General features: G+C 38.1%; 1 protein-coding gene and 1 pseudogene across 2 annotated transcripts; one reads left to right on the plus strand and one right to left on the minus strand.

Annotated features, from left to right (window-relative positions):
- Positions 1-297: 297 nt before the first annotated feature.
- Frk (fyn related Src family tyrosine kinase) lies at positions 298-120,121 on the plus strand. 2 transcript variants are annotated; one of them, XM_021174495.2, is made up of 9 exons: positions 298-416; positions 575-1,188; positions 64,594-64,715; positions 95,503-95,666; positions 97,778-97,946; positions 103,344-103,502; positions 115,700-115,881; positions 117,812-117,977; positions 118,372-120,121. In XM_021174495.2, exons 2-9 carry the CDS (start codon positions 824-826, stop codon positions 118,581-118,583), a joined length of 1,539 nt encoding a protein of 512 aa, XP_021030154.1. In that variant the 5' UTR covers positions 298-416; positions 575-823; the 3' UTR covers positions 118,584-120,121. The 2 variants fall into 2 exon arrangements, with proteins under 2 accessions (XP_021030154.1, XP_085698902.1); XM_085842776.1 differs by having other exon boundaries at positions 302-1,188.
- A 38,684-nt stretch (positions 120,122-158,805) lies between these two features.
- Positions 158,806-179,578, minus strand: LOC110303499 (pre-mRNA-splicing factor CWC22 homolog pseudogene; annotated as a pseudogene).
- Between the last annotated feature and the right edge of the window lie 108,780 nt (positions 179,579-288,358).

A 288,358-nucleotide genomic window follows, 5' to 3' on the forward strand; every position in this document is an offset into this window, starting at 1 on the left:
ACCTAAACACCCAGTTTGCTCCTTTAAAAATTTTCTCTACCAGTATCAAAACAATCCTACTCATATTTGTGAGGAAATAAATCTCTCTCTGCCTTGCATTCCGCGTAGGGAATATAGCAAGACAGATAGCCATCTGGGCTAGCCTGTCTCTCTAGAGTATGGGTTTTGGCTGCTTTAAGAATCTGACTCTTGGTAAGGGGGCTGGTCTATCCTGGGTGTGGGAGGAGGGAGCGGTAAAGCTGACCTGGGAGTTCCTTTTAGATCAGACAAAAAGAAACCAGGAAGTTAGGAGGAATTATTACAGTCTGTACAGCTCAGGATGTTAAAGGCGATAACCTCCACGGCCTGGTTATTCATTAGCAAGAAGGAAAGCTCCGGAGAGAGCAGAACTCTCTCAGTTGCAGGCTTGAAGCAGGGTGAGAGCAGCTGGAGCAGGCTGGGCTGGGAGCTTTTTCCTGCAGTTATAGTCTCTCTCTAACTTTTTCCGGGGACAGAGGGAGAGGTGGCTGTTCTTTGTTCTCAAATGTCCCTCTAAATAAAACCCTTTTTATTTTACTTATTGTTCGGTGCCCAGGCCCTCAGGAAGAAGCACCTTCCCTCTGGACCTCCAGCTCAGTCCTCTCTTGGTTTTGCCTCAGGGCAGCAGCTACAAACAGAAAGCCAGCTGTGAGTGTCTTGGCCAAGCCCAGATCTGCCGAGAGATCCGAAGCGGGAGGTATGGTGAGTTGCAGCTGATTTGGAAGCTGCCTGGTGGAGGACAGTGGCTCTGTACAGCTTGTGGGGAGAGGATTATCCTCCCCTGCTACTACTAAGCTAGAACACCATGGGCAGCGTCTGTGTGAGGCTCTGGGCATACCTGCAGCCTTTTCTCCCCTGCTGGTCTCAAGAGGCAGACAAGTCAGTGGTAATTGAGAATCCAGGGGCCTACTGTCCCCCAGAGGCTCCCAGGTCACAAGAGCCGGAGAGAAGCCATGGCCAGTATTTTGTGGCTCTGTTTGATTACCAAGCACGTACTGCAGAGGACCTGAGCTTCCGTGCCGGCGACAAACTCCAAGTCTTGGACACTTCGCATGAGGGCTGGTGGTTGGCCAGACATTTGGAGAAGAAGGGAACCGGCTTAGGTCAGCAGCTGCAGGGCTACATTCCTTCCAATTATGTGGCGGAGGACCGGAGTCTCCAGGCAGAGCCGTGAGTAGCACCAGCCATACTTTTTTCTTGATTCTTTCGGGGTTGAATACTGAGCTCTGGCTCTCCTTCCTTCCTATCCACGGACTCTCATTCGCAGATAGGTCCAGTGTATGGAAAGACATTCTAGAAGCTATTAATTGAAGCATGTCTTTCTCGCCAAGTGAGAGAGAACTGCTAAAATGACTTTGATTATAGTGGGCACACCTATGGTCCATTTAATACTCTCCCTCTGCCTCACTTTCAATAGAACTACATTTTCATTTACGGGCAGCTATAGTCTCTCCTAAACCTACTTTCAAATCTAAAATCGGAGGCTATTTAGTTAGTGTAAACTTTCCAAGCATTCCAAACTAATGCTACAAATCCTGCAGTTGACCACAACCATTTCCATTATGGTAGGCTCACAAGTGGGCTAACTTACAAAGACAACAAAACAACTACACAGTAGTAGTTATTTTTCTGGTGAGATCATAACAGAGAAAACTTTCTTGGGGGTCCTAGATCCTGAGGTATATTCAAATTATGAAAATAGCTTTTGGTTTTTAGGATTAAAAAATGGCCAGGTATAGACAACAAATTTTAAGAAGAAAAATCATGGCGATATTTCTTTCAATAGTAGATTAAGATTTCATCCTGAAAAAGTGATTTTAGAAGGGGGGGCGATGATTAACACATCTAATTATTGCTTTTTGCCTCAGTTCTAGTTATCTGTTTCTGATTGTGGAGGTTAAACAATTATCTAACCTTGTAAGAAATGGACTACAAAAGGTTGTTTAATACATCTTACAGACTGAAATGTCTCTGCAAGCTCAGGTTCTGAAACTTTTTCTCCAGCTGGTGGCGCTGCGTTTGAAGTCTGTGGAAGCTTTAGGGAGTTGTGCCTGGGTGGTAGGCAGGCCTCTGCAGAGTGTAGCTAGCCTTTACTCCATCCTGCTCCGTGTGTTTACTGCTACACCATACAGTCTCTCACATGCTCTTTCCACCCTGAACTTAATCACTATGCCTGCTGTCCCATGGCAGATTAAGACCTTCAGTAACTATGAGCCTAACTAAATATTTCCTATTGGGGGGGGGGGGGGGAGAGAGAGAGAGAGATTGAATAATTCCTATGGTTTATGATGGCACAAGGGAGTTCACTTAGTATTTGCATATTTCCTACAGTTTATGGTATAAAAGAAGAAAAATTATAATTTATTTAAGCCACATCCATTCATCCATCTATCCATTCAAAGAGCAGACATATTGGTAGGTAGGTTAGGGCTGTGTGACTAGAAAGTAGATAAAATGTAATCCTTGTTTTTCTAAATAATTCCATTTTTGAGTAACATGTTTTTCAACAGTTTTCTACTTTAATATGTCTGTCTATCTATCTATCTATCTATCTATCTATCTATCTACCTAATATATGTGAGTACAATGTTACTCTCTTCAGACAGACCAGAAGAGGATATCCAATCCCATTACATGGTTGTGAGCCACCATGTGGTTGCTGGGAATTGAATTCAGGACCTCTGGAAGAGCAGTCAGTGTTCTCAACCATCTCTTCAGCTCAATAAAATGTAATCTTAATAATGGATACACAGACTCTAGTGGATTAGAAAGCAGGTAAAGATTCAGTATTGATGATGAGTTCCAATGAAATCTACTACAGGAAACATCTTTCGGGAAATGGGCTCATAGTAAAGAAGGGCTCCTTATGGGGGAGCTCACTGGGGCTCCCCTCATGTCCTCATCTAGAAATTTTTCTTTCCGACTAATTTCCTTTATTATTATTTTAATATGACATTTTTATTAATTTTTAGAGAATTACATATTGTGTAATTTGATCATATCCACTCTGCCTCTTCCATAATTTTCATTTCTTTGTAAACAGCAGCTATGGGCCATTACTGCTGTGTTACAGGATTAATATTTCTAAAGAAAAAATAGTTTGGAGATTTTTGAGATTATTTTTCCAATTATCAAGAACTTTTAAAATTAAAAAAGCTATAATTTATGCCTAACTAGGAATTAATCGACTTAGACATTTTTATACTTTCTCCTCTAGAAGTTTTATTGTCTCTGGTTTTATGTGGAGTTCCTTGATTCACTTAGACTTGAGCTTTGTACAAGGAGATAAGAATGGATCGATTCACATTCTTCTACATGATAATCACCAGTTGTGCCAGCACCATTTGTTGAAAATGCTGTCTTTTTTCCAAAGGATGGTATTAGCTCCCTTGTCAAAGATCAAGTGACCATAGGTGTGTGGGTTCATTTCTGGGTCTTCAATTCTATTCCATTGATCTATCTGTCTGTCACTGTACCAATACCATGCAGGTTTGTTTTTTTTTTTTTTTTTTTTTTTTATCACAATTGCTCTGTATTACATCTTGAGATCAGACATGGTGATTCCACTAGAGGTTCTTTTATTGTTGAAAATAGTTTTTGCTATCCTAGGATTTTTGTTATTCCATATGAATTTGCAAATTGACCTTTCTAATTTGGTGAAGAATTGATTTGGCATTTTGATGGGGATTGCATTGAATCTGTAGATTGCTTTCAGCAAGATAGCCATTTTGACTCTATTAATCCTGCCTATCCATGAACATGGGAGATCTTTCCATCTTCTTTGATTTCTTTCTTCAGAGACTTGAAGTTCTTATCATACAGATCTTTCACTTCCTTCATTAGAGTCACACCAAGGTATTTTATATCATTTGTGACTATTGTGAAGGGTGTTGTTTCACTAATTTCTTTCTCATTGTGTTTATCCTTTGTGTAGAGAAAGGCCACTGATTTGTTTGAGTTAATTTTATATCCAGCTACTGCACTGAACTGTTTAACAGATTTAGGAATTCTCTGGTGGAATTTTTAGGGTCACTTATATATACTATCATATCTGCAAATAGTGATATTTTGACTTCTTCCTTTCCAATTTGTATCCCCTTGATCTCCTTTTGTAGTCTAATTGCTTTGTTTAGGACTTCAAGTACTATATTGAATTGGTAGGGAGAAAGTGGGCAGCCTTATCTAGTCCCTGATTTTCGTGGGATTGCTTTGATGTTGGCTGCTCTATATTGCTTTTATTATGTGTAGGTGTGGGCCTTGAATAACTGATCTTTCCAAGACTTTTATTATGAATGGGTGTTGGATTTTGTCCAATGCTTTCTCAGCGTCTAATGAGATGATCATGTGGTTTTTGTCTTTGAGTTTGTTTATATAGTGGATTACATTGGTGGATTTCCATATATTAAACCATCCCTGCATCCCTGGGATGATGCCTACTTCATCATGATGCATGATTGTTTTTATGTGTCCTTGGATTTGGTTTATGAGAATTTTATTGAGTATTTGTGCATCGATATTCATAAGGGAAATTAGTCTGAAGTTCTCTTTCATTGTTGGATCTTTATGTGGCTTACGTATCAGAGTAATTGTGGCTTCACAGAATGAATTGCATAGCGTACCTTCTGTTTCTATTTTGTGGAATAGTTTGAGTAGAATTGGAATTAGGTATTCTTTGAAAGTCTGTTAGAACTCTACACTAAACCCACCTTCTCCTAGGCTTTTTTTGGTTGGGACACGATTAATGACCACTTCTATTTCTTTAGGGGAAATGGGACTGTTTATATCATTAATCTGATCCTGATTTAACTTTGGTACCTGGCATCTGTCTAGGAAAATGACCATTTCATCCAGGTTTTCCACTTATGTTGAGCATTGCCTTTTGTAGTAGGATCTGATGGTGTTTTGAATTTCCTCAGGTTCTGTTGTTATGTCTCCTTTTTCATTTCTGATTTTGTTAATTAGGATTCTTTCCCTGTGCCCTCTAGTTAGTCTGGTTAAGGGTTTATCTATCTTGTTGATTTTCTCAAAGAACCATCTCCTGGTTTGGTTGATTCTTTGTATAGTTCTTTTTGTTTTCACTTGGTTGATTTCAGCCCCAAGTTTGAGTATTTCGTGCTGTCTACTCCTCTTGCGTGTATTTGCTTCCTTTTGATCTAGAGATTTTATGTGTGCTGTCAAGCTGCTCTCTCTAGTTTCTTTTTGTCAGCACTCAGAGCTATGAGTTTTCTTCTTAGGACTTCTCTCCTAGTGTCCCATAAATTTGGGTATGTTGTGGATTCATTTTCATTAAACTCTAAAAAGTCTTCTCTTCCGGTCAGAAAAGCACCGGGGCAGCTAGGGCGCAGGGTCGGCTGACACCCGCCAGCTACCCACAACCCCCGCCACAGGATTTTGAGACTGCTGGTGAGTGGAACACAGCTTCTGCTCCAGTCCAATCACGCGGGAACTGAGACTGCTCTGGTTGGGGAGAGAGAAATCCGGCCTACATAGGGCCACAAGCCTCTTCCGGTCAGAAAAGCACCGGGGCAGCTAGGGCGCAGGGTCGGCTGACACTCGCCAGCTACCCACAACACCCGCCACAGGATCTTAAGACTTCTGGTGAGTGGAACACAGCTTCTGCTCCAATCCAATTGCACGCGGGACCTGAGACTGCATTAGTTAGGGAAGCAGAAACCGACCTGAGTAGGGCCACAGGCCTCATCCGGCCGGATCAGCACAGGGGTAGCTAGAGCGCAGGGTCGCCTGACACCCGCCAGCTACCCACGACCCCCGCCACAGGATTTTGAGACTGCTGGTGAGTGGAACACAGCTTCTGCTCCAGTCCAATCACGCGGGACCCGAGACTGCTTTGGTTGGGGAGGCAGAAATCCGGCCTACATAGGGCCACAAGCCTCTTCCGGTCAGAAAAGCACCAGGGCAGCTAGGGCGCAGGGTCGGCTGACACTCGCCAGCTACCCACAACACCCGCCACAGGATCTTAAGACTTCTGGAGAGTGGAACACAGCTTCTGCTCCAATCCAATTGCGTGCGGGACCAGAGACTGAATTAGTTAGGGAAGCAGAAAACCGGCCTGAGTAGGACCACAGGCCTCTTCCGACTGGACCAGCACCTGGGTACCGCCAGCCACCCACGACCCCCGCCACAGGACTTTGAGACTGCTGGTGAGTGGAACACAGCTTCTGCTCCAATCTTTAAACAGTGACAACGACAACAACTAACCCCAGAGATTACCAGATGGCGAAAGGTAAACGTAATAATCTTACTAACAGAAACCAAGACCACTCACCATCATCAGAACCCAGCACTCCCACTTCGCCCAGTCCAGGGCACCCCAACACACCTGAAAAGCTAGACACGGATCTAAAAGCATATCTCCTGATGATGGTAGAGGACTGCAAGAAGGACTTTAATAACACACTTAAAGAAATACAAAGGAACAATGGTAAACAGGTAGAAGACATTAAAGAGGAAGCACAAAAATCCCTTAAAGAATTGCAGGAGAACACTGCTAAAGAGTTACAAATCCTTAAAGAAAAACAGGATAACATAATCAAACAGGTAGAAGTCCTTAATGAAAAACAGGAAAACACATCCAAACAGATGATGGAAATGAACAAAACCATACTAGACCTAAAAAGGGAAGTAGACACAATAAAGAAAACCCAAAATGAGGCAACACTGGAGATAGAAACCCTAGGAAAGAAATCTGGAACCATAGATACCAGCATCAGCAACAGAATACAAGAGATGGAAGAGAGAATCTCAGGTGCAGAAGATTCCATAGAGAACATCGGTACAACAATTAAGGAAAATGTAAAATGCAAAAAGATCCTAACTCAAAACATCCAAGAAATACAGGACACAATGAGAAGACCAAACCTACGGATAATAGGAGTGGATGAGAATGAAGATTTTCAACTCAAAGGACCAGCAAACATCTTCAACAAAATTATAGAAGAAAACTTCCCAAATCTAAAGAAAGAGATGCCCATGAACATACAAGAAGCCTACAGAACTCCAAATAGACTGGACCAGAAAAGAAATACCTCCCGACACATAATAATCAGAACAACAAATGCTCTAAATAAAGATAGAATACTAAAAGCAGTAAGAGAAAAAGGCCACGCAACATATAAAGGAAAGCCTATCAGAATTACACCAGATTTTTCACCAGAGAGTATGAAAGCCAGAAGATCCTGGACGGATGTTATACAGACACTAAAAGAACACAAATTCCAGCCCAGGCTACTATACCCAGCCAAACTCTCAATTAACATAGATGGAGAAACCAAAGTATTCCACGACAAAACCAAATTCACACATTATCTCTCCACGAATCCAGCCCTTCAAAGGATAATAACAGAAAAAAACCAATACAAGGACAGGAACCACGCCCTAGAAACAACAAGAAGGTAATCCCTCAACAAACCTAAAAGAAGACAGCCACAAGAACAGAATACCAACTTTAACAACAAAAATAACAGGAAACAACAATTACTTTTCCTTAATATCTCTTAATATCAATGGACTCAACTCCCCGATAAAAAGACATAGACTAACAAACTGGCTACACAAACAAGACCCAACATTTTGCTGCTTACAGGAAACTCATCTCAGAGAAAAAGATAGACACTACCTCAGAATGAAAGGCTGGAAAACAATTTTCCAAGCAAATGGTATGAAGAAACAAGCTGGAGTAGCCATTCTAATATCTGATATGATTGACTTCCAACCCAAAGTCATTAAAAAAGACAGGGAGGGACACTTCATACTCATCAAAGGTAAAATCCTCCAAGAGGAACTATCAATCCTGAATATCTATGCTCCAAATACAAAGGCAGCCACATTCATTAAAGAAACTTTAGTAAATCTCAAAGCACACATTGCACCTCATACAATAATAGTGGGAGACTTCAACACACCACTTTCACTAATGGACAGATCATGGAAACGGAAACTAAACAGGGACACAGAGAAACTAAGAGAAATTATGAATCAAATGGATCTGGCAGATATCTACAGAACATTCTATCCTAAAACAAAAGGATATACCTTCTTCTCAGCACCTCATGGTACCTTCTCCAAAATTGACCACATAATTGGTCACAAAACAGGCCTCAACAGATACAAAAATATTGAAATTGTCCCATGCATCCTATCAGATCACCATGGACTAAAGCTGATCTTCAATAACAAAATACATAATAGAAAGCCAACCTTCACGTGGAAACTGAACAACAGTCTTCTCAATGATACCTTGGTCAAGGAAGGAATAAAGAAAGAAATTAAGGACTTTTTAGAGTTCAATGAAAATGAAGCCACAACATACCCAAACTTATGGGACGCAATGAAAGCATTTCTAAGAGGTAAACTCATAGCTCTGAGTGCCTCCAAAAGGAAACTAGAGAGAGCACACAATAGCAGCTTGACAACATACCTAAAAGCACTAGAACAAAAGGAAGCAAATTCACCCAAGAGGAGTAGATGGCAGGAAATAATCAAACTCAGGGGCGAAATCAACCAAGTGGAAACAAGAAAAACTATTCAAAGAATCAACCAATCAAGGAGCTGGTTCTTTGAGAAAATCAACAAGATAGATAAACCCTTAGCCAGACTCACTAGAGGGCACAGGGAAAGCATCCTAATTAACAAAATCAGAAATGAAAAAGGAGACATAACAACAGATCCTGAAGACATCCAAAACACCATCAGATCCTTCTACCAAAGGCTATACTCAACAAAACTGGAGAACCTGGATGAAATGGAGAAGTTCCTAGACAGATACCAGGTACCAAAGTTGAATCAAGATCAGGTTAATGATCTAAACAGCCCTATATCCCCCAAAGAAATAGAAGCAGTCATTAATAGTCTCCCAACTAAAAAAAGCCCAGGACCAGATGGGTTTAGTGCAGAGTTCTATCAGACCTTCAAAGAAGATCTAATCCCAGTTCTTCACAAACTATTCCACAAAATAGAAACAGAAGGTACTCTACCCAACTCATTCTATGAAGCCACAATTACTCTGATACCTAAACCACAAAAAGACCCAACAAAGATAGAAAACTTCAGACCAATATCCCTTATGAATATTGATGCAAAAATCCTCAATAAAGTTCTTGCTAACCGAATCCAAGAACACATCAAAACAATCATCCATCCTGACCAAGTAGGTTTCATCCCAGGGATGCAGGGATGGTTCAATATATGGAAATCCATCAACGTAATCCAGTATATAAACAAACTCAAAGACAAAAACCACATGGTCATCTCGTTAGATGCGGAAAAAGCATTTGACAAGATCCAACACCCATTCATGATAAAAGTCTTGGAAAGATCAGGAATTCAAGGCCCATACCTAAACATGATAAAAGCAATCTACAGCAAACCAGTAGCCAACATCAAAGTAAATGGTGAGAAACTTGAAGCAATCCCTCTAAAATCAGGGACTAGAAAAAGCTGTCCACTTTCTCCATACCTATTCAACATTGTACTTGAAGTCCTAGCCAGAGCAATTCGACAACAAAAGGAGATCAAAGGGATACAAATTGGAAAAGATGAAGTCAAAATATCACTTTTTGCAGATGATATGATAGTATATATAAGTGACCCTAAAAATTCCACCAGAGAACTCCTAAGCCTGATAAACAGCTTCGGTGAAGTAGCTGGATATAAAATTAACTCAAACAAATCAATGGCCTTTCTCTACACAAAGAATAAACAGGCTGAGAAAGAAATTAGGGAAACAACACCCTTCTCAATAGTCACAAATAATATAAAATATCTTGGCGTGACTCTAACTAAGGAAGTGAAAGATCTGTATAATAAAAACTTCAAGTCTCTGAAGAAAGAAATTATAGAAGATCTCAGAAGATGGAAAGATCTCCCATGCTCATGGATTGGCAGGATCAACATTGTAAAGATGGCTATCTTGCCAAAAGCAATCTACAGATTCAATGCAATCCCCATCAAAATTCCAACTCAATTCTTCAACGAATTAGAAAGTGCAATCTGCAAATTCATCTGGAATAACAAAAAACCTAGGATAGCAAAAACTCTTCTCAAGGATAAAAGAACCTCTGGTGGAATCACCATGCCGGACCTAAAGCTCTACTACAGAGCAATTGTGATAAAAACTGCATGGTACTGGTATAGTGACAGACAAATAGACCAATGGAATAGAATTGAAGACCCAGAAATGAACCCACACACCTACGGTCACTTGATCTTCGACAAGGGAGCTAGAAACATCCAGTGGAAGAAAGACAGCATTTTCAACAAATGGTGCTGGCACAACTGGTTGTTAACATGTAGAAGAATGAGAATCGATCCATTCCTATCTCCTTGTACTAAGGTCAAGTCTAAGTGGATCAAGGAACTTCACATAAAACCAGAGACACTGAAACTTATAGAGGAGAAAGTGGGGAAAAGCCTTGAAGATATGGGCACAGGGTAAAAATTCCTAAATAGAACAGTAATGGCTTGTGCTGTAAGATCGAGAATTGACAAGTGGGACCTCATGAAACTACAAAGCTTCTGCAAGGCTAAAGACACCATCAATAAGACAAAAAAACCACCAACAGATTGGGAAAGGATCTTCACCTATCCTAAATCAGATAAGGGACTAATATCCAATATATATAAAGAACTCAAGAAGGTGGACTCCAGAAAGTCAAATAACCCCATTAAAAAATGGGGCTCAGAACTGAACAAAGAATTCTCACCTGAGGAATACGGAATGGCAGAGAAACACCTGAAGAAATGTTCAACATCCTTAATCATCAGGGAAATGCAAATCAAAACAACCCTGAGATTCCACCTCACACCAGTCAGAATGGCTAAGATCAAAAATTCAGGTGACAGCAGATGCTGGCGAGGATGTGGAGAAAGAGGAACACTCCTCCATTGTTGGTGGGATTGCAAGCTTGTACAACCACTCTGGAAATCAGTCTGGCGGTTCCTCAGAAAATTGGACATAGTACTACCGTAGGATCCAGCAATACCTCTCCTGGGCATATATCCAGAAGATGTCCCAACCGGTAAAAAGGACACATGCTCCACTATGTTCATAGCAGCCCTATTTATAATAGCCAGAAGCTGGAAAGAACCCAGATGTCCCTCAACAGAGTAATGGATACAGAAATTTGGTACATTTACACAATGGAGTACTACTCAGCTATTAAAAAGAATGAATTTATGAAATTCCTAGCCAAATGGATGGACCTGGAGGGCATCATCTTGAGTGAAGTAACACAATCACAAAAGAACTCACACAATATGTATTCACTGATAAGTGGATATTAGCCCAAAACTTAGGATACCCAAGATATTAGATACAATTTGCTAAACGCATGAAACTCAAGAAGAATGAAGACCAAAGTGTGGACACTGTGCACCTTCTTAGAATTGGGAACAAAACACCCAGGGAAGGAGTTACAGAGACAAAGTTCGTAGCTGTGATGAAAGGGTGGACCATTTAGAGACTGCCGTATCCAGGGATCCATCCCATAATCAGCTTCTAAACGCTGACACTATTGCATACACTAGCAAGATTTTGCTGAAAGGACCCAAATATAGCTGTCTCTTGTGAGACGATGCCGGGGCCTAGCAAACACAGGAGTGGATGCTCACAGTCAGCTATTGGATGTATCACAGGGCTCCCAATGGAGAAGCTAGAGAAAGTACCCAAGGAGCTCTGCAACCCTATTGTTGGAACAACATGATGTACTAACCAGAACCCCGGAGCTCTTGTCTCTAGCTGCATATGTATCGAAAGATGGCCTAGTCGGCCATCAATGGAAAGAGAGGCCCATTGGACTTGCAAACTTTATATGCCCCAATATAGGGGAATGCCAGGGCCAAAAGAATGGGAATGGGTGGGTAGGGAAGTGGGTGGCGCTATGGGGGACTTTTGGGATAGCATTGGAAATGTAATTGAGGAAAATATGTAATAAAAATATTAAAAATCAGAAAAAATAAAAAGTCTTTAATTTTTTGCTTTATTTCTTTCTTGACCAAGTTATCATTGAGGAGAGTGTTGTTCAGCTTCCACGTGAATGTTGGCTTTGTATTATTTATGTTGTTATTGAAGATCAGCCTTAGTCCATGTTGATCTGATAGGATGCATGGGACAATTTCAATATTTTTGTATCTGTTGAGGCCTATTTTGTGACTAATTATATGGTTAGTTTTGGAGAAGGTACCCTGAGGTGCTGAGAAAAGGTATATCCTTTTGTTTTAGGATAAAATGTTCTCTAGATATCTGTTAAATTCATTTGTTTCATAACTTCTGTTAGTTTCAATTTTTGCCTGTTTAGTTTCTGTTTCCAGGATCTGTCCATTGATGAGAGTGGGGTGTTGAAGTCTCCCACTATTTTTGTGTGTTTTACAATGTGTGCTTTGAGCTTTACTAGGGTTTCCTTAGTGAATATGGCTCGCCTTGCATTTGGAGCATAGATATTCAGAATTGAGAGTTCATCTTATAGATTTTACCTTTGATGAGTATAAAGTGCCCCTCCTTGTCTTTTTTGATAACTTTGTGTTGAAAGTCGATTTTATTCGATATTAGAATGGCTACTCCAGCTTGTTTCTTGGGACTGTTTGCTTGGAAAATTTTTTCCAGCCTTTTACTCTGAGGTAGTGTCTGTTTTTTTCCCTGGGGTGGGTTTCCTGTATGCAGCAAAATGTTGGGTCCTGTTTAGGTAGCCAGTCTGTTAGTCTATGTCTTTTTATTGGGGAATTGAGTCCATTGATATTAAGAGATACTAAGGAAAAGTAATTGTTGCTTCCTGTTATTTTTGTTGTTATATTTGGGATTCTGTTCTTGTGGCTATCTTATTTTAGGTTTGTTGAAGGATTACTTTCTTTCTTTTTCTAGGGTGTAGTTTCCATCTCTGTGTTGGTGTTTTCCCTTTATTATCCTTTGAAGGACTGGATTCGTGGAAAGATACTGTGTGAATTTGGTTTTGGCATGGAATACTTTCGTTTCTCCATCTGGTAATTGATGGTTTTGCTGGGTATGGTAGCCTGGGCTGGCATTTGTGTTCTCTTAGGGTCTAACATCTGTCCAAAATCCTCTGGCTTTCATTGTCTCTGGTGAGAAGTGTGGTGTAATTCTAATAAGTCTGCCTTTATATGTTACTTGACCTTTTTCCCTTACTGCTTTTAATATTCTATCTTTATTTAGTGCATTTGTTCTTCTGATTATTATGTGTTGGGAGGAATTTCTTTTCTGGTCCAGTCTATTTGGAGTTCTGTAGGCTTCTTGTATGTTCATGGCTCTCTCTCTCTCTCTCTCTCTCTCTCTCTCTCTCTCTCTCTCTCTCTCTCTCTCTCTCTCTTAGGTATTTTCCTCATTTACATTTCCAATGATATCCCAAAAGTCCCCCATACCCTCTCCCCCACTCCCCTACCCACGCACTCCATCTCTTTCTCTATGTTAGGGAAGTTTTCTTCTATAATTTTGTTGAAGATATTTACTGGTCCTTTAAGTTGAAAATCTTCATTCTCATCTATACCTATTATACATAGGTTTGGTCTTCTCATTGTGTATTGGATTTCCTGGATGTTTTGGATTAGGATCTTTTTGCATTTTGCATTTTCTTTGATTGTTGTGTCAATGTTCTCTATGGAATCTTCTGCACCTGAGATTCTCTCTTCCATCTCTTGTATTCTGTTGATTCTATGGTTCCTGATTTCTTTCCTAGGGTTTCTATCTCCAGAGTTGTTTCCCTTTGGGTTTTCTTTATTGATTCTACTTCCATTTTTAGATCTTGGATTATTTTGATCAACTCTATCACTTGTTTGGTTGTATTTTCCTGTAATTCTTTAAGGGATTTTTGTGTTTACTCTTTAAGGTCTTCAACTGTTGTGGCGGGTTGCTTGTTGTGAGCTGCTGGCCGGTCGCAACATTCTACCTGTTTAGCAGTGTTTTCCTGGAATTCTTGTGAATTTTTTGTGCTTCCTGTTTAAGGCCTTCTACCTGTTTAGCAGTATTCTCCTGTATTTCTTTAAGTGAGGTATTAATGCTCTTCTTAAAATACTCTACCACTATCATGAGATATGATTTTAAATCAGAATCTTGCTTTTTGGGTGTGTTGGAGTATTCAGGACTGGCTGTGGTGAGCGTACTGGGTTCTGATGATGCAGAATGGTCTTGGTTTCTTTTATATGATTCTTATGTTTGCCTTTCGCCATCTGGTAATCTCTGGTGTTAGATGTTCTAGTTGTCTCTGGCTGGAGTGCGTTCTTCCTGTGATTCTGTTAGCCTCTGTCAGAACTCTGGGAGCCCAACTCTCTCCTAAGTCCCAGTGGTCAGAGCACTCACTCTCAGAAGGCAAGCTCTCCTCTAGCAGGCAAGGTGCACAGAGGCTTGGAGCTCAAATCCACCTCTTGGCTGATGATGAAGGCCCGAAGGGACCCTGTCCAAGAAGCTCTGTTGCTTCTGCAGTCTGCATGCTCTGCTGTAGGGACTGGTCTCTGAGAAACCTGGGATACAAGATGGTGCTCTTACCTGAGTCCCAGGGTCAGACCCCTCCCTTGGAGGCTGACTCTCCTTTGGCGGGGAAGGTGCCCAGAGGTCTGGGTCTAGGCTCTGACTCCTGGTTGAGGATGAAGGCCCTCTCTGGATGCTGACTCTCCTCAGTGATCTTAAGATCCTGGGGGTGCTAGGGAATCTGAGGCGTGGAGAGTCCTCTGGGGACTGTGGGACAGTCCGCAGAATTCATGTCCAAGGTGGCATGGGGCTGGTGCCAACCTGAACACTTAGACTTTCTTTACAATCTAGAATAGAGTTTATGCAGGGTTTGGGGAGGGGAGTTAAGGAAGTAGTAGAGGCAGAGAAAGAAGAGAGGGAGAGAGAGAGAGAAAGAGAGAGAGAGACAGAGAGAGACAGAGAGAGAGACAGAGAGAGAGAGAGAAGAAGAAGAAGAAGGAGGAGGAGGAGGAGAGAGGAGAAAAGAAGAGAGGAGAAAAGAAGAGAGGAGGAAAGAGGAGAGGAGAAGAGAGGAGAAAAGAAGAGAGGAGAAGAGAGGAGAGGAGAGGAGAGAGGGGAGAGGAGAGGAGAGGAGAGGAGAGGAGAGGAGAGGAGAGGAGAGGAGAGGAGAGGAGAGGAGAGGAGAGGAGAGGAGGAGAGGAGAGGAGTAGCAGCTGCCATGAGCATGTGGTGAGAGAGGGGGTAAGGAAATGGGGGGTACAGATGGAAGGGAAGCAGGAAAAGAATAAGGGAGGAGCAAGAGACAAAGATCTGACTTATACTTTTGTTGGGAAGAATTGATGTTATCAAATGAGAAGATTCCCTTGCTTGGCATGGTGGTGTTTTCCTGTAATCTCAGTAACCAAGGCACCTGAGGCAGGAAGATTGCTACATATTCGACACCAGCTGAGGTATACAGTGGATTCAAGGACAGCTTCAGATACACAGTAAAACATTGCTTCAAAGAAAAAAGAATGAGTGAGTGAGTGAACAAATGACTTGAATAAACTCTTAATTTCTGTGGTAGTTTAGATTTTCTCACTTAATTTCCCAGGAAGATGGGTATTACCAGAGACACAGCTAAACAGAAAGGAAAGTAAGTATCTTTTTGGCATCCACTAAATGCATAGTTACATGCATTTCCTAATACTTTGTTTTTGTGTCAAGCATTAAGCACATTTTACATTCATTATAACACTAGCAGAACAAACACTTTAGTGTTATTATTTAGTGCCTTGAACTCATGATATACTAGTGTTTAAATATCTTTTACTCATTGTAGTATAGGGACTCCAATTTCTCTGTAAGATCTATAGCTTGCCTAGACTCCCTCATTTTGTAACTATGTGTGAATGAAACCTCTTACTTTTTTATTTTTTAATGTGGTGTATTCATCCTACTGGATTACAAATCCTGCCATCAAGGGGACTGAAAGAAGATGAGTTATCCCAGGGTGAACATACTCTGGTTAAAAGGCCAGGCATAGTGTCTGGACTAATTTAGATTGTTATCTAGGAACACAAAATAAAGCAGTTAAAGCATTGTGGTTATTGTTCAACTCATGAGGCTGGTTTATAGCCAAGAATACTCGTTTTCACTTTCATTAGACGTTTCCTCTTGGGAGTTGATTGTAAACTGCATTTCCATCCCTGCTTATTCAGATTTCTATAGTAAGCTTCCCCATGTACTGTCCAAAGGGGCTCCCACTTGGTCTTTGCCAGGACACAATACCCATTTCCTTCTAGACACACATGGAAGTTTCACCCAGGTACCTGGTTTCTTGCCACCACTTGGCTGAATGCTACAGGTTGCAAAAAGTACCTCCATTCCACTAAGAGAAGTGATTTTAACTCACAGTTTTCAGAGTGAGGATGTTCAAGAGTCTCACAGCATTTCTTATCAAAGGAATCATGTAAAAACATTTTAATACCTTCACTGAGGTTTTTAGCCCATATTTCAGTTTTCTCTTTCAACCCTGCTCAAGTTAACGTAGTTAATTGAGTTCAGTAAATGGAACTGAAGAGAGGTAGTTGTCTGTATTTACTTAGTGTATATGAGGAGGCAATGGAAGGCCAATGAAAGAGGCTTCGTCTAGTTTCTAATTATTTAGTTCAAAATACAGTAGTGTTTATTTGTTTATGTCTTAATCTTGACTTTCCATAGTAGGAAAACAATTTAGGCACTTCTGCATTTATTACTTACTGGAGCAAATCAATTGAGGGTTTTAGTTTGTTGAATATCCACCCCCAACATTTTAGATATCTGGAAGTAGATGTGTTACAAGAACCACACTATTGTTAAAAAGAACCACTGCACTAAGGGATTGTTAATACACTTGGGCATGCTTTAAGTTTCCTGAATGTCTTACAGTAAGTGATACAATAGCTCGGTTCTTAAAGAATTTTGTTTCTGTGAAGAACTCTTAGATTTATATTATCATTAATTTAAATTCATCCCTAGATCCTCTTATAGATGAATACTTTTCTTTGACATTTTCAATCTATAATCCATCAAAAACTTTATGCTTGAGGTCTTGTTATTTGGAGATGCTTTAGAAAATATTATTTGGTGTTTTTAAAGACAGCTGATATGCTGGTTACTATGTGTTAAAGCCTGGGCACCTGTTGGTGACTATAGGTCCTTTGGTCACTGAGACTGTGTCCTCCAAGACTGTAGGACCTTGGTTTCTTCCTTCTCACTTCCCATTTGTGTTGTTTTGCTTTCTAAGGTCCACAGTACTGGAGTCAACTTGGCCTTGGTGTATATCCTAAAAAGTTATAAACTGATAAAATGTTTCCTTTTTTTGTGTTTGCATGTGAATGCATGTTGTGTGCATGTGTGTAGATGTACAGGTATGTATGTGCACATACACATTTGCATGTGGAGGCCAGAGGACAACTTTCATGTTCTTCAGCTACTGTCTACTTTGCTCTTAAGACTGATCTTTTATTGATCTGTAATTCACCAAATAGGCTAAGTTAGATATCCACTAAGCATGAGGGAGATGCTTTCTGAGGGCTGGGGTTATCAGTTCATGCTCCCATTTTTTACATAAGTTCTGGGGATGGACCACAAGATGCTTACAAAGTGCTGGGTCCTATCAGTGCTGCTGAAAACAAAGTCAACAGCTAAATAGAAAAAAAATCCCTAGAGGAAATTCCAAGTATTATTATTATTTTTAAATCCAATTTCATCTTTTTGCCTCATACTTTTATGTGTGTTCTTATTTAAGAATCAACTGCTATGTTCTGTGACCACCCATTCTGCTAGGAGAGCAACTCAGCAAAATTAGGAGACTTGATATTTGCTTTGTTAGGTATATAATTTGGCTTTATGCTCATAAGTGTCTAAAAAGCATTTGAGGTTTCTCTCTGCCCTCTAAGTTTGACTATAGCTTACCTCTGTGCATGGGAGGGCTAGAGGAGCACCCCCTAGTACAGTAGAGTCTGTATTTTTTGTGATCACCTGGAAAAGAAGCTAACACTCTGTGGGAAGTCTTACCTTCTGGCCTGCCTCCATCCTTCTTCAAGCAATATTTTTCTCTCCTCACTGCCTCCCTTCACTCCACTTTTCTTTTCTTGCCTACACACTATTTTAGAATCTACCTTGGAAAATAAAACACCAATCAGTATTTGTAGCTTATAAAATATTTATTAATGTATTTTTAATGTGTATGAGTGTTTTGCCTGCACTGTATGCAAGTGTACCATGTACAAGCCTAGTGCCTCTGTTAGTCAGAAGAGGGTATTGGGTTCTGACACTGGAATTCAAGATGGTTGTAAGCTGCCACATGGGTGCTGGGAATAGAACCCTGGTCCTCTGAAAATGCAGCAAGTGCTCTTAAATTTGGATTTATCTCTCCAACTCCAATACTTGTAATTTGTGATTATTGGTAATTGGTACTTATAGGATAAAAATACTAGAATGTTTTGAAGTATGAAAGTAATGGAATTTTCCCCTGTTCTTTAAGGATGTATGTTGTTATTCATGATTTACAGTGTTGAATGAGAGTCCTTTTAAAATGTTACATAATCTAAAACATTCCATAGTAGCCTGGGGAAATAAAATGGATATTTTCAGAAATAGTCTCATGTTGTCATTTTATAACAGAGTAGGGTTTTGCTGTTTGGTAAGTCATACATTGTTGAATTTACTAATGATCAATAGAAAATACACACAGCCAGGATGGGAGGAATGACTGGGAGGGAGTGACTGGGAGGGAGGTATTGAGTGGGATGTAAAGTGAATAATAAATAAATAAATAAATAAATAAATAAATAAATAAATAAATAAAGTAAGTAAGTAAGTAAGAAATAAAAGAAAAGAAAAAGGAAAAGGAAATACCCACAGTGACGTCAGCATGTTCAACCTGTGTCAGTTAATTTATTTCTCAGTTGAGAACTTTTGAAACTTATATTGGCTGAAGATAAGCAATGTAGTTTCAAAATTAAAAAAAAAATATTGGGCTGGAGAGATGGCTTAGAGGTTAAGAGCACTGACTGCTCTTCCTGAGGTCCTGAGTTCAATTCCCAGCAACCACATGGTAGCTTACAATCATCTATAATGGGGTCTGGTGCCCTCTTCTTTTGTGTCTGAAGAGAGCAATGGTGGAGTATTCATATATATAGAATCAATCAATCAATCAATCTTAAAAATTATTAATGAATGAATAAACGAATGGCTTCAGACTGATTGTAAACCACACTGGCATAATACACTTCACCCCTATTGTGTAGTTAAGTCTTTAGAAAATCCCCATAGGCAGCCTTCTTTGTCTAGACGATTACAATCCTTCTTTGTCTAGACTATTTCTATCCCTTTGTGTTTGTTCTCAAGGAATATTAAGTGTACATGTGTTGAGATGAAAATAATAGATTTGTAGCTCTTCCCCCAAACAAAACATATTTAAATATTATGATTCTAGAAATCAACTAAAAAGGCATTTATACAAACAAAAGTAAAATACATCTTAAATACACATATGGTTGTCTATGAAATAAAATTTTTTGATGAATCAAGGATAAGAATTTAGGATCAACATTTCAAGGTAGACAAATAAGTTGTTAGAACCACAAAAACAATTGGAAATATCCAGTTATCCAACTATGACTGTGCCACCTCTAGATCTGTCCTCCTCTTCTATGAATTCTTTGTTATCTGCTTCTTGCTGTGGTTTGAATCAAGAATGTGACAAATGTGTTGCTGAAATAATTAACTTATCAAAGGTTTTATTTCAGCTTTAATGTGAGTCTTTTATGCTAACACTGTATACATATATGCTTGTATCACTGTTTATATTAAAGTTTTATAGAGTACTTATATAATTGCCACTACTTTAAGGAAAATGCAATCAATTACTCATTTCAACTGTATCGGAAAAATGGCTCTGTATCCCAAACTGTGAATAATGTTCTTTTATTTATTTTTTGTTAAGTACCCAAATTTAAAAAGGGAGAAAGACAGACAGAGAGAAAGAAAGAAGGAAAAAAAAAAAAGAAAACCCACAAAGATATAGTGAAATGGTATCAATACACTACATTGAAATCACAATTAAAAATTGAATTAATAGGGTCTTAAATAACTAATAGAGGGAAGACTTGAGAATGTGCATCTCATTATACCTTTGAGAAGCACTGTAGTACCATGATTTAGAATCATTAAGATGAGCTGGGTGCTCTCTTTTCTCCAAGAAGTAACACAGTTGATACTACTTCAGAAATCTCACTTACAGTATTTCATTCAAGACTAGTTTCTGTTTAGCAAAGGCATTGATTTTTTTTTCAGGTTTTCAACAAATTACAAACAGTGGGAAATTCTATGGGAATGAGATAAATTATAAGCTATGAATACTAAAGTTGAGTCCTAAAGAGCTAAATTTCAACTTGGCTCAATTTATTTATTTTTAATAGTTCAGTGGACTCTCAAATAGCTTGTTTTTGCCCAGATGAATTTATTTGAGAGCTTTGGTTGCTTTGTTGTTGTGACTTGGGATTTTCAAGATTCCTTTCCTTCCCTTCCCTTCCCTTCCCTTCCCTTCCCTTCCCTTCCCTTCCCTTCCCTTCCCTTCCCTTCCCTTCCCTTCCCTTCCCTTCCCTTCCCTTCCCTTCCCTTCCCTTCCCTTCCCTTCCCTTCCCTTCCCTTCCCTTCCCTTCCCTTCCTTCCCTTCCTTCCCTTCCTTCCCTTCCTTCCCTTCCTTCCCTTCCCTTCCCTTCCCTTCCCTTCCCTTCCCTTCCCTTCCCTTCCCTTCCCTTCCCTTCCCTTCCCTTCCCTTCCCTTTCCTTTCCTTTCCTTTCCCTCTCTCTCTTTCTCTCTCTCCCTCCCTCCCCTTCCTTCCTGTCGTTCTTTCTTTTCTTTTCTTTTCTTTTTTAACAAATAAACGGTAAACATATCACTCATACACAATCTGTGCACAGTAAGATAAGAGCTAACTATTGCCCATGCTTTTTGATTTGCTCTGTGACTACTAAAAGAAAAATAGGAATTGTTTTATCTGACTGAAAAAATTCCTTTTGGATTATCGAACTTGCAATATTACTGTAATAATCTCTATCATACATAAATATTAGATCAATACTTCTGATCTTCTAACAAATATCTGAGTGAGATTAAAGCATTGATGGAATAGGATTTTAGTGTAAGTATAATACTGGTGGTTCTTTTTCGCCCAAGCTATTGTATGCTTCACGACACGAGATCTGGATTTCAGGGTGGCTAATTTCACATACCTATGTCACCTAGAGGAAGTCAATGGTAGTCCTATCTCACTTTCTCATATAGAACATGGGCATAATAAGGATACATTTTCCCTCGGGATTCATTCTACAACATGATTCTGATCAAAAAGGTAAAATGTTAAGAACCTCTCCAGCAATCTACTATAAGGGTTTAATACAGTATGTATTATTCACTTGGAAACTACTTTTCTATTTTTATCTGAATGGTTCTCTCTTTGTAAATTGCTATTTTAGTCTACACTCATAATATACTTTCTGTATAGCAAGAATCCTACACTGGGAACCTTTTAGTCTTAGCCAGTTCAAAGCTGTGCCTCACCTGAAAGTTTGATCTTCAGACAATTCCTTCCATTACTCTCCTTCCCGTTGGTTACCTGATGAGATGGAACTTATTTTAGTATGCCTTTCCTTTCCACTCCTACCTTACCTTCTAAAGCACATTAAGAGCTCCTATTTACAGGTTTTTAAAATCATTCTTCGTCATTACAGAAACTTTGACTTCTGCCTATCTGTAAAGTGTAAACATTGGTAAGAAGTAAATCCATTGCCTTGCATTTGCCTTGAGTTTAGCATATGTGTGATAAGACTAGTTGGGTAAATGAACAATTTAGTGCATGACTACTGCAAATCTCAGGTTTTCTTAAAGAGCAGATAAAAGACTGACCTGTCTGACTCACTTCTTTTTAAACCTGTTGAGAGATCTATATTAAGGGCATTGAACCAATCATTGTCTCTCTTAGTTGTTGTTGTTGTTGTTGTTGTTGCTATTAGATTCAGTCCTAAGAGCATAATCTCCAAAATTGTGTTAATCTATCCCCAGATTGACAGACTATTTCATACAAGATAGAATGGATATAAAAGTTAGGAAGAAATGACAACTCTCACAGAGATGATAACCAGAAATCATATACATTGCACACTCAAATATACCCTGGTTATCTTCAAAAATAGAGAAATTACTGGGGCAGAGCTTTAAAATGGGAAGCAAACCAAAACCCAATTTACAAAATTAATGTTATGGGTCAGATGTGTAATTTCAGTTTTTATGGTCAACATATATAATTTCAAATTAGAATGTTTATGAAATATTTTTCAGCTTATACATGCTGAAAGTTGACTGGGGTGGATATTAATAGAGTTTCACTGTTACATTATAAACATTACCAAACAAAATAATTCTATCTTCTTTTTGCTAATTTTCTTGCTAATTAACTGCTACTTTCTCTACAGCTTTATCCCTGATTTCCATTTTTAATGGGGTCCTTAGCACTTCTTAGCACTGAAAGCATTGAGCTGCTTTCTCCAGGGAAGGTAGTTATGCAGATTAATAGCTGCTTTAACAGAGTTTCAGGGCTCCTTGTAGCTATTTTCCCAAAGCCTGCAACTTTAGTATTAGTTTATGCGGCTGTTTCTTTGAAGATTAATGGACCATCAGAGTTTTGCTAAAATGCATAGATGCAGATATAGATCATGTGATCCTATTACCCTCCTTATTGCTTATTTAGCTAAAATTCAGACACTACCCCATGTGTAAGATCTTTCTGTTATGTCATGCTTTTTCTAAAGAGTTTCTTCAGTTAGATGTTTTCTATTTAAAAATTGAGTTAATTTGCAAGTCAAAGTCTTTAATGTGTATATGTATTTTTATAATTCATATGATGGTTTGTATTGCCTTCAAGTTTTGAAAAAAAATTAGTAGGAGAACTTTTCATGATTTCTCTGCCTTTTTTTGAGGATAAAATGAAAAGTATAATTCAAGGAATGCAATTACTAGGAACTTTTGAACTTCATGTACATAGTAATTTGAAAAGAATTTAGAATCATACTGAAAAAAATATTTCCACTAACACAAATGTTGCATAGGTCATTGGCAGCTGATTTAAATGGTTCCGAGAAATCTCATACGGTTCTTCTGAAGGAGCAATATTGCTGATGGGTGTCAGATCATTATAATGCTAATCTGATCTCACATTTCTGAAGGTTAATTATACAATATTAAGATGCTATGCAGGAGACCAAATAGTTTTTTCAAAGTTGCTGCTCAGCACTCATTTCTTGAGGAGTCCTTGGTACTTCTGAGTGGTATCATTTGAAGTCTTTCTTCTTAGTCTTTGCACCTTTTCTGATCATTGAAGGAAATGATTTGTAAGGGACCCTATGAACATTTTGCTGTGTGCTCACCATATTAAAAGTTCCTATATAGGTGCTATAAAGTTATTAAGACACTGCTTCTTTTTCAGAGACTCTTCTAGTTGTAGGAAGTCAGAAGAATAAGTAGAGAATCTCAATGCCTTTTAGCAAAAGCCCTCAGTAGCACATCTGTATTGCTATGCAGAGAAAAACATATCACAGAGAAGAATGGATCATTTCAGAAATAGAGCATTAGAAATATTCCTGTATTTGAGAATGTGATTCTGGGGAGGGTATATGGAAGAGGGAGTTTGCTCTAAATGGGATCTATCAGGAAGTTGAGATGCACATATGTTTGAGCATCAGTAAATGCTGTTGAGGCAAGACTCTCTGGAGACTGAAGATGCAATTGGTAAGAAACAGTCACCCAAGTCATCCAGGATACATGGGTATTTGGTTGTTTGTGTCACTAGACAATGTCTATGTTTTTGTGGATTTTCAAATATGGTTGTATAGTGATTTGATTTCCTTTTGTCCTGCTCTATCATGACCACAAGCATGATCTTGTCTGGTGCTGATGGCCTATAGAATTGTTTATATTTAATAGGGAACACTAAGACCTAGCCTTAAGTGCTCAACTAGCTTCTGAATGTAGGGTTTTCTTTTCAGTGTCCTGGGATAAACAGGTGCTGATTTTTGCCATAGGGAGAGCACAAACTTTCATGTTGTGCACATTTGAAAAAAATAATTGTTTAATGCATGAATGAAGAAAGCAATATATGGATTAATAGGTAGAGGTAGGAGAGTTCAGGCTCAATTTGAAGAGAATGAGATCTTTCAAGGTTCAACTCACATGATCTTCTTTCTAGAAGGAATTTCTTATTAAAAGGATTTGTAAATATGTTTCCCCTGAAATTTTGCATTTACTATTAGTAGAACAAGAAGTTATAATAAGCCGGGCGGTGGTGGCGCACGCCTTTAATCCCAGCACTTGGGAGGCAGAGGCAGGCGGATTTCTGAGTTCGAGGCCAGCCTGGTCTACAAAGTGAGTTCCAGGACAGCCAGGACTACACAGAGAAACCCTGTCTCGAAAAACCAAAAAAAAAAAAACCAAAAAAAAAAAAAAAAAGAAGTTATAATAAGTGTCATTTGAGAAGGGTTACCTCTGTACTACCCCAAACACACTCTATTTAGCTTGTATTATTATTATTATTATTATTATTATTATTATTATTATTATTATTTTATCTTAGAACATTTGCATGAGGTGGGCCTTTTTATTATAGCCTTTTGTAAATTTGGAAAATAAAGCTAAATTAACTGTTAAACAGGATGCTATTAGAACTTAATTTTGATTTCTAGAACTAATTAAGACAGAAGAGTAGAGATGTGAGCAATCCTATGGCTCAATGTAGGACTTGAAGGCTAAGGAAATAATGAAGATATATTTTTGTGTGTGCACATCTTTAGAACACTAAACATACAAAACCAATTTAATTCTTACATGATAGCTCTGTCTGGAAAGTTTTCCTATCACTGTTTTTAGGTATGGAAACTTGAAACTAAAATGAAATACATTGTATTATCAGGGGAGTAGTGAGGGTGGAACTAAATTTGATGAGTAAGAGAAGCAAGAGGGACTGGAATAAAACTATGATTTTAAAACAAGTAGAACATTAAGTGAAATACTCATTTCATAGAGTAATTTCATTTCATACATCCATTTTGTGTGTGGAATATTTCTTTTTAAAAATATGCTTTTAATTTAATTTTATTCCTTTCCTGCCTCCCTTTGACATGCCATCTTTGAAGTTACAATAAGATATCTCAATGGAAATATCCAGAAGAACTCTGGAAAAATAAAATGTCCAGACAGAGGGGCAAGATAGTTCTGTAAAGATGGATCTTGAAGTCATTTATATGGAGAAGTTATTATGACACAGAAATGTAAGAACTGTGGAGTGCTGTGGTCTTTATAAGGATTGTAAGGGCCATCCTGTAAAAGCCCAAGAAACAAACGGGAGGCACAGACCACATCTTTAGAAACATTTGTAGTCAGCTGAGCAAGAGTGATGTGCAAATTTTAGTAAAATCCCTTTTGGGGTTGTGTATTATATATCCACACTCTTAGGCAACCTCCTGCCTCACTAACAACTGCCTAAATCAGTATGAGTTGATTTGTTTTACACGATGGCTTAGTAGCAAGTGTGGCAGGATAAGAGATTTAAGTATTTATAAGTTGATATTTGCTTTCTGCTCTTAGAGTTCTACAGCTACTATGTACAAAACACAAGCCAACATCCAGGAAAGTTAAAGAAAAATATGAATAGCTCCTTCTGGTCAACCTATCTTGCCAGCTGACTGTAGAGCCATGATTAAGGCCAGTTAAGAGGAGTGGGGCCCATCCTAAGAAACTAACCTGTAGTTTGTGAGCTCATTAAATAGTTGTTATGAATCAAATATAACTCATGAAGGAACAAGAGCCACCAAAGGAAGCAGTGGACCCATAGTAGATGAAAACTGAAGTCATCTTTCTTGAAATAGTTAATAGAATGCCAAACAAAAGGCTGTGGGTCAGATGCTAATGAAAAGTCAAGGGAACAAAAGAGAAAGAGGTAGTGGTCACGACTGGAAACAGTATGCAATAAAGATAGAGATTTACAGAGGAGCACTGCCATTTCTGTCTGTGACTGTACTGGGTAGCTTAGGCCTGTTGACTCATAGTAAAAGTATTGTATGAGTCTTAGGTCAATCCAGAGAGTCAGCATTAGGAAATGCATAAGCCACAGGGTCAGTGGAGTACAGCTTGCCTCTACCTCTAAGCAGAGTTTACAGTGCTTTACAAGACTGTTTGGTTAGTATTTACAGCTTGTGTCTGATCTCTAAGGTATCAGTTGGGAGCTATTCAGTATGGTATAGTGGATTCCATTTTTGGCAGTTGAGATAGAATGAGAACAGACTGGGGATGTATTTTTACCTTAATCAGATTGGCTGTCTCCAAACAGTTTGAAAATACAGTAGAGTTTTCTGATTGTATAAGCCCCTTTTAAGGTCCATATTGTAGGAAGAGTGCACATGGAACTAGATTTTGAAGAGAAACAAATAAAGATATTACTTTGAAAGAAAATTTGGTGCTCAATGAAAGCAATGTCAAGAATGGCGCTTGTTTGAAACTATCAAGACAGATTAGTAACTTTAAAAATGCTTCAATGTATAGCAATATACTTTATCTAGACATTGGAAAATTTCTTTTACATGGTATATTAGTTAACACCATGGAATAAAAAGAATGCCTTAGAAACACTTATGCCTGCAACCTAATATGGGCCTCTGTGCTTTCTGGAAATACCTGGGGACCAAGTTAGGTCTGTCCTGGTTTCTGCTCTGGCATGCCATTACTACCTTGACAGTTATGATACAGTGGATTCCATGACGTTTCAGATAAAAACAATATAAAAAGTGACTCAGTAGCTTCTATCCCTGTGTTATATAATAGCTGATAATAAAACAGGCCAAACTGGTTTTGAGGTTGAATCACTGTGCTCTGGGCTCTGTCTTAGCAGAGGGTTGCTTTAGGGAAGTAACAGTTTATTGAAATAAGAGATAACAGTACTGACTCAGTTAGGTTCTGGTAAGAAAATAGGAAGCAAAAGGTGTATGTTACAGTTAGTGGAGGCTAAAGAATCATAGTAAGAGGTGTTTCACATTTGAAAGGAAATTTGGGGGCTTAAAGAAACTCCCGATTCCTTCTAAAGCCTAAATATCCATTTCCAAAGTTACAAAGTATGATACAATATTATAGTTTATCAATAAATTAATTTTTTTCTTTTAAGATAACTTTGATAAATATAAAAGAGTGTGTGTAATTTTTAGGGAGGTTTTGAACTAATGATCGATAAATATCATCACCAGCTTGTCCAACACAAAAGTTACTACTAACAGTGGTCCCTTAAGGTTTTTCTCCTCCTAAACTCAGAACAAAACCCATTTTCCCTAGAAAATGTTGATAGTAACTCAGTTTTTAAAAGGAAATGAGCAGGCCAATCCAAATGCCTGATGATGAAAGAAGGATCAATTTTATTTTATTTGTTCTATGATACATATTCCATGGGTGAAAATAATGACTCGGATGATTCACCGCACCAAGGACGTGGTTTGAAAGCATAACACTGAGCTAAACATGTTTCAGAAGATGGGTAAGTGATGAAAGGGCTTGCCACACAGGGCAACAAGTGAGTGTGCTGTTCTACCTGTCATTTCTAGTGTAAGAAAAACAGAGACCAGGATCCCCAGAACAAATATCAACCTAGTAGGCTCTGTGTTTGACTTAGAGACCCTGCTTCAGTGAATAGCATGGAGAGTAGGTGAAGAAGATCCTAGTGTTAGTACCAGACTACACATACCCACACATGTGTGTGTGCGTGCGCACACACACACACACACACACATGTGTATTTTTAAATGTCATCAAATACATTAAATTAAATACATTAAATTAAATAATATATTGTTTGAGTATGTATATTTTAGAAAGCTACAAAGCAAATAAAGGTACAGCGAGTAGATTGTTGTTTACTTTAGTTATTTGAGTACTATAGATTAGGAAAATAATGAGATATTGGAGTTGGGTGTATGATTCAGTGGTACAAGGCACTTGGTTTGCAGTCCTGTGGTCATGAATTCAACCCATAACACTGGGGGGAAAAGTCAATAGCAACAACAAAAACTAAAAGTAACTTAAGCATAAGATCAAAGGGTGGCAAGTCTGATGATCCATAAATTAAACATAGACATTGTAACTGCACCTGACCCCACCTCTTCCACAATATTGCACATGACCCCACCTCTTCCACAATATTGATTTTACCAAGTTATTCTTTACTATTATATTCCTAAACAAGAGTAGGAAATATCTAAAATAGGATGACTTTGCAGTTTTCACCATTGTTATACACTATGACTTTTAAGATTCCCTTCATACATTCTCATGCTAAGGGTCGTTGTCTTGGAGCCCATGACTGCTCTAAGATTCTGAAGGCCCAGTTACATACCTTGATATAGTTCATGGGCCTATGAAATTATGTATTTAATTTGTATGGTGTGTTTAGAACAATTTAAAAAGTACACGATCTTGCAGTCTGAAATTATTGTGGTTTACAGTTTAAAGTTTGCTGCCCTTGAAAATTTGGTTTGGTTCATTATATCAGGTACTAAAACCATGTTCCATGGTCTTCTGTGTTACCAAAGAAGCACAGAGCACAACTGCATGCCTATCTAGAATAACTGAATTTGGCCTTAATATGGCTTATTTTTGTTCCCACTTGTTTTATTGTAAAAATATATGTTTACAATTTCTCATCAATAGAGAATTTATGTTGATGTTACCTTTTTGTTTTGTTTTTGTTTTTGGTAGATGTCTGCATTGTAATCTATTTTAATGAGTAAATAACAATTATCAGTATAAACATAATTTATATTTTTAAAGCAAAAACATAAACCAGAATAAATTTATATGCTAATCTATATACTCATCAATGTATACAGTTAAAGAATTGGCTTTCTCATTTATTTGAGAGACTACTACTGAACCAATCTGGGCAGGTTGTTTCACTGTGGGCTGGAAGTCCAGTCTTTTCTCCCTATCGCCCTGCTTTCCTGGACCTTGAGCTGCTCACTCCTGCATCCTCTGCTGCTTCTTTCTTTGTTTCTTTTATTTTTAATGTCAGTTGGCAACATCATTGTCTGCTAGAGAATTTGACATAAATTTCTCACCATTCTCTTGGCTTGTGAGTTTGTGCACATGTGTATTGTATTCCTTTGGCTCATCTCCTACCTACACAATCATGTAGGGAGCACCCTTAGTAGCGATGCTAACTCTCACTGAGAGTCAGGTGTATTATAAGAGAAATACAAGGCATGGAGAAAAGAGGAAGCCAAGACAAGAAGATGCATCATGGATAAAAACACAGGTGATGAGAAGGGCGGATGAAAGAAGATTTAAAAAGTAAAGCAAGTTTTCTCCTCAGCAGCAGTGTAAGCAAATTAAAAGGAGATAAGTTAACATTTAAGCTAACCAAATAAAGCTGGAGTGTATGAGGAAGTAGAGTGATTACAAGACTGATTGATGAGCAGATAAAAGCATGAGCTGGTTCATGGTTGAAAAGACTTGCCCTGGAGTCTGTGCCAAGTCTGACACATGGCTATTTGAGTAGGATGTGGGTATTCAGGGAGGCACAGATTTAATGATTATGTATTTTAACTGTATTTCAAACACCCCTGGAGCTCTTGTGTTCATTTTATGTAAGCATTTATACCAAGGAGATGAGCAAATTTAAACCATGCTTGGTTATTACATCCAAAATGAAGTCTATTTAATACTGGCCACTGTCACTGATAGTTCTCAAAGCTTTCCTTGTTCTGTCTCCTTTATAGCATTCAATTAATCTCTTTGCCTGGGTATTGTTGATTCTTCCAAAAGTAAAAAGAAAATTAGCAGCATGTATAAGCCTATTGTGTAGACACTGATAGCAATTGACTTGACTTGCTTGAAAGGGCACTGGTCTGTACAGTGTACATACTGGTTAAAGCAAATTGATATTGATACAGTAACTCTTTTATATTGGCTAATGGAAAATTAGCACAGATCCAAGCTATTAAAAACAAAAGAGTTACAGTGAGAATGAAAGTAACATAATAACCCTACTTTGGTACCCAAGGATTTAAGAAATCAGAAAAGGAAAGCATCAGTACACTCAGAAGGGCCTGATCATCTCTGGGGTAGACATGAAAGGCAGGCTATTCAATGATAGAATGTTCTAAGAAATGCTATGTAAGTAGTGAGCAAAGCATGTTTATGAGTAGGATGGGAAATTGCTTTGTGAGAAGTTATACATGGATTGGAGATGGTTTATACAAACTTATGCATGATTCCAACATGCAACACATCTTCTCATTTGTGTACAATTAAGTAGATGTATATTCATCATCTCTCATCATCTCTCATTCTTCCTTAGTGGGCAAAAATACAGTCTTCTCCTTTCTCAAAGAAACATTTTCAGTTGATTTGACTTTAAAAGTAACCTCATAGAAGCTAATCTTTCTCAGATACAAAGGGACAATATCTACTAGCAAATAGTGTTTGTTCAACAGTCCTTTAACAATAAAATCCTCCTGAAAGCATGGTGTTTTTCACATTTGTAACCGCATCATTGCACCCTCGCTGGCCTCTGAGCAGTCTTCGTGGTTGAGTTTTGAACAGTGGGAATTAAGAAAAGAATGATCTCAACTCGTTTCTCCAGCCTATGTTTTAAATTAGGCATTTGACATATTTTAGCAAATCGTGGTTGCTATGATTTTGTGCCACCAGAAGGCAAGGGTAGTATAAATGATGAATGGTTTAATTTGATCCAGCAGACAGCCAATGTGTTTGCTGAAAGCAGCAGGAGTGGCCAGCTCCCTGCCTTGCAGATTCTAACAACTTCCTTTAGCTGGTGTATTTAAGCCTGTGCTGAGAGAGAAGGGCCAAGTAGCCCTTTGCTAGTGATTTGTCCTGGAAAGAGGCTTTTGCCCAGCCAAGGGCACAAACTGATCTAATTTTCAGAAACAAAGCTCATACTCAAACCGATTCCAAAAATAGCAGCCTGGTCTCTGTGGTTTCTTTCCTATCCAAATGTCTTTCCTGGAATTGAAAAGCAAAGTTAAATCACATTTAATGGAACTCAGAGGTAATTGTGATAAAGAAGGCGATATAGAAAGAGAGAGAAAGTAGGAGGCATGAGGAAGTGAATCAGGGACTTTTAAGAAACTGGGAAGGAGGGCAAACAATGCTCGGATTTCTATTACAAAGTGGCAAGTGTCCATAAACCATGAGTGTGCTCTACTATAAATAGAAACCATAGAAACCGAGATTCACCTGCTTGCTACTTATTCACAAGTAGTTGTTACAACACAGAAACCCTGGAGTTAAGCTCAGCCAACAATATTGAAAAAAAAATCAGTTCAGTAGGGATTAAAGAAAACATTTAACACTAACTCTTAAAGGCTGAGTGGGTCAAGCTTTCAAGTCTATGGAGTACACATGAGAGATATGGCATTTCTCCCTTCCCTTCCCCGGTGACATTTAGTCTGTCTCGAGCCATCAGGCTCTAACACTTTGCTAGTCATATATAGTAGTGCATTATCTATTTGGAAAAGCGTCTTCAGTCTGTCTTATTAGAGGGTTCTGAACGTGTGTTGTAAGTGGATGGATAGGAGGGCCTCACAGTTGTGGTTAAATTGGAAAAGAATAAGGTTGTGAGGGTATTTAGGATGTGCACGATTCTGAAGCATTCTCTGGGCTCAATTGAAGTGTGATATGTGGGTATTGATTTCCTATAAAAATCCTTGACTGCTCATAAGTTCACTGCTATAATTTAAATTCTGGTTGGAAGAGCACACAACAGCAGACAAATAAAATCAATATTCTTACCTTTTATAAAACAATTCTTAAAAATAAACAAATAAATAAACAAACAAATAAAAAATAATTCTTGACTCCACTTCCCCTCTGGCTACTGCTTATGAAATGCTCTCTCAAACAGCAGAGCTCTTTGAAAAAATTGTCTGAACAAGGAGTGCTATTTCTTTCTTTTTGTTTTAGCTTTAAAAAATATTTTGTGTGTGTGTGTGTGTGTGTGTGCGCGTGTGTTTGAGAGGGAGAGAGACAGAGGGAGAGGGAGAGGGAGAGGGAGAGGGAGAGGGAGAGGGAGAGGGAGAGGGAGAGGGAGAGGGAGAGGGAGAGGGAGAGAGAGAGAGAGAGAGAGAGAGAGAGAGAGAGAGAGAGAGAGAGAGAGAGAGAGGCAGAGAGAGAGAGAGACACAGAGAGACAGAGAGAGACACACAGAGAGAACACAGAACACATCTGTGGAGGTCATGGGGCAACCTGTGGGAGTTGGTTTTCTCTTCCTCCACATGAGTTATAGATATTACAGGTTGTTAGTCTTGGGTAATTAATTGCCTTTATCCACTAAGGCTGCCTTTATTTTTTATAGTGTAAAAAAAATCATTTGCAAAATTATAGAAAACAGTGACTTCAATCCATCACTTACGTTCAAGAACTATGAACATATGAAAATCTTTTAAAATATAATATTTGTATTAATTCTTCAAAACATTTTCTTAGTTAGGGTTTCTATTGTTGTGCTAAAACACCATGCCAAAACAACTTGATAAGGAAAGTGTTTATTTGACATACACATCCTGAATCACAGTCCATCAAGGGAAGTCAAGACAGGAACTCAAGCTGGGCTGGAGGCAGGAACTGGTGCAGGGTGCTGCTTACTGAATTTCTCCTCATGGCTTGTTCAGGTTGCTTTCTCAAACAACCCAGGACCAGCAGCTGAGAAGTGGACCCACAATGGGCTGGGTCCTCCTCCATCCAACTAAGAAAATGCTGAAAAGGCTTGCCATAGTCCAGTTTTATGGAAGCATTTCCTCATTTAAGGTTCTCTTAGATGACTGTAGCTGGTGTGGATTTGACATGAAACTAGCTAGCACAGTTCATGCATTTATACAGAATATTCTACCTCTTATGAACTGCTAATGAGACAGCTTGCTCATTCTGTTCGTGGCCAGCAGATAGACTCTTGCTAGGTACAGCCAGATATCCTAGAATCATTCTGACTGCCTTCTTCCTTTCCTATTTCACTTCCAGTAAATCAGATATCATTTTGCTTTTTTTTCATTTAGTATGTTCTTGCGACCCATCATTGCTTCCTATATATTTTAAGATCCCCTTTGACTTTGATCTTTCAGTCTGGTTTAGTGTGTTTGCTTTTTACCAATTTTCTTGATTTAGCCCATACTCTACAAAAACTACACCAAACCTAAGATGAAATGTAAGAAAATTAAAAAAGTCTTTTCTATTTTAAATCTTCTTACAGCTTCCTGTCTTATTCAGGTAACACTCCCCTCCCCAATCTCTCTGTGGGACTTACCCTTATGCTGAGGCTCTGTTTTCATTTACCTCTCATCAATCAGGTTTGGCTCCTCCCACTTCTGCCACAAGCACCATTCCCCTCCCCCCCCCCCCCCCCCCCGCTCCCTTTTCTGGCAGGGGTCACAAAGACCTAGTTAAAAATTCATTTTGTAACATTTTGTCTGAAGCCTCATGTTTGATTTCGATTGTTCAGTAAATCATAAAGAAATAGAAAAGAATTTCTTTATGACAGCATAAAAAATAGAAACTCTCAGCTACTGTTTGATAGCTGGAGAACTTTGTGAAGGGTCTTTAACAAGGGACTTTGCTTATAGTAACCCATTGACTTACAGGGATCCCAAGTAACCCCAAATGTTTCATACAAAAGGCAGCATCTTTCGCTATCTTTGTATGAACACTCTTACCCTAAAGTCCTGGAAAACAGTCAGTCTTAAATTTTATTGGCATTACAAGAAGTCCCACTATTCTCACCAAAAATTTTAATTAGCTTCTGTTGAGAGTTCATCTGTGTTTGCTGCCCATGTTTTGTTGCATAGTCTCAAAAACAGTCTGTTTTACCCATAGATTTTTTTGAGTCATAAAGGAATTCAAAGAAGTTTTGAATGTCTAACAATAGTCTTTAGCATTTCTAACAAGACAAAATGCTGTGTTATCAATAAACAGGAATGTATAGTTTATATCAGACATTTAAATATACTTATATGCTTAAAGAAAGGTTTGAAGCTTTTAGTGGACTCATTGCAACATGAATATTGATAAAATAGCTTTGAATAAAAGAAAAATAATCTAGGAACTTCCACAGTGCTCCCACAAAACAACTGTTGGAAAGATATGTCTCTCTCTCCTAAGAAACTAAAGACAGTCATGAAATAAAAATGGATAGGTGTTTGCCACTTGACATTTTAGTTGTAATTAATAGAACCTATGATATTAACCAACATTAATTAGCATTGTAAACTGTTTAAACATAGACTGTAATAACAGTACTCAGTAGATTATGAACACTCATCAATTTACCTCATATTTATTGAAGGGTTCTCTTTTAATGTTAAATCACTGAATTTATTAGACTATCACATGGATGTAACTATTCTGCTATGCTCATTTGGTATGTAGTTATTATCATTGCTTCCTTAGATACTCTGGCTCTGGAAACAGGGTCTGTCATGTGATTTCAGTCTGCAGTATTTACAGGAGTCCATTCTCAGGGTGAGAGGATAGCTGCTAGCAGGGTGGTGCTGGGGTGGGTCAATGCATCCTTCTGCCATTGATACCTTTCTTTCTCTCCTTCTTTCTCTCCTTCTTTCTCTCTTTCTCTCTCTCTCTCTCTCTCTCTCTCTTTCTTTCTTTCTTTCTCTCTCTCTCTCTTTCTTTCTTTGCAACAATACTCTTTAACTCTTTATTTTTTTATTAGATATTTTCTTCATTTACATTTCAAATGCTATCCCAAAAGTCCCCTATACCCCCACCCACCCCCCTGCTCCTCTACCCACTAACTCCCACTACTGGGCCCTGGCATTCCCCTGTACTGGGGCATATAAAGTTTGCTAGACCAAGGGGCCTCTCTTCCCAATGATGGTCGACTAGGCCATCTTCTGTTAATATCCTTTGTTAGCATTTTGTCTAAGCTCCTCCCCACAGTTACCTGGCAACAGCCAGGAGTGCTTGATTCACTATAAAAGAGGCTGCTTACCTCTTCCTCTCTCTCTTGTCCTCTCTTGCTTTTGACTTCCTGTTCCTGCTCTCCATATTTCTGTTGCCCCCTCCCCCCTCTCCACATACTCATAGCTGGCTTCTACTTCTCTACTTCTCTCTCTGTCTCTCTGTCTCTGTCTTTGTCTCTCTCTCTGTATCTCTGACTCTGTCTCTCTCCCTTTCTCTGCCTCTACTATCCTCTAATTCCCTTCCCCATGCCCTGAATAAACTCTATTCTATACTATACCATTGTGTGGCTGGTCACTCAGGGGGAAGGGATGCCTCAGTGGGCCCATGCTGAGGCATCCCTTCCCCTACACCTCACCACAAACCTTCCAAACATATCCCCTCATATATTTATATATATATTTTTAAACCACATCATAATGTGTTTAAAAAAATAGGTATAAGTATTTGCTCTCTTACAATGTTAAAAATTAGTAAGTGCCCGCAACAGATTATTTAAGTAAACACCAACAAATGTGGCTACTGCAGGAATTCAGAACAGCTGAATGCCTGCTATAATTTTCCTTTCAAAAATTCTTTCATTTCTTAAAATGAATTTTATCCTCAAATATGATCAATTGCATTGTATTTTAGAGCTAAACTCACCTAAGATAATATGGCCAAGTTCATAATGTATCATCCTAAAAAGAATAGGCTGTATCTACTTGTAGGTAATTCTAAGGTATTATGATGAGGGTAGGGTGTAAGTTTCAGGACTGTAGGACCATCTCTGGATTTCATTTTTAATTGGTTGGTATATATTAAACCCAATGTTGTGTGTCCTTATCTACCCATACTGGAATGACAGTTGGGAAGAGGTAAACAGTATTGTTCTAAGTGTACTTGTTCTGGTTTCTCTGATAAATACAGTTTTAAAAGCTTAAGTTTAAATCGAATTTGTATTCTTTCTATCTAGCCACTGCCTTTACATATGATATTTTGGTTCTCAGAAATTGATTTAAGAGTCGTTTATTCTTTATTATATATTGTCTTATGGTGACATCCAAAAACATTATTGAGATATCTTCAAGTGTTTTGCATCAAAAATACTGCACAGACAGAAGACTATTCCCCTGACATGTGTATGCAGGTGTCCTCTAAAACTAGGTGGCTTGTATGCATACTCTACATTTTAATGCGTTTTATTTTAATATGCTACTTTGTCTTTATCTTTGCTTTTATAATTTCCATTATAATCCTGTTGCATTAATGTAATATAGCTTACTTGAGTATGTTTTAGCAATCAGAATTTAAGCTCTGGGGCATTATTCATTATTTACAATGCTTTGACTAGTACAATAGTAATTATCTTCCAACATAAAGATTCCGCCCTCCATATTTTGTAGACTTTTGTTAGCATTTACTCCTAGAATCAGAATGAATATGCCCAAGTCTGTATAGCTAGTTTTCAGGCTTTTATTTCTTTTGCCAAATTTGGTTTTTATAAAAGAGTCCAATAGCTGAGAAGTCATATGTTCACAAAAATCCTTATCACTGTTTGGAATTATTATGCTTTTTTTCTAACAGTGGGGAACAGTTTTTGTACTTATCAATTTGAATTTTACACATACAATTTTTGTGTTTATGTATATTTGTGTGCACATATATGTGGATGCTCATGTATCTGCTAGTATATGTGTTCCTGTGTGTATTTGTAGGCAAATAGGATGGAAGTAAGCCCCTCCATCTTCTGTTCTCTTTCCTCTGTTCTTCAGGCTCTGTCCACTATAGTTTTTGAGACAGTCTTCCTGGACCTTACCAATAGGCAAGGCTGCCTAGGCAGTAAGCGCCCCATGTCTGCCTTCTCACGTTTGGGATTATCATGCAATGCACCACATCTGGTCTTTGCATGTGGCTTCTTGGGTCAGAACTCACACCTTTGTGCTTGCCTGGCAAGTTCTTTACCAAGTTAGTTATATAGCCAGCTCTGTATATTCTTCTTATAACTGCATTTTTCCTAATTAAATTTAAACCTTTGACTATTTGTAAATTGGGGATTTCTCTCAGTATAGACTATGCTAAAGAGAATAACAAGTTCAATAGATTGCTAAGGTCTTATAATGAGGTGTTGTCTCATATTGTGTAAAGGGATCCATCATACTTTGAGATGACTTTATCTTAGTTAAATTTTTAGTGACTTCATTGCAAATATTGCAAATTTTGTGGTGTAAGGAGGAGGACTGGCAATTTACCTATGAACTTTTAGGGGAGAGGTGAGCCTACTTCAACTCAAAACATTCCTTAGTTGGACACTGTTGGATGTCAAAACTGTGCTCCTTCTCTCTCTCATTGTCTTTAAGAGCACTGCATGAAATAGTAAGTTATTATTACCTTAACCCTATCTAAGTCTCTAACACATCTAACACATCTTTTCCAATGTATTTGAGAGCTTAAAATGCTTCACAGGCAGCTCTTTAAGGCTTGATTCTAGCCCAATCGTAGAACATCAACTTGGACTGAAAGCAAAACTTATGGCCAGTGGCTAGTGTTTTGGGGAGACATTGTGAACTTGTTGTCATCTCTGTCTTGCTTCATGTCTTGTGTCCCTCCTCCCCCCAGCTCATCTTCCTCTACTGTTCAGTTTTTACAGGTTAGATGTTCAATTAAACATCATCTTTCAGTTGTTAGACTGCATTTGTTTCCCTTTTGGAAGTCATTTGTAGAATTACTCTAATCTTTTTTTTTCTTTTTCTCTTGTAAAAACATTTCTTTTTGTATCCATTTCTCTGTTGAGGGGCATCTGGGTTCTTTCCAGCTTCTGGCTATTATAAATAAGGCTGCTATGAACATAGTGGAACATGTGTCCTTCTTACCGGTTGGGACATCTTCTGGATATATGCCCAGGAGAGGTATTGCGGGATCCTCCGGTAGTACTATGTCCAATTTTCTGAGGAACCGCCAGACTGATTTCCAGAGTGGTTGTTCAAGCTTGCAATCCCCCCAACAATGGAGGAATGTTCCTCTTTCTCCACATCCTCGCCAGGATCTGCTGTCACCTGAATTTTTGATCTTAGGCATTCTAACTGGTGTGAGATGGAATCTCAGGGTTGTTTTGATTTGCATTTCTCTGATGATTAAGGATGTTGAACATTTTTGCAGGTGCTTCTCAGTCATTCGGTATTCCTCAGGTTAGAATTTTTTGTTTAGCTCTGAGCCCCATTTTTAATGGGGTTATTTGATTTTCTGGAGTTCACCCTCTTGAGTTCTTTATATATATTGGATATTAGTCCCCTATCTGATTTAAGATAGGTAAAGATCCTTTCCCAATCTGTTGGTGGCCTTTTTGTGTCTTATTGACGGTGTCTTTTGCCTTGCAGAAGCTTTGCAGTCTCTTGTGAGACTAGACAGGGGCCTAGCAAACATAAGTGGATGCTCACAGTCAGCTATTGGATGGATCACAGGGCCCCCAATGGAGGAGCTAGAGAAAGTATCCAAGGAGCTAAAGGGGTGTGCAACCCTATAGGTGGAACAACAATATGAACTAACCAGTACCCCCTAGAGCTCGTTTCTCTAGCTGCATATGTATCAGAAGATGGCCTAGTTGGCCATCAGTGGAAAGAGAGGCCCATTAGTTGTGCAAACTTTATATGCCTCAGTATAGGGGAACGCCAGGGCCAAGAAGTGGGAGTGGGTGAGTAGGGGAGTGGGGTGGGAGGGTATGGGGGACTTTTGGGATAGCACTGGAAATGTAATTGAGGAAAATACGTAATAAAAAATATTAAAAAAATAAAAAAAAAACATTTCTTTTACAGAATACTCTCATGGGCAGAGGGGCCAGCTCTCTCCAAAGAACTTGACTCTTGGAGGTCCAACTTATCTGTGTTTCTGACACTTTGTCAATAAAATACAAACCTCGGGGGCTGGTGAGATGGCTCAGTGGGTGACTGCTCTTCCAAAGGTCCAGAGTTCAAATCCCAGCAACCACATGGTGGCTCACAACCACCCGAAATGAGATCTGACGCCCTCTTCTGGTGTGTCTGAAGACAGCTGCAGTGTACTTACATATAATAAATAAATGAATCTTTAAAAAAAACAAACAAACAAACCTCAACAAACCTCATGCTCTGGTTATGTAGTTTGACTAGAATTAGATTTAGATTAGATTAGATTAGAATAGAATTAGATTAGAAAAGTAACAGTCACCTTTCATAGTGCTGTAACTGACAAGAAGCACATACAGGAGGATGGGATTGTTTGGCTTACAGTTTTAGGGGCTACAGTCAGTCTCAAAGGGGAAAGCATAGCAGCAGGAACAGGAGATGACTGACTACATTGCATTTGCAGTCAGGAAGCAGGGACTAATCTATAAATTCACAAGATCTGCCCACAATGACCCACTTCCTCCAGGGATGCTCAGTGCCTTGAGCTTTTAGATCTATGTTGAACGTGGACGTTTAATTGTTTTTACTGTGTTTTTCTCATGGATGTAAAATCTTAAAGACATGCAGTTTCTGAGCACTATATGCCATGTATCGCTTGAGGCTAATCTCAACATGGAATTTCATCTATTTAGCCTAATTCATCTGCTTTCTCACTGGCTTTAAGCTGTGACACACAGTTTAGCACTTTGGGACTTTTTCCTTTGACATTTTCTTGAAAGTAAATATTTAATCCTTTTCCAAAGCTTTACAAATACAAATTATTTTTGCTTTATATTTTCTTCTTTGTGGATAGTGGAAACTGAATTTTGAATAATGATGTGGATATATTTTAATGTTTTTATTAGTCTATTGTCAGTATGTAAAATAACAGGTGTCATTGTGACATTTTAATGCTGTGTGTAACAAATTTTCATCAAGTGTACCCTTTCATTTAAACACTTTGTATATATAGCATATTAGTAGTTTAGAGTCCTGTACGATAATAATTTATAATCTAGAAAAATTAATATATATAGTACAAAGAAACATCAATTCTTTTTTTTGTTTGTAGAACATAATTTTAATATTTTCAACTGTTAATATTCAACAAACAATAATTATCTTAAGATATATTTCATTGTCATGTCTCCATTTTCGTTTCTGATTTTATTAATTTAGATACTGTCTCTGTGCCCTCTGGTTAGTCTGGCTAAGGGTTTATCTATTGTTTTGATTTCCTCAAAGAACCAGCTCCTGGTTTTGTTGATTCTTTTATAGTTCTTTTTGTTTCTATTGTTGATTTCAGCCCTGAGTTTGATTATTTCCTGCAGGCTTCCCCTTCTGGGTGTATTTGTTTCTTTTTTGTTCTAGAGCTTTCAGGTGTGCTGTCAAACTGCTAGTGAAGCTCTCTTCAGTTTCTTTTTGGAGGCACTTAGAGCTATGAGTTTCTGCTTTTATTGTTTCCCATAAGTTTTGGTATGATGTGTCTTCATTTTCACTAAGTTTAAAAAGCCTTTAATTGCTTTTCTTATTTGTTCTTTGACCAAGTATCATTGAGAAGAGCATTGTTCAGCTTCCATGTATGTGTGTACTTTCCGTTGTTTTTATAGGTATTTAAAACCAGTCTTAGTCTGTGGTGATCTGATAGGGTGCATGGGATTATTTCAATCTTACTGTATCTGTTGAGGCCTGTTTTGTGACCCATTATATGGTTAATTTTGAAGAAGATTGTGAGAGGTGCTGGTTTGCTTTAGGATGAAATGTTCTATAAATATCGGTTAGATCCATTTGCTTTATAACTTGTGTTAGTTTCACTGTGTCTCTGTTTAGTTTATGTTTCCATGATCTGCCTATCGGTGAGTGGAGTGTTGAAGTCTCCCACTATTATTGTGTGGGGTGCGATGTGTGCTTTGATCTTTAGTAAAGTTTCTTTAATGAATGTGGGTGCCCTTGCATTTGTAGCATAGATGTTCAGAATTGAGAGTTCATCTTGGTAGATTTTTCCTTTGACCTGTATGAAGTATCCTTCCTTATTTTTTTTTTAAATAATTTTTGGTTGAAATCAATTTTATTCGATATTAGAGTGGCTAATCCAGCTTGTTTCTTGAAACCATTTGCTTGGTAAATTGTTTCCCAGCCTTTTACTCCGAGGTAGTGCCTGCCTTTGTCACTGGGGTGCATTTTCTGTATGCAGCAAAGTGCTGGCTCCTATTTATGTATCCAGTCTTTTAGTCTATTTCTTTTCATTGGGGAATTGAGTCCATTGATGTTAAAAGATATTAAGGAAAAGTGATTGTTGCTTCGGGTAATTTTTGTTGTTAGAGGTAGAATTATGTTTGTGTGGCTATATTCTTTTGGCTTTCTTGAAAGATTACCTTTTTTTCTTTTTCTAGGGTGTACTTTACCTCCTTGTGTTGGTGTTTTCCCTCTATTATCTTTTGTAGGGTTGGATTTATGGAAAGATATTGTGTAAATTTGATTTTGTCATGGAATACTTTGGTATCTCCATCTATGGTAACTGAGAATTTTTCTGGGTATAGTAGCCTGGGCTGGCATTTGTGTTCTCTTAGGGTCTGTATGACATCTGCCCAGAATCTTCTAGTTTTCATAGTCTCTGGTGAGAAGTCTGGTGTAATTCTGATAGGCCTGCCTTTATATGTTACTTGACCTTTCTCCCTAAATGTTTTTAATATTCTGTCTTTATTTAGTGCATTTGTTGTTCTGATTATTATGTGTTGTGAGGAATTTCTTTTCTGGTCCAGTCTATTTGTAGTTCTGTAGGCTTCTGGTATGCTCATGGGCATCACTTTCTTTTTTTCTTTTTCCTACTTCAAAGATGCATTTTTGTTTTCAAATAACCCCATTAAAAAATGGGGCTCAGAGCTAAACAAAGAATTCTCACCTGAGGAATACCGAATGGCTGAGAAGCACCTGAAAAAAAAAATGTTCGGCATCACTTTCTTTAGGTTAGGAAAGTTTTCTTCTATAATTTTGTTGAAGATATTTACTGGCCCTTTAAGTTGGGAATCTTCACTCTCTTCTATACCTATTATTCTTAACTTTGGTCTTCTCATTGTGTCATGGATTTCCTGAATTTTTTTTCAGTTATGAGCTTTTTGCTTTTTGCATTTTCTTTGTTGTGTCAATGTTTTCTATGGTATCTTCTGTACCTGAGATTCTCTCTTCTATCTCTTGTATTCTGTTGATGCTTACATCTATGACTCCTGATCTCTTTCCTAGGTTTTCTCTCTCGAGGGTTGTCTCCCCTTGTGATTCTTTATTGTTTCTATTTCTATTTTTAGAAATAGATTGCTTTGTTCAATTCTTTTACCTGTTTGTATGTGTTTTCCTGTAATTCTTTAAGGGATTTTTGTGTTTCCTCTTTAAGGGCTTCTTCCTGTTTACCTGTGTTCTCCTGTATTCCTTTGAGGAAGTTACTTAGGTCCTTCTTAAAGTCCTCTGTCACCATCATAAGAGGTGAATTTAGATCCAAATCTTGCTTTTCTGGTGTGACGGTGTATCCAGGACTTGCTGAGAATTGGATTCTGATGATGCCAGGTAACCTTGGTTTCTGTTGCTTATGTTCCTATGCTTGCCTCCTGCCATCTGATTATCCCTAGTGCTACCTGCCTTCGCTATATCTGACTAGAGCCTGATTTTCCTTTGATCCTGGTTGGGTCAGAACACCTCAGAGTTCAGGTGTTTCTGTTCAATTCTTTTTCTATTCTTTTAATTGCACTGTAATTTTTCATATAGGAATTTGTAAATATTGATGCCTTTGTCGTACTGGCTGGCTGGATTCCAGGGCTTTGCACATATTAACAAGTTCCTACCATTAAGTCAACTCCCAAGATCATATGGTTTTTAAAAATTATAATCAGTTTTTTTAATTTGCTTCTATCTATCTATATATCTATCTATCTATCTAACTATCTATCTATCCATCTATCCATCTATCTAATTACCTAATCTCCCTCTTTCTCTCTCTCTCCCTCTCTCTCTCTCTCCCTCTCTCTCCCTCTTCCTCTCCCTCTCCCTCCCTCCCTCTCTCCCCCCCCCCCCTCTCTCTCTCTATGTGTTTATGTGGTATGTACACATGCATGTCATGGTACACATGTAGATATGAGAGGACAATTTGCAAGAGTGACTTCTCTCCTACTATATGAGACCTGAGGATCAAAAACTCAGGTCCTCAGGCTTGCAACAAATGTCTTTACTTGCCAAGCCGTCTCACTGGCCCTTTGTCTTATTTTGAGATGGTTATAGATTTAACTGTAAATGATAAAAAACAAATCCTGTTTCGATAATGGTAACAACTTTCAAAGTTAGTAGACCATCACAGGCATGTGAAGCTTAGGCAATTGCATCCACACAGGGCTGCCTTCTTCTGCTCGGATACAGCAACCCTGCGCATTCTGCTTCTTATCCCCACTTCCTCTGTCTTGCTTACAGTCTCCAGCCCTGGTACCAGCAAGCATGAATATGTATATATTCACCTAAGTTTCAAGACTATCACATAATATATCTAATATATTTGGAATTTGCTTTATTCATCCAATAAGAGTTCCTGGATATTCATATAGATTGCTATGCATTTATATCTTCCTTTTAATTACTTCACAGTATTTTATGGTTTGAATGTACATAGCATAAAAACCATTTATTCTCTAAGAGAGCTCTGAGTTGTTGCCAGTCTCTGTTTTTTTATGAATGAAGACACTGAAAACATTTTTTTTTCTACAGATTTTTGTGTGAACATACATTTTCATTTCTTTGGAACTAATGCCCAACTGTATAACTGCTAGGCCATATGGTACTCCATCTTTCATTTTAATAAAAATCTGCCATACTATTATTCCAAATGGCTTTTTCATTTTATTCCTACCAATGGGCGAATGACCCAGTTTCTCTACACTTATATCAGCATTTCATAGTTACAAGTTTTTATATTAGTCATTTATGTAGTGATGGCATGTCCTAATTTTAATTTGTTGTTTTAATGACCAAAGATGTTGAATACTTTTCCATGTTTATACTTCCACATTTTACTTTTCAAGAACTCTCTTTGAATCTTTTTACCCTGTATGTTAGGATGAATTATTTTTCTGCTACTGATCTTTGAGTAATTCCTTATAATTCTAGATATTCATCTTCTGTGAAATATATGATTTGTAAACACATTATCTAATTTTTATCAATCTATACATTGCTTCCTTAAACAGAAGCATTTAGACAACCTAAATTTCTCACTGTGTGAAGGTTTATTTTCTCATGTTATAGTTTCTCTGTGATAATAGATAGTTTCTCATAAATAATTTCTCTGTGAAAGTGTTCCATCAGGGTGAAAAAAATCTGTGGGCAAAGCAGTGTTATTTCAACTTATGTAGCCAGAGATTAAAGTGCCTTTTGCCTTGTTGCCTTGCTTCTGTGAAACACTACATGAGGGTAGGAGTGCACAATGAATGAGACCTGCTCACATGGTATCTGGGAAGGAAAGAGGATGTGCAGTGTCCCCTTCAAGGGCACACCTCCAATGATCTAGCTTCCTCCCAGGAGTCTCTGCTTTTTAAAGGCTCCACTTTTCCCACACAGACTGGAGTCTAAACCTTTAACACAGGCCTTTGGAAAATATTCCAGATTCAAAGTTGAGAAAATTATTTGCCTACTCTTGGATTCTGAATACTTAATTCCAGCTTTTTGATTTGAGATTTTAATAAGAGAATTATTTGTTCTATATTACCTCCTACTCTGTCTCTGCATTTAGGCCAGAGGTCAATCCTGGCTGCCTCCTTTGAGCACTTCTCCAGATATTTCTTTTGATAGTCTCTCTGAGTAAACCTGGGGTTCATTGGTTAGGCTGGCAGGCAATGATCTGTAGGAATCTGCCTCAGTCTACTTCCCCATTGAAAGAATTACAGATGTAACTTGTATTATAGATTGGCTTCATACATGGAAGCTGGGTGTGAAACTCAGGCCCTCCTTGCTGTATTTATTATAAAGCACTTTTCAGACTGAGTCATTTCTGCAGCCTACTATACACTTACCAAAAGGAACCAATATTCTTGGTCTTAGAGTTGGAACCTGCTAATAAATTAGTGGAAGAGATACTATGAAAACCATAGTCTGCCCAGTTAAAATCTTTCCATTCAAAATATTTTTGATGGCAAAGCATTGTGAAGAATGAGGAAGTAACTGTTCTGTAGGTGTGACTATGAAAAAAAAGGAAGGGCATAGAAAGACAGGACCAGCATTCTCTGGGCATTGTTTGGCTACTGGTGGGTTATGTTGGTGAGATGAAGGACACTCAATAGAAATGTCAATATGGGATTAAGATGCTCTGTATTTTCCTATTGGGTTCTGGTTTCCTCTTTTGAATAGTTTGGAAAGAAGTATATGCTGGGAATGGAGACTGATTACCTTACCTGGAGAAAGGTCTACATTCAATTGGCATCACGGAAAAAAAAAAAAAGAAAAAGAAAAGAAAACTAAATGTAGAATTATTAACGCCATTTTTACAGATAAGGAAGCTAAGCATTCTAATTAACAGCCAGTCAAGTAGCTATTAAAGCATGACATAGTGGCAACTTCTTCCATCATCCCCTGTTAAGGAAGTAACTTGGTTGGGCTGACCTTAATATTGGGTAATTACACTGTACAAAGATAAGTGATAGGAAACACTTTGCTGAGAAATAGAGTATTATAAGGAAGAATACAACCATGTACAATGGGCGTTTGCCTCCTAGAATAGAACGAGTCATTTAAAAGGTCAAATGTATAAGCACATATTTACAAGCTTGATTATTTTTGGTTTTTTTCTTTCTTTTTCTTTTTTTTTAAATTGGATATTTCTTTATTTACATTTCAAATGTTATCCCATTTCCTGGTTTCCCCTCAGAAAAACACCCCCCCCCACCATCCCATCCCCCTTCCCCCTGTTCACCAACCCACCCACTCCCACTTCCTGGCCCTGGCATTCTCCCACATTGGGACATAGAGCCTTCATAGGACAAAGGGCCTCTCCTCCCATTGATGTCCAACTAGGCTATCCTCTGCTGTATATGCAGCTGGAACCATGAGTCCTACCATGTGTGCTCTTTAGTTGGTGGTTTAGTCCCTGGGAGCTCTGGGGTTACTGGCTAGTTCATATTGTTGTTCCTCCTATCAGGACCCCTTCAGCTCCTTGGGTCCTTTCTCCAGCTCCTTCATCGGGGATGCTATGCTCAGTCCAATGGATGGCTGTGAGCATCCACTTCTGTATTTGTGAGGCTGTGGGAGAACCTCTCAGGAAAGAGCTATATCAGGCTCCTGTCAGCAAGCACTTGTTTGCATCCACAACTTTGTTTGGGTTTGGTGACTGTAAATGGGATGGATCCCCAGGTAAGTCAGCCTCTAGATGTTCATTTCTTCAGTCTCTACTTCACACTTTGTCTCTGTAACTCCTTCCATGGGTGTTTTGTTCCCCCCTTCTAAGATAGATTGAAGTATCCACACTATGGTCTTCCTTCTTCTTGAGTTTTATGTGGTTTGTGAATTGTATCTTGGATATTTTGAGCTTCTGGGCTAATATCCACTTATCAGTGAGTGACAGGGGTTATCTCACTCAGGATGATATACTCCAGATATTCCTCAGTTGAGAATTCTTTGTTTAGCTCTGTACCCCATTTTTAATAGGATAATTTTTTTCTCTGACGTCTAACTTCTTGAGTTCTTTGTATATATTGGATATTAGACCTTGGATGTAGGATCAGAGAAGATCTTTTCGAAATCTGTTGGTGGCCTTTTATATCTTCTTGACAGTGTCCTTTGCCTTACAGAAGCACTTTTATGAGGTCCCATTTGTTGATTCTTGATCTTACATCACAAACCATTGGTGTTCTGTTCAGGAATTTTTCCTGTGCCCATATGGTCCAGGATTTCCCCCACTTTCTCTTCTATAAGTGTCAGTGTATCTGGTTTTATATGAAGGTTCTTGATCCACTTGGGTTTGAGCTTTGTACAAGGAGATAATAATGGGTCAATTTGCCGCCTTCTACATGCTAACTGCCAGTTTCATAACTTCTGTTAGTTTCACTGTGCCCCTGTTTAGTTTCTGTTTCCAGGAACTGTCCATTGATGAAAGTGGTGTGTTGAAGTCTCCCACTATTATTGTGTGAGGTGCAATGTGTACTTTGAGCTTTATTAAAGTTTCTTTAATGAATGTGGATAGCCTTGCATTTGAAGCATAGATGTTCAGAATTTAGAGTTCATCTTGGTAAATTTTACCTTTGTTAAGTATGAAGTGCCCTCCTTTTGTTTGATAACTTTAGGTTGAAAGTCAATTTTATTGGATATTAAAATGGCTACTCTAGCTTGTTTCTTGGGATCATTTGCTTGGGAAATTGTTTTCCAGCCTTTTACTCTGAGGTAGTGTCTGTTTTTGTCACTCAGATGGGTTTCTTGTATACAGCAGAATGTTGGGTCCTGTTCTCGTAACCAATCTCTTAGTCTATGTCTTTTTATTGGGTAATTGAGTCCATTGATATTAAGAGATGTTAAGGAAAAGTCATTGTTGCTTCTTGTTATTTTTGTTGTTGAGTTCAAATTCTGTTCATGTGACTATCTTCTTTTTGGTTTATTGAAAGATTACTTTCTTGCTTTTCCTAGAGCGTAGTTTCTCTCCTTGGGTTGGAGTTGTCCCAGTTTTATCCTTTGAAGGACTGGATTTGTTGAAAGATATTGTGTAAATTTGGTTTTGTCATGGAATACCTTGGTTTCTCATCTATGGTAATTGAGAGTTTTGCTGGGTATAGTAGCCTGGGCTGGCATTTGTGTTCTTTTAGGGTCTGTATGTCATCTGCTCAGGATCTTCTGGCTTTCATAGTCTCTGGTGAGAAGTCAGATGTAATTTCTGGTCCAGTCTATTTGGAGTTCTGGAGGCTTCTTGTATGTTCATGGGCATCTCTTTCTTTAGGTTGGGGAAGTTTTCTTTCATAATTTTGTTGAAGATATTTACTTGCCCTTTAAGTTGGATATCTTCCTTCTTGTCTATACCTATTATCCTTAAGTTTGGTCTTCTCATTGTGTATTGGATTTCCTGGATGATTTGGGTTAGGATCTTTTTGCATTTTCTTTTATTGTTGTGTCAATGTTTTCTATGGTATCTTCTGCACCTGAAATACTTTCTTCTATCTCTTGTATTCTGTTGATGATGCTTGCATCTATGGCTCCTGACTTCTTTCCTAGGTTTTCTATCTCCAGAGTTGTCTCCTTCCTTTGTGATTTCTTTATTGTTTCTACTTCCATTCTTAGATCCTGGATTGCTTTGTTCAATTCTTTTACCTGTTTGTATGTGTTTTACTGTAATTCTTTAAGGGATTTTTGTGTTTCCTCTTTAAGGGCTTCTACCTGTTTACCTGTGTTCTCCCGTATTTCTTTAAGGGAGTTATTTATATCCTTTTTATCGTCCTCTATCTCCATCATGAAAAGTGATTTTAATTCCAAATCTTGCTTTTCTGGTGTGATGGTGTATACAGGACTCACGATGGTAGGAGAGTTGTGTTCTGATGATGCCAAGTAACCTTGGTTTCTGTTCTTATGCTTGCCTCCTGCCATCTGATTATCTGATTGGAGCCTGTCCTTTCTTTAATCCCAGTTTAGTCAGAACTCCTCAGAGTCCAGCTTTCTCTGTGCACCTGTGATTTTAGGATCCTGTGATCTTGAGATTGTGGGTTTGTCAGAGTTCTTGGTAGTCAATCCTCCTCTGAGACCCTGAGATCCTGGTGTGACCAAGCTCCTGGGATCCTGGAATCCTAAGATCCTGGGTGTGTTAGAGTGCCTGGAAATGGTATCTCCTCTGAGGGTTCTGGGGTTGTCTGCAGATTTTGAAACTAAGGTAGACCATAGCCGACTGGAAGGAACCCGGGGCACTAGTTGGGTGAGGTTCCTATGCCCCTGCTTCTGCTGGCCCCAGGCACTCCCAGTGGTATTGAAACAGATATTGTGTTTCACTCACCAATGATCCTAAGATCCTGGGCCTGCTAGGGTGTCTGGGAATTGGAGAGTCCTCTTTACAGTGGGACTGTCTGCTGAGTTCGTGCCCAAGTTGGCCAGATCAGAAGGCGATTCATTATTTCTAGAGAGAATTTGGTTATTTGTAAACTTACATGGAATTGACATAGTCCTCCACTAGCAGTAGGAGTTTCAGGGAAACATTCCAGTTCAACACAGCAAAGACACCCCACATTTAAGAGAAGGTTTCATTCAGTTTTCTAATAAAAGTAAAAAAGTATATTTTTCATTTAGTTTCTGGTCTTAGTATGTAATTTTTGACCCTCCTGCTAATTAGAAGCATATTTTACCATGGCAGTCATAGATGAGCTTTTGTCCTGATACCAGGTCTGAGTTTCTGTTGGATTTCTGAGCATTTTGGAAGTTTCTGGAGCTTTGTAAAGGAAGAAGGAGTGGCAGCTGGGCTGAGGTCATTGACATGTGTTTTCAGGCTTCACTGATTCCAATTCCTTTCCTTCCAAGATTCTAAAATTTGTGCTGTTCTTTGATTTAAACCCCTCTCTTCTTTGTTTTATCTTAAAGGTAAAGATCCTAAGAGGAAATAGATATTACCTGTAAGCAGTCCTTTGATGAGAAGAAGATCTTAGAAACAGCAGAATACAGGACAGTTAAGGGTCTGATGGTGTATGTGTGTGTGTGTGTGTGTGTGTGTGTGTGTGTGTGTAAAATGACATGAATGAGGCAGTGTCTTTGTGTGTGATGGTGTGTATGTGTGTGATGGTGTGTGTGTGTTTATGTGTGTGTGTGTGTGTGTGTGTGTGAGAAAGAGAGAAAGAGAGAGAGAGAGAGAAAGAGAGGGAGAGAGGGGTGTTTGTGTGAGACAGTGTCTCTATGTAATGGGGGGTGTGAGGTAGAAGGAGTTATTGTTTCTCTGTATGAGATGGTGTGTGTGAGGTGTTTGTGTGAGGTAGTATCTCTCTGTGTGTGGTGGTATGTATGTGTGTGTGATGGTGTGTGTGAGGTGTTCGTGTGAGACAGTGTCTCGGTGGGAGTGACGATGTTGTGATGGTGCATTTGAGTATGTATATGCTGGCTATTTTTTTGCCAACTTGAAACAAGCTAGAGCTAGAGTTGTATTTGGATTTCTTTTCTCAACTGAGAAAATGCTCCCACAAGATTGGCCTGGGGAGCATTTTCTTGATGAGCAAGGCCAGACAAACCGTGCGGAACAAATCTGTAATCAGAGTTCCTCTGTGGCTTCTGCTCCAGTTCCTTCTGCCAGGTTCTTACCCCAAATTCCTCTGAGGAATGAGGAAGTAGAAGCCAAAAAAATCCCTTTCCTTCCCAAGTTGCCTTTGGCCATGATGTTTCATCACAACAATAAAAACCTTAAGTAAGACAGTATGTATATGCAATGGTGTTTTTCTGGCGGTTCATGTGTATAGATTGTCAGATACTCATGATAGCAGAGACATAAACGGCAGGAAGAAGTTTCCTGTGGTCAGACTCTGATTCAGTACATTTATAAACAAGGCCAGTCTTACTACTTTTATGTCCAAATTATGGAAGCATAAGGTTAATAAAAAAATAACCTACCATATCAGAGTACTGTTGCTTTAAATTTTTTATTAGTACACACTTAATGCACAAAAAATAATGAGTTTCAATGTAACATTTCCTTTTAACATTATAACATATAAAGTACAGCATACTTTAAACATATTCCCCCATTACTTTCTGTTCTTAGGATCTAAGAACAGAGATGTTGGTCATTACAGACTTCGATGGATGTAAAATTTTCATTATATGCCCTCCCATAAATTAGTTTTTAAAAAGTAATTTCAAAAAGATTTACTTAGGGCATGGGGGAAATGATTAAGAGCACTGGCTGTTCTTCCAGAGAAACCAGGTTCAATTCCCACCACCCACATCTGTCATGTCCACAACTCTAACTCCAAGTCCTGGTGATCTGACACTTTCACACAGATATACTTATAGGCAAAACACAAATGCACATAAAATATATAAAAGATTTACTTTTTGTACGTGTTTGTATGTTTGCATGTACGCATGCATAGAACATGTATTCTTGGTGCCCATGAAATCCAGAAAAGGTCACCGAATTCCCTGAAACTGGAGTTAAAGGCATTTGTGAGCTACTGGATGTTAGTGCTGGGGACAGAACCTGTTAAGTGCTCTCAACCACTGAGCTCTCTTTCCACCATCTCTAAATAACTTTTACAAAGCACAATTTACTACAGTGAAAGACAGGTCTTAGGTTACTTTTCAATGAATTTTGATAAATTTATATTTATAAACCATGTATATGCACACAGTTAACATTTTCATCTCCTCAGAAACTCTTTGTGTCTCTTTCCCTCTTTCAGCCCAGTGGCTTGCTGCTGTGCCAACATTGCTCCACAACTCTGGCTTAAAATCCTTCCAACGTCTATCCTTTATTTTTCCCCATGACCATTTCTTATTATTATCCTAGTTTTTCTATTTTAGTTTTCTTTTATGTTTATTTTTTTCCCTTTTATTTGAACTTGAATTTATTTGGATTTCATTCAAAGGAATGTATCTGTTACAGCCTTTAAAAAGCACTAGACTCGGGAGGCAGAGGCAGGCGGATTTCTGAGTTCGAGGCCAGCCTGGTCTACAAAGTGAGTGCCAGGACAGCCAGGGCTATACAGAGAAACCCTGTCTCGAAAAACAAACAAACAAAAAAAAGCACTAGAGATAGTTGCATTATAATATTGTTGAGACATTTATGCTGTACAAATTTTTGTTACCTTTGTGGTCATTTTTTCCCCCTAGAAAGTAATGTGATCACTGGTACAAATTAAATTTTGACTAATTACATACAGTGCAATGGAGATCGCAAGGAGTGTAGACAGATCACCAGGTAGAAAATCCTTATTCTTTTCTTGTTAAACTAGACCCCTAGGAGTAGGGCTTTAAGTAGGAATTGGAGGAACATTTATGTACCTCTGCTTGTTGCCTTTCTCATAGTCTCTGTCTTTCCAGTTGCTGCATAAGGTTTTATCCATGCCATTGGCATATTGATTTCATGTGTCAATTATGAAACATTTCCTCCTGACACATTCCTCTGAAAATGTATTTCTTCAATTATCTGTCATCAAAATGATGAATGACATGTTTTTTTTTCCCTTTATTTTTAAAGCAGCCTACTTGAGTATTTTCCCAATGCTAGTATGGATGGATAAGTGAGCAAGGTCTTGTCTTTATTACAGTAGCTCATGGTAAACCTCAATGAATTTATATCTTCAATATAATATATGTTATGCAGAATCCATACATGGCTCCAGGGATTTGGGGCTGACTCATGTTGGTGAGGAAATAAAGAGAAAGGAGATGAGACATGGACAGAAGCTGGGATTCAGTGCTCTGACTTCTCTGATTAAGAAGCGACAGTGCTCTGGAAGCCCAGCATGTTTTTTTTTATATGGAGTTGAACAGGGAGGTACTTCCGTTGTGTACAGTTCAATCAAGGAGGCAGGCTATTTCATACAGATAAACAAGGAGGCAGGCTTATGGTCTGTAGTTGGATCAAGGAGACAATTTTAGCTAATCTTAGTAGGCCTGGTCTTAGTAGAGGAGTACTTGTCAGACAGTAAATAAGGATGGAGGGTAAAGAAAACAAAGTCTCGGTGGATGTTTTCTGCCCACACTGTCAACATCCATACTTGGAGCAGAGGAAGGCTTTGCCACGCCTCTGAATCTCACTCTGGGGAACAGCTTTGCCATTCTTCCATGGGTCTGAGGCTCTTGGAATTCTTGACATGGGTTCATTTCACTAACACCCAGTCACTTAGGATTCCACTCTGAGCTGTCTCTATGCCCTACAATCTTCTTTGGAAAGTTTCTCACATTTATAAAATGTATAAGATACTAATGAGAAGTAAGATCAACAGGTATCCTTGTTGAATCTGGGTGCTGGGGAAAAGCCGATTTAAAACAGAACTATTTATTCTTATTTATGTGTTTATTCTTATTTACGGCTTTCTGTGTATGTGAATGCCATGTGTGTAAGTATCCCCATGTGAGTGTCTGTCTGAGTGAATGCCATGTGTGTGTATTTGTACCCACGTGAGTGTCTGTGTGAATGGATGTCATGTATGTGCAGATCCCCATGTGACTGTCTGTGTGAGTGAATGTCACATGTGTGTGTGTTCATGTGAGAGTCTTCATGAATAAATGCCATATATGTGCAAGTGCCTCCAGAGGCCAGACACAGGTGTTAGATCCCTCAAAACTGGAGTTGCAGTCACTTGTGAGCTGTCTGATATGGGAGCTGGGAACGGAACCTTGGTTTTGTGCAAAGACAGCAACTGCTGTCAACTGCTGAGCTACCTCTCCAATATAGTATATATACAAAACATATATATATATATATATATATATATATATATATATAAAGTTTATATATATATATAAACTTTAAAATATATTTAACAATTCTTGTGTTACAAAGCTTACAAATGTTTGTGGTAAGCATATGCATGGGAACTCAGGGAGCCTGGGAGACCATGTCTTATCATTGAAATTTTATGTCTATCAAAATAGTTTCCCACAGAAAAACTTATGAGTCTACAGCACTGACAGTATGAGGGGCACTTTGTCTTTACAAAAAAATAATACAAAGTTATATGCTCAAAATTTGACAAGAAAGCTGTATTATCTTCGTATTACTAAGACCAAAATACCACATAGAAGGAGGGACCATTCATTTCAGTTCATGGTTTCAGAGAGATTTCCTTTCATCAGATAACTGTGATGTTGTAGTGGAGTGAGCGCTTCTGTGGCAGTGGGGGCATGAAGAGATGGAATGCTGACATGGCTGGATCTAGACAGGAGTGAGTGCTGCTATGAAAGCTCTGAGCTTGGTGAGCTGCCCCTGCCAGTAGACAGAAGTTCTGAAGCCTTTGAGGTCTTCAACACAGGGCCCAAAAAGGGGGATGTAGCTTGAATGCTGGGGACATAAGTGTGGGCAAACACTTACTTCATACACATACCATAATAGAAGAGAATAATGTAAGTGGACTCTTACATCATGATGGGAGAGATCATTCCATGTCATTTAGAGAATATGACAAGTAACACCTATTACAATAATTAGGAGGTGTTGATTGACTTCCTTCTGAACACTTCTCCTATAGTTTCATTCTTTTCCACTCTTTAGATGACAGTGATTTTGAAATGCTCTTTTTAACATGTGTGTGTGTGTGTGTTCATGTGAGTGTTCCATGACATGGCATATGTGTGGAGGTCAGAGGACAACTTGCAAGAATGAGGTTTCATTCCCCACCATATAGGTCCTGGGGATTAAACACCGGTCATTCAGCTTGTGGCAAGCCAGCTGAGCCAGCTCATCAGCCCCACAATATTATTTTGTTTTTAAATGAAAGAATAAGGAACTGTTTGGTTTTTACCTTTGAAATGTTTCTTGAAAGCCTTGTTAGTACTTTAGAAAAGCTTTTTGAAGTGTCAGCACTCATCTTACACAGCATCTTCCACCGCTTTCAGATTGCCTAAGTGTTTATTTGCTGTCACTCTTTTCTCCTTTCACATTTAGATTTGTATGGATGTAAATCAACATCTAAACAACAGATACAGCTTCATGCTCAGCATCATAAAGTCCTATTGTGTTATTCTCCAAGAAGAAGTTTAGAACTCAAAGAATTTCCCTTCACAGTTCATAACTGTTAGTTATTTCAGCCCTACCTCGGGAAGCTTAAGAATTAATCTACACTGCTTAGTCCCCAGTTTGCCCAGTTTAAAAAAGCCACATGGAAGGCTTTGTGCATGTGCCAACACGGGCTTTGCTTACTATTTGCATGGCAAACAATTTGGTTCCTTTTCACTCACTCTTTACCCTCCTCTTGTAACATCTGAGGTCCAGGCCCCTGAACTGACTACCCTATAATTCATCACAAGAAAAAGGCCAAAGTGTAGATGATGACACTGTGATGTCTAAAGTGGAGTTGATGTGGAAGTGGAATTCTTCTTGTGACCATTTTGTCACCTTGCTCATGTGCCTGTTGATCACATGACTGACCATGGCTAGCCCATGACTGGCAGATCTGACTTCATGCCTTGCTCTGTATCAATACTTCAGATGCTTTTCTTTTACTATCTTAAATTCTTTAGTCATCTTTACATTTGACTATAAGACTCACATCCCAAAACAGTGATTTGCTCACCACTCATGAACTTAAGTTACAGTTTTGAGGATTTATTTGATGCCTGGTGTTGTCCTGGGCCTGGGATTGGAGTGATGGCCTAAAATTACAGTTGCTTAGATGTTGTAGGAAAAAGTCACCTTAATAAAAAATGTCCAAACTGAAGTAAACCAAGGAAAAGACTATGAAAGGAGGGGAGGCCTCACAGGGGGCAGCGATAGCTTTCATTCTGAACACAGCTCTAAGGCATAGCTCCATGGTGAGTGGAAGTCTGTCTTTTATAATAAAACTACTATCGTTATCCATGCAGAAATGTGTTTCTCTAATCTGTTTTATTTCCATTTCCAAAGTTCTTGGGTCTTCAGGTTTTGTGTCCCCACATTCCAACAGCAGTTGGTCTGAAACTATAAAATTTAGAAATATTTTTCATGGGTCATGAAAGACAGGTCAAAGGCTATTGTGTAGCTACTGTTCACCCTATCTCTTGCCCTTTTGTGTTAGCTGAAGAGGGTAGCCTGGCCTTTTAATCTCAGAGAAATTGTGCTATCAGTTTCCAAACTGTGAAATCAAATTACTGAATTGTGATTTGCTAATTATTAATAGCAGCAGTTGAAGAGAATGCTCTCAGTTTCCTGAAATTATTCCTGTGGCCCTACCTTCTACAAGCAGTGCAGCCGTTGGGTGACCTGGTTTAAAATTCTCCACTGCTTTTGGGAACTGCATTATTTCCTGAGCTTCACCTCAGACCAGTCAGCAGTGGTTGCCTAGAACACACTCTTCTTAAGACATATACACACATAACCATATACAGGCTCACACACATACAGATTACACATACCAAACATACTGGAATAATATACACCGATACAGCGCACATGCACTCTCTCTCTCTCTTTCTCTCTCTCTCATACAAAATTTAATTTAAATATTTTGATTTTATATGTTTAAGGGAGATGACTGAAAAATCCTACTTCAAATACACCATCATAATTCAATATTCTTTTTTTTTAAATATCATGTGTATATGAAGTTTTCATCAAACATTCCTGTTCCTTTTAAACAGAATCCTCTCTTTCCCTGGTTAAAGAATCACAGAGCCCAAGGAATTCCTCTGAGAATGTTGCAGCTTTTGCTGTGGTGCACGTCTAAACACCAGTGATAAAAACACATGAAGTGGTGGCCCCAGTTTATTTCTCAATTAGAAGCAAGTGCTAATAGATATTGTCCAAAGTATAGCTGAGGTATCTTGACACTGGCTTGCCATTCTCTGAGAGTCCAGCCATTTTTTTCCCACACAGCTCTTTTTATTCTACTGATTGCTTTGACAGCAGGAAAACACAGGAAGACACTTTGACTCTGTCTTGTCATGTTTTGCTGCACATGGAGAGGACTTTAAAAGCTCAGCTTTCTCCTTGTTTTTTTCCTCTCTTGTGCCCAACACCTTCCAATACACTGTTCGGTTCACTCAGAGTTTCTGCTTCTCCATGCTCTGGCTGCCTTCAGCCCATCAACCACTTATGATCAGTCTTCCATTTTATTTATTCCACAAACGTTTTTCCCCGGCTCCATCTGTATGACTCTGGTCACTAAATAAAAAATAGAATATTCTCCCCTACAATTATCCCAGAGGAGTCTTAACTGGCTTCTCTTCCTCCAGCTCATTCCTACCACTGACTCGCCTTGCACATCAACTGCTAATTGATCTGTGTATCCTTACAATTGCATGCCCCCCTTAACTTCCTACTTAAATTGTAATCTCTTCCTTAATATTTTAAAACTATCAAAGCAATGGTTAATAGGCCTTTTGCTTTTTCATCTTTTCACAGTATAGTTGGTATAAATTTGATGTTACCGATATTCTGGCATATTAAGTACATGGAAAATGATACAATTACTAGTTCTGTAGGTAATAAGGTGTAGTAGGCTAAGAGAAGGTTGCAATGCTTTCAAGTTGTTTACAGTATTTCATTAGAGATCAGAAATTTCATGTCATTAGTGTTGACATAGTAGGCACCACTGCAGGACATTAAATGCTCAGGTTTTTCTTGTATCTGAATTCATGGTGGTTGTGTGCTTGCTAATGCTCATCTCACCATTTAGACCAGTGTAGTTGACAGGAATTCCCAAAGAACAGGATATTTTGTATATCATTTGAGTATATTCATTGCTTTAAATAAAAACAGAAGGATAACATTTATAAAACTGGGAAATCTTTAAAACTAAGTAACTTTCCACATTCTTTGAGGGCTCAGGGAAATGGCTCAGTGGTTGAACTGCTTGCTGTGGGAGGATCAGGGAGTGGATTCCCAGCACCCAATAAAATGTTAAGTGGCTCCTATAAATCCAGAAGTGCTAAGAATCATGGAAACCCTGAAGCAAGCTCGTTAGCTAGAGTAGCTGCACTGAGAACCTTTGAAGTCAGAAATAATCAATGTATTGCTACCTCGATGTATAGGGTAGAGAGCAATCAAGGAAAACAACTGATGTCAACCTCTGTCTTCTGTGTGCACACACACATGTGTGTGTATCTGTATGTGTATGAACATGCATGCAAACATACATGCCATGTAACCCCATTTATATATCAGTAAACATGTATGTACCTAAAAATTCCTGTTTTTTTTTCTCATGAGAAGAAATAGCATCATACTACTATGAAAAGGCTGAGAGACAATGAGGATAAGCATTTGTGATAACTAGTGAAATAATGCATTGATGGAATACTCCAAGGTCAGTTGCCTTTGACCTTCATGTAACATGAGGAGGAAACTAATGATTAATGCTTTTGACCCATTCTTCCAGTTTCTGCAATAAACAGGACCACACCTATACAAAAACTAAGCAGTTACATTAGAATTTACATTTTATTTTGGAACTGATGACCTACACTTGTTTATATGTTATTTCACAGATTAATCAACATATGCTTTCCATCCTTTTACAAAAATAGGGAATTCTGAAATGGCATCATACTTTGAGATGTGTTATCTATCTGAACCTTGTTATATTCTCTGTATTTTTCCCCCATGGTGTGTTCTGTAATGAGTCATGTGTTCTTGACTAGGAGGGAAGTAGGCTCAGGTTATAACAAGATTCTTTAATGAACATTCACCTTCTCCAATGATGAAACCCAGTTTAGTTCCTCCAAAATTCCCCCTTTGAGCTGATTATTCAGGTGTACAAGAGCTATAAGAAATGTTTTATCAAGTGATCCAAGAATGAACTTCCTAGTTTCTTATGTGACTACAAGTTCTACCTCAAATACTAACCTCAAGTGACATCTTTGGATCAACATTCTTAACATGTAAGCTGTCAATGTGCTCTTGTTTTAAAGGATAGAGAAGTCAGTCTCATTTTTTTTTTATCTTTATGTTCCTAAACAAAGGTTCTCCTTTTTGAAGAAAAAGGAGGTCAGATATGAATATATGATCTAAGGCTAATTAATGACTGAACTGCACCACAACTGTCTTCTAGCACACAGACATTTTATACTGTAAGATACTCAATAGGCACTGAAGATTATGTAAGAACACATTATCTAAAGTTCAGTGTTCAGAATCAACATGACTATAAATGCCATGTCAAAGTTCAATGCATTAATAGTTTTATCAAATATTGTTAAGAGCTCCAAAGGGCATATTGCCATCTGTGAAGGTATCATACATGGTCCTTGGCCTAGAGAGGTCTTCAGCAACAAGTTTATTACCTATAATAAACAATTAAAAATAGGTGCACTAATTTCTCATGCTTTGTGTCAAATGTGAGGTGCATTCTCTGAATACTGTAGGAACGTTGGAGAAGGAAGTTTAAGTGTACATTTGGTGTGGCAGATGTAGGTGGGACAAAGTTGGATGAGTGGCTAATGTCCACATGCTCAAATGCCTGACATTCAACTTCAGTAGGCTTTATTTCATAACCAATCTGTACAAGATAGTCAAAACAACCAACTTACCAAACAACAATGATAATAAAAAACCTTGTCCATGTGGTGAGATATATGTAGCCCATCACACTCTCAGAGGCTAGCTCCAGGGATGTCTGCATGAGGTAGGGGTAGACAGAGGCTATAAAGAAGATTCATGACATCTGTGCTTGGCTCTTGCATATGATGATGAGGTAGTCAGGATTAAGATGAAAAAGAAGAGATGGTACCATATTGCCATGATCTGTGTGGGTAACAAAAGAAAGGTTGTGATGGGCAAAAAGAAAAGCAAAGAATGAACAACATAATCTTCTTGAGAATTACCTTCTCTTTTTCATGATTATGCCATGTCAAAAGGTGGAGAGGCAGACATAGCTGACCCTGAGCCAAGGAGACATTGAACCAAGGAAGAATTCTTGGAAGGGGTGGGGCCTAATTAGCTGGAACAGGAACTTGATAGAGGCCTTCCTGGCAGTGTTGTTGAAACACAGATGCAGGTGAATGATACAGGGATATGGAGCCACAATAACTCCAGGTTACTCTATATAGAAGGCTTTTGTTTAGCTATGATAAGTTACTAGATGTGGATGTGTGTGCCCGGCAAACTGTAGGCATTTTGTAACAGTGGCTGACATCTCCTGAGCATGGTACAGTAGTTTTATTCATTATAGTATATGTCATGATTGATGATGATGATGGTGGTGGTGGTGATAATGATGGTGATAGCAAAGACAGCCTAACCCCAATTCCACTGCTATGTTGTTCTAACCTATTTGCCACTTAGTGACTCTACCAAGTTGACCTGTACTTTCTCTTCCTTGTTTGCTCATAAGACATAGTTCCTCCCTCATCTTTAGGAACTGCCTATGGTATTTGGAGACCAGTTGCCTTAATGTGTAGGGACAGAGTAAGATATCAGAGGTCAACTTTTATCAACAGTTATCAGCATTTACTGATAGTTGTGCTTCTTTTTAAATTGCAGGAGGAAATTATATACATCTATACAGAATTTTGAGTACCTAGATACCAATTTTTACCAGTTGATACTGCAGTTCAGACTCTAGTATATGAAATAATGAACTCTTAGTGAAGGTAATGTTTATTTGCTTGTTCTTTTCATAGTGGCATAATGTTTGATTGATAATAATAATATTTAGATGTGATATTATTTAACAAATTTACATGTGATATTCTTTAATGCTGTTTTTTTGGAAGAGTATATTGCTTTGTGAGGGGTGTATATGGTTATGCACTAGTGTGTGTGGGTACACAAACTGTTTTTTGTTCCTTGAGATAGAGTCTGTCACTGGAAGTAAGCTGGCAGGCAACCATCCCCAGAGATTGCCTTGTCCCTGCCCTGAGCAGCACTGTTACATCCAGATTTTCATGTAGGTATTAGAGACTTGAACTCACATCCTATTGCTTGTATAACACACTGAGCTATGTCTCTAGCCCCTTTATGCTTCTTAATCTTGTCTCTTTTTTCCATAGATAATCAGTTGATAATCATAATGCAGATTTCATTAGTCTTTTTGTTTTAATAAGATGGCATTTATTAGGGAGGCTATGAATGAAGGGTCACTTGGGACAATTAGAGATATAAGATCCTGCTCATATATTAACCATGGTTCTATCATGACTTCAAATCTAGAATATCCAAAGCAAACATACAATTTTTCTCTTCATTTAGTTCTTATCAGAGCTAGTTAGCATGACCATGGCTGTATAACAAGCTCTTACATGTATGATATCTTTTAATCTCACAATACACGTCAGGTCATTGATAAAATTCCTATTCACAAATGATAAAGTTGAGGTACAAGGGGTTAAATGAATTTCCTACTGCCATGCTCTTCTTCTTCTTCTTCTTCTCCTTCTCCTTCTCCTCCTCCTCCTCCTCCTCCTCCTTCTCCTCCTTCCCCTTCTACTCCTTCCCCTTCCCCTTCTCCTTCTCCTCCCTCCCCTTCCCCCTCCTCTTCCCCTCCTCCTCCTCCTCCCCCCCTCCTCTTTCTCCCCTTTCTCTCTCTCTCTCTCTCTTTCAGTTCGCGCATGTGTGTGTGTGTGTGTGTGTGTGTGTGTGTGTGTGTGTGTTTGATACAGGGTTTCTTTGTGTAATAGCTATGGCTGTCCTGGAAGTCACTTTGTAGACTAGGATGGCTTTGAATTCATAGAGATCCATCTACCTCTGCTTCTCAAGTGCTTGGACTAAAGGAATGCACCACCACTTTCCAACCATGCTGCCATTCTTAAGTGGCTGACTGTGCTTCTGAGATGTTCCTGGAATTATTAATGTTCAACACCCTGGCTGGTATGTTCCATCTGTTTGTCTGTTCATCTGTACTTCCCTCTCTCTGATTTCACTGGTATTTTTCTTGTATCTATCAATTTTGATTGTCAACATTTTGAATCTTGACCCGGTAACATGTAGATTTTTGTATGTATTCTTAAGTGACTTCATTTCATTGTGTATATTAAAGTAGATGTTAAGTTATTCTGAAACTACATCTTATTACAAATCTTCACACCTAAAGAAAGATATAGAGTGAAAACTGAAGAACAGGTCATTATTTTCTTCATGTCTCACTAATGTTAGAGATGTGTACACATTTGTGTACATATACACACATGCTGGTTTTAAAAATTAAACAAATATAACACCTCTATTACTCTCAAGTTTAGCACTTTAATCCAACACTGGAATATCCATGGGAATATTCAAATATTTTCATGTCAGTATGATAGATGCCTGACAATTATTTGTAAAACATATTTGGGCTTTGGTCACATATGTCTTACTTCCATGACAGGCATTTATTTTCTCTGTTTTAATCTTAAAGGAGCACTTCTTTCTCTCGGCATTTGAGTTATCACAGGTTTCTTGTTTTGGATACTGTATGTTATGGTAGGATATAATAAAAACATTAATTTTAAGTATCAATAAAGCATATGTGTTATATGTTTAGGGCATCATTTTACTGAATAACTCCTTTTCACAGCTAAGTGTCAAACTCTGGCTTATTTTATGCATCTTGTACACATTCTAAATTAACATGAAGGTTTCTTATGCTCCTGACTGCTGGACAATATCCCTTTACTGTCTGCATGAGTAGATCAGGACTGAAGTCTGAGATTTTTCATTTTAATGGTTCCAGGCAAAGCTGATATTCTTGGACTAGCGACCATATTCTAAGGACCATGCCTACATGATCGTCTGTGGCATTTCATATGATCTATGATATTTAGATTCCTTCTGGGCCCTCACTGTTTGTTCACTGCTCAAAAGAACAGCAGGTCAGGGGGTGGTTGAAATACTTTGGTGAACAGTCAGGCCTGAAGTGTGCATGCCCTTCTAGAATGATGCCAACTATGTCTTCAAAAGTCAGAGCCAATGACAGCAACAGTCCTGGCAGGAGCTTCAACCTCAAATTAAGGAAGAGTTTCCACAGGTGCAAAGAGCGGGGTGAATTACGGTTTCTCAGTTAGGCTTGCTCGACAGTATCATGTGCTCTAAAGATCACAATCTGCAGCAGGTGCATCATCTTTGAGCATGAAGGATGGCATTATAATGCAGCTGCAAGCAGAAAATAACTATTTATGTTTTTCTCTTCCTGATGGGAGTAGAGCAAAAGTCTTAAGTATGAAATAAACAGATACATTCAGTCAAACACTTAAATTGAATTGATGTAGGAAAGTCCAGAATTGCTGAGACAGAAGTTCTAAAAATTAGTAAATAATTTCTCTATAAATGAAGATTGCCTTATTTTTAATCATTGGATTTACATGAACTGCTGGCTTGTAATTTTTAAAAATGTAACTTGCTGGATAATTGATAGAGGGCAATTCAAAGATCAATGCCCTTTGAATTTGGAAAATGCACAAAGCTTATCAGTATATTTCACCTCTGCTACTTCTTTGCTGAAAATATATGGAGACTCTTTTTTTTTTGTTTTTTACCATTTCTGGAAATAGCTATCTTAACTGTTCATTTTTAATAAGCATGTACATATTTATGAAATATGTACAGTTTTGAAAATGTGCTTACTTAAGTTTTATATAAATGATATCACATTGTTGTGAATTGTTGTTCAACTTTTTTTTGCACCCTTATGATTTATTTGTTTTCAACACTGTAAAATTACAATGAATTCCTGTAACTCTTTATTCTTTGTGATGGATATTTAGGTTATGTCTCTTTTTTTTAACTTTATTTTTTCTTTCTTTTCTTTTTATGGTGTGGAGGATGAACCCAGGCCTCACAGCATGCTAAGCAAGCATTCTATTACTGAGCAACACTCGCTGCACCTGCCTTCGATATGCCAATGATAAAATTCTATAGCAAATATTCTTGTTGCATATGCTCGAGCATATAATATACACAATGATCTGGTGCTGAATTGGTCTCTGAGAGGCCATATCAAATTATGTTGCTACCACAATTGCATAAATGCTGTTTGATATCTTCTTCAACACCTAACAATAGGAAATTGTCCAGTTGTAAAGCATATGTCTATATTTTATTATAGTTTTATACATAATACCTAGTTATTGATAGGCATTGGATATGCTGCTTATTTTTATTATTTTCTTGACTTCCTATCTCTGTGAATTACCCACATATAGTCTCTGCCAATTTTCCTCTATTTTACTTTTTATTGCTTGTTGACTCCACAGTACAATCTGAATACCAATGATATTTTGGTTATATACTTTGCAAATATTTTTCAAAGGTTTGAGCCTTGTGCATTAATTTTATTTTATAGTACATATTTTGAATCTGAAGCTTAAGGTATGTTGTAATAAATATACAAAATATTATCAGGTTTTCTTCATTCGTGTTGCTTATAATTTTTGTAGATTTTTTTTTGTTTGGTTGTTGTTCTGGCTCAACATCCTAGGAAAATTTTAAAATTCATCCTTTTATATTACAACTCCTTGTGAAATTATTGTATTTTATGAAAGCAGCATATATGTTTCATTTTGTTTAACATGAACTTTTAATGGTACCAATATCACTCACTGAATCATTCATTCTTAGCACTAATTTGTTTGTTTGTGTTTGAATTTTGACAGTTATGTTTAGATTACACTGACTGTGCGACATTGAAGATCTGTGTAATTCTTGATTTGACCAGACTCACAAGCTTGTGTTTTTACTATCGGACATATTCCTATAAGCATAAGAAATAATTCCATATTGTCATTGGCTTTGGTAGATAGAGATGGGAAAAAAAAAACTAAGGAATAGAGAAAGTATTTTTAATTGTTCCCACTTTAAGCATGGTGAAACGTTTGATGGTGATGGTGAGGTTAACATGCAGCCTTTTGCGGCCATGTTTATATAAGCACAAGATCTCGAGAGAATTTATGGTGAGGAAGGGCATGGAGCAGGAACCAACCAGATTTTTGCTTTGTTCTTGCAATAGTAATCCCAGAGTAGATTCCTGATATTCTGAAAAATACTCTTAAGTACTAAAAGCATTTATATGTGTGATGAATTCACTGAAGAATATCAAATGTTTCTGATGTTGGAATGTTCTTTTTAAAATGAACTCTGATTGGCTAATTGAGGTTTATGTCTCTCTTGCTTTTTAGGTGGTTTTTTGGAGCAATCAAAAGAGCAGATGCAGAAAAACAACTTCTGTATTCAGAAAACCAGACGGGCGCCTTTCTAATCAGAGAGAGTGAGAGCCAGAAGGGTGACTTTTCCCTCTCAGGTGTGGGCATTGTCTTGTGTGATTGGCATATGAATTTGAAAGTTTGCAGTCAAGCACTTGCTATATATACCTGAGTATGTTATTGTCAAATTTTCCTGTTTTCTTTTAGTCACAATTTCACCAAAATTAAAACATACTGAACTACTCAGGAATAACATCAATATTAGACAATCTCTCCCACCCTCATGGTGAGATGCTTCTAGAAACAGTTCTCAATATATGAACTATAGATATGAAATGACAAGCCAAGGGATCATGGGATTTGGCTTCACATTAATTAAGTATCCTTTTGGAGAAATGATTACAAAGAAGCAAAAATTGTGCTATTATAAAAACTTATTTGCAAAAATGCTGTGTTCTTTCTCATTCCTCTTTCCCCTCTTTCTCCTTCTGTGTCTTCACTTGTCTATCTGATAACTAGAAAAAAAATAGAAATGTTGAGTAAAAATGTATTTATTAAACCTACTGGATGCCTTATGCTGTTGAATACTGTTTAAGATAAAATGTGTAACTGCACTGCCCTAAGAAAACAGTTTAGGGGGCTTGAGAAACACCTTCAGAGCTTTAGACATTGTGCCTGCTTTCACAAATCTGCATTCCAATTCAGTTGCAACAAGGCAGACTATCCTTGTTTAGAGTTGCCACACCAACCTACCTCTAAGTGGGACTTTCTTGCTCTTTCCTAGTTTAGATCTCTATACATCTAGTATGTGTTCTTTTTCCCCATTATCATCCTTTAAAGCATGTATTATATATTTTTTCTGAGTAGATTAAACTTTTTTGGAGTGGGAAGCAAATTCCATCATTTCTGTTTGCCTATTTCTATGTTAGTCATGATCTTGTGTAACTCATGATGTCCCATTGGCTCACTAGAAGTTGTGATTTCCTTCACAAGGCCACACTGAGTCCACCTTTTAGGAATTTGGACAAGAACCCTGCATAGGCTGTGCATAACTGACACCCTTTATCCTTCCACAAACCTGTGGTGCCAAAGATGGGAGGATTCAATGTTAGTGAGGCAGATGCAGGTTTTGTGTTGACTCTGTACTTTAGCTCCTGATGATTCTGGCACTGAATTAATATGGCATTCCAGAATCAGATTAACTCAACCTCATTATTGCTCAGCTCCATGGATAAGAGGATGAAAATGAAGTTCTGATTTTCATTCTTGAGATGTGCCTAAGTGTAATCATCCCTGATTTTTGAGACGTTGCTGACCCAGTAGTAATAACATTGTTTAATATTGGCATTGGTCACTCATAATAGATACCCTAAAAGGTAAATCTTTTACCTTTTACCTGTGTAAATCAAAGTGATGGAAGTCAACACTTTATTCAATAGCTTTTCTTCTGGTTATGAAACAAATATGTAGGGACATTGTAAGTTTTAAAAGAACAAAGTCTACAAAGTTGGAGATATTTTGTTTACTTTGAGAAAAGTGTTCTTTTATTAATTTATACATGAATACTACATTTATACATGTAGGTTATATTTCTCCTCCTCCTCCAACTTCTGAACTACTTACTTCTCTTTTTATTAAATTATTTTATTTGTTTACATTTCAAATGATATTACCCCTCCACCAACTCCCCATTCCATCTCCCCTACCCCCTCCCCTTTGCCTCTATGAGGGTGCTCCTCCACCCATTCACTCACTCCTGCCTCACCCCTCTAGCATCTCCCTATACTGGGGCATAAAGCCTCCCTCCCCTCCCATTGATGTCAGATAAGGTAATCCTCTGCTACATATGTATATGGAGTCCTGCTTCCCTCCATGTATACTCTTTGGTTGGTGGTTTAGTCTCTGGGAGCTCTGGTTTGTCCAGTTAGTTGATATTGTTCTCTTTATAGGGTTGCAATTCCCTTCAACTCTTTCAGTCCTTCCCCTAGCACTTCCAATTTGGTTCCTGGGCTCAGTCGGATGGTATCTGCATCTGTATTGGTCAAGTGTTTTTGATGCTGCAAAACTCTTCTAATTAGCACCTTTCTAAAACTGATGTTATTTATTTATGCATATATAATTATTCATGCACATTCTACACACAGGAAGTTAAACAGAGATTATCTAATAATCAATAAAATATACACCTATGTACACCTATATTTACCACAAGCATTTATGTGTGTACATAAACATATGGGCACACATAATTACAAGTTTGTGATATAAAGCCAGGCTTTATTTCTTTCACCTCTATTTGCGGTATCCTATGAATGTTCCTACATGCTCTTTAGAACTTATTCTATACTATGATTTTAGAAGCTACATAACTTTCCATTTTTATAAAGGGGGATTATCATTTTATATAACTTATTTTGTGTTTTATTCATTTTTATTTTCAATTATTTTGCTATTGTAAACAATGTTTTACTGGGAATCTCTGTAGATAAATATTTACTATTTCCATGAGACTACTATTTTCATGGGAGGACAATCAAATCTTTTTTTAAAAATCTAGATACTTATTAAAAAGAGCTATAAGAATATTCCTTGTTTAATCTGTATTTGTTTATTTGCCTTGCTTGGTTATCTATCTATCCAATTTGGTCATAGGTATTTATGAAATGCTAGATTAAATGCTTCCAATTAGCATAAGATATAGAAAAATATCTCCATAGGGAAAGCAAACTGTAAGTGGAGTCTCCTGACTCATACATATCTTTGAATAATGCTGGGGCTAGAGTGACTATTCAGAATATTCTCTACTAGAAGTACTATGGGACAAAACAGCTTTATAGGCTTAGAAGGGAATTACAAGGATATTAGCTGCTGTGAGCTGTGAATACTCCAGAGTTTACTTATGGACTTAGGAAGTGCCTTCGAACTGCTTTTGGAGACCAGCAAATCATTATAGATTCTTTTTCAACGAAGTCAGACAATTTAGAGTCTTACAAATCATCTGATTGCTGTGTATTCACAAGGGATAAAGTAAATGCATCTGATTATGTTTTGCTGAAAGGGAAATTCTCTTATTAGTGAGAAGGAAGGCTATGCAATGAAAAAAAATTGAAAGATTCAATAGATCCACATAAGACAAACAAACAACAATCCAATTGCTGGTGGTTGATTATCACTAAGGAGCCTCAGATGTATCACTCATAGATTTATTTCTTAGTGACGTTGTCTTTCTAATCAGTCAGAATTGATGGTCTTCAATTTTGCTGACTACTGTACCATTCAAGGAAGGCAAACACTATCCCCTTTCTATAGCTGTCTTTCCTGCATAACTTTTCTCTACAAGTATTGTCTTTATTCCTTGGGCAGCAAAGGCTTGCAGCTGTCAGAGAAGAGCTTCATGAGGGAGCATGATTTATTGAGGCTGAGACAGCCCTGGGAAGCAGCTGCCCAAGGTTGGGGTGGGTGCTAATTGGGTTGTTGTGATCTACGCATGGTTGTCGGATCTTGTGAGGTCTGAGGAGATCAGAAATGAGACTTAGGGCCATGACACTTCTCATAAAGGCGAGACATTAATTAGCTATGAATTACAGCAGCGCTTTTGGATATTACATATTATATGTAGTAGCCAGAGAATCTGTCTTCATTAGACACATGACAGGTAGTTTTAGTGGCTCTATTGTTATTTGTCATTGGTGGTGAATTGTTTTTCTGATGAAAAATATAAAATTCTGACTGCACATCAACTGGTTTGACTATTTCTCCACATCAATCAATTACTTAAAAGGAAATGATTGTTGCTTTTACCATTAATAATAATTTGCTGTTTGGTGTCTTATAAAGCATTTGCAGTCTTGTTTGATGTGCTCATTAAGGAATGTGTGCTCCGGGGGTTAACTCTGAGCTGCAGATGAGTTTTTCAGAATAGATTATGCACTGTGCATTGTAGTTTTGCTCTTGGCATCTATGTCTAACAACTTACAGGGTAGTAGGCTGACTAGCAGAATCACTGTTTTTGAAATTCTTTCAAAAGAGACACTAATAGATTTGAAGGAGTAAGGCAAATAAGGGAATCAAAAGCTGATGTTATTTATTTTTATTTATTTTTTGCTGTAATATTTATGTTATTCATTCACTCTTTTGCTCTTTTCTTTGAATGGGCACAGTAACAGTGCACACAACGTTGTGTGTGTGTGTGTGACAACAGAGCTCAGCAAGGAGCAATCCTGAAATTGAGTCTGAAGGACGATTGTAGTATAGTTGTTTTATGAGGAAAGAGGGTGCAGAGGTTGACTCACCCAGAGAATGTCAGGCAAAGCAGAGGCTGCCCTTCTGCTCTGTGTCAGTTTGTATTACAAGGTGCCAGGACTATTCCTGCAGACACCAGAGCTGTGCTTTTTGAGTAGTAGGACAGGTGGAGAGTGGGGGTATGTGTGTGTGGCTGTGCATGTGTGAGTGCTCATGTGTGTGTGTGTTTGTAGACGGAACATTGATGATCAGTGTCATGTGTCTGTGCTGAGGACTTTTGGACCTTATGCTATAAAGAGACATTTCAGGGAGAGGATCGACTGATCTGGGTAACAGATTTTGTGTTATATTTTTGTTCATTGATGTGACAAATATACATGACAAAAAGCAGTTCAAGCAAAGAGGGCTTATTGTACTCTATTGTTGAAAGGGGGTAGTCATCATTGTGGGGCATGCCTGGTGGCCAGAGTGTGAAGTGGCTGGTCATATTTTTTTTTGCAATGGAGAGAGGTGACTGCTGCCACTCTGTCCTTCTGTTCTCCTGTTTTGTTCTTCTGTTCTCCTGTTCTCTCTCTCTCTCTCTCTCTCTCTCTCTCTCTCTCTCTCTCTCTCTCTCATCTTTTATCTAGTCTGACACCTCAGCCTTTGAGGCAGTACTGCCTTCATTTTCAGGGTCTGTCTATATTATATAGTTAAATATCTCTGGAAAAAATATCACAGACATACTCGGAAGTGTGTCTTTTTGATGGATTCTAAATCTAGCCAAGTTGTAAATGAAATATAACCATCATAGCTAATTTGATGAGAAGTGTGAGTGAAATGTGTGTAGATAATAGAGTGAGAAGAGGTGGGTGATGTACCTTAGACACAGTGAACTGTAGTGTCCTAAAAACAAACTCTGCACATACCCCCCGCCGTTTTTTTTTTTTGTTGTTGTTTTTTTTTTTTTTTTTTTTTTTTTTTTTTTTTTTTTTTTTTTGGTAGAGAGAGTATAGGAGTGAACCTAGAACTAAGGATTAAAAAAATACTTGGGTGCCAAGCATTCTGATTTACTCTCAAATATTTCCAGAGTTGTTTAAAGTTCCAGAACCTTCCCTCACTACTAAATATCAGTTCCTCTTGGCTAAGTGGTAACTATGGGGCTATAGGAAGATGAGTTAAAGTGTATTCTGTGTTGATGTTGTCTTTCTTTTTGCCCAGTGGGCCCTTTATTATGTAATCTAGAAAGAACTCTTAAGCAGTCCCACTTTTTCTCCACAAATACCAACCTGAACCAGGATAACTGGGAAAACTAGGGAGAAAGAAATGGATCTGTCCAAAGACAAACTGACAGAAATTTGTAGTTGATCAGATAAGGATCAAAAAGAGAAAGATGGAAAATGTCAGATCTCTCTGACAAGTCAACCAAATTCTATAGGAGCATTACTTGTGGTTTCTCTCTTCATGGAGTGTTTGTAGATTCTTAGGGTTTTCTTCACAGAAATGAATAAGCATGCACAAAAAGCAGAATAGCAAGAATGTAAGAGAAAGTACAGAATAGATGTTCTGGAAGATAGCTGTCAGTCCTGAGCAAGCTTGCAGTTCAAGAGAGTATTGTAACTGCCACAGAAAACCTCCTTTTGTAGGTCAGGGAAGAGGAATTAGTTGCTAGGGGCAGAGTGTTGGTAGTCTATATTTCGATTGGTATGCTTGGGCTATGTAAGCTGTTGTTCATCAAGTATGTGGTTTCCCACAAAACATCTGACTTTAAGAATAAATACCTTGGTGTGATTCTAACTAAGGAAGTGAAAGGTCTGTATGATAAGAACTTCAAGTCTCTAAAGAAAGAAATTGAAGAAGATCTCAGAAGATGGAAAGATCCCCCATGCTCATGGATTGGCAGGATTAAAATGGTCAAAATGGCTATCCTGCCAAAAGCAATATACAGATTCAACGCAATTCTCATCAAAATTCCAATTCAATTCTTCACTGAGTTAGAAAGGGCAATTTGAAAATTCATCTGGAATAATAAAAACCCCAAAATAGTAAAAACTATTATCAATAATAAAAGAACCTCTGGTGAAATCACCATGCCTGACCTCAAGCTATACTACAGAGCAATTGTGATAAAAAACTGCATGATACTGGTACAGTGACAGACAGGTAAATCAATGGAATAGAATTGAAGACCCTGAAATGAATCCACACACCTATGGTCACTTGATCTTTGACAAGAGAGCTAAAGCCATCCAGTGGAAAAAAGACAGCATTTTCAACAAATGGTGCTGGCACAACTGGCGGTTGTCATGTAGAAGAATTCGAATTGCTCCATTCTTATCTCCTTGTACAAAGCTCAAGTCTAAGTGGATCAAAGAACTCCACATAAAACCAGAGACACTGAAATTTATAGAGGATAAAGTGGGGAAAAGCGTCAAAGATATGGGCACAGGAGAAAAATTCCTATACAGAACAGCAATGGCTTGTGCTGTAAGATCAAGAATTGACAAACGGGACCTCATAAAATTGAAAACTTCTGTAAGGTAAAAGACACTGTCAAGAAGACAAAAAGGCCACCAACAGATTAGGGAAGGATTTTTACCAGTCCTAAATCTGATAGCAGACTAATATCCAATATATACAAAGAACTCAAGAAGCTGAACTCATTCAAATAACCCCACTAAAAATGGGGTACAGAGCTAAACAAAGAATTTTCAACCAAAGAATACCAAATGGCTGAGAAGCACCTAAAAAAATGTTCAACATCCTTAATCATCAGGGAAATGCAAATCAAAACAACCTTGAGATTCCACATCACACCAGTCAGAATGGCTAAGATAAAAAATCCAGGTGACAGCAGATGCTGGTGAGAATGTGCAGAAAGAGGAACACACCTCCATTGCTAGTGGGGTTGCAAACTTTTACAACCACTCTGGAAGTCAGTCTGGTGGGTCCTAAGAAAATTTGACATAGTACTACTGGAAGATCCAGCAGTACCTCTCCTGGACATATACCCAGAAGAAGTTCCAACTGGTAATAAGGACACATGCTCCACTATGTTCATAGCAGCCTTATAATATCCAGAAGCTGGAAAGAACCCAGATGTCCCTCAACAGAGGAATGGATACAGAAAGTGTGGTACATTTACACAATGGAGTACTACTCAGCTATTAAAAACAATGAATTTATGAAATTCTTGGGCAAATGGATGTATCTGAAGGATATCATGATTAGTAAGGTAACCCAACCACAAAAGAGGTCACTTGATATGCACTCACTGATAAAAGGATATTAGTCCAGAAACTTAGAATACCGAAGATACAATTTATAAAACACAAGGAAATCAAGAAGGAAGACCAACGTGTGGATACTTCATTCCTCCTTAGAATAGGGGACAAAATACCCATGAAAGGAGTTACAGAGACAAATATTGGAGCTAATACAAAAGGATGGACCATTCAGAGACTGCCCCATCCAAGGATCCATCCCATGATCAGCCACCAAACCCAGACACTGTTGCATATGCCAGCAAGATTTTGCTGAAGGAACCCTGATAAAGCTGTCTCATGTGAGGCTATGCCAGTGCCTGGCAAATACAGAAGTGGATGCTCACAGTCATCTATAGGATTGAACACAGGGCCCCCAATGGAGGAACTAGTGAAAGTACCCAAGGAGCTGAAGGGGTCTGCAACCCTATATAGGTGAAACAACAATATGAACTACCCAGTACCCCTAGAGCTCGTGTCTCTAGCTGCGTATGTAGCAGAAGATGGCATTGTCGGCCATCTTTGGGAAGAGAGGCCCCTTGGTCTTGCAAAGTTTATTTGCCTCAGTACAGGGGAATGCCAGGGCCAAGAAGTGGGAGTGGGTGGATAGGGGAGCATGGTGGAGGGAGGGTATAGGGAACTTTCGGGATAGCATTTGAAATGTAAATAAAGAAAATATCTAATAAGAAAAAAAATAGAAAAGAATAGGTATTCTCATGTATACCTAGGCCTGCATAGGGTTAAGATGGTAAATCAGGGATTTTTTTTTCCCCTAAGAATTTCTTCAGGAGACATAGCTTGCCTTGGTACGCATACACCTCAAACACATTCAAATATGCTTTAGGACTGGAATGAAAGGTGAGGTACTAAATGCTTATAGGTAGCTATAGATTGGAGTGAGTGGTTACTTTGAAGAGGGATGTGTGTGCAGCTTGAAGCAGGTGTGGGGACCAAGTTTCTACGTAATTTGTTGTGAAAGGACTGTAAGCAGCCGAGTGCTGGGTTGCCAAGCTATATACCCAGGCTTCCTGCTTCAGGAAGGCAAGAGAAAGTATAGACCAAAAGGCAGAAATCTTCAAGGTCTCAGGGAAAATTTTTGCGGGACTTGGTCATAGTCATTATCTCTTTCTATTTATATTTTATTTCATGTATAGGGGTATTTTTCCTGAATGTATGTTTGTGCACCAATTGTGTGCCTGATGTCCAAGGAGGCCAGAAAAGGGCATTGGAGTTACAAACAGCTGAGAGCTTTCTTGTAAAGTTTGGGAACTGACGCTGGGTCTTCTGGAAGAGTCTTCAGTGCTCTTAATCACTGAGCTATCCCTCCAGCTCACATTACCTCTTTTTCTTCTTTCCTTTCCTTTCCTTTCCTTTCCTTTCCTTTCCTTTCCTTTCCTTTCCTTTCCTTTCCTTTCCTTTCCTTTCCTTTCCTTTCTCTTTTCTTTTCTTTTCTTTTCTTTTCTTTTCTTTTCTTTTCTTTTCTTTTCTTTTCTTTTCTTTTCCTTTCTTTTCTTTCTCTTTTCCTTTCTTTTTTCTTTTTGAGTTGTTTCTTTATAAATCTATGGCATCTCAATTGCACAAAGAATACTTAAGTTTTCAAAACCAGAAGTGGTTCAGATGTCTTTTAAAATATCAATTGTGAGCAACACAGTTTCTGTGATAAAATGTTGTTTTACTGATCATATAGATCCCATAGAGTATGCAAAAATTTCACAACTGTTAGTTACGGTTGTTTTGAAGCATTTTTTGAGGTATAAGATGTAATTCTCTAGGGACATACCAATTTCATTATTTTTAATTTTTTTCTTAAAATTTTTTATTATTTAAATGCATTTTATACATCAAACATATTGATAATATTGAGTATTTTGAGAATCAAATAATATATAAAAATTAGTCCAACTTTTATATAAATATTCTTTCATAATCTAAAAATATCATTAATGAATATTTAATACTATCCATAACTGAGGATCCTATATGTAGTGTTGAATAATAAATTGTCTCAAAACAAACAAAATATTCTTTGGGAGTTAAGCATAGTAAAACAATATTAAAAAATGAATCATTATGAAATATATTCAAAAGTCCTTATATGATACCACCTGACATAGTGAGGGAGTATCTAAAACGCATTATATATCTGAGTACATTGTCTAACAATCAGTTTACTTAAAAAAGATTATCAGTGTTTCTAGGAGAGAAATTATTTTATCAGTAAGTATATTTTAAAAATTTTAAAATAGCAAAAATTATTTGAAATTAAACATTAAGAAAACACTAATTTCAAGCACAGTGAGAAAGATAATAATACTTCCATGATGTTTGTAGAACATGATTTTAATATTTTCAACTATTAATATTCAAGAAACAGAAGAAATATTTTAAGATATATTTTGTTGTTATGAAATACATTACTTTTCATTACTGATTTTATTAATTTGGATACTGTCTCTGTGTTGTTTGGTTAGTCTGGCTAAGGGTTTAATCTATCTTATTGATTTTCTCAAAGAACCAGCTCCTGGTTTTGTTGATTCTTTGTATAGTTCTTTTTGTTTCTATTTGGTTGATTTCAGTCCTGAGTTTGATTTTTTTCTGTTGTCTACGCCTCTTGGGTGTATTTGCTTCTTTTTGTTCTAGAGCTTTTATGTGTGCTGTCAAGCTGCTATTGTAAGCTCTCTTCAGTTTCTTTTTGGAGGCACTTAGAGCTGTGAGTTTTCTTCTTACCACTGCTTTCATTGTGTTCCATAAGTTTTGGTATGATGTGTCATCATTTTCATTAAATTCTAAAAAGCCTTTAATTTCTTTTTTTTTAAATTTCTTCTTTGACCAAGTTATCATTGAGAAGAGTGTTGTTCAGCTTCCATGTGTATGTATGCTTTCTGTTTTTGTTGGTATTTAGGATCATCCTTAGTCTGTGGTGATCTGATAGGGTGTGTGGGATTATTTCAGTCTTGTATATGTTGAAGCCTGTTTTGTCAATTACGTCAATTATGAAGAAGGTACCATGAGGTGCTGATCAGGTATATTCTTTTGTTTTATGATGAAATATTCTATAAATATGTTTGATCCATTTGGTTCATAACTTGTATTATTTTTTACTATGTCTCTGTTTAGTTTCTCTTTCCATGATCTGTCCATTGCTGAGAGTAGGATGTTGAAGCTTCTCTCTATTATTGTGTGAAGTGCAATGTGTGCTTTGTGCTTTAGTAAAGCTTATTTTATGAATTTGGTTGCCCTTGTTTTTGGAGCATAGATTTCTTTCTTGCCTTTTCTAGGGTGTTTCCCTCCTTGTTTTGATGTTTTCCATCTATTATCCTTTGCAGGGCTAGATTTATGGGAAGATATTGTGTAAATTTGGTTTTGTCATGGAATATTTTGTTTTCTCCATCTATGATAATTGAGAGTTTTGCTGGGTATAGTAGCCTGGGCTGGCACTTGTGCTCTCTTAGGGTTTGTATGACATCTGCCCAGAATCTTCTAGCTTTCATAGTCTCTGGTTAGAAGTCTGGTGTAATGCTGATAGCTCTGCCTTTATATGTTACTTGACCTTTTCCCTTTATGGCTTTTAAAATTCTTTCTTTGTTTAGTGGACTTGGTGTTTTTATTATTATCTAACAGGAGGAATTTCTTTTTCTGTTTTAGTCTATTTGGAATCCTGTAAGCTTCTTGTATGATCATGGCCATCTCTCTCTTTAGGTTAGGGAATTTTTCTTCTATAATTTCGTTGAAGATATTTACTGGCTCTTTAAGTTGTGAATCTTCACTCTTTTCTATACCTATTATCCTGAGGGTTGGTCTTCCCATTCTGTTCTGGATTTCCTGGATGTTTTGGGTTAGGAGTTTTTTGCTTTTTGCATTTTCTTTGACTGTTGTGTCGATGTTTTCTATGGTATCTTCTGCACCCGAGACTCTTTTTTCTATCTGTTGTATTCTGTTCGTGATGCTTGTATCTATGACTACTGATCTCTTCCGTAGATTTTCTAAACCCAGGATTGTTTCCTTTGTGATTCTTTATTGTTTCCTATTTCCATTTTAGGTCTTGGTTGGTTTTGTTCATTTCCTTTGCCCATTTGATTGTGATTTCCTATAATTCTTTAAGGGATTTTTGTGTTTCCTCTTTAAGGGCTTCTAGTTGTTTACCTGTGCTCTCCTGTATTTTTTTAAAGCAGTTTTTTTTATGTCCTTCTTAAAAATTCTCTATAACCATCATGGGAAGTGATTTTAGATCTGAATCTTGCTTTTCTTGTATAATGGTGTATTCAGGACTTGCTATGGTGGGAGAATTGGGATCTGATGATGCCAAGTATCCTTGGTTTCTGTTGCTTATATTCTTATGCTTGCCTTCTGCCATCTGATTATCTGTTGTGCTACCTGCCTTTGATATATCTTACTGAAGACTGTCCTTCCTGTGATCCTGGCTGTTTCTGAGCTCCTCAAAGTTCAGTTGTCTCTGCGATCCTATGATTCTGGGATTCTGTGATCCTGAGATCCTGAGTGTGTCATTGCTCATAGGAGTCAAGCTGCCTCTGGGACCCTGAGATTCTGGTGTGATCCAGCTCCTGGGATTCTGGGATCCTGAGATCCTGTGGTCCTTGCCGTGTTAAAGTGCCTGGGAGTGAAGCTTCCTCTGCGTGCTGTGGGACTGGCTGCGGAGTTCATGCTCAAGGTCTACTCATGCCACAGGTTCAGATAAGAAGGAACTTGTGCCACTGGTTGAGTTCCTGGGTGCCTTTGTCCTGGTGATCCCAGTTACTTCTGGTGTTGAGGCAGATGTTGTGTCCTCCTCACCTCTGATCCTATGATCCTGGGAGTGTTAGAGCATCTGGGAGTGGATCTTCCTCTGGGTGTTGTGAGACTGGCTACAGAGTTCGGTCCCAAGGTCTGCTCAGGGCCTCAGGGCACTGGCCCAGACCAGAAGGCGACATACCTATTTTTTTTTTTTTGGGGGGGGGAGGGTATTTTAGAGACATGGTTTCTCTTTGTAGCCCTGGCTGTCCTGGAACTCATTTGATAGACTAGGCTGGCCTTGAACTCAGAAATCCGCCTGCCTCTGCCTACCGAGTGCTGTGATTAAAGGCATGCGCCACCATGCCTGGCCCCGACATACCTATTTTTAATAAACATACACAAACACACACACGCACGCACGCACGCACACACACACACACACACACACACACACACAGACACAGACACAGACACAGACACACACACACACACACACATTTTAGAACTAAATATTTTTATCTTTTAAAGTACTTGATTACCATTGCTAGAAGTATCACATAAACTCCAAAACTCCCTTTGTGAGAAGATTATCCCTTTACATATATTCATCAAGAATAATGTCCACATGTGGAAGTGGCCAGAATGATCCAAAGTTACTATCTGAATACTAAGTATAATAAAGGATTAATCTGAGTGATGCTATAAAATTCTGATATAGAATATATTTACAAATGCCTCATGAAATAATTTTAAAGGCAACTTAAAAAGAATGAGGAGATCACAAGTTCCCTTAGGAAAGATGTATATTCTTCATGTTGACCTTGGGTATATGGTTCATGTTGACCTTGTGTATATTCTTCACATTGACTCTGTGTGTGTCCTTGTTGACCTTGTGTGTATCCTTCATATTGACCTTGTGTGTATCCTTCCTTCACAGTGACCTTGTGTGTGTCCTTCTTGTTGACCTCGTGTGTGTCCTTCTTGTTGACCTTGTGTGCATCCTTTACATTGACTTAGTGTGTATGGTTCATGACATTGTATGCACCCTACATGGTGATACACACACAAAGCTTTACTATTTTTGAGGAACCCATTCACTATGTGGGAGGACTTTCCCCAGTGGATTACAAAGTCCTTGGGCAGAAGAATCTTTGCTGTTCCTTTTGTTTAATTCATTTCTGTTCCTCCACATTTTCCTAAGAGTTTGTAAAGATGGTAGACACTCAAGGGCTCTGTTCTTTATGCTGTAGTCCATAAGAACAAAGAGAAGGAAGGCCATTGACACCTCTTTCAACCAGCAAGCCTGGGCCTTGTAAGAGCACAGTTAATCCTCTTGTCCTCTATGCTTTATATTATTTTAGAAACACTGTTTTATATCCTAAAAGGTTAGCATTTTCCAAGTAATATGGTTGTGATAGGAGAGACAAAGTGGAAGATGTCACTCTTTAGTGTGACTCCTGCCTCATGTTCCATGTCTGCTAAGTCCAGACTCCTGACTCAGACCTCATTCACACATCCTGCTCTGCCACCACTATTACTCCCAAACTTTCAAGAGATGCTGACTTATTCAGATCTCACTCTGGCCCTGTGGCAAAAAGCTCTGTGTTTCCTTAGCCATTCCCTGAGTTATCTATTTGTTTTTCATTGAAAATTAATGTAGATCTTGTGGGCACTAGAGTTTGTCATTAATTCTGTTACTATTAACCATGAAAGTGAATACAATAGTATACCCAGAGCATGAACAAGTATTGAACTTGGGGAAAAAAGTTGCTCCTTGAATTTATATTGTAAGGAAACATGTATGGATTCGGGGAACATTTGATATTGGTTAAAGATGTTTGCTTTATAAAAAGTGCACACATGGCAGAAAGGAAATCATCTGTTAATAACTCCACTATCTCATATAGAACGTATTAAATTTTAAACATGTTGGTGCCATCTTAGAAAATGCCTTTTAATTAAAGTCATAATTTAGTTGTGTTCAGCTTAATTGCAAATATCATTGACAGTAATAGCCAGTGACTTTTCTGTGAGTTATGACATATACTGTCTTTTCTTAATGTTACTATTGAGAAATTGTGTTTCAAATGTTTTAAATACTCTATAAAGTTAAATTAACATTTTATTACACTGTCCTTAGATTGGTACTTGTGCACAGACACATGCAGATTCACAGGCAAAGCACCTTCCTCCTTTTTGGGATGCTGACTTTTGGAGGAAGATCTTACTGAAATCCATTGGTAATGTTTTTAGATGCCTGTACTCTTTTTTTTTTCAAAGTTGTTTATTAGGTTTTTGCCTATTTTTTATAGTATTACTACAATGCATCATCTATACAAAGATGCCTGTATTCTTTATAGGACTTTTTTTTTTCTTTTTCTTCTCTGTTGAAGCCATAAGGTCTTTTGGTTTTGAACCCCCTGGCATATTTATTTAAAATATTCTCTATGTTATCATTTTGAACTACTTGAAGGAAAGCCCATGAATTGAGCTATGTTATTGCTCTCTGAATGGAACTCTACAAGAATCATCCTCAGTTAGGTAGAAACTGACCTCATATGGAGGTCAGTGAATATGATATCTTTGTAATTCATGATATAATGGACTTTTAGTTCTGACAAATTAAAGTGATCTTTTAGTACATTTTGTCTCACATTGCCTTCATAGGTTGAGAGTAGCTAATTAACAGTATCTGAAGGCAGTATCTCCTTACATTCTATCCATCACCCCAGGAGAACATGAAGAGTGATAGACTCTTAGCAGCTCTGTAAACTATGAGCACTCATACTGATTTGTTAGAATCGCCATGTTAGATTCTACCCTTCCCCCTTTTTATAGGAATGTAGATACAATGTAGATGTATAATGCCTAGAGTGTAGATATGTAAGTGGCTGTAGATAAGGGCTGGTTAGGAGGAAGGTGGAAGGAATCTTTGACCTGTGCTCAGCATGTGCCCTTGCCTTAGAGACATTGTATTGCAAAGGCAGCTACTGCTACCCTGCTATGTGGCAGCAACTTCATGACCCTGGAATTGTCTATATGTCATTTCCTTACTTCCTACATCTGAATGGACAGCAGCTTTTATACCAGAAAACATGACTCCAGTTGGAGACAGATAGGTGATAATAGTGTAGTACCCACTGGTCTGTGAAGCTGACCTTCAGGAAGAACAAATCAGAACAACAGTCTTTCATGATTGTTTTTAACATTTGTCTGGTTAAACATTAACCACTGAGTATTGCCATCGCAGTTGGCTTGAAGTGGTTTAAAACCACAAAATATTTATTTATCACTGTGCTGTGGTTAGGAAATCTGATCTAAAGGTTCTAGGATAGTGTGTAGGAAAGGCTATTCTGGTATACATATGGCCATCTCACATGGCAGAGAGAAGGCCATGGCTTCTTCTTACCAATGCATTTAGGGACTTCACTCTCTTGAGTCCCTGTACTTATCTCCCAGAGGCTTCATGTCCAAATTCATTGTTTAGGCACTTGCAGTCTCAATGTATGAATTTTTGTTTTGGAACAAACAAACCTTCAGGTCATATCTGTTGCTAAGTATTGAGCTGAATACTTGTTATTTTTAATTTAATTTTTAATGCATTGTGTTTTGATCCTATACAATAACCTCCCCAGCTCCTCCTATTGCTAGAGATCATGCTAGTAAAGTAGATCCACCCGCCTAACAAAGTAAAGATTGATAAGCATTTAAGGTGTGAAACTAGAGGCTGTGTGCTTTAGTGACTCTTCTACATATACCCATGTGGAAACTGTTCACTCATCCAGTGGAGAAAGAATGAGAAATGGGTGTCTATGTTGTTTCTGCCTAATTTCAGATAATTTTATTTACTCAATAACAACAGTTGCCTGAGAGTCTGGCTACTTATAACAGAATTTTCCAATTTATATCCTAAAACATGATTAACCAACACTCTTAAATTGATCACAGATTAACATTTATGTGTATTTAAATCATTGTGTATTAATTTGCTCTGTACTGGATAGACAAATATTATTAAAAATATCTGAAAATACCAAACCTTATAGTACCAAACTATACCCTAAATATTTGTTCTTATGTCCACAGGTAAGTGTAGTAGTACTTACCCTTCATTAAGGAGACTTGCCTTTGCAATAGATGGAGATCATTATAGAAAATCACAATCAATCAAAATGCATAGTTGAATATCCCAGTCCCAATAGAGACATCTACAAAACAATTTCAGCATTCATGGTAGAGGAACATTTCAAAAGAGGTTGTAGAAAGATTGTAAGAGTCAGAGGATCAAGATCAAGGAGTTTGATGTGGGATTGTATCTTCTAATAATGTCAGAACCTACACCCATAAAGCCTCACCATCATGACCGATTAAACATGAAGCTAAAAAATATACATGCCAAAATGGATGGGGGAAAGATCACAAAGCCTCAACCTTACACAAAGAACTATAGGCAATTAAGAAATGCTGATAATGGAGTAAATGCATGTTTCAGGGAAGAACACAACAATTGGTTGTGCAGTTCCAACAGATCCCAAAAATATACATACAAGTAACATCATACAGACCAAGAGGAACATATCTGGGTATACATAAGCATATATGTATATTACAACTATTAATGAAAAAAGAGGTAATAACTTGAAAGTGAGTAAGAAGGAGTACATTTGAATGTTTGGACCGTGGAAAGAGAACAAAGAGATGATATTAATAATTAATTTTTGCTGTTTTAGAGTTACATGACCTCACTTAAAGCAATACATTTCCCACTTGAATTTTCTTTATTCCTTCTCTTCTCTTCTCTTCTCTTCTCTTCTCTTCTCTTCTCTTCTCTTCTCTTCTCTTCTCTTTTCTTTTTTTTAACTTTTAAATTAGTATATATAATATCAGGTTTCATTTTTAGCAGTTTTATTCTTATTTATTTTAATTGTAATTTTATGTGCATTTGTATTTTGCCAGTATGTATGTCTCTGGGAGGGTGTCAGATCCCTTCAAACTGAAGTTGCAGACAGGTATAAGCTGCCATGTGCATGTTGGAAATTGAACCCTCTGAGGTCCTCTGGAATTGAGGTCCTCTGGAAGAGCAGCCAGTGCTCTGAACTGCTGAGTCATCTCTCTAGAACCATTCTTGTCTTTCCTGTTCCTTTTCTTGTACTTTTCTAGTTCTTTTGAAAGTCTCCTCCCTGCTTCTGTATCTCTTGGCTTCAATGCCTCCCTTTCTTCACCTCGTCCCATTTCATAGCCAGTGCTCATACCTCGCACAATGCACATTAATATGGACATTTTAAATTAGAATTTTCCTGTGAGCAAGAACATGTGATTTCTCTGTTTCCCAGTCTGATTAATATTGCTAAGTAGAATACTTCATAGATCCATCAATGACTCTCCAAATTTCAATTTTCTTTACAACTAAATAGAATTCTCTTGTCACATACTACATTTTCATTATCCATTCATCTGTTTAGAGACATGTAGGCTAGTTTTATATATTTTTTGCTATTGTGAGCAATACAACAATAAGCATATGCAGGTTTTTCTATGGTAGAGCTGAGTCTTAAGTACATGTCCTAGAGTGGGATAGCTGTGTCATAGAGGAGTTATACTTCTCATTTTTTGACAAACCTCCATACCGATTACCATAATATTTGTACTTGGTTACACTCGAGCAACAATGAATGAGGATTTTGTTTTTTCATAAATCCTCCCCAGCATTTGTTATTATCTCTTTTCTGGATTGTAGCCATTCTGACAAGGGTAAGATGGGATCTCACAGTAGTTTTAGTTTGTATTTCTCTGATAAACAAGGATGATGCACATATTAAAATATACTTATAATTATAGTATAATCTTTGATATGACCTTAAATCATCCTGTGCTTCCAGTGAGTTATAACATTTAGTGCAATTAGATTTTCTTTTTTTTTTAATTAATTTTTTTATTAGGTATTTTCCTCGTTTACATTTTCAATGCTATCCCAAAAGTCCCCCATACCTACCCCCCCAATCCCCTACCCACCCACTCCCCCTTTTTGGCCCTGACGTTCCCCGGTACTGGGACATATAAAGTTTGCAAGTCCACTGGGCCTCTCTTTGCAGTGATGGCTGACTAGGCCATCTTTTGATACATATGCAACTAGAGACAAGAGCTCCGGGGTACTGGTTAGTTCATAATGTTGTTCCACCTATAGGGTTGCAGTTCCCTTTAGCTCCTTGGGTAATTTCTCTACCTCCTCCATTGGGGGCCGTGTAATCCATCCAATAGCTGACTGTGATCATCCACTTCTGTGTTTGCTAGGCCCTGGCATAGTCTCATAAGAGACAGCTATATCTGGGTCCTTTCAGCAAAATCTTGCTAGTGTATTCAATGGTGTCAGCGTTTGGAAGCTGATTATGGGATGGATCCCTGCATATGGCAATCACAAGATGGTCCATCCTTTCGTCTCAGCTCCAAATTTTGTCTCTGTAACTCCTTCCATGGGTATTTTGTTCCCATTTCTAAGAAGGGGCAAAGTGTCCACACTTTGGTCTTTGTTCTTCTTGAATTTCATGCGTTTAGCAAATTGTATCTTATATCTTGGGTATCCTAAGTTTCTGGGCTAATATCTACTTATCAGTGAGTACATATTGTGCGAGTTCCTTTGTGACTGGATTACCTCACTCAGGATGATGCCCTCCAGGACCATCCATTTGCCTAGGAATTTCATAAATTCATTTTTTTAATAGCTGAGTAGTACTCCATTGTGTAAATGTACCACATTTTCTGTATCCATTCCTCCCCCAGTACAGAGGAATGCCAGGGCCAAGAAGTGGGAGTGGATGGGTAGGGGTGTTGGGGGGGGAGGGTATGGTGGACTTTTGGGATTGCATTTGAAATGTAAATGAAGAAAATACCTAATAAAAATATATTAAAAAAAAGAAAGAAAAAGTGGGAGAGAAAGAAAGAATTAGAAATAAAATCCCCAAACTATGCAAGCTTCCTCCGCTCCCCTCTGAAACTGGACCATTGACCAGCTTTTGACTACATCCACCCTCTTCTGGTATATCAGTATATAAAATGCTATGAAGCAAGAAAACAAATCTTTTATCTTTTTTCTTTTTTTTTTTACATTTCCCCTACTGAAATGCTACCTTTATTCTTAGGTGAGAAAGAATATCCATATACCGTTGAAAGATATTATAAAGTATATTAAGGTATCAAAATTACAAAATTGTTAAACATTCCCAGATGACATTTAACTTAACTAATTTTTTTCATTTAGTTTTCATGAATGTATATACTGCCTTCAGCTCCATCAGTCTCTTCCATCTCCCTCTCTTCTTTTGGATTGCTTCCATTTTCCCATAGTCCCTTACTGTTTTCTTCTTTTTGAGCATGTATGACCACCAAATGTATTATTACTTTCTTCCATGGTATAGCTACTGAAAAGTTGCTACCACCCATCCTCATGCATGTTCAGTTTTCATTAAGTAATTTATATATATTTTAACTCTTCATGAGTCAGTGATTTATAGGAAGGTTAACATTGTCTGATTTTATTTGAAAAAACATTTCTAAAAGTTTATGCTGTGAATGAAAACACCCAGTTGGCAGCAGTGCTATTTCTTTTTATCTTAAAAGACTGACATAGGTTTAAATTTTTTATGGTGTCTAGTGTCTATGTGGTGATTGTTATGCAAAACGTGTTCATTATTAAAAAGAAAACCAAATAAATACAAACCAATTTAATAATATGGTAGTTTTAATTTTTAAACTGTGTGTTTAAAGTGATTCGTTCATATTGGATAATTTATAGCTACTTACTAACATTCCATCAATCAGGAATAAATTTATAATATATTTAAAAAACATATTTTGCATTCATTTATCAGAAACTTTGGCACAGGAACTAGATTCTTAGAAATCCTTTTGCTTTCTTAAATGCCCATTCCTGATAGAGGCTAAATTTACTTTCCTGGCTACTTAGCAGGGAAGGACTTCCTGTTGGTCCCCTCTTCTTACAGAGCTGTCTCTTTAACACCTGCAGGTGTTCATAAAAATGTTGATTAAAAAATGAGACATGGAAAAAGCAAAAATAAAACAGAAAAATAAATAAGCAAAATTACACTTCATTTTTATATAATTATACTGAGAAGCATTTTCTGCATCTCCACTGTAAGACTACTCCTGAGTGAAGAGTTCATTCTGGCTGTAAAGAACTCATTGTTCATTCATCAAATATTTGTTTAGAGTCTTTTATGTCCCTGAAGTCATCAGAGGGTTGCACTATAATAGAAAACAAGACAGTCCCTGACTCATGAACATATATTCCAGTTGGCAATAGAGGTGAGATGCAAATGGAATAGAAGAGATATGTTCATGTAGGAAAAACACCTGTTTATTTGTAGAGCTACTCTGGCTTTTAGCTAAGTAAGAAAATCATCAAAGTCAAGGAAGGTATTTTTCTCTACACGATAATCCTGAGCTGGAATAGAAATGGAGGTTTCTTCTTTACATTGGGGATTTGGGAGACACTGGAAAGCAGAACTGTGGGATACAATCCTCTTGGTCATGGTGGCTTCAGTTGTATTCTCCCATGAGCAGTGTCACCTTTTCCAATAGTTAGCTACATGGTAGTTAGAACACCACAGGCAGACCTTAGATACTTTGTGTCCTGACACAGTTATCTGTGTGAAGTGCACTTAGTTACAAATTAACATATGGAGAAACTCAGAGATGGAAGCAGCTTGTCCAAGGTCAGTCACACACACAACTAGGAAGGAAAGACTCTGAGAGGTATATGTAAACAGGCAGTGGGGTTCTGAGCTTTCTATGATGCCTATTCTACATTTAAATAAAATAAAAGATGAAAAGAGGGGTCAGATTTAATGTTAGGTAGAGATTCCATCTGTCATTCTTTAAATATAAACACAGCAGCAATTCTGTTCTATCAGTTTCTCTTCTATCCCTCCCTATTCTTCTGGAAGGACCTTGAGGAGAAGATACTAGAGTGCTTAAGGGGCAGCTCAAGTAGTGTCAGCTACCTGCAGATTTGGAAGCACTGTAGTGGCTATTATGCACAGAAACATGCTCAAATTTAAGTGTCCTTATTCTAATGGTCACAACAATCTTTCAAAGGATCTTTGACTCTGCTTTATAGAGCAGGAAATGGAAATTAGAGATGAGTCAAGTGTTCCCATGCTTTGAGGGAAGGTGGTTTCCACCTCAACTTTATGGAGACCAAGCCCAGGCTTTTCCCTAACCATGCTACCTCACAAGGAAAAGACTTACATTACTAAATAGTGTTCTATTCATAAATTCCCATGAATGAGTTTACTAAAGTTTTCTTGAACCACAATATAAAAAAATCTTCTCTGTGAATATATCCAAATCACCACTGGGTCAGAGTCAGCCCACTAAAACAATTTTCTTCAAAATGTAGACTAAAAGCATTTATTTTTCCTCAGTACATCCACAGTAGAGTTGGGTGTTGACCATGTCATTTGGAGTCTGACTCAGCAGCCTATTTATATGTTAGTCACTTAGAATTTGTCTGAGATGGCAAGGTAATAGGTAATAAGGTCTTTCCAATGGGACTGAAGGGAGCAAAGAATAAAAACCAATAAGGAGTCACATAAGAGTCAGATGTAGTGGTGCACACCTTTAATTCCAGTACTTGGGAGGCAGAGGCAGGTGGATTTCTGAGTTCGAGGCCAGCCTGGTCTACAGAGTGAGTTCCAGGACAGCCAGGGCTACACAGAGAAACCCTGTCTCGAAAAACAAACAAACAAACAAAACACACACACCCCAAAAAAAACAACCGTACAAACAAACAAAAAAAGAAATCGTTTATAGGTTCATCATTTATGGTCAGGTCTCAGTCCCATCTGCATGTCCTCTCCATACAGTGGCTGGTTGAGTTTATATTACTACCAGCATTGCATGTGTGCCTTTACCTCTATGTTGATTATCTTTTGTTCTTATTTGTTTTCTGAATGATAGCTATTAGGAGTGAATAAAATGGAATATCAATGTAATTTTAGTTTATATTTTCCTGGTGGCTGGTTGATGAATATTCTTTTTAATGTTTATTGGGAATTTGTATTTCATCTTTTGAGAACTATTCATTCATTTCACTAGTTCATTTATTACCTGGGTTATGTGCTTATTTGGCACATGCAGTGTCTCCACCTCTGTATATGCCCTTCTGGGAATCAGTCATTTAACATATGAGCCTCTGGGGGACATTTCCATATCTGAACCCCAATAGATAGAAAGATTTATTAATGAGATCAAATGTGTTTTCAAGGTATTTTTATTCAAAAGTATTCATTGCATTTCCTCCAACATTTTTTATGTTCATTCTGTATATTAATCAGGATTCTCTAGATTGACATAATTTATGGAATCTCTCTCTATATTGAGAGAATTTATTGTGATGACTTATAGTCTGTAGTCCAACTAACCCAACAATGGTCAGCTGTGAATGGGAAGTTCCACGAGTCCTAGTTGTTTGAGCTGGTCTTCTATAGAAGTAGGTTCCAATAGATATACTGGCTAGTAAGTGAAAGCAGTCGAAAAAGAGTGAATCTTCCTTCTTCTAATGTCCCTATGTAGCCCTCCAGCAGAAGGTGAGGCCCAGATTAAAGGTGTGTACCACCATGCCTGGATTTGGGACTTGCTTTGTCCCAGGCTGATCTTGAACTCAGAGATCTGCTTGTCTCAGTCTCCTGGGATTGTACTACCTTGCCTGGGCCTAAACTTTTTATGGCCACCATGCCTCAATATCTCCATGCCAAGATCTAGGTCAGAAACTTGTGTCTTCCAGCCCAAGACCTGGATCATAGGTGTGCCCTCCAATTCTGGATTGCAGTTTATTCCAGATAAAGTCAAGTTGACAACCGGGAATAGTTACATTCTGTCTAAATGAAACATGGTGAAGAATGAGAGGGTAACATTACTAAGGATAAATAAGAATTAGCCTCAGTTCCCTGTCATGGGCAAAGTTTTCTGAGAGTTCACGTGAAGAATTTAAGTCTCTCAAAGAGCTTTGGAACATGTAACATGATCCCTGGAAGTTAATAAATTATCATCTTTTCTTCAATCAGGACATGAGTGGTGGCTGGTTGGTGGGGTTTGTCAGATGTGCTGACCTTCATAGGCCATGTTGCAGGGTTAGACTTGGATCCCAGTCCTGCAAACAACCAACACATTGCTCGAGAAATGTAGACATTTGTTTGAACATCTAGGCATTTTCTCCATTATTAAAAATTTAAAATTCCGTTAATGTAATTTCACAATTTTTTTCAGTTCACATATTAGGTTCTGTTTCTCCAATGTCCCTTCTCTAACAAAATAGTGGAATTTCAAAGCATCTCTAGTTAAAGTTGTCTCTTTAAGAGTTCTATCATACCTTGGAGTGCCAAAATTTCCTTGAGCAGAATTCCTAAAACAAACAAACAGACAAACAAACAAACAAGTTATTTCATTGCTCAGTTCCTTCACTTGAAAGCCATTTGTTGAGCATGTTGATACATGCTTATGGTCATAGAAGAATTGACATAAGTAAGTGTGCTCTGATATTTGACTCTTCATCATTTAACTTGTACAAGGATTTATTAAACAGGATAAATTTAAGTAATAGTGTTGGAGCAGTGTAAAATACTAGTAAATATTAAAAAAAAACAAATAGAAGGAACAAAAACTGACTCTTGTTGAGTCTCCCATGTTAGATAATTATAAGAATTTAAAAATCAGGTTAGCCAGGGCTTCTGTGGGAGATGAGGCAGGAGAGGAGATATTGTGCTTTTTGGACAGAAAATGGATTATGACTTTAAATTTGAAAGAAAGATGGATTTCATTGTTTCTTCCTGTAAAGAATCAAGTGTATAGATATTAGCTTTAAGTGGGTAACTTTTACATTGTTTCTCTAAAAACAAAAAACCAAACAGCATTATATATATGCTGTTATTTTAAAGTCTGTGTACTGTTATTATAGCTAACATGAAAAAACAGATGTACTAAAATATCCCCACATTTGCCTATCACAGGGTAATCTTCATATTGGCAAATCTAATCATCTTTGTCCATATGTAATTATGATTTCCACAAGGAAGCTCAGCTGGATCCCTTCAGCAGCAAAAGGTTCTGGAGCATGTGAGCTGCCAGCTGTATCCTTATGTTTGTAATTATGATCCTCTCTTAATTGTATATCCAATTTATTTCACTTATTATAGTAAATACATATCTCCCCCCTCCTGCTAGGTAACTTTGTACAGTTATTCAGTTATTCAGTTTCAACAATTAAGTCTCAGTTCCCAAATTTACTACAATGTAACAATCATTTAGTCCTATAAAATGATGCAGTGAGCATTCTTGCTCATATTGCTTTTCCTCTTTGGGGTGATTAACTGTCGTTTCAGTTTCCCATACACAAGCTTTTATTGGATTTCGGGTTTTAAATTAGTCCACAATAATAGAGTTTAGCGGAACCTCCCCTTTGCAGTATATAGCTGCACTTATTCTTAACAATGTCTTTGCTGATATTGATTGTTGTATTTTTCAAGATTGCTTTATGGTCTATATGAGAAATTATTTCTCATTTTAATATCATAAATATTTATCTTATTCTTTCTCTCTTTGTGGTGTGTTTGTGTGTGTGTGTGTGTGTGTGTGTGTGTGTGTGTGTGTGTATGTGTGTGTGTGTGTGTGTGTGTGTGTGTATTGAACTAATTGTTGATATTTCCCTTTAGGCTGTCATGTAGCTGAATGCATTTCTGTTTTTATTGTGAACTTCTGGAAAGGAACAAAATCAAATGTCTGACCCAGCTCTCACCACTGAGAATAGGTATCTGAAGACTAACATAGGCGTTAGTCTCAGAATCACCGTGGTATTTCCTTTCTGTTTTTCCCATTTTCTTCCTCCACTTACATATTCATTTTTGTAATTAGACCACTATGTTATTTATTACTTTATTCATTTTGTAGACAGTGATTGAACCCAGGACTTTTGCATAGTAGACAGGTACTCCACTACTGAAAGATTATGCCAGTCCCCATGCATTTATTTAAAATTTTACTTTATTTTGTGATGTAAAATCTTGATCCTTTCTGAAACAGCGCAAGGACATAACTAAATAAAGTAATATTTATATTTGCATCATTTCCTTAGGGTAAGTTTTGAAAAGGAGAAGCAATGGCTATTATGTCCTATTATATATCAACCTCGTGAAAAAAAATTTCTGCAGAAAACTGAGGTGGTATAATGCAAGAATGTTAATATCTGGTGATTTATTGCAGACATAATATCAAGTGAAGGGTCAGAATGCCAAGAGGAATAAGGTATCAGGTTGCTTTGTGGAGGGTTTCATTGCAAAACCGGGTGTGTCAGAGGCTATTGTCATGTGAAATTTTATGCAGTAGATAATTTTCATTAAAGTTTCACTTAAAGTAGTAAATGCTAAAATTATACATTGGTAATTAAAGAGATACTCATTTGCTTTAGATATCAGACATACAAACAACAAAACTTCCATTCTATTCTTAAAATAGAGGAGAAAGCTAAGCTGACTCTAAAAATGAAGGGGGAAATTGACCTATTTCTGTAAGGGGTTTGGGCTGTATGGGTCTTGAGAATAATTTTCAACACACAGTAAGCATTTGAACAGTTGAACAGTTCAGGATTATGATTTCTGATACACAGCATGGAAAAGAAAGATGAGTTTAATTGTCCAGGTTATTTTCTATGCTGCCTCTGAAGATCAGTAGCAGCCTAGGCAAAGCTATCACCCACAATAGTCCTGGAGGTTCCCAGGCTGTATGAGTATGCCCTTAAAGAGCTTTCTTAGCAAGATTTTTGAGTCAACTAACACAGATGTTTTTGTGGTGAATTTTTACTTAATTCAACTTACAATTTAACAGTAAAACCTAGTGACTGGTGTCTATAGAATACTGAAAATTTCTAGCTGGGAACAGGGTGTTTTGGGGACCTACAAAGTAAATTATATGCACAATACAAGATAGGTGTCAGTATTCTTTTTGTCTTAGTTGACATTATTTTTGTCCTGGAAGAGAGAACAATTCTTTTAGATAATACCACTTAATATTTTAAGACAGATATAGTTTTCTCACTTCTCAAGTCCTAGTCTAGTTTTTGTAGAGTAAGAATTCACTATACAATGAATGTGCTTTTTTACCTTTAAATTTATTTTCATCAATGTGACATATGTGTGTCTATCTGTTTGTTGTTCATGGAGTCGAGAAGTGAGCTTCAGACCACCTGTGGCTGGAGTTACAGGGAGTTGTGAGCCACCAAATATGAGCGCTGGTTACGAAACTCGGGTCCTCTGAAAAAGCAATACTGTATTTCAAATTTTGTACATTATAATAACTCAATTGCAAGCCATTTTCTCATTGGAGTACAGCTAATTAAGCCCTGGTTCTAAGGCATCCTTATAGGGAGAGTTGTCAAGATTGCCTTTGGCATAATTTTGAAAAGTTATGACTAAATCTTCGGAAGCTAAAAAAAATAAGGTGTTTATAAGTGCAAAGTTCTTTCACCTTGAATTAATAGCAATTTTTTTTCACCAAATCTTGTTTGGAAACCAGCTATCATTGTTCAAAGAATAGGAGATGTTGCTGAAGAAGTGTCTCTCATTTGTTGACAAGGCTATTTGATATTACTGATATTGTAATGTTATACCCACATACAGCACATTGCAAATATCTATCATTCTTTGTGAACAATGACACTAGAACTATCCCTGAGGGCGTATAGAGATACAATCATTATTCTCATTTTCTAGATAAGGAAACTGAAATGAAATTCTTTGCCTAAGGTCAAAGAACAAATCATGGACAGAATAAGATTAGGGCAGAGAGTTCTCAAATTTCAATCCTTGGCTCAACCAAGGAAGTCATATTGTTTTATTCGGTGTGGGAACTGATTCTTATCATCAGAAGCAATAAGGCTGTGCCCACATGATGCCAAATGCCAGAAGACATGCTGAAAAATAAGAATTTGCTTAACCATTCATTTATTTATCCCTAAAACAACAGGCTGCTTACTATGCTAGTTATTTTTCATTGAAATGACTGGATGTCTTTGTGCTTCTATTATGTTATGTTCTGAGGTTTCTCTCTGGAGCTATCTTTCAAAACATCTAATTTTGACATATCTTGGCTTTTATACTTATTTGACATATTTGATTAACATATTACCTGTATGATAGAGGTAGGACAGATTTTTCTTAGATAGGTTTAAATTATATAATCTCACAACATTCCTTTCAAGCCAAACCACCCTCTTCTACTATTTGAGACTGGGTGAAACAAGACCTTACTGCTAGGACAGAACTGAGCTGGACTTGTCAGCAACTGCACATAAAGTATGCCTGGCTGTGGCAAATGATCTAGATCACATTGCTACTCCAGACTCGCAAGTCAGTTTACTCTGAGGGCCAAGGGGCCAGCCAGGTGGTTTGTGGTGTGGTCTGTACAATAGTTAGATGCAGAAATAGAATGTTTTGAACAGTCAAGAAACCTTTATCGTATTTCTGATACTGGCGTACTTACATATTTCAGTAGATGCTAATTCTTATATATGTTCTGGTAGATTAATAAGTTGACAGGTGAGCATCCCCCACCCCATGTTAAATAGCACAACTGAGAAAAGAAGAGGTAAACACTGGATCTGCAATCATTCAGATCTCTCATGATGCTACGGAGGTTTTGATGGATGGTTCCATTATGCCTTATAGTTGGCCTTATTTATATATATTTTTGCAGTTCAACTACTGAAGCACCTAATTTTCTGAACCCACAACAACTCACACTGAAAATGGCAAAAGCATGGTTCTCCATTTATAGGCTACAGAATTTAGAATAGGGTTAATTCCTTAAAACAAATCATAGGAAACAAAAGGAATATAAACTCATTTCTCCCCAGTTTTAAGACCCCTGAATTCACTGTAATTCAGAATGACAATTAGTAACTCTAGGAGCTCTAGGAAATTGAAATTACTTTTAAAAATAATACACACACACACACACACACACACACATATATATATATATATATATTTAATTTGACTACTCACAAATACATATACTATCAAAAGTACCTTCATGGTGACTATGATGTATTGAATTTCTTTGCTATAACTCCTGTGGCCTAATTGAGTGGACAGGCTTGTTGATGGTGTTAAGTGGAGATATATATAGAGAGGCAGCTGCTAGGCTTAGTAAAAAATGATTCAAGTGAAATTCAAAAAGTTCAATATATGATTTAAATTTTATGAAAAGACTGCAGACAAAAACAAAACAAAAGTACAGAATCCAGGGAGAGAAAGCTATGGGCATCAGAAAGACCTGCACATGGATGCAGAAACATTTGAGAGGCTGGAGCTTGCTAAAGCCCACATTTAATTCAATGTTGATGACATCAAGGTCCAGGGCACTGGCATCTATTTCGTTCATGTATTAAATTACAGCCTGCACTGTTCCTCTTCTGAAGTGATTCTTTATACCATGAAATAAAATTATTCATACTGTGCTTGGAAACTTTACCTGTATTCCAAAATATTAGTACCTGGTTAAGTTAAAGATTTCAGACATATATTAATAAATATCTGGCAAACATTTACTCAAGCTTTCTTTATAATCAGTAGAAAATTTCGCAGCTCTATCAATCATTGAGATTTATCCCTTGATTGAGGAAACAATATAGAGTATTTTAACTCTTTCTTCATCTATTGATTTAAATCTCCTGCTTGGAAGCTTTTCAATCTTTTGTGGCTCATTAAACAGAAATCCATAAATTTGTGTTTAATGTACACATAGTCCACTTCAATTTGGAGCCATGAGATGGTCCATCTTGTTTAAAAATGAGAATTAAAAGAATCGCTTTTCATCATTTCCAATTACAGATCTATTGGCTTGCTAGACATCCCAGCTATAATTGATGCACTTTTCTTTTTGATAAATGGCAAAGCTTAAATTTTCAGGCCAATAAGTTATATAAATTGCAGCTATACTTTATATTTTGCTTCCACTTCTCGTATTTTTTTATTACATTATGGAGAAATGAATTGGGACTGATGTGGTATTGTTTACAACTCTCTTCGATTTTTTTTTGTTAGCCTTTTAATCCAGATACAGGAATCTATTATGAACCAAGTTTTCCATCATAATAAAAGCCCTTCTACTTGGAGATGGTGATGCAGGTCAATTAACCTTGACTGAAGAGTCAGTCAGTAGCATTGGTAATTTGCTAGATCAGGTTATAAGGATGTACACTATACACTTAAAATTATAATGTAAGATAATGATATTCTCTTTAAGAGAGCTAATTGTCCAGTGTGTTTTGATTAAAAAAAAAAAAAAGAGTGAAAGGAGGTTTAACCCAAATTCAGATGGTGTCTTTTTATTGTCATATTATCTTTTTATTATCAACTTAGTCAATTGGATCTTCTATTTGGAACCTGGTAGTATAGAGAGCAGTGGTTCTCATACTGTGTGTTGCAACCACTTTGGTGGTCATATAGTAGATATCCTGCATATCAGATATTTATATTATGATTCATAACAGTTTCAAAATTACAGTTATGAAATAGTCCTGTATAGCTGACGCCCAAGAACTAAGATTTACTTCCTCAGGCAAAACTGTTTTCCACCGACTTGCATCTCTTTTCAGGCAAATTTCCTCCCTGCTGGACACACAAATTATATCAGTAGTTTAAAACTCCATCATCAAAAAAAAAAAAAAAAAAAAAGAAACCCAAAAAATCCAAAAAAGGTCCAGAAAAAAAAAAAAGGTGGTGGCAAAATTGTGTTTTTCTTCCTTGGCTCCTTTATATGTCTTAGAATTGAAGCTTCTAGATAATGCTCTCTGATTTGGCATTCCCAAGATCAGGCTGGGTTTTGTGTCTTTCTGATTCTCACCTTGCTAGGAGGGCAAGGACTTTCTGGAGTAAAAAGGATTGTTGTTAGCAAGAAAGAGTGATTAGTGGCCAATGACAGAAGAAAACTTCCCTGGTCATTCAGACTACCAGAGTGTAATGCAGGTTATTGTCCATGCAGATGCAGAAGGATTTGCCTGTGGACTTAACAATATTGCAGGGCAACATGTAAACTGGATTTTAGGCTCCATAAAACCTCTCCTACTGCATCTGTTGGATCTTTCTGCTATCAGTCTGCACAGAAGGGTGCCTACACAGTGACTTGCACTGGCACTGTGGAATCCCTTCTAATACTTCACTCTGTTTCATTCTTCCCATTATTAGATTTCCTGGGGTAAAAGACCAGCATGAGTTGTTTTTCTCAACACCTTGTGCTGTTATCTCTGGATGCTGTGATTTCTAAGCTAGATTAAGATTTTCTTGCTTCCATTATTAGAACAGCATATTTAATTTTACGGCTTTCTTCAGTGATGCTTGCTCGCCTTCCAAGCTTGTAATGTTTTACTGTTACTCTTAGTTTTTAGTATGTGTTCTCTCTTTCCATTAATCTTATCTTCTAGTGAGTGCCCCTGTTTCCCCACCACAGATTTTGGCTGTGTCCTCTTTGTAAATTTCATATATTCTGTGACAAAGTTGAAAGATATCAGTTTTGTGAAAATTTCATTCCATACAGTGACAAACTACAAAAAAGGTTTGGGTTCAGGGTCACCTTTATTGACAGGATTTGTTTTGTGTTCTAGTTTTAGATGAAGGTGTTGTAAAACACTACAGAATAAGAAGGTTGGATGAAGGTGGCTTCTTCCTCACCAGGAGGAAAACCTTTTCAACCCTGAATGAATTTGTGAACTACTACACCACAACAAGTGACGGACTATGTGTCAAGCTGGAGAAGCCATGCTTAAAGGTGAAAGTATTTCAGCTGAGTTCACTTATCATTTAAATTAACACTTTCCTCTCAGACACTGAAGCACTTGTCATTTGCTGTTGGTTCGTATAACATCACAATCATTTGGTTACTTAGAGCAGGAGTAGGGAAACTATTATAGTCAGCACTATCCCATGTTCATTTTAAAAGGTAATTTGTTTGTTTTGTTAATTATTTTATAGGAGACACACTGATTCCTTTACTATCTTTAGTTATTTTGTGCACTTATATTAGATCAGTGGTTCTCAACCTGTGGGTTATGACTCTTTTTTTTTTGGGAAAAGTTGAACAACCTTTTTACAGGGGTTGGTCACCTAAGACCATTGGAAAAGATAACTTATTTACATTACGATTCATAACCGTAGCAACATCAGTTATGAAGTAATAGAAATAATTTTATGGTTGGGATTCGCAACACGAGGAATTATATTAAAGAGTCACAGCATTAGGAAGGTTGAGAACAACTGTATTAGAGTTTGAGAGCTGCAATAGAGACATAATATATGCAGTAAACCTGACAATGAGTTTTACTACCCATAGTTCTCCTGTGATTAACAGACAGAAGCAACCTAGGAAGACAAATTTATTTTGTCTGCACACCTGGGCAGAGCATCATGGTGGTAGGAGTTTATGGTTGAGCAGGTTCATGGAAGATAGGAAATATGTAAAAGAGAGAATACAGAAGGGAACCATATAAGAAATACAGCTCCAAAGAAATACCCCACTGCCATCCAATAGACCTTGTCCTTTCTTTAAGCATGCTTAGGAATGCCATCATCATATAAGAGCACAAAGGATCAAGACGTTGATTATACCAGAGCTCTTCTTACTTAATTGGCTTTGGAAATACCAACAGAGAAGTACCTAGAAGTTTAATTAATCTCTTAGGTCAGTGGTTCTCATCCTTCCAAATGCTGCGACCCTTTAATAGAGTTCCTCATTATTGGTGACCTCCAATCATAAAATTATTTTTATTGTACTTCATAATTGTAATTTTGCTACGGTATTGAATAATAATGTAAATATTCTGGGAGGCAGAGGTTTGCCAGAGGGGTCCTGATAGACAGGTTGAGAACAACTGGCTTAGGTGTATCTCAGTTCAATCAAGTTGATTATTCAAATAACTATTACAGTGCTCGGATATATAACTGGCCTCATCAGTTTTATTTACTGAAGACGCCTACTTCATGCCTCAAAATTTCTTATTAATTGAGGTAAGTGAGTGAATAGAAAACAAAGAGAAATGACAAAAATGGATTGGAAAATTGATGGTTTCATTTTGCAAAGAGATGTGATGCATATAATAAATGCTACAGTCAAGAAGTTAGGAAAGACTTGTGAGCGAGGGAGGGAGCTTTTCTAGGTCAGCTTCATAGAGAGGATCCAGCAAGGCAGGAGGCAGAGAAGTTCCTGCAGCCGCCTGCGAGGATGACACTGAGTATGAGTGGGGTGGATGGACACAGCACTGGAACACAGGAGAGAGGGTTGTTTTAAAGACTTAATAGTACAGATTTTAATTTACCATATTTGGTATTTAGAATCAATATTTTCCTTAAAAAGTAGAGACTATTTTTTCTTTTTTATTGGTTATTGTATTTACATTTCAAATGTTATCTTCCTTCACAGTTTGCCCTCCACAAGCCCCCTATTCCCTCCTCCCTCCCCCTACCTCTATGAGGGTGCTCCTCCACCTGCCCACCCACTCCTGCCTCAGCCTGGGTCATCGAGCCTCCACAGGAGGGGCTCCCCCCCAGTGAAGCCATATAAGGCAATTCTCTGCTATATATGTGGCTTTACCCATGGGTACCCCCTGTGTACTCTTTGGTTGGTGGTTTAGTTCTTGGAAGCTCTGGGGTGTGTGTCTAAAGACTATTTTTAAATCAAAATGTTATATATGTGAGTGTACATGCACTTAAGTACTATAGTGTGCATATAGAGGTTAGAGAGAGGCAGTGTATAGTCATAGAGCTTCTAACTCTACATAGTTTCCAGGAATCAAACTTAAGTCATCAGACTCACATGGGAATGTTTGTCCTCTAAGCTAGTACCATAACTTATTTCTGACAAGTACTCTCCTTTTTCTCTGACAGATCCAGGTACCAACCCCTTTTGATTTGTCATATAAAACTGCGGACCAGTGGGAGATAGACCGCAGCTCCATACAGCTTCTGAAGCGACTGGGATCCGGTCAGTTTGGAGAAGTTTGGGAAGGTCTGTGGAATAATACCACTCCAGTGGCTGTAAAAACGTTAAAACCAGGTACGAGAATGTCAAAGGTTAAACAGCACACATTGATTTTCTTTTTATTACAATTCCCATCGTAAATGCTGTAGACCTCATAGGACAGCCAGTGCTGGCAGTAGACAGGCATTGCCATTGTTCTGCCCTAGGCGACTAAAAACTATAGAGAGCTTTTAAAATAGGAAGACAAGGGCATGTTCATCCCAGTGAAGCTGAAAACACCTCTAGTTCTGTCTTTTGAAAGGTTAGGATTCCATCTTCTTCTTTTTTTTTTTTTTTTTTTTTTTGTAATTTACTGGCAAAACATAATTTACCAATCAGATGTAGGGGCTGGAGATATTGCTCAGTTGGTAAAATACTTAATGCACATGTGTGAGGTCCTTACTTTGACCACCCCCTAGCACCCATGTGAAAAGCCAAGTATGGCAGCACACACCTGAATTTCCAGCACTGACACAGTAGGACTCTTGCTGGCCAGCCAATATTGCTGACTCTTTGAACTAAAGTCAGAGGGAGGTTTTGTTTAAAAAAAAATGAGTATGGGATAAGGGGTTTGCAAAAGGAAAACCAGGAAAGGGGATAACATTTGAAATGTAAATAAATAAAATATCCAATTAAAAAAATAAAGGAATAGAGTGATAAAGACACCTGATGTTGGCATCTGGCACACACACACACACACACACACACACACCTGCATACACACATATACACACAATCAGATGACAAGCTAGAATTATTCAAGGAATAACATTCCTTATTAGAGATGAACTATACATGATTAAAATAGTACTAATGCTAAGGCCACTCTAGCAAAGTTATTATAAAAATTAAATTAGGTCCTTGGCAGAGACGCATTGTATAGTTCTTGGTTCAAAGTCAGTCATGAAAAAGTATATTGTTATTATAATGTTAGTAAATGGCAGAGCTTCTGACCCATAGTTATCATTGTTGAATTATACTATATAGAAATGGCATTCTATAGAAGTACAACAGTCCTATGAGGTCTCCGGCCGCCTCATATCTACCTCTGATAACACTGCAAGGATCGTAACTATTGGGTAGACTACAGTGTTCTGTGAACCTCCATTATTTCCTAGTCCACAGTGCTTACATTTTTTTTAGAAGCCTCCTATTGCCTGAACTTAAGAATTTAGGATCTCAGATGTTACTATGTATAGTACTATGTTTCGCACACTCCATGTTAAGGCACTTTTGGGAATCCCAAGGAATTGACAAGAGGAGGTAAGGTTCATTGAAAGTAACATATAGAATATGACACAAAGTTGTTGCATTTAAGAAGTGTAGGGTTTCAGCTTTTGATAGGGTTGTATTTTTTTGTTGATACCGTATTTGTGAATCATTTTAGGTATATCCTTTGTCAATGTGTACATGTATATAATATACTTTTCAAATCATTTTAACACACACCACTATACTTTCATTTCCCCCCTTTACTCTCCCTGAATTGCTTCTTCTTCCCACACGTACTTTTATGTCTATTTTTTTTTGGATGATGTTGATAAACTAAGGTTAATCTAGTTGCTTGCAAAAGTATGGATAGGCACGATATATTCTGGAACATGGGAAACTTGTTAGTGGCTATACCACTGAAGAAAATGACTTCCCCCCCCCCCCCATGTGCGTATGAAGCCATTAACTGCCAGTAGCTCTCAAGGAAGGGGTAGAGCCTCATGATACCTTTCCACACCTATGACAGAATATTGACAAACACAATTGTGAGCAGGTCTAATACAGGCAACTACAGCTGTCTTGGGCTTGTGCGTGCAGCAACACTATCAGAAGATAGTGATTCATGGGAATCCTACATATCCTAGAATGTCCCCTGAGCCTTGATGTGAAGACTGATAATAGATGTCCTGTTTAGGTGAATTCTCACCAATCACTTATTAGAAGTACTTTGACATTTTATGTGTCTTTGCATTAGCCACTGCCCACCACATAAAGAAACTTCTCTGACCACAGCCACAAGCAAGAGCAGAACTAATCTAGGAGTATAAACATTTAGAAAGCAACTCAACAGTATGTTAATTCAGCAAAACAAGAATAGTAAGTTTCTCACGAAAACCTATTACCCCACTAGGCATAGATATACTTTAACTAGGTTCCTAGTTCAGGAATAGATTTCTTCTCACATATGGGGCCTCAAATCCCATCAAAAAATCATCTGGTTATCACCATAGCAGTCTTTCCCCTATTGCCCTATTGCCTATGGTAGCACAATATGAGGTGCCAACCTCATATCTAGCTTTAATAATGCTGCAAGGATCATAACCACTAGTTAGACTACATCTTACCTGGCAGGTCAGTATTCTAGAATGCTGAGTCTACAGATGAGCAAGACTGAGAATGGTTCGCTTTCTTAGCAGCCTGCACAGCATCCTCTCCCAGTCCCCCAAACTGTGAAAGCTGTAAGAATGGAGAGAAAGCTTCCAGCTTACTTCCAGTTTGATTTCTCTATGCCAAGTTTTGATGACTGCTATCATCAAATGCAAAATCTACACAAAAAATCAACCCAGACTAGGTCATGAGGGAGAGCAGCACTTGATCTGATTGCAACATTTGAGAAGTTATGTGGTATTCTACTCTGATTGTGCTACCTTACAAAGTAATTCTCTTTCTCCTTTTAATTCCCCTGTCTGTATTCCATTCTCAGATAGCCATTAGTTTCCAAGGAAAATAACTTACAGTTGTTTGGATGTAACTTAACAATCAAATGATGGGTTAAATGTTTTTATTGTGGCATGGGGTATTGTGAAGAAAACCAGCTGAGACATTAAGTGTGCTAGGGACAGAAAATGTTGGGGTATTGTAGTGTGACATGTCAGATCCAGAAGTTTTGGGGTAAGTAAATCTGAGTTCAAACTTGGCTTTATGTCTGTGCCTCTGGATAGGTTCATTAAACTCTCTGTATTTCCTCATCAGAATGTGGGAATCATAAGAGTTCCCCATTGCTAGAATCTTATGAGGACAGATTAGACCAGTGGCCACAAAGGTTCTTAATGCCATAAGTTTTTTTAAAAGTGTTAGCTTCCAGCTCCAGACAGAGCTCCCAAGCATAGACTTGGAATACAGGAATTTGGTTCCAGCATCCATATCTGCTAGATGAAGCATCAGAGAGACACTTGTATGTGGCTAGATGTCACCAATGACTGCCAGTGAGGACAACCTGTTCCAGCATTAATTGGTTCACAGTCACTATGCACTTCTACATGATCATCTTGTTGACAACTGAGCTGAAACTTTATTGTCCAATCTAAATTATTCCTTTTAAAAGATAAACAGCAAGCTGTCCTTCCTAACATTGCTCTCCAAGGAAAGCTTTCTGGAGGTCAAAAGAGAACAACAACAACGAAAAATGTCATATTTCTTATGTCAAAAAAGCCACGATAGTTTGCTTCCCAATAGGAATAGTTATTATTGATTTACAGTGTAATAGCAGCAAACAGCTTTGGTGATTGGTTAAATGTCTTCACTTTACTGAGGCCATTAATCAATCATAGCAGCTATTTATTGCCTAGCAGACTACCACGCAATAAAGATGAGCCTGAAATCAACTCCCACACTAACTTTGACAGGCAAAAATTAATATTTAATGTTGCATTACTAGCTGGCTTGAGATTGGAACTCCCTTCCTCTGGTCAGCTATAGCAGGCCTGGCCATGAAAATTCTGAGTAGCTCTCACCTACAGGGACTCCTATTGTGCTTCAACTTCAGCTCTTATATTAGTCTGACTCGGGGATTGTCTAGGTTCCTGTAGAACTGTCTGAATGATGATTACAAGGGCTACTCTCACTTCAACCTTCATGAGTCAGATATATCTTTTGTAATCTTTTTTCTTTTGAGGAGAGGGTCATACTATATCTATATTTGATAAAGGTTATTTTTAATCACTATGAAAAGTGGTTTGGTATGATTTATGTGTCTCTTTTATTGCCACCTATATTTTTCTACTATGATTCTAAATTTTAAACTTTTTGACCAGCGGTAATGCTGGCACTGAGGGAGCTCATAAATAGCTCCCTTAAGAAGAGAATAGCTTTATTTATTTTCTTCTTTACAACCCTGTCTTTTCTCCCCAGCCAACACAAAACACAATTAATGTGTCCAGTTTCTCTAATCCGTAAGAGTATGTGAAATCACCACTATCACCACTATCACCACTATCACCACCACCACCACCACCAACACCAACACCAGTAGCAGTTATTGGGTCAAAGTGTGCTAGGTACTTCTATAATTCTGAAGTTTAGAGAGATCAGCCAACTTGCTTAAGACTACAAAGAGAGCTAGTTGTATAGCTGCAGTTGAACTTTGAACCTGGTGGCTGAACTTTGCAAGGGTACACCATTTCACTACTTAGTGTAAAATAACATCACATTGACAAACAAGCCGCAGTGCAACCCTTACAGTGTTGAAATGTATCTATTGTCTGGGTTTCCATGTCAACCATGATGTACTTGTTGAGAGTAGATATTGAATGGAATGATGTTCTAAGTGAATATAAAGATATGATCAATCACAGTAATACCTCCTCAACATTACATACTAAAAATGAGAGACTTAAAAATTACTGTTGACATGTAAACTTCAGGCATCTTTCCTTCTCCTTTTTATTTGATATTGACTCTTTGATACATTGTATATGAGTTAGAGTTCATTTAAAATTAGAGTTAGAGTACTATTTAAAATCAATCTCTTAATGAGTTTTCAAAGGAGGCTTCAGAGCCCCAAACCTTTAGGCCTTTGATGGAGGAACTGGATGGATAATGTAGGAGAAAAGGTTGAGTACCAGTTTGACATTAAAAATGTAAAATGGTGAAACACACTGTTAACTTTTGGAAATGTCCCTGAATATTTCTTAGTTGGCTTACACCTTATATTTCTATAAAGTTAAGGAAAGGAATATGGCAAAGTTTTAAGTTTTAAGGTGCTTTTCAGCTGTTCCCAGAGTGGGTACCAAGGATAGGGCAGAAGTCAGTCCTCTCTGGTTCTAAATCCAAGATCTCTGGGTGGAGTAATTAAATATTCTTTATCTGCCTGTATTTGTGTTAATGGGCACTCTCTCTTTATGTGAAGATGCCTGTCTCATGTCATCAATTACACTGTCAGTATCTCTCTGTTGTTTCATTTGTCATCCGGACCTGAATCCACTTGCTCTTCACCTACACATGGTAGCACATAAACTGCATACCCCTGACACAATGGCACATGTAGTAATTAGGTTGCCCTGGCTGAACTGATTTCATTCTTTGATAACTCTGAAGATTTGTGGCACTGATGCTCTTAGATTATCAAGAGGCAGGAGGCAATCATGATGTTTCCCACCAGGCTGCTGTGGGGATAAGAATACCTCAGTGACATAAAGTGATTTCCTCCTCTTCTTGTTTCAGGTTCAATGGATCCAAATGACTTCCTGAGGGAGGCACAGATAATGAAGAGCCTAAGACACCCAAAGCTCATCCAGCTCTATGCTGTTTGCACTTTAGAAGATCCAATTTATATTATTACAGAGTTGATGAGACATGGAAGTCTGCAAGAATATCTCCAAAGTAAGCTGAAGACTTAATAAAAGGAGGAAAAGGAGGAATTCAGTTTAGCTAGTCCCATAAATGTCAATTTAGTAAGCCTGCTATAACCAAAAGATGTTTAAAATGTGTGTGTCTGTAAGAATGAATGTTAACATTGACCAGCTCAACTACTATTTAATGGAATATGTTCTTTGTTCTCAAAAGAGCAAAAATATTTATGTAGTGGAAAATCTAATTGTGCACAATAGACACATTGGAGCACTTAAATGTAGTGTGGGAAATGGGTGAATGGATATTTTGTGTTTCCTTCAGCTAATTGAACATTATTAGTCATGAACAAATATTTTCTGTGGAGTACACTTTATGGACCTGGAATACTTTGGAGAAAAATTTTTAAAAAGTTATTTGAGGCTTTGTTTGTGTGTGTGTGTGTGTGTGTGTGTGTGTGTGTGTGTGTGTGTGTGTGTGTGTTATTCAAAGCTACTTCTATATCTAGGCAATCTGAGAAATTTCAGACTAAAAAGCAGAAATATAGTATTGCTGTATCCCTGCATTTGATTCTGGCAGTCACAGTAAGGGCACTGCAATATTTATCACACTGAATAATTCAAAAATAATAAGCACTGAAACAAGATGCTCAGAATTGAGATAAACTACCAGCAGAATAATTTGTGCTTGAAAAATAGAGATTTCCACTGATTTTTACAGCATCAGAGCAAGACTGATAGAATTGTGAGCAGGTGAGAATAGTTGGGGGGAAGAGTCCAGAAGGAGGAGATTTCTGAGGGGGACGTGTGAATCTGGCAATTCTAAATTTCAAAACAAGAAAGACTGAGACAAAGATGTGTCCTACACAGTGCTTTGTAAAACCAAAGTATATATAGCTCCCTTGCCTGTGGTCACCAAATCTAGCATCGTCAGAATAGGGAATCACCACAGGAGAATTAACTTCAGCCATTGACACTTCCTGCCTTAGTCCCAGGGCAAAGCAGAAGAATTTCTGTCATAATAAAGTACTTAGCAAATGTCACTTATTAGGTAGAATTGCATTGAATTAATTGGTTTTCTCTAACTTGTCTTTGTTTTTTCTCAGTCTGTGATTTCCATCTTCAGATTTCTCACCAACTGATAGTTCTTCCAACTAAGATGCTCTCCTAGCATAATTCATTGTCTCGTTAATGTCATCTAGTCACAGTGTTTACTCCCATCCTCTTTGATTTTCTTGAACATATTTATAATTGTTATTTCTAAATCATTGTCCTGTGTATCAGCTAAGTTGTTTTCCCAGGGAACAATAGTACTGTGGTAGTACTAACTTTTGGAGAAGATATATTATTGGTTTTCCATATTATAATTTTTTTTAAAGGACCTAGGGTTCTGGAGGTAGGTTATCGGTAGTGATTTTTGGTATGTATATTTGTCCCACTTGTATAGAGTAGCTGTTTAGACCTTTCTTTGATGCCACCTAAACTTGTCTGATTATGGGCCAGCTGAATGGTCTTCAAGATTCAGTCCTGGGGCCACTCAAGTGTCAATGTACAAATGAAGTATCTGAAGTACTCTAAGCTTAGCTAGCTAGGGCTAGGTGCAGCTTCTGGTGACAGCATTGGCCCTTCTAGAGAGTTAGCAGGTACTTGCTACAGATACTCAGAAGTCAGTGGAAGGCTGCACCATTATTCAGCTGGTCCTTAGGTGACAGGGACTGAGGTCACAGCGGGAGTGGGTAGTGCTACTTGTGGGAGGTATGTAAGTTTTGTGGGATTCTCAGGTGATCGAGGCTGAGGTTGTGACAGAAGTGAGTGTTGCTAACTGGGGGAGGCTCACTAGGCTCTCTGTGACTCTTAAGTGGCTAGGGCTAAAGTCTGTGTTCTACTGTCAATAGACATTGCCACCTGAGGGAGATACACAGGACTCTATTTCTCTGGTAGATGAGACTAGGTTCTGTTTACTTCTCAGTTCCTGAAAGTCTGCACAGGCATTTCCATCTGCGTGAGTGCTTGGCTGGATAGGAAGCTGTGTCTGTTTTAGTCCTTGAGCAACATCTGATTCACAGGGGTGTATACTAATATATGGTGACTGGCTGAATTATTAAGTCAAGATCACCTATAAACTAATAAAATTGGGATTTGGACTTAACTAGTTTTGAGACTGAGGTACCAACAGGAAAACCCTTAGTTGGTACATCAAAAACCCTCTGACTGAGGATGTACTTGACATGCAGATGTGCTTTACTCGGTTACAATCCTTGTATTCTGGATTAGGCCACTAGGGATGTATTCACTAAGCCCTTCATCTTCAAAGATACTTCACAGATAGGAGGAGTGATGGATTTATATTTATTACATCTAATTTTTTATCAACAAAGAGGTAAATAATCCTGAAAGGATTCTGCTCCCTGTATGTAGCTCATTAGATCATGTGTTGTTGTGTTAGAAGTCTTCAGTGATAGGATGTATTAGATTTCCTTCTGAAGATATAAACTGCTGCAACTTTGTGAACTTTATTGTAGTTTTCAGGCATGGTGGTTGTGATATTAAGTGGTTCGTAGGCCAGTGAACTCTTCAGAATAATAAAGCATATTGTACAGTCTTTCAGTATTGGCCTTATTGGTAAAAATCTTCCATACCCTCTATAATAGGATTATAGTATGAAGCATATTTGAAAGAACATAGACAGTTTGTCCATATAAACCTTTTATAGTCTCTAATCTTAGCTGATTTGTTTTGGTAGCAACTTCAAAATGGAGACGCTTATTAAAATAACTTGGCATTGAGAATATTTGATGATATATATATATGTATATTACTGAAATTTATTATTTTTACACTACATATATCATTTTAAATTAAATACACTTTTTGAGAAAAAGAATATCCTAAAGTACCAAATTTGATGTCAATTGGGTATCTTAATACATATAATGATGGAAGAAATAAAAGATTAAATAATTTTGGAAGAGGGTAAAGACATGCTTATATCTTCATATGAGAAAACAGTGATCAACATGGAAAAGGCAGAGAAATCACCTTTCTGGAAGAATATATTTCAGAACTCCATGTTTTATGTGGCTTATTTAAAAAAATGTCTAAACAAATAGACACTCTCATTCTTAACATGAATGTTTAATCAAAAGAAGGTAAGGATATAAACTATGTATTCACATTATGATAAAGTAATAGCATTTCTGTTGCATGGCAGTGTTACTAAGTGGCAAGACAGAGAAAGATAGGAGAAGCAGATATCTGGTGTCAAGTATGAATAGCCAAATGCCTACTGATCAAAACTCGGGGGTAAAGAAGTCTCTCGTGTTCACTTAACCCAAGTAACGCAAACATTAAACAAACATGGACAGTTTATACAGGCCTGTAAAAATGAAACTATGCTGAATGTTAATTCTATGTCACTTTTTACTGAAGTTATTTGCTGAGCATACTCTAATTTATGCAGGGTTCATTAAAGACTGAAACTAGGCAGTGTAATGGAACATACAGGATGATACTGGTGTGAGGTGGAATGTTCTTTCCAGTGTTTGGGTGCAAGCATTTAGGAGGAGTCAAGTGAAAAGCAACTATGCACATTTATAATTAATATTTGTAAAAGAATATTTACATATTGAAATTGAAAAACTACAAATTGAAAAACTGTTACACACATTTTGGCAGCAAAATTAATACATTAATGACATACTTATTGACCCTTTAGTATATACCATTTAAGAAAACCCTGGTAATTAAGGCAATATAATGAAATATGTGTAAGAACACACATATTTCACTAACAACAGCTTACTGAAACTTGAAGTAAATACCTGTATTTGGTTTAGTTTGTTGAGCTTTCTTTTTTGCTTAGTGAATACTTACAGAACATCTAACAAACATCAAACGTTGATGTACCCTTTACGGAATAGCAAATACTTTCTGTTTTGATAAGTTATGTCCTGAAACATGGTTCATGATTTTCATGCAGAGTTTGCTGAAGAGGACTGAAACAGGCAGATATGTTATTTTTATTAATATCTTCTTCAATCAAATATAACTGCATAGCAGTTGCTCTACAGAAACATGATATATTTCCATAATCCCTCAGTGGTGTGTGTTTAAGAGTCATAGAAATGGCATGTCTAGGCAGATAGCACAGAACAGCTTTCAAGAGAGCATATCATTTCAGTTTCAAACATGCCTGAATTAGAGTCTCTATTCTAAAGCCTGTTTCTGCAGGTAGTCAGAATCCCAGTGAAGTAGAAATAATAGAAAACAGTTTGAATATTGGTCTGTGCATTAAATTATGTGATTTACTGGAAATAAAATACATGAGCTACCAATAGGAGAGGGCATATACATTTTTTCTTTAAAATTTTTATTTATTTATTATATGTAAGTACACTGTAGCTATCTTCAGACACTCCAGAAGAGGGCATCAGATCTTGTTATGGATGGTTGTGACTCTTAACCACTGATCCATCTCTCCAGCCCACATTTCTTCTTCTTCTTCTTCTTCTTCTTCTTCTTCTTCTTCTTCTTCTTCTTCTTCTTCTTCTTCTTCTTCTTCTTCTTCTTCTTCTTCTTCTTCTTCTTCTTCTTCTTCTTCTTCTTCTTCTTCTTCTTCTTCTTCTTCTTCTCCTCCTCCTCCTCCTCCTCCTCCTCCTCCTCCTCCTCCTCCTCCTTCTTCTTCTTCTTCTTCTAAAAAAAAACAAAACAAAAACAAAATAAAATATTGTAGTATTTACTATGTGGCAGGTGTTTTTCCAGGTTACTTAAACACATGAACTTAACTCATTTTTTTTATGAGACAAACAAACATTCTCACTTTACAATTAGAGAAACAGGCATGGGAAGGTTAACAACTCATTTAAGGTGCATGCCTTTAAACCTGGGACTATGGTTTTAGCTTTAATGCTATTGATAGCACTGATATTGTTTTTCTAGCCTGGATTAGTTGTCTGTTGTTATTCTATGAACATTTATTATGACAGTTGCTGTAGTCAGTGTGCTGGCTAGTTTTATGTCAATTTGACAAGCTAAAGTCATCTGAGAGGAGAGAGTCAACCGAGAAAATGTCTTCATAAGATGAGGCTGTAGACAAACCTGTATGGCATTGTCTTAGTGATGAATAGGGGAGGACATAGCTCATTGTGGGTGGTCCTAGGTTCTATAAGAAAGCAGGCTGAACCAGCCATGAGGAGCAAGTCAGTAAGCAGTGTCCTTTCATGACCTCTGCATCAGCTTCTGCCTTCAGGTTTGTGACATGCTTGAGTTCCTGCCCTCACTACCATTATATGGAACTGTGAGTGAAATAATTCTTTCCTCTCCAAGTTTACTTTAGTCATGGTTTCCTCACAGCAATAGTGACCCTAACGAAGACGGTCAGGAATGTGGTTTACTAGGTTTCATAGCTCAGGTGTCATAGTTCATGGCTAAGGTGTTATCATTTGCCAAAATCATCTCAAAGTTCTAGAAGGGAAGAACCTATCACCAAACCAACTCATGTTGCTGGCAGAAGCTGGCTCATCCTGGGTTGTTAAGATGAGGCAGTCAGTTCTTTGCTGGGTTTTGGCAAGAGGTTGTCATGTGCTCCCTATCACATAGGATGGCTCATAATTTCCCAGTGATGTGAGCAGGTGAGAAAGCAAGAGAGCACTAAGCATGAGTACATGGAGGTTCAGGATTTTGCAACCTAATTTTGGAAATGTACCTTCAGTTTATTTCCATATCCAATGAGTTAAATGTGTGTAACTGGGTCCATCCCAGCTCAAGGGAAGAAGATGATGACTAGGAGGCAAAGATCAGCAGAGGCTATTCCAGAATTGCCTACAACATATGTCGAGCCATCAGCACCTCCTCTTATCTGTACCTTTCTTTTCTTACTGAGTGGATTTGATATCAAAAGGCATGCTGTTGTAGCCTTATATATATATATAATATATATATATATGCAGAAAGTATATAAATCAACATCGACGTGTTGTCATTGTACTTCATGCTGAGCTTTATTTAATCTTCACAATAACACCTTTTTTGTTCAACTGAGTAGTTAGTGTTAGAGACTATAGCATACAATTTAAGGCTTTTGTGACTTCACATACTAAAGTAACCATTTTTAATATCCTAAATTGTCCTTTAGGTGTTTTTCACTGAGAGGTGACATGAGGATTTGCATTTTTCCCCACTGGTCTTTACATTATGAAATGTATTTCTGTCACTTCAGAGTTGAGGGATATTTAAGGGTCTGGCCTGAAGATCCTATTGATTCTTGCACACATCCATTTGCTCCAAGCTAGCAAAATGGCTAGCTTAAATGTGATTTTCTGTGTGTGTCCTGGACAAAAAGAAATAGGGAACCAAATGACTGGTGAACCATCAGTCATGTACTAATGGTTCTTGTTTCACAAAATTATGTATGTGTGTGTCTGTGTGTATACTTGTATATATGTATATATGTTATACAAACGCTCATGATATTTAACTCTTTCCAATTTATTTATTTCTTCATTCTATTTATTTTCATTTTACTGGAAAGGTCACTGCAAATGCAGAAAGTATATAAATCATATACAGCAACAGCATGTAACTATAATATGAGTAAGTAAGAAACTATGCAGTTATCTCCTAAATCCAGAACCCGAATATAGCACGCATCCCAGAAATGTCTGAATACTCTAGCACTCATAACCCTTGCTGTCTGCATTTTCCAGTAATTATTTTCTCTTAACCTTACCATATTAGCCTCCTTATTTTCTCCCTAGTTCTGAAGATTGAATTCCATCTCCTGCTAGACAGGAGCTTTGCCGCTGAACTCAGTGGTGGGTCTATCTTTCCTTTTTTCAGTAGAGCATTTTAGTATTTGCTGTTTCATCTGACTGTCTCCACATCCTGCTCACTCACACATCATCATCCCTTATGCACCATCTCTCATAAAACTGGCCTTTCTGCTACCCTTCTCATCAATGACTTCACATTACTGCATCTAACAAATGCCTTTATTTTGCTGAGTCCGTGTATCAAATTTGACTATGACGGTAATTTGCTCTTAAAATCCTTGACTAGTCACAGCACCTTTCTTTGTCATGATTCTAGCTCATCCTTCTCAGGTTTCTTGCAGATTTACTCTTCTCCACCAAATCTAAATGTTGGTGTTCTCATGAATGTGTTTATTTTCTTTCTTTCTTTTTGTATTTCTGAATTTTGTCACTAGTATTTTCATAGCTGGAATGCTGTTTAGAAATCTATCACCTAGGGAGGTGCCAACCCATTCTGAAATACCAGCCAAAGGCAAATGCCATCTTTCCAACAGAAAAAAGCTGGTGGATCTGGAAGTCTTGGGTGAGCTTCCAGACAGCTCCAAGGACCTTGATTATGTCCAGCCCTTGATATAAAAAAAGATAGGGCCTGGAGAGGAAGCAATTGGTCATCCTTCTATAAGATCATTATTCTGTGATGGCGGTGTATAAGTGAGTATAGCTGTAAACTTCGTGAAGTAGCAAAAGTAGGGAATGCAAATGAAAATTGAGTTTTAAGCACAATAAAGATTCACCTCTTGCTTGAAATATGTTGACTGTGCATTAGTTTTATAGAGGGACACATTTTCAAAATTGAACTGAGATGAAATACAAGTCTCTAAAAATTTGACAATTTAGCTAATAAATATCAATCTTCACAGACAAAGTATAAGACCAATTTAATCAGCTAATGGAAATCAAAGGCTTACCAAGAACATTTTTTTTAACTTTTAAAAAAGTATATTCAACACAATATACATTTCATACCAATTGTAAAATGATGTAAATGTTATTAAATGAACATAAATAGATAGTATTTTTGTTTGTTTGTTTCATTTTTAGTAGAGCTTAATATCTTGGCTCTTACTGTGGTACAAACCCAAAATCAGAACAATATTTAGACATTAGAGTTCATTGCAGTAATGTTTTACTTCAATGTCTGTCACATCACCAAAGAATTTTACATCCATAGTAGCTAAGCTAAGAGTTGACAGTTCTGCTGTGCCAAGGAATGAATTGTTGGCATGATTATTTGGGTACAGATTTCTTGCTACAGTCAAAGCTATTTGACTTGAGTGATTGTCATCATTCTCAGCCCACAGAGAACAGGTTACATTCATTTAAGAAATGGTGTGTGTATTAAGATGGTCTATCCATGAAGTCATTCATCAACTGTTTCAATGAGCAATGGTTCTGTTTGGAGGGTGGCACAAACATTAGGGGAGAGTAAGATTTTGGTTCATTGGCTGTGATGATTTTGAAAAGCATTTATCTCAGAAAAAAGAGTAACTTATAAGAGCCTCTTTTTCAAAATTGATACAATAATTACAAATATCAAGCAAACATTCAGTCTCACTCTTTGTTGGTCTCTTACAAGACACCTCCTAAATTAATTTTCTGTTTCTTTTGGCTCTATGAATAATTTTGAAATATGTAAGCTGTTCATAGTATAGTGTAAAAACATCAAACAGACAATCCTACTAATAGAGAGGCTGAGATAGGAGAAGCATGATTTCAAGACCATTATGTGGCACACAGCAAGACACTGTCACATACAAACAAGCAGAAAGTATATATGGATTGTACAATATTGGATACATTTCTTCAATTACCAAATTGGAGAGACCACTGGATAAAAGCCAACAAATTTCTAATTCCTCATATTTTTGCATTTTAATCAATTAGGATATGTTGGTAATATTAATTTTCACATTAAGAGATATTAAGGAAAGCTGATTGTTACTTCCTGTTATTTTTGTTGTTAGAGGTGGAATTATGTGTGTGTGCGTTTGTTGAAAGATTACCTTTTTTCTTTCCCTAGGGCATAGTTTGTGTTGGTGTTTTCCATTTATTATCCTTTGTAGGGCTAGATTTATGGAAAGATAGTGTGTAAATTTGTTTTTGTCGTGAAATATCTTGGTTTCTCCGTCTATGGTAATTGAGAGTTTTGCTGGGTATAGTAGCCTGGGCTGGCAATTTTTTTCTCTTAGGGTCTGTATGACATCTGCCCAGAATCTTGTAGCTTTCATAGTCTCTGGTGAGAAGTTTGGTGTAATTCTGATAGATCTGCCTTTATATGTTACTTGACATTTTTCCCTTACTGCTTTTAATATTCTTTCCTTTTTAGTGCATTTGATGTTTTGCTTATTATGTGATGGGAGGAATTTCTTTTCTGGTCCAATTCACTTGGAGTTCTGTAGGCTTGTTGTATGTTCACAGGCATTTCTTTCTTTAGGTTAGGGAAGTTTTCTTCTATAATTTTGTTGAAGATATTTACTGGCCCATTAAGCTGGGAATCTTCACTCTCTTCTACACCTATCATCCTTCTGTTTCATCTTCTCATTGTGTTCTGGATTTCCTGGATGTTTTGGGTTAGGAGCTTTTTGCTTTTTGCATTTTCTTTCACTGTTGTGCCAATGTTTTCTATGGTATCTTCTGCACCCGAGATTCTCTCTTCTATCTCTCGTATTCTGTTGGTAATGCTTGCATCCATGACTCCTGATTTCTTTTCTAGGTTTTTAAATTCCAGGGTTGTCTCCCTTTGTGATTTCTTTTTATTGTTTCTACTTCCATTTTTAGATCCTGGATGGTTTTGCTCATTTCCTTCGCCTGTTGGATTGTGTTTTCCTGTAATTCTTTAAGAAATTTTTGTGTTTCCTCTTTATTGAGTTCTAGCTGTTTTCCTGTGTTCTCCTGTATTTCTTTTAGGGAGTTATTTATGTGCTACTTAAACTCCTCTATCATCATCATGAGAAGTGATTTTAGATTCAAATCTTGTTTTTCTGGTGTGATAGTGTATCCAGAATTTGCTATGGTGGGATAATTGGGTTCCAATGATGCCAAGTAACCTTGGTTTCTTATGTTCTATGCTTGCCTCCCACCATTTGGTTATTCTCTAGTGCTACCTGCCCTGGTTATATCTGACTGGAGCCTGTCCTTCCTGTGATCCTGGTTGAATCAGAACTCCTCAGAGTCCAGCTGTCTCTGTGATCCTGTAATTCTTTGATCCTGTGGTCCTGAGATACAGGGTGTGTCTGAACTCCTGGGAGTCAAGCTGCCTCTTGGGCTGTGAGATCCTGGTGTGACCAAGCTCCTGGGATTCTAGCATTCTGTGATCTTGGGTGTGTTAGAGTGCCTTGGAGTGGAGTGTCCTCTGGGTGTTGTTGGACTGGCTGCAGAGTTTGTGCCCAAGGTCTGCTCAGGGCACCAGCCTAGACAGACAGGAAGGAACATGTGCCACTGGTCTGACAGAGTTCCTGCATTCTTGGGTCCTACTGGTCCCAGTTTCTCCTGGTGTTGGGACAGATGTTGTGTCCTCCTCACCTCTGATCCTATGATCCTAGGCATGTTAGAGCGCCTGGGAGTGGAGATTCCTCTGGGTGTTGTGGGACTGACTATGGAGTTTGTATCCAAGTTCTGCCCCCATGAATGTGTTTCATTCTAGATACCTAACACACTTGTTCCTGCTTATTAACACAACCATTAAATTTATATGTTTAGCTGAAACTGTAAGCTCCAGACCCACAGACTTTTCTTCGTTCTGCCAATTCTACATAGGCAATTTATATATATTTCTGGACAATTAAATTGTTTCACTTTTGCAGAGGTGCAATGATAATATTAGCATCTAGGATCTATTGGACTCTTCTTGGGTACCTGACATTGTGTTAAGGGCTTTACATGTATTAATTCATTTGAAATTCTACTTTAACAATGGATACTCTGAATTAATTACTGTTATCACTATGTAGACAAAGACACTCAAGTATAGGGCTGATAATCATATTGCTCAAAGTCACAAAGCAATATGAAGAATAGCCTTGATCTCAAGTCTGATACTCTGATGTCATTTCAATCTTCCTACGTCCTGTGCTAGAGTTTCCTCTGATGTCAGGGCTTGTGTCTAAGCCTAATGACCACAAATCCAGGTGACTATATAAAATAGTATTTGGTTTAGGAAGTCAAGGAGAACAGGGGTTTACACTTTTGTGAAATAACCCCAGAGCTCTAGATATCTGAAGATACTTGCCAACAGTGTGGTAGTTTTCCCTGAGGATGACAAGAAACTTCAGAATTTCCAAAAGTAGCACAATTTGTTTCTACTAATGATCAATCCTATTACACTGTGTAATACCTATATTTCTATATTTCTATACTTAGCTATATAGAATTAGTCCATTTAAGGTGTGCCTGTGTCTGAAGAGATGCTCTGAGAATAGCAAGCCAAGAGGGCGATTAAAAAATGTATTATGCATGTGGCTATAAATGTAGTATATACATTTTATAAGTGTTATATCCTTAAAATTTGTTCATGATTCATGTTATTTATTTATTTATTTATTTATTTATTTATTTATTTATTTATTTATTTATTTATTTATATTTATCGAGACAGGGTTTGTCTGTATAGCCCTGGCTGTCCTGGAACTCACTTTGTAGACCAGGCTGGCCTCAAACTCAGAAATCCACTTGCCTCTGCCTCCCGAGCACTGGGATTAAAGGTGTGCACCACCACGCCTGGCTTCATGACCTCATTTTAAAGAAAAATCTGATGAAATAATGAAAATTTCTCTTTGGTTTAACCAGATTGTATGATAACTCTCTGTCTCTCTGTCTTTCTGTCTCTGTCTCTGTCTCTGTCTCTCTGTCTCTCTGTCTCTCTGTCTCTCTCTGTCTCTCTCTGTCTCTGTCTCTCTCTCTCTCTCTCTCTGTGTGTGTGTTTATGTGTGTGTAAGTTAGAGGTCAATATTGAGTGCTTTCCTCCATAACTTCTTGTTTATGATCTGAGCCAGAGTAACTGGGTCTGGAGCTCACTGATTGATGAGACTGACTATCCAAGAAGCTCAGGGGTCGTCCTGTCTCTGCCTCCACAGCACTGGGATTACAAGCATGTACCACCATGAGAAGATTTTATTTTTTAATAACAGTACTGAGGGTCTAAAATTCAGGTTTTCATTCACTAAGCCATCTCCCTATTCTGGAAATGCTTTAAAGAAAGGCAGAAGCCCCTAATTGATAGTTTTCATGAAGAGGTGAATTATTGGTGTGTGATTCTGAAAACACACAGACTAGCACAGGTTTTAGGATGATGGGATGCTTTTGTTGTATTCTTTGTAGATTAGTGTCATCGCATATATGATTGATTTATCAGATGTCTCAGAATTTACTTTGCTAGTTCAGTATTTTCCAAAATAATCTCCCATTTTCTCTCCTTTTTTTTCAGATGATGGTGGGTCAAAAATCCATTTGATTCAACAGGTAGACATGGCGGCACAGGTGGCTTCTGGAATGGCCTATCTTGAGTCGCAGAACTATATTCACAGAGATCTGGCTGCAAGAAATGTCCTTGTTGGTGAACATAATATCTACAAAGTAGCAGATTTTGGACTTGCAAGAGTTTTTAAGGTAGATTTAGTTTTGTTTTAATTGGTTCTTATAGTAGGTTAAACAGCAAAAAAGTTAATATAGCGATAAGTTCACAATTATTTTTTAAAACTATTTCGCTGCTAGGTGTGGTACTGAAGACTTAGGACCCCAACACTCAAGAGGGTGAGACAAGAGGATTTTGGGTTTGAGATCAGCTCGAACCTCAATGAGACCCTTGTCTCCAAATAATAATTGCAACAAGAGTAACAAAGCCACACACAAACAAGAAACAAATAAAACTTTCATGTTGTCTATCTATGGTCCATTGATAAAGACAAGTTGTATAAGATCTTATAGACAGAGTGCTTTTCTATTTCTATGGAGAGGGGCAACCAAGGGAAAATGGTGATCAGGCAGATAAATAAATATGTGATTAAAATTGAGGTTGAGTTTGTGGCGTACTTGTCGTACTTGTCAGATGCTACCAGCACCACCCATCTGCTTTTTCACATTCCTTCTCCAGAAAGCAATAGACTGTATCTAACTTTGCTCACTTGACAATAGGCTAAGGCCATACTACAAGGATTCATCAACAATCATCAGCTTTCTGTGTGCTTGTGTGATTGTGTGGACATGTCAGTGTTTTATATATGCATGTGTGTGTGTCCTTTTGTCTGTGTGAGTACATTTATAGGCCAGAAGTTGATATTGAAATGTCTTCTTCAATCTTTTCTACACCTTGATAAAATAGTTTTAATAATTCATTGAGGATTTCATACAATGCATATTGATCATATTCATCCCCTCCCCCTAACTTCTCTCAGACATAGCTCCCACCTCTCTACCCACACAACTCCCTCTGCCCCCTCAACTACACTTGTTATAGGACAAATTTCTCACTGAACCTGTAGTCTTCATTTTGGCTAGATTGGCTGGTCAGCATGTCTCTAGGATCCACCTGTATCTTCATCCTCGCCCTGTGTTACACACATGTACTGTATCACCTGGTTTTTACCTGGATGCTGATGACTTGAACTCACGTTCTCATACTGCTTAGAAAGAACGATGTCCACTGAGCCATCTCTCCAAAAATAAACCACTGGGTTTTCATTTACTCACCATGTTTTGTAACATCAATCTAAAGAGACTAATAATTAGACATCAGATGAGGTATTTAAATCTGAACTTAAAGTTAGATTTCCATACCATTCACTAAAAATATGAATATGGTGCAAAAACAGATACAGACTCTCTTTCCATATCATCTTTCCTATTTTTTAGAAGTTAATTAAAATTAAAAAGTCACTATGTTGATAAACTAATTTAAATTATTTAGATAGCACTTTTTTGGTATTATCAAGTGCTTTAGATGATAATCAATGCCAGCTTTTCTAAGAAAGGTTTTATTTATTTTTATTTCATGTATATGTGCTTTTTCCCTGCATTTATGTCTGTGCATTTATGTCACTGCAAAAGCCAGGAGGTACCAAATACTCTGGAGCTGAAGTTATAGATGGTTGTGTGCTACCATTTGGGTGTTGGGAACCAAACCTGTGTTTTTGTCAAGAGCAGTAAATCATCTTAACTACTGAACTGTCTCTCTAGCCTTAATATCAGTACATAGCTCTTCATGACTAAGAGCAAATAAAACCAGACATCCTTTGTTTCTCCTCCTCTTTCATCTTCTTCTTCAGTTTGTAAAGTACTTACACAAATACAATTGATCACAGATTCTCCTACCTGCAATGGAATGATGCTCCTCAGGCTCTCAAGACACATCTTGCTAATGATCTTTCACTGATTTTTCTAGTCTTATATGTTTGGTTCAGCATATCTTATATTATAATGCAAATCAACCTAAGCCCATATTGAATATTTGCTTCTACATTTTCATGTGACACAGGTTACAAATAAACAAGGGCAGCACAACAAATTACTAACTTGGCTTGAATCCTTGATGCATTAACAGGTAGATAATGAAGACATCTATGAATCTAAACACGAAATAAAGCTGCCAGTGAAGTGGACTGCACCCGAAGCCATTCGTACTAATAAATTCAGCATTAAGTCTGATGTGTGGTCTTTTGGAATCCTGCTCTATGAAATCATTACTTATGGCAAAATGCCTTACAGTGGTGAGTGATTAATTCAGAAGTGGGCCTTTCTGTTGCAGGTCACTTGCTTAGATGTGACTTTAACTGCTTTGCATAGATTTAGAGGGCAGAGTTATGAGGCTGACCATTCCATGTTCCTGGAGGAGCCTGATAGATAAAATTTGATGATGATAATTTGCATTAATGAAGTGGTTTATTACTTTCTTCTCCTTTACTCTTGAATTGCAGTCTTATAGACATGACTTGCTGGTGATTTTAGTTTAATGTTATAGCCTGGGAAATGGATGGTGGGTCTCATGATGGACTTCATCAAGGGAAAAAAAAATCCTTTATAACCCGGAGTTCAGTGTCAACTATAATTTGAAGACTCTGATTGTCCCCCTTTTATTTTTTTGTTCTATTCTGTATGTCTTAGGTATGACAGGTGCTCAAGTAATTCAAATGTTGAGTCAAAACTACAGACTACCACAGCCATCTAACTGCCCACAGCAATTCTACAGCATCATGCTAGAGTGCTGGAATGCTGAGCCTAAGCAACGGCCAACATTTGAGACCCTGCATTGGAAACTTGAAGACTACTTTGAAACAGACTGTTCCTATTCAGATACAAATAACTTCATAAACTAAACATCAAGGAAAAGAAGAAATATAATGAAGATATGAAAACGTGGGGCTCATCAGTCCAGAAATACTATCTATTCAACCAACTGTGAAATCAGCTTATTTTGACATATTCAAGTGGTAGGATGAACTCAGCCATGCATTCCATATCAAAAAGATAATCTGTGTATTTTATTGACTAGGAAACACTGCAGGACAGTATAAGATAATGTGTCATTTTTCCTCACTGCCTGGTAAAATCAATCACACTAAATGAAGTTATTTTTTTCCTTTTGAGAACTCCTCACATTTCTATTTATTGTTTGAATGCCCATCAAGAGAATCAACAGATGACAGTGTTTACTCAGTTACTGTTGTGGCATTTTCCTGTTTACTAATTAGACTGGTTATTCATTATTCCTCAAATTGCTGAATCCCATCAGGCTGTTATTATGAAGGAATTTGATTGCTCTGCTGCACAGCAGGACCTGTGCTTTGAGATATTTTTTTTCCTCTCTTTTAAAATATCCTGTAACTACAATAATGGTAAAGCCATGTTAAATGACTTGATTGTACTTGAAGTAATTGCACATATTTTTCCTATGCATAAGAAAATGAAGCAGCTGTTGAGAAAAAGAATTAAAATCTTTCTCATTTTGTAGAAGAAAATGATGGAGTTTGCTCTATACCTCAGTATGTGTCATTGGAGAATCATCTGCATTAGTTTTAATCTCTTAATGTCAGGAATCAGGTTGCAAAGCCGATGAATTGTTATGTATGGGAATATAGGAGAACTACCACATTGCCTACCAGGTCTGAGAAATAGATATTAAAGTGGCTTAGAGAAGCTAACAGAGAGCTAGAGGATTGCTGCAGCTTTCTAAGTAATAATAAAAAGTTTCTTTGGCATGCAGGCCTATTTTAAATTGGCTTCAAAACAGGCCAATCAGCACCTGAGGCTAGGAATAATGTCTGAATGTAGTTATGAACTATAGATTTTATCTGTTAAGTCTGGATGCTTTTCAGTATCTTAATTTTTTCTAACCTTGGAGAACTTCCCTGTTTTCTTAGGCAATGTGTGTATCAAATGTTCTGCATCACTGGATGGTTAGCAAGACTTTTCTAAAATCAGCTCCATAGATTCCAGAATCTTCTAATGTGCAGCACGGAATGAACATTCCAAAAGGAAACCGAGTATATCAAGTTTATCTTTCATCCTTCTTTAAGAGAGAAGGGACTATTTAGATGGTCACAAGGATCCCCTGCGAATTAAAAAACATGCCAGTTCTTTCAACTAGGAACCAGGAGAGCATCAGGGACTAACCATTAACCATTTGGTGAAGCCACTTCCCTAGCTGCATTTCTGTTACCATAGTAGAAATCCTGAAAACAAAACAAAACAAAACCAAAAAACAAACAAACAAACAAACAAAACCAACTTAGAAGAGACAAGTTTTATTCTAGCTTACCATTCTAGACCATTGCATCACAGCAGGAAGTCACTGTGACAAGAGAGGTTGAAAATGATTTCATCACATCCACAGTCTAAGATGAGAGAGACATAACTACATGCATGCATGCATGACTTGCTTGTTTGCTTTCTTGTGCTCAGGTCAATTTCTACACTCTTAAAATGTTTGGGACACCTTTGCCTAGGAAATAGCATGGCACACAATGGGCTGAGTCTTCCAGGATCAATTAACTTAATTAAGACAATTCTGTACAGACATGCCCACAGGCAAGTCTAATATAAAGAATCATTGTCAACTCGTTGTGACTCTCTTTCTTGATGATTCTAGGTGTTGACAAATTGTCAATTATAGCTAGTCATTAGACTACTTAAGACTCAAATCTTATCAAACTTTCCCATCTACCACAAGCATTTTCTGTGTTCCACTAGTCACAGGTGGCCACCAGTGGTAAGTGAGGCTCCTTGTTCTCTTTTTTTTTTTTTTTTTTTTGGTTTTTCGAGACAGGGTTTCTCTGTGTAGCCCTGGCTGTCCTGGAACTCACTTTGTAGACCAGGCTGGCCTCGAACTCAGAAATCCGCCTGCCTCTGCCTCCCGAGTGCTGGGATTAAAGGCGTGCGCCACCACGCCCGGCTGTTCTCTTATATTTAAGAAGACAAAATGGATAACTTCACTCTTAGGCATTATCCCAAACTTGTTAAACACACACACACACACACACACACACACACACACACACACACACACACACAAACATCCTGTTCCCATTTGAGGGGGAGGAAGCAGGTTGCAAACACAGTCCTGTGGCTAATGGACAACAATCAGCACAGTGGATGTTAATGCCAAGTGTTGATTGGCTTGGAAGAAAGTCTGCACTGAAGCTGGGGATATGAACATCTCCAAGATAAGTTGTTTGTTCGAATAAAACTAGAGATGAGTAGCTGGTTATGTGTCCATTATCAGAACTATTTAAGATGAATTAACTGTTGGAATTAATCTAGTGTATGTATGCATTCATTTCTCATCTTAAACATTTCTGAAGACTTTAATCTGGATCATATGAAAAGACTATAGATGTGCTTAGAGAAGGAAAAGCATTTGTTAGATAAGGTCACTATTAATATTTTAATTAGTTGACAGAGCAAGTAGTAGCTTCAATTGTTTGTTTCAGATTATCTGGTCTAATGTAACCAAGGAGAAGACATTCAACAACTAGTCGGCTAAAATGAAATTTCAAAAAGGACTCCTTTTCCTGAGTTCATTTTTTTCTCAGAACTTTTTCTGCTTGAGGCATACGTAGAAATGAGGGGCAATATTCCCATTTCATTGTGCAAATTCAAATGCTATGTACTTTTATGTGGTAGCTGATAATAATAAATTTGTAGTAAGATCTGGCTTTGAAATATAAAATGACTATCCGTTCCTGCTTTAATACTACCTGAAACTTGTTTAACTCACTGTGTTTGATTCTTGGAGACATTTATGTTCAAGGCTCTGTCAAAGCAATCTATTATTCTTGTTTTTACCCTGATGGATCATGGGGGAGGGGGTAAAATAATGGATTCAGCTATGAGAAGCAGTAATAGATTTTTTTTTAAACTGACATAAATTTCTCTTCTTGTATAGAATAAAAGGATCAGGACAGAGATAGGCTGAATTTCCTTCAATGAGCCTGCTCTTGTTGAAGTTACCTCCCATAAATTGTAGCCAAGCACTTTTTGTGTAATGTTTTATTTATGTAATTCAGTTATTTGGAGATGGTAGTGAGGGATATGAGTACATCATTTTATGTGGTATTTCAAATCATTTTTGACAAAAACCTTAAGAAGTTTTGTGATAGGAAAATTCAAAATTCCATTAAGCCTCCTTTTAAGAACATAAGGAATAAAATAGGTTTAAATTACCCAAGGTCAAAGAGGCACTAGTGGAATTGAAGCAGTTGTACAGAGCTGAATCTCTTGTCATCAAACACAAAGTCAAATACAAAGTGATCAGGAATGGACAATCATGCTATATGAGTGGGTAGCCTTAAAGCACACCAATGAAGAAGACTGTAGGGGGATACTACCTCACAACTACTACACACATGTTTCTGTATGATAGGATACCATGAGAAACACCAACTCTTTTGACTAGTTGTCTGAAGGAAAAAAAAAACCATCTTTGAAAACTTACTATATAGCCCAGATACAATTTCAAAGAGGAAGGAAGGCCCAGATGGCACTAGGTATTGTGTCAAGCATGCACTGTATCTGCAATCATGTTCTTCTTAGTATAGTTAAACATAAAGTATTTGAGTCAAAATGTCTTGCTGGTAGGGTATTTATGGTGACATTTTAGTACTGTTTGCAGGGGTGCATTAGATATGAACTGGCATTGTGATGAATTAACTAACACCTTACTCAATTGTATCACCATCTCTCACCATTGTTAAAGCAAATACGATTTCTATACCTGAGAATATATATCAAGAATGCTCATAGGCCAGTGGACTTATCTGAAAATGGTTGATTCTTGTATTTCCTGGCATCACTAAGGGGAAGTTTTGGCTGTAATCATTAGCACAATGCAAAAAACTCAGTGTTAATAGGAAAACAAAGCTGGAAAAGTTGGCAGAGAATACCTATACACATTTTAAACCCTTGTCCACAGCAATGCTTTAACGTCTATAGTACCTTTCTTCAGTGGTAAGTTGTCCAACTATATTCTTTCTGAACTTTATCTTTCCTTTCCCTTTATTTAATTATATATTCTGACAGTGTTTCTCATGTAGATCAGGCTAGTTCTATTTAGTCCTCAAAACATCCTGCTTCCATGTCCTGTGTACATGGCATACATACATCACCAAATCAGAGTAAATTTTATCTTTAAAGAGTGCTGTTTGATATCTCAAATTTACTTATTTCATTAAGAAATAAAGTAGAGAACAAGAGTGGAAGGCATTATTTAAGCATAATGAAGAATGAGTCATGCCATTGCAGGAAACATGGATGGAATTGGATGATAACATGCTAAAAAAGTCAGGCACAGAAAGATAGTATCACATATTTTCTTTCATTACATAGAAACTTAAAAAGGACGAGATGAACATAGAAGAGAGATGATTAGAAGTGGGAAAGACAGAAGATAGGTGATAGATGAACTCTGTGAGTTCAAGACCAAATCTAGGACAACCAGGGCTTTGTGGAAAGCTAAACAAAACAAAACAAACAAAAACAAACAAACAAACACCGCTCCCATCCAAACCCCTACAAAACTCTACCCCAAACTCTTTCAAAAACAAACAGAAAAACCCCACAAACCAAACCAAATAATCCAGGATCTGTGATGGATGTTACATTTGCCAAATACACACTGCATGCCAGGCTGATGGGGAAACCACCACCCATGTGACCACTTGCTTTGATGATAGGCATGAATATGAGAACTTTGCTATATCTTTCACCAGCAGTTACACCCTTGGGTTTGGAAGATGTCTACCCTACTTTTGTTCCCATTTATCAGTTGCATTCATGTGGCTCTCTGCACATATAAGAAAAGCTGGTTTTGCTGTCCCACTGTGTGTCAAGAACTAAGCTTCAGCACCACTTAGCAGGCAACATAAGAGTCTGTCATGATGTTACATTAAAACTTCAAGTGATGCCAACTTGACATATATTCACATCCATTGCTTTCTTTCTTCCTTGCTTGCTTATAAGTGTGTGTATATGTGCCTGCGTGTGTGCCTCTGTGTGTGTGTGTGTGTGTGTGTGGTATATATGTGTGGGTTGAGATGCTGACCTGTGTGTGCATCTGTGGAGGCAAGAATTTGACCATGCATGTCTTTCTTCATTACTTTCTTATTTTGAGATGGCATCTTTCACTGAATTTGGGGCTCACTGTTGTGATTATGCTGATTGGCCTGAAAACCACAGTGATTCCCCTGTCTTTGTCTTCTTGCTTTTGGGATTTTTGACTCCTATTAGAGTGCCTAGGTTTTTACATGGGTGCTGGAGGTCAAGCTTAGTTCCTTACCCTTGTGCAGCAAGCCCTTTATCCATTGAGCATCTCTTGGACTCCTATCACCAACTGCTTTCTCATTAATCATTTTATTATTCATTCAACAAGTATTTATTGATTGCCTTGAATAGCTGATAGTTGGCTAGATACCTGGGTAAAACTGAACAGCAGTGACAATGTCTCTGCCATGGAGTCAGAAGGGGATAAGTGAATTGCAGCTTACAAACCTGTATACACAATTTGCCTCTGGTTTTCCTACTAAGCATTAAACTGTGACCTGTAATTGAACATGCAGTACCCACTTTCCCACCCACCTCATTTCCCACCAAAAAATAAACTACAGAAACATCACATTTTAAGTCTTCTATTGATTTAAAAATATAAGGGCATATTGGAACACATTCTTGGAAGACCTAGAGAAGGGACAGAAAGATAACATTAGTTCTCCATATCCTGTTGTACTCATGAAGCATGAAATCCAATATCCATCTAAAACCCATAAGAAAATGGGAGTGGAAATTACTTCTGATTCCTGATGAAAGGAAGTAGCTAAGGCAGCCATGGAACCCTGAACTACACTGTAGGAAAGCAGAAATGTGTTGTTCCTGCTGTTACTTTTAACCTCTGCAGATGAGGATCTACAGTGCCCATTTCTTCATAGTGTCCTATGTGCTTCAAACCTGTGTTTCAACGTTATTTTTAACGAAGCCTTAGTTGATTCTAGATTTTCTCCTGTAAGTTCTAAGTGTTTGTGGTGTGTTAAAGCTGTAAAGGAGAGATTCTTGTGGCACTGGAGTTTATTTCCCTGACCATGTACCAACCTGCTTGGATATTTAACGTCTGTTGGAAGAAATCTTGACCTTGGATCTTCCCCATCTAATGATGCATCTTTCTAAAAGTGATGTCATGAAATTGATCTCTCTCACTCTAATTTTTTTTTTCTTTTTGGTTTTTTTGAGACAGGGTTTCTCTGTATAGCCCTGGCTGTCCTGGAACTCACTTTGTAGACCAGGATGGCCTCAAACTCAAAAATTCACCTGTTTCTGCCTCCCAAGTGCTGGGATTAAAAGTGTGCGCCACTATGCCTGGCTCTCTCTCTAAATTTTACACAGTCCAGAGTGGTTCTTCTTCACCATATTTCTGTTGGAGGAAACCTTCTGGAACTTTCCTCCTTTGATGCGTCTTCTTGGTGATAAAGATGATCCTGTACTCAAATGTCCCCTCAGAAGTGAATGGACCTAAGTTAGGACTAAATAGGCAATACCTGTTCCTGTAATGCAGAGTTGTATATAAAAGGTTTCACATTTGCCATTTTAACTTTTCAGAACAGGGCTCAGATGACAACCTGTGAGTCCCTTTGACTCATCTTTTCCTGTGTCCTTGAAATCTTCAGTATTTCAGGAAGTTGGAATTAGGTTGGGTAAACTGAAAGACTGAAAGCCACTTCAAGGGTCTTAGATTTAAAACTCAAAGACAAGATTTTGACTTCTGCTTCCTTATTTTTCAACGATAATGATCTTCCTTCAGAGATCAGTTTCCTTGTGAAGAGTGAAGCTGAGCATGGAAAGCAAAGCATAGGAAATATGTCAAATAATGTTTTAAAGCAATTGCCTGCCATGTATGGAAAAGAAGAAAAAGGTATGCAGAAAGTAAGTATGGTTGATCTGAGTGTGACAAAGAAGATATATTGAATGCAGTGGGACTGTATAATGCAATCCAGCAAGTAGACCTGAGGCTTGAGAAGAAGTGCAGGAAATGGTGCTTCCCTATGGTCTGAAGGAAGAGGAAAATGTCAGTGTAGTGTATGTCACAGGAGACAGCAGACATGACAAACACATAGATTCTGCACAGGAAATTATGGTAAAGAACTAAATGAAACTTAAGAGTCTCACCACAGTGTGGGAGTGAGGAGGCATGGACCCAAGTTAGGTGCAACCAGGGGAAGAGAAAGGCAGGAGCCTGGTTATGAAGAGTACCAGATGAAAACCAACATTGCAAGTTGTGCAATGTTAGGCAAGTGACAATAAGCAAAAACCAAAGGGGATGGAAATTTCAAATTGAGTGAAAATGCTAGAGATATGGTTTTGAAATTAGAATTAAAGAGGTGGCCAATTTTATTGAACCTGAAGAGCTAGAGAACACAGAACTTTCCTATTAAAGTGATACACAGGTGTGAAGAGACATACATAGCAACTAAATGTGACTGCAGAATTCACGGGAGACACTAGATTTGTTTGGTAGCTTAAGTAGGGTCACCAGAGGTAATATCAGCAGGAAAATGCTAAGTAGTACAGAGAAGGTGTATTCTATTTCTCTAATGAGTCTGAAAGAATAACCTATCACTATCCTGGCTATTGAATTTGAGTAGATTCTACAACATGGTTCTTTGTTCTTTTCTGGTGATTTAAACCTGGAATACAATAAAGGTGCATATTGAATTGGTGTACCTCTTATTCCAGAATAACCATTTAGCTTGTTTTAAGGAAAGACTTATATTGCCATATCCTTACCTTTTTTTTTTTTTTTCTAAGACTGATCTAGTTTCTTAACTTTGGAACAAGCAGATGGATTTTCTTTAAAAGTAGAAATTTCACCTAGCTTAGAGAAGCATTAAAAAAGAAAAGAATTAAGCAATTCCAAGTGAAATATCTACTAATTTCCCTTGGCTATGGATGTCAGATCTAATTATTCAAAATGAAACAATATGGCTCATTGCAGATGAATTATGAAATCCATTTAAGAGTATGTTAAAATAGTGTCAAGGAGGTGATAGGAGATTGGCGACTTAATATCTCAGGGGGGAAGACTTAGACTATCCAAAGAATAAAATTATAAGCAAAGAGAAAAAGAAAAAGAGTAAAAACAGAGGATGTTGAGACTATCTTAAGAATATAATCAACATCGCTCCAAAAATGTTCCTTCCTTTAACTGATGTAGACTGGTTAAGAATAATACAGAAAGTTTCTTATTTGACTATTGAATATATGTAGTTAGAGCTTAGAGTTTCAGGACCTGAATTAGACAAAACAGGTTTTGTAATAAAATATTTCTTGGGAATTGTCTTCAACTTAATTTTACAGTGCTACAGAACTTTCAAAATGAGAGGAACCCTTGAGACCATGACTCTCAGGCTATCTTACCTTTTGTTAGAAACTCAGAAGCAAAAATAATAAAAAGCAAAGGATCTATAGCCATGTGGGAGAAATTTTCCTTCAAATGAAACTGCTCCATGGACTCTACCTCCTTGCAGAATTGCACATCTTCACAAAAAGATCAGATGAATATAATGTGTTGTCCTATCTTTTTCTCCCTTTGTATTTTAGAGAAATTCACAGTATTTAATGTAGAGAAGTGCAAACGTTAATGGTTTTATTTTGTCTTTGTGCATTAAAATCACAAAGCATGCAAGTTGTGCAATGTTAGGCAAGTGAGAATAAGCAACAAGAAACTGCAAAAATCAAAGAAGCAGGACAAGATGTTTATGAGTTCTCAAAGTGACCAGCAGATGGGGGCCCAGCTTGCTGCTGAAGGTTGGGATCAGAAAGAAAAAGCAAAGAAGAGGAAAACCAATGTAAAAATTCTCATATCACATTCAGTTGTGTCAAATATTAGTGAGGGAAGTTCTTCCATTACTAAGTTCTCAAAACTTCAATGAAGAATTGGATGTTATAATCTCTCTAATGTATCCACATTTTAGAGAAATACAAAAGTACACATTTCAATTCTTGTAGACTTTAGTTATTAAAATAGACTTGAGTACTCCTCACCAAAACAGAGCTTATAGCACATCACCTTTATAGAAATTTTTATGAGTATTTCATGATGCATCCTGAATAGATTCCCACATGTCTAATTATATTTCAAATGAATTGAAATACTTTTTATATACCTTCGCTTACATTCTTATTTATTCATTTAGCCAGGAATTATAAATAGATCTCTGTGAAATTAATATGGAAAACTACAGGCATTGGGATTAGTATTAATACAAAAAGGAAAATATTTTAAACACTAGCATAAACCAATAATTTACAGTTTATGTTCTTTAATAATAGGTGACTCAAATTATTATTAAATTATTATGCTAATGTAAATTGTATAATTTTTCCCATTGTGCTTTAGAATGTTTAGATCAGGAAACAGGAGAAAATAATATGTTGTTTGTGGTATTAACTCTACTTAATTTGAAACTTTAGAATAATTTTATTTTCTCCCACTAAATACTTAATGCATTTTCTGCACAATATTTAAATCTTTATATGTAAAGTATTGATTTTGTGCTGATACCTTTAGCACATCTAAGTCACAGTGGTATTTTTAGGAAGCCAAAAAAAAGCAGTTAATCTGTATTTTATTACATACTCAATACTCCAATTATAGATTAATGAATTGAGTAAAGAAGAATTATGTATTTCCAGCCTACTATATAATAATACATAGATGTCTAATGATAATCAAAATCCATGCACTTCTGCAGGAATGATACAATTACCTTTTCTCTTCCATTTCTGGCTTTTGCCTTGCTACATTCTCAAAAGAAAGGCCTCATAGGGAAAAGAGTTTACACAAGAGAAGCTCTACTTGGTTAAATGTTGGGAAATGTTTGTGCAGCATCAACTTTCTTTCTTGTTGGTATTGTTTTGGGAGAAAACATGAATCAGACCAAGGGAACCTTAGATTTCCAGAATGTTTCTGGCTAAAGTGCCCTTGAGAGAACATTCCATTTCCCTTATATGGTACTTCTGAATGCTGAGTCACACTGAGTGATAGCAGGGGAACCAAGACTATAGCAGGAAGGGAAAGGGTTGGTCTTCACTGAGGAATTCAGGGATTTCCCAGGTTTCAAACCCCATGGTGCTGTCCCCTTTTCTCTTTCTTCATCCGTTCTGTTTTGCTGAATGGTCCAACTGAGATCTGAGATGATGAGGAGAAAAGCAACTAGGAAGAAGGAAAAAAGTATAGATGAGCAGAGATACTAGCAGAGTTGTCTTAGAAGAACTAGGTCTCCTCTCTTGAGATCTCAGTTTTATTGTATCTATTTCAGTCTCAGGCAGTAATTTGTTGACAGTATTTTGCCAAATCAAATAATTTAATTTTATAACCAGTTTTTCCTGCTCTTAAAAAATATTGTTAGTATTTATGAATTGCAATGAGAATTTCATGAAGAAAATGCCTTGAATATTTCATGAAGGTCTTAAAATATTTTGATCTATGTACATGTTATTAAGTATAGCTAACTCGAAATACCACTTAATGGGTGCTGTATGGGCAGCTAATTCTTCACAGTTATTCCCTTGATATATAGTGTTTCCTTTTGTAATTTGGTCAATGTGTGGTTAAGTAAAGCAAATTAATTTAATCTTAAAGTGAGTAGTAAATCTCTCTTGAATGTTGAGATACAGAGATGAGTGAGTTCTATGGGTAAAGCACTCTATATAACCCTGGTTGGTCTAGAACTTGCTATGTAGACCAGCCTGGTTTTAAATTCACAGAGATCAGCCTATCTTCACCTCTCCAGTTGCCTTCAGGATACAAAGCTTGTATCATCACACCTGGAAAGACTGGACTTTCATCAGATCATGCATGCAGAATCCTGTGCCACATGCAGCTCCATGCATTTGTCTCTCTTGATTATCAAAACAAGTCTTCAACCTAGACAAAAGCTCATTTCTCAGACTAAAATAAAAGTTAAAAGTGGTTAACTAATATGCCCAAGGGTAGCAACTCATGGTTGGTATATAAACTGCAAATCCAGCAAATTCAACTCCAAAAACACCAATCAATCAATCAAGCAAGCAAGCAAGCAAGCAAGCAAGCAAGCCAGCAAGCAAACAAATGAACCAAAAAAAAAAAAAAAAAAAAAACCCACTCAAGCCCAGGTTGTGTCCTTCAGGATGGCTAGTTATAGGGAATGTGTATGAGTACAGTGTGGTGAGAGCTATTATCCAGATATGCATTCTAGGGGCTCAGGAGTCACATTGAAAATCAGAGATAGCGTTGGTCTGAGACGGAAGAGGATGACAAGGCCAGATTTTAAATAAAGTTGTGTACTAAGCCAAGGATACTAACTTTAACATAGAAAAATATCTGTGATTGTGGGGCAATGGGCTATTCACAGACAGGCTGGTCTCCAGTCGAGCTGAGGTCTGAACCCTGGAGAAACCCAGTGGTGATAATTCACCTACATGGGACAGTTGGCGTTCCCTCCTGTCTCCTGGAACCCTGGCTCCTGTCAAAGTTACGGCCACACAGCTTCCACAAGAGAAGCATGTGACTAGTACTCATGTAGACAATGTCCCAAACTTCCGACCTTCAGGCTAGACTCCTCCCACTTACTTAGCAACAATAAAATAACAGTCCACCATAAGAGGGGCTATTTGACCCCACCTCACTCTCTCCTCATGCTCTCCTCATTTTGTCTTTCTCTCCTCTATCCTCTCACTCTCTTTCTCTCTCTCTCCCTCTTACGCTCTAGCCTTTCCTCTTTCTCTCTCTTTCTCCTTTCTCTGCTCTTGGCCATGGCCAGCCTCTCTTTCTTTCCTCCTGCCTTTCTACAATAAAGCTCTAAAACAGATTGTCTCTGTTCATCAAAGCCCACTGTGCTTGGACAATGCCATAGGCTTCCTCCTAATGAGCCATTTCTAATCGCCAGATGGAAGGCCTTCCTCTGCTCCAGTCAAGGCCTGGACTAAGGACTCTCGCCTGCGTAGGAGCCCCTCTCCATCTTCCCTCTCTCCCATATCGCCCGGGCCGAGGGTGTCACCCTGGGGCCTCTGATATCAGAAGCTGCCCCTTGTCCACCAAGTGGGGTCAGTGGCTTAGATGCCCACCCCGGGACCAAATGGAAAGCGTCCAGCAGCCCTCCTGCATCCGCCCGCCCAGAGCACAGGAGCTCTGGCTGGACGTGGGCATTCTCCCCCTCCCCCTCTTTCCCTACTCCCAGCACCACACATGAGATCATATATAAGCTTTTCTCCCAAAAATCCTACCAAGGGTTTTCAACCTATGAGTCTTCTCTCAGGACCTGAGAAAAAGATGTCTTGTATCTTCAGCTTTTGATACTTTCAGTTTTTAGGGTCCTACTTACCTTATGAAAATTACAAAATTGGGTTTGGGTTTAATATATTTTTATCTACTTTCATTTGCCATACTTGCTAAATTCCTGTGTTAGTTTGAGACTTGTTTTGTTCTCGTGGAGCTTCTTTGTCTTCTGCTTTCCTCAAGTATTATGGGAAGGAACATACTCACTAAGTTGTTTCAGGGAAGTGATTGCAGTCCTATAGTGGAGGTGTATAAGGGAGAACTCAGTGTGTGGAAGAATCTGCCTTTTTAAATCTGAATTCACACTTCACACTCTACCTCACTTTAAAAAACTTTACTAAGATTCAAATATCACATGGAATGATTAATATGGAATTCTTCAGCACATAAATCTGAATGATTTATGTTGACACCAGATCATATTTATAATCTGAACTCTTCTACAGTTTAAAGTAATCTTTGACCCAGAAGAATCTATCTTCATACCATGCACGATCTAGTCTCATTGTAGCACCTGATATGATCTAGTCTCATCATAGTATCTGATGTGTAGTATGCATGCATTCAAAACAAAAAAGACTAAAACCTCCCATACAAATACTGCACCTTCTGTTATATGGGCTGTTGGCATCATCTCTTAGGGTACATTGGTTAAGATCCAGTCACCTGGTGTCTGGTAGCCAGGTAGTTTAAGTTTCTGTTTCTTGTAAGAACTTCCATGCAATTGATGACATGTGTGGTGACATGCATTAAGGTGAAGAATATAAGCCTGAAGATAGTTAGTTGTCATTCTGTACTTCTTTCTTGTAAATATATTATATCTGTTTTTCCTTTCCCAGTCTTGCTCTCAGAATGTTGACTCTGAGACTAATTAGTTATTAATAAATGCCTAGGCCATAACTTTGATCGATTCCCTGACTAGCTCTTAACTTATTTAACCATTTAAACTATTCAATGTTTACCACTTGGGTAGTTACCTCTCCTTCATTCCTGGCCCACTTCTTCCTTCTCATCTCCTCAGGGTCTCCCTCAGCATCTCCAAGTTCATCTACCTGCTGGTCCGTCTCCTTAGTTAATCTCTGTTGTGTCTCTGGTCTTGTACCCTGAGGATCTCTTTGCTTCTCTCTTTTATCTTACTATTTTCCAGAATCCTCTCTTCCTGCCAGTGTCCCACCTTCTAGTTCTTGCCTTAGCTCATTGGCCATCTGTTTTTTTATTGACATGTGATGTTTCTAAGAGATTCTACGGTTTCTGCTACAGCCCCAACTCCACAAATAGGCTAGTGGCTCAAAATCTTTCCTATAGAGAAATACAGGGCAGACACAGGTTCATTTATTAGATTGTCAGCTTGCAGTGTAGGGTAGCTTACGCACAAATGGATAGGATCTACTTTTCTTTCAAGGATGAGTTTTACAAGGATTTCTTTCACTATAAAGACAGCATTCCATTTTCTTAATGTAAAAATCAAAGAAGAAATTACCTGGGGTTGGGATCATTAGAGACTGAATTTAGGATAAGATGAATCATTTCACCTACCTGAGCTAGATAAAAGAATTTGTGTTGCTTCAATGTTCATCTATGCAATGAGCAGGAACAAAATTTACAAATAGTCCTAAGATCCACATGGAGTGTCAGTTGGCTGGGCTTGTGATTTAGTGGTTTGCAGAGACTTGAATGTCAAATAGACTGATTCTTGGGACATTATGTGAGCTTCTGTGAGAAGAGATTATTAAACCATAAAGAGAATTTTCAGGTTAAATAAATTTATTATTATAATCAAATTCCATTACCTTAAGGCTAAAACTTCACTCACGGTCCCAGAATGTTCTACTGGGTAGGACTTATTCTGTAGATAGACATTTTAGGTTAAGTTAAAGTGATGATTCATTTATGTATTCATTTTCATTCACCAACTGTTTACTGTTTATTGAGCATCCACTATGCACCAGATATATTCTAGGCACCAGGGACAAGAAAACAAGTCTTTACCCCATGTTTTAAGAGTTGTTTGTTTCACTTTAAATACATTTGTCCACGTGTTCTGCTTCAATCATGCAGTTTACTTAATAACTCAAAGGTCAATGATGTGGGGATGTAAAGGCAAAACAGATCCAAGCTGCTTCTAACAGTGTAACTGAACTTTGGAGTTCTGAAGGTCTAATTCTACTCACATTGTTGTACATTGAATTGTTCCTTGGAGAACATTACAGCTCCAGGAGCTTGATGAGCACTTGAAGCCACTCTCAACTTTGCCATGCCTGGAAAATTGAAAACCAACCGTCTCTCTATGAAGTAGGACATTATCAATCATTTTCTTTCAGCCCAGAAAATTTCTAGAATGGAATTTATGCAGAATGACTTCAGAATTCTGTTTGAATTTTTTTGTATATTTAAGTAGTGTTTAAGTTTTAAGATGTTGTGTTTTGCATGAGAAGACCAACATTGGGGTACTGGCAGTGACTGGGATCTTTCTACATAGGAACTTTAAAAATAACAACCCCACTTGAGTCTATATAAGCCTCTCCCTCAGTTCTCCTGTGAAGGTTCTTCTTTGCCTTGTCTTATGACTGTGTTTCTGCAGAGGAGACATTACCATTACCAATAATAAATCTGTCCTGTTTGATGCAAATGGTTGATTTTTGTAGACTAGAGCTTAGTAGGAAAGGCTTCTGAAGCACCTTCTTGCCAAAAACTTAGACCCTATTCCAGACTGTAGATTTTCCAAAAATTTTGAACACTTCAATTAATGTTGTGTAGATATTGTATGCTCTATGGGAATTACATTTCATAGTTACAACAGGTTCAGTGCATGCTATGCATGTTCCATTTCAAATCAGAGATGTGTCTCTCATGATCTGAAACTAACTTTATTTTTTCTGTATGTCATTATTTTCATTTTCCCAATCTTTTTAAATATCTACTTTAAACATATACTTACTTCCTCATTTCTAAGCTTTTCACTGAAGTTTGTGAGAATAATTTACTTAGAAATAGCATGACCTCAATTAATTGACATTTTCCTTCTTTACTGTAGTCATTTATGTGTCAGTGGACTTTCAAAGGCAGTGCTGTACATAAGTTAAATGATCACAAGAATTCTCAAAGTGGATGGAAAATTTGTCTTGATCTGTACTTGAGATAGGAGAATTGGTCATCCAAAATATTCAATAGTAAACTGGGTGTGGTGGTTCATACTTGTCTTTTCTTTTGGTAGGCTGAGGCAATTGTATTACCTCTAGCTTTATATTAGTCTGGGCTACATTGTGAGTATGAGGCTAGGTAAGCTACATAAATAGAGACCCCATCTCCAGTAAAACAGATAAATAGATAAACAAAATAAAAAATATGTTGCCAGTAAAGCTATAGAATCAGCCTATTAAAACAAATCAAAACAGTAATGGAAAATAACATGTAGTGACTTCATCAAACGACAGTCTAGTTTCCTGTAAACATTTCTGGCACTTCTTATTTCTGAATGAGGGTGTGCTTTAAGATTTGACACTAGGGTTTGGGGGAGACAGCTCAATAAGTAAAGTGCTGGCTATATATGTATAAGGACAAGAATTTGGATCACAAGGCCCTATGTAAATGCTCAGGGGTAGTGGCAGCCCAGCTGTAGTTGTGGCTTAGAAGGTGGAGACAGAAGATTCCTTGGAGCAACCTGGCTAGTTTGATGGCCAAAATAATAAATTTAGAGACCCTGAGTCAATGATCAAAGTGGCAAATAAGCCAGGGTGATTTACAGTGTTGGTCTTAGACCTCCAACGCAAATGTACAAGCAAACTAGCTTATTGTTCCTACATCTGGAATACTAAGTGGTAGGATTAGAGATATGTGCAATAATGTCCAACTATTCATGTATGTGTATATGGTGTGTGTGTGTATGTGTGTGTGTGCATCATTTGATTGCAATTTCTTTCTGACTTTAATTTGCATGACTTTCTGGTTTATTTGAGTCTTTCCCTCCCTCACACACTGATGATCCTAACAGAAGCAACCTGAAATTGAATACTAGGGATTCTACCCCGTGTAGTGCTGCAGATTCAGTGGTAGTTAGAAGGGATAACAATTCATATTTGTGCTGCTTACATCCCTATGTGACATAGTATGTGTAAACAGCTAGCAGACTAGGCTAGTGTAACCACAAACATTGACTTTTGTGGTAAGATTTATGCTTATTAGAAAGGTAGTGTAAAAGACAAACAGATGAGAAGATTTCAAGTCCCAGCTAACTGAGACATGGAAATGTACATCTGCAAGGATAAAAAGTGAGGTAAGCCCTGGGTAATCTATAAGATAGATATGTAATTGACAGGAGGAGAATAATCAGCAAATATAGTGGACTTATAGTATCAAAAATATTGTTGAGTTGTATGTTTATGTGAATTGGAGACCTCATGAACTAATTTCGTTGTGAGACTAAAAACTATCTATGGACATGTACAGTTAGTCCCCTGTATCTCTGGCTTCTGTTCTTGGATCAAAAATACTTGAGACACTAAGATGCATGTACACTGAGGGCATATAACTATTTTACTTTCCATTCAGTGATTTACATAGCATTTACATTGTTTTAGGTATTATAAGTAATCTAATTACAATTTAAAGCATATGGTAGAATATGTATCTCTTACAGCTGAAGAAAACTAGAAATTCCTTGTGAGATGATGAATTTAAGACCTCATGAATCGATAGTGCTTATAATGCACACTGTTTATCACACATTTTATTTTATTAATTAATTCTCTTTAAAATATTAAAAATATCATTGTCTCAGATTTATGGAGGGAGGAGGATATAGCTCAAAGATAGATACTAGTGTATCTCAGAGTTGGCAGACTCAGAATCAACTTATTTATTTCTCAACTCACCAATTCTACTTCTAGCAATGGAATCCTCCTTGTCTTGTATTGTGTATAAACTTTAATATTGTGTTTGATATGTTTTGTCATATTCCTGTTGTCAGAAATGAATTTTGTCTGTTGTTCATTTCAAGCACTTCTTACATACATTTCTATCATTCTCATCAGTGATGCTCTAATATATACTTATTTCTTCCTCTCAGGGTCAACCGATTCTATATCATTCTCACATTTGTCCCCAGTCCTCTGTCTCTTAGAAGGAAGAGTGTCAAGAAGCTGGAGTATTAGTTCTTCATAGAAAACCAGTACATGGTTCCTTCTAGTCAGAGCCGGTGCCCTGAGTAGACCTTGGGCACTAGCTCTGCACTCAATCCCACAACAACCAGAGGAAACTGGACTCCTAGGAGCTCCAACATGCCCAGGATTATAGGTGAGGAGGTCATAGCATCTGCTCCAAACCAGGAGTAATTGGGACCCCCAGTGATTCAGGAATACAGGAACCTCTGCCTTACCAGTCCCACAGGATCCTCCCAGTCTGGGTTATTGCCCTGGGCAGACCTTGAGCTCTAGCTCCACACCAAGTTCCATAACATCTAGAGGAAGCTTGACTCCCAGGAGCTCTTACACCCAGGATCTCAGGATCACAGGATCATAGAGTAAGCTGGACTCTGAGGACTTTAAATACAACCAAGATAACAGGAGGGACTGGCTCCAGTCAGAGACAGTGAGTGCAGGTAGCACTAGAGATAACCAGATAGCAAGAGGGAAATGCAAGAACATAAGCAACAGAAACCAAAGTTACTTGGCATCATCAGAAGCCAGTTCTTCCACCACAGCAAGTTCTGGATACCCCATCATATCAGAAAAACAAGATTCAGATTTAGAATCACTTCTCAAGATGATGCTAAAGGATTTTAAGAAGGACATAAATAACTCCCTCAAAGAAATATAAGAGAACACAGGTAAACAGGTAGAAGCCCTTAAAGAGGAAACACAAAAATCCATTAAAGATTTACAAGAAAACACAACCAAACAGGTGAAGGAATTGAACAAAACCATCCAGGATCTAAAATTGGAAGTAGAAACAATGAAGAAATCATGAAGGGTTATTACCCTGGAGACAGAAAACCTAGGGAAGAGATCAGGAGTCATAGACCCAAGTATCACCAACAGAATACAAGAGATAGAAGAGAGACTCTCAGGTGCAGAAGAAACCATAGAAAACATTGACACAACAGTCAAAGAAAACACAAAAAGCAAAAAGCTCCAAACCCAAAACATCCAGGAAATCCAGGACACAATGAGAAGACAAAACCCAAGGATGACAGGTATAGAAGAGAGTGAAGATTCCCAACTTAATGGGCCAGTAAATATCTTCAACAAAATTATAGAAGAAAACTCCCCTAACCTAAAGAAAGAGATGCCCATGAACATACAAGAAGCCTACAGAACTCCAAGTAAATTGAACCAGAAAAGAAATTCCTCCCATCACATAGTAATCAAAATATAAAATGCACTAAAAAAGAAAAAAATATTAAACACAGTAAGGGAAAAGGGTCAAGTAACATATAAAGGCAGATCTATCAGAATTACACCAAATTTCTCACCAAAGACTATGAAAGCTAGAAGATTCTGGGCAGATGCCATACAGGCCCTTAGAGAACACAAATGTCAGCCCAGGGTACTATACCCAGCATAGACTGAGAAACCAAGATATTCCATGACAAAACCAACTTTACACAATATCTTTCCACAAATCCAGCCCTTCAAAGGGTAATAGATGGAAAACACCAATATACGGAGAGAACCTACTCTCTAGAAAAGGCAAGAAAGTAATATTCTTCCAACAACCTCAAAATAAGGTAGCCACACAAACAGAATTCCACTTCTAATAACAAAAATAACAGGAAGCAACAATCACTTTTCCTTAATATCTCTTAACAAAAATGGACTCAATTCCCCAATAAAAAGACATAGTTTAACAGACTGGATATGAAATACAGGACCCAGCATTTTTCTGCATATAGGAAACATACCCCAGTTACAAAGATAGACACTACCTCAGAGTAAAGATCAGGAAAGCAATTGTTTAAGCACATGATCCCAAGAAACAAGCTAGAGTAGCCATTCTAATATCGAATAAAATCGACTTTCAACCAAAAGCCATCAAAAAAGACAAAGAAGGATATTTCATACCCCTTAAAGAAAAAAAATCTACTGAGATGAACTTTTAATTCTTAACATCTATGTTTCAAATGCAAGGACACCCATATTCATAAAAGAAATGTTAATAAAACTCAAAACACACATTGTACCTCATGCAATAATAGTAGGAGATTTCAATACCCCACTTTTATCAATGGACAGATCCTGGAAACAGAAACTAAACAAAAACACAGTGAAACTAGCAGAAGTTATGAACCAAATGGATTTAACAGATATCTATAGAATATTCAATCCTAAAAGAAAAGAATATACCTTCTTTTCAGCAGCTCATAGTACCTTTTCCAACATTGGTCATGTAATCGGTTACAAAACAGGTCTCAATAGATACAAGAAGATTGAAATAATCTCATGCATCCTATCAGATCACCACAGCCTAAGGCTGGTCTTCAAATACAACAAAAACAATGGAAAACTCACGTACACGTGGAAACTGAACAACACTTTATTCAACGATAACTTGGTCAAAGAGGAAATGAAGAAAGAAATTAAAGACGTTTTAAAATTTACTGAAAATGAAGGCACATCATACCAAAACTTATGGGACACAAAGAAAGCACTACTATTAGGAAAACTCATAGTTCTAAGTGCCTACAAAAAGAAACTGGAGAAAGCATACACTAGCAGCTTAACATCACACCTGATAGATCTAGGACAAATAGAAGCAAATATACTCAAGAGGATTAGACCACAGGAGATAATCACACTCAGGGCTGAAATCAACCAAGTAGAAACAAAAAGAACAATACAAAGAATCAACAAAACCAGGAGTTGGTTCTTTGAGAAAATCAACAAGATAGATAAACCCTTAGCCAGACTAACCAGAGGGCACAGAGACAGTATACAAATTAATAAAATCAGAAATGAAAAGGGAGACATAACAACAGAAACAGAGGAAATTTTAAAAAGCCTATACTCAACAAAACTGAAAAATCTGTATGAAATGGACAATTTTTCTAGACAGGTATCAGGTGCTAAAGTTAAATCAGGATCAGATAAACCATTTAATCAGTCATTAAAAGCCCCCCCCCCCAAAAAAAGCCCAGGATCAGAACCAGATGGTTTTAGTGCAGAATTCTATCAGAACTTCAAAGAAAACCTAATACTAATTTTCTTCAAACTATTCTACAAAATAGAAACAGAAGGAACACTACCCAATTTGTTCTATGAAGCAACAATTACGCTTATACCTAAACCACACAAAGACCCAATAAAGAAAGAGACCATAATATAGATGCAAAAATAATTAATATAATTTTTGCCAACTGAATTGAAGAACACATCAAAATGACCATTCACCTTGATCAATTAGCCTTCATCCCAGGGTTGCAGGGATGTTTCAATATACGGAAATCCATCAATATAATCCACTACATAAATAAACTCAAAGAAAAAAAACCACATGATCATTTAATCAGATACTGAAAAAGCATTTGACAAAATTTCCATACCTTCATGTTAAAAGTCTTGGAATATCAGGAATTCAAGGCCCATACCAAAATATAGTAAAAACAACATGTTGTAGACCAGTAGCCAGCATCAAACTAAATGGAGAGAAACTTAAAGCAATCCCACTAAAATCAGGGACTATACAGGTTGTCCACTCTCTTCTTTTCTATTCAATATAGTACTTGCAGTTCTAGCCAGAGCAATTAAACAACAAAATGAGGTCAAAGGGGTAAAAATTGGAAAGGAAGAATTTAAACTATCACTGTTTGCAGATGATGTGATAGTGTACTTAAGTGACCCCAAAAATTCCACCAGAAAACTACTAAAGCTGATAAGCAACTTCAGCAAAGTGGTCAGATATAAGATTAACTCAAACAAATCAGTAGCCTTCCTATACTAAAAGGATAAACAGGCTGAGAAAGAAATTAGTGAAATGACACCCTTCATAATAGTTACTACTACTAATATATATCTTGGTGTGACTCTAACCAAGCAAGTGAAAGATCTGTATGACAAGAACTTCAAGTCTCTGAAGAAAGAAATTGAAGAAGACCTCAGAAGATGGAAAGATCTCCCATGCTCATGGATTGGTATGATTAATATAGTAAAAATGGCCATCTTGCTAAAAGCAATCTACTAATTCAATGCAATTCCCATCAAAGTTCCAACTCAATTCTTCATAGAATTAGAAAGAGAAATTCTCAAATTCATTTGGAATAACAAAAAACTCAGGATCATGAAAATTATTCCTAACAATAAAAGATCTGGTGGAATCACAATCCCTGACCTTAAGCTGTACTACAGAGTAATAGTAATAAAACTGTGTGGTATTGGTTCAGAGACAGGCACGGAGATCAATGTAATAAAATTGAATAGCAATAAATGAACCCCCACACCTATGTTCACTTGATCTTTGACAAAAGAGCTAAAACCATTTAGTGGAAAAAAGACAGCATTTTTAACAAATGGTGCTGGTTCAAGTAGTGGTCAACATTGAGAAGAATGTAAATTGATCCATTTTAATCTCCCTGTACTAAGCTCACGTCCAAGTGGATTAAAGACCTCCAGCATAAACCAGATTCACTGAAACTAATAGAAGAGAAAGTGGGCAAAGAGCCTCTAATAAATGTGCACAGGGGAAAAGTTCCTGAACAGAGCACCAGTGGCTTATGCTCTAAGATCAAGAATTGACAAATAGAACCTCATAAATTTGCAAAGCTTCTGTAAGGCTAAGGACACTGTCAATAGGACAAAATGGCAACTAACAGATTTGGAAAAGATCTTTACCTATCCTTCATCTGATAGAGGGCTAATATCCAAAGAACTCAAGGAATTAACTTCAGACAATCAAATAACCCTATTAAAAATGGGATACAGAACTAAACAAAAAATTCTCAACTGAGGAAACCTGAATAGTTCAGAAGCATCTAAAGAAATGGTCAACATCTTTTGTTGTCAGGGAGATGCAAATTAAAAAAACCCTGAGATTCCACCTCACACCAGTCATAATTGCTAAGACCAAAAATTTAGGTGACAGCATATGCTGGCAAAGATGTCAAGAAAGGGGAACACTACTCCATTATTGGTGGTATTGCAAGGTGGTACAACCACTCTGGAAATCAGTCTGGCAGTTCCACAGAAAATTGGACATTATATTACTTGAGGACCCAGCTATACCACTCCCGGGCATATATCCAGAAGATGCTCCAACATATAACAAGGACACATATTCTACTATGCTCATGTCAGTCTTATTTATAGTAGCCAAAAGCTGGAAAGAACCCAGATGTTCTGAATGAGGTAACCCAATCACAAAAGAACACACATGGTATGAACTCACTGATAAGTGGCTATTAGCCCAGAATCTTGGTATTCCCAAGACACAATTCATAGACCACATGAAACTGAAGAAGAAGGAAGACCAAAGTGTGAGTCCTTCGGTCTTTCTTAGAAGGGGTAACAAAATACTCATACATATACAGAGACAATTTGTGGAGCAGAGACTGAAGGAAAGGCCAGCCAGAGACTGTGCCACCTTGACATCCATCCCATAGACTGTCACTAAACGCAGACACTATTGTCGTAGATGCCAAGAAGTGCATGCTGACAGGAGCCTGATATTGCTGTCTCCCGAGAAGCTCTGCCAGAACCTGACATATACAGAGGTGGATGCTCACAGCAACCCATTGAACTGATCACAGGTTCCCCAGTGGAGGAATTAGAGAAAGGCATGTAGGAGCTGAAGGGGTTGTTTTCAACCCCACAGGAAGAAAAACAATATCAACCAACCAGAGCTCCCAGGGTCTAAACCACCAACTAAAGAGTACACATGGAGGGACCCATGGCTCCAGCTGTATATGTATCAGAGGGTGACCTTGTCTGGCATCAATGGGAGAAGACGCCCTTGGTTCTGTGAAGGCTCAATGCCCCAGTGTAGGGGAATGCAAGGGTAGTGTATTAGTTAGGGTTTTACTGCTGTGAACAGACACTATGACCAAGGCAAGTCTTATAAAAAAACAACATTTAATTGGGGCTGGCTTACAGGTTCAGAGGTTCAGTCCATTATCATCAAGGTGGGAGCATGGCAGTATCCAGGCAGGCATGGCGCAGGAGGAGCTGAGAGTTCTATGTCTTCATCCAAAGGCTGCTAGTGGAAGACTGACTTCCAGGCAACTAGGGTGGCACACCCTACACCCACACCCACAGTGACACACCCATTCCAACCAGGTCACACCTATTCCAACAAGGCCACACCTTCAGATGGTGCCACTCCCTGGTCCAAGGATATACAAACCATCACAGGTAGGGAGGTTAGAGTGGGTGGGTGGGTAGGGGTACACCGTCATAGAAACAGTAGGAAGGGGGATGGGATAGGAGGTTTCTGGGGGAAGGAAGAAATTGGAAAAGGGGATAACATTTGAAATGTAAATAAATAATATATTCAATTAAAAAAGAAAACCATTTCATCTTGCTATTTTACTTCTCAAAGATCATTAAATCCTACAGTTCTAACAATAATGAAATTCTATGAGAGTATTTTGTCTTCTAGATATGTTTGCAACCCCACAGGAAGAAAAACAATATCAACCAACCAGAGCTCCCAGGGTCTAAACTAGTTGGGTGTACCAACTAATGAGTACACATGGAGGGACCCATGGCTCCAGCTGTATATGTATCAGAGGGTGGCCTTGTCTGGCATCAATGGGAGAAGATGCCCCTATCTTTTGTTGTTCCCCAACATGAATCTTCTGTTCTTGATTTTTGATTTTTCTGTTTTCTACACAATGGAGAATTAGAAGGTCCTTGTGTACCATTTATTTCAAGTATAAATTATGTGATGTCTTTGTTCTAACTTAGGAATCAATTAATCGTTAGAAGACTCGAAAAGGTATTGTGTCTGTGGTTAAGAACAGACTTACAGTTTTGTGTTCAATCCTCCACCCCCATAATGATGAGGAAACAACAAAAAGGGTGAGTGCTTTAACTATCTGTGGGGTTTATCACAATGCCAATTTTTCAGTTGTCTCCTAGCTAACTTGAATGTTACATTTTGTATAAAAACAAACTAAAAAAACCCAACTACACCAATTTAGTATGTATTTACCAAGTTACCATTATGTGAAACTATTTTTAAAGAGCTGTATTTTTCTTCAAATGGAGTTTATAGTCCACCAGTCTTAATGTTAAATTCATATAAGTTCACATAATGAGTAGTATATTTTAGAGGATCCATAAAAGCTGGGTAGATAGAAACTACTACAGATTTACTCAGTCCTTCGATTTCATGTTTGTAATAGAGTTTGAATTTCTTTCTTTTAGCCTAATGTAGTTGTTAGGCTCAGAGCTTCCTTTTACTTTTGTTTGTTTTGTTTTGTTTTGTTTTGTTTTGTTTTGTTTTGTTTTGTTTTGTTTTGTTTTGTTTTTTTGAGATAGGGTTTCTCTGTTTAGCCTTGGCAGTCCAGGAACTCACTTTGTAGACCAGGCTGGCCTCCAACTCAGAAATCTGCCTGCCTCTGCCTCCCAAGTGCTGGGATTAAAGGTGTGCACCACCACACCCGGCTTAGGCTCAGTGCTTAATCTTCATGTGTGGCTCTCAGCATTAAGAATAAGAATCTGCCAATATTTGTCTGAAATGAAGGATTGAGAAATCATATTTTAAAGAAGTGCATATCTCCAAGGGTATTTATTCCTGTTCAGAATCATTTCCCTCTCAATCAATGCAAAAGCTTAAGGGTTACTTTTTCAAGATCTAGGCCCTTCTCTCACGTTATATAAAAGCTTCTTCCTGGTTGACACATTCCATCTAGGAGGAAAGCTTGTTAAGATTCAGGAAATTCTAAACAGACATTTCTTAAGATTTAGTAAGAAAACTCATAAGTCATAGAAATTCCTGAAATAGACCAGATGCTCCAGGCCTCTCAATACTAAGGGTATATAAGCAGGAAAGAGGAGACTAAGGCAATCCCAGTCTATTGAAGAATTCTCCTATCTGTCAAACTACAAGATAGTCATCCAGAAAGCTCCAGGGTTCCAGCTTTTATGAACAGTCACCTATTCTCAGGAAGGTTTTAAATGATGAAGCTGACTTTGAATCAATCATCCATGCTTTTGTAAACTACTACAGCAAACTCATTGATTTGGTGGTATTATTTTGCTCTGTTTCTGGTTACCTGTATGTGTTAAGGAGATGTTTACTTATGCTTCCCCAGGAACAGTATCATACAGTACTCCTATATTATATGCTCTTGTGCTCATACAATGTGGTCTATAGTAATGCTCCAGGAAACTAGCTGTGTAACCTATGCTGGCTTTTTACTACTGCCACTTGCAGGTAGTCTATAGATTGAGAGATGGGATTGGAGTTTTTCAACCTGTAGCACTCACTGAGGTGACTCTGTGTAGCTCAATTTTAACCACCCTTGGGGGGACTCTTCTTTATATACATATATTGTACAACCTTCTTACTTTTCTTGTGTAATGTCCATGATAGTATGAAAGTACATTCAAGTTTACTCCTTCCAAAGTCCAACAAGAACACTTCTTCACAATATGACTTAACTGAGGGACCCCAAACTCACACTCCGGATACAGAGATCAGTGACGAAAACCAAGTGAGTTAAGGGCCCAGAGTCACAGAGAAGAATGAATTTTACAATTTGATCTACATTAACATAAAATATATTTGCAGTATTCTAATAGTTAATTGTATATATGTATATGTATGTATGTATGTATGTATGTATGTATGTATATCAATTTGAGTGGACTATGGGCTTCTACATATTTGTGGTCAAACTTTACTCTCTGAGTATCACACACTCAGGTAATTTACTGGTGCATCTGATGAAGACAATCAGAAACATGGTGAATTTAGCACAGAGGCTAGAGAGCAGAAAGCTCATATCTAGAAACAATTGGTTGCTTTCAGGGAGACACTTGCATCATATGTTGCCAAATCACTGAAGTATCAACATCTGTATGATCTGTGGGGATATTTGTGAGTTAGAGGTACCTGGTGATCATGTGGTAGCCAGAAGAGTAGGAAAGAAAGTAGACATCCTGACTATAGGCAAAGCATTTGAGAAATTTATCTGTAAAAGGAAGAAAATAAAACAGATATTCACGTAATTCAGTGGACTCTATTTAATGTAATATAACAGGGAGAGGAAAGACTGAAGGTACATTTACACAATGGAGTACTACTCAGCTATTAAAAAGAATGAATTTATGAAATTCCTAGCCAAATGGATGGACCTGGAGGGCATCATCCTGAGTGAGGTAACACAATCACAAAGGAACTCATACAATATGTACTCACTGATAAGTAGATATTAGCCCAAAACTTAGGATACCCAAGATATACAATTTGCTAAATGCATGAAACTCAAGAATAATGAAGACCAAAGTGTGGACACTGTGCCCCTTCTTAGAATTGGGAACAAAACACCCATGGAAGGAGTTACAAAGTTTGGAGCTGTGAGGAAAGAATGGACCATCTAGAGACTGCCATATCCAGGGATCCACCCCATAATCAGCTTCCTAACGCTGACACCATTGCATACACTAGCAAGATTTTGCTGAAAGGACGCTGATATAGCTGTCTCTTGTGAGACTATGCCGGGGCCTAGCAAACACAGAAGTGGATGCTCACAGTCAGCTATTGGATGGATCACAGGGCTCCCAATGGAGGAGCTAGAGAAAGTACCCAAGGAGCTAAAGGGATCTGCAACCCTATAGGTGGAACAACATTCTGAACTAACCAGTACCCCGGAGCCCTTGACTCTAGCTGCATATGTATCAAAAGATGGCCTAGTTGGCCATCACTGGAAAGAGAGGCCCATTGGACTTGCAAACTTTATATGCCCCAGTACAGGGTAACGCCAGGGCCAAAAAAAAAAAAAAAAAAAAAAAAAAATGGGAATGGGTGGGTAGGGAAATGCGGGAGAGGGGGGAGGGTATGGGGGACTTTTGGGATAGCATTGGAAATGTAATTGAGGAAAATACGTAATAAAAAAAATTAAAAAAAAGACTGAAGGAGAAATCATATAGAAGGGGAGTGCAGGTGTTGTGGAAAGTAGTAGTAATATGGAGTCAGGGAATATTGAGGGGATGAGGTCAAGATTGCACAAAGAAAAATAAATTTCAAGAAAGAGGAAATTTTTCATTCTTCAAGAAAGATATTTACTTACATAGACCAAAAAGATCAATTATTTGGATAAAAATAGAAAGCACACTTATCAAATTTGTGAATGCCCTAAACTGTGAAGAGTAGCTAATATGATTAATAATAGAGTCAAGATTCAAGAAGTCATGTGAGAACATGGGAATGATGAATTGGAACAAACAAAATGTACTTTCACAATGATAAATGTGAAGTTTCCCCTTTCTATGAAAATAAATCACATAAACATACTATAGATGGGAAATGAAAAAGACTAGCATTTTAACTTATACAACACGGATGTATTCATGATGCCAACAGGGTGAGGTGATGGTTTTAGAGTTAGTGCAGCCCTAGACTTGATAACTGAGAGACTGTAGGCTCTGACTCACCAAAGTCTGTAATGTAGCATATATACCATCTAAAACTGGAATGGAGCAACAGTATGTAATTAGAATCTTGATTCAATAAACTATAGTATGCTCTGATAATGGAGTACTCTTCAGATATAAAACATAATGAAGCTCCCTATGTACTAAGTTAGAAAAATAATTGTTATATTTAAGAAAAATGAAGATGCCTAGCTGCATATATATGTTTTTTATTTATGGAAAATAAGCCCTTCTGGTAGGTGTCAGCTCCGGACTACCTTGGAGCTGTGTCCTTAAGTATAACCTAGGTAGAAGGAAAACATGGCAAGAACCATCACTTTTGCTTTTTTTGAGACAGGGTTTCTCTGTGTATCCCTGGCTGTCCTGGAACTCAACTCTGTAGACCGGGGTGGCCTCAAACTCAGAAGTCCACCTGCCTCTGCCTCCCAAGTGCTGGGATTAAAGGCGTGCGCCACCACTGTCCGGCTCACCTCTGCATTTTTAACACAGTGAAATCACGAGTTTACTTATTTACAACACTACTTAGGAACATTTACAATTCACTAGTGTCAAGCATGACATTTAGCAAAGGCAAAAGAGACCTCATGTTCTAGCAGTGGGGAGAAGGTGGGATATTATAAGTGTGTAAATATAAATGAAAGAAGTATATTTACAAAGGGGACTGATCTCTGGCCTCTGGGAGGAGTCTCATGACCAGTATAGCACAAAGTATTTGCTATATTGTTGAAGCTTTATGCTTCTCTAAGGGCTGTCATACAAAATCATCTCATCATGGAGGAGGAGGGCTATGTTGTCCAGGTAAGAAAGATAAAGAGGTTTCCAGTCTGGCCCTTCCTCTGAGACTCATCATCATTGTGTCTGTCCCTCTGAAGATCACACAGTCCAAAGGCCTCCCAAAAGATCTTCTCCACCCAGGGCAACAGGCAAGGGACCTGCCCAAATAACCTCGGCAGGTAAACTGTATAAACAGTCCCACATCACTAAATAAAAGAAGCCATTAGTAACCTTCCAACAACAACAACAACAACAACAACAACAGCAACAGCAACAGCAACAGCAACAACAACAACAACAACAACAACAACAACAAAAAGCCCAGAGCCAGATGGCTTTAGTGCAGAATGTTACCACACCTTTAAAGAAAAGCTTCTACCAGTGTTCTTCAAACTATTCCATAAAATAGAAACAGAAGGAACACTATCTAACTTATTCTATGAAGTCACAGTTACTATGATACCTAAACCATACAAAGACCAACAAAGAAAGATATTTTCAGGCCAATTTTGCTTATGAAGATCTTTATAAAAATACTCAATAAAATTCTTGCAAACTGAATCCAAGAACACATCAAACCATCACTCACCATGATCAAGTAGGCTTCATTTCAGAGGTGCAATGTTGGTTCAATATATGAAAATCCATTAACATAATCTACTATATAAACAAAGAAAAAAATCACATGATCATCTCATTAAATGATGAAAAAGCATTTGACAAAATGGAACAGTTCTTCATATTAAAAGTATTGGAGAGATCAGGAATTCAAGCCCTATATCTAAACATAATATAAGCAATATACAGCAAACAAACAGCCAATATCAAATTAAATGGAGATAGTTGAAGCAACCCCACTAAAATCAGGGAAAGGACAAGGCTGTCCACTCTACCTGAGTCTATTTAATATACTACTCAAGGTTCTAGCTAGAGCAATAAGACAACAGAAAGAGATCAAGGGGGTACAGATTGGCAAAGAAGAAGTCAAGGTACACTATTTGCAGATCATATGAGAGTATACATAAGCCACCCTGAAAAGTCTACCAGAGAACTTCTACAACTGATAAACAACTTCAGCAAAATGTCTGGATATAAAGTTAATACAAAGAAATCAGCAGCCTTCCTTTATACAAATGATAAATGGACTGAGAAAGAAAAAGGGAAACAACAACCTTCACAATAGTCACAAAATAATATAAAACATTTGGTTCATTTACACAATGGAATACTAAATAGTATTAAGCTATTAATTATTAAGTATTATTATTTAGCTATTAAGAATGATGACATCATGAGTTTTGCAGGCAAATGGATGGAATTAGAAAATATCACATTCAGTGAGGTAACTCAGGCTCAAAATGACATACATGGTATGTGCTTACTAATAAGTGAATATTGGTCAAAATGTACTGAATACCTAGGATACAATCCACAGAACTCAAGAAGGCTAACAAGCAGAAAGGCCTAAGTGAGGGTGATTCAATCTTACATGGAGCGGGGAAGAAAATAATCAAGGGAGGCAGAGTGAGTGATGGATCTCGGTAGGAGTGGGGAGGTGGAAGGGAAAAGGGGAACATGATCAGGTATGTGTGTGTGCCAGGGAGAGGGAAACAGGAGAGAACCCCAGTTGGTTGGCAGAATGAATGGACCCTCTAGAAAGTACCACAGACCTGGGAGGTGAGAGACTCTCAGGACTCACAGGGAGTGGCGTTAGAGGAAATGTCCAATCGTGGGAAGAGGGAACGTGTAGCATTCACCTCCAGTAGAAACACAGGGCATGAAGTGAAGGGATGAGGTTGACATTCCACAGTCAAAAATTCTGACCCAGAATTGTTCCTGTCTGCAGGGATAAAAATGGAGAAGAGACGGAGGGAACGGTGGTCCAGTGATGGACTTAACATCTCAAGGGGAGGTTCCAAGGCTTGATACTATTACTGATACCATGGTGTGCTTATAGATAGGAGCCTAGAATGGCTGTCCTCCTAGAGGCCCAACAAGCAGCTGACTGAGACATTCAACCACTGGACTGAAGTTGAGGACCCCTGTGGTTGAATTAGGGAAAGGCTGGAAGAAGGGGAGGAGGGTGACCCCATAGGGAGACCAGCAGTCTCAACTAACCTGGGATCCCTGAGATCTCTCAGATACTGAGTCACCAAGCAGGTAGCATACACAAGCTTGTCTTAGGCCCCTGACACAGATATAGCAGAGGACTACCTGGTCTGGTCTCAGTAGGAGAAGATGCACCTAAACCTTGAGAGACCTGAGGCCCACGGAGTAGGGAGGCATGGCGGGGTGGGGGGAACATCATTTTGTAGATTGTGGGGGAGGAGGAACTGTGGGAGGGGGTAAAGACATGGCTGTAGCAAAAATAGAAGTTTTTTTTTCTTTTTTCTTTCTTTTTTCTTTTTTTCTAGGATAGGGAGAAGTAATACAAGCCTATTGCACATGGTTGGGCCAGTGGGTTAGGGTACTTTAAAATCCTAAATTTAGTAACTATGAAATGTGGCTATTAAAATCTGCTTTAAAGCTTCCTCATTTCATCCCAAAGGAAAAAAAAATCATTTCTTTTTTGAGTAGAAGAAAATGATGTTTTCTTTCTGTTGTCCCTAGGAAGTAATACAGGGTCATGCCACCTGGTAGCTACATCAAATAAGTTCTTTTTACAAATAAATTTAGGAGAGGAGTACTGATAATTAATAGTTTTCTGGCGTTTTATAACAATACATAGCCACTTGCAACTTTGGGAGTCTACACCATTGCACCCTCCACACACACACACACACACACACACACACACATACACACAGGTATACACCTCTTTCTAGATGTACCTCAGATGAACAGCAAGGTCACATGACTTCCCTTGACAGAATTTCAGTGCTTGACCACAAAGTCTTTCTAGGCCTCCTCCCCCAGTTTTAATGACTAATTGAACTGGGTCTTTTCTATTGTTTTCTTTCTATATATTTTGGGGAAAGGGAACTTGTAGAACTCACCTCCAGCAGGAAGACAGGGCATCAAGTGAGGGGAGGGGATTGCCATCCCACAGTCAAAACTCTGATCCATAATTGTTCCTGTCTGAAAGAACTGCAGGGTTGGAAATCGAGAGGAGGTTGAGGAAAAGGAGGTCCAGCGACAGGTCCAAAGTGGGATCCAGCTTAATGGGATGCCCTAAGACCCGACACTATTACTGAGGTTATGGAGCACTCACCAAAAGGGACCTAGCATGACTACCCTCCAAAGGACCCAACAAGCAGCTGAAAGAGTCAGAGAGAATGCATCTAATCCTCAAGAGACTGGAGGCTCCAGGGAATTTAGAGGTCTGGTGGGGTGGGGATGGGGATGGGGACATTCTTATGGAGACATCGGAGGGGAGGAGGTATGGGATGTGGAACAGTCAGAGGGTGGATTGACAGGGAAATAAAATCTGGAGTTTTAAATAAATAAATTAATTAATAAATTAATTAATTAAAAATATTTATCTTTTAAGATTATAATTTTTTCTATATATTTCAGATTTTAAGTCATTTCCAAAAAGTGATGGTAATAAAACAAGGTGAGATTGATTTCCTCTCAAATTTGGCCATAAACTCTTAGTTATGAAAGTCTCAGAGAGCAGCTTGCAACTCCCATGGGAAGCTTTGTCTGCTTTAGAGATTTGTCCTGTAATTTAGAAATCTGATGGCAGCTGACAGTAGCTTGAGAAGAGAACAATCAGCTTCATAGCAGGGCAGGAATACCTGTGAAAAATTCAAGTCCCCAAGAAACCCCACGATCCAACTGTAGCACAGAGCTAACAACTTCCACTGGGAATGGGCTGGATAAGTTTGCCATTCCAGATGGCTCATGGCAGGATGGGAGGACCACCATGGGGAGCTGCAGAAGGAGCTGTCCTGGAGGCAGAAACAAAACAAGAACAATGAGGGTTCTTTCTGGTACCAACTGGGGATCTTGTCCTGAAGAAGAAGGGTCCAAACTACTGTCAGCACCCTACTGGATGCTGTCTCTCACGGTGCTCAGCTGGACTCACCACAAGCTCCTTTGATGAGAATAATTATAAATGCACTAGATACAATCTTACACATGTTCCACATTTTTTGGGCAGAAGTCATACTAATTATGAACAGCTTCATGAACAGTTGTCTTTAAAGTCAGGACTAGAGGTGTGTGTGAATACGTGTTTGTGCGTGTGTATGTGTGTGTGTGTGTGTGTATGTGTGAACCTATAAGAAAAATTGCAATGCCCTGCAATATGATATGGTATTAACGAGTAACCAAGAATGAATTTTGATAATGTTGGCTCTCTTTCTCCCACATATACTGTTTCTTCCCTCTCTTCCTGGATTCTTGTGCTTGGAAATGCCAGGATCAATACACCAATAGCAGAGATTTCCTGCTATCTATATTTCTTCTGCAAATACAGTCTAAGAGATAACTGTTTCTTTTCAGCAACTTTTATTTTCACCTTTTCAATATGGTAAATACATGCCACATTTAGTTTTGTCTTTTCCCATTAATCTTAAAGACTTAAGAAAATAGCTAGAGCATAAACGAGAACTCCATCCAGAAACCACTATTTAATCCACCACTATTTAAACCACTATTTATTGACAATTTGCTAAATAACTATAATGTATATTGTAAAAGGGAACTTTAGGTCATAAATTATTTGTTCATTAAAACAATTAGTACCATTTTATAGCCAAAATCTTTAAAAATTTGTTTCTGTGTAGGTTGTGTGTGTTGGCTTGCTGGTTTGTAGCCTTTGCATACAGTACCTAATTGAAGCCAGAAGAGGGCATCAGATCCCATGGAACAGGAACTAAGAGTGGCTGGAAGCTGCTTGATATGGGTAATAAGAACCTAATCCATGTCTTTTGCAGAAGCAGAGCAGTAAGAGGTAAGTATTTTAACCTCTAAAACATCTATCCAGTGTTGGCTAAAATCTTTTTTAAAAAGTGTTTTTTTATTGATTCTGTGGGAGTTTCACATCATGCATCCCATTACAATCCCTTCCCAGTCCTTCCATATCTCCCCCTCTTTGTGACCTCCTCCCCCAAAAGAAGTAAAATACAAAAACAAAATAAAAGGATGGAAAATAATTTTACAAAGGATAAAGTTTTTTTTTTGTGTGTGTGTGTGTGTTATCTATATACTCATATACTCACCAGAGTGTAGTCAATTTCTTAATGGCCTGCCCCTTGAAATAGAAATGAGTCCTTCCCCTCTTACACTTCCACCAGAAGCCATCGATTGTGGAGATCTATTCTTTGGCATCTCCATCACAACTTCTAACCCTCCCCTCAAAAAAAAAATTAACAGTCTTGTTATGAAGCCACTGAAGAGAACTGTTAGAACTTGTGACTGAGTCAGCTAAAATCTTAACACAGGGAGGTTACAGGTGTCAAGTACTGGTAGGTAGGAGATGGCCAGCTGGACTTTGATTTTAAGTCTTGGATGTCAGTTACTGGGCCATCTTGCTTATGTGAGGGGAAGAATCTATCTCGGTCAACAGGAATCCTGTTTGGGGTTGTGTTCTTTTTTTGTAGCTGCTTCATGGGTAAAATGGGTATTAGATGGTCCAGTGGCATTGGGTATAGGGGTGAATAAGGACCTGTAATTGTCACAACTCCCATGAGTACTTCTCTGGTCACTGATGTTCCCTCAGAATCATCACCAATTCATCCCAACTTGAACATTCAGTTATTCTAAACGAAATGCTAAGGACAAGTGGAATTGGAATGTCTAAGAATTCAGCCCCTGGAAGAAGTGATAATGTTTGATTGCTTGTGGTGAAAGGAATTGAGCCCAGAGTCTTATGTCCTCCAAACGAAAGTTGAGTTGTATACTCAACACTGTATATTTGATTTCTATGGAGCAACTCCACCTGCCATGAATGTATTTTGGCAATGTCGGATTGGTTGGTATGGTAACTTTCCCTCATAAAGGTATCAGAGACACTAAACAAAAGGTGTTTTTAAAAGACAAAAGCACAGCACATTTATTTTTTTTTAAACTGGAAAAATTTTATGTGACTGGGGATTCTTCAGGGATGAAGAACAAAAGGTTTAGGAAAAGCGGTCTGCTTTTATGCTTAAGTTTGATGAAGGATGGTCATTGAAAACTTGAGTCTGACCTCCTGGTGGTAACCACTGAGGGGGCTTGTCAGCTGTGAGTTCTCTGGGCACCTCTGTATAGCATCCCTTCCTCCTGAGTGAGGCAGAACTACTGTTACTATAGGTGCTAAAAGAAGAAGGTCTGGTTTTGTGCTTTGGCTTTAGCAGTTGGAGTTCTGCTTTCTTTCTTCTTCTTTTTCCCCCCAAATTTATTTATTATTATATGTAAGTACACTGTAGCTGTCTTAAGACACACCAGAGGAGGGCATTAGATCTCACTACAGATGATTGTGAGCCACCATGTGGTTGCTAGAATTTGAACTCAGGACCTTTGGAAGAGCAGTCAGTGTTTTTAACCGCTGAGTCATTTCTCCAGCCCCCGGAGTTCTGCTTTCTATGACTGATCTTTGAGTAGAGAAACTTTGGCTTCTTCTGTCTCATTTAAGATGAAAGAGGAGGCTTGGAGACAGGAAGTAAATATCAGAACGATGTCTTTTGAGGTGTTCCAGTACCCAGAGTTTTCACACTACACTGCACTACACTACACTACACTACACTACACTACACACTACATACTACATACTACACACTATACACTACACTACACACTAAATGTGAAAAAAAGCACAAATTCAATGTAGCTTACCAAATCTATGTTTGTGATTACACTGTGCTAAAAAAGAAAAGATAAACATAGTCAAAAAAGAAAAAGAAATCCCCCATAGAATGATGGCACTCAGTGCACTAATCTCATTGTAAACTCCACGTAGAATTTGTCTTTTTCTGTTGGTTTACTTGTTACATTTTTAGTTAAGAGAACTTGAAGAATTACATTGCCCTATGACAAATGTTTATGCCACTGTGGTAAATGTTTATCTGAATGATTATTTTATCATATATCTTGAAACATATTTCTATAAATGATCTGGTGTGCCAAGTTTTTATAGGAAATATCCTGGGGGATGACTCTTTCTTTTACAAAGTACAGCATGCTTGTGTTTATCCTATACATATAGATTATTGATACAGAAATGGTCCCCAAACCAGTAAGTTGATACTCAGAGCATTGTGGTATGTTTACAACAGTGTTTATGTTCTCACTAAGAGTGGCAACAACTTTGAGCCCTAGTTCCTGTAGTCAAAGCAGTAGTTGTGGTTTGTGGGGTTATTACTATGTGGAAGACATATCAGGAAATCTTTTTGCAGTTTGTCTTATTTTATTCTTTTCCCTTACATTTAAAATAGACTTTTTTTCCCCACATAATATATTAGGATTACAATTTTCCCTCTCCCTACTTCTCCCAGTTCTTCCCCACATCCTTTCCCAGACAGATACACTCTCTTTTTGTCTCTCATTAGAAAACAAACAGGCTTTTAGGGGGATACTAATAAAATAAAATAAAATAAAATAAAATAAAATAAAATAAAATATAAAAACAAAAACTAAGAGGTCAAAATTTGACAAAACAAACAGAAGGAAAAGAGCCCAAAAGAAGGCAAAAGAATCAGAAGCCCACTCATTCAAACACTCAGGAGTCTCATCAAAACACTAAATTGGAAGTCATAATATATAAGTAGAGGGCCTGGTGCAGATCCAGGCAGGCCCTGGGCATACCACCTGTCTCTGTGAGTTCATATGAGCTTTAATCATGTTGATTTACAGGGTCTTATTTTCTTGGTGTCTTCCATCCCCTCTGGCTCCAATATTCTGCCTTCTATTTCATGGAGTTCCCTAAGGCCTGAGGGGAAGGATTTGATAGAGACATCCTTTTTCTGGCTAAGTATTTCATGGTTTCTCACTCTCTGTATAATGTCTGTGTGTGGGTCTCTGTGTTGGTTCCCATCTGCTGCAGGAGGAAACTTCTTTAATGATGGATGAGGAAGACACTGATCTATTGGTATAGTACAATGTCATCAGGGATCAACGTATTGTTATTTTACTTATTTTTTCAAACAGTAGTATTTTATTTTACCCTAAGAGTCTGGCTGTCTAGACTCAGTTTCTTGGTTACCCAAGCAATGTCAAGTATGGGTTCAATCTCCTGAGGTGGGCCTTAAGTTAAATAAAGTATTAGCTGCTTATTTCTACAAACATTGTACCATCATTGCCCTAGTATATCTTGCAGGCAGGACACCACTGAAAATCAAAGGTGCTGTGGGTGGCTTGTTTACATTTCCCTTTTGGTAGCATGTAGAATAACTTCCTTAACTAAAGACACTAGAAAATAGGGATGAAGGCTCTATGTAGGCTCCAGCTTAACTTCTCCATGTTCAAAGAATTATATAGGTGTTGCCTTTAGCAATGAAGCCTTGCTGACCAGGAAGAAATTTATAGTCTTAGCAACAGCCTGGTTTGTTTGGGGGAGTCCATGAGATACCTTTGGCCTACAACTCAATTAGATGTAACCCAGTCCCAGTACTGGAAGGTTCATTTGGTGACATGGAATGTCCATTTGGGATTCTGTCTCCCCCAATATTTGGCAATTTCATTTAGATCACATTTATATGTAACAATGTTTTAGGAAGCTTCTACTGTATTAAATTCCTATTGGCCCTCAAATGGTCCTTACTTTTAGTTGTCTCTCCCTGTATTCTCTTCCTCCTTCCCCTCTCCCCTCAGCCTCCCTTCTTGGTCTCCCGTATCAGCTCTCATCATCCATCCATAATTATATATTCTATTTTCCTTTTCCTAATGAGATGTCTCCATCCTCTAGTCCCTTATTTAATTTCAATGTTTTATGGATTGTGGTCTTGTTATCACTGACTTAACAGGAAATACCAAACATACATGAATACATTTTATATTTGTTTTTGTAGGTCTGAGATACCATACTCAGGATAATTTTTTTAATAGTTCCATCCATTTACCTACAAATTTCATGATTTCCCTCTTTTATGACTATGTAATATTCCATTAGGCAGTATAATTTAATAATGCATAAATGCCTCATATTTTCTTATTCATTCTTCTGTTGAGTGACAGCTAGGCTGTTTCTAATTTCTGACTATTGTTAATAGACTATTAATGAGCATATTTGAGTGAGTGTCTCTGTGGTAGAATAAAGTATCATTTGATGATATGACCAAGAGTAGTATAGCTGGATCTTGAGGTAGATTGATTCTCATCTTCCTGAGGAACTACTACAATTACTTCTGTAGTGGCTGTACACTCCCACCAGCAGTGTATGAGTGCTCCCCTTTCTCTACATCCTCACCAGCATGAGCTGTCATTTGTTTCATTGATCTTAGCCATTCTAACAGGTATAAAACGGAATCTGATTTGCAGTTCCCTGATAACTAAGGATGTTAAACATTTAAGTGTTTCTTAGCCACTTGAGCTTTCTTTTTTAAGCATTCTCTGTTTATATCCATTCCCCCTTTTTAATTGGGTTAATGATGTTCCATTTATTATTTATTTCATGACCTTCCATTGTTGATCTTAATGCCTGTGTTGTGTTTTGAAAGACTTTACTGTGCCACTGAATTCAAGGTTTCAATTCCTCACTTTCTCTCCAATACGATTTTGTGTATCTGACTTTATGTGGAGGTCTCTGATCCATTGAAGTTAAGCTTTGAGCAGGGTAATAAATATGAATCTATCTGGATTCTTCTACATGCAGCCATGCAGTTTGACCAGCACCATGTGTTAAAGATGATCTTTTTTCTCTAGTGTGCATTTTTGGCTTTTACAAATAAAATATCACCTGTTTATAATAGGTATGTGGATTTATGTCTGGGTCTTCAATTTGATCAATGTGTCTGTGTACCAATACTGTGTTGTTCGTTTTACTGTATCTCTGCAGTACAACTTGAAATTAGGGAAGGGGATACATTCAGCAGGTTTATTACTACTAATGTTATTCAGGATTGTTTTAGCTATTTTATATGCATGCATGTGTGTGTGCTTCTAGAGAATTGTTCTTTGAAGATATTAAAAGATTTGTGTTGGAATTTTGATGGAAATTGCATTCAATTTGTAGATTGCTTTTTGGGAGAATGGCAATGTTTATTATATTAATCCAACAAATCCCTAAGTATGGAAGATCTTTCCATCTCCTGATATCATCTTAAGCTTTTTTGTTCAATGTCTTAAGTTTTTTGGTTTTGTTTTATATATACAAGCCTTTCACTTGTTTGGCTAGAGTTACCTCAAGATATTTTATATTTTTTTTGAGGTTATTGTGAAAGGTGTTGTTTTCCTGATTTCTTTCCTAGTTTGTCATCTGTATATAGAAGGGAAACTGATTATTTTGAGTTAATTGGTATTCAGCTACTTTCCTGAAAGTCTTTATCACCTGTAAGAGTTTTCTGATGGAATTCTTTTCAGTCATCTGTAAATAAAGATACTTTGACGCCTTCCTTTCTAACTTGTATCTTTCTGATCCTCTTCAGTTGTCTTGTTGCTCCAGCTAAGACTTCAAGTATTATACTGAGTAGGTATGAAAAGAGTGGAGCATTTTGTCTTCTTCCTGTTTTTAGTAGAATTGATTTGAGTTTCTCTGACTTTGAGTCTCTGCTGGCTATGGAACTGCTGTAAACTGCACTTATGATGTTGAGACATCTCCCTTGTTCTCCAGGACTTTTGCCATGAAGAGTTGTTGGCTTTTGTCAAAGGGTTTTCTTCATCTAATATGATGAGCAGTGATTTTTTTCTTCATTTTGATTACATCTATCAATTTACATATTTTGAATCATCCCTGCATCTCTTGTATAAAGCCTACTTGATCATGGTAGATGATCATTTTGATATGTTGCTGGATATGGTTTGCAAGTATTTTACTGAGAATTCTGCATCCATGTTCATCAAGAAATTTAGTCTGTAATATTCTTTCTTTGTTTTGGTCTTATGTGGTTTAAGTATCAGGGTAACCTGTGGTATCATAAGGCAAATAGGGCAATGTTCTTTCTATTTCCATTTTGTGGAATAATTTGAGACATATTGACATTAACTGTTCTTTGAAAGTCTGGGAGAATTATGTGCTAAAACTGTGTAGGAGATTTTGTTAAATCTCTTTTCTTTATGATTTTACACAAAGTACCTTGAGATATATCAATTATACAACTTCAAAAAGAAAACATGTTTAAAATTTACAAACAGGTACTTTATTCAAGAGTTCTCTATAAAATCCATCAATGTAAATGACACTGGATTGAATGTAAGGCATGTTCAGTTGTCATTAGAATTAGTTTTGTTTTGTTTGAGACTTTTCTCTCCTTTGGTCCTGACTTTCTCTTTGAATCTCTAGAATGTTCAGGGAATCTGCTAGGTTTTCCCAGTGTCGTTGGCACCATTCTGACACCTGCTGTCATCTCCTTTATGACCAGAATGCTCTGTACTCCTCTCCCTTGACTTGGAGCTATCTTTTCTTGTAACATTATCACTGTCTTGATTTCAGGTTCTGTGTTTCTCATTTTCAGAAAAAGAATGTCTTCTCTCTCACCACTTTTTCTTTGGTTCGCCATGCTTGCCTTCTGACTCTCTTGTGGGAGCCTTTTCTTGGCCATTGCCAACTCTGATGTAACTATCCTCATGGCTTTTCTAGGCTTGCCAGTCTGCATCTTGTGAGTTCTCATCTCTGTGTCTTTCAGACCTTGCTCCATCAGTACTTTCTTTGGTCCTCCCTGCCTCCTTCTCATCTCCTGTCATGTGCCTGGTGGCCCCTGGCTAACTTATCTACTTCTTCGACTCTGGCCTTACCCTTGTCTCTTCTTTCTTGTACCTTTAGCTGAGGCAGAGCTCTCACTACTGGAGGAGGAGGAGACTCTTGCTTCACTGGAGGACTCTAAACTGCTCTCACTGCTGTCAGAATCCCAGTCAGAGGAATCAGACGTCAAGGAAGACTCTGAAGATGATGTCAGGGCTGGGTTCTTTTGCTCGGCTTCTGGTTCTGTGCTATTTTTCAGATGTTTTCAAAGTTCATCCGTCAAATCCCTGAGACCTATGGAAGTGAAATAAATGATGGCAAACCAGGTATTGCATGGGTTGTCCCGGGTAACCGTCCTTCAAAGAATGGCTGAAGCTAACAAGCCAAAAAGTTTTCATAGGTCCTTTGTTGGGCACAGTAATCAAGTATCATGTTGCAGAGTTCTTTTGGCCCTCAGCAAACTCTATTTTCAACAACTTGAGTAAATATTCTTCAAAATCTAAACTTGACTGAATGGCAAGCTATATTGTATGGTTGATTTCTATTTTGTCACGAATAATTACTTTTTGTCCTTCCTCTTCCTCTTCACTATTTCCAGCTTCTTGGTCTGTGTTTGAATCACTGTCTCCTTCATTAGGGATTTCTTTTTTTTAATAGCCTTGTACTTCTCTTCATTCTTCATAAAATTCTTGAAAACATTAAGAACATCTTCTGATTGTAGTCATCCTCTAAGGGGAGCATATGAGTAAACTGATCATTCTCTTCCACTAAATCAAGTCCTTCCAGAATAACATGGTTGTCCTTGAATCCACCCTTTTGTTTCTTATTTTATTAATTTGGATTTTCTCTCTTTACCTTGTAGTAAGTTCAATAAGGGTTTGCCTATCTTGTTGTTGTTGTTGTTGTTGTTTTCAAAGAATCAATTTCTTTTTTCAGTGATTCTTCATATTTGTTTTGTTTCTATTTTCTTGATTTCATCTCTGAGTTTGATCATTTCTTGCCCTCTACTTCTGATGCTGATGGTTGGTACTTCCTTTTATTCTAAAGCTTTCAGGTAAGCTGTTAAGTTGCTAGTATGAGATCTCTCCTTTTTTTTATTTTTAATGTAGGCATTTAGTACTATGGACTTTTTCTTAGCACCACTCTCATTCTCATCCAGAAGGTCAGGTATTTTATGCATTCATTTTAATTCAGTTTTGAAAAGTATTTAATTTCTTAATTTCTGTCTTGACCCATTCTTTTTTTTTTTTCATTCAGTAGTGCTCTGCTTATTTTCCATGAGTTCCTAAGTTTTCTGTTATTGTTTGTATTCAGCTTTCATCAGTGAGGATCAGATAGAATGGATGGTATTATTTCAATTTTTTATTAGATACTTTCTTTATTTACATTTCAGATATTATCCCCTTTCCTGGTTTCTGCTCTGAAAACCCCATCCCCTTCGCCCACCCCGTGCTCACCAACCAATCCACTCCCTCTTCCTGGCCCTGGCATTCCCCTATACTGGGGCATATAACCTTTACAGGACTAAGGGCCTCTCCTCCCATTGATGATTGACTAGGCCATCCCCTGCTACATATGCAGCTAGAGCCATGAGTCCCACTATGTGTTTTCTTTGGTTGGTGGTTTAGTCCCAGGGAGTTCTGGGGGTACTGCTTAGTTCATATTGTTGTTCCTCCTATGGGGCTGCAAACCCCTTCAGGTCCTTGGGTACTTTTTCTAGCTGCTTTATTAGGGACCCTGTGCTTAGTCCAATGGATGGCTGTGAGCATTCACCTCTGTATTTCCAGGCACTGACAGAGCCTCTCAGGAGATCTGTTGAGACTTGCTTTGTGCCTAAATGGTTAGTTTTGGAATCAGTTCCATGGGGTTCTGAGAAGAAGGTCTATTCTTTTGTGTTTGGGTAAAATGTTTTGTAGGTGTCTGTTAGGTCCATTATGTTTATAACATCTGCCAGGTGCAGCATTTATGCATTTAGTTTCCATCTGAATGACCTGTTTATTGGCAAGCGTGGTACACTGAAGTCAATTATCAGTGTGTGAGAGTCAACATTTGATTTAATCTGTTGAAGTGTTTCTTTTATAAGCATAGGTGTCCTTGTATTTGGTGCATAGATGTTAATAATTAAAATGTCATGTTTGTGAAATTTTCTCTGGTTGAATATTTAGTGTTATTAGTATTCTGATTAGTTTTGATTTGAAGTCTATTTTGTCAGATATTAAAATAACTACTCCAGGTTGCCTCTTAGGTCAATTTGCTTGGAATAACTTTTTTCATTCCTTTACCATGAAATACCTCTCCATGATATTAAGGTAGAATTCTTGCATGAGTAGAAGGATGTCTTGTTTTCACTTTATTCTGCTAGACTTACCTTTTTATTGAGGAAATGAGACTATTGATACTGAGAGATATCAGTAAGAAGTGTTGATTTATGTTATTTTTTGTTGTGGTCGTTATTGTTGTGGTGGTGGTGTGTGTGTGTGCTTGCATGTGGTTAACCTCTCTAAGGTGGAGTTTTCATTCTAGTGCTTTCTGTAGGGATGAATTTATAGATAAATATTTCTTACACATGGTTTTATCACAGAATATCTTATTTTCTTCATCTACTGTGGTTGATGGTTTTGTTGCAAATAGTAGTCTGGGATTGCCTCTGTGTTTTATTAGAGTCAGAAGGACATCTGTTCAGGCCATTCTGGCTTTTTCAGTCTCCATTAATAAGGCAGGTGTAATTCTAATAGGTCTGCCTTTATGTGTACTTGGTCATTTTTTCCTGTAACTTTTCATATTATGTATCTGTTCTGAATGCTTAGTGTTTATTAGCGTTAGTGTACGTTATCATGTGCTTAGGGTATCTTATTTTTCTGGTTCCGTCTATTTGATGTTCTATATGCTTCCTGTATCTCATTAGTCATCTCCTTCTTTAGGGTAGGGAAATTTTCTTCTACAACTTTGTAAAAAGTATCTTTTGTGCCTTTGAACCTGTATTTCTTTCCTTTTCTCTATTCCTATTATTCGTAGAATCCGTCTTTTTCATATTTCATAGTGCCTGAGATTTCCTGCATGTTTTGTGCCTGATTTTTTTTTTAATATTTAGTGTTATCTTTGGCTGACATATCCATTTTTTGGTAGTGTCTTCAATGTAGTGCCTGAGATTCTGCCTTCCATTTCTATTCTGTTGGTGAGGCTTGCCTCTGAGGTTCCTGTCTGAGTTTCTACATTTTTCCTTTCCAGATTTTCTTCAGTTTGAGTTTTCTTATTTGATTCTCTTTCTATGTTTATGTCTTAAACTATTTTATTCATTTCCTTCCACGGTTCATGTTTTCGTAGATTTCTTTAAAGGGTTCATTCATTTTGCTTTCAGGACCTGTATAGTATTTATAAAAGGTAGTTTAAGGACTTTTCTTGTGCTACAGCTATGCTGGAATACACAGGGCCTGGTGTGGTAGGGTTGCTGGACTCTAGTGGAGACATACTGTGTTTTTATTGATTTTGTTTTTATACTGGTTTCTAGGTATCTGCTGTTGGGAAGATTGTAATTCTAGGTGCTGATACTTCATCTTGTTTTCTTAGATGGGTGTTTTGTTCCTTCATTTCTGTTATCCTCTGTGGTTCTTAGGAGAATTTTGAGACTGCATTCCCTCTTAGGAAATTCTTCTGGGATCCAGATAGGTGTGTCTACTGGGGGTTTCATGTCAAATGAGTTTCTAGGTATTGGGAGATGACACTTAAGAACTGAGATGGTCTGGGGGATGTGTAGGGGTTTCATAGGAGGGAGGAAAACAAGTTTTCCCATTAGGGTCATTTTAGACCCATGGGAATGGGGGCAGGGATTGAGGAGATGCCACAACAAAGGTCTGCTATGAAGATGAGTGAGAGATTGGGGATTGGATATGGAGTAATGGAGCGGGAGGTGAAGATCTGCAATTATCATTCCACCTTCACTAGTGTAAGTGGCCTGTGGGTTCCCAGGAATGCTTGACAGATGTGGGGGCTGGGGATAAAGTAATGAATGAGAGAAGATAGTTTGAAGGGGAATATCTGTGTGATCCACTGGAAAAGGGAGGCAGGGGAAAAGGGGAAGTTGCAGTAGGAGATCTGCTACAGAGCTGGAGATAAGTAGAGGGGATTGGTTTTGAAGGAACAGAGGGACAGGTGAGTTCCAGTTAACCTGCCTGCTTCGCTGCCTGGAATGAGCAGGTGGTCTTTTACCAGTACCCCAATGATGGTTTATATTAAAGCTAGGTTGGCACTGACTATAATATAGTATGACAACTACATAGTGCGAAAAATTATTTCTGGGAAAAGGAATGCTCCCTTTTGCCAAGGAAAGAAACATACACACACACACACACACACACACACACATGCACACGCACAGGCACATGCACACACACATGCATACACACACGCATACACACACACACTTTTTCTAGTCAAGATGGATAGATAGGTTTATTCACTGTATACAGAAGACATGTAGCTCAATTACTTAGGAGAAGCATAAGTTAAAGGCACAGCGTAGTTCTGTATATCTTCCTCCAAAGAGTAGAGGAAGAGACCTAAAGCCTTACATGCTTCTCTTCCTACCTGCTCACACTACAGTGAACAGTCAACTTTAATCCATTTTGGTGTTAGCTTTAAACACTCATATTTCCTTTCTGATTTTGTTCAGAAGCTGGCATGTGGACCTGCTTGAACTTGTTTGTTTTATCTGAACAAATATCTCCATCTTCACCAAGGGCTTTTGTATTCTTCCCTCTTTTCTTTTCTAGGTGACCTGCCAAGCTGCAGAAATGTCATCTTAATGTTTCATGGGCTGGCTATCCCAGACACTTAAGAAGTGGCCAAACCACATCAATAATTTACCTTGGGCTTCTGCATAGAGAAACCAAGCAGCAACAGGCCTTTGGCAGCCTCTTTCTCTACAGCTCTCCTATTACTAACCCCTTAATTGAAAACCCAAATAAATTACCATATTTCAACCTATTCTTTCCTTGGAGAGTGCTGAAGTTCATATGTCATTTGATTTCAAGGAGAGTATCTATTGATGTTTTTATGCTTATAAATTCATTTTGTATTTTGTTAATGAATTTTATTTTGGCTTCTTACCTCAATTAAAATACCCTGGCGGAGAAGAGAACACCCACTACTTTTTCACTAATTTGATGTAATCAGATGCAGTCTGGCACATTATAGAATCTTAAGTTTCTTCTTTTTCCCCAAATTAAAAAAATATTATTAACACAATTTGTGTTTTGTTGCATATGTACTATGATGGTAAGTGAAGGCTTGATAGTCATCAGGTCCACAACTGAGCCCAGTTTCTTCTGCCTAATTCCGAGCCACTGGGGAGGAGTTTTCTTATTTCATGTGCCATACAGAGATTCTGATTTCTTGCTGACACTTCACTGGATTGGCGTGAGAATGAAACATGCTTCCAGATGTAATGCTTCATAAATAGATATCTTTTATCTCAATTTTCACAGTCTGTAAGTGACTCTGGACTCACATTTTATTCCATACCTACTTTCCACTGCCTTTATGTTGTGAGCCAGCAGAAGCTAAAGCACCTGAGTAAGGAGCCACACAACCTCCTGCTTCTTGCAATGTAAGGAAACCCTCCTAACCAGACAAGTCTAGTAGACAGCTGCAGCTTGTATAATCTGGCAGAGTGCAAGAGGGAGAGACAAGACAAAACCCTGGGGAAATTGTGTACCACCTAATGCCCTACTTGACCAAATGCTTGTTTTGCTGCAGCAGGAGATACAGTGTTCTGAAGCATCTTGTGTGTATAGACCCTTTTGTAAAGATGAAAGTGGTCAATATCTTCTTACAGCACCCATAGCTTCTATCACTTAGAAGTCCAGTGCCATCCTGTAGGTGCCTTCTCATTGTGAGGAATAATACTGGACATTTCTTGATAAATATTTCAACGTGACATGAACTAGAGTGGAAACTGTTGATTGCCTTAAATATGCCATCTGGTGACAGATTTAATTGACTTGACTCTTAGTATATCTAAGTACCTCATGTGTGTGATACCCTGGAAGGTTGGAAGATAAAATTGGATCCCCTGGAACTAAAATTAAAGGTGTTTGTGAGCTGCTATGTAGGTGTTGGAAATCAAACTCAGGTGTTCTGGAAGACCAACATTGCTCTTAACTTCTAAGCCATCTCTGAAGCTCAAAAGAGCCCATATTGTATGGTTTCTCTTAGTAAACAGGATAGTGCCTTTATGCAAGCACAGTAAGTACTAAGGTTCAACCTATGTATATCTTATGTGTTTAAGGTCTTCAGCATATCATGGTCATATCTTTGCATTGATAAAATGAACTTGATGCTTTAATACGTCACAAAATCACTTGAATGTGTCAGGCACTCCACAGATGTTTTTAGAAAACCAGAACAATTGCACTATGATCAGGACAGTGTGATGTTTTCCCAAATAACTTCACAATGTATTCTTACTAGCTGTTGAGCATTGTATAACTAAAAATCACATGAACTCTTTAGCTCCTTTAAGGTAATTCTATTTAGCAATTTAGTTTGTATATCAGGATATCTGTTTCCTTAGACATATGATAAAAAATTCTTTCATAACAGTCCCAAGTTCCCACCTAGATAATTATAAATTGACTCCTTTGGCTTTCTTATCACTCATCTCAAATCCACACCTAGGCTCTAACTATCCTCTGTCTGTCTGTCCATCTATCCATCCATCCATTCATCTGTCCATCAATCCATCCACCCATCTATCTATCCATACATCTATCTATTTCACAGCATATGAAGCATAAGTGTGGATGTGCCAAGAGGACATCTTAAGAGTTGGGTCTCAGCCATTTCAGCTTGTTTTTGAAGCAACGTCTCTCCTGTTTTTGTTTTTCCCCCTATTTTGCTGCAGCATAGGCTAGTAAGTCCTTAAGATAAAGTTACCAAACAAATGGATTACACACTGTATATGAATCCCCCTTTGCAAGCCTTGTGGAGCCTTCAGAAATACTCAGACCTGTTGCTCTGGTTCTCCAAGGCGACAGGGGATGGAATTTAAGAAACAAGACAAAGAAGGGATACCATGAAAACCAAGGGTAGAGTGGGTGTGAGTATGATAATGTAGCAATGGAAACCAATGTTAGAGTGTGTGCATGTGTGTGTGTTGAAGCCCAGTGAAGTAATGTGTGAATGCCTTAATTATGATTGGCTAAAAATAGTTTAAAAACCCCAGTCTGGCCCCACCACACAGTCATTCCTAGAGTCATACAGAGATGTCAAGCAGGACACGTCATGGACGTTAACTGACTCACCACCATCAGGCCAGGCTACAATAATGGGCCAAACTGGAGGCTAGTGAAATGTGTATGTGTGTGAACGAATGTGATCCCATTTTGCCATTTATTTGCTTATTGATACTTATGAATAAATAAGCTGTTATAACCTAAAAAATTCAGGGGTGGAAAGTCAGGTCATCAGGTTTGTATGAGAAGTGCTTTCACATACTAAACGACCCCAGCTCCACACCTGGTTTTATACGGGACAACTCTGTCCTTGTCATGGAGTTACTGGCATTTCCATCATATCTGGGCATAAGGTGTCCTGGAACTTCATTACAGTTTTAAAGCTGAAATTAGGTGAAAACAGGCCCATGAATACATGAGGAGGTGTGTGTGTGTGTGTGTGTGTGTGTGTATGTGTGTGTGTGTGCATGTACATGCCCATCCCCACATATGCAGAAATAGGAAAACAATGTTGCTAAAAATAAAAATTCTTTACCTTTAGATGGAGTGCTTGTGCTTATCTAACCAAACAATAGGAATTCAATATATTGAATCAGGGCAGAATGGCGTGCGAAGCTCTGAAGAAATCTATTGTCTGCAGTTTAGGACACTGAGGGAGGGAAACCACCACACGTGAAAAGAATTGCATAGAACAAGAAGGAATAGACATGCAGTCTTTTAGCAAAAAAAAAAAAAAAAAAAAAAAAAAAAAAAAAAAAAGAACAAGGATTCTGTAAGTAAGTTGTGGAAGGTTATTGTCCTTTAATATTTTATTCTTTATTCTTGAGCCAATGACTTTTATTAGCTTCATCTGAATAACATTGTTAGGTAGATAAAAATGCCGTAGCTTGCATTAAAAATTTCCATAGTAGGAGTTATAATTATAAGCTGGGCTTATTATTTTTCGCAGCAGTTTTCACATCCCGCAGTGACCCATGCAAAGGTCACAACATTGTGATTCTTTAAGCATTACAGGAAAATGGATGTGTCCTTGTGGCCATCATGAGAAGAAGGGTCTCTCGGCTACAGTATGTAGGAGTATGTGCAGTGTTTCAAATGGTCTCAGTTTTGATCTGGGCTTAGGGAAGAAACTACCCTTGTCCCTCCAATACACATACACACTTATTATTTGCAGAAGAGAAACAAACCACTTGATCCTGATGTATGTCAAACACTTCCCAAGGCTATCTCCTTTAACTGAGTTACAGGATCCAACCTCAAATATAATTTGGGGTACCTGTCAACACTGTAAAAAACATGCTTTTGAAAATTACATTTTATGGAAGAAACAAGAAAGCAAGAGGATTTTCTTCCCCAGCGAAATGTGAATGATACCAAATTGAATTATCTGTTAGAGTTTGAGCATAAATATAAATATTAATGGCTGTGGTCACATAAATTAGTGTGTAAATACTAGGTACTGAGGGTTTCTGCATGCTGACATAAGAGGGGTGTGGCTCTTTTGGAAGAAGCTGCACACTAGGAAATTTGCTATTTTTGGTGGAAAGTCACTGAATGACTCTTCAGTTCCAGCTTCAGGGTGATGGCATCACACTGGAGAACACTCCTGGGGAGCTGTTTACCCCCTTCCTCCATCTGGAACAGCTAGGATATAGTGCACTGTGATTATAGCTACTGAATGATCTGCACTGACAGCACCTGCGTGACAAGAAAGAATGGTGGCTGGGGAGCTGGTCTAGAATCAAAGGATGTAAAGGAAATAAATGCAGCAGAGCATAAAGCCACCAACTTTTCTCAAACACGATGGGGTGACAATTCAGAAAGAAAGATGCTGTAAGGGTTTCAAAACCCACAAACCCCAGAAATATTATGCCCCTTTGTTATTTCACTTAGAAAGTTTACTTCATGGACATACATCATAGAACATGCTACCCACAACTGAAATTTGATGCTTCTATTGACACTCAGCCTCATTACATTATAGCTTCTTTGGGAGTTTTTCGATATCCATTTAACTATGTCTGCACAAGTTTATGAAATTAACATTGGTGCACAGGTCCCGTGGAAACCTGCAATTCTTCAATACTGGAGAAATTACAGATAAAAAAAGCCATGGATGTGTGTATATACACTTACATATGCATGCTCTAATATGGTGGTGCCAATGTAGTCCACAAAAGTCCTCAAGAATAGTTCAGCATAGAGGCATAAAAGACACCTGTAAGGGATGGACCTATATAGGCATTTGTCATACACCTTCAGACTAAGCCAAAGTGGTGTACACTGTAGTGATAGGAGGCTGCAGCAAAGGGAGGGAGTGCATGTCTGGGAATGAAGCCAGAAGCTGAATGTCTAGAAATCCTCTGTGGAAGAAAGTTGTAAGCAAAGCTTGCAAGGAAGGAGAGGTATGACTTGCTTTGCTTTATTTATTTAACTTGGGGGTGGCAATGCTGGATTTTATTCCTCTGTTTATTACAGTTTATGGTCATTTTGGACAACTAGTAAAGCACAGTCTCACTGAAATGATTTTATCTTTAACAATAAAATTTATTTCCTATATTATGCCAATAGTCATGAAGTGTGCCATGTAAAATATCCCATAATCAAGAAATAGAAAACACTGTAGAAGAATGACTCCTTAGTCTAGCTCCTGAATTGGGTTTGAATGGGAACAGTTTTGCCTGGCAGGATACAACTTGTGATTAGGCATTGTAATTTTATCAATTGCCGTGATGGGCTCAAAGGAGCACAGAGGGATATAGCATTAGCAGCGTCTAGCTCCTGAAGAAAGTTCTAAGAAAGGAGATATAAAAGTGGTAATGGAAGAGTACTGAGGACCCTGGAGAGGTATCTCCATACCGAGTTTCTAGTGGAAGCATGGAAAAAGCCAACCAGAGAGTCAGTAACTGTGCATCATCATGGTTTATGTACTTATTTATGTTTCTGAAAATCTTCAGTTGGTCGTATGGAATCTATGGCTCTTTTGACTATGGTTGGGTATTGGTACTCTCTTATCCCATTTTTTTTTCAAAATTAGTGCAATGCTTTTATTTGTTCATACAAAAAAAAATGCCTCAGTTGGCTATGCCGATTAGATAGGAGAAAGTAATATTAGAGTCTAGGTCTCAATGTGTGTTCTTTTGCAATGTAGGCAGTTGTAAAGAGAGCAACATAGATGCCAAGGGTTTCCTCAACAGAGGTGAGGACAAAGGGGCTTGAGAGGATTAACTCTTGGAGATCAGTGACAGGTGCTTTCTAGACACCTAATTTGCAGTTTTCTTTGTAGCTTGCTTGTTCTCCAGTATTGCCAGCCAAAGCTATCCATTAAACAGGGATTAAATTACATTATGTACTTTGCTCAAGCTGACATAGTTAATGAAAGGATGAGCAGAGATTTGAACTCAGCTCTTACTCAATGGAAGGGCATTTTTCCTTGCTTGGAATTCTTGCTGATCAGAGAAAATGGGGAAAAAGCAAGACTAGGATGTACTCAATGTTGTTATTTAGTACAGCTCTTATAATACTTTTTACTCATTTCTGTCTTTGGTGTAGAGAAATGTTGCTGATTTTTGCATATAGATTTTATACTATGACATTTTGCTGAAAGTGTTTTTCAGCTCCAGGAATTTCCTAGAGGAATCATCTTTAAAAGCTGATGGGGATTTTGTTGTGGTTGTTTGTTTGTTTGTTTTTGTTTATTTGTTTTTTTCCTACTTGTGCCATGTGTTGGGTGCTTCTCCTTGAGTTCGTCCTCAGGAGTGTCCCACAGTCCCTACTTCAAACATTCCCAGCTACTCTCATTGCTCTTGGTTTCCCACACCACTTGATGATGAAATGTCATTGCTGAAGACAGCATGCATGTTGGTCATATGACATGAAGAAATCAAATTAGTATTGACAAGGAAGCTTCCTTTCTGCTGGTCAGCTCTTACAGTACTAGCAGGTGCGATGCAGGCTGCTGGAGAATTTCTTCTTCTTCTTCTTCTTCTTCTTCTTCTTCTTCTTCTTCTTCTTCTTCTTCTTCTTCTTCTTCTTCTTCTTCTTCTTCTTTCTCTTCCTCTTCTTTCTTCTTCCTCCTCCTCCCCTACTCTCCTCGTCCTCCTCCTCCTCTTCCTAATCCTCATCCTCGTCCTCCTCCTTATCTGTGAACCCTTTGACCTGCAATAATAATGTGTGTGGCAAGACAAACATTATTAAGGTCACTAACCCCTCTCTGATTGGATTTAAGGCCTATCCCACAAGCAGAAATACATGCCTGGTACTGTAAATCTGCCCAAGAACCCATGGCTGGGAGCTTACAAGATCCATGGGAGAACTTACTGCCATAATCTTGTTAAATGCACATAGACTCAAACTGGCCTCTAAATTCATATCTCTATACCTGTTGATCAGTGCATCTAGGACATTGGTTAATGCAAAACCTTATGATGGTCCAAGTGAAGAGAAAAAGTGTCTGTGGATGGCTCAGGTAGAAATGAGGCATCTATTACCCCATGTTTTAGAGACCACTGCAGAAAAAGGGGACTGAGAGACCATGAAAGCCAGACGAGGGGGTTTGAGTTAAAAAAGTATCTTCTGGACATGACAGAGCGCTCATATGAACTCACAGCAGATGTAATTGCTGACACAAGACCTGCAAAAAATCAAGCTGGTTAACATCTCAGTATGAGCTGTGGAGTTACTCAGAATGTCCCACCTAGCTGAAGAACTATCTACAGGTTTTGGCTTCAGAGTGAGGGACAGTCAGTTTTCCTTGAGGGTATGTCCACTTGTAGATTGACCATTCTCCAGGGAATGAAGTCAAAAGCATACATGTATAGGTAGCATAAGTTGAACTTGCCAGGTTATGAAGAAAAGGGGTACATGCACAAAATTGGGAGGGATGCATTTTAGAGGAGTTAGGAGGACAAGTGGAGATTAATATGATCAAAATATATTGTACCCAGGTATGATATTCTCAATGAATTAGTAAAAATGTAGGTTTTTTTTTACTCAGTTGAAAATTGGAATAAAATTTCTAAACTAATTTTAGTTAATATGTGTAATTTTAATCTCTAAAAATTTTCTTTCTTAAATAGGCAATTGTGTGATCACTTTATAAAACTTTTGCATCTATGATCAATACAGCAAGGCTCCCAGTATACAACAACTAGTCTTTCTTTCTGTATACACACTCACACACACACATATATATGCATATATGAATATATACGTATATATGTATAATATATGCATGTGTACATATACATGTGTATATATGTATATATACACATACATATACATATTATGTGTGTGTATTTATGTCTATAACATTTCAAAAGCGAACTGTTTGCAAGTACAAAAGTATGTTCCATTTAATAATTCTGAATCCATTTGGAATATATTATTCTTTGGGAAACAAAGATTCCTTGGCTCTAGATTAAAGTATTTGAAAAATTTATATAATTTCAGGAAACAACATCCATGTGATAATATACGACAGATGTCTACTGTTAGGAACCAGTAGAGGGTTCTATTTATCCTAACGTAGACTGGAACTCTCTAATGCTAGCATAGTCACACACATTTTGTATAGTTTCTGAGAATCTGTACTAAGTCATTCTTATTCATATTGAACCACTCACCATAGGGGAAAAACATTTACTGTAATATTTGTTTCCTAAATAAAAAAAACAACTAAAAATTGAATGCAAGAAACTATTAAGAAGAAACTCAGAATAACCATTTAGAAAAGAATACTCATTGCACCAAACACTTCCTGTCTCTCTGTGTAGTCTTTAAAATCCTTTAGTAAATATTTTTAATATATAAAAATCATTTCCTGTTTCTGTCTTTCATTTTTGTTTTTGTAATGAAAACAGCAACAGAAATGTCTTGTGCCTGTCAACTTGACTAGATCGTCATCTTCTGAATATGGTTCCAAAGCTCTAATCTAATAACTTGTTGTTACCCATGTTTAACAGCATCTGGACAACCTCTGTCTGCTAAAATAATGAATGCAGGACAACGGAAAGCAAATTTAAGCTAAAATATAATTCAAGAAATAACTCAAAAAAACAACCCTGTTTGTTTCCTGTGGACCAGAAGGTATATTCCAAACAGCCATAAGAGTTTATGTGTTAGAAAAAGCCCTTTATTTTATCTTGGCTATTTTATTAAGGAATTTTAGACATAGTTGTATCTTCTCAAGAAGGGCAGAAATAGTCAAGCAATTTGAGAAATGAAACCACTGACTAGTCTCTGCTCTCCCTTTGCAGCTTTCATTGTGCTCTCTGTGGCTGGGAGATGTGTCTGTAGTTGTCTTTTTTGAGTGGGATTCCACAGCAGGCCCTTTGCAGTCCTACTTCTAGGGTGTGGTCTGAGCAGCTATGGTATGATATGCTAAAATTCAGCACTGACTTTTACAGTGGATGCAACTACAGACAAATACATACTGTTTTAACCAGTTGACTCTCATGGTGAAGTGCTAATGTTATACTTTTATAGCATGTCCTTAATTTTGTAGCTTCATGTTCAGAAATACCTTGAATTCAAGAGAAACAATACATAAGCTTTTTGACTCTTAGCTCCTCCCATATTTCATATTCTCTTAGCCAAAGAAAGCTTACCTAGTATTTTCGCTCTTGCTAAAACGTGTTGACATAAAAATGCAATTTTGGTTTTTCCTTCTGTTTTTCTTGTGTTGCTGTAAAACAATTAATTGGGATAAATAGTAGTTTTCTTGCTTTTACCATACCAAGTCTCTGCAAGAAGGATACCTGTGGTTCCTGTGGTCCAGGGATTTTGGGGCTCTGAGCAGCTTATAGCTGAGGCTGTGTCTCAGGTTGTCATTATGAGGTCACGTAGCTGTTACACATTTTATCTAATGTTAAGTTCATATTAGATACTCAGTTTCTGCTTCTGAATTCAGTCTTCCATTTATTATACTTATGGACTAAATGGGAGCTAAAGTGTGTGGGTGTGTGTGTGTGTGTGTGTCCCGAACTGTAGCATGAAGACTATCCACCACAGGGGGCCTGTTGAGCTGCAGCACGATATCTCTGTCTTAGATTTCTTCAAAGGATGATGAGAAATGTCTGGAAGGCAAGGAAAGAAACAGTGACACTTCATAAAATCCTTATTTTTATGTATCCAGGTGGAAAAACAGTAGTGGATATATATATATATATAAACTTAAGGAAAACACACACACACACACACACACACACACACACACACACAACCCATTCCTTATCAACAGACAATTTTACTCTCTCTCTCTCTCTCCCTTTCCCTCCCCCTCCTCTCTCTCTTTCTCTCTCGCTCTCCTCTCAAGTGCGTGTGTGCACCACACCACACCACACCACACCACACACATACAGCAAAACAAAAGTCTACAGCATTCTAAAAATAACTAGCTTTGGTAGAAGCAGCATTTTTTCCAGTGTTCACTGAACTGAAGACTTGTATGGGTTTGCTTACACAGATTATTATTACTACCATTGTTTCTGAACAGAAGGTTCGAGGAGCAGCTGTCTCTCTAAGCTCCACAATTCTACTTCCTGTTACTTTTGATCACTAGGTTTGACCATAAAATTTCCAATCTAGACAAGCCATGTATAAGAAGTAGACAGGACACAGGACACCAAACAGCTCAGAGTCCCCACATTTGCTTCCTCACAGCTACATGAAATCATTCCTTCCTTTGTCAAGAGCTGTTCAGCTTGGTGCCTGAATGCCAATGGCAGTTTGTAGTTGTGCATAGAACCCTTTAGAGCATTTTAGCATGGTGCCTCTTACTTGTTTTTACCCATATGGCAATCTGCTCAGTGGTCTGGTAGGCTTGGTCTATGTTTTACTTGCTGAAGAATCTTAACTGGATACCACATCATCTATTCTCTACATCTGAGCTTCCTCTCTGTGGTATTCCATTTCAGATACCTTTCAAGTCAGAAAATTAGGAGTCACTCCTGATTGTCATTTGCTGTTAGCATCTCTTGGTTAATAAGTAACTATATCCAGTTTCTTAGACACATTCTTTTGTGGCCAGCCTTACCAAGTTCCAGTTCAAATGCTCGCATCGCAAGCTCATCTTCTCACCCCAAATCCTCCTGTTTGCCTTCCATGTGGATATGAGAGTTAGCTTTTAAAAACAAAATTGACATGATGCAATGTTCATATTAGAGTCTTTATATTATATCTCCATTTTTATTCACTTCTGTAGCTTTATCATCTGAGTGGATATATTGCAAATTGTTCTTGATAGAATATTTTCATGGTACAGCGTCTGATACATTACAGATTCCTAATACACGTTGTTCTCTTTTTTAATATTCTCCTCCTAAGCCCTTACTATTTTATTGGAACAATTATCCATTATATTAGAGCTTTAGCATATTATAAATATTATTTCTAGAGGAGAGCAAATTCTTTGAAACATAGTCGATGCCTATTATTATTATTATGCCTATTATTAGTTAAAGAAAGACAAGATAAACTGAATAGACTACAGATTTTAACTTTCCAATTTTATTACTTCTTATATATTATTCAGCCATGTGTCTTAATTCTTACAGACCATGCTAGTTATCAAATAAGATATCCTATAGTAATTTAATACGTGTAAACCGCATATGTGAGTTAGTCTTAATCCATTTCAATCAAGTTTCAAAGTTATCGAGTTCATTTGAAACTCAAAGTTTCTCCTAAAGATCTAAAGGGCAATAACCTTAATTTGCCTGTGAGTGGCACTGGTGGGGGTTGGGAAACAGACACACACTTTGCAGTGAGAGGGACGGGTTGATCAGTTACTTTCACTGGCTTGTTAAAAGATCTGTGGCCCATGCTGTAATAAGCACCAGCAGTGAAGATGTAGGGAGCAAAGAAACCAGACATCAGTTTCTGCGGGAGAATGAGTGGGAAGGGCTTTCAAGCAGGGGGAAAAAATTAGATCACAAGGTATAACTGGTCTGTACTTAGGACTAAACTTTGAAAATAAATTATCTGAAGTCTGTAAGTTTGAACCCAAGTACCTGACCCCTGAATAAGAGCCAATAAGTAAAGCCATTAGCTCACCAGCCTGTTATCCCGGGCTTCGTCAGAGCATACTGTGAGCGCTTTGGCAGCCGCCCTGGGGGTTGCAGTGCATGTGATGATCTCAGCCTCAGGGCTGATTCTTTAGTGTGAGTCTCCTGAATTTTTCTTTCATTCTTTACATGAACTCAGTGTGGTGCCTTTAATATTTTATTTTTAGAAAAGACATCAGAATAGATCTAAAAATGGAATCTCCCGGTTTTACCTTTCTGCAAAAGTCTGAACAGAGGAAAAAAAGAGCTGTTCTTTGACCTTCTGACTCCTTTGGGAAACATGTTTATTATTGGAAAAATTTTTTATCATGTTCATTTTGAACTTTTAAATTGACTATGTGGCTAGTTTAACTAAAGCTCAGTAAGATATTAGAAGAATCACTTTATGGGATACGGTGTCTAAGGTAAGATCATAGGAATGGATCATAGGAATGGGCAAACAGTAGATGAAAAGTGAGGACACCCCACGAGTAGATTAAAATGCTAACAGTATCTTTACATGAAATTCCACATGTGCTGCTTCTGGATACCAGACTAGAGAAGATCTGAGTTCAGAGATCTCTTTCCATGGGACAATAGCATGTCCCCATTGGCTAGTTTATTGAGATTCAGTTTCCTTTTGGAAAAAAAAAAAAAAGCATTGGATTATTTCTCAGTCTCATGTGACTTTGTGACTTCAAGACCACCCAGTACCTTCCCCCTTCCAAAAGGACTTCCCAAATTGTGCTAGCAGGCCAAGTGCAGAGCCAGATAAGGAAAATGGCTGACTAAACAAATGTAAAAACACAGTTTTAGCGGTCAAAATGACTGAGTCTACAAGCTTTTATTGAGATTCAGTTTCCTTTTGGAAAAAAGCATTGGATTATTTCTCAGTCTCATGAATGTCTCTGATTACACAACATCAAGTGCTTTCGGCCACTAAAAGTGTTACTTGTTAGTATACTATAGTGCCAGCAGGATCAGTCAAAATTAGAGCATTCATTAAAACTAAGGAAACCAAGTCATATAGAGATGAGCTGGGCATTTTGTGCTTTTAAAAAATTACTATTTTATTCTCTATATATGGGTGTTTTCTTAGATATGTCTCTGCTATCTCTGCACCATCTGCATTCCTGATGCTTGAAGAGGTTAGAGGTCAGAAGAGGGCATCAGAGCTTCTGGAGTTATTGATGGTTGTGAGCCACTGTCTGGGTTTTATAATTGTCTCCTAGTCCTCTGGAAGAGCAGTCAGTGCTCTTTACCACTGAACCAGTTCCTCTCTTATAATTTTTGTTTTTGAGACAGAATCTCGTGTAACCCAGGCTAACCTCAAGCTTACTATGTAGCTGAGGAGATCTTATGTTTCTAGCCCTCCTGTCTCCATCTTCCCATTCAGGGATTGTGGGGAGTATTGAACCTTGTTTTCCTTATGCTATTTGGAGAAAAGAACTGACCGAATTAAATAGAATGTGTTGCTGCTTAAAGCTTCCTTGTTGCGCTGGGGACTTAATCTGCACAGACTAACTCAATCCACCATCCAGCATGTTTCAGGTGGGCAGCCCTGGGGGGAGCACCTCATTTGGTACAGTGGTCAGTGTGTTTCCCTGGTGACGCTTCTCTATCATTGACCATCTAGGTGCAAGTTTCCCGAATTAAGAACATCTGAGCTGATGGCTTGAGATTAAGTTAACACCTGCTACTCCAGACTGCCTTTTTGAGTAAGAAAAGTGTTTTAAGCTGATTCCCTGATTTCCTGTTTCCATGTGCAGCTTTCATGAATAACAGGTGGAATTATAAAAATATAAAATTCAGGCACTGAAAAAAAATAGAAATTATTAAGGTATATAAAATGAAGACATGACAAACTTTAAAAATCAAGTCCACCATGAAGCAGTTATAAAGAAGAGCAGATTGTGGTTCGTGCCCCATCTCCTTTACTTCAAGATGATTGATTTTCTCTTGCTTCTGTTCATGGGGACCTTGAATGGGTTTCTCTCTACTACTCATGGATTAAACTCTTCAGGTATATGAGTGGACTTGGCTTTGCCCTCTCAAATTTCTCCTGCCCCTCAAGGACTCAGATTTGGGGAGGGCAAGACATGATTCCTCCCTTGTTCAAAACTCTTTGACTCTTTTTTCCTATAAAACAAGGAACATTACATTCCATCTCAGCACAAGTCTACCTACTTTTTCCCTTTTGGACAGAATATGTATATTTTCTCTATCTGTTGCTGAGGTTCCCATTCTTTGTCATATATCTTAGGATAAGTCTTTTTGGAAACAAACTGTTTCCTGACAGGGAGTTTCTGATGATAGGAAGCAGTTTCTAAAAGCAAACAGATGCAAAAATTGCTTGACTAAAATGTGGGACTTTGGCCAGACTTAACATGGTCTCATGCAGGATGGTTTGTTTTCTTGAGCTACTCACTGAAATTTCAAGTTCTATAAATAGCCAGGAGTCTGTCTCCTCCAGTTTGTTGCCTTGTCCAGTTCTGCACTGACTAGGAACCTCCCCGCCCCCCCCCCCGTACCCCTCATACTAGAAGCATTTCAGATATATGGAGAGTAAAAGACAGGGATAACACAGGTGGAAACAGGAGCAATGCTAACTCACAGGTGCTGCCTTTGTGCTCAGCTGAGTCATACAGAGAAACTTAGAAGTGTTTGTTTGTGTTTCCACACTGTGTTCTCTGGGACATTTGATCACCGGCAATTTATCTGTGAGGAAAAACCTTTAGTTATTAATATTTCATGGGAACAGTGACCCCTGGAAGTGACTCAGGGGAATACCTGCTTGTCCTATTGAATGGAGACAAGTACAACTATCTTTCCATGTTTCAATATGAAGTGAATGGTGCCAGGCATGGTGGATGCACCTATAATCCCAGCATTTAGGAAGTGGAGGCAGAAAGATCAGTGTTAACTTTAGCTTCCTAGAAAATTTAAGGTGGCCAGCCTAAGTTACATGAAATACTTTTTTCAACATACAAAATTGCAATGCAATTTGGAACATTCCTGTCAAGAATAAATGTCTTGCTGTGGGAGGAACTGTTCTGTCAGTGTTCTGTTTCTCTCTGTGTATTAATGCCTGCATGGGGTATGTCAGTCTGTGGGTGAGTGTACGGGTGGGTGGAGATGAATATGCTTTGTGTCAGTCATTCCGGTGGAAGATGAGGTGAGAATTGATTTTCAGTGTGATTGTTTTCAGGCCAGCATAAGATGGTGACTGGCTTGAGGCCAAGATTACTGTATTTCATATATAGAAGTGCTGGCAGAATGGACTTACATTTAAAAATTGCAAGAAAGTTAACTGTGAGCAGAGAGCAGGAATTGGAACTGTGCAGAGGAGAACATATGTAATTGGGGTGCCAGGGGCTCTCGTACTGTGGGTAATTGTAGGTTCATTGGTTAATGTATGGGAAATTCATATAGACTGGGACAGAATTATTCCTACTTATGTATTCTCTATTGCTTATATTGAGCAATGACACACCAATTATCACCATTCAAATCACTTAGTGGTCCAATTACCATTCACTCCAAAGTATATGCTTTGTTTCAGTGCTTGACATCAGAGGTAACTTGGAAAATTGCTTGGCTAATGGCTGAGTGCTTCTCATCCTCCATTGGTAACTTCTCAGCTCATCAGAGGCTTTTGTAGGTAAAGGAAAACAGAGAATTGCTTCTTAGGGGAAGCAAGTAAGTCATTTGACACAAGGGCTTCTAAGCAGTGTCCCTGGTGGGATCTCCGTGTCCACTTGTATTTATAACTCCTTGGGGTCTTGACAGATTATATAATCACAGCTGAGCCCCAGGAGGGAGGCTTTCCAGATCATCACCATTTGAAAGGCAGATTCATGTCACAGAGGAGGCAGAGTTAAACTGACCTGAGTGGAGGCTGGCAGGTCGTGAAGGTGAATTAGCTGTTCTGGTGTCAGAGGGTGCAAATCACTGCAGGGGGCAGTGATGTTGGCAGGAAAGGTCTCTTCTAGGTTAGCTACTATGCAGTGAGGTGCAGATGGCATCAAAGAACTCTGTGTTGCCCTTCCTCCATCACCACAGTGGCATGAGATGCCCACTGAGAAAAGTGTCAGTATTATGGTACCCATGGCCATGTTGCTATAAGGAGCACACAGAGGACATTTAATACTTTTTCTCTAAAATGTTACAAAAACTACACGAGCAAGCTGTCAACAAGAGTGATAAGCTCCACCAAAGACTGCCGTCTTCATTCAGACTTAGAAAGACACATATCCCAATGTCATATGCACAGTTTATGGTAAAACTATAGATGGAAGGGAATGAGATGTGTTGATATATGCTTTTAATTCTAGCTCTGTGGAGGCAGAGGCAGAGGGAGGCAGAGGCAGAGAGGGAGGAGAAGGGGAAGGGGAAGAGGCAGAGGCAGAGGCAGAGGCAGAGGCAGAGGCAGAGGCAGAGGCAGAGGCAGAGGCAGAGGCAGAGGCAGAGGCAGAGGCAGAGGCAGAGGCAGAGGCAGAGGCAGAGGCAGAGGCAGAGGAGGCAGAGGCAGAGGCAGAGGAGGCAGAGGCAGAGGCAGAAAGATCTTTCTGAGTTTGAAGATATCTTTGTATACAAATCAAGTTCCAATCCATCTAGGGCTACCCAGTGAGTCAATGTCATGTCTCAGAATGTTATTAATGCTTCTAATTTTCAACTACTACTTATATATTCATGGCATAAAGCAGAAAGTCTACTATTGGGGAAAGGAAAGAAAAAGTAGGGAGGGAGTAATACAGGCTGATATGGATCAACATAATCAAACCATGTGTACCAATGAATGAAGTTCATGGCACACTTACAGGAACAAAATTATGATATACACATGTGACAGAAGTACATAGTGCATAAATGTGAATGAGGTGTGTGCTACACATGCAGATTATATGAACAGTACACATTAAAATAATGTGTACAGTACACATGTAGATGAAGTATATGGTACAAATGTGAACAAAATGCCTGGCACACAAGTGAATGATGTGATAGGCACATGTGCAAATGATGTGGGTGGTATACATATGAATAAAGTGTATGATATATACATGTGAATGAAATGCACAGTTCACACACATGAACAAAGTACATGAAACTCATGTGAATAAAGTTCATAGTACTCGTGAACAAATTGTATGGTGTCCACATATGCAGGAAGTGCACATGCACATACATGAACAAAATGCATGGTGCATACATATGAATGAACTACAAGTATGAAAATACATCAATGTGTACAGTGGAATTGTTGATAACAAAAACACACTCTACCTTTTTACTGTTGCCTCTTCATGTTGAATTTTCTTTTTCATCCTTAATGCATTTTGTGACATCAAATATGTTTTTGAGGGTCAATAAGATGGCTCAGTGGATAAAGCCACTTGATGCCAGTCCCGGTGACCTTAGTCCTATCCCTGGGACCCACATGGTGGAAGAAGAGACCCAACTCCTCCACGTTGTCCTCTGATGCCGATTTTCCTGTTGTTTCTGTATGTGTGCATTCCCTATACAACAAACAAACATAAATAATTGTCAAATAAAAATTAAAAAAGAGAAAGTGTATTGATATCTTAAATATTACTGTATAGCCCTGAAGTCTGGCTGTAGGGGAAGATTGTTGAGGGGAAAAATTAAAAAGGGAACTGTCATATTCCATGCTTGTGCCAGCAACTTTCTGCCCCAGTGGCCTGGCCAGCCATGCACTGGTGGACAATGGTTGACCTGTTATCATCTCATGGAAACTCAGAGCTCAAAAATCTCTTCACCCAGCATGCTAAGTTCCCATTGGTGGGTAGCTACCATACCAGGCCCATGCTTCAAAACCCCCACAGCCTTTGTGGTGCACTTCTGGCAAACCCATGTGTAGTAGCTATTCCTGGTTATCAACATGACTACATCTGGAATTAATGACAACCCAGAATTGGAAGTCTCACCAGTGATCCTAAACTGGAGGTTGGCAAATAGAAGTTTCTGACCTGGATCTTGGTATGGAGATCTTGAGGCATAGTGGCTATGAATTCCAGAAGATTAAGAAATGGAGATTTCCAAGTTCAAGGTCAACTTGTATATATATATACACACACACATATATATATACATATATATATATATATATATATATACATATATATATATATTTGATATAATACTATATATGCTATATATAGTATTAGTACTTAGTATTTAGTATAAGTACTTAGTACTTAGTGTAAATGCTATCTACATAGGACTTATTCTGTATCATTAAGAGCACAATGGCTAAGAAAAATGTATGTCTCCAGTATATGGATGAAGAGCTCAAATATCATGAGGCCCAAGAGTAAGCGTATTTTCTTCTGACTCAGTTTTATTTCTTAGGCAGTGTTCCCTAGAAGAAGAAAACTGAGAGAATGTATAACACACACACACACACACACACACACACACACACACACAGAGTGAGGATTTATTATATTGACATCTGTGTGTTGGAGTGGCTCAGTACCTGGCAGCTACTTGGTCCCTGCAGCTGGATACCTCATCAATCCCCATCTGGTGCTGCAGGCTTGGAGATCCCTGGAGAGTCAATAGTCTTCAAATCATGCTGGAAGGCCAAAGAAACTGAAGTCTGATGTCAGCAGAGGACAGCAGACACAGTGATCGACACACTCTCTCTGGGAGACAAGAAGGCAGACATGAATACCTACATTTTCCTCAGATCCTTTTGCATTTGGGCCAGTTGCTGGAAGGTGCCTCTCACTTTGAGGGCACACATTTCCTCCTTAGTTAATACTCTCTGGAAATGCCCTTGAAAACACACACACACACACACACACACACACACACACTCACATAAAAATACACACAAATATACAAACACTCAATATATACACATACATATATAGACACACATAGACACACACATACAAGCACATGCATATACATACATACACATACATACATGCCTACACACTTGTGTTTTGTATGTGATTTCAAATTCCACATAGATTTTAACCAAGGCTAGCCATCTCTAGTATCTTGTATTTTTGTGGTACTTTGTTATTAAATGTTTCCTTAAATAGGATCTGAGAAGAACAATAATGTGATAAGGAGTAATGAGTGTATGACAGATGACCTTAAAAACCATGATAGAAAGCAAATGTGTAAGTTAGAGGAAAGAATCAAATTATGTAACATGTTATTGGAAATATTTAAACCAAGCCTGGGGTTTCTAACCTGCCTTTATTATTTAGTTCCCAGATGAAAGAATACACACAACCTTTGTTTTTACAACAAGCCTTAAACAGCATAATAGCTAGACAGGTATCTCCCTCTGTGCTATTATCTACTTTCCTATCAATAACCCCACAAGCCCTCAAAGCCTAAACCCCACCTACGTCTTGTCTGCCCAGCTATTGTGGGTTGGCTGGCATCTTTGTCCGAAGCCAGAATCAGAATCAACTTGAGGTCAAGGTCACAGAGATTTTGTGCAGACTCCAGGTCTTGGGGCCGTCATTTAGCATTACAATAGACAGCAAAAGACAAAACTCCAACAATAACCTACTGCCACACACTACACTAAAGGAAGGAAAGGGGCAGTGTGGCCCTTTCTGCTACCTGTTATGAATCCTAATTCATGCCCCCATTCAGTGGACATTTTTGTGGGATGTTAAAAATAATACCTCTTTGTCTTTCAACAGTAGGACATATTGGATAAATACATGCAACCCTTTAAGTAACATGAGGATGTATTATTTACAATGATTTCCCAGGTATTTGACAATAACAATACATTAAAACAGTCCTCTCTAATATAGCGGCACTCAAGTATGCCTATGAAAAAATCTAAGTTTATAAAAACTTCATTGGGAAAACAATTTTTAAAAATTTTTTTTGGGAAAACAATTATTTTAACAAGAAAAAGAAAGATAATTTCTTGAATAGTACAAGAATTTCTTTTCCTTTTGAAATATCAATGATAAGTTACCCCAAACAGACATGAAGGAACAATCTCAGCAGATGATTTCTGCATGAGGTGAGACTGCAGGACCTTTGTTACCTGTTGTAGGAACAGTGATGTTCTGTCAAGTCCAGCAGTTCCAGGACTGTACAGCCATGTTTGTCTGCTCCTATCTTCTACTGGCTGCTTACCATGCTTAGCATAATGAGAAAACCCCGTAAATGCCTTCTGCTGCATTCAGTTCTTGTTAGAGATACTACATTGCTAATGGAGAAGATTCAGGGTAGAGGTATGTAGTATATGTTGTTTCAGAAGCTGTAGTCAGGACTTGGCAAAAGCTATTCTCAGGATTCTCATTTCATATTTTGGGAAATGAGCCCTCTGTGCCTGGTATGGGAGATCTATAGAACTCAATTGATCTTTAAAATTGGGAAGCAACTTAGGGAATGGGTTGCCTCCTTTATGACTTACAGATTGATCTCTCCTTCTTTGTGTTCCTTGTGACTTCAACTTCTCTCAGTGTTGAGAATACCATATAGTTAGGGCTTCTCCAAAGCTTAGGAAGGAGAAGTCCTGTGGGTGTCTGCATCTGTCTGAGGCAGCTGCTGTGTAGAGCTTCTCAGACGTAGAGCCGTGCTAGACTCCTGACTGCAATCATAACAGTATCATTAATAGTGTCAGGGATTTTTGCTTGGCCATGGGTTGGATCTCAACTTGGGCCAGTTATTGGTTGGCCATTCCCTCAGTCTCTGATCCATCCCCCATCTCTGCATTTCTTGTAGACAGCAAAATTGTGCTTTGAAAATTTTGTGGGTGGGTTGGTGGCCCTACTGCTCCACTGTAGCTCTGCCTTGCTACAGAAGGTGGCCTCTTCAGGTTCCATATCACCAATGCTGTGAGTCACAGCTAAGGTAATCCCCATTGAATCATGAGTACCTCCACTATCCCAGGTCTCTGTCTAGTCCTGGAGATGACCCACCATCTCCTCATCCCTGTCAGCAGCAGATTTCCATTTATTCTAATGACTGTTTTGCCATCTCTCCTGTTGTTTTCCACACCTGAGCACCCCCCTCCATTTCCTCTCCCCATTCCTCTCTCCTATCCAGTTCCCTCCCTCCATCTGCTCATGCCTTTCTTTGTGTTAGCTTTTTTTTTTTTTAACAGCTAATATCCACTTAAAAGTGAGTACATACCATGCATGTCCTTTGGGTCTTGGTTACCTCACTCAGGATGATATTCTCAAGATCTATAGATTTGTCTGCAGAATTCAGAATGTCTTTGTTTTTAATAGCTAAATAGTATTTCATGTATAGATGTATAGATGTATGACATTTCTTTATCCATTCTTCAGTTGAGGGACATCTAGGTTGTTACCAGTTTCTGGCTATTACCAATAAAGCTGCTATAAACATAGTTTTTGAATATATGCCTAGGAATTGTATAGCAGAGTCTTGAGGTAAAACTATTTCTAGTTTTCTGAGAAACCACCAAATTGATATTCAAAGTGGTTGTACAAGTTTGTACTCCCAGGAGCAGTAGATGTTCCCTTGCTTTATCCCTTGCTAGTATGTGCAGTCCTTTTGATCTTTGCCATTCTGCTTGGTGTAAGGTGGAACCTCAGAGTTGTTTTGACTTGCATTTCCCTGATTACTAAGGACTTTGAACATTTCTTTAAGTGCTTCTTGGCCATTTGAGATTCCTCTATTGAGAATTCTCTGTTTAGCTTTGTACCCCATATTTTAAATCAGATTATTTGGGTTGTTGGTGTCAAACTTCTTGAATTTTTTTTATATATTTTGGATATTAGCTCTCTGTCAGATGTAGTGTTGGTGGAGATCCTTTCCTACAGGCTGCTATTTTGTCCAATTAACAGTTTCCTTTGCCTTATTGAAGCTTTTTAATTTCATGAGGTCTCATTTGTGTTGAATAATTTCAACACAAATAATTGTGTTGAAAGTTCGACGGAGATTGCATTAAATCTGTAAGCTGCTTTTTGATAAGATGGCCATTTTTACTATGATAATCCTCCTGATTCATAAGCATGATAGGTCTTTCCATTTTCTGATATCTTTCTTATTTTCTTTCTTCATCCACTTGAAGTTCTTGTCATACAGATTTTCACTTGCTTGTTAAGAGTTACACTAAGATATTTTATATCTTAATTTGTGGCTATCATAAAGGATTTTGTTTTCCTAATTTTGTTTTTGGCCTGTTTATTATTTGTATAAAGGAGGGCTACTGAATTCTTTGAGTCAATTTTATATCCAGCCACTTTGGTAAAGGTGTCTGTCAGCTGTAGGAGTTTTCTGGTAGAATTTTGGGGTCACTTATGTATACTGTCGTATCATCCACAAATAGCAATACTTTGACTTCTTCCTTTCCAATTCCCACCCCCCCATCTTCTTTATTTGTCATATTGCTCTATCTAGAACTCCAAGTACTATATTGGATAGATAGAGAAAGAGTGTACAGCCTTGTCCTGTTCCTGATTTTAGCAAAATTGATTTAGGTTTTTTTCTATTTAATTTGATGTTGGCTACTAGCTTGCTGTATCTTGCTTTGATTATGTTTATGTATGCGCCTTGTATTTCTGATCTCTCTAACACTTTTAACATTAAAGGATATTGGATTTTGTCACAGGGTTTCTCAGCATTTAATGAGATGATAATGTGATTTTTTTCTTTCAGTTTGTTTATATGGCCAATTACATTGATGGACTTTCATATATAGAACCACTCCTGAATCCCTCAGATGAAGTCTACTTGATTACAGTAAATGATGTTTTTGGAGTTTTCCTGGATTTGGTATTTTTATTGTGTATTTTTTATCACTATTCATAAGAAAAATAAGTGTGAAATTGTCTTTTTTTGTTGAGTCTTTGTGTGGTTTAGGTATCAGGGTGACTTGGCTTCATAGAATGAGTTTGGCAGTGAATGAGTTTGGTTTCAATATTGTGGAATAGTTTGAGGAGTATTGGTATTAGCTTTGAAAGTCTGGTAGAATTCTGCATTAAAACCATCTGGCCCTAGACTTTCTTTGGTTGGGAGAGTTTTGATGACTATTTCTATTTCCTTAGGACTATTTAAATAGATTCTCTAACCTTGATTTGACTTTGGTAAATGGTATCTGTCTAGAGAATCATCCATTTCATCAAGATTTTCAATTTTGTGAAGTATAGGCTTTAAAGTAACACCTAATGATTTTTAAAATTTCCTTAGTGTCTGTCATTATTTTTCCCTTTTCATTTCTTATTGTATTTGTTTACTGTCTCTCTGTCTTTTGGTCACTTTGGCTAAAGGTTTGCCTATCTTTTTTTTTTTATATATTTTTATTACATATTTTCCTCAATTACATTTCCAATACTATCCCAAAAGTCCCCCATAGCGCCCCCCACTTCCCTACCCACCCATTCCCATTCTTTTGGCCCTGGCATTCCCCTATATTGGGGCATATACAGTTTGCAAGTCCAATGGGCCTCTCTTTCCATTGATGGCCGACTAGGCCACCTTTCGATACATATGCAGCTAGAGACAAGAGCTCCAGGGTTCTGGTTAGTACATCATGTTGTTCCAACAATAGGGTTGCAGATCCCTTTAGCTCCTTGGGTACTTTCTCTAGCTTCTCAATTGGGAGCCCTGTGATACATCCAATAGCTGACTGTGAACATCCACTCCTGTGTTTGCTAGGCCCTGGCATCGTCTCACAAGAGACAGCTATATTTGGGTCCTTTCAGCAAAATCTTGCTAGTGTATGCAATGGTGTCAGCGTTTAGAAGCTGATTATGGGACGGATCCCTGGATACAGCAGTCTCTAAATGGTCCATCCTTTCATCACAGCTACGAACTTTGTCTCTGTAACTTCTTCCCTGGGTGTTTTGTTCCCAATTCTAAGAAGGTGCACAGTGTCCACACTTTGGTCTTCATTCTTCTTGAGTTTCATGCGTTTATCAAATTGTATCTTATATCTTGGGTATCCTAAGTTTTGGGCTAATATCCACTTATCAATGAATACATATTGTGTGAGTTCTTTTGTGATTGTGTTACTTCACTCAAGATGATGCCCTCCAGGTCCATCCATTTGGCTAGGAATTTCATAAATTCATTCTTTTTAATAGCTGAGTAGTACTCCATTGTGTAAATGTACCATAATTTCTGTATCCATTCCTCTGTTGAGGGACATCTGGGTTCTTTCCAGCTTCTGGCTATTATAAATAGGGCTGCTATGAACATAGTGGAGCATGTGTCCTTTTTACCGGTTGGGACATCTTCTGGATATATGCCCAGGGGAGGTATTGCTGGATCCTCCGGTAGTACTATGTCCAATTTTCTGAGGAACCGCCAGACTGATTTCCAGAGTGGTTGTACAAGCTTGCAAACCCACCAACAATGGAGGAGTGTTCCTCTTTCTCCACATCCTCGCCAGCATCTGCTGTCACCTGAATTTTTGATCTTAGCCATTCTGACTGGTGTGAGGTGGAATCTCAGGGTTGTTTTGATTTGCATTTCCCTGATGATTAAGGATGTTGAACATTTTTTCAGGTGCTTCTCTGCCATTCGGTATTCCTCAGGTGAGAATTCTTTGTTCAGTTCTGAGCCCCATTTTTTAATGGGGTTATTTGACTTTCTGGAGTCCACCTTCTTGAGTTCTTTATATATATTGGATATTAGTCCCTTATCTGATTTAGGATAGGTGAAGATCCTTTCCCAATCTGTTGGTGGTTTTTTTGTCTTATTGATGGTGTCTTTAGCCTTGCAGAAGCTTTGTAGTTTCATGAGGTCCCACTTGTCAATTCTCGATCTTACAGCACAAGCCATTACTGTTCTATTCAGGAATTTTTCCCCTGTGCCCATATCTTCAAGGTTTTTCCCCACTTTCTCCTCTATAAGTTTCAGTGTCTCTGGTTTTATGTGAAGTTCCTTGATCCACTTAGACTTGACCTTAGTACAAGGAGATAGGAATGGATCGATTCGCATTCTTCTACATGTTAACAACCAGTTGTGCCAGCACCATTTGTTGAAAATGCTGTCTTTCTTCCACTGGATGTTTTTAGCTCCCTTGTCGAAGATCAAGTGACCATAGGTGTGTGGGTTCATTTCTGGGTCTTCAATTCTATTCCATTGGTCTATTTGTCTGTCACTATACCAGTACCATGCAGTTTTTATCACAATTGCTCTGTAGTAGAGCTTTAGGTCCGGCATGGTGATTCCACCAGAGGTTCTTTTATCCTTGAGAAGAGTTTTTGCTATCCTAGGTTTTTTGTTATTCCAGATGAATTTGCAGATTGCACTTTCTAATTCGTTGAAGAATTGATTTGGAATTTTGATGGGGATTGCATTGAATCTGTAGATTGCTTTTGGCAAGATAGCCATTTTTACAATGTTGATCCTGCCAATCCATGAGCATGGGAGATCTTTCCATCTTCTGAGATCTTCTATAATTTCTTTCTTCAGAGACTTGAAGTTTTTATTATACAGATCTTTCACTTCCTTAGTTAGAGTCACGCCAAGATATTTTATATTATTTGTGACTATTGAGAAGGGTGTTGTTTCCCTAATTTCTTTCTCAGCCTGTTTATTCTTTGTGTAGAGAAAGGCCATTGATTTGTTTGAGTTAATTTTATATCCAGCTACTTCACCGAAGCTGTTTATCAGGCTTAGGAGTTCTCTGGTGGAATTTTTAGGGTCACTTATATATACTATCATATCATCTGCAAAAAGTGATATTTTGACTTCATCTTTTCCAATTTGTATCCCTTTGATCTCCTTTTGTTGTCGAATTGCTCTGGCTAGGACTTCAAGTACAATGTTGAATAGGTATGGAGAAAGTGGACAGCCTTGTCTAGTCCCTGATTTTAGAGGGATTGCTTCAAGCTTCTCACCATTTACTTTGATGTTGGCTACTGGTTTGCTGTAGATTGCTTTTATCATGTTTAGGTATGGGCCTTGAATTCCTGATCTTTCCAAGACTTTTATCATGAATGGGTGTTGGATCTTGTCAAATGCTTTTTCCGCATCTAAGGAGATGACCATGTGGTTTTTGTCTTTGAGTTTGTTTATATACTGGATTACGTTGATGGATTTCCGTATATTGAACCATCCCTGCATCCCTGGGATGAAACCTACTTGGTCAGGATGGATGATTGTTTTGAAGTGTTCTTGGATTCGGTTAGCAAGAACTTTATTGAGGATTTTTGCATCAATATTCATAAGGGATATTGGTCTGAAGTTTTCTATCTTTGTTGGGTCTTTTTGTGGTTTAGGTATCAGAGTAATTGTGGCTTCATAGAATGAGTTGGGTAGAGTACCTTCTGTTTCTATTTTGTGGAATAGTTTGTGAAGAACTGGAATTAGATCTTCTTTGAAGGTCTGATAGAACTCTGCACTAAACCCATCTGGTCCTGGGCTTTTTTTAGTTGGGAGACTATTAATGACTGCTTCTATTTCTTTGGGGGATATAGGGCTGTTTAGATCATTAACCTGATCTTGATTCAACTTTGGTACCTGGTATCTGTCTAGGAACTTCTCCATTTCATCCAGGTTCTCCAGTTTTGTTGAGTATAGCCTTTGGTAGAAGGATCTGATGGTGTTTTGGATGTCTTCAGGATCTGTTGTTATGTCTCCTTTTTCATTTCTGATTTTGTTAATTAGGATGCTTTCCCTGTGCCCTCTAGTGAGTCTGGCTAAGGGTTTATCTATCTTGTTGATTTTCTCAAAGAACCAGCTCCTTGATTGGTTGATTCTTTGAATAGTTTTTCTTGTTTCCACTTGGTTGATTTCACCCCTGAGTTTGATTATTTCCTGCCGTCTACTCCTCTTGGGTGAATTTGCTTCCTTTTGTTCTAGTGCTTTTAGGTGTGTTGTCAAGCTGCTAATGTGTGCTCTCTCTAGTTTCCTTTTGGAGGCACTCAGAGCTATGAGTTTTCCTCTTAGAAATGCTTTCATTGCGTCCCATAAGTTTGGGTATGTTGTGGCTTCATTTTCATTGAACTCTAAAAAGTCCTTAATTTCTTTCTTTATTCCTTCCTTGACCAAGGTATCATTGAGAAGAGTGTTGTTCAGTTTCCACGTGAAGGTTGGCTTTCTATTATTTATTTTGTTATTGAAGATCAGCCTTAGGCCATGGTGATCTGATAGGATGCATGGGACAATTTCAATATTTTTATATCTGTTGAGGCCTGCTTTGTGACCAATTATGTGGTCAATTTTGGAGAAGGTACCATGAGGTGCTGAGAAGAAGGTATATCCTTTTGTTTTAGGATAGAATGTTCTGTAGATATCTGCCAGATCCATTTGATTCATAATTTCTCTTAGTTTCACTGTGTCCCTGTTTAGTTTCTGTTTCCATGATCTGTCCATTGGTGAAAGTGGTGTGTTGAAGTCTCCCACTATTATTGTATGAGGTGCAATGTGTGCTTTGAGCTTTACTAAAGTTTCTTTAATGAATGTGGCTGCCTTTGTATTTGGAGCATAGATATTCAGGATTGATAGTTCCTCTTGGAGGATTTTACCTTTGATGAGTATGAAGTGTCCCTCCCTGTCTTTTTTAATGACTTTGGGTTGGAAGTCAATCTTATCAGATATTAGAATGGCTACTCCAGCTTGTTTCTTCATGCCATTTGCTTGGAAAATTGTTTTCCAGCCTTTCATTCTGAGGTAGTGTCTATCCTTTTCTCTGAGATGAGTTTCCTGTAAGCAGCAAAATGTTGGGTCTTGTTTGTGTAGCCAGTTTGTTAGTCTATGTCTTTTTATCGGGGAGTTGAGTCCATTGATATTAAGAGATATTAAGGAAAAGTAATTGTTGTTTCCTGTTATTTTTGTTGTTAAAGTTGGCATTTTGTTCTTGTGGCTGTCTTCTTTTAGGTTTGTTGAGGGATTACCTTCTTGTTGTTTCTAGGGCGTGGTTCCTGTCCTTGTATTGGTTTTTTTCTGTTATTATCCTTTGAAGGGCTGGATTCGTGGAGAGATAATGTGTGAATTTGGTTTTGTCGTGGAATACTTTGGTATCTCCATCTATGTTAATTGAGAGTTTGGCTGGGTATAGTAGCCTGGGCTGGAATTTGTGTTCTTTTAGTGTCTGTATAACATCCGTCCAGGATCTTCTGGCTTTCATAGTCTCTGGTGAAAAATCTGGTGTAATTCTGATAGGCTTGCCTTTATATGTTACTTGGCCTTTTTCTCTTACTGCTTTTAGTATTCTATCTTTATTTAGAGCATTTGTTGCTCTGATTATTATGTGTCGGGAGGTATTTCTTTTCTGGTCCAGTCTATTTGGAGTTCTGTAGGCTTCTTGTATGTTCATGGGCATCTCTTTCTTTAGATTTGGGAAGTTTTCTTCTATAATTTTGTTGAAGATGTTTGCTGGTCCTTTGAGTTGAAAATCTTCATTCTCATCCACTCCTATTATCCGTAGGTTTGGTCTTCTCATTGCGTCCTGTATTTCTTGGATGTTTTGAGTTAGGATCTTTTTGCATTTTACATTTTCCTTGATTGTTGTGCCGATGTTCTCTATGGAATCTTCTGCACCTGAGATTCTCTCTTCCATCTCTTGTATTCTGTTGCTGATGCTCGTATCTATGGTTCCAGATTTCTTTCCTAGGGTTTCTATCTCCAGTGTTGCCTCATTTTGGGTTTTCTTTATTGTGTCTACTTCCCTTTTTAGGTCTAGTATGGTTTTGTTCATTTCCATCATCTGTTTGGATGTGTTTTCCTGTTTTTCTGTAAGGACTTCTACCTGTTTGATTATGTTATCGTGTTTTTCTTTAAGGATTTGTAACTCTTTAGCAGTGTTTCCTGCAATTCTTTAAGGGATTTTTGTGCTTTCTCTTTATTGTCTTCTGCCTGTTTAGCAGTGTTCTCCTGCATTTCTTTAAGTGTGTTATTAAAGTCCTTCTTGAAGTTCTCTATCATCATCAGGAGATATGCTTTTAAATCCGTGTCTAGCTTTTCCGGTGTGTTGGGGTGCCCTGGACTGGGCGAAGTGGGGGTGCTGGGTTCTGATGATGGTGAGTGGTCTTGGTTTCTGTTAGTAAGATTATTACGTTTACCTTTCGCCATCTGGTAATCTCTGGGGTTAGTTGTTATCGTTGTCACTGTTTAAAGATTGGAGCAGAAGCTGTGTTCCACTCACCAGCAGTCTCTAAATCCTGCGGAGGGGGTCGTGGGTAGCTGACGGTACCCTGGTGCTGGTCCAGCCGGAAGAGGCCTGTGGTCCTACACAGGCCGTTTTTCTGCTTCCCTAACTAATGCAGTCTCTGGTCCCGCGTGCAATTGGATTGGAGCAGAAGCTGTGTTCCACTCTCCAGAAGTCTTAAGATCCTGTGGTGGGTGTTGTGGGTAGCTGGTGATTGTCAGCCGACCCTGCGCCCCAGCTGCCCCGGTGCTTTTCTGACCGGAAGAGGGTTGTGGCCCTATGTAGGCCGGATTTCTCTCTCCCCAACCATAGCAGTCTCAGGTCCCGCGCAATTGGATTGGAGCAGAAGCTGTGTTCCACTCACCAGCAGTCCCAAAATCCTGCGGCGGGGGTCGTGGGTAGCTGGCGGGTGTCAGGCAACCCTGCGCTCCCGCTACCCCGGCGCTGATCCGGCTGGATGAGGCCTGTGGCCCTACTCAGGCTGGTTTCTGCTTCCCTAACTAATGCAGTCTCAGGTCCCGCGCAATTGGATTGGAGCAGAAGCTGTGTTCCACTCACCAGCAGTCCCAAAATCCTGCGGCGGGGGGTCGTGGGTAGCTGGCGGGTGTCAGGCAACCCTGCGCTCCCGCTACCCCGGCGCTGATCCAGCCGGATGAGGCCTGTGGTCCTAGGTTTGCCTATCTTGTTGAATTTCTCAAAGAACCTGCTCTTGGTTTCATTGATTATTTGTAGTGTTTTCTTTCTTTCTTTCTTTCTTTCTTTCTTTCTTTCTTTCTTTCTTTCTTTCTTTTTTTATTCTGATTGATTTCAGCCCTGATTTTCATTATTTCCTCTCTTTTACTCCACTTCAGGTGTACTTTTAAATTGTGAGTATGTGAACTTTCTAATTTCTTTATGGTGCTATGAACTTTGCACTTAGCACTGCTTTTATTATGCCCCATAATTTTGAATATGTTTTGCCTTCATTTTCATTGAATTCTAGAAAGTATTTATTTATTTCTTCTTTGACCCAGAGATCTTTGAGTAGAGAATTGTTCAATTTTCTTGAGTGTGTTGGTTTTCTGCTATTTCTGTAGTTGAAGTACTGCTTTAATTCATGGTGGTCTGATAAGAAAGAGGGTGTTATTTCAATTTTCTTTTGGCTGTTTAGGATTGTTTTGTGATCAAGTGTTGCGGCCCGCCCGCGGTCCACAACACGAACGGTTCAACTGAGAATGGCAGTTCCCTGCAAAGAGAGGTAACTAGATAGGGCGGAAGAAACAATGGAGTCAAGACAACATTCGGATCAAGACTCAATTTAATATTTCCAGACACTCAGTTTATAAAGGAAGGGGGAGGGAACCCAATTTCCCGCCAAGTAACTCAGGGTCCAGTAGCAGGACGAACACGTGTGTGCCTCCAGGCAGCAAGGTCAGGTTCCAGCAGTGGGCGTGGCAGGACGAATGAGCCGGTAGCTCCACCCTAGAGCAGGCAGGTTCCAGGCTGGGGGAAGGGAGGCCACATTTCCCCCCATTAGATAACAAAAATAAAAATAAAAAAGGGGTGGCCTGTGGCAGAAAGATTATCTATGTTCAATAGTTCTGCCTAAGTTCCTAGGGCTAAAGAAAAAACCTATTTCCGTGGGATTTCTTAACTATTCTAATGGTAAACTGTATCTGGCTAAGGCTGTAGGCTCTGACTTTATAATGCTAATTAGTGCTGAATAGGTAGCTACCTGTTTGCCTTTTAAGTAGGGCGTTGGAACCCTGGCTGAGTTTAGCTAAACAATTTTAGAATAACACTGAACTGATAATTATCCACAATTTTGGGTGACAGGCAGGGGAAACAGTGAGAAGCGATTAAGACTGGCTGGCTCCTAGTACAAGGCCAATTGGCTTTTTTATTTTTTGGGTGGGAGGCAGTGAAGGGCCTGCTCTTACAACAGCAAGCCTATATCTATCAAAATAAGAACTAATCTTTGTAAATATATATGAAATTTCTACTTCCCTCGCTTTCCTGGTAAATCTAAATCTTATCTTAGACTGAAAAGCCACATGTTGGGATGTCCCTGGAAGGGAGATTAGCAGAACCACCTGTTTGCTCTTAGGGGCGGAGAACCGGAGAATGTAGATTGACCTGCTTGAGAGAAGGAAGAATACTAAACAATTAGAGTGTAGTAATGCAAATTTTCTGTTTGGAGAAGTCAAGGTACTTTATTTAGACGTAAATTGTAAAGCTAAAGTTTATTTCCGGCCTTTTGTAGGGGAATTGGCTCAGAGGAAACAGTGTTTTTTGAGAGCTTTTACTCCCAGCTCAAGAGGAATTTTAGTCCTCAAGGTGATACTTACGAGGAGAGACAGAATCTGTGTTTACCTGACGAATTAATCTCTCTGGTAGCCACCGTGCTTTATCTTCATCTTGTGAAAAAACACAAACCGAGCCTCTTCCCCAAATTAGGACTGGATTTGGACCCTTCTATTTATTAGTCAGGGGGTCCTTTCATTTTACCAATGCATAAGAATTAGAAGTAACTGGGTGCCAGTGGCGTTCCGCTGCAGACTGATCTTTAATGTCAGTTTGCAAAAAGTTTAGGACAAATAAGGTAAAGGCAAGGTGAGCCTTTGGTGACCTTGGGGAAAATGCTCTGAATTAACTTTGCTAGGTAATTTAGAATATAGGAATCTCTAATAATTGAACTGAATATTAGACCAGTTTAAGATTGAGTTAGAATGGCTGGTCACACTTAAGAAGAGTGAAAAATCATTATGACTCTATTAAATGACTAATTTTACTAAGTCTGAATATACAGTCTCTGATGTACTATTGCCATAAAGTTAAAAGGCTAGAAGCTAGTCCAAACTGGAAAAATGACAAGCAAGGATGGATCTAAAACATGAATTTAATCTTTTAGTCCTTTTAATCAGGACACTGAGTTAACTTACCTGTCAGCTCAGCACACGAATTACCAATATGCTTCTGTAGAGTTCTGTGGAGAGAACCTGTTTTTTCCTTTCCTAATAAGGTAGCTGTTTTAGGATCAATCTATAAGCCAATAAGTAGATCTTTTTAAGATACTAAAAAGCATTTATTAAATTTGACATTTTAATCTCAAATTTTGAAAATAAAGGTATGTTTTAAATAGTGTGCATGGAAATGCACTAAATAGTATATATGGGGATACAATTTCTCTTTTGTCTTTTAAGAGGTTAAAGTTTAAAATTTTACAATATCTAACCTTTTGAATTAATAACTTTTTGGACAAAACATTTTAAATATTTGGCTGTAAAGGGGCAGTGACTAATTGCACTTTTAATTATTTTTCTTAAGGAACGGTTGTAACTAGAAGGCTAGAAAAGTTATTAAGAGTCACACGTGCATAATTTATTTATTTATTAACTAAAAATATGTATCAGCAATTGTAAATTTGAGAATTAATAGTATCTGAGGGACGAACAATTTTAAGTAATTATGAGCTCAGAGATATAGCATTGACTATCAATATATAAATTAAGGTTTGATTGTTTAGCATTTTAAAACACCATTTACAGCACACAACTAGATTATTTGTGCTGGAATAGGGGCAACTGTGTCTTAAGACTCCGCTCCACAGCAGCTAGTTGGGCCCACGTGGGCCAAACGATCGGCTGGGAGGATGAGAAAAATGACTTTACAATAATGTTTTTTTTGGCCAAAGAATTGTCTTCGGCACAACTAATTTTTAATTACCAATTAACAACAATTATAAAAGCTTTCTTTATTTTTTGTAAAACCTTTTGCAGCAAATCAAAACACCAAATAACAAAAGGATACTGTCTCTGAATCTTTTGGGTGAGAGCAAGGATTTAAGATAAACTTCCCTTGAGAAGCATTAGTTAATAAAATACTTTCCACTTAGGAAACAATATATACTGAAAGATTAAAACTTTTGGCTTCTTGTAAAGAAGCAGAAACAATAAACATTTTTCTTACATAATGTAAAGCTATATTAGCCATACATAGAGGCAAAATTTTCTAGTGATTACCAGTTTACTAGAAGCAAAAATCTTTGAATTTAAGCATTATTTTAAACATTTGAATAGATCTGTAACACTGTTAAAAAGAAATTTTTTTGAACACAGGGAAAAACTTTTTTAGGCATTGTTTGCAAAACAAAAGAAAAGGCCACAAGCCGCTCTGGGACTGCCCAGAGCCCTGTATTGACTCAAAGGTAAAATACTTTTTAATTTGAGCATTAATCTTAAATTTGCAATCAAACTGCAAGCTGCAGTCAATGGAACAATGGCAGTTTTAACCATAATTTTTAAGTTTTTATGCAAGGTTAGGATAATATCTACAACTTTGGGAAAGCAAAACCTATGTTTAAAACAATTTATCACTGTTAAAATCAATATTAGAAGCATTACTATTATATTACGAAGTTTGGATATCAATTAATACCTATGAATACCTATTAAAGCAAGCTTTAACGCTTTAATAAAGAGGCATTGCTTTATATCTTATCTTAAATTTTACTATTTAGGATAGGAACCACATTAATCATTATCTAAACTAGAAATATCTTAAGAGACTCAGCCTCTGAAGCTTAATCTCAAACTTTAACTCGCTTCAGGGCCTCACTAACTTTCTCTCAGGTTCCACAATCTATCGTTTCTTCTTCTTTGAACCATGGACAACAGCTATCTATCTTATCTAAAAAATTTCTGACTTTGAACCCTTCCTTCTTCCACCTAAGCAGTTTTCTAAAAAACTGCGGCACACCGCCTGTCTCCGTATCTAGTTCCGATTTACGAACTGCTGACCCCAAGTAGAACCAGTGTTGGGTCAGCACTGCTTCAAACTTGCTTCGTATCCTACTGCATCCCCGCAACACTTTCAAAACTGAAATTTTTTAGGCTAGCGCTAGCATGTGTACCTGTCCGTTGCTCCGATGCTCCTCCTCCGATACGAAGATTCTTTCCTTTCTTGTGGAGCTCCACACAGCAATCGTTTCTCTTAGCATCTCTCTGCCATTCTTCAGGTCCCTGTTCGGGCGCCAACTGTTGCGGCCCGCCCGCGGTCCACAACACGAACGGTTCAACTGAGAATGGCAGTTCCCTGCAAAGAGAGGTAACTAGATAGGGCAGAAGAAACAATGGAGTCAAGACAACATTCGGATCAAGACTCAATTTAATATTTCCAGACACTCAGTTTATAAAGGAAGGGGGAGGGAACCCAATTTCCCGCCAAGTAACTCAGGGTCCAGTAGCAGGACGAACACGTGTGTGCCTCCAGGCAGCAAGGTCAGGTTCCAGCAGTGGGCGTGGCAGGACGAATGAGCCGGTAGCTCCACCCTAGAGCAGGCAGGTTCCAGGCTGGGGGAAGAGAGGCCACAATCAAGTACATGGTCAATTTGGGAGAAGGATTTATGAAGGGCTGAGAAGAAAGTACATTCTTTTGTATTTGGGTGCAATAGTCTGTAGATGTCTGTTAGGTCCATTTGATTCATAATGACTGTTAATTTCGTATTTCACTATTTAGTTTTTGTCTTGATGAGGACAGTTTCCCACTATTATTGTATATGGGTAGATGTGTGATTTAAGCTTTAGCAATGTTTCTTTTACAAATGTGGGTGCCCTGCTCCAATCCAATCCCGTGGGACCTGAGACTGCGTTAATTAAGGAAGCAGATAACCCGGCCTGATCAGGGGCACAAGTCCCTTCCGGTCCACTGCAGCACCGGGGTTCCTGGCCCGGGGAGTCTCCGGACACCCGCAAGGACCCACACAGGATCCCCCACAGGATCCTAAGACCTCTGGTGAGTGGAACACAGTGTCTGCTCCAATTCAATCTCGAGTGACCTGAGACTGCAATAATTAAGGAAGCAGATAACCCGGCCTGATCAGGGGCACAAGTTCTTTCTGGTCCACTCCAGCACCGGGGTTCCTTGTGCGCGGAGTTTCTGAACACCCCCAAGGTCCTCACAGGACCCTCCATGGGATCATAAGACCTCTGGTGAGTGGAACACAACTTCTGCCAGGAGGCAGGTTCTAACACCAGATATCTGGGCACCTTCCCTACAAGAGGAGAGCTTGCCTGCAGAGAGTACTCTGACCACTGAAACTAAGGATAGAGCTAGTCTCCCAGGTCTGCTGATAGAGGCTAACAAAATCACCTGAGGAACAATCTCTAACCAGAGACAACTATAACAACTAGCTCCAGAGATTAACAGATGGCAAAAGGCAAACGTAAGAATCCTACTAACAGAAATCAAGACCACTCATCATCATCAGAACGCAGCACTCCCAACTCACCTAGTCCTGGGCACCCCAACACAACCAAAAGGTTGGACCTGGATTTAAAAGCATATCTCATGATGATGGTAGAGGACATCAAGAAGGACTTTAAAAACTCACTTAAAGAAATACAGGAGAACACTGCTAAAGAGTTACAAGTCCTTAAAGAAAAACAGGAAAACACAACCAAACAGGTAGAAGACTTAAAGAAAAACAGGAAAACACATCCAAACAGATGATGGAAATGAACAAAACCATACTAGACGTAAAAAGGGAAGTAGACACAATAAAGAAAACCCAAAGTGAGGCAACGCTGGGGATAGAAACCCTAGGAAAGAAATCTGGAACCATAGATGCGAGCATCAGCAACAGAATACGAGAGAAGGAAGAGAGAATCTCAGGTGCAGAAGATTCCATAGAGAACATCAGCACAACAATCAAAGAAAATACAAAACGCAAAAGGATCCTAACACAAAACATGCAGGAAATCCAGGACACAATGAGAAGACCAAACCTATGGATAATAGGAGTTGATGAGAATGAAGATTTTCAACTTAAAGCCAGCAAATATCTTCAACAAAATTATAGAAGAAAACTTCCCAAACCTAAAGAAAGACATGCCCATGATCATACAAAAAGCCTACAGAACTCCAAATAGACTGGACCAGAAAAGAAATTCTTCCCGACACATAATAATCAGAACAACAAATGCACTAAATAAAGATAGAATATTAAAAGCAGTAAGGGAGAAAGGTCAAGTAACATATGAAGGCAGGCCTATCAGAATTACACCAGACTTTTCACCAGAGACTATGAAAGCCAGAAGAGCCTGGACAGATGTTATACAGACACTAAGAGAACACAAATGCCAGCCCAGTCTACTATACCCAGCCAAACTCTCTGTTACCATAGATGGAGAAACCAAAGTATTCCACTACAAAACCAATTCCACACATTATCTTTCCATGAATACAGCCCTTCAAAGGATAATAACAGAAAAAAAACCAATGCAAGGACAGAAATCACACCCTAGAAAAAGCCAGAAAGTAATCCCTCAACAAACCAAAAAGAAGACAACCACAAGAACAGAATGCCAACTCTAATAACAAAAATAAAAGGAAGCAACAATTACTTTTCCTTAATATCTCTTAATATCAATGGACTCAATTCCCCAATAAAAAGACATAGACTAACAGACTGGCTACACAAGCAGGACCCAACACTCTGCTGCTTACAGGAAACCCATCTCAGGTAAAAAGACAGACACTACCTCAGAGTGAAAGGCTGGAAAAAAATTTTCCAAGCAAATGGTCTGAAGAAACAAGCTGGAGTAGCCATTCTAATATTGAATAAAATCGACTTCCAACCCAAAGTTATCAAAAAAGACAAGGAGGGACACTTCATACTCATTAAAGGTAAAATCCTCCAGGAGGAACTCTGAATTCTGAATATCTATGCTCCAAATGCAAGAGCAGCCACATTCATTAATGACACTTTAGTAAAGCTCAAAGCACACATTGCACCTCACCCAATAATAGTGGGAGACTTCAACACAGCACTTTCATCAATGAACAGATCATGGAAACAGAAACTAAACAGGGACACAGTGAAACTAACAGAAGTTATGAAACAAATGGACTTAACAGATATCTACAGAACATTTTATCCTAAAACAAAAGCATATACCTTCTTCTCAGAACCTCATGGGACCTTCTCCAAAATTGATGATATAATTGGTCACAAAACAGGCCTCAACAGATACAAAAATATTGAAATTGTCCCATGCATTCTATCAGACCCCCATGGACTAAGGCTGATCTTGATCTTCAATATCAACATAAATAATGGAAAGCCAACATTCACGTGGAAACTGAATAACACTCTTCTCAATGATAACTTGGTCAAGGATGGAATAAAGAAAGAAATGAAGACTTTTTAGAGTTTAATGAAGATGAAGTCACAACGTACCCAAACCTATGGGACACAATGAAAGCATTTCTAAAAGGGAAACTCATAGCTCCGAGTGCCTCCAAAAAGAAACTGGAGAGACACACACTAGCAGCTTGACAACACATCTAAAAGTTCTAGAAAAAAAGGAATAAAATTCATCCAAGAGGAGTAGATGGCAGGAAATAATCAAACTCAGAGGTGAAATCAACCAAATGGAAAGGAGAAGAACTATTCAAAGAATTAGCCAAACGAGGAGTTGGTTCATTGATAAAATCAACAAGATAGATAAACCCTTAGCTAGACTCAATAGAGGGCACAGAGACAACATCCTAATTAACAAAATCAGAAATGAAAAGGGAGACATAAAAACAGATACTGAAGAAATCCAAAACACCATCAGATCCTTCTACAAAAGGCTATACTCAACAAAACTGTAAAACCTGGTCGAAATGGACCAATTTCTAGAAAGATACCAGGTACCAAAGTTAAATCAGGATCAAGTTATAGATCTAAACAGTCCCATATCCCCTAAAGAAAGAGAAGCAGTCATTAATAGTCTCCCAGCCAAAAAAAGCCCAGGATCAGATGGGTTTAGTGCAGAGTTCTACCAGACCTTGAAAGAAGATCCAATTCCAGTTCTGCACAAACTATTCCACAAAAAAGAAGTAGAAGGAACTCTACCCAACTCATTCTATGAAGCCACAATTACTCTTACACCTAAACCACAGAAAGATCCAACAAAGATAGCGAACTTCAGACCAATTTCCCTTATGAATATCGATGCAAAAATACTCAATAAAATTCTTGCTAACTGAATCCAAGAACACATTAAAGCAATCATCCATCTTGACCAAGTAGATTTTATTCCAGGGATGCAGGGATGGTTCAATATACGGAAATCCATCAACGTAATCCATTACATAAACAAACTCAAAGACAAAAACTACATGACCACCTCCTTAGATGCGGAAAAAGCATTCGACAAGATCCAACACCTATTCATGATAAAAGTCTTAGAAAGATCAGGAATCAAGGCCCATACCTAAACATGATAAAAGCAATCTACTGCAAACCAGTAGCCAACATCAAAGTAAATGGTGAGAAGCATGAAGCAATCCCACTAAAATCAGGGACGAGACAAGGCTGCCTACTTTCTCCCTACCTATTCAACATTGTACTTGAAGTCCTAGCCAGAGCAATTCGACAACAAAAGGAGATCAAGGTGATACAAATTGGAAAAGATTAAGTCAAAATATCACTTTTTGCAGATGATAAGATAGTATATATAAGTGACGGTAAAAATTCTACCAGAGAACTCCTAAACCTGATAAATAGCTTTGGAGAAGTAGCTAGATATAAAATTAACTCAAACAAGTCAATGGCCTTTCTCTACACAAAGAATAAACAGGCTGAGAAAGAAATTAGGGAAACCACACCATTCTCAATAGTCACAAAAAATATAAAATATCTAGGCGTGACTCTAACTAAGGAATTGAAAGATCTCTAAGATAAGAACTTCAAGTCTCTGAAGAAAGAAATTAGGGAAGATCTCAGAAGATGGAAAGATCTCCCATGCTCATGGATTGGCAGGATCAACATTGTAAAAATGGCTATCTTGCCAACAGCATTCTACAGATTCAATGGAATCCCCATCAAATTTTCAACTCAATTCTTCAACGAATTAGAAAGAGCAATCTGCAAATTCATCTGGAATAACAAAAAACCTAGGATCACAAAAGCTCTCAAGGATAAAAGTATCTCTGGTGGAATCACCATGCCTGACCTAAAGCTTTACTACAGAGCAATTGTGATAAAAACTGCGTGGTACTGGTATAGTGACAGACAAGTAGAACAATGGAATAAAATTGAAGACCCAGAAATGAACCCACACACCTATGGTCACTTGATCTTCGACAAGGGAGCTAAAACCATCCAGTGGAAGAAAGACAGCCTTTTCAACAAATGGTGCTGGCACAACTGGTTGTTATCATGTAGAAGAATGCGAATCGATCCATTCCTATCTCCTTGTACCAAGGCCAAATCTAAGTGGATCAAGGAACTTCACATAAAACCAGAGACACTGAAACTTATGAGGAGAAAGTGGAGAAAAACCTGAAGATATGGGCACAGGCGAAAAATTCCTGAATAGAACAGCAATGGCTTGTGCTGTAAGATCGAGGATTGACAAATGGGACCTCATGAAACTGCAAAGCTTCTGCAAGGCAAAAGACACCGTCAATAAGACAAAAAGGCGACCAATAGATTGGTAAAGGATATTTACCTATTTTAAATCAGATAGGGGACTAATATCCAATATATAGAGAGAACTCAAGAGGGTGGACTCCAGAAAATCAAATGACCCCATTAGAAAATGGGGCTCAGAGCTAAACAAAATTCTCACCTGAGGAATACCAAATGGCTGAGAAGCACCTGAAAAAATGTTCAACATCCTTAATCATCAGAGAAATGCAAATCAAAAGAACCCTGAGATTCCATCTCACACCAGTCAGAATGGCTAAGATCAAAAATTCAGGTGACTGCAGATGCTGGCAAGGATGTGGAGAAAGAGGAACACTCCTCTATTGTTGGTGGGATTGCAAGCTTGTACAACCACTCTGGAAATCAGTCTGGGGATTCCTCAGAAAATTGGACATAGTACTACCGGAGGATCCCGCAATACCTCCCCTGGGCATATATCCAGAAGATGTCCCAACCGCTAAGAAGGATACATGCTCCACTATGTTCATAGCAGCCTTATTTATAATAGCCAGAAGCTGGAAAAATACCCAGATGCCCCTCAACAGAGGAATGGATACAAAAAATGTGGTACATTTACACAATGGAGTACTATTCAGCTATTAAAAAGAATGAATTTATAAAATTCCTAGGCAAATGGTTGGACCTGGAGGGCATCATCCTGAGTGACATAACACAATCCCAAAAGAACTCAAATGATAGGCACTCACTAATAAGTGGATATTAGCACATAAACTTAGTATAGCGAGATAGAAGATACAATTTGCAAAACATATGAAACTGAAGAAGAACGAAGAACAAAGTGTGGACACTTTGCCCCTTCTTAGAATTGGAAACAATCACCCATGGAAGCAGTTATAGAGACAAAGTTTGGAGCTGAGACAAAAGGATGGACCATCTAGAGACTGCCATATCCAGGGATCCATCCCATAATTAGCCTCCAAATGTTGACACCATTGCATACACTAGCAAGCATTTGCTGAAGGGATCCTGATATAGCTCTCTTTTGTGAGACTAGGCTGGAGTCTAGCAAACACAAAAGTGGATGCTCACAGTCAGCTATTGGATGGATCACAGGGCCCCTAATGGAGGAGCTAGAGAAAGTATCCAAGGAGCTAAAGAGATCAGCAACCCTGTAGGTACAACAACATTATGAACTAACCAGTACCCCAGAGTTCTTGACTCTAGCTGCATATGTATCAAAAGATGGCCTAGTTGACCATCACTGGAAAGAGAGGCCCATTGGATACACAAAATTTATGCCCCAGTACAGGGGAATTCCAGGGTCAAAAAATGGGAATGGGTGGGTAGGTAAGTGGGGGGGAGGGTATGGGGGACTTTTGGGATAGCATTGGAAATGTAATTGAGGAAAATACGTATTAAAAAACAAACAAACAAACAAACAAACAAACAAAAAAACCAAATGTGGGTGCCTTTGTTTTGGGACATAAATGTTCAGAATAGACATATAATATTGGTTGATTTATTTTTTTAATGAGTAATAAGTGTCCTTCTCTGTCTCTTTTACTTATTTTTGACGTTTATTTTATTGGATATTATGATGGCTACTCCTGCTTGTTTTTTTTTGATTTTTAATATTTCTTTATTACGTATTTTCCTCAATTACATTTCCAATGCTATCCCAAAATTCCCCCATACCCCCCCCCACTTCCCTACCCACCCATTCCCATTCTTTTGGCCCTGGCATTCCCCTGTATTGGGGCATATAAAGTTTGCAAGTCCAATGGGCCTCTCTTTCCAGTGAAGGCCGACTAGGCCATCTTTTGATACATATGCAGCTAGAGACAAGAACTCCGGGGTACTGGTTAAGTTCATCATGTTGTTCCCCCTATAGGGTTGCAGATCCCTTTAACTCCTTGGGTACTTTCTCTAGCTTCTCCATTGGGAGCCCTGTGATCCATCCAATAGCTGACTGTGAGCATCCACTTTTGTGTTTGCTAGGCCCCGGCATAGTCTCACAAGAGACATCTATATCTGGGTCCTTTCAGCAAAATCTTGCTAGTGTATGCAATGGTGTCAGCGTTTGGAAGCTGATTATGGGATGGATCCCTGGATATGGCAGTCTCTAGATGGTCCATCCTTTAATCACAGCTCCAAACTTTGTCTATGTAACTCCTTCCATGGGTGTTTTGTTTCCAATTCTAAGAAGGGGCATAGTGTCCACACTTTGGTCTTCATTCTTCTTGAGTTTCATGCGTTTAGCAAATTGTATCTTATAGCTTGGGTATCTTAAGCTTTGGGCTAATGTCCACTTATCAGTGAATACATATTGTGTGAGTTCCTTTGTGATTGTGTTACCTCACTCAAGATGATGCCCTTTAGGTCCATCCATTTGGCTAGGAATTTCATAAATTCATTCTTTTTAATAGCTGAGTAGTACTCCATTGTGTAAATGTACCATAATTTCTGTATCCATTCCTCTGTTGAGGAGCATCTGGGTTCTTCCCAGCTTCTGGCTATTATAAATAAGGCTGCTATGAACATAGTGGAGCATGTATCCTTCTTAGCGGTTGGGACATCTTCTGGATATATGCCCAGGAGAGGTATTGCAGGATCCTCCGGTAGTACTATGTCCAATTTTCTGAGGAATCCCGAGACTGATTTCCAGAGTGGTTGTACAAGCTTGCAATCCCACCAACAATAGAGGAGTGTTCCTCTTTCTCCACATCCTTGCCAGCATCTGCAGTCACCTGAATTTTTGATCTTAGCCATTCTGACTGGTGTGAGATGGAATCTCAGGGTTCTTTTGATTTGCATTTCTCTGATGATTAAGGATGTTGAACATTTTTTCAGGTGCTTCTCAGCCATTTGGTATTCCTCAGGTGAGAATTCTTTGTTTAGCTCTGAGCCCCATTTTCTAATGGGGTCATTTGATTTTCTGGAGTCCACCCTCTTGAGTTCTCTCTATATATTGGATATTAGTCCCCTATCTGATTTAAAGTAGGTAAATATCCTTTACCAATCTATTGGTCGCCTTTTTGTCTTATTGACGGTGTCTTTTGCCTTGCAGAAGCTTTGCAGTTTCATGAGGTCCCATTTGTCAATCCTCGATCTTACAGCACAAGCCATTGCTGTTCTATTCAAGAATTTTTCCCCTGTGCCCATATTTTCAAGGCTTTTCCCCACTTTCTCCTCTATAAATTTCAGTGTCTCTGGTTTTATGTGAAGTTCCTTGATCCACTTAGATTTGGCCTTGGTACAAGGAGATAGGAATGGATCGATTCGCATTCTTCTACATGATAACAACCAGTTGTGCCAGCACCATTTGTTGAAAAGGCTGTCTTTCTTCCACTGGATGGTTTTAGCTCCCTTGTCGAAGATCAAGTGACCATAGGTGTGTGGGTTCATTTCTGGGTCTTCAATTCTATTCCATTGTTCTACTTGTCTGTCATTATACCAGTACCACGCAGTTTTTATCACAATTGCTCTGTAGTAAAGCTTTAGGTCAGGCATGGTGATTCCACCAGAGGTTCTTTTATCCTTGAGAAGAGATTTTGCTATCCTAGGTTTTTTGTTATTCCAGATGAATTTGCAGATTGCACTTTCTAATTCGTTGAAGAATTGAGTTGGAATTTTGATGGGAATTGCATTGAATCTGTAGATTGCTTTTGGCAAGATAGCCATTTTTACAATGTTGATCCTGCCAATCCATGAGCATGGGAGATCTTTCCATCTTCTGAGATCTTCTATAATTTCTTTCTTCAGAGACTTGAAGTTTTTATTATACAGATCTTTCACTTCCTTAGTTAGAGTCACGCCAAGATATTTTATAATATTGTGACTATTGAGAATGGTGTTGTTTCCCTAATTTCTTTCTCAGCCTGTTTATTCTTTGTGTAGAGAAAGGCCATTGATTTGTTTGAGTTAATTTTATATCCAGCTACTTCACTGAAGCTGTTTATCAGGTTTAGGAGTTCTCTGGTGGAATTTTTAGGGTCACTTATGAATAATATCATATCATCTGCAAAAAGTGATATTTTGACTTCATCTTTTCCAATTTGTTTCCCTTTGATCTCCTTTTGTTGTGGAATTGCTCTGGCTAGGACTTCAAGTACAATGTTGAATAGGTATGGAGAAAGTGGACAGCCTTGTCTAGTCCCTGATTATAGTGGGATTGCTTCAAGCTTCTCACCATTTACATTGATGTTGGATATTGGTTTGCTGTAGATTGCTTTTATCATGTTTATGTATGGGCCTTGAATTCCTGATCTTTCCAAGACTTTTATCATGAATGGGTGTTGGATCTTGTCAAATGCTTTTTCCGCATCTAACGAGATGATCATGTGGTTTTTGTCTTTGAGTTTGTTTATATAATGCATTACGTTGATGGATTTCCGTATATTGAACCATCCTTGCACCCCTGGGATGAAACCTACTTGGTCAGGATGGATGATTGTTTTGATGTGTTCTTGGATTCGGTTAGTAAGAACTTTATTGAGGTTTTTGCATCAATATTCATAAGGGATATTGGTCTGAAGTTTTCTATCTTTGTTGGGTCTTTTTGTGGTTTAGGTATCAGAGTAATTGTGGCTTCATAGAATGAGTTGGGTAGAGTACCTTCTGTTTCTATTTTGTGGAATAGTTTGTGAAGAACTGGGATTAGATCTTCTTTGAAGGTCTGATAGAACTCTGCACTAAACCCATCTGGTCCTGGGATTTTTTAGGTTGGGAAACTATTAATGACTGCTTCTATTTCTTTGGGGGATATAAGGCTGTTTAGATCATTAACCTGATCTTGATTCAACTTTGGTACCTGGTATCTGTCTAGAAACTTCTCCATTTCATCCAGGTTCTCCAGTTTTGTTGAGTATAGCCTTTTGTAGAAGAATCTGATGGTGTTTTGGATGTCTTCAGGATCTGTTGTTATGTCTCCTTTTTCATTTCTGATTTTGTTAATTAGAATGCTTTCCCTGTGCCCTCTAGTGAGTCTGGCTAAGGGTTTATCTATCTTGTTGATTTTCTCAAAGAACCAGCTCCTCGATTGGTTGATTCTTTGAATAGTTCTTCTTTTTTCCACTTGGTTGATTTCACCCCTGAGTTTGATTATTTCCTGCTGTCTACTCCTCTTGGGTGAATTTGCTTCCTTTTGTTCTAGTGCTTTTAGGTGTGTTGTCAAGCTGCTAATGTGTGCTCTCTCTAGTTTCTTTTTGGAGGCACTCAGATCTATGAGTTTTCCTCTTAGAAATGCTTTCATTGTGTCCCATAAGTTTGGGTATGTTGTGGCTTCATTTTCATTGAACTCTAAAAAGTCCTTAATTTCTTTCTTTATTCCTTCCTTGACCAAGGTATCATTGAGAAGAGTGTTGTTCAGTTTCCACATGAATGTTGGCTTTCTATTATTTATTTTACTATTGAAGATCAGCCTTAGTCCATGGTGATATGATAGGATGCATGGGGCAATTTCAATGTTTTTGTATCTGTTGAGGCCTGTTTTGTGACCAATTATGTTGTCAATTTTGGAGAAGGTACTATGAGGTGCTGAGAAGAAGGTATATCCTTTTGTTTTAGGATAGAATGTTTTGTAGATATCTGCCAGATCCATTTGATTCATAACTTCTGTTAGTTTCACTGTGTCCCTGTTTAGTTTCTGTTTCCATGATCTGTCCATTGGTGAAAGTGGTGTGTTGAAGTCTCCCACTATTATTGTGTGAGGTGCAATGTGTGCTTTGAGCTTTACTAAAGTTTCTTTAATGAATGTGGCTGCCTTTGTATTTGGAGCATAGATATTCAGAATTGATAGTTCCTCTTGGAGGATTTTACCTTTGATGAGTATGAAGTGCCCCTCCCTGTCTTTTTTGATGACTTTGGATTGGAAGTCAATCTTATCAGATATTAGAATGGCTACTCCAGCTTGTTTCTTCATACCATTTGCTTGGAAAATTGTTTTCCAGCCTTTCATTCTGAGATAGTGTCTATCTTTTTCTCTGAGATAAGTTTCTTGTAAGCAGCAAAATGTTGGGTCTTTTTTGTGTAGCCAGTTTGTTAGTCTATGTCTTTTAATTGGGGAGTTGAGTCCATTGATATTAAGAGATATTAAGGAAAAGTAATTGTTCCTTCCTGTTATTTTTGTTGTTAAAGTTGGCATTCTGTTCTTGTGGCTGTCTTCTTTTACGTTTGTTGAGGGATTACCTTCTTGTTGTTTCTAGGGCGTGGTTCCTGTCCTTGTATTGGTTTTTTTCTGTTATTATCCTTTGAAGGGCTGGATTCGTGGAAAGATAATGTTTGAATTTGGTTTTGTAGTGGAATACTTTGGTTTCTCCTTCTACGTTAATTGAGAGTTTGGCTGGGTATAGTAGCCTGGGCTGGCATTTGTGTTCTTTAAGTGTCTTTATAACATCTGTCCAGGCTCTTCTGGCTTTCATAGTCTCTGGTGAAAAGTCTGGTGTAATTCTGATAGGCTTGCCTTTATATGTTACTTGGCCTTTTTCTCTTACTGCTTTTAGTATTCTATCTTTATTTAGTGCATTTGTTGTTCTGATTATTATGTGTTGGGAGGTATTTCTTTTCTGGTCCAGTCTATTTGGAGTTCTGTAGGCTTCTTGTATGATCATGGGCATCTCTTTCTTTAGATTTGGGAAATTTTCTTCTATAATTTTGTTGAAGATGTTTGCTGGTCCTTTGAGTTGAAAATCTTCATTCTCATCCACTCCTATTATCCGTAGGTTTGGTCTTCTCATTTTGTCCTGGATTTCCTGGATGTTTTGAGTTAGGATCTTTTTGCATTTTCCATTTTCTTTGATTGTTGTGCAGATGTTCTCTGTGGAATCTTCTGCACCTGAGATTCTCTCTTCCATCTCTTGTATTCTTTTGCTGATGCTCACATCTATGGTTCCAGATTTCTTTCCTAGGGTTTCTATCTCCAGTGTTGCCTCATTTTGTGTTTTCTTTATTGTGTCTACTTCCCTTTTTAGGTCTAGTATGGTTTTGTTCATTTCCATCACCTGTTTGGATGTGTTTTCCTCTTTTTCTTTAAGGACTTTTATCTGTTTGGTTGTCTTTTTCTGTTTTTCTTTAAGGACTTCTACCTGTTTGATTGTGTTATCTTGTTTTTCTTTAAGGACTTGTAACTCTTTAGCAATGTTCTCCTGTAATTCCTTAAGTGAGTTATTAAAGTCCTTCTTGATGTCCTCTACCATCATCATGAGATATGCTTTTAAATCCAGGTCTAGCTTTTCGGGTGTGTTGGGGTGCCCTGGACTGGGCGAAGTGGGAGTGCTGGGTTCTGATGATGGTGAGTGGTCTTGGTTTCTGTTAGTAAGATTCTTACGTTTACCTTTCGCCATCTGGCAATCTCTGGTTTTAGTTGTTATAGTTGTCTCTGTTTAGAGATTGTTCTTATGGTGATTCTGATTAATGTCTATCAGCAGACCTGGGAGACAGGCTCTCTCCTCTGAGTTTCAGTGGTTAGAGCACTCTCTGCTGGCAAGCTCTCCTCTTACAGGGAAGGTGCACAGATATCTGGTGTTTGGACCTTTTCCTGGCCGAAGAAGAAGGCCCAAAACAGGACCTTTCCCAGATGCTGTGTTGCTTTGGCAAGTCACAGAAGCTGTCAGCTTCTGTGGTGCACACTCTCACCTGTGTAGACTAAGTTCCTAAGTTCGGTGGGGTCCCAGAAACAAGATAGTGCTCCCTGCTCCTGAGGCAGAGGGCTCCCGTGCAGGGCGTACCACTGTCCCAAGTCTGGGAGGGTGGCCGGATGTCTGCGCCCCCAAAAGGGTGCTGCCTCAGCGGCTCTGTTGCTCCCGCCTGTCCCAGAAGCTGTCTGCCTCTGTGGTGCACACTCTCACCTGTGCAGACTAAGTTCCTAAGTTCGGAGGAGTCCCGGAACCAAGATGGCGCTCCCTCCTCCTCTCCTGCTTGTTTTGTTCTTTGGTTGGAAAACTTTTTTCCAACCTTTTAGTCTGAGGTAATGTCTATCTTTATTGCTGAAATGTGTTTCTTTTATGTAGGAGTTTGATGGATCTTGTTTTCACATTTATTCTTCTAGCCTGTGTCTTTTTATTGGGGAATATAGTCCATTGATGTTGAGAGATATTAATGACCAATGATTGCTAGTTCCTGTTATTTTCACGTTGGTGGTGTTTGTGTGTGCTTCCCTTGTTTTCACTGTTTTGGAATTACTTTTTTTTCCCTCTCATAAAATTGTTGTCCTTGGATTGGAGTTTTCCTTCTAGTATTTTCTGTAGGGGTGGTTTGTGGCTAGATATTGTTTAAATTTGTATTTGTCTTGAAATATCTTGTTCTCTCCATCTTTGGAGATGAGCGTTTTGCTAGGTATAGTAGTCTATTTTGTCATCTGTAGTGCTATAGAGATTACTGGATATTTGTTCAGTCCCTTCTAGCTTTTATAGCCTCTGTTGAGAATTTAGGTGTAATGTATGCATTTGTATGTTATCTGATCTTTTTCCATTGCCAATTTTAATATTCTTTCTTCTGTAGAATTTGTGTTTTGATTAATATGTGGCCAAAGGATTCTCTTTTATGGTCCAGTCTGATTTGTGTTCCATAAGCATTTTGTGTGTTTATATTCATCTCTTTCTTTTGGTTAGTAAGTTTTCTTCTATGATTTTGTTGAAAATATTTTCTAGGCCTTGGAGCTGGGACTCTTCACCTTCTATTCCTATTATTCTTAGTTTTCATCTCTTCATGTTATCCCAGATTTCCTGGATGTTTTGTGTCAGAAAATTTTTTAGATTTAACCTTTTCTTTGATTGATATATCAATTTCTTCTCCTGTATCTTCTACTTCTGAGATTGTCTTTTTTACCTCTTCTATTCTGTTGGTGATGCTTGTCTCTGTTTCTGTTCTCTTCCCTAGGTTCACATATCCAGGATTTCCATAGTTTGTATTTTCTTTATCACTTCTATTTTCACTTTCAGATCTTGCAATTTTATTTATTTCCATCACCTGTTTGATTGTGACAGACCAAATCTACTCCATCTTGGAACTGGCCTGCTTCATAAAAGGAAAAGGAAAAAAAGAAAAGAACAAGCAAAGCCTGAGAACTTTACCCTAAGCTGAACCCAAACTGCACTTAATTACCAGGAAGGACCCCACAGCTTGTCCTTGGCCAGAGTTAGTCCCTAGCTACTTCCCAGCAACATTTAATCAAAGATTAGTCTGATTTTTTCAGATGTACTTACAGATTGTTTGTGATTATATGTGGTCTTGCTTCAGAGCACCCAACCTGTCAGCTTACAATAGTCATTCAACCAGATGCTTGTCAGGATGTACACCCCTTCACTTGCTCTAATTTCCTAGAAAACCTTGTCTCAATGAGAGTTTTGGGCTGCTTCTCCAAATTTTCCTGTGGGTCATCTTTGAGTAAGCCCAAACTTGAGTTTGTAATAAAGAGATCCTAATGTGATTGTATCAGTGTTGGCTCCTGGTTGGTCTTTTGTGCTCATGAACAACACACAACAATTGTGTTTTTCTGTATTTCTTTAAGGAGTTTATTAATTTCCTCTTTAAAGGCCTCTATCATATTTATAAGATTGAATTTAAGGTTATTTTCTTGGGCTTCAGTTGTATTAGGATATCCAGGGCTTGCTGTAGTAAAGTAGCTGCTCACTAAAGGTGTTATATTGCCTTGATTTATGTTGATTGTATTTTTTGAGGCCCTTTAGTCATCTGTATAGTCCTCAGATATTCCAGTTGTAGTAGGTAGTGAGAGCAGAGTTAATTCTGATGGTCCTGGTTTGGCAGGCCTCTCATGAAGATGGGCAGACGGATAGTAGAGAATAGTGGGCATCTATGGATGGCCCAGAGGGCTCAGTGAGCAGGAAAGATGCATAGGGAAAGGGAAGCTAACCTGTATGGTTCAAGATTTGCAGGTTTGATGAATGTGGTCAGAGAGGTGGTAGAAGAATGGAAGTCCATTGGGGATAGCAGACTGCTCAAGGCAGAGACAATTGTTATTATTAAACTTTTAGTATACTTCCTTTCAATATATTTTCTGCATGTGACACAAAAGTTAATGACAACATATTATTATATAAGTTGTTTTTCCCTATTTATCATAATAGGAAGAACATCATTAACTTTCATATCTATGTAATACTTCACTATAATTCTTCAAATTTTACAACAGGAACTCATACCTTATGGAAAGAGCAGACTTTGGGATTAACCTAGTTCAATGTGGTATTTGTATTTGTTGACTGTATAGTCTTGAACATGTTACCAACTCATCTGTCCTTTGGAATATAAAAAAATAAGAGAAAAATTATAATGAAAAGGAATAGAAGGGAGTCAGAATACCAAAAAATAGGCAAAAAGAAGGCATGCTAACCCAATGTAGGGCACCTCCAAAGTCATGAACAATCCACGACCATGCAGCTGTCCCTTCCTCTGTACTCAGCTGTTAGAGGCCCGGCCTTTCCCAGTTTTCAGATCTTCTACCCTCAGCTGTTGTGTCCAATAATAAACACATCAAAACTCGATATTTATTTAACACCTTTTGATATTTCTTTCTGGTATTTTAAAATTATTTGGGTGTATGTCTTTCTGTGTGTGGGTATGCACAGGTGGGTGCAGAATGCTCTTGGTGGCCCCAGGAGTCAGATCCCCTGTAACTGATTTGGGCTACATTTCACTAGGTAGATACCACATGTTTTAGTGCAAGTGTTATTATAAAATCATATGCATGCTCAAATATGCATCTATACATATACACACACATATATATATATACACACAGAGAGGAGAGGAAGAATGCAAAAGATGGGGAGGAGGGAGGGAGGGAAGAAAGAGGCGGAGGGAGAAAGTAAGGGAGGGAGGAAGGGAGGGAGGGAGGGAGGGAGAGAAGAGAGAAGAGAGAAGAGAGAAGAGAGAAGAGAGAAGAGAGAAGAGAGAAGAGAGAAGAGAGAAGAGAGAAGAGAGAAAAAGGGTTGCTTTCTAGTAAAAGAGTGAGTGGGTTCAGAACTCAAGCTCATTTTCTGGTGGAGGCACAGAGCACCAATTTAGGAGATGACTAAAGGGACGGGATATTCATGGCAACAGCCCTTGAAGATTGCTCCTTTGTTCCCAGATTAGCCAAAGGATGCTGGGTTGTCCTGACATCCCTGCTCAACTAAATTAAGAGAAAACACCACATATCAGATGCAGACAGACTTCCTCTAAAGCAAAAGAAAGTCCAAAATCCCAAGCTTTGTGAGTAACTTTCTGACAAACTGCTCAGACTTCATTGCTTGTGCTTGGGATTCAGGAACAGTAACTATGATTGATTCCAGGGCTGGATTTGTACCAAATTCAAACCAATAGTTAATTATTGGAATTTTGGGAAAGACTCATATTGGTAAATTTAAACATTTACTTTGTAGTGTAATTAAAGCAATGAGGTTAATGTCACAACAATTAAAGCAAAAAAAAAAAAAAAAACAATAAAGGCCATGAATTTGAGAGAGAGCAAGAGAGGGGTTGGAGGGAAGAAAGAGGAGAGTGGAAATGATGTAACTATATTTTAATTAAAACAAAACAAAACAATGATGCTAAAGAGTAAGATAAAGAAGTGACTCCCTGCCGTGTGTTAGTGTTTTCAGAACTCTGATTTCCAGGTGATTAAGATGAAAGCCAAATGTCTACTATGTTTGCTCATGTTAATATACAGCCAACCTCATTCCAGAGCCTCATTATTCAAGAAAACCATCTTGGCATAGGAAAAAAAAAAGCACTGTAATGGGAGACTGTGTTGTCCCTCATTTCAGTGTAATAGAGTGACTTAAGTATAAGGCTTAAGTCAAGACAACCAGCTCTTCTGCTCAGGAAATACCAGACTACTCCACATTCATAAAATAGTCTCCTTTCTGATTTCTTCTCTCCAGGTTATTCAGGTACCATCAAACACACAGCATAATGTTTGTACTGAGTCAGACATCACAGTGTGCCAACACATAGAGTACAGTGTTCAAATGCCTCCCCCAAATGCTCTAGGAGAATGTAGCCAAGTCCTTCATCTTTTGCATGGTCTCTTGTCTTTCACACTCAGGAATTCTGAACTCTTGTATGTGGCATGCAACTTCCATTACCTCTGGAATAAACTCCACAGTGGGCTGATGTCATGAATAATGGTCATCAAGCTTTTGAATTACAAAGCTAGCAGGTCTGACCCAGTGTTTCCCATGCTGAAGTTCACTTTCATACACTGTGAAGTTCAAGCAGAACATATTAAGATATGTCTGTGTGGGTCTATGAAACATGGAATAATGGCATTTACATAGCCTACAGGGCATGTGAGATCTTTCTGTATGTTCCTTTAAACTTGCTCCTTAGAATAATTAAGAAACAGCCTAGTCAACGTGGAAAGTCCCCGTAGAGATATAAAAGAACTTAAAGAAGTTATCAGCAGATCAAGATGCTAATTTTAACAATCTTCCCTGGGTTCTGCCAAAACTCTCTACAATAATAATTAACCCAGCTAGAAACTAACCAGCAAATTTACCAAACAAAAACATGTTTAGAAACCTTAAAAAAAAAATCTAAGGTTTAAGATTAGAGGACTGATACTTAAATTACTCTGGGCATCTATTTTAGAAAGTGCCATGAGAAAGATGAGTTTGAGATAAACTATGGATCAGAGAAGTTAGTTAAAATTTTTCTTTTCCTGGTCTATGAGGGAAGTAATAACTAACTTAGTAAGACATCGCAGTGGAGATGGGAGATGGGAGAAGAAATAAGGAAGTGTGTACAAGTCAGACTGATAAATTTCACCAAAGTGTAGTGCTATAGTGGATGATGAGACAGGCTAGATTCCAACAAATTAAGTACATAGAGGACTGTAGGCCCACATCCAACCTGCCATTGGGCATGGCCTCTTGGGGAGGCACAACACTGGGAGTCTGACTGCATGGATTGCAACCACTCTAGAAAGAAAATTGAAAAGAGTCTGGTTTGGGGGAAAAGTACTTCATTTTAGTTTTATGTTCACAGGCTTCATTTCTTTAGATTTCATTTCAGATAATGAAGCTTTGTAGACACTTACCTGTACATACCTGGAGGTGGCTTTTCAGGAGCAAATAGAGATCTGGGGATAGTCAGCATTCCCATGTCAGCACCACTGGAATCCACAGGTGATTAAGTAATTATAAAAAAAGTTCTGCTACATAATCAGCTAGAGACACGAGCTCTGGGGGTACTGCTTAGTTCATATTGTTGTTCCTCTTGCGAAGATTATATGCCCCCGTAGAGGGGAATGCCAGGGCCAGGAAGCAGGAGTGGGTGGGTTGGGGAGCAGGGTAGGGGGAGGGTATAGGGGACTTTCAGGATAACATTTGAAATGTAAATGAAGAAAATATCTAATAAAAAAAATGTTCACTTAAAGACCTGTAATCCTAGCATTCAAGAGGCTGAGAGTTCAAGGCCAGCAGAAGATACACAGTTAATTATGGGTTAGCATGGTCCACATAGTGAGAACTTATTCATGGATAGAGAGGGGGAGAGGAGGAGGGGCAGAGGGAGGGAGGGGTAAAGGGAGAGGAACAAGAAGAGAAGAGAATTAAGGGATTAGAAGAAAGGAGAATGGACAAGAAAATTTAAAGGAGGAAAAAGTGAAAAGAAAGACCCAGGCAAATCAGCAATTAAATTAGGGTAGAAAGCTGATGAAGAGACCAAGGTAGGATGGGTAGACACTGGAGCCTTGCTTGTGTTAAATTGGATATAGCTGATAACTGTTAGTGCACTCAGATCATACTTCTCAGGGAGGGAATAAAAAAAATGTGTGGCTCTGTAAGCAGGAGTAGCCAATGGAAAGAAAGGTTCCATTTTAGAGAAAGTTTTGCAGGTCAGCTGAAATATCTAGGTAATTATTAATTTCTGTTTTCTGTGTTTTAGTTCTTTCCTTACCTTTCTGGTATACAAAAGGACAAAAGTTCCAGCACGGTGTTTTGAGAGCAGCAGTGGAAGCAATCACAACTCTTTAGATATAGTTAAACCGTGGCTTTTACAAAGGTAATACTTTCTGTTTATTGCCAATGTTCAAGGCTATGTTGGCCTCATTTACTGAAAAAGCATTTTGTTCTGATTCTATAAACATCCAGCCTTCTGCAATGATGCATGGCTTATTTATTTTGTGTATGAAAAAGCTCACAATTCTTTTGTACGCCCTATCCAGCCACAGATTGAAAACCAAAATCAAAACCAAACCAACCAACCACCCACCCACCCACCCAACCAACCAACCAACCACAACAACATCTTTTCTTAAGTTGTCTGAAGTTCCTGGCCTTGTTTTCCCTTGTTCAGCTTCCCCCTGTTTAGGATTTTACACTTTTGAACTACTTGGGAACTCAGAACAATACCCAGTTTACACCATGTCCATTTTATGTGACATGTGGATCTCTCAGGGACATAAAGATTTTGAATATTTAACTGAAAACACAAAAGTGGTTGGCTCTGTTTTCAGTGGTGAAAATGGCATATGCTGCATCGTATGTGGGGTGGAACACATTCCTGTTAGTGTATCCTTTCTTCTTTTTATTATTTAAACATTTTTATTAGATATTTCTTCATCTACAATTCAAATGGTATCCCGAAAGTTCCTTATACCCTCCCCAACCCTGTTCCCCAACCCATCCACTCCTGCTTCCTGGCCCTGGCATTACCCTGTTTTGGGGCATATAATCTTTGCAAGACCAAGGGCCTCTCCTCTCAATGATGGCTGATTAGGCCATCTTCTGCTACATAAGCAGCTAGAGACATGAGCTCAGGGGGTACTTGTTAGTTCATATTGCTGTTCCTCTTATAGGGTTACAGATCCCTTCAGCTCCTTGGGTACTTTCTCTAGTTCCTCCATTGGGGGCCCCGTGTTCCATCCAATAGATGACAGTGAGCATCTACTTCTGTATTTGCCAGGCACTGGCATAGCTTCACAAGAGACAGCTATATCAGGATCATGTCAGCAAAATCTTTCTGGCATATGCAATAGTGGCTGTGTTTGGTGGTTGATTATGGTATGGATCCCTGGATGGGGCAGTCTCTGCATGGTACTTCCTTATGTCTCAGGTACAAACGTTGTCTCTGTAACTCCTTACATGGATATTTTGTTCCCCAAAAAACATTGTCAATAAGATAAAAAGGCCACCAACAGACTGGGAAAGGATTTTTACCAATCCTAAATCTGATAGGGGACTAATATACAATATGTACAAAGAACTCAAGAAGCTGGACTCCAGAAAAATCAAATAACCCCATTAAAAATGGGGTACAGAGCTAAACAAAGAATTCTCAACTGAGGAATACAGAATGGCTGAGAATCACCTGAAAAAATGTTCAACATCCTTAATCATCAGGGAAATGCAAATAAAAACAACCCTGAGATTCCACCTCATACCAGTCAGAATGGCTAAGATCAAAAATTCAGGTGACAGCAGATGCTGGCGAGGATGTGGAGAAAGAGAAACATTCTTCCATTGTTGGTGGGATTGCAAGCTTGTATAACCACTCTGGAAATCAATTTGAGATTCCTCAGAAAATTGGACATAGTACTACTGGAAGATACAGCAATTCCTCTCCTGGGCATATACTCAGAAGATTTTCCAACTGGTAATAAGAACACATGCTCCACTATGTTCATAGCAGCCTTATTTATAATAACCAGAAGCTGAAAAGAACCCAGATGTCCCTCAACAGAGGAATGGATATAGAGAATGTGGTACATTTACACAATGGAGTACTACTCAGCTATTAAAAAGAATGAATTTATGAAATACTTAGGCAAATGGATGGATCTGGAGAGTATCATCCTGAATGAGGTAACCCAATCACAAAAGAACTCACATGATAGTGTACCCCTTCTTGATAGGGTTGTGAGTCTTCTGATTTCTACTGCAGAATGCTTCATTTGCTTTTCATATTAATTTGAATCCCATGGAAATTACCTGCAATTACAGTTAAGACATGATTTTAACAGGTGCTAAAAACCACCCTGAGCTAAACATGTTCTTTAGGTTTCATTTTTTGGAGGGTGAGCATAAGCCATACAGGAGAATTCATGGGGAAAACGGACTGTAGAAAGGATCCTTTTGCAGTGTGTGAGAATTTTTCCCTTTGTGATTCCTTTTGAATCAGGTTTCTTCTGATTGTGTATGTTTTTCCTGTGGGATATAAACAAAGAAACATGAAATTGTTAAAAGTACCTTCTGTGAGCAACTAACACAGGTTCCATTTGTCACCTCTGAGAGACGAATGCTACAATTTACATTGTAATTAGTAAAGGTTTGGCTCCTGTGCTACTACTACAATAATTATCTGGTTTTGTACAGTGTGGAGAATGAGCCTATAACAAAAGAAACATGATAAATGCAGCTCTGGCCTCTAAAATACTGAAGTTTTATGTAGCTGAGGATTTCTGAGTGTTAGGAAAAAAAATCTGGAGTCACAGATACCTATTATTTTTCATTTACTTTCTTTTAAAGTTATAAACATTTAAAAGACTATATTTTTAAATACCCTTTTAAATTTCAGAGTATATTTTAAATTTTACTTTATTAACTTTTGTTTTATAGAAAAATTTGTTATTTGGTTGTTGTTGACATAGTTAGGGTTGTGCAAATGCTTGTTGATTTGTTGTTGATGTGGTTGGGGTTGTTCAAATGTTCATTCATGGGTTGTGCACATACTCATGTGTTTGGAGGCCAGAGGTTAACATTGGGTGTTTTTCTTCAATTGTATCTCTAGATTTACTTTTTGAGACAGCTTTCTCACTTCTTGGTAGAGTTTTTCTTTTTGAGTGCGGACCAACCACAAGACAAGATAATTCCTGAGGTCAGATGGCTTTAGAAAAAGGATTCCTTATACAAGATAAGAGATCCCCCTTTTGTTCAAGTGAACCTGATACTCATCTGCAGACTGCCTGGCCAGATGTAACTTTCTCCATCCAAGCTAAGGGAGCTTGAACACTTGAGCTTTAACAGAGGTTCTGGGAACTTGAACTCAGGACTTCTTGTATGCACGTCAGACATTTTACCAACTGAACCATCTCTCTAGACACCAAAGTGCTTATTTAATGTTTAATTTAATTTAATGTTCAGTAATATTATAGTAAAATCAAGTAAAAGAACCACTCATACGTTCACAAATGATAGGAGAAAATTGTTAAGAATTAAGTCTTTACTTCTAGTTCACTGTTAGTAAAGACAAAAGGAACAAAATATGATTTTCTTCAAAAGAAGTAATACACTTGTTATATTCTTCTTGTACACACAGACAGAATTATCTTATTAGCCAAACTGCAACTTAATGCCTTAAAATGATTTAAAAACATTTTTAAGCACATCATGTAACTAAATGGTTACCTGTAGGCAGAGGAAACAGAAAATTGCTAAAACTTTCTCCTCAACGGGTAACTTGACCAAGTTCTTTTTCCTGGGAATTGTGTCCACTACTAATCTATCAATTCTAGAACCTAGTCATCTTATCAGCCATTATTGGATATCTCTTTTTACAGCCCAATTCTTTAAATGAAGATCTTTCCAGGAGCTGTCAGTTATACCTCAGGTGAACTGAAATCTTTCTCCTTGAATTCACATGAGTAGTACAGGGGACATATAGAGGAGAAAAGGCATGCAGTACAGAAGTTGACAATGCCCTTGGCTCAGAAGAGGCTTGTCACAACATCAGGTGTCAAGAGTGTAGCCTGAAATGAGACTGAAAAAAATTAAGCATTTATTCTGTTTCATGTTAAGCTTGAAAAGTCTCCTTGTTGGTCACACTAAGGAAACCTTTGCAGATACATTAGGGAAACACATTTCAGTTTACTCAGTTCTAAAGCAAAACTCCAGGCAAGAGTGTCTACCTAATGTTCCCAACTGATAAGCCTCTTAGGTGAATGTTCATCCATCTTTGACTGCTCCAGTGTCTCCACTCTTACAGGATGATCTCCTACAATGGGAAAGCATGGGACAAAGAGACACAGTACAGAACACTAGTGTTAGTTCCAGTGGTCATGCAGTGGTTTTGGAACAGATCCCTGGGTTCATGCAGACATCTTCACTGCCCTCCTCTGTAGTCTTTTGGGATCAGCACATCTAAGCAGAGGACCAGTTAAGATCTGTGGTCCTTTATATTCATGACAAACTGGGTGAGAAATCAGCATTGTGAATGGAAACTTAGACTGGCTATAAATAACGAAAGCCAGCTTCTTTGTTCATTTCAATGTCTGAGCAACATGTTAACAGAGCTTTGAGCTCTCAGCTTCAGCTTGGACACTACTTCAGCCTAGATATATTTTCTGTGAGCATCAATAAGAGCAAGATGTCAGCACAAGAGCCCTCTTCTCCTTGCATCCAGGTGGAAGAATTTCTCTTACCTTTCCTCTTTCTTAGTAGTCTTTGTGGTCAAGCCTCTTTCCTTCTTCCCTTCTTTCCTTTTCTTTTCCTTGTTTTTTTTTTTTTTTTTTTTTTTGTTAGTTTTTGGGCAGGTTCTTGCTATGTAACCTTCTTGGCCTCAAAACTGTGACCCTTCTGTTCCATACTCTGGAACACTGGGGTTATAGGCCTTATCCACCACATAGCTGTAGCTCTCAGGACATGTTTTATAAAACTATTTGGCTTTCTGCTCATCATGTGCCCTCATATGAATCAGCATGCACACCTGTGGGTATGAACTCTAATCTGCAGCAAGAAAGAAAGCCATTTATGACAAAGGATGCTTTGTGGCTTATGTATATGGGAACTTTGTTGATCCTTGATACAAAGGGACAAGCAGAATACTGTTCATCATTTTCGTCATTAAATATATTGATTATTTCTCAACAACAGTACTTGAGGTGAAACAATGCAATGTCCTTTCTATATTAATGACAAACTAGGTAATATATACATACATATGTATGTATATATGCACAAGAGCCCATATATACATATGTACATCACATGTGTGTAATATGTATGTTTGTATGTAAATGCACTTGCATATTTGTATGTGTCATAGGGCACTGGCTAGGAATATATCAATATACTCAGTCTGTGAATATAGGTAAACATATGAATCTTCATTACCAGTAGTCAAAACTCACACTGATTGAGTTTAATCATTCATGTAAAGCTTATTAACAATGGCCATGATCTGCTATGTCCTGCTAGCTCTATTCCCAAGTACAATACTAGTTGCTATTGAGTGTATCATGTTAATGGTACCACTGTCTATTCTAATCATATGGCAAAGCTTTTTTTTATTTCAACATTTCAATCAATAGGATGATTCAGTAGTAAGATTTACACTCTTAAGCCCATTTTAAGCATAAAAATAATATGCAATACTTATTATTTACTTAAATAATTATTTGCAATATTTCTGTTGATTGAGGCCACTTTACCCATAGATGAACACATTGTAGCCTGAAATGATCTGTGTTATAATAACTTTTAAGGTTATAAAGGAGGTCTGATGCAATGTTCTTTCCATACTAGTTCTAGAGTTAGGTATTTTAAAGAGCTGTTCTAAAAGAAAGAAAAAAATGCATCAACAGGAAATATTTACCAGACCCCTTCACTAGGATAACTTGGCTTTAGGAAGACTTTTCATGTCTCACTCACTGGTTATTGCACAATAAGGATCATTGATGAATTAGGTGGTAATTTTACCCCAGGGTACAGTCTCATCAACTGTCACTGGTTTAACAAAATGGAACTGGCTGCAGTCAATAAGGCCAGCACACACCCTCAAGGTCCTAACTAAACCGCTGTTATTGATTTTGGAGGTGGCTCATCTTTCTACAGTTCAATATCCTTAACTAGTATTCTGATCTCATATCGTTAGGTAACAAATCCTTTCTTGGATATTTTCCTTGGGGTGTGAAGAGAGTCTGTTTACATTATAGTTTAATAGGTTGTGTTGGCTCAATCCTTAAACAATTACATTTAAAGAGCAATATCCTATCTGCTTGTTGGGGTGTGCTTTGGAATGCTATTTGATTTCTTCTTTTTATTTCTCTTTCAGCATGGCCAAGTGATATTATGCTTTTTTTCTGTAGAGTGGATGGCACTCCCTCTATTTGAACATGGGCAGGATTTTTGACCAGTGGTATGAGTGGGACTTCACAGGATGGAATATTGTGGTTCACTCATCCTCTGTTAACCTTTTCCCTGGGGCAGAAGCTCCCTTGTAACCTGTGCAGTGACTTTCTTTTGTTTCTTCAGAGGGCTACTAATATTTTAGTGTGATTTTTTTTCTTGGTATAGACACAAGCTCCTCTGTCTATTGCTCATGGCACTGCTTCAATTTAGTACTGCCCTACATATTTACAGTGTTTAGCTCCCATGGGCCTGTTGCAGCAGATGTGTGAGATGAACTCCACTCAGAAATATAAGTGATTCGTCCATCCTTCTTCCTACCTTCAGATTTTCAGTATTTCATACTCCATGCTTCTTTCCAAATACTCCCAAGTACTCTCATCTACCTATTAACCTTTTCTATGAGTAGTTTAAAAACACTTTCCCACCCCCTAACACTTCCAAGGGCAGTGTCTTTGTCTTTTGTAAAGCTCATCTAGAGGTCCAGCATAGCCTGTGCCTTTTACACTGAAATAAGTTAAAATAAATAGATTTTTTTAAAAAAAGAAAACAAGTAATAAAAATAAATTCCTAGAATAAAATTGCTAACTTCTGGAGTCAATGAGCTGTCTCTGTTTGTGTGTCTCTTCTAATGTTCCTGCAGGGGACCCAGGCTTCTCTAGGAGCTTGTTTTCATGAAGTGTGATTGAAACCAGAGGGTTTCCAGACATCTTTCTTCATCTCTATGTCATTAAGATATAACTTTAGATAAGTATCTTTTGCATTATATTAAAATTATTATTATTATGATTATGATTCTTATTTCCTTACTAGACTTCTTTTATATTTGAAATCAGCTTTTTTATATTACCACACTTACTGCAGTTTTATTTTGCTTTTATTACACATGTGTGTGTGTGTGCATGTTGTGTAAAGGTATGCATGCAGTTGTGTGCCTGCATATAAGTATATATTTATATGTGTGTGTGGGATGCATGTGCATACTACAGGACAACTTCAGCGGTCAAGCTCAAAAGTCATCTGTCTCCCTTGACATAGGTTATGTCACAGGCTCTGAACTCAGCAACTTGGCTTGACTGCTCAGTCTGTATTTATAGCACTATATGAGTTTACCTTTACTATATGCTTCTATTCTCTTATACATTGTATTGAAGGAATAAATAAACTTGTTTGTATGTGTAATTATGTCATTGCTATTTATGTACCATCCTTATGTCTCTACCTCCCAGAGCTGTAACTTTATCTGCTTGGAACCATACCTTGCCTTTTATGTAAATGTTGGGTCTTGAACTCAGGTCCTCATGCCTAAGACACAACCACTTCACGGATTAAGTTTTCTCTCACTCCTCCTCCTTGTCTTCCTTCCTTACAGAAGTTGTGGAACATCCATGGTGAGGGTAAGTACACAAGGTCAAAATGTCACCCAAGAGGCAAATATGGATGATGACACAAGCTTCATTATATACTTACTACACAAGTCTATCTTTCAACATCTGTTTCTACTTTCATGTACATTGTGTGAAGAAGCACATATACTTGTTTTCATGTGCATTATTCCATTGATTCATATCTACCAAGGCCAAAAGACCACAGTTTTATGAAGTGTATGGTAAAAGAAAATGTAATAAAAGAAAAAAAAAGCATTCCTCTCATCTCTTCAATCCACAGTTTGTAACTCCCAGTGAAAAAGATTGTTAGTATTTTGCTCACTGTATCTGAATTTACCTTAAATTTCATAAAAATATACATTTCAAATGATATCTGTGTTCTTTTAGCTTGGAGTATTGTGGGAAATATTAACTACATGGTACTGTGAAAGTATTAGCTTCCTCAGTTCCACCCCTCTCCAAGCATGCCTTCTCTTTGGCCATCCTCCTGGCAGAAACATGCCAGTCAACCCCTTTGTTAGACAGCATTTAGGGTTCCCTTTGTTACAATGATGTAAAACCTTAAAAAAAAATTTGAGCCACATTCTACTTTCGGTTGTACCCTCTACACTGTACAGTTTCCCCTCAGTGGTTAAGCTGTCATTGCTTGTACCCATCACTGCAAATTTTCAAAGAAACCTTCATTTGTTTTGAGTCTTTCGGCTTTTTGGTCCAGTTTTGAGTGGTTTCTGTCAGGACAGGAATGTCCCATGTAGGAGTAGCTGATATTGTGATGAATTTTCTCAAAAGTCCAGGCTATTGCTTCTGCACCCACACACAGTGTAATGTTTATTAATTCATTTCTGCTTTTGGTAGGAATTCCTTCAAGAGAGTCCATGGAAGAGATGCTGGGAAGCAGATTTTTCAAATTAATTAGTTAAAAAAATTTCCCTTTCTTGTACTTTCTGTTAACTACAGTTTATATTATATTTTAAATTGAAAATAATTTTAGGGATCAGAATTTTGTGTACACACACACACACACACACACACACACACACACACACACACACATTCAGTTTCCAGAGGATCATTGAGAAATGGTGTTGTTTTATTATTTCAAACATTATTTCTTGTTTTAAAAAAATCCATACATGTACACCTTATAGTGATGAATTCCTGTCCATTTTTCTCACTCCTCTTACTCCTGCTGACCCCCTGTTTCTTCCTAACTTGCTCCCCTTCCACATTTATATCCTTTTCTTTTTGATTCAGGTTTGCACATGTACCTACAGCCACAGATGTTCATTGCAAAGGCCACGTCACATTCAGAAGACAGCATCTCTGCACTGCACCATATCCTCCGGTTCTCAAACTCCTCCCACTGTCACCTTTATCTTGGTCTCTGGGCCTTGGAGCAGTGGTAAACTGATTTCCCTGTTTTGAGATTTTTTAGAAGATCCTCATTATCCTCATCGCTCTGGAATTTCAGAGACCCTTTGTGTTGTTAGGGTCCAAACTGTTGTCCCGGGAGTTTGCAATATTCTTTGCATATATAGCTCTCAATTCAAGTTAGTTTTAAAATTAATTTCCCTATCATGTTACCCCTTACCCATCCTTCTGGCTCTCTATTGCATGCTGGACTTATTAGTGACTTCGTTATGTTTGTGTTTTCTTTCTTTTTTTCTGTGAATTTTCCTTAACTTTGTCATCACATTATATTGGTGGTGTTAAAATGATTTCATTTTTTGATTTTGTAAAATTCTTTTTTAAAAATGTGTAGGTATGCCTGTGTTCTTATTTTATGAATGAAATACTTTATCTCTGTGAGAACATGCTTACATAGTGTAATAAATTCATTATCTGTTCTTTCCTGCAACATCTCTTATTTTTTAGTGGTATTAAATTCGTTCCATTTCAACCAGTTTTCTTAAATTGCTGATCATCTTGACTGTTGTCAGTGCTGGAGTATATAGCTCAGTGGTTGAATGTTTGCCTAGCATGAAATAGGGGGAGCAGGGCTGGACTTCAACTCTAATACTCACCTCAAAATAAAATAATAAAAAGTGTTTATAATAATGAAAAGCTGTTTTTACAATTATAGAAGTCAAACCAGTCAGCTAACAGACACACCTATAGGGGACATGATCAGTGAGACATGTTGCTATGGTTTTCTTGATGGCTAATGTCTGGAAGACTTTTCCTAGTGCCATTACTTTTCCTTAGTGGGAAAGCTTTCATTTAAGAGGGCTTCCTAGGCTGCCTAATGTCTGATGTGTCACTTTCACAAATCTGTTTGTTTTCTGTATTTTTTCTTCCCTGTGCAAACCTTGATACCTTCAAGAATCCATTTTTTTCCTGGAGAGAAAACTCAGCTCATCAATTATTTAGGGTACAAAGAAAGACCATGAGCACAACCTTCAAGGTTGAGAATTCTATGGTCTTAGAACCATTAATGAAAAATTCTAATCTGGCTTCAAGCTCATTCTGGCACCACTGTCACAGGAAACTTCTGCTACTTACTTGATGCTTGTGGTTTCTGTGACCTGAGAATATGTAGGGACAAGAGTATGCCTGGCAAAGGTAAAATGGAAGACATATGATCAAAATATGTTCCAAGCCAAGACTTGTATCGTGAATCATCAAATATTTTTTCTTTTGGATGTACAGTGATTGGCCTCAAAAACTTCTTTACCTACAGCTTAGAGTACTTCTCAATGTTTCTCACAAGGATTGATAAATTCATCCTAATTGGATGGCCTAGGTCAGTGTTTATGCAACACTTATGGGACTAAAGAGAGTTGATTGAAGAGAGATTTTGTCCTTCTGAATGCTTCATCACTATGTATTGTGGTCACTGGTCTGAGAGAGCAAAAGATAAAGTGATGAGAAGTGGAAACAGTTCAACTAATAGATACCTGGAGATTTATTGTGTCAAGAACATTCTTGCTGCTTCCTTCTTTGTCTTCTAGAGAAATTTTGTGTCCTGGTCTGAGAGTGAAGAGTCAGTTCTACCATGACATTCTGATTCCTTCCTTTCTAATATAGATGGCTTTTTTTTTTTTTAGAAAGTTGCCTGTGCACTTGATATGTAGCAGAGCATGACCTTGAGAAGTGGATCTTGCGTCCACTTCCTACCTGTGTATATGCTTACCGACACATACACCACTCTCAGCTTGGAGGGTCTTTATTTTTAATTATGGATTTCTTTAAGCAGAATTCTTTGAGGAAATCTAGATGAATCATCTCAGAAGTTTGGTTTTTTTTTCTTTAAATGTTTGCTAATTTCAAATAGAAGTAGATGATGACATTCATGCTATTCTTGGTGTTCTCAGACAAACTGAATTATTTTGAATAAAGCATCACGAGCAAGTTTAAAAACCACAAAAACACATGAAGAATTTTCTCTGATTTCCAAGAGCATTTTGAGTAAAACACTTAGCCACAACGATGCTTGCTCTGGTGGTCTTGGGCAGTTAACAATGTCTATTACTGAAGTTTTGATATTCTGGTTTTTTTTTTTTTTTCATAGCTTCTGTTATAATTCAGAAACCACTGATTTATTTTTTAAATTTTTTTCATGTGTATGTATGTGGTGTATGTGACTATATGTGCATATAGTAACGTGTGCATGTATGAGTATGGGCCTGCAGGGATATGTGTGAAAATTTGTGTGAGACCAGATGTTGCCTTGGGTGTGTCTTCCTTAATTGCTTTCACCTTATATATTCAGTCAGGGTCTCTTACTTAAAGCCAGAGATTATTTATTCAATTAGTCTAGCTAGCTGACTGAAAATCCTGTTTCTCTGATTCTCAACTGCTAGGATTACATGCCAGCTGCTGCACCTACCCAGCATTTGCTTTGGTGCCAGATATCTGAAATCTGATCTTCCCAGTTCCTCTGTGTGTGTGTGTGTGTGTGTGTGTGTGTGTCTGTGTGTGTGTGATATGTTTGCTGGACGTAAACATCACATATTTTCCTCAGTTTCTTTCCATGTTATTTTGAGAAGGGTCTCCAACTGAATATAGAGCTCATGAGTTGGGCTAGTGACTAACTGGCCAGTGAGTCTCAGAGCTCCACTTGCTTCTCATCTCTGGAGTAAGAACTTGGCCCCATGGCCAGGCCCAGTTGTCCTATAGAAACTTGGAATCAAACTCATGTCCTAATGTTTGCATTGAAAACACTTTATTGCCTGAGTCAATTCCTCAGTCCATGGAATTACTTATTTCCAAGAGTCTGCATTTAAAAACCTCTACTAAGTGATAGGATTCTTAAAGAAAGAAGAAGAAAAGGTGAGGCAAGGCTGAGGTGTTGATTGTTCAAGAAAATACTATAACTGATCACTGTGATGAGGTTGAATTCTTGGACATCCCTGGAAATTCACATCTGTGCAATAAAAAATTTCAATTAAATAAAACAATAACAGTGTGCTGAAAGCAATCCCATAGCTTGTGGGAAATGGTTGCACTGTCTTGGGCTGAACTTGTTTAGTAGTGAGCACAGGGTACACACCGCCTCTGCCTTTGTAAGTGCTCTACAGCATCATCACATTCCTGTCTTGCAGTTATCTTCAGATGGATGTTGCTGTTACAGACTTGGCCTGCATTTCCCTGTGCTGCTCTCTCAACTGTTTTGACAGCCCGGCTCTCTGGGACAATTCTGGGCAGCCATTAAGTGAAAGCAGACATCTCTTTCAATGATAACCAAATCTAAACAGAGACAAAAACAAACCCTTCAATATCCTGATGGATTAATGCTTCTTGGAGATAGTTTCTTTTAATAATTGATTATTTGCTGCAGTTTGACCATATGTGCTGGGGACAGCATGTCTGTTGCCATAACAAGCTAATTGAGCAATTCAGTTGGCACTGCTTCTGGTTCTTGCAGCGTGGTGAACTTCAGGCATGACTGGCAAGCTCAAGTGTCCACTCAGCACAATACATCTGGGAGTTTTGAGACTTTTCCAATTCCTTTCACCTGTGACCCACTTTATGGATTTTAGACATGTGTTAGTTTGATCCCAGAAGGGACAACTTGCTTCATACCTTGTCCCTCAGGCTAAGGGAGTAGGCCATCCATTATCCTCTCCATCTTATTCTTAGGTTAATGACTACATTAAATATTAAGCGGGCTTCCGTCTCTAGAGTGCCCATGTAAGTGATTTTACATTAGCTCATCCACTTTTGGCACTGTCTTTTCTTTGATTTCTGATAAAGCATGTTGCTTCTGTGTAACATAACTCAGAGGAAATCATGATTGATTTGACAACCATTAATGTGATGCTTAATATTAACCTTCATCTTTAGATATGGAGAAGGAGGGTAAAGGATGAGGGAAGGAAAAGGAAGAGGCAGAGAGAAATGTGCCTTTGCTTTTTTATGGTGAAGGCACCAAATGATCCCATTAGCATACCACAAACTTAAAGCCTTCCCTCTCTCCCCACCTCTCCCACCTTTCTCCTTTGAGCCTTTCCAAGCTCTCTGATTGTTCAGGCATTGCTTTTAACTCTTTCATACTGTCATTTCACAAAGATTCACAGAGAGGAAAACATTTGAGAACAAAAAAGTGAATAACAATAAATTCTACGAGAGTTTGCTCTGATATTTCAAAAGGTGTGTGTTTCGTTGTCAGTCAGTGTTATAGAGTTACAGAACATATAAGGAGATGGCGTGATGTAGTGGAGGCTTGGAGGAGAACAGAATTAAGCTGTGATTGCGACACATTGAGGTATTACTGGAGCAGACAGGTGAACTTCTGCTAAAGGTAAAAGCAGGACAAGGATGGCAGAGGCTTGAAGTGACCTGGGGCAGGGAGGTTAGGGATATCTAACAGCTGTAATCTACATAGCTTCAGTCAGTAAAAGGACAGTGTTTCCAAGGATTTTCCTTCCAAAGTTTATCCTCTGCACTCCAGTCCCAGTTCTGGGGACCAAATCTATGACCTTGAAAATGCCAGGTCAGTTCCCCAGCACCAATCTGAATCCCCACAGTCCAAAATGTATCTTAAAAGAAAATCAGCCCACCACTAGCAGAGGAGCTATCTTTCAATTTATGCTGACTATCTTGTCCTTGCTTCATAGTATACAGAGTCCTTACCAGTACTCCAGGTCTGGACATAACCACCAGCAGGGCCATGACTAGTACAACTATGTACTAATCCAGTTAAAAGATAAAATGGTGAGGCTTATTTTCTTAAGGGTTCCTTGAAATTGAAATCATTGTGCTTAATATAGGACACAGGCCACATTTTCTCCTTCAGTGACTTTTCTTCTTTCTGTCCTCAGCTAATGAGGCAAAAATAAAAGTACCATAATGATGAGGATACACATTGAGGCAACACTCAAAGGCATGTGTATTGACAGTGATTTAAGATGGGAAAACAGGCACACTAGGGAAAAGTTTGCTATGATGAAACCTTCTAGCATACACATAATTTAACTGAACTTCATAAAAAGTTTAATGATGTGGGCACTTTTATTATCCCTATTTTAGAGACAAGCTAAATTAGAGAGAAGCTGAGTAAATTGCCTAAGATCAGTGACCAGTAAGTGGAAGAGCTTTGAATTCAAATATATGGTTCTGTAAAATTTCACATCTTGGCCACTGTACTCCACTGCCACTCTGGGGAAGATGATAATGACCTTAATCTTGGTGGTGGTAGTGATGTTGTTCTTGTTTACTAGTTATTTAGAATCTAGAGAGTGCCTATGCTCTGGGTACCAATCATTTAATTGCAGTTAACTCTTCGAGGCCACTCAATAAGCTGTCTTACAAATGAGGATACATAGACACACAGAGGAAAGGTAGTCCAAAATTACAGAACCAGTCAGTAAAAGAGCTAGATTTGAACCTAAATGCCATGTGGGATTATGTGTGTATGATTTATCTATTCATTGTTTCATCTTAGCTGGCTCCATTCAACATCAGACACTTTCCTAGGCTTTAGAGTCATAAAGATGGCAAATGAGTTTACAATAAAGATAACAAGTTATTTATCACTTAATATAGAACTTACAGATATGTGAATAGGTGATTACCTGTGACAGCATTGCAGGAGACTGGGAATGTTTTCTGTTTGGGATGGAGACTGCCTCATAAACGAGAATTCTGTAAAAGACCTAAGTCATATGTGGTATTTGCACTGCAGAGGTGTGTGCACGTTCCACAAGAAGAAGTGAGGATACATAGACACACAGAAACGAGAGACGAGAGGAATCATTGTATGGAGCACAGAAGTCTGGCAGTGCTGGGTATGGAGGTCATGAAAGAAGACAAGCTCTGTGGGGCTTGGCAGATGGCTAATTAGGCAAGAGAGCTTGCTGTTCAGGTACAGAGATCTGAGGTCAAATCCCCCAGTCCACATGAATAAAACTGAAAACAAAAACCCCAGGCCAACCCAAATGAAAACAATATCTGAAAACCACAACAAAAAACAAAACTCCAGGTGAGGCTTCCTGACTAGTAACTCTGGTGTTGTGTGAAACAGAGAAAGATGGATTGCTGGGGTTTGTTGACCACTAGCATAGTTCTAGATCCAGTGAGAGGCTCTATATTTAAAGAATAAAATGGAAAATGACACAGCAAGATACTCATAGTCTCTTTCTGGCCTCTACATGCATGCACACATACCACACATATATATACTATACATATAATCAAAGACACTAAATAAAAACAGATAGTATCTAGGCTAAGAAAGTTCTCATATGATTGAATAAGGGACCTCTAATGTTTCTGTAAGGGGCTGGAGAGATTCTTTGGAGAGTAAAAATGCTGCTGCTCTTCCAGATGACCTGAGTTTATTTCCTAGTAACCATATTGAGCAGTTTAAAACTGTCTGTACTTCAACTCCAGGGCATCTGATACCCTCTTTTAGCCTTTGTAGCAACATGTACAAAAATCATAAAAAAGTAAATAAAAATAAATCTTTATTATCCTGCAAGGCCCAGTGGTTTGTAACTGTAGTCACAGCATTCCAGAGACTTGATGCCCAGGAGTTCAAGCCCAGCTTGGGCTAAAGTGGCTGATACCTCTCTGAAAATGAAGAAATTACAGCCATTAACATTTTTCATGGTTTCTGCTCCTTAGATTCTATGTTTACATCTTCTGTCAGTTATTCATTGGCATTTTCTGATGTCTTTGCATGCATTGCACATTATCAGAGACAATGAAAAGGATCTTTCTCTGGGGATACTTCCTTGTAGCTGCTTTATGAGTTACGAATGCAAAAATACAGAGCCCAGTCCAACTGGCACTTAAGAGGCTCTGCTGACCTGGAGTTTGAGCAGGTCTTGACCTGAGCCAGTAAAAGCCCTTATTGAGGAGATTGCTGCGTGTGATCTACTGCAAAGACGTTCCGGTGTCAATTTCTGCCTCAGTACAGCCCAGCTATTCCCCAAATGGCTTTCTGTAGTTGCGGGTTTCTGATTGAATATTCAGTTTCTACAGACAAAGCAGAAAACGGCTTTGTGATTGAAATGCATGGTTAGAGCTTTAGCCTGAAGATGTCATGGCATTTACTGTTAGAATGTGCATAGCAGAAAAGGAAATTAAATTTCCCGGTCATGGATGCTGTATTTGGCTCACTACTGGTAGAGGAGCTGCCTGAGCAATGTGGCTCTCTCCTTCATTCACCTGATATTTGGGAGACTTCTGTAGTTTTCAACATCCTGTGAGAACTCGGAGGGACAGGATAGTGTGTGTGTGTGTGCGTGTGCGTGTGCGTGCGCGTGTGTGTGTGTGTGTGACCTTTTTGTTAATGTTTCATCTTGATGCTAGTCACTCACTTCCATGAGTAGAGTTCTCTAATGAGTGCTCAATTTTTATTTTTCAGGCTGTAATCCTTTTGTTCCTTGGTGACTGAGAACAAACAATAAAATGGATTAGATGGAAGCATCAAGGCAACCAGAGTGGAAAGCACCAACAGAAGCCTGTCTAATGATTATTTGGCTGTCAGCTCTTCTGTGCTTCTGTTGTATTATTATTGATAAGTACTCTATTTGATAGATTTTAGTTCTATAATCTATAAATCCATAAGTAGTGCAGTGTTCTGCAGATGAAGTGGAATATAAATGAATTTATACATGTGGATGAGAGCAGTGATTGACCAAATTTGTATTCTTTTAGTGTATTGGGAGGATCAATATAATATTAGTAGTATTGCCATCCCATATTAGGGTAATAATTGGATAGTAGTTAATGCCTTTTCAAAGGAACAGCTTTTATAAAACTAATCATTATTATTCTGTTTGAAACCATCATCTTGAGCTGCCAAAAGAGACAGAAACTTAATGAACCATAGTTGTGTCATGGAGAACTCAATACAACAACATGCAGTGTACTCCAACACTGTCATATTATAAGGGGGAAAGATGTAAACTGAGACAATGTAGCACATACCATGTGGGATTGTTTAATAGTTGCTTTGAGAGGCAGTGATGTGGAATACATTTTGAGTATCTTTATTAATTTGCTTCTCTGTTCCTGTGATCAACACCATGACCAAAAACAACTTGGGGATGAAAGGGTTTTTTATCTTACAAGTCCCTCAAAGGGTTGGGGGTCATCCAGGAGATCAGGGAAGGAAACTGGAAAAAGGAGCTGATGTAGAGGCCATGGAGAAGTGTTGCTTACTGACTTGTTCTCTAAGACTTACTCAGTTTGCTTTCTTGTATACCCAGGATCACTTGCCCTGTGGTTGTATCACTTATAGTGGCTAAGCCCTTCTACAAGTATCATTAATCAAGAATAATCACACTGGTCAGTGATGACATACGCCTTTCATCCCAGCACTTGGGAGTCAGAAGCAGGCGGATTTCTGAGTTTGAGGTCAGACTGGTCTACAGAGTGAGTTCCAGGACAGCTAGGGCTACACAGAAAAGCCATGTCCTGAAAAAAGAAAGAAAGAAAGAAAGAAAGAAAGAAAGAAAGAAAGAAAGAAAGAAAGAAAGAAAGGAAGAAATAAATAAATAAATGAAGGAAGGAAGGAAGGAAGAAAGAAAGAAAGAAAGAAAGAAAGAAAGAAAGAAAGAACGAAAGAAAGAAAAAAGAATAACGTCCACATACTTTCATAGAGGCTAATGTGACAGAGGCATTGATCAAAGTTCTCTGTTTCCAGATGGCTGTAGCTTGTATCAAGTTGACAAAAATGTAAGGAACAGACCTCTGTGTCTGACACAAAGGCAATAGTGCCCAGCTACAGACTTTATCAGGAGTAAATTAGTTAATTCTTCAAAGTACTTGCTTACTATCCTAATGTAAAAGAGTATTCAATGAATATTCGCACCTGTTAAAACTGTACTTCAGTTCAGAATTCCCTCTATAATCACATTTTAGGACTTAATTCAGACAAGAGCACCAGAAATCTTTTGTGTATTGCCTTTGTAAAGTAGAATAACCAACTTTCCTATTTTATCTTCTTTTCACCATAAGCAATACATCACAAGTCATCACTTCTCTACCTAATGCTTTCTAGCTAAATTACCCTGAAAATGTCCAAAGGGAGCAACACTCAAAGAATGACTTGAAAGAGGCAAGTATATCTGAGTCAAATGTGTTTTATAAAACGATTCAGAGAACATGTCGTTTGTAAATTCTTGAATGTCATTTTGAGTATGTTTTGTCTCCTCACTCTTCACTAGTCTTGTCCCTGTACTGTTAGAAGTGTCTGGTAATTACTATTGACACGCATGCTCTTATGGCTTACCATTTTCTCTCTGATATACTAGATATAGAAAGCAAATGGGCCAGAATGATCAAATGTAATGCTTGAAGAAATACATTTTAGAAAGTGGAGATCCATTACATGGTCAAGGGTAGTCACAGGCGGTACTGTATTTACTGGAATCTATGGCTATGGACTGGCTCTCTAAGCTCCTCTCTAGTAACATGATGATGGCATTCTCTTTTCTTAAACTGTAAAGACTCATTGAGAGTAAACCAAATTTAAATTAATATATAGGTATACTAGCCATAACAGCATCAGCCTAAGACAGCTATACTTACAGTTTGACTCTACAGTGAAATTTAGCTGGATACAATACAACTAACTCCTCCGCAAGTTCCCATTTATTTTCTGTAGCATTTTTTCAAATAAATTTACTCTCCATAAGCAGTAGTATAGGACTCTTTTTTTTCCCCTTTATATCCCTTGCAAATGGCTATAGGATTAGAGAGGTGGTAAATATTTACAACCTGTCATTCCAGTTTAACACGCATCAAAGGATGATAGAGAATGACATAGGAAAACTTGCCTCCTTTAAGTGGGCAGAGGTGCTGGCCATTGGCTTGTTCCTCTCATCATATCTGAGTATAATTGCACCAGACAAGTTTAGCAAGCAAAGATGGTATTTGTGACTGTTACAATGGGAGGTCAAGACTGTTCCACAGTGGGGAGATATTGAGCTCAACTCTACTGAAAACACATTTTAAAGTACTGTAGAGAGCTAATAAAGGCAATTAAAGGGGATAGGGATGTGTACTGGGTAGGGCTTACTGTTGTTAGCTTTCAACACTGCAGAGACTGGGAGATGGGGGGAACTAATGATTACTTCTCAAAGCAAGTGACTCAAAGGTCCTGGAGAAACATTCTTACATTGTGAAACTGGTATGTTTTGGTAAAATACTTTACCTTGAAGAAAACAAAGTTACCATTGTAAATTTTATCTAAAAGGGAGGTAAGGAGACTGGATTAGAAGGAAGCCTGTTGAAATTTAAGTCAGCTGAGGCAAATATTAGTGCCACTTTGGACAGTTAATGGAGACAGATATTTAGGAAGGTTGCTGTGACTTAAGGAAATATTCTTTTCTCTTTCCAGAGCTTATTTGATCCCATAAATGAGATAATTCATGTGGAATTATTTATGTCTTGGATTTGTATACAATACATACATGTATGAATATATGTTATACACAATTATATGTTGTTCACCTAAAAAAAAATATATATGTAGAACAATTATATGTTATTCACCTATAAATGTATATATATATACATTTATATACATATTTACATTTATATATATATACATATATATACATTTTTAGGTGAACAACATATAATTGATATATATATATATACATATATATATATATATATATATATAATGTTCTATAGATATGATACACATAGAAACATGTAACACTCTGTAGTTCTGCCTTCATTTGTTCATGAGGGAGTGTGCCTGGAGTAAGCAATTTCCCTTAGAAGTAAGCTTTCTGTCCTGTTAAGACAGAATCTTTGTATGTTAATAGAATGCTAATTTTATCAACAAATTAGTTTGAACAAAAGGAGTTTAATTTTTCCTGTTTCATTACAACACTTTAATAAAAGACTATAATCATTAGCATCTTATTCACAGTAACATATTTAACCCTCATTTTTGACTGATCAGAATACTTATTTGTAAAGAAAGAGGTTATGGCATTAGACATTTTAAATTTCATTACTCAGATAGCAAAACCTAGGCTTAGCAAGTATATTTAAGAAGAAAAAGGGACAAGTTATCATGAGCAGAAGTAGAAGGAACATTTAATCTTATTTGTTTGAAGACAAAGGTACTATGGGACACATAATGTTAAGCAGGTCTAAAAAAAAAAAAAAAAAAAAAAAAAAAAAAAAACCAAAAAAACAACAACAAAAAAAAACAAAACAAAAAAAAACAAACAAGGTTGCCTATGCATTGTGACCATACAGAAAAGTCAAGGTGTGAACTGGAGTGGAAGTGTGAATTGATGTGTAAGGGTTACTCATAGTGAAAGTGTGACCTTGGTAGAATCTGGGATCACCTAAAAGACAAGCTTCAAGCACATCTCTAGGATGTTATAGATACAAGGTTAGACTCTGGGCATGCCTGTGAGAGATTATGCTTCAGTGAGGCAGAGACCAACCTTGAAGTGGGCATCACCATCCCCTTGGCCACTGAGCCTCACTCTCTGCTTTCTGACCACAGACTCCATGTGACCAGCTGCCTCAGGTTTCTGCTATCACCATGATGGATGGAATCCCCCACTACAAAACAAAACGTCCTTTCTCCCTTAGGTTGGTTTTGTCAGGGTATTTTTTTTTTTTATCACAGTGAATAACCATGGCAAGAGATCACATTGCTCAGAGAGTTCAGCAGAAAGAGGGTGACTTGTACTCAGGTTTATGGGCAGGAGTAAGCAGGAGGCAGGTGGGAACAGAGTTTTATTTCCGTGCAAAAGGTTTCTGAGTGGTTGAAGCTATTGCCATTATTTACTCTCTGCTGAGTTGAATAAAGTTCATTAATTTACAAAATATCCTTCACAAAATGGCATAGAGAACAGGAGAAATTTCCCTAAGAGGCTGTGTCATACATAAGCAACACAGTTACCGATGTTACTATCCTATAACTCTAGCTGAAATTAAAATGATTGCCTTTTCTGTTTTTAAAGGCACCACTGTGCGTTGTTTTCATTGCAAAATTACATGGTTTTCTCTCTCTTATATATCTGAAGATGCTGTCTCATTTGCTAAAAGCACACTGACACTTTCAACACCTCAGTTTGTTTCCTCTATCTCATTCCTACACACAGATATCATAACCAAAAGTATTTTTTTTTCAATTTTTCTATTAGATATTTTCTTCATTTACAACTCAAATGCTATCCCAAAAGTCCCTTATACCCTCCCCCCGACCCTGTTCCCCAACTCACACACTCCTGTTTCCTGGCCCTGGCATTCCCCTGTTTTGGGGCATATAATCTTTGCAAGACCAAGGGCCTTTCCTCACAATGATGGCAGATTAGGCCATCTTCTGCTACATATGCAGCTAGAGACATGAGCTCAGGGGGTACTGGTTAGTTCATATTGCTGTTCCTCTGATAGGGTTACAGGCCCCTTCAGCTCCTTGGGTACTTTTTCTAGCTTGGGTACTTTTTCCATTGTGGGCCTTGTGTTCCATCCAATAGATGACTCTGAGCATCCACTTCTGTATTTGACAGACACTGGCATAGCCTCACAAGGGTCAGCTATATCAGAGTCCTGTCGGCAAAATTTTTCTGGCATATGCAATAGTGGCTGTATTTGGTGGTCGATTATGGTATGGATCCCCGGATGGGGCAGTCTCTGCATGGTCCTTCCTTCCGTCTCATCTCCAAACTTTGTCTCTGTAACTCATTATATGGGTATTTTGTTCCCCATTCAAAGGAGGGATGAAGTATCCACACTTTGGTATTCCTTCTTCTTGAGTTTCATGTGTTTTGCAAATTGTATCTTGGGTGTTCTAAGTTTCTGGGCTAATATCCACTTAACAGTTAGTGTGTATCATGTGAGTTCTTTTGTGATTGGGTTACCTCACTCAGGATGATATCCTCCAGATCCATCCATTTGCCTAAGTATTTCATAAATTCATTGTTTTTAATAGCTGAGTAGTACTCCATTGTGTAACTGTATCACATTTTCTGTATCCATTCCTCTGTTGAGGGATATCTGGGTTCTTTCCAGCTTCTGGCTATTATAAACAAAGCTGCTATGAACATAGTGGAGCATGTTTCCTTATTACAAGTTGGAACATCTTCTGGATATATGCCCAGGAGAGGAATTGCTGTATCTTCCAGTAGTACTATGTCCAGTTTTCTGAGGAACTGCCAGACTGATTTACAGAGTGGTTGTACCAGCTTGCAATCCCACCAACAATGGAGGAGTGTCCCTGTAAAAGTAGTGTTTACAAAATCACCATTATGGTAACGCTTGTCATGCTTCTAGTATTAGCAACTAGAACACTTATGCTACAGAGAAGCTCTTGGCATTGGTCAAATATCCTACACAATTGTTTTAGGAGAAAACAAGGGAATTTTACTCAATTTAAGTTTTTTTTCTTTTTTTAAGTATGTGCTTGAAAAGGTTTTTTTTTTTTTTTTTATTGTTGCTGTTGCTTTGGCTAAAAGTTCTTCAGGTGCGGACAGAATATTATTGGATTCATCAGCATGCTGTTAAAATTATTTCCTATTAGTCTGTTTGGAATAAAGCTAACCAATCTGATTTATATTCCAACCATTCATAACTTATAGCATATCCTTTCTACTTTTTGAGAAAAATATAGAAAATATATAAATCTCAAATTACCTTCAGTGTGTGTGTGTGTGTGTGTGTGTGTGTATGTGTGTGTGTGTGTGGTGTGTGTGTGTGTGTATTTATAATGCATATAACAGGTGAAAGGATGGAGCATAGGTGAGTTAGCTCATGGTCAATAAGACTGCATCTCATACAGATGGACCTGAATTATCTAGTACCAGACTCTTGAGTTTATAGACCCTGAAGAGAGAGGTATGTAAAAGTTGCATGCACACCATTCTAAGGAAAATCAAGAGGCTTTCCCTAAGCTGGATTGCATTCAGAAAATAATTTTATTGCAAATTTTCTTTCAATTTGAAAGTGTCTCTGCAAACCAATATTATCAAATCTGTTCTTAAACCTTACATTCTACCCAGACTTACATATGAAAAAATTCTGCAGCATTTCTGCCAGCAGCTCAGTGGCTTGGTAATTTCAAGCACTGTCTAGCTTGTCAAAGGTTGCAATTTCCATTGTATCTTCTGCTATGTTGTCTCTGACCTTGAGATGATTTCAGGGATCCTTGCTCTCCACTCATCTTACCTTGAAGCCAGTATTTTTTTTCTATGATTATATGTCACATGTTGATTCCTTTTTAAAACTTGTGCTTTCTTCAAAGGGCCAGGTATAGACATCCCATGGATTTTGTAGCAAGAGTTAGTGTGCATTAATTAGCTCCTTTCAACATGGGTAGACTTAGAAAGTCAGGAATTGTAGAATCTTTTAACATCGTCTTCAAAGGAAAATGATTGTAATGACTTAAGATCAATGGATTTAAAAATTTGTAAGATCATATACATATGATATATGCAAGTATATTTATGTTCATGTGGCATGTGCATGTGGAGATTGTAGGACAAGCTTGATTATTGGTCCTTGTTTCCCAGGTTGCTTAAGACAAATTAGCTTTGTTGTTTCACCTCTGCTTATGCCAGGGTAGTTTTTTCTGTCTATGCCATCCATCCGTGATTATTGACATACACTACTACCACAGCTTCACAAGGGTTTTGTGAGTTTTAACCCAGGCTTTCATATTTATACTTCAAACACTTTACCCAATGAGCCATCTCAACCTAAACATTTGTCTTCAACTGAATGGTAAGAGTACCCTAGAATAAGCCTGTTAGTAAGTACCACATTTCCCTGAAAGGGATGATTGAAAATCATTAGTTTGACCTTACAAATTACCATACTGGAATATCTAAAAGAAATGGATAATTTTCTTACTATATACCACCTATCAAAGTCAAACCAATTACCACAGTTTTGACTTTTTAAATAATAAATTATGTTATACCAAAGTATTTGAGGTTTAAATTAACCCTTATGAACATATGATTTCACATGAATAAAAAAAACAGGCACTTTGTTGGATATAGGTGACATGGAAGGGGTAGATTGTAATATATCACCTATAATAAATGTCTTTTTTGGATATTAATTTTGCTGAATAATAAATTATATACACATAGAAATAGAAGCGTAGTTAGAAAACTATCTATTATAAGACATACAGACACATAAATGGTGTGATTTACTTTTATTCCTTCAATCTATAAGTGAGAAATGCTCTATGATGCAGTTGGACCTTACACAATACCAAATTGGAAAATTTAAAAGAAAAAGATAATTTTCACATATACAACCTATGAATGTTAAACCAATATCAGAAAAGCAATTCAAACAGACCTATTATTGCTAGTGAAATAGAAAGTCTTCTCACAACATAAAGGCCCAGAACCAGATGATTTTATCACAGAATTAATGCCAACTCTACTCAAATTACAACACAAAGTAGAAACAGAAGGAATATTGCCCAATTCATTTTATGAATACATACTTAACCTGAAAATAAAACCACATAAAGACCCCACAAAGAAAGAAAATTGCAGACCAATTTAACCCTATGAACAAACACGTAAAAATTCCCAATACAATACTTTCCAAGTGAATATAAAACCATATCAAAATGATCATCCACCATGATCAAGTAAGCTTCACTCCAAAGATGTTTCAACATAAGTGCATCAAGAAATGCAATCCACAATATAAAAAGAATGAAAGATAAAGCCACATGATCATCTTATGAGATGCAGAAAAGGCCTTTGACAAAATCTAATACCATTTTTATATTACTACTAGGAAAATCAGGGATACAAAGGGCATACCCTACAGCAAGCCAAGAGTCAACATCAACCTAAACCAGAACCAAGAAAAAGTATTCCACTCTTGGAAGTCTTAGCTAGAGCAACAAGGCAACTGAAAGAGTTCAATTAAGTTAAAAATAAAAAGGAAGACATTAAAGTATCTTTATTAGCAGATGACATGATAGTATACCTAAGAGACCCTAAAAATACTTTAAACAAAACGATACATAAAAATCATTAGCTTTCCTATATACAAGTAACAAATGGACTGAGAAAGAAGTAAAAATAAAACAATATATTTTACAATAGCTTCAAAAACCATAAAACAACTTATATAATATAAATCTTCAGATATGGAAGAAATTGAACAAGGTATAAAAATGTGTGAAGACTTCCCTTGCTCATGGATTAATAGTGAATGTGACCATCCTTTGAAATGCAATATACCAATTTAATATAATCCTCATCAAAATTCCAACAACATTCTTCACAGATCTTTGAGGTCAATTTTCATCTAAATATGGAAACACAAAAATCCAGGATAACAAAACAATTCTCAACGAAAACAACAACAATAACACTGCTGGAGGTATCACCATCTCAGACTTCAAATATACTATGGAGCTATAATTAAAAAGAACATTGACAATAAAACAAACACATTGATCAACTAACTTTAATTGAAGTCCCAGCAAAAATAAATCCACATTCCTATGGAAGAAATATATATATATATATATATATATATATATATATATATATATATATATATAGGTGGCTACATGAGAAGAATGCACATAGATTCATAATTATCATACTGAGCAGACCTCAACTCCAAATGGATCAAGCACTTCAACATAAGAACAGATACACTAAATCTGATAGAAAAGAAAGTGGGGGCATAGTTTTGAACTAATTTATACAGGACAAGTCTTTCTGAACAGAATACTATTAGCATAAACACTAAGAACAGCAATTAACAAATAAAACCTCATAAAACTAAAAAGTTTCTGAAGGCAAAGGACACCATTGTTTAGACAATCAACAGCTTAGAGAATGAGAAAAAAATTATTTCCAACTAAATGCTTCATAGAGGGCTAATATTTAAAATATATAAAGAGTTAAAGAAAACTGGACTGATATCCATAAACAACCCAATTAAATAATGGGGCAGAGAATTAAAGAAACTTCACCAAAGAGAAAATAAAAATGTTTGAGAAACACTTAAATAAATGTTAGGTATCCTTAAGGATTAGGAAAACACAAATCAAAACTACTTTGAAATTTCAAAGCAGACAGAATGGCCACGATCAATAAAACAATTGACAGTTCATGGAAGCCATGATGTGGTGTAAAGGGAACTCTCATTCATTGCTGATCAGAGTGCATACTTGAATGGGAACTACAGAAATCAGGTTTTGGTTCCTTAAGAAGCTGGGAATAGATTTACTTCAAGTACCAGCTGTACTCCTTCTGGTCATAAACCCAAAGGACTCTACATCCTAGTATAGAAACACTTGTTCAACGAGTTTCAATTCTGTTCTATTCATAAAAGACAGAAATCCAGGACAACCTAGATGTCTATGAATGGAGGAGTAGATAAAGATAATATGATATACTTACACAATAGACTAATAATCAACTGTTGAAAAATGAAAATCTTAAAATTTACTGGTAAATGGGTAGAGGTAGAAAAAATTCATCCCAAGTGAAGTAATCCAGACACCAAAAGACAAATATGGTAGTCTCTTATTTGGGCAGTAGCTATTCAGTCATTGATGAGCAGGACACAAATCATATAGCCACAGAAGCTAGGTAGGGAGGAAGAGACTGTGGGGGAGTAGTATTGAATCACCATTAGAAGGTAAAACAGAATAGATAGTTAAGGATGAATGGGGCAGGGACTGGAGCCACAAGATCAAACGGTGAGGGAGAGAAATGAGGAAGATGAAAGAAGGAATATGGGAAGAAACAGGTAAAATTAAGGGCCATCTGAGAGGTCATATGGAAACCAGGAGCTTCTTGAAATAAATACATATGTGAAAGTGCAATAAATAAAGTTATCAAAGAATGGAGGAGATGGAGTCCCTACTGGATATTTCTAATCAACAGAAGCCTCCACTTCTAGGAATTGGTTGAGTTCTTGGACAAAGAAGCCCCAGAGGAGCCCTCAAAAACCCCAAGCTATTTCAAAGCCATTGATTCCTTTCTACAAACTGATGGTAGGGCCCTATGATGAAAATAACACCTACACAGCCTTTGAATATGGAGAAGTTGAGCTGGTTGCCTATGCTGAGCTTTTTCCCCTACTGACTAGAGTTCATCTTACTAGAAGCTATTCTGCATTCTACCAAAGGAGAAAGCCAAACACAAAACCCACCTGCAAAATCTTTCTTCTACAGTGATGACATGCCTTCAAGATGCACAAGAACAATAATAGCATGAAATTGTGGGAGTAACCAACCAATATCTGATTTGATTTTAGTCCCACTCCTTGGTGTGGGTCTTATCCCTGACATTTCTCAGGTGGCCAAGAATCCAAGATTAGATGTGCCACAGACCTAGGGTAAAACAAAATACTAATGTTCTGCTAAAGCAATGTTGCAACAAAATAACTACTAATGACATTCTGGTATGCTTTTAGATCAGTATCTTGCTCATAATCTTTTGAACAGTAATAAAGTATTTCTTTTTTAATTAGATATTTTCTTTATATACATTTCAAATGCTATCCCAAAAGTTCTCTATACTCTCCCCCTGTCCTGCTTCCCTACCCACCCACTCCCACTTCTTGGCCCTGGCATGCCCCTGTACTGGGGCATATAAAGTTTGCAATACCAAGGGGCCTCTATTCCCAGTGATGGTCGACTAGGTCAACTTCTGCTACATATGCAGGTAGAGACACGAGCTCTGAGGTACTGATTAGTTCATATTGTTGTTCTGAACACCTATAGGGTTGCAGACCTTTTCAGCTCCTTGAGTGCTTTCTCTAGCTTCTCCATTGGGTGCCCTGTGTTCCATCTTATAGATGATTGTGAGCATCCACTTCTGTATTTGCCAGGCACTGGCATAGCCTCATGTGAGACAGCTATACCAGGGTCCCTTCAGCAAAATCTTGCTGGCAGAACCAAGGATAAATTCACATTTGAAATTATGGAAGCAGAGTTTATCATGAATCACTTCTTTAGACATGAGTGATGTTGGTTTTCTTATCACATTGGATAAAATGTTTTTCTACTGTAGGGTATCTTGCCTTCCAGTTTCATTGTTTTCTGCTGCTATCAGGTTGAATTACAGATGATTTAATATGTTTCTCTCTACTTTGAGGAAATCTTGCATCTCATATATTTTTTCCTATTTTACCACTTCTTGAAGTGTAGTCTGTAAACCTGGTTTATTATTAAAGGCCACGCAAAGAAGAAAATGTGCCAGGGTAAGTCCAGGGCCTGGAGTTATATAGTACTTTTGTACTGTATGTTGCTTCAGAAAGTTTAGTTTGCTTGAATTATTGTGTCTCTAAGACTGAATGCTAAGCATTTCCAATTCTCTTTCTGAGATCACAAGTTATTGTTTGGAGGATAGTGGTTAATACACTGATGTTCTCTGGAACACTCAGTTTTAAAGTTCTAGTTTGCATGCTTTAATCATGATTTATGTCCCTTAGTAGTTTATATGGCTTACTTTAAAGACTGAGATTAGTCCTGCTCATTTTTATTTGCCTCAAATGAGTACATGCAACTAATTATATAAGAGCTTAATATTTATTTATTAGATTGACTAAACATTAATTAATGTGAAAGTAAAAGAGGTTGAATCTGATAGAACCTTTGGAGGTCAGAAATTCTGGCATCCTTATATGAAATACAGACAGATAGACAGACACCCCCTCACATGAATTTTTTTGAACTAAATTTATCTTCTATATGGATTTGGTGATCTTTAGGCCTCTTGTATGTTTCAGGTACATTGCTAAACTCTAAACTTTAGGAACACTGAAAAACAAAGTGTCTGTCCTTGAATGTTGGTTGGATGTTTTCAAATATGTTATCTCTGCCAGCATTTATTAGTGCAGGAATGCGTTATGCATGCTAAATTGTTCCCAGTATACAAGAGAGGATGTCTTAGTCTCTCTCTCTCTCTCTCTCTCTCTCTCTCTCTCTCTCTCTCTCTCTCTCTCTCTTAATATTTTTGAGAAGTAAGATACAACATTGTTAAATATTTCTGAGAAGTCAATTTAAGGACATTTTTGTATCCTGATGTGATAAATACTGCTGATTCCACAGAAATAAGTATCTATGCTACAAACCCTGTAAAGTTGTTACAGAATGAATTATAAATTCATTTCAACTCTCACTCTCCATTATTGACAGAATTTGTGTGGGTGGGAACAATCTTTACTTTTAAGCAGAATAAAAGATGACTTTGTTTCAGCTTGTTATGATTTAGACACATGTCTAAATAGCTTCCTTATATTTTAGATGAATTGAGTCCATGTATCCTTTTGCCAAAGAGAATTGGATAAAAATAAATTTGTTTTGTAATAATGATATTATTCATCTGTTTGTTCAATAAATATTTGTAAAGTGGTTAGTATTACTAGGCACCACAGAAAAATTCAAGTTCTAATAATATAACCTTCTTTATTAGGAGATATAAACTCCTAAAATAAAGTGATTACACTGGAAAACAATGAGAAAGAGAATAATGGGGTGTGATAAAAATGAAAAGACTTTGTAAGACTCGCAGATCATTTTTACAAAGTACTTAAAAGTTGGTGGTTTGAATGAGAATGGCCCCCATGGCTCCTATGATTGAACAGTTAGTTGTTCTCTAGTTGTCTGAACTGTTTGGGAAGGATTTGGAGATTCTTATGTGTCAATACTTTTCCTGGGGGGTGGGGGAGAGACACAGAATACGTGTCTACTTACCTCAGATAGCAGGAAGCACACAAACTCTTGTATGGGGCTTACAGGAATACGGGAGAGGGTTTATTTACACAAACAGAAATGACTCAAAGATAGCTGCATCACCAAACCCAGAACTGGTGACAACTAGCAAAATCTGAGAACCTGGATCACACTGCACAGCCTGCAGGCAGCTCAACAGGTTGGGCTAAGTGTCTATGTGACTCTGGGGTAAACCTCTTCCAGGCACTTAACTTCAGCTGGTTTCTGCTTCTTCCAGGCAGTGGCCCTGTCCTCTTAGAGTTTTATTTTCAGTTTAGCTTGTCTGAGAGTGTCTCTCAGAACTTCAGCTTGTTTACTCTGCCAGGGAGGGGCCCATAGAATCTGATCAGTTTCAGGAACTTCCTGGAGCTATTTTCAGTTGTTCAGGAGATTTCCCTGTAGGAAGAAATGTTTCCATCTCAGAAAAAAAGTGTTACACAACTGAGGTGTGGCCTTGTTGGAGGAGGTGGGGGTTTCAGAAGATTATACTATCCCCAGTGTGCTTAGTGATTAAGACATAAGCTCCAAGTTGTTCCTACCACCAAGCCTTTGCCCACCACCATGAACTCAAACCCTTTGAAAGCTCACACACAATTAAATAATTGTTCTTGTAATTATTTTGGTCATGATGTTTTATCACTGCAATAGAGAAGTAAGTAAAATAAGTTCTTAAAAATATGACTTTCCTGAGAGGTGGTGAGGAGGGCAGAGAGCAGGGAGATAGACCGGAACATATTCTGAATTACATGACACTGAAAGCGAAGGTGGAATAGACATGTTGGAAGGCTGTTTGCTAGCCTCTTAAGTAGGTGGAATAATTACACACTTTGGAGTAACAAAAAGCAAAAGGAAATTGATATGCAGGGAACTAAGAAAGTTATATTAGAGATCTTCAGGTGGTTGGACAGTGTGGATGTTACTCATTATCATAAACGTTTTAGGGCAACAGAAACAAAGAGGAAGAACAGGAAATCTTGAAAGAGGACTCAATAGCAGATTATGATGATCTTGAAAGAGATAAGGAACAATCTGCTTAGGGCAACAGAAACAGCATTTATCTGTAATAATGTTGACATGAGAAGGAAGAACTGAAGGAAGAACAGCTGGAGCATGGGGAGCATGACTGTCAGACCTTGTCCTTCTCCCCAATTCCCTCTGCCTTTCTAAAACTGTTCTCATTCCTAAATCTAGCCATCAAGATCTATTCTCTTATTTGATTACATCTTCCTGCTGGGGCTGACTACCAAGGTCCATCTATCAAAGTATTAAAGTACAACAATCAAAATCCCACTTTGGCTTCCCCAATAAACATAATTAAAATTAAACTCCTCATCCTAAGTTGGGGTTTCCTCTTTACCTGTATAAACCTCTGTTTTTTTTATGTGCTATATATGTGTTCTCTCTATCCAGAAGCAGTCCTTTGTCCTCTAGGACAAATGCCCCTTCTCTCTCTCCTTTGTTCCTTTCCCCATTCCCATCATCCTTTGTCTCATGTCTTTGTCTCTTGTTCCTGACCTCTGTTCCCCTGGGGCAAATTATTCTTATTTGTAAAGAGATCTTGCTCTTGGGTATCCTGATCTAGAACAGACAGGTATGCTTTGTGGCTTTTAAAATTGGCTTTGGAATTGTTAGAATGGATGAGTTGATGTTGGTTAAGTAGACCCAAGATAGTTCCAAATACTCACATACATGAAAATGAGAGTGACTGGGGTGCAGAACACAGACGATTTCATGTATGCACAGAAGAGATGGGATATAGACATGTGCAGGTTGTCTAGGATGAATGAGGACCAGAAACCAACATTTTGAAAATTAGAAAAGAATCAAATAGTTAACTGAAAATCATAAGTAAAATGATTTGAAGTGATGGAAAGACAGTAGAAGAGTTAAGTAGAAGGACATGATCCATTGTGGTTTTTAGTTTAGGAGACATTGGGAATGTTTGTGATACATTTTCATTGAATCAAAAAGAATGAGAGAGAGAGAGATAAAATGAGTTGGAGACTAGGTGGAATGGGGAAAATGGACATATTGCCTAAATCATCTAGAAGATTTTCAGTGGAAGTTGGCAAGTGGAGGAAAAGCAATAACTCAAAGGAAAAGTTGGAGTAAGGGGAATGCTTTATTTTCATAATACAGTAGAAAATTGAACTTATTTCCTAGTAGAGGAAAAAATTCAGCAGAGACTTCAGAAGCAGATCAATCTGTTGCTGATCAGAGAAGAATGGGCTCAACGTCTTTTAAAAACCATTTTTGACAGTTATCTTCCAGTTTTCAAACAATGTTCCTTTTCAATAGTTTAAAATTTTCAGTAATATTTTCAGTAGCATGAAGAAATATTCTACTATGCTGATGTTTAGAATCCTAAGCAAATATAATCTGGGTGATGGGAGGGAGCTCCTTCATTGCTCTGGACTATGAAGTAAAGAATAAAGGCACCCATAAAGTAGCTACATAGAGAGATGATGGGCAATGTGGGCTGAGGAACGTTGCAGAGAATGGAACTCAAGATGGCACTGATAAGAATAAACACACACACACACACACACACACACACACACACACACACACACACACACACCAGAGAGAGAGAGAGAGAGACACACACGTGCAGTATCTATCTATCTATCTATCTATCTATCTATCTATCTATCTATCTATCTATCTATCTATCTATCATCGATCTATCGATCAATCGATGTATGTATGTATGTATGTATGTATGTATGTATGTATGTATGTATCTACCTACCTACCTACCTACCTATTTTTCTAGAATATATTCTGATAGAATAACATGTCTTTCATCCACTTGGTGTGCAATATCCATATTGTTGCATCAAATTAACAATAGGTGAGATAACTTTAAAAAGATAGCTGAATCTTCTTTTATGTGCTGCATAGTTCTTGGTGAAAAGTTTTTATACAATGGATATTGAAAGTGAGGGAATTAAGCAATACTACTCATGTGATGTTGACTGTGATCCATTTAAAGATAATTTGAAAGTCTCTAGAGACAGTTTCCTTTGCCACAGTTGGGTTGGTGATACTACCAGTGGGTATTTAGTACAGATGAGGGGCACTGCCCAGTGTTTGTGGTCAGGTATGGAATCACTTCCCTAAAATGTCAAGCAATGCTGAGCTTGGTCTCAAGATCTTCCATAAACTTTATCATTATATGAGTTAGATCATAGCAAAGTATTTATTTTTACTAAGCTTTGGTATAAAAAGTGTCTTATATTTGAAAGTTGATAGACCTGAATTCTGTTAACAATTTCATTACACAAAACTATTTGAGTGGGAGTTATAGAGACTGCTAGCTCACCTGATTTCTTCAATGTCTGTCCCTTCCACTTTCTTCATTATTAACATCTTGCCTTGGTGTAATTGGTAAATTATTGATAAATTCTAAGCCTATCAATTTTTAGTTTTTATTTCCTCTCAAGAAACTAAATTTCTTTGCCAATGTCAGCAATTACTTTTATTTCCATGGTATAACCCTATTTTCTTTTTCTGTGTAGACTTCTCCTTTTTGTCTGCTTTGATGCACTCATCCTTCAAGGAATAGCTAAAGTTATTTCAAGTATTTTGGAAAAAATGAAAGATATATATATATATATATATATATATATATATATATATATATGCAGAAATGTACTATTATGATGGATGGACCTGGTCATACACATCCCTCTCTATGAAGTGAATTTTAGATACCTTTAGGGGACTCATTAATAACAAAAAGTTTCATCTGTTGCACATTCTATAAATAGAAAGTTTTCTCCAAGATATTCAAAATTGCATTTGAATAAATATTTTAATTCTTTCACTTGTTCTGATTACTCTAAATGGTGAATACATGGTTAGAAAAGTAAGTTGTGAATTTTTTAAAAAGTAAAATAATACTGGTTTATTTTTTCTGCTGGAGGAAACTAAAGATTTATAAAATACTGTTTAATCTGTTATTTAGGAAAATATGAAATTATATTAATAGGATTTTTTTCAGAATTTTATACATTACTGCTATATTAACATCATTTCTACCCCTTTGTACTGGCCTCTACATCAGAACTTGCCTCCAGATTCTACTCCTACTTGAGTTCCACTTCTTCTAGTGATGGACTGTGAATATGGAAGTGTAGGTTGAGTAAACCCTTTCCTCCCCGATTCTGTTTTTTGGTTATGGTGTTTCATTGTAGCAATAGAAACCCTAACGAAGACACCCTCTTTCCTCTAACTCACTCTATGTCTTTTCCAATCCCTTTTGAAAATCATGACTTCTTCTTTGATTGTTGATACACATATATGTATATTATATATAATGTATCTGTATATAAGGCTGACTCCATTTAATATTGCTCAGATATGTATGTATTTATGGTTAACAGCTTAGGGTTGGATAGTACCCTTTATCAAAGAAGCGTCAATTTGCAGCAGACAGAAATCATTATTGAGATCTAAATGTGGTCAGAACACATAGAACAACTGATGGTGGGGTGGTAAGGTACTCAACCGCAATTGTTATATGTATAACACAACCCCTCCACCTAAGGTTTAGAGGCCATCATGAACGAGACACTTGGAACATTGTAAAAGCCAAAATATCAGGCCTTCTGTGTGAGGGAGGGTCTTCTTTATATGCAGAGAAGCTCCACCTTCAAAATTTAAAAAATTGTGGCCATTTAATTAAGACCTGCTGGTGTCTTTTGTTCATATAATATTGTGGTGGTTTGAATATGCTTTGGGAAGTGGCACTATTAGGTGGTGTGGCCTTAGTGGAGAAAGTGTAGCTTTGGTAGATGAAGTGTGTTACAGTGGAAGCAGGGTTTTCAGGTATCATGTATATGTTTATATCTAGTCACTGTGGAATGAGACCTACCTCCTGCCTGTATGTAAAAGATAGTCTTCTTCTGGGTGCCTTTGTATTGAGATGGAGAACTCTGGGCTCCTCTAGTACCAAGCCTGCCTCCAGATTGCAGTGCTTCCCACCATGATGATAATGGACTGAACTGAAACTGTAAAGCCATCCTAAATTAAATGTTCTATGTATATGGTGGTTTGAATATGCTTGGTCCATGGAGTAGCACTATTAGGAGTTGTGGCCTTGTTGGAGGAGGTGTATCACTTTAGGGGTAGACTTTAGACCCTCCTTTTAGCTGTCTGGAAGACAGTCATCTCCTATTTGCCTTTGGAATAATATGTAGAACTCTCAGCTCTTCCAGCACCATTCCTGCCTGGATGTTTTCCACCAGGATGATTGATAATGAACAGAAACAGTAGGTTAGCCCTACTTAAATGTTGTCCTTTATAAAAGCTGCTTTGGTCATGGTGTCTTTTTATGGCAATAGGAATCCTAAGTAAGTCAGTAGTTGGTACCAGGAGTGGGTTATTGCTGTGATATGCCTGACTATACTTTTGTTTGGAGGAATGTGGATCTTGGAACTTTGGAAACGAGTGGAATGCTTTAAATGTGACGTAATGGGTCATTCTAGTAGCAATATGGAAGACAATGGTGTTGAAGGTGATTTGAGATGTACAGGCCTAATGGCTCAAGAGGTTTGAGAGGAGGAGAATCTTAGTATGTGGCCTATAGTCTGTTCATTTTTTAATTTTTAAAATTATTTTCTATTAGGTATTTTCCTCAATTACATTACCAATGCTATCCAAAAAGTCCCCCATACCTTCCCCACACTCCCCTAACCACCCACTCCCACTTTTTGTCCCTGGCGTTGCCTTGTACTGGGGCATATAAAGTTTGCATGTCCAATTGGCCTCTCTTTCCAGTGATGGCCAATTAGGCCATCTTTTGATACATATGCAGCTAGAGTTAAGAGCTCTGGGGTACTGGTTAGTCCATAATGTTGTTCCACCTATAGGGTTGCAGATCTCTTTAGCTCCTTGGATACTTTCTCTAGCTCCTCCATTGGGGGCCCTGTGATCCATCCAAAAGCTGACTGTGAGCATCCACTTCTGTGTTTGCAAGGCCCCGGCATTGTCTCACAAGAGACAGCTATATCAGGGTCCTTTCAGCAAACTCTTGCTAGTGAATGCAATGGTGTCATGGTTTGGAGGCTTATTATGGGATGGATACCTGGATATGGCAGTCTCTAGATGGTCCATCCTTTCGTCTAAGCTCCAAACTTTGTCTCTGTAACTCCTTCCATGGGTGTTTTGTTCCCAATTGTAAGAAGGGGCAAAGTGTCCACACTTTGGTTTTCATTCTTCTTCAGTTTCATATGTTTTGCAAATTGTATCTTATATCTCGGGTATACTAAGTTTCAGAGCTAATAACCACTTATCAGTGAGTACATATTGTTTGAGTTCTTTTGTGATTGTGTTACCTCACTCAGGATGATGCCCTCCAGGTCCAACCATTTGCCTAGAAATTTCATAAATTCATACTTTTTAATACCTGAGTAGTACTCCATTGTGTAAATGTACCACATTTTTTGTATCCATTCTTCTGTAGAGGGGCATCTGGGTTATTTCCAGCTTCTGGCTATTATAAATAAGGCTGCTATGATCATAGTGGAGCATGTGTCCTTCTTACCAGTTAGAACATTTGGATATATGCCCAGAGGAGGTATTGCAGGACACTCCAGTAGTACTATGTCCAATTTTCTGAGGAACTGTCAGACTGATTTCCAGAGTGGTTGTACAAGCTTGCCATCCCACCAACAATGGAGGAGTGTTCCTCTTTCTTCACATCCTCAAAAGCATCTGCTGTCACTTGAATTTTTGATCTTAGTCATTCTGACTGGTGTGAGATGGAATCTCAGGGTTCTTTTGATTTGCATTTCTTTGATGATTAAGGATGCTGAACATTTTTTCAGATGCTTTTCAGCCATTCTGTATTCCTCAGGTGAGAATTCTTTGTTTAGCCCTGATCCCCATTTTTTAATGGGGTTATTTGATTTTCTGGAGTCCACCTTCTTGAGTTCTTTATATATATTGGATATTAGTCACCTATCTGATTTAGGATAGGTAAAGATCCTTTCCCAATCTGTTGGTGGCCTTTTTGTCTTATTGACGTGTCTTTTGCCTTGCAGAAGATTTGCAGTTTCATGAGGTCCCATTTGTCAATTCTCGATCTTACAGGATAAGCCATTGCTGTTCTGTTCAGGAATATTTCTCCTGTGCCTATATCCTTGAGGCTTTTCCCCACTTTCTCCTCTATAAGTTCCAGTGTCTCTGGTTTTATGTGGAGTTCCTTGATCCATTTAGACTTGAACTGAATACAAAGAGATAAGAATGAATCAATTCGCATTCTTCTACATGATAACCACAAGTTGTGCCAGCACCATTTGTTGAAAATGCTGTCTTTTTTCCACTAGATGGTTTTAGCTCATGATCAAGTGACTGTAGCTGTGTGGGTTCATTTCTGGGTCTTCAATTCTATTCCATTGGTCTACTTGTCTGTCACTATACCAGTACCATGCAGTTTTTATCACAATTGCTCTGTAGTAAAGCTTTAGGTCAGGCATGGTGATTCCAACAGAGGTTCTTTTATCCTTGAGAAGAGTTTTTGCTATCCTAGGTCTTTTGTTATTCCAGATGAATTTGCAGATTGCTCTTTCTAATTCGTTGAAGAATTGAGTTGGAATTTTGATGAGGATTGCATTGACTCTGTAGATTGCTTTTGGCAAGATAGCCATTTTTACAATGTTGATCCTGCCAATCCATGAGCATGGGAGATCTTTCCTTCTTCTGAGATCTTCTTCAGTTTCTCGCTTCAGAGACTTGAAGTTCTTATCATACAGACCTTTCACTTCCTTAGTTAGAGTCACACCAAGGTATTTTATATTATTTGTGACTATTGAGAATGGTGTTGTTTCCCTAATTTCTTTCTCAGCCTGTTTATCCTTTGTGTACAGAAAGGCCATTGACTTCCTTGAGTTAATTTTATTTCCAGCTACTTCACTAAAGCTGTTTATCAAGTTTAGGAGTTCTCAGGTGGAATTTTTAGGGTCACTTATATATACTATCATATCATCTGCAAAAAGTGATACTTTGACTTCTTCTTTTCCCATTTGTATCCCCTTGATCTTCTTTTGTTGTCTAATTGCTCTGGCTAGGACTCCAAGTACAATGTTGAATAGGTAGGGAGAAAGTGGGGAGCCTTGTCTAGTCCCTGATTTTAGTGGGATTGCTTCCAACTTCTCACCATTTACTTTGATGTTGGCTACTGGTTTGCTGTAGATTGCTTTTATCATGTTTAGGTATGGGCCTCGAATTCCTGATCTTTCCAAGACTTTTATCATGAATGGGTGTTGGATCTTTTCAAATGCTTTTTCAGCATCTAAGGAGATGATCATGTGGTATTTGTCTTTGAGTTTGTTTATATAAGGGATTATGTTGATGGATTTCAGTATATTAAACAATCCCTGCATCCCAGGAATAAAACCTACTTGGTCAGGTTGGATGACATTTTTTAATGTGTTCTTGGATTTGGTTAGTGAGAATTTTATCGAGTATTTTTGCATCGATATTCATAAGTGAAATTGGTCTGAAGTTCTCTATTTTTGTTGGATCTTTCTGTGGTTTAGGTATCAGAGTAATTGTGGCTTCATAGAATGAGTTGGGTAGAGTACCTTCTACTTCTATTTTGTGGAATAGTTTGTGCAGAACTGGAATTAAATCTTCTTTGAATGTCTGATAGAAGTCTGCACTAAACCCATCTGGTCCTGGGCTTTTTTTGGTTGGGAGACTATTAATGACTGCTTCTATTTCTTTAGGAGATATGGGACTGTTTAGATCGTTAACTCGATCCTGATTTAACTTTGGTACCTGGTATCTGTCTAGAAATTTGTCCATTTCGTCCAGGTTTTCCATTTTTGTTGAGTATGGCCTTTGTAGAAGGATCTGATGGTGTTTTGGATTTCTTCAGGATCTGTTGTTATGTCTCCCTTTTCATTTCTGATTTTGTTAATTAAGATGCTGTTCCTTTGCCCTCTAGTGAGTCTAGCTAAGGGTTTGTCTATCTTGTTGATGTTCTCAAAGAACTAGCTCCTCCTTTGGTTGATTCTTTTAATAGTTCTTCTTTTTTCCACTTGTTGATTTCGCCCATGAGTTTGATTATTTCCTGCCATCTACTCCTCTTGGGTGTATTTGCTTCCTTTTGTTCTAGAGCTTTTAGGTGTGTCGTCAAGCTGCTAGTGTGTGCTCTCTCTAGTTTCTTTTTGGAGGCACTCAGAGGTATGAGTTTCCCTCTTAGAAATGCTTTCATTGTGTCCCATAAGTTTGGGTATGTTATGGCTTCATTTTCATTAAACTCTAAAAAGTCTTTAATTTCTTTCTTTATTCCTTCCTTGACCAAGGTATCATTGAGAAGTGTGTTGTTCATTTTCCACATGAATGTTGGCTTTCCATTATTTATGTTGTTATTGAAGATCAGCCTTTGTCCATGGTGGACTGATAGGATGCATGGGACAATTTCAATATTTTTGTATCTGTTGAGGCTTGTTTTGTGACCAATTACATGATCAGTTTTGGAGAAGGTCCTGTAAGGTGCTGAGAAAAAATTATATACTTTTGTTTTAGGATAAAATGTTCTGTAGATATCTGTTAAGGCAATTTGTTTCATAACTTCTGTTAGTTTCACTGTGTCCCTGTTTAGTTTCTGTTTCCACAATCTGTCCATTGATGAAAGTGTTGTGCTTTAGTCTCCCACTATTATTGTGTGAGGTGCAATGTGTGCTTTGAGCTTTACTAAAGTTTCGTTAATGGATGTGGCTGCCTTTGCATTTGGAGCATAGATATTCAGAATTGATAGTTCCTCTTGGAGGATTTTACATTTAATGAGTATGAAGTTTCTCTCCTTGTCTCTTTTGATAACTTTGGGTTGGAAGTCGATTTTATTCGATATTAGAATGGCTACTCCAGCTCGTTTCTTCCTACCATTTGCTTGGAAAATTGTTTTCCAGCCTTTCATTCTGAGGTAGTATCTTTCTTTTTCTCTGAGATGAGTGTCCTGTAAGCAGCAAAATGTTGGGTCCTGTTAGTGTAGCCAGTCTGTTTGTTTATGTCTTTTTATTGGGGATTTGAATCCATTGATATTAAGAGATATTAAGGAAAAGTAATTGTTGCTTCCTATTATTTTTGTTGTTAAAGTGGCATTCTGTTCTTGTGGCTGTCTTCTTTTAGGTTCGTTAAGGGATTGCCTTCTTAATTTTTCTAGGACATTGTTTCTGTCCTTGTATTGTTTTGTTTTCTGTTATTATCCTTTGAAGGGCTGGATTCGTGGAAAGATAATGTGTAAATTTGGTTTTGTTGTGGAATACTTTGGTTTCTCCATCTATGGTAATTGAGAGTTTGGGTGTGTATAGTAGCCTGGGCTGGCATTTGTGTTCTCTTAGTGTCTGTATAACATTTGTCCCGAATCTTTTGGCTTTCATAGTCTGGTGAAAAGTCTGTTGTAATTCTGATAGGCCTGCCTTTATATGTTACTTGACCTTTCTCCCTTACTGCTTTTAATATTCTATCTTTATTTAGTGCATTTGTTGTTCTGATTATTATGTGTCCGGAGGAATTTCTTTTCTGGTCCAGTCTATTTGGAGTTCTGTAGGCTTCTTGTAGGTTCATGGGCATCTCTTTCTTTAGGTTTGGGAAGTTTTCTTCTCTAATTTTGTTGAAGATATTTGCTGGCACTTTAAGTTGAAAATCTTCATTCTCATCTACTCCTATTATCCATAGGTTTTGTCTTCTCATTGTGTTCTTGATTTCCTGGATGTTTTGAGTTAGGATATATTTGCCTTTTGTATTTTCTTTGATTGTTGTGCTGATGTTCTCTATGGAATCTTCTGCACCTGAGATTCTCACTTCCACTTCTTGTATTGTGTTTCTGATGCTCGCATCTATGGTTCCATATTTCTTTCCTAGGTTTTCTATCTCCAGAGTTGCCTTACTTTGGGTTTTCTTTATTGTGTCTACTTCCCTTTTTAGGTCTTGGATGGTTTTATTCAATTCCATCACCTGTTTGGTCGTTTTTTTCCTGTAATTATTTAAGGGATTTTTGTGTTTCCTCTTTAAGGTCTTCTACTTGTTTAGCTGTGTTATCCTGTATTTCTTTAAGTGAGTTATTAAAGTCCTTCTTGATGTCCTCTACCATCATCATGAGATATGCTTTTAAATCCGGGTCTAGCTTTTCGGTGTGTTGGGGTGCTCAGGACTGGGTAGGGTGGGAGTGCCGTGTTCTTATGTTGGTGAATGGTCTTGGGTTCTGTTAGTAAGATTCTTATGTTTGCGTTTTGCCATCTGGTAATCTCTGGAGTTAGTTGTTATAGTTGTCTCTGGTTAGAGCTTTTTTCTCAGGTGATTATGTTAGCCTCTATCAGCAGACCTGGGAGACTAGCTCTCTCTTTAGTTTCAGTGGTCAGAGTACTCTCTGCAGGCAAGCTCTCCTCTTGCAGGTAAGGTGCGGAGATATCTGGTGTTTGAACCTGCCTCCTGGCAGAAGTTGTGTTCCACTCAGCAGAGGTCTTAAGATCCCGTGGAGGGTCCTGTGGGGACCTTGCATGTGTCCAGAGGTCATCCAGAGGTCATCCAGAGACTCAGTGCCCAAGGAACCCTGGTGCTGGTGTGGACTGGAAGGGACTTGTACCCCTGATCAGGCTGGGTTTTTTGCTTTCCTAATTAATGCAGTCTTGGTTCCCAAGCGATTGGATTGGAGCAGACTCTGTGTTCCACTCACCAGAGGTCTTAAGATCCCATGGAGGGTCCTGTGGGGACCTTGCGGGTGTTTGGAGACTCTGCGCTCAAGGAACCCCGGTGCTGGCGTGGACTGGAAGGGACCTAGTCTCTTCTTATAATGTTTTGGTAAAGAATGTTGTTGCTATTTGCCTTTATCTGAAGAGTCTGCCAGAGGCTAAGGTGAAGAAACTCAGATTAATTACATTGACAAAAGAAGTCTCAGAAAAGCCTAGTTTAGGCTTTGTCCTCTGATTTATTCACATGAAGATCTTTTTGATAAAGCATATCAAGATTAGGAAGGAAAAATAAAAAAAGTATGGTTCATAGGGTAAAGGGGTACCAGTAGTATAATACTACAGAGCTGGAGAAATGACTCAAGACCTTTGGAACAAGAAGCGTTGAAGTTGAAGTCACCTTGGATACCCAAAGATGCTAGAAATGTCATAACCTCAGGATAACTGCTGAGGAAAGCTGCTAACAATTGTCTCCTGTTTCTTCTGGAACAAATTATAGAACTCTTTAGTTCCTCCAGAGCCACACCTGCCTGAACACTGGCATGCTTCCTGCCATGATGATAATGGACTGAATCTCAGAACTAGTAAACCAGCACCAATTAAATGCTTTTCTTTATAAGACTTGCCATGGTCATGGTGTCTCTTTACAATAATGATACCGAAAGATAATCCAATTTTGTGTGTTTATAAGATTTCTCTGTGTATGAAAGACTGTATGAAAACTTTTTCATTGGCTCTTTTTTTCCTGTTTGCTTTGTACAATTTTGTTTTGCTTTGTTTTGTTCTTAGTTACTTGTTTTCTAATGAGAGAGAAGAGAAGGATGTAGATTAGGGTAGGTGGGAAGTAGGGGAGATTCTCGAGGACTCAGAGGATCAGAAACCATGATTAAATTATATTGTACTAAAATTCTATTTTCAACAAAAACAAATTGTAAACAAAGAAACAATAAATAAGACTGCTGGACAGCAACTTGAGAGTCAGGCTGAATAAGGGATTTTAATCTGCACCCTAAATCCTATAGCTGGGATGTGCATCAAGGAGTGATATCACACAGACAAGGAAGGAGTGTTGATTTCAACACTGTTAGAGGCTTCAGGCTTATCTATGAAAATATTTAATGCTTGTCTTAGAAAGTTTTAATGCTGTGAACAGAGGCCATGACCAAGGCAAGTCTTTTTTTTTCCTTCTTTTATTAAACTGATAAAATATATTTTAAAATATACAATCGGTATTGACATTTTTAAGTTATGAAAATAATTTATAATAGTTAAATGCCTCTTAAATATACATGTTATCTTCTGTAGCTAAAAGTAATGTGCATTCAACCACTTTTAAAAATCTATTTGGAATATTAAACATGATAGAAGCAGAAAAAAAATCTCTTATTAAGTTCTCTATGAAAGGAAATTGTGACAGACTCCTGATTAGACAGAAACCATTCCATCTCCAAGGGAGAATATGCAGTGTGACTGTGGCTTCATAGAATTAATTGGGTAGTGTTCCTTCTGTTTCTCTTTTGTGGAGTAGTTTGAAGAGTATTAGTATTAGGTCTTCTTTGAAGGTCTGTTAGAATTCTGCGCTAAACCCACCTGGTCCTGGGCTTTTTTTGGTTGGGAGACTTTTAAAGACTGCTTATATTTCTTTAGGGGTTGTGGGATTATTTAGATGGTTTATCTGATCCTGATTTAACTTTGGTATTTGGAATCTGTTTAGAAAATTATCCATTTCATCCAGATTTTCCATGTTTATTGAATATGGGCTTTTGTAGTAGGATCTGGTGATTTTTAAAATTTCCTCAGTTTCTGTTGATATAGCTCCCTTTTCATTTCTGATTTTGTTAATTTGCATATTGTCTCTGTGCTCTCTGGTTAGTCTGGCTAAGGATTCATCTATCTTGTTGATTTTCTCAAAAAAAAAAAAAAGCAGCTCCTGGTTTTGTTGATTCTTTGTATAGTTCTTTTTGTTTCTACAGAGTTGATTTCAGCCCTGAGTTTGATTGTTTCCTGCCATCTACTCCTCTTGGGTGTATTTGCCTCTTTTTGTTCTAGAGTGTTCAGGTGTGCTGTCAAATTGCTAGTGTGTGCTCTCTTCATTTTCTTTTTGGAGGCACTCAGAGCTATGATTTTTCCTCTTAGCACTGCTTTCATTGTGTCCTATAAGTTTGGTATGTTGTGCCTTCATTTTCATTAAATTCTAAAAGCCTAATTTCTTTTATTTTTTTCTGTGCCCAAATTATTGAGAAGGAGGTTGTTCAGCTTCCATGTGTATGTAGATGTATATTCTGTTATTTTTTGTTGGTATTGAAGACCAGTCTTAGTCTTTGGTGATCTGATAGGATGCATGGGGTTATTTCAGTCTTCTTGTATATGTTGAGGCCTGTTTTGTGACTGATTTTGGAGGTTTTGGTCAATATTGGAGAAGGTACCTTGAGATGCTGAGAAGAAGATATATTCTTTTGATTTAGGATGCAATATTCTATAGATACCTGTTAAATCCATTTGGTTCATAACTTCTGCTAGTTTCACTGTGTCTCTGGTTAGTTTGTGTTTTCATGATCTATCTATTGATGAGAGTGGGGTGTTGAAATCTCCAACTATTATTGTGTAAAATGCAATGTGTAAATTGAGCTTTAGTAAAGTTTCATTTATGAATGTTGATGCCCTTGCATTTGGATCATAAATGTTCAGAGTTGAGAGCTCTTCTTGGTAGATTTTTCCTTTGATGAGTATTAAGTGCCCTCCTTATACTTTTTGATAACTTTTAGTTGAAAGTTGACTTTCCAATATTAGAATTGCTACTCTCACTTGTTTCTTAGAACCATTTACTTTGAAAATTGTTTTCTAGCCCTTTACTCTGAGGTAGTATCTGTCTTTGACACTGAGGTGTGTTTCCTGTATGGAGCAAAATGCTGGGTCCTGTTTACATATCCATTCAGCTTGTCTTTGTCTTTTTATTGTAGAATTGAGTCCATTCATTACTTTCTTGCTTTTTTTAGGATGCAGTTTCCCTCCTTGTGTTGGTGTTTATCATCTGTTATTCTTTGTAGGGCTGGATTTGTAGAAAGATTATGTAAATTTGGTTTTTATCATAGAATGTCTTGTTTTTCCATCTATGATAATTGAGAGTTTTGCTGGGTATAGTAGCCTGGGCTGGCATTAGTGTTCTCTTAGGGTCTGTATGACATCTGCCCAGGATCTTATAGCTTTTATAGTCTCTGATGAGAAGTCTAGTATAATTCTGATAGGTCTGACTTTATATGTTACTTGACCTTTTTTCCTTTTGCTTTTAATATTCATTCTTTTTTTAGTGCACTTGGTATTTTGATTATTATGTTAAAGGTGGAATTTCTTTTCTGGTTCAATCCATTTGGAGTTTGTAGGCTTCTTGTTTGTTTATGGGTATCTCTTACTTTAGGTTAGAAAAGTTTTCTTCTATAATTTTGTTGAAGATATTTACTGGCCCTTTAAGTTGGGAATCTTCACTCTCATCTAAACTTATTATCCTTAGGTTTGGTCTTCTCATTGTGTTCTGGATTTCCTGGATGTTTTGGGTTAGAATTTTTTTGCACTTTGCATTTTCTTTGATTGTTGTGTCTATCTTTTCTATCTCTTGTATTCTGTTGATGATGCTTATATCTATGAATCCTGATCTCTTACCTAGATTTTTCTACCTCCAGGATTGTCTCTCTTTGTGATTTCTTCATTGCTTCTATGCCCATTTTTAGATCTTGGAGGGTTTTGTTCTATTCTTTTGCCCATTTGATTATGTTTTCCTGTAATTATTTAAGGTATTTTTGTCCTTTCTCTTTAAGGACTTCTACCTGTTTAGCAGTGTTTTCCTCTATTTCTTTAAGGGAGTTATTTATGTCCTTCTTAATGTGCCATATCATCATCATGAGATATTTTAAATCATAGTCTTGCTTTTCTTGTGTACTGGAGTGTCCAGGGCTCACTGTGGTGGGAGAACTGTTTTCTGATGGTGCCAAGTAACATTTGTTTCTGTTGTTATGTTCTTGCCCTTGCCTCTCATTATTTGGTTATCTTTGGTGATTATCTGGTCTCATTGTCTCTGACTGTGTCTTGTCTTTCCTGCAAGCCTGTGTGTTAGTACTCCTGGGAGACCAGTTCTTTCTGGGGGGAATTTGGAGGTGGGAGCTCTGGCACATGTTCAGCTTTGAGGTGCAGACAGAAATCGGAAGGACCCTGTCCCAAGCTGTTCCTTGGTTCCTTTGTCCCGATGACTCTGTGAGGGTCCCTCTTGGTGCAGGAATTTGAACAGAAGTGATGGTCTTATCTGTGCTCACAGGTGTGTTGGCACTCCTGGAAGAATAGCTCTTTCCTCGAGGGGTATTTGGGTATGGAGAGCTGTGGCACAGGGTCAGTTTTTAGGTTCAGATGGAAACCAGAAGGATCCTGTCCTGGGCTCCTCCTCAGTTCCTGTGTCCTGAGGCCTCTGGGCAAATCCCACAGAGCAGAAGTGTTAGTCTTACCTGTGCTTTTAGGATTGTCAGCATTCCTGGGAGACCAGCTGTCTCCTGGTGGTATTTGGATATGGAGTGCTGTGGCACAGGATCAGTCCCAAGACAAATCTTATAAAGGTCAACATTTAATTGGGTCTGGCTTACAGGTTCAGCTGTTCAGTCCATTATCATCATGGTGAGAACAGGGCACTACCTAGGCAGGCATGGCGCAGGAAGAGCTAAGTTCTACATCTTTATCTGAAGGCTGCTAGCAGAATACTGACTTCCAGGAAGTTAGATAGAGGGTCTTAAAGCCCATACCCACAGTGACACACCTACTCCAACTGGGAAACACCTTATAATAGTACTACTTTCTAGGTTGAGCATATACAAACCATCACAAGCTTGTTATAGTAAGGCCAGTAGGGAATCAGGAGACTGGGTTAGGAAGGAAACTCTACTAAAAACTGGCAGACAAACATAGAGTAAATCTTGAAAAGACTAAGATGGAGATAAGATAGACACAGGAGAACATCCTGCCCACCATTGAGTAGGGAATCAGAGTACAATTTCCTATAAGCCTATACTACAACATGGTTTCACCAGACTTTCTCTTTCTCTGCCATCTTCTAGATTGAAGAATGACATGAAAACTGGAGAGGAACTGCAGGCTGCACTATGGACCTGGATACTTTGCAGTAATTCCACAAGACCATTGGATCTCTAAATGGAGAGGAGCCATAAGCTTACTGTAGAGAGTACCTAGGTACTCTGCAATAATTCCACAGGACCTATGGATCTCTAGGGGAAATCCTTTACTAGACTGCCAAATTTTACTACCTTACCATGGAATATTATAGAAAGTTATTTGACTGAGTAATTCATATAAAACATACATTGTGGTAAAAAGGAGAATATTTAATCACTTTAAATGATTAACAGTCTATGGAGGAGGTGAATAATTTTATTGAAACGTGAAAATGACTGCTTTGTAAAATAATGAAAGAAGAAATGATTAAAACCATTAAGTAGGTTACACATCATTTCATAACAGTGTGTAGAAAGGGCATCACTGTGGGACTGAGGTTAAGGGAGGAAAATACTTCCTGGCAGTGAGACCTATTAACACTTCTGGGAGTGGAAGGAATGTGCTAGTCTGAAAAGTCATCCAGGGCAGAAGAACTTCACATGTCTAAGAGAGTAAGTGTGGACTTGCCTGTGGGCTAAAGATAGACTTTATGACCTCTTAAGAGTCTCATGGGTTATTCTCTGATTCTATTAGTGAATTTAGAAGTAGAACATTCATCTTGTGGGTTAGAAATTGCATTAAAAATGTTAAATCTGTCACAGGGTAGTAATCAGTGAAATATTTCATGCTCTGTGAGTCACAAGCAACCTTGCAGCTTTTGTGAGCCTAGCACTGTGGAAAGATAGCTTACTCAGGAGTCTGATGTGCAGGCTGGGGTCATTCACACTCGTTTGAGAGCTGATAGAGTCTGCTTTGGAAGCTCCAGATTTGACAATCAAATGGTAATTTGCTATTTGTGTGGTGACAGGTCATGAATCAACATCCTTGGCACTGATATTTCTGAATAATATGATAGTATGATATTGTGGTACTCTGTATTCTAACACACACACACACACACATATATATGTATGTATATGCATATATATATATGTATATATTTATATACATATATATATTTCAATATGCATCATGGTGTATGAGACCCACACTTAAGTTTGGACAAGGTTGGCTGAGCAGAGAGCCCAGAGATCCTCCTTTCTGAACCTATCCAATAGGAGATTGCTTTTTTTTTTTTAATGTGAGTTTCATTGACTGAATTTAGGTTCTCACAGCTGCACAGCAAACTAGTGACTGAGTTATTTGTCCAGATTCTTAAAACTGTTTTCTATGCTGTCAAAAATTGTGAGTATCATTTGTTTGGTAAATAAGTTTGAGTTTTAGCAGTTCTAAATTCACAATCTTGAGTCATCCTCCATCAAGTAAAGTGGCTGCTTATTTCAGTGATTGTTCTTGGTGCCTGTCCATCTACTTGTGTACACTGTGGCCTTTCCGGCTCCAAGACACAACTTTCTGAATTTTGAGGCTCTTCCCTACCTTGCTTCTGTTTGTGGATGCTTATTTATAGACCAGTCTTTCCTGTGTTTTAAATTGGTGCACCTTTTAAAATTCTGTCAACCTTTTTATGGCCCACTAATTATACTAATTAATAGCCTTTAACCTGTCTTTTTATTTGAATTGTCTCTAACATCTTCTAAAATAACCAAAATGATGATAAATTTTTCTTATTTATTGCTAAGGATTTTACTTCTCTGAAATTTTAATTTTTTTGTTGTTTAGAATATTTCTATGAAATATCCAGGATTAAGTGATATTACCAATACCCATTGCTTGCCAGACAGCTCACATAATTGTTAGGTGATAAAATTTTCATAATCTCTGACCATGGAAATACTATGCTAAGTAAATAATTGTAGAGTTAACACATACTGCAACTACTAAAACAGTTTTATAATGGGGTGTCTTTAAAGTCATTTTCTTGCAGATGAGTAAGGTGAGGTTCAGGGAAAGTAAAATAAACTCATGAAGGTCTTCCAAACTGTCCATGTGAACTTGGATTCCCAAGAATCCAAATCTTCACTAGATCCCAGCTCCCATGCTCAATACTCCATGCAGGTGTTCACTCTTGTCAAATCCCATTTCTCTTATATAGTATCTTTGCTTTGCTTGTGCATCTTGCTCATGTATGTTACATGTTCCTTTCCCCTTCTCTGCCATAAGGACAAGTCTAAACTGTGCAGTAGCCTGTCTCATATATTGTTTGCACAGAAAATATTCAGTTCTGCTCTTGAGTGACCATGTGTTCCATATTCCACTTTTGGTGATTAAAATCACAGTTTCTAGTAAGATTTCCATGCACTATAAAATCAACATTTTCATGCCCCTGAGTATATCATAGAGGTGTTTCAACAAACATTAAAACTTCAAAGATGAGTTTATTTTAGCCCACACTTTCCTTTATGTTCTGCCTTTACATCCAAACCCCGCAGAGGAAAAGATATCTTGTTGAACTGTTTCTTAGCTGCTGAATGAGCAGTGTATAAAGACAATGTCAAATGTTGAGCACTCAGTAAATGCGAGTGTTGATGATTATTACAATTTATTAATATTAGTAAAGTATTGAGAGAATTATTTAAACAAATAAAATTGAGTATAGAAAGGTAGCCTTTAGGTGTAGAGAAAATATGTGTGTCTGTATGGATGTGGCACCTGTCAATAATAAATTTGATGGCCCATGGCTTAGGCCTATGGCTTAGGCAGGAAATAGGAGGTGGGACATCAGGAAGAGGAAAAATTCTAGGATAGAGACAGGTGCTGGATATTTGCCTGGAAAGATGTGAAGAGAGAAGCATGGGACCTAAGCACAACTAACCAGCCACATGACAGAATGCAGATTAGAATAAATAGGTTAATTTAAGTTATGATATAGTCAGAGTTGAGTCTAGCTATATGGTAAAGGTATTTTAAGTATATCTTGATTCTGTGTCTTATTTCTGGGAGTATGGGGCTGGCAGGAATAAACAGACCTAACTTATACATTTAAGAATAAAGATTTTTGGAACACTTGCTTTCACTTCCTGTGTGTTTTTAGGACAGGCATTTGTGATACCTTAATATTTATAAAATAGATATTCTTTTCTTGTTCATCTAGGAGGAGGTAAAATAAGTGAAACTACCTGAAACTATATGTGTATATCCATGCATGCCTCTTGTATTCCATGCATTTCTTTGTAGAAATGTTATAAACTTCAGAGTGATACTCTTGTTTTTAGAGTGATACAGAGACATGATACGATATCAGGAAAATGTAACATTTGATCTTATTTCTGGTAAGCTACTAGCAAGTCTTCCTTGGATACACAGAAGGTAGTTTAAGGAAGTTGATGGATAAGATATAAAAAGATTGAACTTGACCATGAGCCACAGATCTCCATTTACTCGGTAAGGGTGTCTGCATCAGAGATAGAACTGTCAGCACCAGGGCCCTTCCATTAAATCTTTACAGTGAATTTATAGCTAGTCCAGAAAGTCCCTGGCCTATTCACAGACATTGGCTGAATATGGAAGCTGATAAGTGGTGCTCTTGTCAGAGGCTGGCAAAGAACCTAAACTGGACAAAACAGTTGTTTCTTACAGTGACTAGCAAAAGCTTGTGGGCTGCTTATATCTGCCAGTTTTCTGCCAAATTGCAAATGGTGACATTCTGTCTCTTATGTGGATGTGTGATGGATATTTCAGAGTGTAAGTGCAGTTTGACTTTAAAAGCTATGTGGTTCTATATCAGATTTTATAGTTCATTTTGCAGTTCTGAATTTAGCATTAGAGGGAGCTGATTACAGATGTGTGCTGTCTGGACTCTCTGACTTGAAATTTTGCTCCTTTTACATGCACACCAATTTAATTGTTTTTATGAAAACTACCACCACCACCACCACCACCACCACAACAACAACAACAACAACAACAACAAAAATAAGTGTTTTGGGGGTTGTTTTGGCAAGACATATTAAAAACATTCTTTAGGCTCTGGTGACAAAGGAGGTTTTACTTTACTCCTGAGCTTTGGGTTCTTATTTCGATTTTTTTCCTTAGAATAAACAAACTGTGAAAGGGTTCAGAAAATGGGTAGCTGATAGACATTTAAGACTTTCTTCTCCTCTCTTCAGTACTCATCGTGTTTGATTGTATACAAATGTTCCAGTGTAGAGTAGAGATAAGAGACTACTCCACTGAACATAAACATGTGAGAGTTACACACATGGAGGGACAATATAAGGCTATTACAACAGCCAGGTCTGAGAGGATAGAGAGTATAGAAAGACAGAGAATGTAACCGAGAGTGAGCAATCAGTCTACAATAGTAGAGAATGATAAGAAGGGTACTGCAGAAAAAGGGAAAGAGCCAGAAGATTGAATTATAACAAAAGTAATCAGAGTGTGATGCTGTGAAAGCAAAAAATAATTAATCAATTGGAAAAGAATAGCAACTAAGCTTTCTAACATTTTGGGCTGAAGAAACATGATATTCCTAGAAACGGGATCACTAACAGGCTTTTATTTACATGGGTGTCAATGTTTACCACATTAGGGATTAAAAAGAGAAATATTTAAAATATATGATTAATAGCTTAAAAGTAGCAGACTATAAATGAATGTAAACATGCTTCTTTGAAACATTAATTTTCAAAAGTAAAATATGGAGGACAGTGACATCATTTTATATTTTGTAACACCTTTAAGTGTGTGTGTGATTTAATAGAAGACAGCTATAATATCATGTCTGTTTCTTCATTCAATCTGTGTTCTACGTTGTTTGGGTTGACACACAGAAAGAAAACTGGGCCTTGCAGAAAGTGTACTTGGAAACAAGGTTTCTATCTTTTTCATTTTCTTTCTTAAATGAGAATGTGCATTTCTGCATGCGTGCCTTTGTATGTTTATGTGTGTGTGCACGCACACATGGATGTGTGTAAATGTGAACATACCATACGGAGATTAGAAGGCATCCTCAGGCATCAGTCTTCACCTCCCAACATGTTTGAAGCACAGTGTCATTGCACATGTCAGGCTAGCTGGCCTGCAAGCTTCTGGTGATCTCCTGTTGCTGGCCTCTTTCCCATCTATGAGGGAATACTGGTATACAGACATCACATTTGCACAGTGAATACTTTTACCTAGGATCCATCCCACAGCCCCAAATGAGTATTTTCTTAAAATACCTGTGGAAAGTCTTTCATGTTACATCAAAGTTTGATAAGTGGCAATTTTTCAAAAACTTATCGCAATGTGAACTCTGCAATTGTGTCAGGGATTTTGCAATATTCTGGCTAAACTTGATTGGGTCCTTTTATCCTCTGGATGGCTATTTCACTCAGGTATGATTTTCTACTTTATGCATTAGTCACTTGCAAATATCATTTACTGAATAATATCTGCGGATCAAATAGTTCTATATTTCATTATTAAATATTTAAAATTTGTTAATATCACTTCATTGATTCTTTAATCCCACAGACCCCACTGAAGAGTTCCAGGGATCCCAAGGATATACAGATTTCAATCTGATAGTATGGTGAAGCAGTGAAGCACAGCTTATGAAGACCATCATAATGAACTGGTTGGAGCTTGCTTCATTGCAACAGTGGGATAAAGAACTTCTGAACAAGAAATTCCATCTCATACCAGTCAGAAATGCTACTAAGATCAAAAAAGATAGGTGACAGAAGATGCTAGTGTGAATGTGGAGAAAGAGGAAAAGTCCTCCATTGTTGGTGGGATTACAAACTGGTATAATGACTCTGGAAATCATTCTGGTAGTTCCTCAGAAAATTGGGCACATTACTACCTGAGGACATAGTACTACCAGAGGGTCCAGCAATACCTCTCCTAGGCATATACCCAAATAATGTTCCAACTTATAATAAGGACACATGCTCCACTATGTTCATAGTAGCCTTATTTATAATAGCCAGAAGCTGGAAAGAACCCAGATGTCCCTCAACAAAGGAATGGATACAGAAAATGTGATACATTTACACAATGGAGTACTACTCAGCTATTAAAAACAGTGAATTTATGAAATTCTTATGCAAATGGATATATCTGGAGGATATCATCCTGAGTGAGGTAACCCAATCACAAAAGAACATGCATGATATGCACTTACTGATAAATGGATATTGGCCCAGAAACTTAGACTATCCAAGACCCAATTTGCAAAACACATGAAAGTCAAGAAGAAGGAAGACCAAATTGTGGACACTTTGATCCTTCTAAGAAGGGGGAACAAAACACCCATGGAAGAGTTACAGAGACAAAGTTTGGAGCTGAGACAGAAGGAAGGAAGGACCATCCAGAGACTGTTCCACCTGGGGATCCATCCCATACACAACCACCAAACCCAGACACTATTGCTAATGTCAACAAAATTTTGCTGATAGGATTCTGATTCAGGTGTCTCCTGTGAGGCTATGTCAGTGCCTGGCAAATACAGTAGTGGATGCTCACAGTCATCTATTGGATGGAACACATGGTCCTCAATGAAGGAGCTAGAGAAAGTACCCAAGGAACTGAAGTGGCTTCGAACCCTAAAGGAGGAATAACAATATGGACTAACCAGTACCCCCAGAGCTCATGTGTCTAGCTGCATATGTAGCAGAGGATGGCCTAGTCAGCCATCAGTGGGAGGAGAGGCCTTGGTCTTGTGAAGATTATATGCCTCAGTATAGTGGAATTCCAGGGCAAGGAAGCAGAAGTGGGTGAGTTGGGAAGCAGAAGGAGGGGGGAAGTTATAGGGGATTTTTTGGAGAAGAAACTAGGTAAAGGGATAGCATTTGAAATGTAAATGAAGAAAATATCTAAGAAAAAAAGATAATATCCAATAAAAGAAAAAAAGTGTTTGCAAAACAAACAAATAAACAAACAAAAACCTTCTGAACAAGAAGCATCCGTATTGGCAGTCACCTGAACTTAGCCGCTTCACTGGAATTTATGAACTGGAATTTTGCATTATACCACTGATAAAACTTAAAATAATAGCAAAAACAAAATATGAGTTGCATACCATTTCTTTTTTTTCTGTTTTCTAATGTCCAGATATTTAAATAAAGTGGTCAGAGTGGTTAACTTTAGAAGTTTCATGGCGCTCTTCCGGTCAGAAAAGCACCTGAGCAGCTGGGGCGCAGGGTCTGCTGACACTCGCCAGCTGCCCACAACACCCGCCACAGGATCTTAAGACTTCTGGTGAGGGGAGCACAGCTTCTGCTCCAATCCAATTGCGCGGGACCTGAGACTGCATTAGTTAGGGAAGCAGAAACCGGCCTGAGTAGGACCACAGGCCTCATCCGGCTGGATCAGCGCCGGGGTAGCGGGAGCGCAGGGTTGCCTGACACCCGCCAGCTACCCACGACCCCCGCCGCAGGATTTTGGGACTGCTGGTGAGTGGAACACAGCTTCTGCCCCAATCCAATTGCGCGGGACCTGAGACTGCATTAGTTAGGGAAGCAGAAACCGGCCTGAGTAGGGCCACAGGCCTCACCCGGCCGGATCAGCGCCAGGGTAGCGGGAGCGCAGGGTTGCCTGACACCCGCCAGCTACCCACGACCCCCGCCGCAGGATTTTGGGACTGCTGGTGAGTGGAACACAGCTTCTGCTCCAGTCCAATCACGCGGGACCTGAGACTGCTCTGGTTGGGGAGAGAGAAATCCGGCCCACACAGGGCCACAAGCCTCTTCCGGTCAGAAAAGCACCTGAGCAGCTGGGGCGCAGGATCTGCTGACACTCGCCAACTGCCCACAACACCCGCCACAGGATCTTAAGACTTCTGGTGAGGGGAGCACAGCTTCTGCTCCAATCCAATTGCGCGGGACCTGAGACTGCATTAGTTAGGGAAGCAGAAACCAGCCTGAGTAGGGCCACAGGCCTCACCTGGCCGGATCAGCGCCAGGGTAGCGGGAGCGCAGGGTTGCCTGGCACCCGCCATCTACCCACGACCCCCGCCGCAGGATTTTGGGACTGCTGGTGAGTGGAACACAGCTTCTGCTCCAATCTTTAAATAGTGACAACGATAACAACTAACCCCAGAGATTACCAGATGGCGAAAGGTAAACGTAATAATCTTACTAACAGAAACCAAGACCACTCACCATCATCAGAACCCAGCACCCCCACTTCACCCAGTCCAGGGCACCCCAACACACCGGAAAAGCTAGACACGGATTTAAAAGCATATCTCCTGATGATGATAGAGGACTTCAAGAAGGACGTTAATAACACACTTAAAGAAATGCAGGAGAACACTGCTAAAAAGGAAGAAGACAATAAAGAGGAAGCACAAAAATCCCTTAAAGAATTGCAGGAGAACACTGCTAAAGAGTTACAAATCCTTAAAGAAAAACATGATAACATAATCAAACAGGTAGAAGTCCTTACAGAAAAACAGGAAAACACATCCAAACAGATGATGGAAATGAACAAAACCATACTAGACCTAAAAAGGGAAGTAGACACAATAAAGAAAACCCAAAATGAGGCAACACTGGAGATAGAAACCCTAGGAAAGAAATCTGGAACCATAGATGCAAGCATCAGCAACAGAATACAAGAGATGGAAGAGAGAATCTCAGGTGCAGAAGATTCCATAGAGAACATCGGCACAACAATCAAGGAAAATGGAAAATGCAAAAAGATCCTAACTCAAAACATCCAAGAAATACAGGACATAATGAGAAGACCAAACCTACGGATAATAGGAGTGGATGAGAATGAAGATTTTCAACTCAAAGGACCAGCAAACATCTTCAACAAAATTATAGAAGAAAACTTCCCAAATCTAAAGAAAGAGATGCCCATGAACATACAAGAAGCCTACAGAACTCCAAATAGACTGGATCAGAAAAGAAATACCTCCCGACACATAATAATCAGAGCAACAAATGCTCTAAATAAAGATAGAATACTAAAAGCAGTAAGAGAAAAAGGCCAAGTAACATATAAAGGCAAGCCTATCAGAATTACACCAGATTTTTCACCAGAGACTATGAAAGCCAGAAGATCCTGGACAGATGTTATACAGACACTAAAAGAACACAAATTCCAGCCCAGGCTACTATACCCAGCCAAACTCTCAATTAACATAGATGGAGAAACCAAAGTATTCCACGACAAAACCAAATTCACACATTATCTCTCCACGAATCCAGCCCTTCAAAGGATAATAACAGAAAAAAACCAATACAAGGACAGGAACCACGCCCTAGAAACAACAAGAAGGTAATCCCTCAACAAACCTAAAAGAAGACAGCCACAAGAACAAAATGCCAACTTTAACATCAAAAATAACAGGAAACACCAATTTCTTTTCCTTAATATCTCTTAATATCAATGGACTCAACTCCCCGATAAAAAGACATAGACTAACAAACTGGCTACACAAACAAGACCCAACATTTTGCTGCTTACAGGAAACTCATCTCAGAGAAAAGGATAGACACTACCTCAGAATGAAAGGCTGGAAAACAATTCTCCAAGCAAATGGCATGAAGAAACAAGCTGGAGTAGCCATTCTAATATCTGATAAGATTGACTTCCAACCCAAAGTCATTAAAAAAGACAGGGAGGGACACTTCATACTCATCAAAGGTAAAATCCTCCAAGAGGAACTATCAATCCTGAATATCTATGCTCCAAATACAAAGGCAGCCACATTCATTAAAGAAACTTTAGTAAATCTCAAAGCACACATTGCACCTCATACAATAATAGTGGGAGACTTCAACACACCACTTTCACCAATGGACAGATCATGGAAACAGAAACTAAACAGGGACACAGTGAAACTAAGAGAAATTATGAATCAAATGGATCTGGCAGATATCTACAGAACATTCTATCCTAAAACAAAAGGATATACCTTCTTCTCAGCACCTCATGGTACCTTCTCCAAAATTGACCACATAATTGGTCACAAAACAGGCCTCAACAGATATAAAAATATTGAAATTGTCCCATGCATCCTATCAGATCACCATGGACTAAGGCTGATCTTCAATAACAAAATAAATAATAGAAAGCCAACCTTCACGTGGAAACTGAACAACACTCTTCTCAATGATACCTTGGTCAAGGAAGGAATAAAGAAAGAAATTAAGGACTTTTTAGAGTTCAATGAAAATGAAGCCACAACATACCCAAACTTATGGGACGCAATGAAAGCATTTCTAAGAGGAAAACTCATAGCTCTGAGTGCCTCCAAAAGGAAACTAGAGAGAGCACACATTAGCAGCTTGACAACACACCTAAAAGCACTAGAACAAAAGGAAGCAAATTCACCCAAGAGGAGTAGACGGCAGGAAATAATCAAACTCAGGGGTGAAATCAACCAAGTAGAAACAAGAAAAACTATTCAAAGAATCAACCAATCAAGGAGCTGGTTCTTTGAGAAAATCAACAAGATAGATAAACCCTTAGCCAGACTCACTAGAGGGCACAGGGAAAGCATCCTAATTAACAAAATCAGAAATGAAAAAGGAGACATAACAACAGATCCTGAAGACATCCAAAACACCATCAGATCCTTCTACCAAAGGCTATACTCAACAAAACTGGAGAACCTGGATGAAATGGACAAGTTCCTAGACAGATACCAGGTACCAAAGTTGAATCAAGATCAGGTTAATGATCTAAACAGCCGTATATCCCCCAAAGAAATAGAAGCAGTCATTAATAGTTTCCCAACCTAAAAAAGCCCAGGACCAGATGGGTTTAGTGCAGAGTTCTATCAGACCTTCAAAGAAGATCTAATCCCAGTTCTTCACAAACTATTCCACAAAATAGAAACAGAAGGTACTCTACCCAACTCATTCTATGAAGCCACAATTACTCTGATACCTAAACCACAAAAAGACCCAACAAAGATAGAAAACTTCAGACCAATATCCCTTATGAATATTGATGCAAAAATCCTCAATAAAGTTCTTGCTAACCGAATCCAAGAACACATCAAAACAATCATCCATCCTGACCAAGTAGGTTTCATCCCAGGGATGCAGGGATGGTTCAATATACGGAAATCCATCAACGTAATCCAGTATATAAACAAACTCAAAGATAAAAACCACATGGTCATCTCCTTAGATGCGGAAAAAGCATTTGACAAGATCCAACACCCATTCATGATAAAAGTCTTGGAAAGATCAGGAATTCAAGGCCCATACCTAAACATGATAAAAGCAATCTACAGCAAACCAGTAGCCAACATCAAAGTAAATGGTGAGAAGCTTGAAGCAATCCCTCTAAAATCAGGGACTAGACAAGGCTGTCCACTTTCTCCATACCTATTCAACATTGTACTTGAAGTCCTAGCCAGAGCAATTCGACAACAAAAGGAGATCAAAGGGATACGAATTGGAAAAGAGGAAGTCAAAATATCACTTTTTGCAGATGATATGATAGTATATATAAGTGACCCTAAAAATTCCACCAGAGAACTCCTAAGCCTGATAAACAGCTTCGGTGAAGTAGCTGGATATAAAATTAACTCAAACAAATCAATGGCCTTTCTCTACACAAAGAATAAACAGGCTGAGAAAGAAATTAGGGAAACAACACCCTTCTCAATAGTCACAAATAATATAAAATATCTTGGCGTGACTCTAACTAAGGAAGTGAAAGATCTGTATAATAAAAACTTCAAGTCTCTGAAGAAAGAAATTATAGAAGATCTCAGAAGATGGAAAGATCTCCCATGCTCATGGATTGGCAGGATCAACATTGTAAAAATGGCTATCTTGCCAAAAGCAATCTACAGATTCAATGCAATCCCCATCAAAATTCCAAATCAATTCTTCAACGAATTAGAAAGTGCAATCTGCAAATTCATCTGGAATAACAAAAAACCTAGGATAGCAAAAACTCTTCTCAAGGATAAAAGAACCTCTGGTGGAATCACCATGCCGGACCTAAAGCTCTACTACAGAGCAATTGTGATAAAAACTGCATGGTACTGGTATAGTGACAGACAAATAGACCAATGGAATAGAATTGAAGACCCAGAAATGAACCCACACACCTATGGTCACTTGATCTTCGACAAGGGAGCTAAAAACATCCAGTGGAAGAAAGACAGCATTTTCAACAAATGGTGCTGGCACAACTGGTTGTTAACATGTAGAAGAATGCGAATCGATCCATTCCTATCTCCTTGTACTAAGGTCAAGTCTAAGTGGATCAAGGAACTTCACATAAAACCAGAGACACTGAAACTTATAGAGGAGAAAGTGGGGAAAAGCCTTGAAGATATGGGCACAGGGGAAAAATTCCTGAATAGAACAGTAATGGCTTGTGCTGTAAGATCGAGAATTGACAAGTGGGACCTCATGAAACTACAAAGCTTCTGCAAGGCTAAAGACACCATCAATAAGACAAAAAAACCACCAACAGATTGGGAAAGGATCTTCACCTATCCTAAATCAGATAAGGGACTAATATCCAATATATATAAAGAACTCAAGAAGGTGGACTCCAGAAAGTCAAATAACCCCATTAAAAAATGGGGCTCAGAACTGAACAAAGAATTCTCACCTGAGGAATACCGAATGGCAGAGAAGCACCTGAAAAAATGTTCAACATCCTTAATCATCAGGGAAATGCAAATCAAAACAACCCTGAGATTCCACCTCACACCAGTCAGAATGGCTAAGATCAAAAATTCAGGTGACAGCAGATGCTGGCGAGGATGTGGAGAAAGAGGAACACTCCTCCATTGTTGGTGGGATTGCAAGCTTGTACAACCACTCTGGAAATCAGTCTGGCGGTTCCTCAGAAAATTGGACATAGTACTACCGGAGGATCCAGCAATACCTCTCCTGGGCATATATCCAGAAGATGTCCCAACCGGTAAGAAGGACACATGCTCCACTATGTTCATAGCAGCCCTATTTATAATAGCCAGAAGCTGGAAAGAACCCAGATGTCCCTCAACAGAGGAATGGATACAGAAATTATGGTACATTTACACAATGGAGTACTACTCAGCTATTAAAAAGAATGAATTTATGAAATTCCTAGCCAAATGGATGGACCTGGAGGGCATCATCTTGAGTGAAGTAACACAATCACAAAAGAACTCACACAATATGTATTCATTGATAAGTGGATATTAGCCCAAAACTTAGGATACCCAAGATATAAGATACAATTTGATAAACGCATGAAACTCAAGAAGAATGAAGACCAAAGTGTGGACACTGTGCACCTTCTTAGAATTGGGAACAAAACACCCAGGGAAGGAGCTACAGAGACAAAGTTCGTAGCTGTGATGAAAGGATGGTCCATTTAGAGACTGCTGTATCCAGGGATCCGTCCCATAATCATCTTCTAAACGCTGACACCATTGCATACACTAGCAAGATCTTGCTGAAAGGACCCAAATATAGCTGTCTCTTGTGAGACGATGCCGGGGCCTAGCAAACACAGGAGTGGATGTTCACAGTCAGCTATTGGATGTATCACAGGGCTCCCAATGGAGAAGCTAGAGAAAGTACCCAAGGAGCTAAAGGGATCTGCAACCCTATTGTTGGAACAACATGATGTACTAACCGGAACCCTGGAGCTCTTGTCTCTAGCTGCATATGTATCGAAAGATGGCCTAGTCGGCCATCAATGGAAAGAGAGGCCCATTGGACTTGCAAACTTTATATGCCCCAATATAGGGGAATGCCAGGGCCAAAAGAATGGGAATGGGTGGGTAGGGAAGTGGGGGGCGCTATGGGGGACTTTTGGGATAGTATTGGAAATGTAATTGAGGAAATTATGTAATAAAAATATTAAAAAAAAAAAAAAAAAAAAAAAAAAGAAGTTTCATGGCAACAAAGGCCCTTTCCTCTCCAGAAGGTTTTCCAGCTATGCCTAAAGGCCACATGTGATATGCACAATGTGATATGCATAGTTTTTCATAGTCTTTTAAGTAATTATTGTCTGTTTCTCCAAAAACATTCCTTGAATTTAAAGAGAACCAGTGCAAAAAAATGGGGAGTATCAGAAGGTCCTAATTTGACAACAATAGTTCAGTAATTCACCAGTTTACACACTCTGTTGTGAGATGCTTAGAAAATGATAATGTCCAGGTCCAGCAAATCTACACGTGCAATAGAGAATGCTTCAAAATTCATGGAAATCTATTAGTAATTATTAAAAGCCTCAAATTCATACTCTTGGCCCTGCAAATTTATAGTAAAAAGGGAGATTTCAAATCAAAACGGTGTCCTCTAGAACTGTGTAATTTTCTGTGTTTGGGAAATGGCACAGAATACAACATGCAAGCACTCCTAAAAGTTCATATTGCTCAAGTGATATTATAGGCAAGATGAAACATCATGCTTTGTTATTATGAAACCATGAGTATCCAAAAGATGTACATAGTTGACAAAAGAAATATATTGGCACAATAACAGTGGTTCCACTGCACAGGGGGAATGGCAACTTGCTCCTTAATTTCTGCATTTCTCCTCCAAAATTCACCATGTGATGGTTATTGGATAGGAAAACATTAAACACTGTTTATAACAAAAGAAAAAACAAAGGCATCCAAAGAAAAGATGATGAGAAACTGCATACCATGTGTGGCCTCTAGACATAGCTGGAAGACCTCCTTAAGAGGAAAAGGCCTTTGTTGCTTTGCAAAGCTTTAGAGGGATTCACCTGAGTTGACAGGTTGTAATTGAGTATTTTAGAGTTTGCATAAATATTCCTCCCTCCACCAAAACCTATTCCTCACAAACGCAACAACAGCTGTGTAATTGAGCAAATATAATTAGTGGAAAGCAGAGGGGTCTTGGACAATTACAATCCCTGTTCCATCCAAAGGCTTTCAACTAGATGCCCCTAACCCAGTCCTAAACACTTTGTCATTCACATGACTGTATTAGAAGGACAAGTAGCTTTTGACTTGTCACTTTGCAGTAAAAAATCCAGGATTCTTTATTTATATCACTTGTTACAGAAAATTATTGCACAATCCTACATGAGACAAAAATTCTGATGTGCCTACTTGAAGATGTAGGAAGGGACCAGATGTTTGCAGTCTTTTTGTGAACTGAATTTAGAAAAATTAAAACCATATTTTATTAGGGTGCACATTGTATTTCTCAATAGAATCCAACTATAAGGCAGTGGATTAAATTGTTCTAAAATTTCGTTTTTTCCCCTCAAAAGACATTCAGCCTTTTATGCTTGGAAGCTAAATTTGCTTTGTTATTTCAGATTAAACTTGCACTGTGCCCTGGGACTGCAGAATTATTCTTTTATAGACAATTAGTCTTCTGATGACACATTAAGAGGTTCTTTTAGGAAACTGTACATTTTGAAGATTTGATTAAGTCCCAGTATATTTGAAATTAGTGTAAGTAATGGTTTGAATGACCCCAATAGTGACTTAAATGACATCACATGGCAGGCTCAATGGAAACAGACTTAAGGGGCATGGTGTTCAGGAGCCTGTAGGAGCAGAATATCATGCTTAAAGATTCCATGACCAGTGTCTCTAACAGGCTACTTCTGGAGATTTGTTGTGACAGTTCCAGGGTGATTTTCTCAAAACCAACACAGGTGTTTTAAACCATGATTCGAAATTTGATTCCAATTGAACAAGAGTATAGATTTTGCTCCTTATGTCTTTCTTGTTCTCTCTTTCTTTCCTTCTCCTTGTCTCAGTCTGTTTCTGTTTTAGTGTCTCTGTATCTCCATGTCTGTCTGTTTGTCTCTTCCTCTCTCTGTGTCTCTCTTGTCTTTTTTCTCTCCCAGTCTCTGTGCCTGTCTGTATGTCTTCTTTCTGTCAGTGTCTCTTTTCCCTTCCTCCTTTCTCTTCCCCTTCTTCCTCTTTCCCAGCTCCCTGAGGGGAGATGCTGTCCTGCTCAGCAAGCATTATCACTAACTTGGTGAACACAACTTCAATATTAATAGAGCCCCAGATGGTTTGTGAGGATGCCCGTGAAGGGTGTAGATGAGAAAGTCACAAACTGCTGTTATGTTGAAGAGGTGTTTTACAAACATTGGAAACTGTTGTACAGTTATATAGAAAAGAAATATTTTAAAAGCTTTTTTTTAATTGAGTACAATATACTTGTGAAATTGCCTAAACATATTCTCCAAAAATCTGAGCATTGGCCTTAAAGGAAGCAAATAACAATATGCCAAATAACCAGATTGTTTTTTTTTTTGACTCTTGTGCTTCAAACAGCCCCTGATCTGTTCTGCTGAGAGCTCCCTTTCTTCCTGTTATTGTATAAGGAGGTGAGAATGACATACACAGTGCCAGACCCACTTCTGTCTCTATTCTCAGTCAGCCCTGGTGGCATTCCAGTATAAGTGGGTAAATACTCACATATTTATAGAGACCTGGTGACCTGGATGAAGGACAAAGTTGAGGGGCATCAGAGATCCAGTCATTGTCCTTGACATGCTTAACTACTCTGAACTCTTATTCTAATTTGAACAGATATAAAAAACAGGCCTACAGGTTAGTTGACACTGCCAGTCTTCCAGTGGAGTCCCTATCCCCTTTGGGGTCTCTCAATCCTTCTCTTTACTCTTCCACAAGATTAGCCAAGCTCCTTCTAATGTTTGGTTGTAGAGTCTTTCAGAGTTCAGTTATGCTAGGCTCCTGTTTGCAAGCATAACAGAGTATCATTAATTGAGTCAGGGATTGGTGCTTGTCCATTGGAATAGGTCTCAAGTTGGGCTAGTCATTGTTTGGCCATTCCCTCAGTCTCTGCTCCATATTTGTCTCTGATAGGCAGGACACATTTTGAGTCTAAGCCTTTGTGGGTGGGTTGTTGTCATTATCCTTCCACTGGTAGTCCACAGGAGGTGGACACTTCAGGTTCCATATCCCCACTGCTAGGAGTCTCAGCTAGAGTCAGCCCCATAGACTTCCTGAGCCTTCCCAACCACAGGTCTCTATCATGTCCCAAAGATACAACCCCCTGTTCTACTTGATTTCTGTTCTCTCTCTCCTGCTCCTCCTAGAACTGATCCTCCTCATTCCCCCTCCCTCTCACACATTCACCTGCTCATTCTCATTTCTACAGAAAAGACCAATGATGGACTCTTCAAGGCTCTCAGAGTCTGAACCACCAACAAAAGAGGGTGGACCTAGGCCTCCCACACTTATGTAGCAGATGTGAAACTCAGTCTTAATGTGAGTCCCTCAACAACTGCAGTGTGGGCTGTTCCTGATGCCTGCCTATGAAACCTATTACCCTTACTTGACCAAACCTTGTAGTCTGTAGAAGAAGGTGCACCTTGTCCTGAAGTGACTTGATGTACCAGTGTATTGATCCAGGGTGGGGTAGGGTGGACGGTGGGGCTGTGAGAAGGGAGAGGGTTTTTCTGAGAGAGGGAATCAGGAGGGAATGTCTGCATTCAGGATGTAAAGTGAATAAATAAATTAAGGAAAAACAAAACAAACAAAACAAAACAAAAACAAAACCTATCATACAAATACACTCCAATCGCTGTAAATTGGCCCCAAGATAATCATTTGAGTTTAGAGAAGGAACTGGAGGATTTTTGGTTCTGGGTTTTAGCTGAACCTTTTAAGTCTTGGTAAACTTGAAAAAGGCTTTCTATTTCTATTTTGTTCTATTTCTCCTTTGACAGAAGATCAGTAAATATCTCCATTTTGGCAAGAATGTAGGTGATGATAGGACAAGGCTTATGTTTAGTGTTTCTTCTTTTCAGTGTTATATTGAGCATGGGGTGGGGTTAATGAAATGAGTGGAAAATGAAGAAATCAATGTTGCCTGAATGAATATTCTACCAGGGACTGTCTGAAAATAGTAATGAGGAACCATGACAATGGCAGCTGAAGCTTTGTTTGGAGTGATTCATAGTTAAAAACCTCTAAGCACAAAGTTACATCTGAGAATACAGAATCCTCAAAATGGAGGATTGACAGATTTCTTTCTGTGTTGGTCCTCTGACCACTTGTTCCCTTGGTAGAAACCACAAAAGTGTGTGCTCATGCATGATCACAGATACCCAAGCACTTTGACTTATGAGGTCGTTCATATTCAGCTATCCATTTATTTACCCAGTCTAATTTTATAGTCTTACTCTTGTGCAACTAATTCAATTTGCTGTAATGTGAGTGAACTAAAAGGTTCAGGAGAGAAGTGAATTCTCAGGAAGGGCTTCCTTTTAGGTGGAAGTCATACTGATTAGAAGTCTTTGGCATGTAGTCACTGCTCCTGAGACTGTGTGACTTTAGAATGCCTTCTATTTCGGGAAATGTTCATGACTATATCTGGCATATAAGCACACTTATGTTTTTAGTACAAACAGTTACTTTTGCATACCCATGATCACAGAAATATCAAGGAACTTACTGAACTTTATTCAAGATAATTAATACATTTTCACTGCAGGATTTTTGTGATTGAGTTGCTTAAATTTTTTGGAAGGTGGTGGTGTTAATTCAGGATAAGATTTGGCATTGGGTAAGAAAAAATTCAAAAATAAAATTAAAGTTGGAAGGGATTTGGGAAGATGGCTCAGTCATTACAATACTTGTCATATAAGCACTCATACTTGCAGTGGCATGGGCCTGTGGGCCTGGCACTGGACAGGCAGAAAGAGGAGAATCTTTGGAGGCTGTTGGCCAGCTGGTCTTATCAAGTTAGGAGTTCTAGGCTCACTGAAATAATAAGGTGGAGAAGGATGAAGGAAGATATCCTACATTCCTTTGATCTCTGTACAATGCACATATCTGTTCACATGCATGTGAATCTGTTCAGGCCTGGAGCATACAGAAACATGTATGCCATACACCACACACTACACATATACAAATAAAGTAAAAGGTTAAAGGTTTAAAATAACAAAATGGAATGAGCCTGAGTGTTAACTTGAACAAATTTGAGACATCCTGGAAAAGAGCACAGAGGGGACTAAGGTGTTAAAATTTGTCTATAAAGGTAAAATAGGCTTGAGTTCAACGTTAATTTTCACTTGAAGTGTACTGATAGCTTTTCTACTCTGAGAGTAACTGAACTTTTCCAAACAATATTTATTTATACAAATACTTATTACAATAAATGGAATAAATAGCTGCTTTGTTTTACGCTTCTTATCAGTTATAGTGAGACCAATAATTATAGTAACATTAAATATTATTGAGCTTTTATTTTGTGCCAGGTCCCATCCAAAAGGTGTTATAACTATCTATACAGTTGCAGCTCACCACAAATCTGTGATACACTATCATTCTAACCACAGGGAAGAGTCTGGAACTCAGTGAGATTAGTTAATTTGCCCAAATATACGGAGATTTTAACTCAGACAGTGTGGCCAAAGAGTATGTACCCTTAGCCATGGCACTAATCCTCCTTCCCAATCCCCCATGCAGCCAAGGTTTTATCTTCCATTATAAACATTAATGTTCTTTCCTTTCTCTAGAATAACTTTCAGAGTCAAAGCATTCAGAATAAAGGTGAATTCAAAGGAACTCTAATCCTGCTATTTGCAGAGACAACTGCAGCTTTGGGGATAAAAGGCTTTTTGGACATTATACCATGTTGATGGGAGTGTGCAGTCTCTGGCCTTCAGCTTTGCCATTTTCATTATAGCCAAGCCCCATATATTGAGAGTTGTTATTTTGAGACTGAATAAAAGACAAAAATCCCATAAAGTTTTAATTTTAATTTTATGCATTATGAGCATTTCTATACATTCTTGTACATATGAAAATACATATGCATGTTTATGCAATATAAGTGTATGCATACACACACATATATATGCATATATATATATATATATATATATATATATATATATATATATATATGTACCTATCTATTATATTATAGGGTTTCTTAAAATAGAAGAACCCTGTAATGTTTCTGTGTCCTTTCACCCTGCTCTCTCTCCTACACAAATACTTCTGTTGTGGTCAGGATTATGAGTATTCTTGTTGAGTTCACTGAAAGTCCATGGCTTCAGTGGTCTCAGGACTGTCCATCCATCCATTCACCCACCCACTTACCCAGCCACACTTTCATCCATCTATCTATTCATCCATCCATCCATCCATCCATCCATCCATCCATCCATCCATCCATCCATCTATCCATCCATCTTTGTTTCTGAATGACTTGAAACTCTTTCCTTTCATATGTCAGTGCTTTGTATCATGGTTTGCACTTAACACACTTCTATTTGGGTGCAAAATGATCAGTAATTACAGCTTTCTCTCCCATGTTAGAGCACAAAATAAAATTTTACTTGTTTTCTTAAAGAGGTAAATCTATATCGAATATTTGTCATATTGGGCACATTTATTTAATTCTTCTTCCTACTGTAAATGTCTATACTTTTTGTGATATCTGTTTATGATGTTAGGTTTTTATACTGTACACTGTACTCAGACAACAGTCTATATAGTTTTACTATTTTTATTGCATATCCCCATTGTGGTTTCACTCCCTTTCTTTTCACTTCTTCTCCCTCCCATCTGGATCTACCACCTTTCTATCTCATTAGAAAATAAACAGGTTTCAAAGGAATAATAATAAAATAAAATAAAATAAAATATAGTAAGATAAAACAAAAATTAACATATTGGATTTGGATGAAACAAACAGAAGGAAAGAGCCAAAGAGAAGACACAAGAATTAGAAATCATCACATTTGGCTCATGCAGAAATCCCATAGAAACAATAAATTATATGCATATAATATATATGCAGAAGACCTGGTACATACCTGTAAAGGCCCATTTGCAGTCCTTAAGCAAACTTTGGTAGTTCTAGATAAAAAGTGTTTTTATATAAAAGGAACAAATTGAGACCGTGCAGTGATCTTTGCTTATAACTCATATGTGAGTGATTTCTCTAAAACTCACTCCTGCCATGGTTGTCAGTCACACCATGAGGTGACAGAGCCAAGAGGCACCTTTAAGCACAGAGCCCACATTATGTTGTTTAGACTTTGAACTTGCAGAGCTGTGAACTAAATAAACCTCTTTTTCTTCAAGTAGTTGTTTCAAGCATTTGGTATGATGAAGAAAAACTTCCAAATCATTGTGGAGGTGGTAAAGAGTTTCTCAAGAAAAAAAATTACAAGAAATCTCTATTTTTATTGCCTTTCACTCCCCTCATTTAGATTTTTAGCAATTAAAGTAGAGTCTATCTGTCAGTAATTTTCCCCTTGTACTTCCACCACTTTGCCTCATCATTACACCTTGCAACATTCTCTGCCTATGTTTCTGTCTTGCTGTAGCATTTCTACTACAGCATCAGCAGAAGGACCTTTTGAAACAGATGTCAGATCATGTAAATTAACCACCTATACTTAGAAGAAACACCAAATCCATCTATGCCTTACATGGACCTATCGAATCAGCCCACATCTCAGTTGTGTCTCAACCATCCTCCCATTTCCAGTCTCTCTAGATATGTCAATTGCTCTCTGTCTAAGCTCTTCATTAGGTTTTCTTCATCCTGATTTTTTTCCTTTTCTATTATTTTCTTCTTCTCTCTTCTTCCTCCTCTCCCCACTTTTCACCTTTTGGACACAGCAGGCCACAGTGTCTTTCTCTTCAGAGATAACTTTGCTGACACCAACAGGTAGACAATGATGCTCTATTAATTACGTCACTAATTTACATGGAAAATAAATTATTTCTCTTTTGTGTTTTGTTTTCTCAAAACATGTCACAGTCTTGAAATCAGATCCCTTACTTCCCCCACATCTATATTTGAAATAAGAGCCAGCTTATCATATTTAGTGTATGGCAGTGCTTTAAATGGATTTTACCATGCCCAAATGACTGGAAAGACATCAGTTTTGGGTGTGTCTATTAGGGTGTTTGCAGAAGATAGTGGCATTGTAATCATTAGATTAAGGTTTGGTTTATGGACACCAGTACAGATAAGTGTCACCAATCCACTGATGACTCAAATAGCGCAAGAAGGTGGGTGCAGGGAAAAGTTCTTTTATTCCTGAAGATGGGACATCTACTTTTTGATCTTGGGTATCTGTGTTTCTGATTGTGGACATTTGGTTAGGGAATTAAATTTATGTTCTTGGCACAGGTGGTTCTCTAGTCTTCATATGCAATCATATTACTGAGCGACTTCCAGGGGTTCTATTTTGTATACAGACTGTGAGACTCATAAAAATCATGTGAGATAATAATAATTATACAATAATAATTCTTTGTTTAACGTTACATCCATTCCTGTCCTTTACTCTCTCTGTTGGCTTCTTTCAGTAAATTATGATTTGCAGTTGAGATCTACATATGATATTGGTTTTGTTTCCCAGGAGAATATTAAGACAATATATTTAGATTGCATCCGAGAAAAATATTTAATAATTAACCAGAAAAAAGAATGACCATAAAGTTATATTCGTACTTCATAAAGCAAGAAGTTTCTATCTATAATGTTTTATGGTGAGAGACTTTATCTTAAAAAACACAAACACACACATACACAGACATACACACACATATACATGCTAGGTCTTGTGGGCTACATGGTACCATACAAATGGATTATAGTATTTCAAAATCTAATTACTAAACAAGTAAGCAAAAATTAACTTAATGGTACATGTCAATTTTGTGTCTCAAAAATGGTACCTGTGGTTTGGCCTCATATTTCAGACTTAAGAGATTTTTTTTTCAACTTGAAAGGTGAAACATACTATTCTAAGAAAACCATACAATGATGCTTAAGATTTCCATTCTCTCGGTTATCAACCATTGGATTGAGCCTGGGGACCCAGTGGAAGACTTAGGGGAAGGGTTGAAGGATCTGAAGGAGATTGTGACCACATAGGAAGAACAACAGTATCAATTAACCTTACCACCAGAGCTCCCAGGGATGAAACCACCAATCAGTGAGTATACATGAGCTGGTCTATGACTCCTGTTACATATGTAGCAGAGTACTGCTTTATCTGGCATCAGTGGGAGGGGATGTGCTTGGTTCTGTGGAGGTTTGATGCACCAGAGAAGGGGGATGGTAGAGTAGTGAGGCAGGAATGGGTGGGTGGGTGGGTGGAGGTGCTTCTTAGAAGCAAAGGGGAGGGGAATGGGATGAAGGATTTGTGGAGGGGACTGGGAAGGGGGATGACATTTGAAATGTAAACAAATAAAATGACTAGTAAAAAAAATAGTGTTATCCTTATCTAAGCAGGAACCCCTTTCTTCTTTTGTCTAAATCATAAGTAATAACAGGTTGGATTTGGGCAGCTTTTCATTACTGTGTGAAGGTTTGGAATTAAATATATGCCCATTTATATTTCATATGACTTGCATTTTTATTGCTAATAATGGAAACAGCCATGAAATTAATGAGTTTTCCCATTATACTCATTATGACTTACGAAAAATTCTAAGTGGATTTATATATATATTTCTCTTTGTTGATGAATAATCAGACTCAGAGAAGTCCTGTTACACGGTGAGTTAGTAAGTAGTTGAGAGTAGAACTCACTGACTAATATATGCTTTAGCCACAGATTAGTTTTAACCTTGAATCTTACCTGCCCTGTCTCACTGAGTGAGAAGAGTTTACAGACCATATGTTTTCTAAAATGCTATCATGGGTGCCGTCTACTCTATTAAACATGGTTTCCGTTTTTTCTAATTCATTTTCCCTTTTCACCCAAGTGCTTCAGGTTTTCACTTGACTCCATATACCTATGAGGTGTCTTAGCACAGTCCAAGACCTTTCTAGGTTTACTACGCAAATACTGAGGTGTTAATAATAAAAATAAAGGTAATAACATTTTTACCATTTTTTATAGTAACAAACTTTAGTAGTATAAACTAAACTGGTGACTTTTTTTCCATGCTGCTTTTTCCTCATTCTCTCTCTGTCTCTCTGTCTCTGTCTCTGTCTCTCTCTCTTTCTTTTTGTCCTGAGATAAAGTGTCTCCCATTTCCCAGGCTGGACTTGAAATTTTTATTGTGTATTCAGGGATGACTTTGGCCTTCCTGACTGTCTTGTTTTCTTAGTGTTGGGATTACGGGCATGTACTAATTTAGGTTTGTGTGGGGCTGAGTAAGAGAGCTAAGGGTCCATTCATTCTAGGCATATACTACTGACTGACAAAACACACAAATGCTTAACTTCCCATGCTTAAGGAAAAAATTAAGAATAGTGGATATTATAATCAACAGTGCACATTTGCTATCCAAAGTACATCGAATGATGAGCTGATAATTTCTCTTTGCAAAGCTGTGGCACTACGGACATTAAATTTTGCAAAAGATCATGGAATACATGCAGTATTATTATCTCAGATAATATTCTTTTTTGCGTATTTCAAATGATATCTGAAATGGTAGTTTAGGCAGTAAAGGCATTTCCATATTTACAAAATAGCCTTTACTGTGTCCCGTTATTTATAATCCGAGACTATGGCAAAATATATTAATAGTAAACAGAAATAATAAACTAAAATATATATTATAAGTTGCATCCATCAGATATCAGTGATTTTCCTGGTGTCTCTGCATAACTCTTCCTTCTCACCTAGATTCTTTCCTGTTCTCCCCTGCATTCAGCAGTGGTGCTATTGGGTTGCTTATTATGTTTATATACTAAGTTCAGTCATTCTTCTTGCATGTCAGGAGGTAAATGAGATCTGAGGCTCAAGAGAGGAAGACATCACTTAAACTTCCTCACATTGCAGGTAATCTGGTATTAGCAATTCTGTGCTCCTTGCACATGGACAGCCAGGCTAGAATAACTCCTTTTGTTGGATCTTTTCTGGTTGTTGAACTGTAGCACAATTTTTTTTGAACACTTTGGAAAATGAAGTATTTAAGGATAGTTCTGTGATTCTTATTGTTTCTAAAGGTCATCTTCTCTGGCCAGAAAGGTTTCTAGGCAATGAGAAATTGATTTACCCTCAAAACAGCCAGGCTCATCTTTAACTTTTTTCTAACGGTCTTCCCTGGGGAATTAGAACCTCCTCCTTAACAAGGCTGACATGGGCAGGCGGAGATGGGGGTTGAGATGCATTATAAACAT

This window comes from Mus caroli, unplaced genomic scaffold, assembly GCF_978045245.1.
Source record: "Mus caroli unplaced genomic scaffold, Mus_caroli_1 scaffold_9, whole genome shotgun sequence".
Classification (NCBI taxonomy): Eukaryota; Metazoa; Chordata; class Mammalia; order Rodentia; family Muridae; genus Mus; species Mus caroli.

What these genes read in the sequence shown, in the direction of transcription:
- Frk (XM_021174495.2), top strand. Translation starts at nt 824, where the DNA reads ATGGGCAGCGTCTGTGTGAGGCTCTGGGCATACCTGCAGCCTTTTCTC. An exon ending in GGGTGACTTTTCCCTCTCAG is followed by an intron (nt 64,716 to 95,502) that starts GTGTGGGCATTG and finishes TTTGTGTTCTAG; the next exon opens with TTTTAGATGAAGGTGTTGTA. An exon ending in TGGAGAAGCCATGCTTAAAG is followed by an intron (nt 95,667 to 97,777) that starts GTGAAAGTATTT and finishes TTTCTCTGACAG; the next exon opens with ATCCAGGTACCAACCCCTTT.